The sequence below is a fragment of the Lissotriton vulgaris genome, chromosome 6 (genome assembly GCF_964263255.1).
Source record: "Lissotriton vulgaris chromosome 6, aLisVul1.2, whole genome shotgun sequence".
NCBI classification, from domain to species: domain Eukaryota; kingdom Metazoa; phylum Chordata; class Amphibia; order Caudata; family Salamandridae; genus Lissotriton; species Lissotriton vulgaris.
This window is the reverse complement of record NC_141694.1, coordinates 98,925,689-99,214,046: the sequence shown is the minus strand read 5'-3', so window position 1 is coordinate 99,214,046 and position 288,358 is coordinate 98,925,689. Positions and strand designations below refer to the sequence as shown.

General features: G+C 46.8%; 2 protein-coding genes across 3 annotated transcripts; one reads left to right on the top strand and one right to left on the bottom strand.

The window, feature by feature from the left end:
* Positions 1–74,652: 74,652 nt before the first annotated feature.
* Positions 74,653–123,051, bottom strand: LOC147706862 (uncharacterized). Its single transcript, XM_086926041.1, has 2 exons — positions 122,700–123,051; positions 74,653–75,727 (listed from the first exon to the last, which is right to left on the bottom strand). The coding sequence occupies exons 1-2, from the start codon at positions 122,731–122,733 to the stop codon at positions 74,910–74,912; spliced, it is 852 nt and encodes a 283-aa protein (XP_086782167.1). The 5' UTR covers positions 122,734–123,051; the 3' UTR covers positions 74,653–74,909.
* LOC147706861 (uncharacterized) lies at positions 122,990–281,833 on the top strand. Of its 2 annotated transcripts, XM_086926036.1 has the most exons (4): positions 122,990–123,141; positions 136,725–136,851; positions 256,500–256,604; positions 277,739–281,833. In XM_086926036.1, exons 2-4 carry the CDS (start codon positions 136,737–136,739, stop codon positions 279,433–279,435), a joined length of 1,917 nt encoding a protein of 638 aa, XP_086782162.1. In that variant the 5' UTR covers positions 122,990–123,141; positions 136,725–136,736; the 3' UTR covers positions 279,436–281,833. The 2 variants fall into 2 exon arrangements, with proteins under 2 accessions (XP_086782162.1, XP_086782163.1); XM_086926037.1 differs by lacking the exon at positions 256,500–256,604 and having other exon boundaries at positions 123,014–123,141.
* The last annotated feature ends 6,525 nt before the right edge of the window (positions 281,834–288,358 follow it).

Sequence of the window (288,358 nt, the reverse complement as noted above, 5' to 3'; positions counted from 1 at the left end):
TAATTAACAATAACAATAAAGTAAATATATTAGAACATTAGCTGTAATTATTTTAATAATTAATATTATTTTTTCAAAATTAATTACTTAAAAATTACACAAAATTATATATATTAAAAATGTACTCTAATTAATGTAATTAACTAATTACAATTAATTAATTAACAATTATTTACTAATACAAAATATGTTCAAAATTATATTAATTAATTAACTAATTAATATTAATTAATTATCAATTAATTATTAATTACAAATATTAACAAACATATATTAATTAATTAATTATTATTAAATTACTTCCCACCCTATTCCCCTATAAACCCACAACCCGCTACAGAATTACATTACGCAATTATTATAAAAACAAAATTCATGTAATAAAATATTTTATAACATTAATACACACTATTCACACATATTATTACATAAAAATACACTATAAAATATTATATATTATTAAAAAATCGATATTTTTGCTATCTATATTTTATACAGTCGATATTACTTCACTTACCTGAAAAACGATATTTTTGTAGTCGATATTATGTCCAGTCAATATTTTGTCCAGTCTATATTAAAAACTCGATATTATGTCCAGTCGATATTTTGGAGTCGATATTTTGTCTCTATACCGTCGCAATGCTACTGGCTGTACACCAGTGTCAATGTGAAGTTTGATGGTGGCCTTTTGATCGTGCCCAAACCAGGGAACAGCTGCGGGAATAACTCCAATATGTCTTCAATCTGGAGCATTTTTACTATTAGCTGAAGATCTTCTGCGGTGTGACCCCCCACCAGCAGATCCCCCTCCCGGTCGACCACTCGGAACGTGGTCGTAACTTCCTTGTCCTCCGCCTTCACATGAACCACCATTTTCCCACAGAGTGGAAGTGGGGTCTGACTCCCATACGTCAAAATGCGGATTTTGGAGGGAGTGAGTTGTGGCCGGGGTTTTAACTTATAGTGTTGCAGCCTCATCACGTTTACTGTGGTCCCGGTGTCTATGAGGCCTGTGACGAGCGATCCATTGATCTGAATGTTGCACTTGGGCTGTGGTCTCTGGCTTCTTTTGAGATAATTCGCGAAAGACACGAAATAACATGCCTCTTCATCCTCCGTCGACGAATCGTCCAGACACTGATAGCTGCGGGACTGCGTCTTCACCGCTCGGGTCTTTGTTGGCTCTTCTAGCAATAAATGCCTTACCGCACTAGCTACAGACTTCTTTCCTGGGGTATTCTTGCCTCGAACACCTCCCCGACAGACACTCGCAAAATGATCAGGTGCGGGGCAACATGGGGGAATAACACCGGACATACAGGGACAGATAGAGCACCAATAAATCAGACACACACAGTGCTATACTCAGCTGGACCGGAAGCCACGAGCGACTCCGGCCCGTTTATTTATGCCCTCTGGCCACGCCTGGCCAGAGAGTGAAACAATGTTGGTGGGTGCTTCCGGGGTCCTGCCTGCCGGCAGGACAACTAGACTGCTACACAGAGGACCTGAACTCTGGCCATAGGATATTATTTTCCCTAGGCTACAAAATCATTTTGATTATAGTGCCTTGTGCATAAACACTAGAAAACTGATTTGGAATGTAGCTTAGGCTTTGCTGACAACCGCTTCACCGAATCCATTAAGGCATGAACATACCCTCCCAGTAGGCAAGTAGCATTAGTAGACTTCAAGGCCATGCTACCCGAGGAGAAAACCTTTTTAGCCGCCTGATCCAATTTCTTGGAGTCCTTATCTCCTGGTACCTGGGGAAAAGAGCCAGCAGACCTGTTCGAACAAGCGGCCTGCACCACCAGACTTTCAGGTGAAGGATGAGAAGTCAAGAACTCAGGGTCACCAGGTGCCACCCCAAAACGTCTTGACACTGATCTGGATACTGCAGGAGCAGACAAAGGCTTTTTCCAAACCTCTAAAATCGGTTCTGTCAGAGCCTCAGTGAATGGCAGAGTCGGTTCAACAACCGAAGATGGCGAATGCAAGACTTCCGTGAGGATATTTGATTTGAACTCTACTGTAGGCAATGTCAAATTTAGCAATTCAGCAGCCTTTCTTATAACTACATGGTATGGCATCACATCCCTAGAGGGTGCACCCGAAACCACAGGCAACCCACATTCTGGAGAAAGTTCCAGGCTACTTGCACTTTGCAGATCCTCAAAGCAATCCTCATGCTCCTGAAGCGCGCCTTCCTCCACTTCAGGTTCCCCATACTCCTTCTCCTCTAAGAGGCGCTGGGCTCTACGCCTCGACCACTCCAGACGAAATCGAAGTCGTCGGATCCAGTAATGACTCCGACAGAGTCGGAGTCGAGCGAGGAACTGGAACAACAGGTGGTTGAGAAGACGGAACCGGCGTCGAACCCCGATCCAAATCCCGAGGTCGCTCCGGAGCCGGCGAAGCCGTGTGCGGAGTCGCTGACCTCGGCAGCGCTGTTCCGAGCCAAGGAGGATATGGCGCCGGCATAAATGGTAGAAATGGCGCCGGAGCATAAGCTTGGGGAACACCCAAGTTATATGATTTCTACAGAGGGGGAGTGGTCCACAGGAAAATCCAAGTCCACATCAGTTTTCACAAGGTTTTGGTGACGGTAACACACTCAAAAAAACTCTGGACCTCTTGAGTTTTCAGGCAATGAAGTTTTGAAGGGGGTAATGAGTGTGTTAGGTGTTGCGTCTTAATGTCCTTAGGCTCAATCCTTATTTATATAAACAGAATCAAAAAAGTCCTTATTTTGTAGAAAAGTTGCTCTTTATTTGTGTAAATAAAAGCGTGAACAGCCGACACGTGTTTCGCCCCTGTGGCGATTTGCGCCAGGGCTTTTTCAAGGCTATTTACAATGTTTTTTGTTCTGTGCAATTCCTCATCTTTATGCAAAATAATTTCCAACATCAAATCTGGTTTTTCAATTTTTTGGGGTAGAATCCTTGGAGTGCTCCCGAAAATGTCTCACGTTTCTTCTTCTGCTCGCGATAGCAGAAGAAGAAACGTGAGACCTTTTCGGGAGCACTCTGCTTCTTCCTCTTGTTTTTTCTTTTTGAGGATCCCGAAGCATGCCCAGAAGCCGACTTCGACGCCGACTCCGATCTGGCCCTCGACCTGGCTCGCGACCTTGATCGCGACCTCGATCGCGACTTCGATCTTGACTTCGGCTTCGAGCTGGTGCGTCTAGATCTTGATCTCGAAGATCTCTTGGCTTCTTTACCTTTAACTTTGGCCAGCAGAAGTTTTGCCTCCCGTTCTCTCAGAGCCTTTGGATTCATTTTGAAGGATCGGCAGCCCTTGACATCATGATCCGAACCCAGACACCATAAGCAATCTTCGTGTGGATCGGTAATCGACATCATCCGGGCACACGAGCCGCACTGCTTAAACCCCGTCTTCCTCGACGACATCTTCGACGAAGAACAGAAACAGAAACACACAAATAGATACAAAGTCACTATCTGAATCTCAGAAGATCCCAGAAACCGTTAGCGTCGACGACGCGTAAAAAAGGGAACTGATGTCAGCACGCCGACATAGGCCTAATAAGGAGTCGGTGACGTCAGACGGAGTCGCGCGCGATGCTGTGCTCCTATGACGTCGTCCACGCCGGCGTGCTACGAAGAATTTTCTGAACGTTGCTGACGCAAGGGGGATATTCACAAGGTGAGGAATCCACTGCCAGATGTATCTATCAGAAGTGTACCGCAACGGGATGAGGGCCAGAGGGCAAGGGAGGGCTGGGCTGGCCTTGGGTATTAAAGCAGCATGTTGGAGGGGATTTTGTCAACGGCGGCTCCTCTGCTATTGCAGAGGAGCGTCGCCTGCCAAAAACAGAAATAAAGGGAAAATTGAACAACACTCCTTTTATTTCTCCTTTCCTACCAAGTCTTGGGGCAGGGCCTGGGGGGTGACAACCCTGAGGGGAGTGGTACTGCACTCTCTTCACTGCGCATGACGGTTTTGACGCCGTCTCAAGCCGGCCAAACTGTCATGGGCAGTGAAGCTCTCTTCAATTCCAGCTTCATTGCTGGGGTGAGAGAGAGCAGGCACAGACTCCCAGTCTATCCTGGAGCGCTAATCAAGGGAGCTCAGGCCAATCCTTAAGCTGCTCTCATGTGACAGCAGCTTCAGGATTGGTCACTGGGCATTCTGGGAGCCTGTGTCGAAGAAGAGGAGCAGAAGAGCGCGATGTGCGACGCAGCCTGCTGAAGGTAGGTTTTTTTAAAATCATGTTTTATTATTTTGCCCCTCTCCCTTCGCGACCCCAGTGCCCTCTTTCAACCTCCCTTGGAAAAGCTCACCCACCCCACCGCTTGTCACAAACACCGGCTGCTACTAATCCTTGTACTGTGTTCAAGGGGAGGTCGGAGGCACTAGTTCTCTCTCAGGGAGCATGGCTTGGGTATTGCAGCAGCGGTTGGGGTAGGGGTTCGTCCCTGTCCCATACACACCTGTGCACGCGCAGACCGGAGACAGCGCAGACTAGGTCTCTGACCCAGACAAAGAAGGGGCACATTAGGGAGATGAGTGAAGATTGTTTTAAAAACAAAGATAGTACTTTCTCAACCCACATGTGTTTGTTTTCACCAGTTGGCTGGAGGCCACTGTGGTCAAATGTACCCCACCGCCCACCACCCCAGACAGAAACAAGGTTTTAACTCAATGATACTCAAAGTACGGCCCGTGGGCCACTTGCAGCCCTCTTGACCTTTACATGACCCCCTGGTTAACAGCAGCACAAGCTGCTGTTTACTTGCTGAGCACTAGTAAGAAATGCGTTACTTACCTGTAACTGTAGTTATCCAGTATTGGTATCTTTCATAGATTCACATGCCTGAATCATTCCCCGTCGTCGGGGTGGGAGTCCCCGGTACATAAATAAAGTAATGTCACATAGACATATATATGTGGAGAAGTGTGGCTCAATGGTTAGAGCAGCAGACCCTGATGCAGAGGTCTGGCCCTGGACCAGGGTTCAATACCCACCTCTGCAGTTCTTGGGCTCAATTTCCTTCGACCTGATAATTCTCGCCTTGGTGCCTATTCTAATCACGTGTCCCTCTGGGCAATAGCTTGCTTAATCTCCACAATGGCCCCAACAGTGCTGGGATGCCTGGTTTCACCTTGGGGGTGCCCAGGAGTGGACATTTCACAGGAAAAGCCAGGAAGGGTTCCCAAGCGGTATACGTACACCGCCGGAACACTTCCGTTGGAGGTAGCTGTGCGCGTTACCAATGCTGGCATTTCATATATAGTAATGGGCCAGAGGCCTCTCATTAGTAACATATCTGTGTCCTTTTGTAAAAAGAACCAAACTTTGGCCAAGAGCCAATCAGCTATCACCACCCTCTAGAACCTTCCTGGAAGGAGCGCTAGTCCCTCAGATTTTCGTAAGCACAGTGCTAAGTAGTATACTACTGAGAGAAACTAAGGTGAGCCCTTCCAGGGGATGTGGGTGGGTTGCATGTGAATCTATGAAAGATACTAATACTGGATAACTGCAGTTACAGGTAAGTAATGCATTTCTAATCCAGTATTAGGGGTATCATAGATTCACATGCCTGAATCAGAGTAGAGAGCAATAACAATCACATTTCGAATGGTACAACATGAAATCTCACTAGATAATAACATATCAATTGTGAAATGCAAAAGTTACCAAAATGCAATATAAAAGAGAAATGTGCAAGTAGACAGTAGGAAGGTGGGATGAAAGAGAAGGCTCACCTCTAGTGAAATAGATGACGGAGCACAGCTTGTCCCACTGCTGCATCTTTCATAAGTTCAGTATCCAAGCAGTAGTGCCTGGTGAACGTATGCGGCGTCTTCCATGTCGCCGCTCTGCAGATGTCAATGATGGGCATTCCCGCAAAGAGCGCCATGGAGGTTGAGACTGCTCTAGTGGAATGAGCACGAACCTTGGAATGCAGAGGATGTCCTGCTTGCTGATGACAGAAAGCAATAGCTGCAGAGATCCAACGTGAAATGCTCTGCTTAGTCAATGGAAGGCCTTTCCTAGGTCTGCTAAAGGCAACGAAGAGTTGGTTAGACTTCCGAAATGTCTCTGTTCTGTGGATGTAGAACTTAAGACAGTGTTTGAGATCAAGAGAGTGGAGAGACTTCTCTGCTGCGGAAAGTGGATTCGGGAAGAAAGACCGCAGGGCTATAGGCTCATTAAGGTGAAAGTCAGATGGGACCTTTGGAATTAATTTAGGATTATTTCTTAGAATGACTCTGTCCTGCCCGAATTGGAGGAAAGGGTCTTGAATTGAGAAGGCTTGGAGCTCGCTTACTCATCTCGCCGAGGTAATCGCCAGTAGAAGAGCCGTTTTCCAGGAAAGATATTTGATATCAGCTTTGTGTATTGGCTCAAAGGGATGTTTCATGAATTGAGCAAGCACAATGTTTAGCTGCCAGGTGGGCGGTAAAGACCTCACCGGAGAAAATGTCCTGAACAAACCTTTAAGAAAACGTTTTATGAGTCTACTGGACCAGAGGGAAGCACCAGTTAAGGAACGTCTGAAACGAGATATGGCAGCCAGGTGAACTTTTATTGAAGCATGAGCAAACCTGAGTTTGCCAAATGAAGAAGGTAAGGCAAAATCTGTGCAGGTGACGAAGAAAAAGGATGTATTTTCTTTGATTTGCACCACATGCAGAACCTTTTCCATTTCAGGGAATACGTTTTGTTGGTACTGTCAGCCCGAGCCTGGGCTAGAACAGCTCTGCAATCTTGCGGGATGCCTAAGTTCTGGAATTCTATGAACTCGATAGCCAAGCTGATAATTTGAGAGATGCTGGATCCGGATGTTGGACTTGTCCGTGGTTCATTGTAAGGAGATTGGGGCACGGTTTCAATGGGATCGACGATTTCAGCGATAAGAGATGAAGCTCCGTAAACCAGTGCTGGCGCGGCTACGCTGGAGCTATCAAGATCAGGGTACAATGTTCCGCCTTCAGCTTCCGGAGGACCCTGGGAATCAGGGGAAATGGAGGAAATGCGTAGGCAAAGACGTTGAACCATGCGATCGAAAATGCATTCCCTAGAGACCCCTTCTGGGGACGCCAGCTTGCGTAATGGTGGCATTTGGCATTGTTTTTGGTTGCGAACAGATCCAGGTGAGGCCTACCCCATCAGGAGAAGATGTGACTGAGAAGTTGGTGGTCCAGCTCCCACTCGTGGCACACAGAGCGCTGTCTGCTCAGTGAGTCTGCAAGGACATTGTCCTTTCCAGGGACGTATTCTGTCCAAAGGGAAATGTTGTGAAGAAGTAGCCAGTTCCAGATTTTCTGAGATTTGTGAGACGCCAGAGAACGAGCCCCCCCTTGTTTGTTTATATAGTGCATTGTGGTGGTGTTGTCTGTTCTCACAAGCACTGGGGAATTTTTGATCCGAGGCAGGAACGCTTGAAGCGCCAGGTAAACTGTTCTCAACTCGAGAAGGTTTATGTGCAGTTGTCGTTCGGCAGGGGACCACTGTTCGTTGATTCTGAGTTCTTGGAGGAACGCACCCCAACCTTCCAGGGACGCACCTGTTGTTATAACATGCGGCGAAACTGGAAGCAGGAAAGGCATACCCCGCATAAGGTTCTGTGGGTGAATCCACCACTGTAGAGCTTTCACCATGGGAGGAGTCACTCGGATTACATCGTCGAATGATCCTGTACACTGGATCCATTGAGTGGATAGCGCTTCTTGAAGAGGGCGCATATGAAGAATGCAGTGTGGAACTAACAGGATGCAAGAAGACATCATCCCTAGCAGGGACTTGTAAAGGTGCACCGTGAGGGTTCTTTTGGTTTGTACACGGGCCGCCAAGCATGTCAGCTTGGATTGAAGCTCCTGCATAGGGAATGCTTTCTTCTGGGCCGTATCGAAGACAGCGCCTAGGAAAGTGAGACGCTGGGAAGGCTGAAGGACAGATTTCCCTCGATTGAGAGTAAGGCCCAAGTCGTTGAAAAGTTGAAGACAGGCGTTGGAGGACTTGGTTATGCCTGAAAAAGAAGGTGCCTTGACGAGTCAGTCGTTCAAGTATGGGAAAACTTGGTGATGTTGTTGCTGAAGGTACGCTGCTACTGGAGACAGGAATTTTGTAAAAATGTGAGGTGCTGACTTCAGGCCAAAAGGCAACAGTTGAAACTGGTAGTGTTTGCCAGCCACAGCGAACCTGAGGTATTGCTTGTGATTCCTGTGGATAGGCACGTGAAAATAAGCGTCTTGAAGGTCTAGAGACACCATGAAGTCGTTCGCATTGAGGAGTTGTAGCACCTCCTGAATGGTTACCATACGGAATGACTTTTTTTTTAGATACTTGTTTAGGTCTCTCAAGTCCAATACAGGTCTCCATTTTTTCTCTTTCTTCCAAATTAGGAAGAATCAGGAGTAGTCGGTCTTTCTGACCGCGCAGGACTCTTTCTATAGAGCCTTTCTGGAGCATTTGTGAGAGTTCCAATTGCAGCAGATGTAAATTCTTGTGGAGCATTGGGCGAGGAGGGGATTGAGGCGGAGTTTCTATGAACTCCAGAGAGTGTCCGAAGCGAACTAGTTGGAGGACCCATCGATCCGTAGTAATCTTTCTCCAATTTTGTGGGAAAGATGAAATTCTTCCTCCAACTTTGCATGGTGGAGAAGAAGTGGAGACCTGTGGCAGAGAGAAGTCATTGCCTTCTGGCTGTGTCCTTCTTTCCTCCTTTACCACGAAAGGAAGACTTTGTGTAAGACAACTGTTGTTGTTGTCTTTGCTGATATTGGGGTTTGTACTGCTGATTTGAGCTGTATGAGGACCGGTAACTATGAAAATCACCTCTTGAAGATTGGCCTCTCCCTCTTGAGCCTCGAAAGGGAGGATTTTTAAACTAGAGGGCCTTCGCTGTATCGGTATCTTTTTTAATACCTTGAAGCGCCTCATCAATGTGTGCCCCAAACAGAAGTTGGCCATCGTAAGGCATGTTGAGCACCTTAGTTTGCACTTCCGATCGGAAAGTAGTTGCTGTGAGCCAGCCTTGTCGTCTCAGTACCGCAGCTCCAGCTAGTTGTCGGAATCCCGTCGATGCGATATCCATCGCACAATCAATCATCTCTGAGGCTGAGCATTCGGCTTCTAAGAGAATCTTTTTTGCCTCTTCTTTTTCTTCCTCTGACAATAATCCCAAATTTGAAGCGATATCAGCCCACATTTGAAGGTTGTAACGTTCTAACAGTGCCATAGAGTTTGAAGCGCGCACTGTCAACGCGGACATCGAAGAAAACCGCTTTCCAATATTGTCCAGTTTTCGTCCCTCCTTATCCCGTGGTGCAGTTAGAGCAGCAGAAGGATTTTTCTATTTGCGCTGCGCTGCTTGAGTAATGACCGAGTTGGCTTGGAGTGGCCCGTAAGGCAAGCTGGAGCCGTGTCCGGAGCCCTGTATTTCTTGTCCAGCCTGGGCAGAACTAGGGGCAAGGAAGAAGGGTTTTGCATGATTGTAACCCCTTGGTCCCAAATGTAGTCGATGATAGGGAAGGACCTAACAGCCTTTTTGAATGGTTCCTTAAAATCATAAAGGAATCAGTCTTGTGGTTGAGTGGGTATTGGAATCTTGAAACGCAAAGCCGCCCTTTTGGGGATATTATGGAATCCCCCAATGTCCTCCGGGGGCGAATCGGCTTGCGTTGGCACAGGAGATGCTGGACATGGAATGACGTAATCATCCCACTCGTCAGGTGAGTCCTGGAGTTCCCCTTCCTCCTGCTGTTACTCCTCCTCTTCATCATCTGAGGATGTGAAGCAGCAGGATCCGGCTGAAGCACTAGAGGTTGAGGCCGAGGTCTAGGCAGAGGAGAAACCACTGGAGCTGGTGGAGGTGTAGAGGGAAACCTTTGTTTATAGTCCCCAATCAAGAACTGCAGATCCGGGACTATGGATGCGGGTAGACACACCATAGGTTGAGGAGGCTGGAATTCCTCCCGGTAATCCACTTGTTGGTCCTGTTCTTGCTCTTCATAATCTGAACTCTCGTGATATTTTACGTTCAGTTCAGATGGGCTAGTAGCTTTCTGGAATATAGAGCCCTCATCCGAGTCTTCGTCGTTCAGAAGATGAACAGGTGGTAAAGCCTGGACTCTGCTCGGAGAGGTTAAATCCGGTGTCAGAGTGCGCTTGGTAATTTTTAAGTGAACATACGCACTTTTTAAGGTAGGTACCTGTGTCGTCGTCGAGCCCGTCGACGGGGTGGTCGTCGACGGAGGGACGTCGACGGTGATTTCTTCGTCGACGGCTTCGTCGCCGTTGGCGTCGACGTTGGTGGTCTCGTCGATGACTTTGTTGACGGTGATGGTGTCGACGTCGATGGCGCCTTCGTCGACGTCGATGGAGCCTTCGTCGACATCGATGATGTTTTCGTCGACGACGATGGAGCTTTCGTCGGCGACGATGATGTGGACTTCGTTGACGTGGAAGTGCTCGTCGACAATGGCATCAACGACGATTTCTTTATTGTTATAATAGATGAAACGGACCTACCCGTCAATGACGAGGATGTTGTAGATGTTGACGTGGATAATGAAGATGACGCCACAGAAGTGGAGATGGTCGCTGTCAACGCTGTCACAGGCAGAGCTGATGATGTTGTGAAGGGTTCCTTGAAGGTGGAAGCAGAGTCCTGAGGAGAAACCTTCACAGACAAGGCCTTAGAATGAACCTCTGAAGACTTCAGCGTATTCTTTTACGGCGGCTCCGAAGATGGTCCTGGGGATGTCACTCTAGGCCTTTTAGGAGAGGAATGTGTACTCCTGAAGGAACACTCACTCTCACAAGAAGAGACTGCCTGGTCTTTATCTTTCAGCTCTGAAGCCATATTAACAGGCGCCCCTCTCTGTCCTTGAGGGTCTTTGTAGAAAAAGTTTGGCAGACTTTACAATCCTTAGAAGAGTGGTCAGGGTAGAGACAAAGGCAATCCTTATGCTTGTCATCTACATGAAGCCTCTTCTTTCCACAAGAGGCACACGTTCTAAAAAGTCCTTTTTTAGGAGTATCAGCCATGGTAAACTGACAACCTCACACAAATAAAGAAGGTCTGTGAGAAAAGTACTGGAAAATCCAGACAAATAAGGAAAACTGAGCAGAGCTCAGTGGAGACTCCCTTAGCACGACGTGTGGTATAAAATCTGAGGGACTAGGGCTCCTTCCAGGAAGGTTCTAGAGGGTGGTGATAGCTGATTGGCTCTTGGACAAAGTTTGGTCCTTTTCACAAAAGGACACGGATATGTTACTAATGAGAGGCCTCTGGCCCATTACTATATTATATTATATTATATATATATATATATATATATATATATATATATATATACACACATGTACCAACAAATACCTCTTCTATTCCGAAGTAAGCCAGGACACCCGGAATGTGTTTGCGAAAATTTATTCAGCAAGTGAAAAAGTGCAACGCGTTTCGCCGATAAGGCTTGCTCACGAGGAGCGTGAGCAAGCCTTATCGGCGAAACGCGTCACACTTTTTCACTTGCTGAATAAATTTTCGCAAACACATTCCGGGTGTCCTGGCTTACTTCGGAATAGAAGAGGTATTTGTTGGTACATGTTGAAGGCCGGTCGGTGGCCTATCCGGGACCGTTCCACGACAGCCCAAGGTGCGCAAACCGGCACTGGAGGAGAGAAAATATATATATACATATATATATATATCACGCTCCCTGTCCCACTGGAAAGTCAGGGTACTCGCGGGCGGGTGTGGTTTGCGGTAATGGGTACCCGCAATAACACTCAGCTCGGCTTCAGAAATCGTATCTTCCAAAGAACCGCACTCGTGGAACCAAAGATTTTGCGGTGCTCACACCATAGGTTTATTCACAGATGTTTAACAGACGCGTTTCAGCATTACGCCTTCCTCAGTGTCAAATACATTGTGGAGACTAGCCTGGGATATAGCGACAAGCATTCATAGACATGGTTGACGGACTACAGTGATGTTAGGGTCGTGCCATCTTGGAACATGTCAATACATTTCACATTAGGTGCGTATTACCCCATGTTGGAAACAAATAAGATCTTGCCGTGGATCGGCATGGTTCCCCGTGTATACACATCCGGGGAAGATGTCGGGTGCTCTAAACTTAAGCCCCGCTAGCCTAAATTTCCAGAGTCCATCAAGCCATGTATTGGCAAGTACTATACTTTTTTTTTATTTTATTTTATTTTTTTGGTGTTCAAATCTGCTTTATTGATACAAGCACAGTAGGATACACAGCCTGAGGTGCCCACAACCCGGAGGCCGGCAGCAATAGAGAAGTAACATTACACAGCCTTGTAGCCGGCATCCCAGGGGCCCGGCGGCACATTACAGAAATAAATAGCGTCTCAGCATTGTCCGGTGGAGCAGGCCAAGGAAGGATGTGCCGCAGTCTAACAGGTTTTTTGTGAGCGAGAGGAGCGTCCCACTCTTTTTTTGTAACTTGGAAAAACAAGAACCAAGAAAGAAAAAGAAAAAGAGAAAACAAACATCCCAACGAGGTTACATTGAAGCGGTGGTGCATTACTGTGCGACATTAATGTATGGTAGTGGTGTAATGTGGCGGCTCTGCCAGTTGCCATTGCGTGGGGTGGTGAATGTCCCAGGCCCAAATTTCTAGATTAGCGGCAGTTCGTGGGGTGACAGTGCAGAGTCAGTGGGGGTATGCAGGATAGTGCTCCCCGGAGGGGGGGAGGGGAGGGGGGCCCTCGTCTACATGGCTGGGAGGGAATGTAGGCATAGGAAGGGGCGTGGGGGGAGCATCGTGGAGACTGGGGCCACTCGCTTTACGAGGAGACAGCAGGGGCACAGAGGATCTTTAAGTGGAGGAAATCCGCACGCGTCCTCCATAGCCAAGAATCAAAATATAGTGAAAAGTATTATTGTGATTGGGAAATGGTGGGCTCATCGCCCGATTGCGCATCATCGTCTGAGCGTTTAAGCAGGTAGTGTACCAGCGGGTCCCAAATGTCCCTAGGTCTACTTGTGAGAGGCAATAATTCAGAAAAAGTGGTATGTTGATCCTGGCAATATGTTAGGTCAGTTAGCCAATCTTTGAACTTGGGCGCTCTGCCTCTGCTCCAACGGCAAGCGACACGTCGCTTGGCCAAGAGGAATGCCATGTCGGCGAATTTTCTGCATCCCTTAGATAGGTGCTTTGTATATCCAAGGATGGCTACCAGAGGGTCCGCAGGAATCTCCTCATCCACCATCTGTGCAACAGCCTCAATGACCTGTCGCCAGTAGTCAGCAATCTGGGGGCAGGACCATGCCAAGTGGAGAAAGTCAGCATGCTCAGCTCGACATCGTTCACAGCGGTCACTATCGGCCAGTCCGAATCTGTATTTCCGGACCGGTGTGTAGTAAACCCTCTGCAGGTATTTATAATGTATAATTTTCAACCTGCAGCTGGCAGAAATGCGGGAAGTCAATGTACAGCAGTACTTCCATTGGTCGTCTGAGACCTCAGTATCAAGTTCCGCTGACCAGTGCAATCGGGCGGCAGAGACCGGTGAAAGGAGCAGCTCCGCGATATTGGCGGTAGAGCCCAGAGACCAAATGGGCCCCATCTTGTGACTCCAAAAGGTGGTGTAGCGGTAGCAAGGTCGCAGGTTCAGCTGGGTAATCGGGAAGGATGTCCCGCATCCCAGCGCGCAGACGAATATAGTAAAAGAGTTCAAGGGGCGTGTATGCTTGCATTTTGAAAAAAAGATCCGCCGATTTGAAAAGTCTGTTGTGAAACAGATCTCCCCAGCAGGTGACATGGAGTTTGTCACAGAGCTGCCGGAACCCCAGTTCCAATAACAAGGCAAGCTTTGGGTGATAGGCAAGAGGTAGTTTAGGGGAGTAGGGCAGCGTGCAGAGCAGCCGCCGAGCGATGCGCCGCCACGCATCTAGCGTGCAGGAGACCGAGGTATTCGAAGTAGAGATGGAAGTCTCGGGACAGTGTATCAGGCCGTTCAATGGAAGTGGGTGTGCTATCCAGTCTTCCACTGCTATGTGTGGCATGAAGGGGGTAGGAGCCATCCAGTGGTAGGCAAAATGCGCTTGTGCGCACAGGTAGTATGCTTCGAAATCAGGGATGTTGAAACCGCCCTGGTCATAGGGAAGGGTCAGTGTGGACCATTTTAGTCGGGGAGATTTGCCACCCCAAAAGAGTCTGCGCAGTTCAGCGCGGAGTGTCTTGAAGAAAAAAGCGCCAGGGTAGTAGGGGATATTGAGGAAAAAGTACAGGAAGCGGGGCAATATTACCATTTTTATGAGGGAGGCCCTGCCAGCCATGGAGAGTGGCAACGTGATCCACCTGTCGACGGAGGCAGCCAGTTTGGTTATGGCTACTCCATAGTTGGAGCGGAGTGTCTCATCTTTATCTCGTGCCACACGGATCCCCAAGTAGCGAAGATCATCTCGGCACCACACTAACGGGTAATCTAGTGGGAAGTCACGTACCGCATCCGTAAGGGGAAAAAATTGTGATTTTGCCCAGTTGATGTGAACACCTGACAGTCCTCCGAAAAGGACGAACTCACGAAGCAGGGGGTTAAGGTGTAGATCCGGGAACTTGACATATAGTGTGATGTCATCCGCATAGAGGGACACATCGATTTGCCGCTGCAAGCATTGTATCGCTCCCTCTCGGTGCAATTGGCGCAAGCGGCATGCCAGTGGTTCAACCGCAATAGCAAATAATAGGGGCGAGAGCGGGCATCCCTGGCGGGTACCTCTCGTGAGGCTGATGGGTGACGACAGTTTCCCATTTATCAGTACTCTCGCCGTGGGATCTGTGTAGAGGAGGCGCACCCAGGCTAAGAACAGTTTAGGGAAACCCATGCGGGCCAGGACCGAGAAGAGGTAGGGCCATTCGACAGAGTCGAATGCTTTGGTAGCGTCTAAGAAAACAGCCGCCACTGGCATATCAGGATGGACCGAGCGAAGCAGGGAGAAAAGGGTGCGGAGATTATGGGAAGTGGATTTACCCGCCACGAAGCCAGATTGGTCGGGCAGGACAATTCTAGTCATGAGCAGGGAGAGTCTTGTGGCGAGAACCTTGGCAAGGATCTTCACATCACAGTTTAGAAGGGAGAGTGGACGGTAAGAGTCACAGGGGGCATGGTCCTTACCAGGTTTCAGGAGAGAGGTGATAACCACCTCGCGCATAGAGCGGGGTAACACCCCATCAGCTAACGATTCGGTGAAGACTTCGCTAAGCACGGGTGCCATAATATCAATATAAGGTTTGTAGAATTTGGCTGGGATGCCATCGAGCCCCGGGGCCTTCCCGTTTTGGAGGGACATAATGGCCTCGCGAACCTCCTCGAGCTCGAAAGGCGCCGCAAGGAACTCTCTATCGCCATCGCTGAGCCAGCATAGCGCCACGTCGTTCATATAGTCAGCGTATGGAGCATCCGCCTCCGCCTTGGAAGTGTATAGTGTTGAGTAGTGCGTCGTGAATGCAGCGAGTATCTCATCCGATTCTCTAGTGACAGCGCCAGTCTCATCAGTGAGCTCTAATATGGTGTTGTGTTCTCGTGGTGTACGCGTGAGTGAGGCCAGTACTTTACCAGGCCTATCCCCTTCACAGTACTTCTGGGCCACCCAATGTTTGCCCCGGTATTTCGCCTCCCTGGCAGCCTCCTCCTCATATTTGGATAGTGTGTCCCTAAAGGCTATCTGTAGGTGTGGGTCATCCCCTGCCGCCATTTGAAGCTCTAGTGTTCGCAGCTCTCCTTCTTATGTGGTGATGGTACGTAGAATATCCCGCAGGACCCCATGGCTTTTAGAAATGCAGAAACCCCTTATGGTGACCTTGAAAGCTTCCCATATGTGTTCCACTGATTCCACTGAGCCCTTGTTTCTAGGGAAGAAATCCCTAATCTCCTCACCCAACTCTGTGCGAAAAAGCTCATCAAGAAGTGTATCTGGGCCCAGCCTCCACTGCGGCCTCGGATTGTCCCACCCAGGAGTCCGGAACTGCAGTCTAACAGGGCTGTGATCTGAATAGGTTCTGGGCAAATGGTCAACTCCTAACAGTTCCTTAGTGATGTCCCGAGTTACCAAAAAGTAATCCAAGCGCGCCCAAGTCCCGATGTGAGGTGTAAAGTGCGTGCCCTCCCGTCCGTGGGGATGTAGCTGTCGCCAGGCATCAAACAGACCACCCTCCTCTACCACTCCCTCCAAAACCTCCCTAGCTCGGGGCTTGTAGGAGCTAACACCATCTGCCCTATCTAGGGAGAGCACCAGCGCCAGATTAAAATCGCCACCCCAGATGACATGTCGCGCTCCGATTGAAACAATTCTACCCCACAGTGTGGAAAAAAAGACAGGTGAGTCTACATTCGGTGCATACATTGAGACAAATAAATAGGTGTCATGTCCCACCCTCCCCCATAGCAAAACATACCTCCCCTCCCTGTCCGCCTCCTCCCCAATGTGGTGGAAAGGTACGCCACGGGCAACAAGTATCGCCACACCTCTTGCATAGGACGAATAGGAGGAAAATGCGCGGGCCCCTGCCCATTTCAGTCCAAACGGGGTGCTCCTGCGTGCGGGCATGTGTGTCTCTTGTAGCATAGCTACTTGTATATGATGTCTATTTAAGTAGGCAATAACATTCCTGCATTTCCGAGCATCGTTCAACCCCCGAACATTCCAAGAAAGACATGTCAATCGCGCAGTCGAGTTCACAGCAGCCATGGGCATAGCGACAGTAGAGAAGAAGGGGCCCAATTAGGCCAAGCCATGAAGCCACACCTGCACCCGAAGAGCCAAGTCCCACACCAGGCCAGTATATATATGCACAGTTCATGCAATGGTAACCTCACGAAGTCCAATCCCCCCCCACCCACCCCAGCATCCCAATCATGCCAGCAGCCATGAAACCCCCAAAAACAACCCCCCCTCATTCCCCTCCCCCCCAACTTCGGAGTGGCAAACAGCCAAACAAGCAATAAGTCAACGGGGAATACCCGATAGGGGAACATCTGAAGGTGCGCGCTGCCACTATCCGGCCCGTAGCTCCAATCTGTACCGCCCTCGGTGGAGGCTAGGGCCGAGAGAGCGGTCCTTGGTATACGTTACCACTGGGGTGCGATGTCCAGTAAAGGTCGTCACTCGTGTACCTCTCCATTTCCCAAATGGTGAATCAGCGCCAACCAGCAGATAGGTACGATGTTGTCATAGGTCGAAGTTCATAAAGGCCATTAGTCCCCTTGGCGTTCTGGAGGTAGTTCATCATTCTCTAGTTCGTCCTCAGGCGCCTGGTCGTCTCTGCGTGCTCTCCGGATTGACTTAAGGTAATCCTCGGCTTTCTGCGGGTTGGTGAAGAAGCGTTGCTTGCCCTGGTGAGTAATTCTCAGCTTCGCCGGGTATAAGAGTGCACAGTCTATTTGGGCCTCCCGTAGTTTCTTTTTTACTGGAAGGAATTTGCGCCGCTCATCCTGAACCATTGGCGTGAAGTCAGGATAGATGGAAAATGTGATGCCCTCAAACCTCAGCGATCTTTGTGTCCGGGCTGCTCAGAGGGCCATGTCGCGATCTCGATAATTCAGTAGTCGAGCAATTATAGGCCTCGGTGGCAGGCCAGGTTGGGGCATAGGCGCCAGCGAACAATGGGCTCTCTCCACTATGAACTGGGATGAGAAAGCTTCCTCCCCGATTGAGCCCTTAAGCAATTTCTCCACATAGAGCTCCATTCTGCCTGTGGCAGTGGATTCCGGCACGTTAGTAATGCGAATGTTGTTCCGGCGGCTTCGTGCTTCCAAGTCCTCGTTCTTTGCCGCAATTATGCGGAGGAGGTTATCCAATCTCGCCAACTGTGTCGTGTGGGACGCGGCGGCGTCAGTGTTGTCGGAAATTCTTTGTTCCGCAGTCGTAAGGCGTTCCTCATGGCGGTCCACTTTATGGACCAAAGCGTCCAGTCGGGCTGTGACGCCGTCCACCTTCTCCACCACGGTAGCAAATCCTTGCCGCATTTCCTGTAGCAGGTTGGTAATGTCCGCAGCAGGGGCAACAGGTGGGGCAGGCTGCGGGGGCGGCTCACTGGGCCCCGGGCGCGTCTGCGTTGATGTATTGCCCTTGCGAGAGTTATCGAAGCTCAGTTTAGGCTGGCGAGTGTCAGGTCGCCCCATGGCGGTGCCTCGAGGTAGGTGAGGGTCCAGCCAGAATAGGGAAGGTAGAAAGAGCCAAGCGGGCGATAAGCAGCCAGCTGCACGTCAGGAGGGTCTCAGGTTCGAAGCTCTGTAGTGTCACGCAGCATGTACAGTGCCACCAGTAGCGCCACGTGTCCAATGAATGTACAATGGCAGCAGCCGCCCGTTTTGTCTTGGGCCCCCAGCAGTAGCCCCAGGCACCTGTCAGGTAACGTGAATGTCGGGGCACCGGTCCCTCTGTTGTGTCGCAGGGCCAAATCCAGGGAAGCGTGCCCCACCAGACACCATCAGGCGCAATGCGACTCACCGGGTAGTACCTTTGAGGTATGGCAGTCAGGCACCCCGATTGCAGCCGTCGGCGCCTCCAGCGCTTGAAGGACTCGCAGCGCCGTGCAGGCAGGCAGTGCGGGAAGCGACAAGGGGATCCTGCAAAGATGTGATCGCCCCGTCCCCTGGTCGATGAAGCTGGTGGGCAGCGCCGCGCAAGTCCGGGCCCGCGGCGTCACGAGGAACAGGCATGGCAATCCGACAAGGCCGTGGCAGCAGACGTCCCGGCAGGAGCAGTTCTCACGCTTCACCGGTGAGGCTTCGCCCGGGAGGAGACCAAACGCAGGACTGCAGTGTCCGCTCACCCGCTCCGCTTCCACCGCACACCGGCCCGGAGGGGTAAGGCAGGCAAGGCCTCAGTGCGGCCTGGGCCCCTCGTGGCAAGCCCCGGGGTCGCGTAGCTGTAGCGGCCGGGCGCCCTCCTCAGTTAGCTCCAGGGCAGGCGTCGGGTAGTTTTCGAGAGCCCGTATCTCCGGCCCTGAGGATCGCAGCCGCCTCAAACTTTGGACGAGTGTAGGGAGCACTCTCTAGATGCAGGATCCGGTCTTTTGGAGGCAACACGGCACCCCGTGGCGTAGGATCAATGCAGGATTAGTGACCAAGGAGCGGGAGCTGCAGATCTAGGCAGCCATTCCGCAAGCGCGCCCTCTAGCGCCCCCCGGCAAGTACTATACTTAGGTCTACTCCAGTGCAAATTATATACAGTGCCCCAGCTCACCCTTCACCCTTCATAGGATCGACAATCCAGCCAAACTTAACACAATTTAACACAAATTACAATCTCAGTAAACTATGTGTCTCTTATGGTTAAATCAAGGAGGAAATTATACTAGGTTTGATAATGTCTCTCTCATTCAATTACTTTCCCAGATGTACCGCCAATTCTTCCCCATAGTTCAGTCCCCTTGGTGCTTTGGTCATAAGGTCTATTATGTACCTTGATTCCAGGCGTCTCAATGTTTTTAACCTGTCACCCCCTCTTGGATTTTCAGGTACAAAGTCTAACCCAAAGTACTGCAATTTGGTCCTATCTCGTTGGTGCACCAGGTCAAAATGTCTCGCAACCGGGTATGCCGGGTCAGATTTCTCTATTGCCCTTTGATGTTCAAGTACCCTGATTTTGAGTTGGTGGATCGTGCTTCCGATGTACTTTAGCCCACACGGGCAAATTAGGCAATAGACTGCAAAGTTGGTACTGCAGGTTAGGAACTTCTTGATAGATTTGGAGATTCCTGCACCAGGGATTTCATATTTTCGTACTCTCTTGCATCCCGTGCAGGCCTTACATTTCCCGCAGGGGAAAAACCCTCCCATCTCTGCAATTTTGCCTGTTTTCGATGTTGTATTCTTGAAATGGCTTCTCACCAAAGAGTCTTTCAATGACCTTGCTTTTCGGTACGTGATCAGGGGCTTAGTTGGGATATCGTTTTTCAATATAGGATCAGTTCCCAAAATATGCCATGGAGTCACTGGTGTATGGTGTGATTAGACGGAATTTCCCTTCATTCTTGGATTTTTCATTGGGGGCTTTTGGCTTTAAGAGATCTTCCCTTTTGATTTTCCTCACTTTCTTCAAGGTTTTATCCAGAGACACAGGATCATATCCCCTTATGCTGAACCTTTCTATGCAACCTGCTGCAGCTGTTTCAAAGTCCTGCTCTTTACTGCTGTTTCTCTTCATCCTGAGCAGTTCGCCATACGGGATGCTTTGTATCAGCCTCTTTGGATGGTTGCTGTCGGCTCGCAGAATGGAATTGCCTGCCGTCGGCTTGCGGTACAGTGATGTTTGTAACATGTTGTTGTCTACTTTCACCCTCAGGTCCAGGTAGTCAGCAGTTGTAGAACTTATTGTTCCTGAGAAGTGTAGGTTGCAGTTATTATCGTTCAGAATTTCTATATATCGTTGTGCCCCCTCCACCGTCCCTTGCCACACGATGAAGAGGTCATCAATATATCTGAACCATCGTACCACTCTCTCTGTTTCCTGTCCCTCAGTCTGAAGGACCATGGGCACCCGCTCCTCCCACCAGCCAACGAACAAGTTCGCATAGCTGGGGGCAAAGCAGGTGCCCATCGCGGTCCCAGAGACCTGTGTGTATAGCTGGTCATTAAACAGGAAGATGTTATTTGTCAGACAGCACTCTATAAATTCCAGCAGCATACAATTGTGTAGTGCAAACCTGGCAGGTCTTTTGTTTAGAAAATGCTCCACTGCCACCACGCCTAGATCATGTCTGATGTTAGTATATAGGCTGGTTATGTCCAACACAACCATCAAGTACGTGGGGTCCCAAGTTACGTCAGATACTTTTGTAAGGAAATCTTTGGTATCTTTCACATGGGATTTGAGCTGCGTTACCAGAGGGAATAGGAAACTGTCTATAAATTTAGACATATTTTCTGTCAGTCCATTCATAGAAGACACTATAGGTCTTCCTGGGGGCTCCCTTGCGTTCTTATGTAGCTTGGGTAAGTGGTAAAAGGTCGGGATTGTGGGGTTGTTACTTCTCAAGTACATGTTTTCTTCACTTCCCAGCATGGATTTCTTATACCACTTATTGACCAGTTCGTCATATCTTCTTATGCCCTCTTTGTATTGTTTATCATCTGTTTTTCGATAATATTGTGTGTCTGACAGTTGTCTCAGTGCCTCTCTTTGATAGTACTCCCGTGTTAGTAGCACAACATTCCCACCTTTGTCCGAAGGCTTGATTATTATACTTTCGTCCTTCTCAAGGTTGCGTAAAGCTACTCTTTCCTGTGGGGTGATGTTGTCTTTTTTGTGTGACATTTGACGTTTCCCTCTCAGAGACACTAGATCATTAAGAACAGTTTCAGAAAATGCGTCTATTGCGTCCCAGGGCATTACTGGACAGAATGTTGACAATGGCTTGAAATTACTTTCCTCTCTCTCTTGGTCGATTTCATTGTCTAAAGCTCTGTTGATCATGGTATTCTCCTGTGATGGTTGTGTCTCTTTTTCCATTCGTAGATTTTCCAAATTCTCTATCCCTCTTAGATCTTCACAGGATAGAATGTCGGTAGCAGTTAGTCTTTTCCGCACAAGTTTAGATCCTTTCATGTTTATTCTGAGTTGGTGGTATTTATGTAGCTTGAGTTTCCTCACGAATGCATGTAGATCAATCCTCATCTGTGTGTATTCGCTTTTACTGTTGGGACAGAAACTTAAGCCCCTGCTAAGTAAGTTCTGTTCAACTTCAGTTAACTCTCTCTCTGATAGGTTAACCACAGTGAGGTCGTCTGCATGGGTGGTGTTTACTTTTTGTTGGGCTTTCTCCTGTTCCTCCATCTCTGGGCCCTTCCTCTTCCTACCTCCTCTTGCTCTCCTTGTTCTCCTCCTGCCTCGTTTTCTGGAGGCTTGTTCTTGCCGCCCCGCAACCATGACTGGCGGATTACTGTGCATTCGTCGTGAAAAGGAGGGGGAATGGGTGTCTGTCCACCTCTTTGCTTCCCGGCTGTAGTTCTCTTTCTTTGTTCGTCCACCGCCTCACTGTCGGTAACCTCTGATTCCGACGTATTCAATGGGGATACTGCGCCTTGGGCTCTTTTTCGGTCAACTTCTTTTCTTGGTGCGTCGTACTTTTTGGCAAACGTTAAAATTCTGCCAGACAGATAGTCGTTTTCGTCTCTCACGTATTTCTCCTGTTTACGAGTCTTGATTTTTTCCTCGTATTTATTCAGACGGACCTTGAGTTGATCCTTCAGAGTTGCCAATTTTTCAGGTTTTTCTTCCTTTAACAGTTCTTGTTCCAGTGACTCTATCTCTGCTAGAGTCTTTTCGCGGTCACTCCACGCGTATTTTACTAGTATTGCCAAGGTACCTTCGCAGTATTGTGCGGTGTGTTCAGCCCAGTCGTTTAAGAGTTGAGGATCTGGATTCTCGTAGGACGGGATAGTATACACTCTTAGACCCCTTGGTACTCTTTTATCGTCTATGTAACTCTGGAGGCTGGTGGCCTCCCACCACTTACGGATTTCTCTTTCGTGTAGTCTCTCAAGTTTCACCAAGAGTTCGTTAAGTTTAGTTTTTGGCAGCTGGGGCGCTACACTTGCACTGGAACTTGCTGTTGCAGTCTCTTGTTTTTTAAACATTCCTTTCGCTGCATCCCTGCGCGTGTCCTTACAATACATATCCTGTCATGGATTATACTGTTAACTTCGTGAAATGGTGTGAGCACCCGTTTGGTAAACCACTGTCGCCCTGCCGCCACTACGCCTCTGCCCGTTTTGATCCGGGCTCGCGCTCTCACCGTGAGGTTTGCGAGTTCTGTGTCGTCCTTTCGGTCTTCTGCAGCTCGCCTCCTTCCTCCGGTTTGCTTGTTTGCAATCACGCGATTGGGTTCTGCAGCGGTGCCCGTCTCTAAATCACGCTCCCTGTCCCACTGGAAAGTCAGGGCACTGGCGGGCGGGTGCGGTTTGCGGTAATATATATATATAGTACAACAGTTACCGGTAGTCCAGGGCTCTGTCAATGCGGCGGTCCCTTCCAAAAAACTGGCGTTTTTTAAAATATACCAACAAGCTTTCTGCATACCAGACGGTTGAGAAAGGGTCGGGACACTCCAGGATGCTTCAAATTGATTTATTCAGCAACAAGGTTCACAAAAGCCGACGCGTTTCGCTGTAAGGCTTGGTCACGTGACCAAGCCTTACGGCGAAACGCGTCGGCTTTTGTTTTCCCTTTCTCAACCGTCTGGTATTTTTATTTATTTATTTGAAGCTTATAGAGCGCACAGCTACCTCCGACGGAGGTGTCCCGGCGCTAGGATTACATGATTATCCCCATGAAGAGAGACCAGAATCAAATCATACAGAGGGACTAAGAAAAGCGATGATTTGATCGTGCCCTGTTCTACCGCTTAGTGAACAACCAGGTCTTGAGTTTGCGACGAAAGATAGGCTCGGATTCGCAAAACCTGAGGTCAAGGGGAAGACTGTTCCAGAGCTTGGCGGCAGTAACGGTGAAGGACCTGCCGCCAGTCCGAGAAAGCTTGAATCTAGGAACCATCAGCAGACGAAGGTTGTTAGATCTGAGATGTCTGACTGAGACAGAAATTTTGAGACGCTTTCTCATGTATAACGGGCCAATTCCATGTATAGCCCGAAATGTCAGGATCAGTATTTTGAAATCAATGCGACGTAGAATGGGGAGCCAGTGAAGCTCTTCTCGATAGGCTCTGACTGAAGTACGGGCAGGGATGTTACCGATAAGCCGAGCCGCCGCATTTTGGACTATTTGCAGGCGATCAATAAGGTAAAGGGGGGCACCTGCATATAGACTGTTGGCATAGTCTAGATGGGTGGTGATAAGAGCCTGAACCACAGTTTTACGTGAAGATTGAGGGAGGAAGGGGAAGATTTTCCGGATCATACGTAGTTTGGAGAAACAGGACCCTACCACTTTGTTGACTTGAGCATTTACAGACAAGGAATTGTCAAAAGTGAAGCCGAGGTTGCGAGCTGCCTGCACAGGAGTGGGAGGGGGATTCAAGATGGGAGGCCACCAAAGGATTGCAGGAGGGGGTGATTTGTTACTGAAGAAAAGAACCTCCGTTTTATCAGTGTTCAGGGCAAGATGATTAGCTGACATCCATGTACAGATGTTACCAAGGCAGTTTCTAAAATTGGAGAAGAGGGAGTCAGAATGGTCTCGAAATGAAAAAATAAGCTGAGTATCATCAGCATAGGAGACCACCCTGACCCCCCAGGACTCCACTACCTTGGCCAAAGGAGCCACATAAACATTAAACAGTAGTGGGCTCAAAGCAGAACCTTGGGGCACTCCGCACAGGAGAGGTTTGTCCTCGGATTCAAAAGGGTGCATCATAACCCTTTGAGAGCGACTAGACAAGAAAGAGGTGATCCAGGCCAGCACTGTCCCACCGACCCCTAGCTGTTGTAGGCGGGTGGTAAGTATTTTATGGGAGACAGTATCGAAAGCGGCGGATAGGTCGAGGAGGACCAACATGGCCTCCTCGCCCCTATCCACAGATTCCCTGATGATTTCAGAAACTTCAAGCAGTGCGGTCTCAGTGCTAAAGCCGGACCTAAAGCCGGACTGAGAATCATGTAGCAACTGGTTAGACTCTAGGTACAGTGCCACTTGTTTCTGTACCACCTTCTCCAGAATCTTAGCAGGTTTAGGCAGGAGCGAGATGGGACGATAGTTGCTAAAAAGTGAAGGGTCGGCACCAGGTTTTTTCAGTATGGGGACAAGCCTAGCCTGTTTCCAAACTAAGGGAAAATGACCATGTGACAAAGAGGAATTCCAGATGGAAAGAAACGGGTTCACTAGAATAGGGGCAAGAATGCCCATGACTTTGGCCGGGACAGGGTCCAGAGGGGAACCAGACTTAACATTGCGTAGCAAAGCTGACGCAAGGTCTGGAGTTAGCTCAGTAAAGGAATTAAAGGAACAAGAGGGGGGACAAGAATAATCGTCGGGGTGATCCAGAGTCGTTGCAAAGGAAGAGGAGAGTTTAACTATCTTTTCTTGAAAGAAATCAGATAATCCATTACAAAGATCTTGTGAGGGAGTACAAAGGGATTTTGAAGCAGGGGGGTGAACAAAATCTTTTACAATAGAAAAAAGAGTTTTTGAAGAATTCTGCGCCTGCTGAATAAGATTGGAAAAGTAGGTTCTCATTGAGGAGAATTTAAGTTTATGGAATGCATTCAGGGCAGATTTGTAAGCCAATTTGGCTGAGGGATCATAGTTGAGTCTCCATTTACGCTCCAACTGCTTGCACTTACTCTTCTCTTCGCGTAGCCGAGGAGAAAACCAGGGGGCAGAGGGACGGGATCTGGATGAGGTGACAGGGGCAAGAGGGGAAACCAAGTCAAGTGCCTCGGAGAGAGACTAGTTCAGTCTCAAGGTTTCTGAATTGAGGTCATTTTGCTGATTAAGGTGAAAATGAAAATGAACCTCTAAGGAGTCACAAGTAACTTTGGTCCATTTACGTCTTTTTCCTTGATTAAGGGGAATAGGGGGAGGAGGGGAAGGGGCCGAGAAAGAAAAAGGAATAAGGAAGTGATCGGTCCAAGTCAAAGGGATGGGGGGAAAGGTAGAGAGAGAAGGAAGATTAGAAAAGATGAGGTCAAGTGTATGGCCAGCTATATGGGTCGGACCAGTTACTAATTGGGGCAGGGTGAGACCTTGTAGGGTATCTAACAGAGAGGATGCAAGAGTGCAGGAAGGATTATCGATGTGAATATTGAAATCTCCTAATACAGTAAAATGGGGGTGTTTAAGCGAGAAATCAGCGATAGTGTGCATCAAAGTAGTAAGGGAGGAAGAGGTAACAGCAGGGGGGTTATAGACTAGTATGCCTGCACAGATGGTACCAGCGGGGTCCATTATTATAAAGTGAGCGGCTTCTATGAGGCCCAGATTGGGGATTTTTGTCAGATTAAATTTAAGATGGGATTTGGCGATAATCGCAAGGCCCCCTCCGGTCTTAGAATTGTCTCGATTGATGCCAGTGAAACAATAGCCAGGGGGAGTAGCCAAGGTGATATCCGGATTGGAGGAGTCTTTTATCCAAGTTTCGGTAAGAAACAGTAAATCCCAATTATGGGTGTCAAGGGATAGCCAGATGTCGTGGGCATGGGCTGGAAGAGATCTGCAATTGAGTAGTGCGGCCTTTAACATGGTAGGAGGCTGTTCACTGATAATAGAGTAAAGTAACGGTGCTTTAGGTACCTTAGGAAGAGAGAAATTACACTGAGGACAGGAATATACGGTATTTTCTAGGTTAGAGGCATTACAGCTGGTAAAGGGAACACAGGTAGCATGACGGAGGTGACGCAGTTGCTGTGAGGACCAACGAATTTTAGAGGCAAATGGAACAGGGGTACTGGCGCTGGGCGCGGGTCCGGCGCGGGTCCGGCGCGGACGGGCGCAGACGGGCTTGCCTTAGGCGCGCCTTCGGCGCGCCATCGGTGCGCCCGCTGCGCCCGCCCGCTGCGCGGACGGGAAGGCCCCTTCCTTATATCCATGTCCAGCTGGGGGGTGGGAGGAGGGTGGGAGGCGTCCAGGAGCTGGAACGCTACCCTGCCTCCCCTCAAGATGGCGGTTCCGTTTTACCCAGCCAGCGAGAGCGCTGCGCTCGGCTGCACCGGTAAAGGACTGAAGATCGGGACCCCTGTGACGACTAGATTTCGTCAAAACATGCAGGCGGTCAGTGTCCGATAATTAAAATCTCACAATTAAGATATGTACAGTTTTAAAAATAAGCCAGTCAGCGTGACTGTAGGAGGTCGTAAATCACCACACAGATAGTTCAAAGCTTAAATTCACACACTCTCACACAAGATAGGTTTGGGAATGGCTTTAGCAAAAGAAATGCCCCCGGCTTCCGCCTCAGGGGAGAACAAGTAATCTAAATGCAGTATCACAAGCACTCCTTATGTAGTGAGGGAGGGCGGGAGGCGTCCAGGAGCTGGAACGCTACCCTGCCTCCACCCAAGATGGCGGTTCCGTTTTACCCAGCCGGCGAGAGCGCTGCGCTCGGCTGCACCGGTAAAGGACTGAAGATCGGGACCCCTGTGATGACTAGCTTTCGTCAAAACATGCAGGCGGTCAGTGTCCGATAATTAAAATCTCACAATTGGTATGCAGAAAGCTTGTTGGTTTATATATATATATATATATATATCTATATATATATATATATATATAGATATATATATATATATACACACGATCTTCAAACCTCCACACGCAGGCGGTGAAAGAAGAGGCAGACCCCACGTTATCCGGGCAAGACGTTATTTATTTAAATGCCTTTCAAAAATGCAACGTTTCGAGTACTGGCGTACTCTTGTTCACACACCACATTTGAGTTCGGAGATTTCTTTTATCTGTGCAGTTCTGACCCAACCTTTAGAGCCACACCTACCACACGTGGGTCACATGGTTCCACCTACGGCTAGGTTAAATCAATTTAAAGCCACAGTACACATATTTGCTATGTCTTAGATGTTGACTTGAAACAACTTTAAAAAAACATCTTGTCAATAAATGCCTAATACAGATCTTGTCAAAATCACTGACAATACATGTATATTGCTGTACGAATACGTTAAAATGTGAATGTCTCATAACTGCATGAATGCAATAAATATACTGTAGATCGCAAGATAGCTAAAGTGATATGCGTGAATGCATGATTCAACTCTCAATCAATTGACAAAACAGAGCTAGACCATTCACAAAATATTTACATAAAGCATTATAAAAATGTTTTGACGTTGAAATTGATAGCAGTACCGTTGTGAATTGCTACACAGCTTGGCAGAACTTTGTGAAAAGAGGAAAATATTTCACCAAAAAGCACCTCAGTGTAAAAACCAAGATTTTGAGCTACAGTCCTGTATACTTATTTAAAATGTATACATTTTAAATTTTATATGACATAAATATTAAGGACTATTTACAAAAAAAACTTATATGTTATATATATCAAAAGTGCTCAAGTGAATTCACAGTGCAAATAAACCACCTAAAGAAATTATCACCTACAATTGTTCAAAAGACTGCACTGCCCAGAAACCTGAACAGATGGTTTAGAACCAGAAATCGGACTACAGAATCCATAAAACAGGTGCTTAATTGCAAATTTCATGTACTGCAAGACATATATGATTCATCATTTTTAATTTAGATAACATAACAACAGAACCATGGTGTATTGTATGTATACTGAATACAGAGTGTGTAAACTGGATCAACACTCCTACAGAAAATTGTGCATGTCCTCTGTCGCGTTTAACCCATTAGGTTGTTTGCTGTCGAGCTTGATATTATACTGCGTTTCCAATCGGCGTAATAATTTGTCGCGGTCGCCGCCACGCCTCAATGGAGCAACAGCATCGATGACATAATAAGTAAGACACGACAGATCCCTGTTGTGGCTGCTGTTGAAATGGCGTGCAACCCGATACGCCCCGTCGTGATTAACAATAGCACGAAGGTGCTGCAGTATTCTAACATGCACCTGAGCGCCGGTACTGCCCACATAGCGTAGACCGCAGGTGCATGTTAGGACGTAAACCGCAAAATCTGTGCGGCAGTTGTAATTGCCGCAAATTGGAAATTCAGTATCAGAGAACGAAGTACGGTAATGGGTGATGTTCTGCCCAAATGTACATGCTCGACACGAGGAACATTTGTGGAAGCCTTTACCTCCAAACCATTGAGTGATTGTAGATAATTCTGGGCTAGATTTAACCAGCTTGCTGCGCATACTGAATGCACGCCTGAATGTGATCACATGTCTATCAGGAGTCATATCTCGTAAGACACCATCAGTTTTTAAGACTGCCCAGTGTTTATTGATTATGGATTTAATCTTGCGGTGCTGTCTACTGTATGTAGTTATTAACCTGGTAGTGTCTGCCATGGCCTCATTTTCAGGGGGTTTGGATGCCAACAAGGAGTCTCTGGATCTCTCTTGACTCTTTTTCAATGCATTAGCTAGACAGGCTTTGCTGTATCCTCTAGCCTGAAGCCAAGCCAACAACGCAACAGCCCCTTCCTCAAACTTCTCTTGAGTGTTGCAAATTCTTTTTAAGCGCAACAATTCACCAAGAGGTATACTCATGATGACGTGTTTGGGGTGGCCACTGCTGGCATGTAATATACTATTGCCCGCAGTGGATTTCCTGTGTAGGGAAGTAACAATCCTAGTACCTTTGATATTGATGGAAACATCAAGAAACTCAGCTGATGTGGTACTAATGTTGGATGTGAAAAATAGATTGAACTGATATATATATGTGACATTACTTTATTTATGTACCGGGGACTCCCATCCCGACGACGGGGAATGATTCAGGCATGTGAATCTATGAAAGATACCCCTAATACTGGAAAATCAGAATTTATTTTTAAATAAACGGGCAAGCATTTATTTGTAGGTTAAATGCAGTTATGAAATAACTATGGTGGTGTCCTGCACCACTTAACTTTAATTAACCTGCAAATAAATGCTGGTCTGTTTATTAAAAAAATATTTTTAGACCTCCTTACACAATCCCTGATCCACCCAGACCCCCTAATACCACCCTGCTGGCATCGGTGCAGCCCTCGGTCAGACCTCAGACCATACTTTGTGGCCCCTGTGCAAATGTTTGTGAGTACCCATGGTTTAACTCAACACAGGTGTCAGCTTTGCAAATCTGTGTTGCATTATTTGTACAATACTAGTGCTGTCCTAAGGAATATTAAAACACTGAAAACCAAAGTTATATGCAGGACCACTCAAATTATGTGCAGAACATCACCAAATTATGCAGCAGGGTCGACAAAATTATGTTGCACGAAAAGGTAAATTATGCGAAAGGGGGAAGAGTGAAGCAAATGATATGGTCTTACTGTGGAAGTGGAAACGAGTGAGTTGTGAATAGTGCGGGGAGAATGGAACTGTCTGGTTTATGTCAAGATGCATAATTTTGAGATATTGCTAATGTTAATAGTAAAGCAACCATGTCCTAATAAATGGACTTTACGCTATTACAACGTGGAGTGTGGTTATTGCACGCTGAAGCCGTGGCCCCTTTCCAAACAGCTTCCTTCTCACCACTCTAGCACCTCACACAATCACATGTGGACCCACTTCACGTGATCACATGCGCAGTGCCCCAGCCTACCACACACACACAAGGAACTGATCTTAACTCTTCCTGTCAGAGCGGGATAACATGCAGTGATCCCTCACGTGATGGACCCACTGCCCCCAACACACACAGGACATCATGTCACTTGCTCCCTGAGCAGAAGCCCTGGAGATCCAGGCGTCCCACCACACACGCTCACATGCAGAGAGCCCCAGTATCCCAGACACACATGGTCAAGTTCTGTCACTTCCTACCTCAGGGGAGTCACTCCAACATCCCGTTCTGCTGGCAGGATTCCTGGCCCAGCGAGGCTGGCTGCCGCAGACATACAATGAGCCAGGAAGCAGCTGCCCTCTCTCCTGCTTTGGGAACCTGTCCATGCCCAAGAGCAGAGGGAAGCAGGGCTTCAATTGGCCATCCGAGTGTGCGCTTAGGCCTGGATAGTTTTACTGTGACATCTGGTCGATTTATTCAGTTGACACAAAAACAACTTAATGCAGTAATTTCCTTGCTATGAGGAACTGTTTTTATGACTTGTTTAAACTAAACCTACTGTCGTCCATTTAGACTTTGACAGTATTAAAAATCTTTTCTACCGTGCATCTGTGCGTCCTTCAAAAGGTGAAAATCGCGTTTGTTTTATCTCCTCCAGTGCTGGGCTACCTTAGACAGCTATGTGCTAATAAAGAATAGTGCAAGCATAGTTACAGCATAGGCTTTTATATTTTATGTGTACTTTTCTAGCACAAAATTCGATGCTTTGACATAGTTTAACCCTTTACCAGTTTATATGTGTGTTGCATTGTACAAGTTGGACAAGGCTTAGAGAAAATTAATCTTTCCTCCAACTTTACGCCTGCTTCGAGGAGGTGTAACTTTTTTGATGCAAATCCCTTGCTACTAAAATTAGTAGGCATGGATTACCGTCAATTTCCATGGGCGGGTGAAAGGGAATGTCCATGTACCACCGTGAGCCTCCATGATGAAAAGTAGCGCATAGTGCTCCTTTGTGTCACTACCCAAAGGGAAGATTTTTAGCAACCTTAGAATAACAAAAGATTGTGGAAAAAAAGGTCATAAACCTATGCCTCAGAATTTGCATGCAGAATTTTCATGCCAGCTCATAGTGCTATATTAGAAGTACGCAACCTTGCCTATTTCTGAAAAAAGCGGTACAAAAGGGGCTGGTAACAGACGGAGCATCTGAACCAAAAAAATACTCACACCCAGTCAAAAGATCTGGGTTTAAACAATCACAGTTCTTTAGCCCATTCTGCCACCCCAGTTTAGACATGGCCATATGCAAATCAGTCTGACCCTGTGCCTCATGGGAACAGTCCAGCCCGAACTGCCAAGCCATGCCTTCCTTTGACTGGAAACAAGCTTCCGAGGACCGGTTTCTGGCATTTCAGCCGCCTTCAGCCAGGCTTGCTTGAATCCAGTGGCAAAGTGAGCAAGGGACTCATGTGTGAGCATAGCCTGCCAACTTATGGCAAACAAAGCGGTACAAAAGGGGCTGGTGATGGACGGCGCATCTGAACCAATCAAACACTCACACCCAGTCAAAAGATCTGGGTTTAATCCATCACCGTTCTTTAGCCCACTCTGCCACCCCAGTTCAGACATGGCCATATGAAAATTAGTCTGACCCTGTGCCTCATGGGAACAGTCCATCCCGAACTGCCAAGCCATGCCATCCCTGGACCGGAAACAAGCTTATGAGGATCGGTTTCTGGCATTTCAGCCGTCTTCAGCCCGGCTTGCTTGAATCCAGTGGCAAAGTGAGCAAGGGACTCACGTCTGAGCATACCCTGCCAACTTATGGCAAACAAAGCTGTACAAAAGGGGGTTTAATCCATCACCGTTCTTTAGCCCACTCTGCCACCCCAGTTCATCATGGCCATATGCAAATCAGTCTGACCCTGTGCCTCATGGGTACAAAAGGGGGTCCCTTACTCGATGTTTATATTAGTGTTCTGTATTTTAGTATGTGTGTTAAAAGTATGTGAGGTATTTTTTTGGTATAAGTGAAGGTTTTTTGTGTTAAATCTTTAGCAGTAAATATTTTTATGTAAATTCATTTTTGTGTAATTTAGTTCTGTAGCGGGTTGTAGGTTTATAGGGGAATAGGGTGGGAAGTAATTTAATTATAATAAAGTAATTATTAATGTTTATTTATTAGTATTTATAATTAATTTGTTATTAATTAATTCTTAATTCGTTATTATTAATATTAATTAATTAATTGATAATTATATAAATTGTGTAATTCTTCTAGGAGGGGGTTGTGGGGTTATAATGGAATTGGGTGGGACGTAATTTAATTATAATAAAGTAATTATTAATAATAATGTATTCATATTTATATTTAAGTATTCATTTATTAATTAATATTATTTAAATAATAGGTACTTGTATTAATTTTGTTATTTTTTTAAGAGCGGGTTGTGGGTTTATAGGGGAGTAGGGTGGGAAGTAATTTAATTTTAATTAAGTAATTTATAATATTGATTTACTATTTTAGATAAATAATTTAGTATTAATTAATAATAATAAAAAAATGTATTGATACTTATATTAATTGTTTTTATACGGGAATAGGGAGGGTGTAATTTAATTGTAAAAAAGTAATTACAAATATTTATTTATTAGCATGTATAATTAATTTATAAATAATTAATTACTAATTGGTTATTTATTTTTAATTATTATTTAATTGATGAGTATGTAAATTGTAACCCTCTGCTATCCAAAACTTTCCCTACTGTTGCACTCACTGGAGTGGCAATAGTAAATTTTACCCTTATGCTATCCAACTCTTTCCCTACGGTTGCACTTTCTGGAGTGGGAATAGTCATTTTTACCCCTACGCTATCAAAACTTTCCCTACTGTTGCACTCACTGGACTGGGAATAGTAGTTTTTACCTCTAAGCTATCCAACACTTTCCCTACGGTTGCACTCTCTGGAGTGGGAATAGTAATTTTCATCCCTACGCTTTCCAACACTTTCCCTACTATTGCACTCACTGGAGTGGGAATAGTACTGTTTACTCTTACGCTATCCGACACATTCCCTACTGTTGCACTCTTTGGAGTAGGAATAGTATTTTTATCCTCTCCGCTAGCAAATATTTTCTCTACTTTTTTAGTTAATGTAGCGGAATATGCATTTTAAAAAGATTAAAAATATTGTAATAATTAGTTATATATCTTTTTTAATTTTAGCATTAAATCTGTTTATTGAAAGAATATGACGCATATATAAACAATACATGTCAAAATGGCCCCAAATTCTTGTTACATTGCAAAATATTAAGCTCTGGTAGTGAGACGAACAAAGCCATGTCACCCTACAGAGCCTGTGGCAGGAACAGGCGCATTGTGGATGCGAACAATCTTTATCAAGAACAGAAAGAAACAGCAATAACCAAAACCCCCCTCAACCCACCAGCCATCCCAGTTCCAAGTCCACTACTCCCCTCTATCAAGGGTGCAATCCCTCTAATTTGTCCCCGTTTGATACATATCTGACAGGCGCAGCAAGCGCAGGTAGCGAGGACAAGTAACCTCTCGAAACTCTGAAGCTAGCAAAGACAAGAATGGCTGCCACAGCTCAGAGTATTTAGCGCCATCCCTCACCAATGTTAAGGAAAGTTTCTCCATTCCCAACACATGCCACAAACAATGGAGCCATCCCTGGAACGTGGGAGCATGTACAGTGCGCCAAAGCAGCAGAATATTCTGAAATCCAGAACCCAGGGCAATCGCTATTAATCGGCCTCTACGGGAGCGCAGAGGATACGTAATGGGATTTGGCAACCCCAACAGTATATAAGAAGGAAACCATGGGATCTCCATGTCCAAATGTGCATCAACCTCGTCTAGGACCTGCTTCCAATACCCCTGAAGCTGAGCACAATCCCAGAGCAGGTGGAACAGCGTGCCTGTCTCCCCGCACCCACGCCAACATGTCGCCTCCCTAGAGTGGTCAATCTTGTGGAGCCTCTCCGGAATGTAATACCAATATGTTGCAACTTTAGTTAGGGTGTCTGTAAAACCCATTTGGTATGCGGGGTGCCGGGCCCTGTAATAAATACCTCCCAGTCTTTGTGGGGGAGCACCCGACCCAACTCCCTTTCCCAGCTCGCCTTCCCTGAACTATATATGTGCGTGTATTTGGCTTTTAGCATTCTGTATAGGTCTGAAATGAGCTTTTTATCAGATTTACGTGTGATTAACCAGTACTCATACGGCCACAAACTTCTGTCGGACGCAGGGCGCACCTGGCCTGTTAGAAACAAATGGCGTTGCAGATTTGCCACATGGTCCAACGGATGCCTTGATGGCTTGACACTCATTAGTTTGTAAAATTGACAAAAAAGGAGTTTCAAGACCTCAATACCACTGTGGAGACATGTATATGGAGATGCTTCGTTTAAAACATTGGAAATGTCATTTTGTGTGCACTACCTTGTGAGACAACTATCATGCAGCCACATAAGTGTCCTTTACACAATTCATCATATTAACACATTCAAAACATGAACAACTTTTAACAAGTCTTGTGAGTGCCAAGGTACAATCATTTATGGGACCCTACTTGAAACATGTCAGTCCTCACATGGGCATCCATTCCCTGATGACACAGTTGATTGCACATAAGACCTGCTGGCTGTCATGTGAAGTGGCACACATGTTTCAACTCAGGACAATGCTTACGCTAATGGGCCTGCAATTGTGATTAACAAAATCATTGCTGAATTGTGGACACACCGTTATCCCCAGGCAAAATGTCAACACAGAAGTGTGCACACTAAGACAAAACAGCGTTGCATCTGAACTACATACATGTGGCAAAAATGTATGAGGCAGAATCATGTCTGGAACCAAATGACATAGGCTGCCAAGCCCCAAATGAAATCACTGGCCACCATCACAGGGGCAGTGCATGGTGAAACATTGATAAGCCAATTCTCACCCAAAGGTCAGACCTGGCTAGGCTAAATCAGGCAGGCCCAGGTAGACCTCTCCTGCGGATCACTGACAGAACATAGACAGACAAAATATTGAGATGCCAAAATATCAAGGATAAAATATCGACTGACAGAATATCCACTTCCTATCTTCAAACAGGTAAGTACAAAAATATCGACTCCAAAATATCGAGTGTAAAAAATATAGAATGTCAAAATATCGAATTTTTTAAGTATGTTAAAAGTAACTTAAAAGTAATATAACAATAAATTAAATAAATATAAACATGTTTAAAATACTTAAATAAACGTGGAATTAAGAAATAATTAATGTAACTTAAAAAAACAAATTTTTAATACTTATATATATATCTACATATTATTAACAAAACATATACAATATTTTTACCCTAGGATAGCGAGAGGGCTAAATGTACTCTAACGACTCCAGTGAGTGCAACAGTAGGGAAAGCGTTGGATAGCGTAGGGGTAAAAATTACTATTCCAACTCCAATGAGTGTAACAGTAGGCTAAGCGTTGGATAGCGTAGGGGTAAAATTTACTATTCCAACTCCAGAGAGTGTAACGGTAGGGTAAGCGTTGGATAGCGTAGGGGTAAAATTTACTATTCCAACTCCAGAGAGTGTAACAGTAGGGAAAGCGTTGGATAGCGTAGGGGTTTAAATTACTATTCCTACTCCAGAGAGTGTAACAGTAGGGAAAGCGTTGGATAGCGTAGGGGATAAAATTACTATTCCAACTCCAGTGAGTGCAACAGTAGGGAAAGCGTTGGATAGCGTAGGGGTTAAAATTACTATTCCAACTCCAGAGAGTGTAACAGTAGGGAAAGCGTTGGATAGCGTAGGGGTTTAAATTACTATTCCAACTCCAGTGAGTTTAACAGTAGGGTAAGCGTTGGATAGCGTAGGGGTAAAATTTACTATTCCAACTCCAGTGAGTGTAACAGTAGGGTAAGCATTGGATAGCGTAGGGGTAAAATTTACTATTCCAACCCCAGTGAGTGTAACAGTAGGGTAAGCGTTGGATATCGTAAGGGTAAAAATTACTATTCCAACTGCAGAGAATGTAACAGTAGGGAAAGCTTTGGATAGTGTAGGGGTTACATTTAATATTCCAACTCCAATGAGTGCAACAGTAGGGAAAGCGTTGGATAGCGTAGGGGTAAAAATTACTATTCCAACTCCAGAGAGTGCAACAGTAGGGAAAGCATTGGATAGCATAGGGGTAAAAATTACTATTACCACTCCAGAGAGTGCAACAGTAGTGAAAGGGTTGGATAGCGTAAGGGTAAAAATTACTATTCCCACTCCAGTGAGTTTTAAATATTTTAGAATTGTGTAAATTATATTAAATAATCTATTAAATTGTAAAATACAAATTATTTAATAATATAAAATTACCTACTAATGCTAATAACTTACCAATAAACAATCAATTAATTTAAAATTTTAAAATTATTTTAAAAATAAACTCAATATATTTTTTAAAACAATGTAATTACTTACAATTAAATTAATTCCAAAACTATTCCTCTATAAACACACAACCCACTACAGAAATTAAATTAATTAAATTAACATATTTATCAGTCAGTCAGTCAGTCAGAAATACTGTATTCGGTTCATAACAAAAACCACAAAAGTATACAATATCCCCCCAAAAAAAAGGGCCGAGGTACCAAATTACAATATGGTTAACAGACAGCAAAAAATATATAAAAAAGATAAAAACTGTACAGAATATATACCAAATTCATGTGCAAATTTAAAAAGCATACACACATATTTATCAATTAATCATTTAAATGTATTTACCTATTATATTGTAATTATTTACCAAGGAATAATTATTGAACAAGTAATTCTAAATAAATAACATTTAATTAATTTACATATTTATTTAATTATATTTAAATTACTTCCCACCCTATTCCCCTATAAACCCACAACCCGCTAAATTATCAATTAATCAATAAAAATTAATTACCAATTATATTTTAATTGCTTACCAATTAATAATTAATTACCAAATAATTTTAAATAAATAACAATTAATTAAATAACTTATTTTATAAATTATAATTAAATTACTTCCCACCCTATTCCCCTATAACACCAAAACCCGCTACAGAAAATAAATTACTAAAAATATAATATATATATCACTTAATCAATTAAAATTAATTACCAATTATATTTCAATTAATTACCATTTATTAATTAATTAACAATTAATTATAAATAAATACCAATTAATTAAATAACATATTTAATTAATTATATTTAAATTACTTCCCATCCTATTCCCCTATAAACCCACAACCCGCTACAGAAAATAAATTACAAAAAATAATATATTTATCAATTAACCAATTAAAATTAATCACCAATTATATTTTAATTAATTACCAATTAATAATGAATTAACAATTCATTTTAAATAAATATCAATTAATTAAATAACACATTTAATTAATTAAATTACTTCCCACCCTATTCCCCTATAAACCCACAACTCGCTACAAAATTATATTACACAAAAATTAAACATTAATATTAACTTACCTTAAATTCGATATTTTTGTTGTCTATATTCTGTCTAGTCGATATTAGGTTCATTCTATATTTTTGATTCAATATTATTGCTATTCTAGTCGATATTACATTTTTCTAGTCGATATTTTTGAAATCTATATTATGTTGAATCGATATTATGTCTAGTCGAAATTAAAAACTCGATATTATGTCTACCTACCCTCTCCTGCACAACACCCCCAATCACTTATCTCCTGAGGTGGAAGCCGGGAACGCGACCTGTTCAACTTTTAAAAATTTGAGTGTCACTTATTTGTGTGTTTTTAAACTCACCTGTCATCCTCTCCTGGCATCATTTCAGGGCATTAGCTTGCTCCTGACCAGCCCGTGCAGGGATCTTAGCGCTGCCGCGGAAACATCACAAACAAACTTCTTGCCGCCATTACCGGCGATCTTTGAGGCCACGCCCCATTCCTGAGGCCACGCACCCGCCAAGACCACATAAAAGACGCTGATTGCAAGCGCCTTCCAGAATCACTTATCTCCTGAGGCGGAAGCCGGGAGCGCGACCTGTTCAACTTTTAAAAATTTGAGTGTCACTTATTTGTGTGTTTTTAAACTCACCTGTCATCCGCTCCTGGCCTCATTTCAGGGCATTAGCTCGCTCCTGACCAGCCCACGCAGTGGATCTTAGCGCTGCCGCGGAAACATCACAAACAAACTTCTTGCCGCCATTACCAGCGATCTTTGAGGCCACGCCCCTTTCCTGAGGCCACGCCCCCCGCCGAGACGCTGATTGCAAGCGCCTTCCAGAATCACTTATCTCCTGAGGCGGAAGCAAACATCACAAACAAACTTCTTGCCGCCATTACCGGCGATCTTTGAGGCCAGGCCCCTTTCCTGAGGCCACACCGCCCTACCGCCGTCTACCTCCCCTATAAATCATGTGCATTTTCCGGACGCGCAGCGGACGAGCGCAGCGGGCGTGCCTAAAGCAAGCCAGTCTGCGCCCGTCCGCGACCGAACGGGGCTCGGGGCTGGACCCCTTCGCTCTTCTGTACCTTTGGACATGACGGAAACAGGAACTCCCAGGCATAGGACATACTATACTAGACAAAAACTGCTATCTCTACGCCCAAAACTTAAAAACAACTGCTACCACGCCCTGCCGGCTGACTCCTTACCTGTCCTCTGTGAGACCTGTAAGTACACTCCTCCACTCTTGAAGAAAAATAAAAGGGAGACAGCTAAATTAAAAATGTTGCTGCTTAATTTCAGATCCATGAAGAAGCATAAAACAGAGATTTATGATCTACTAACAGAAAGAAGTCCTGATGTACTATTTCTAACCGAGACGTGGCTAGATGAAGCTCTCGAAGCCACTCCTCAAGGATACTGCCTACTCAGACTAGATAGACCGAAACAGAGAGGTGGGGGGTTAGCTCTCATCTATAAAACTGAGTTAGAGTGCACCTTACTGAAGGCCACGCTACCTAATAGCGAAAGCGGCTTTTTCACTATAAAAGCAGGATCCAAAAACATCATCAACGGACTACTTATATACCGCCCGCCGGGAGGGGCTGCACAGTTTGGCGAACAACTCACCGAACTGATAACCCAACCGGCACTTCGGTACAAAAAATTTCTTATCTTAGGTGACCTAAACCTTCACTGTGATAATACGGATTGTAAGGAGGCGCAGACTGTGGCAGAAGCACTAAAATCTCTAGAGCTTAACCTTCAATCCAGATCCCCCTCGCACCAACTAGGGCATCTTCTGGACCCCATCTTTGCTAACTGGGAGGGTGTCAACGTCTCCTCCCCGATCAGAACAATCTGGTCTGATCACTTCATTATCCAGTTTGAAATAGAAGGTATTCCCCCTGATAACAGAACTAATAATCCCTTACACCAGAAACGTAGAGATTGGAAAAAGTTCAAGCAGGAGACATTTAAGCTTGCCCTACTTGAGACACCACCGCCCCCTAGCAACACTTCGCAGGAGGCGTGGAACAATTATGAAAGTTGGATGTCCAATGCTTTAGATAAGGTAGCTCCTTGGACGCTCAAACCTCCCGCAAGATTGACCAAAACTGGCCCCTGGTTCTCTCAAGAACTCAAAGAAGCTAAAGCAAAATGCAAAAATTTGGAAAGACAATGGAGGAAAAGTTATAATCTAGAAAGCAAGTCACACTATAGAACAGAACTAAAAAAATATCACAAGTTAGTAAGAGCAGCAAAAGGTACCTACTTTAAGGGTAGAATAGAATCTGCCGACAACCCCACTAGAGAAGTCTTTGCCATTTACAAAGAGTTAACGGTCCCGACCAGACTCGAAGCGCAAGACACCTACTCCACCGAGCTATGCGATTCCATAGCTGATCATTTTGTCGGCAAGGTCAACAAAATATATGCCACTTTCATTGACGGAGATGATTCCCCTAGCACACAGATGGCAGTCAAAGAAAACTCCACTGTTAAATCCCGCCTGACATGCTTTAAAGTACCTGAGAGACAGGAACTGCTGAACATTGTTCAAAGCATACAGTCTGGCTCTCCCTGTGACGTGTGCCCCCCCCAACCGCTGTAAGGGAGTCTTGGAGAGCATGATCGATCAGATCACTCATATCACCACTCTTTCTCTCCAAGAATGCCATGTTCTTGACACATGGAAAACAGCCCAGGTCATCCTCTGAAAAAAAAAACCTGATGTCCACATCTCCCAACTTCAAAATCTTCGTCCCATCTCCCTTCTTCCCTTCTGTGCTAAAATAGTGGAAAAAGTGGTCAACGGGCAGCTCATGAAATACCTGGAAGAGAACTCTCTCCTCCACCCTACTCAATCAGGGTTTAGAGCCGGCTACTCGACTGAGTCAGCCGTCCTCTATTCCACTGAGTGCCTCAGACAGATAGCGGACGAAGGACAGACAGCAGCGTTGGTTTTACTAGACCTCAGTGCAGCATTCGACACCGTGCTGCACACAACGCTGCTGTCTCGCCTCTCTGACATGGGAGTGGAGGGATCTGCCCTTGCCTGGTTAAAATCTTTCCTGGCCAACAGAAGCTTCCAGATGCACTGTCCCCCCTTCACATCCTCCCCCCGGAAGCTGAGACATGGGGTTCCACAGGGCTCCACTCTAAGCCCTACCCTGTTCAACCTTTATATGGAACCCCTGGCTTACATAGTTGAAGCTTTCGGGGTGGATATTGTTACCTATGCCGACGACACCCAACTGATGATCAAGCTGACGCTCGACCATACGGAAGATGCCATTAACTTTTCCAAATGCCTGTCATCAGTGGCATTATGGATGAACAATAACTGTCTACGCCTAAACGGCGAAAAAACTGAACTTTTAGTTGTTGGCAAATCCCCCTCTGCCTGGTCGCACATGTAGTGGCCGGCGGAACTGGGCAATTTTCCCTCCCCCGTGGACTCTGTCAGAAATCTTGGAGTAATGCTCGACTCGGATCTCTCTTTCAGGTCTCAGGTCAATAAAGTCACGGGAAGGTGCTTCAGCAATTAAAAACCCTCCGCAAAGTCTTTGACCTCCTCCCCATCAACGCCAGAAAGACACTTGTCCATGCACTAGTCACACCCCATCTTGACTACGGCAATGTCTTACTCCTAGGTTTAAGCAAAAATGGTTTACACCAACTTCAGTGCGTGCAAACCGCTGCGGCCCGCCTGGTACTCAACCTGCCTCGCAGAGCATCTGGCAAGAATGCTCTAGCGAAGCTTCACTGGCTCCCGGTCAAGGATCGCATCAAATTTAAAGCCTTATGCTTTACGCACCGCATCACCCAGGATATTTGCAAAAGCTCCTCACAATTCACCGCCCCACCAAAAACGTGAGGTCAGCCGGAGCTGTTCAAACTCCCCCGCACCCGCAGAGCCAAGATGGGTGGCCGCTCTTTCAGACACCTGCCCCCTAAACACTGGAATGAACTACCACTGGATCTTCGTATGGAACCTTCAGAAACCAGATTCCGTGCTAAACTTAAAACTCATCTGTATCCAGTCACCTAATTCTACCTCCTTCCTCTGACCCCTGCTTCACTCTCCCTCACTTTCTGTCTCTTGAGATGTGGTAGCATTCTAGCGCGGGGACCCACTATTTTTAGTGCAGCCAGGCGCTTTAAAAATGGCTTTATTATTATTATTATTATTACCTCAGTCAATGTGATTGATACAGCTCAAGAAGTGAGACCTCAGAATCAGGGTAACAAAAACTGTGCAGCAACAATTCCAAAGGTAACCCAAGCTCACCTTGTGGGGCTGGGAATACATATTACTCACAAATACCCAAAAGCAGATTGTTGTGAATAGGCACACAGGCACTGCCCAGTGTGAGTATGCACAAGCCAAATCTTGTATCCATGTCCAGTGGACACATGTAGCACACACAGGAAAAATACAAACTATGCCAGGGACCAACACCACAGAGGCAGACCCATGCTAAACCCACATAGAATGGGCACAGTGTTGGATGACACACATGATTAGGAGGCCAGGGTGTCTCAGGGGACTGTAGTGGGCACACTGATCCATGGGTCAGGAATGAGCTGACTGTATCATGAGTAACTGTCATGGCACTATGCATATCTCACACTGATGTCATGCATGCTGCAAGGGTGTGCAGCTGAAACCTCACACTCCTATGTTGAGACTCATCATCAGTGCAAACAAACATGAAGCCCAAACACAGTGCACAGGTCATGGCACAGGCAAGGTCCCAACCCATGTCACAGACCACCCTCCCACATGAAATCAATGTGCATTCTTATTTTATTGCACCCTAGATGAGCATGTGCCAATGTGATTACACACAGACCAGGGGACACATGTTAAGGAGGGTAAGGGATGAAAATGAGCACCAGGTGACTATGGGGAATCGAAAAGACACTGCACATATAACCTGTCTGACCAGACACCCCAACTGTAGGAGTGTAGCCAGGCTTCAGAGCAGGTGACACACAACACAACAAACAGCCATGTACCTACCCCCTCCTTGCTGCTGTCTCTCCTGCAACTGCCTATCGAGGTCTGGAAAAACCACTGCCAGGACCCGGAGCATGTGGGGGGTTAGGTGACGGTTTCCTTCATGCCGGCGTGATACGCCGGGTCCAGCACCAGATGTCTTGCCACCTCTTCTGGACGTTGCCCAGCCGCTGGCGATGGCCCCCCGCAGACCTGACGGCCCTGACAATGTCCATCCAGATTTCCCCCTTCTCGTAGGCAGTTACCTGTCAGGAAGACAAAGTGAAACAACATCACTACACCTGCTCCATGTCCCAGAAACACACACTTGCACACCATTGATAATGTGAACAGGGCATAGGATGGTGACAGGGCTTGCATCATTGTCCATAGACCTGTGGGCAAACCCCAAAGCACTACATGGCATTGAAAGGCAACTGATGGCGTAACGGGTGCAACACACTCACTGATCATGGCACACACTGGGCTACACATGCAACTGCAGGGTGTGGGACAGCACGTGCCAAGCAGTCACATATCCCACTCCACTTAAGAACCCTCAGCAGACCAGACAGACACACCCTGGCACAGATCACTCGCCTGTCACTGACAACAGCGGATAAAACCCTCACTTTACACATGTGCCACTTGACAATGGGGTGTCACAGGTGTCGTGCTAACTTTGCAAGTCAGGCACACAGCGCTGCTTACTTGTCACGTCAGATGGCTAGAGCTGCTGCATACGCCATGCATCAGTGGTGCAACACATCACAAACACACACACCCAGATGACAAGGAACATTCCCACACTTCAATGTCCATGAGGTTAGACACATCATTTGGACAATCTCACCACAGGTCCCCTCAAGTCATAAACATCTGTGAGTACAGTCACCTGTCACTCCTGGGGGAACAATGTTCCATCTCAGGACATTTGTGAATGAAGCCACCAAGGTCTGGCTTGGCTGAGTGTGTTATTCACAATGCAGTGAATGTCACAGTAAGCACAATGCAAGTGAGGAGTCAACACACATGAACTACATCATGCTCTGCATGAGAGACACCACCATGTACACGCCCGGGACTCACAACCACATTGCATGACTGTCCCACCAATACACAATGCCTGTTGTGACACTCACACAACAGGTGCACAGTCAAAGGTACTGCAGTCAACACTCACCTGCTCCCCAGGTCTCCCATACAGCTTGCTGTACTGTGGTAGGAGGCTATCCAGCAGGGCCTGGTTTTCCTCCTCAGTGAAAGCTGGGGCCCTCGCCATAGTACGAGCCATAAGATACCAGAGGATGCAGAGACAGCAGCAGTGTGGTCCACTCCAATGTTGTGCAGGCAAGTGCCCTCTCAGGGGTTCTTGCTGCCTTAAATCAGTGCTGATGAGGGGCTTTCGGTTCGAGGAGTACTGAGTGATAGGTCAGATTTGTTTGCATCGTACGTTTCCTCCAATCCCTTTAAACATACAGCTCTGACACGCATTCGCATCGTTCAAAATTTGAGCTTCAGCTCCACAATAATTTTGCAACATTGTGTATATTTTTGCCCAACTGACTTTTGCAGGGCACCTGTAGTACACACTCAAATCTCAGTATCCATTACAACCAGGATGCATTCAGGGCCTACTACTCGTCCCCTGGGTGTCCCCTAAGTATTTTTTGAAAGCCACACACGTGTACATGCGTTTCATGCGCTCGCGTATGGCACGATTACAAAAGTGAGACGATGCGCACACACGCCCGGAAAGTAGGGGTACGGTGAGCTCGCGTATGACACGAATACAATAGTGAGACGATGCGCACACATGCCCTGAAAGTAGGGGTAAGGTACGCTCACGTATGGCACGAATACAATAGTGAGACGATGAATACACACGCCCGGAAAGTAGGGGTACGGTGCGCTTGCGTATGGCACGAATAGAATAGTGAGACGATGCGCACACACGCCCAGAAAGTAGGGGTATGGTGCGTTTCACACGCTGTAGTGAATGCAGGGGTACGGTGCGTTTCACACGCAGATGCCAATGCAGAGGTATGGTGCATTTCACACGGTGCGTTTCGCACGCTGTAGTGAATGCAGGGGTACGGTGCGTTTCACTCGCAGATGCCAATGTAGGGGTATGGTGCGTTTCACACGATGCGTTTCACATGCTGTAGTGAATGCAGGGGTACGGTGCGTTTCACACGCAGATGGCAATGCAGGGGTACGGTGCGTTTGACACAGTGCGTTTCACAAGCTGTAGTGAATGCAGGGGTACGGTGCGTTTCACACGGTGGGTTTCACACGCAGATGCCAATTCTGGGGTACAATGCGTTTCACACGGTGCATTTCACACACTGTAGAGAATGCAGGGGTACGGTGTGTTTCACACGCAGATGCCAATGCAGGGGTACGGTGCGTTTCACACGGTGCGTTTCAAATGCTGTAGTGAATGCAGGGGTACGGTGCGTTTCACACGCAGATGCCAATGCAGGGGTACGGTGCGTTTTACACAGTGTGTTTCACACGCTGTAGTGAATGCAGGGATGCGGTACGTTTCACACGCTCACGTATGGCACCATTACAATAGTGATACGAGGCGCACACATGGCAGGGATGTAGGGGTACGGTTCAAACAAGGATGTTTATAAGGTTCTTGTCATTGCATACTTACATGAGCAGGCCCTAGGTGTGGCAGGCAGTGATATAGCACAGGCCATCTGATCTTGTTGCACAATCGATGTGTGATGACCTGTTGACACATTTCATGTGTGATGGGGCACTATGTGGTACACATCACCTTTACACTTGTCCCATATGTATCATAATGCAGATGTTGTCATGCACATCAACACTGGGATGGCACAGTCATCACTACGGGCACCTTTCTCATGATGCCAGGGACCGGGGCACTTTGTCACTTCACATTTCACGCTCAGCATGACCCTATGTGACTATGTCCGGTGTGTGTCATGTTAAAGATTGAGCTTGCTGTTTGTGTTGCGTAAACTGCATCTGCTGTTGGTGCATCTAACATGGGTCTGTTTTGAGATGGGATTGGTTTCACATGTACGCACACCATGCCACATGTGCATTCCCACGGTTTTTGGGTCTGATGGCATCATACATCATGTTTCCCCAGGCATACATGTCTGCATCTTGACAATGGTTGTGTTGTTTTGTTGTCACATGCACACCTTAATCGTAATGTGTTTAATATGTACATTTGACATTCCATGTGACCTGTGCGTGTGCCTTGCAGTCAGCTGTCTGAATGGGATGACAACCTTCCACTGCAGGTATTGTGACGTGTGTCACTCCGGTGATATCTCGGGCTGTTCACTCAGACCAGACCAGCAGCTCATTTGAGGACATGTCATGTTTATTTGTCAATCAACAGGTGTATCTGGGTTTTCGTAGGAGTGCCAGCAAGCTGGCATATGTGCCCTGGATGTATTGCACACGCCTGATTCCATAGTGACCTGATGTGTAGTAGCAGTTTTGCATGTGCTATGTACATTGATATTGATGTTGGCTGACAGTTATTCTCCATTCTTCCCAAATATGTCCTGCAGGGCACCGCCTCTACCAAGCCCATTTCCAGACTTGGCTACCATGAGGGAACGTGCCTGCATCCGACGTTACAGATTCACTCGACAGTTGATTCAGGACTTGACGAACAGGCTGGACCCACATCTCCAACCGCAACAAAGGTATCCTACTGCGCGGACCCCCAAGCTAAAGGTGATGGCAGCCATCCATTTTTTTGCTACAGGTACGTTTCAATTAACCATAGCTGATGTTGGTGGAATGTCACAATGTTCAGCCGTGTCCTGCATGATGTTTTAGCAGCCATGTTGGAGCATCAAATTTCCTACTCCTGAAGAGTTGAGAGATGTCAAGGGTGAATTATATGTAGGCTGTCCTGTTTTCAGTTTCTATTTTTGGTAAATTTTGGTGGGGTTTTTTCAGTGTTTTCAATATTTTAAAAAACAGTTGGTATCAGTGGTTACACACTTTCACACCACTAAAAACAACAGAAAAAGTGTTTTTCCTGTGTTTATGGAACGCTTTGCTTTTATCATTGCTTGCTTTCTGCACTGAAAGAACATGGTATATAGACAGAGTACGTATAGTGTATATGACGTCCAAAGAGATTTTTGCAAATTAATCTTATTACAGTACACCATACATTACTTCTTCAGTGAGTCTTTGGTCATGTGCGCTCGTGCTTTCCTTCCCATGTAAACTTCTGTGAAAAGGCCCTCTCAGCATTCATAGCCCCTTGGGCTGAGAACCGTCAGCTAAGGGACACAGTTGGGATGGCTCTTTCTTTGATGCCACATAACGCACGAAATGATAAATTTTGTGTTTTAGTTCCTGGGCATAAGAAAACAGTACACCAGAATGGACCAAAAAGTCAATAGCATCCCTCATTAACTCTGAAGATTGTAAACATGCTTTCAGCATACCATCTAACAAGTGGCAAGGATCTCCTACAGGGAATCACTTCAGCTCGAGTATCAATTTTGACAGGTAATCACACACATTTTTTATATACATAGCTGAATCACTACAAATACAACAATATCACTCCAATCTTTTTTGAACTTGGAAAGAACCTTTTTTGCAGAGCATAACAAGTGACACTGCGTTCCATGCTTTCCAAAAGTCTAGTGTCAGGTTTTCACCACTATCCCAGATGCTTGATAATATATACCTGTCACTATACCTTGCCTTTAATGTTTAAAGCCTGAGGTGTTGGGAATTCACCTATAATCAATACTGACACACTAGAAACTATGGTCTGATGTATTAAGGATTTTTCCCCATTCTCTGTGGGTAAATGTGATGACACATATTAGGAAAGATTTTTTATGAAACTAGCCATTTTACCTATCAGTGAAAGAATCAAATGCAGCCAAAATATCAAATGTGAGTTTGATATGTCCTGATTCTCTACAGTTTATAAAATAATTAAACTAAACCTAAAACTTGAAACTAAACCCTGCATCTTTAGACCAAAGGCCATAAAACTGAAAAAAGTAAAAGGAAGAAGAAACAATATTTTAGTGGCATCCCTAAAGAACAAAACTCAAGCAGAATAATGTTAGCCTGTCTTTCTTACTGCTAGCTTGTATAACAAAGTTACATTTTATTGACCCCTTCAGTAAGAACAAAATGACTCTTTCACTTTCTTTTTCCTTTCTTTGAATGGCATTTAGTTTGTGGTTGTGCAGGTGTCTTTTCAGTGTTTATATGTTTTCACCGGTGAGGGCTATTTTTCTTTCAGTGGGGTTTTATCAGTTATTATAGGTTTAAACCTAAAACCCCACAGCCTAATTATATGCCATGGGAGGGATGCCACATGTCTTTGGGTCCATTGATAGCACAAATGTAGCTTTGGTGACACCACAGGCTCAGGAGCAGGCTTACTGCAACAGGAAATATTATCATTCAAAAAATTCCCTGGTGGTGTGTCTTGCTAACATGCTGATTTCCCATGTTTGTGCATGTTTTGCAGGATCAACACACAATGCATTCATCATGAGGCGTAGCAGGGTGCCACGAATGATGCTGCAGCTGCGCAACGATCGGGCACGTCTTGTTGGTGGGTAAACTCTGTTTTTCCTGTGTGTTTCAGTATCTTTTGCTCTGACGGCATCTCCTGACCCACTTATTTACATGATGTATCTTTGTAGGTGACTCGGGATATCCCAACATGCCATGGCTAATGACAAGCCTCCGCAACCCAAGAACAGCTGCAGATCCGCGGTACAATAATGCACATGGGCAGACCAGGCGAGTGATTGAGCTGACGTTTGGCCTCCTGAAGAGCCGATTCCGGTGCCTCGATAAGACTGGCGGATCCTTCCCATATGCCCCGGCCAAGATCTGTAATATCTTCATCATGTGCTGCATGCTGCACAACATGGCAGTTGAGAAGGCAGTGCCACTCATCCTGGATCCTGAGGAGCAGGAACATTCAACCGTTGAAGATGAAAGGCTTGGTCAGGATGCAAGTGATGAGGAGCAGGAGGATGATATCCGGAATCAGCTCATACGAAACTTCTTCTCATAATTGTGAGTCACTGGGAATGAGTGTGCAAGCTTGTAGCATTGAGTGGCATGTGTTTCAATGTGTGTGTCCAGCTAACTGTATGCAAAGTAACTTTGATGTGTGTCCTGATGTGTCACGCAAGTGCTGATGTCATGCCACACAGATATGCGCAAGGACTTAGCTTGAAATTTACATGTGTACTACATTGTTCCTGTTTTGTACATGCTCATGTCTTTAGTAAAGGTTTTTAATGGTGACCCCTTGTGTGTCTGTCATTCCCAAGTTGCTGTGCCAGTTGTCTGTTCGTGTCATCTTAGTCCTCCTGCTATTCCTCATGATGATTGCAACGTGGCCCAAATCAGCTTTCCATGCACGGACATGTGTAAATGTCAGTTCATGTAAGAGATCCAAACAGGCTGTTTGGGGTTGGTATGGTTTGGGAATGTGTGGGAACTGTTTCTGTGCATGTTGTAGAACCATCCATACATGTCTCATCACCATGGATCAAATTACATGTTGCACCACTTCCATGAAGAGAGTCACCCTTCTTGACAGTCATCTGTTGTGGAGTTTTGACTCTAGTGAAGGCATCAATGTGTGTAAACCTTGACCCTGACACATTGCGGATACCACGGGTTGACATTGTGTGGGACATCACAACCACAGGCTCTATGGGGAATTGGACCTCACTGTGTGCAGCAGGATGTGTTTGGCTCATCCACTTAATCTTGTGTGCCTGTACAGTTTGATTTCCAATCAACAATGTTGTGAAGGTGTGGGCCAGCGTATGACCCACATGTTCTGTCAAATGTACTGTGAGTCTGTTTGTATGGATGCATTGCCCCTTGTGCCAGTATGTCATGTCACTATCACGTCGTTTCCTCAGGGCCGGAGGAGAACACTGCTTTGCAAACCTTCTCGGTAAGTTGATGTTAACTTTCTATTCCCATGATGCCAGGTATGTTGCGCTGATGACGTCACAACGTTGTGCTGTAGCAAATATAAATGCTTCCGTGGCACCAGTCGGGTGACGTTAATTCCAGGATTCTCTTGTGACGTGCTGCATATCCTGGTCACAGTAGGGGTGGTTTTGTGCCATTGCTCCTCATTACTCTCTGTTGAGTTCCGGCCCCGGCCCAGCAGCTTGTTATGATAGGCATTTCAAAGCCCAGTTGGAAGAGCCAATGACTGGCTCTTGCGGGGCTTCCTTGTGTTTACCTAATTCCCTCCCTCATTGGATGGATGAGCTTCTTAAGGCTCTTGCGGGTGATGTGTAATTTCCCTTCTTGACCCTCACTGATTCCCAGGTGTAAGTACAGATTGTTGCGTTTGTGTGAGTAGCACTGCAGCGTATTAGAATTTCTGTTTATTGGAGCCCTATTCATACACTGTGATTTCCCTGATTACCACACAGCTCCAATTGCATTGAAGCAGCCTGCAAAGCGTTATATCCCCTTGATTTATCTGCAAAACTCTGCTACCTTTTATGTGTCCATGTTCAATCCTCAGATCTAGTATCATTTTCATTACTGTGATCCCAAATAGGATACAGTGGCTGTTGTTTTCCTTTACAGGTGTAACTGTTACAGTATAGGTCATGAGGTATTCTATGATTCAGTGACAAGAATTGTTGAATTCTTATGCTTGTTTACCTTTGTTTCAGATCTCCCTCCCTGCTGTTCCTTTCCTTTCCTTCCCTCGCCTGATCACCCTTTTGAGTCAGTCATTTCTACTCAGACCAAGGGGCTATCGGGAGACGGACAACTTTGAGCATCACTCGTTTCTGAGGATTCTAGGAACCAACAGTCCCAGGCAGTCGTGTGCACATTGTTTCACCAGCATTACAGGTAAACTCACTGCATGACTGTTATTTTCTTCAGAGCAATGGTACAGCCCATGGACATTGGCTAAAGCAGCATGGCCTCAACACAAACTTGATCCATTGATTGAGTAGAAAATGTGTTCCCCACAGTACAATGTGCCTCATTAATGTCACCGCAGATCTCTTGCCAGTTTGCATGCGTCATCTATGGCATAATTTACAAAGATTGTGCATATGGGAGTATGTGTACGGTGGCAACATGCATGCAGTTTATCATGGCTAATGATCCATATTGTGCATGAAGTACATGGTTGTGTATGTATTGTTGCAGCTTGCTACCCACAACGGGCAGGCAACACCTGCTGAGGCTGTGTGTCCTGTGCGCAGCTTAGCCTTTTGGTGCCTGATCCTGTGCCCGTCATATTTGGTGATTGTTCACCCATTTTCTTTCAGTGAGCCATGAGTAACCAGGCACTCCTTCCTTTTCATACACCTGTTACATTGTGCCTTTCAAACCTCCTTGTCTTTGTGTGCTAGTTTTTGCATGGTGTCTCACCCCTTCTGCCGTCATGTGTTCACACATTTCTGCTGCTGCCTCTCCAGCGGCACCGCACCACCGAGTGCCCTGATTCTGCAACACACATGCCTCCCAGATGCTCCTCCCTCCCTCCACCCATACTTAATACAGGCAGCAGCTTGTCAGTGGCACTGTTGCGCCACCTCCGTGCCAAAGGCAGACTGTCAGCACCTGCAACGTGCACAGTGCAAGACCCTCTGGTCCTTCCATGATGCAGGTAACACAACAGACTCATGCTCCAGCCACCCTTCAAACAGCGAACACCAGACAATCATCCACCTGCTATCAGGCAACCCCTAAGCACACCCATGACAGCTTCGCAGTCTGTGAGGGCAACTCCTACTGCCAACATAACAGACCATGTCCGTACAACCAGGTCATGTGCCTCCTACTGCACACCCGCTCCATCCACCTGCACGCCATTGGACTCTGTTACCTCCTCAACACAACAGCCCCACACATTGCCTTCATTACAGTAACCTGGTTGAACGCATCCTCAGCACACTACTTCAACATTGCCATCACAGACGGATACGAGATCACCCGCAGGGTCCGCACCAACAATCCAGGAGGATGAATTGCAATTCTTTCTGAAGCACCCCCTCAGAGTCACATACAACACCAAGGACACACTCAGCATTGTCAAACATCTGCACTTCAGGTTTCACACCAACCCCCTGACTACCCTCAGTCTATCATCTACAGATCTCCAGGCCCACACCCACAATTCTGCTAAGCCATCTACAATTATATTCATAGTCATAGTCATAGCACACATCTAACCCAACGGGGTGTCCCAGCGCTGTAGTGTGCCGAAAATGAGGCAGCATACGGAGGAGCAACTAATCAAGCAGGCTAAATAGCCAGGTGTTAAGGGCTTTCCGATACTCACATTCAGACAGAATCATATGCAGTGGAAGAGGTAGCTTAGTCCAACATTGGGTGGTTCCTAACTGAAAGGTTTCACCTCCTGATCTAGATTTTGCTAACCAAGGACTAATGAGCAAGTGCTTGTCATTGGAACGTACAGATTGTGATTGACAATAGGGACGGAGTCTCCTCCTTAGGTAGACCGGACCACGGCCTTGTCCTGCCCTGAAGGCGAGTGTCAGCGCATTGAAATTTATTCGTGTAGCCATGGGCAGCCAATGGAGTACTCTAAGATATGGGGAGATATGTTGTCAAAGTGATACTCCACATGCCAGGCGGGCAGCAGTGTTTTGGACCATCTGCAGTATACGGAGCAAGCCTAATGTGAGACCCACGTATGAGCATTTTGCGTAGTCTAAATGGGAAGGGATCATTGCGTGAACCAGTGTTTTCCGGGTTACATTGTGCAGATAGTTAATAAATCTCTTGATGATTTTACTCTTGCCAAAACAAGCGGCACACGCCTCTTGTACCTGTGTGGCAAGGGATAGCTGATTGTCCCATCTAACTCCAAGATTCCTGACCAAGTCCTTGTGTGCCGGAGCAATGGCCAGTTCCTCTGGCCACCACAGATTGGAAGAGAGGGGAGAAGATTGGTTAAAAAAATAGGATCTAGGTGTTATCTGGATTAAGTTTCAAGAAATTGTGGTCCATCCAGGCCGCAATAATCTTGAGACAATTTTCGAGTGGGTCAAAATTTGCGGCACACACAGCATTTAAGGTAAATAGAAGCTGAAGATCATCAGCATATGATATGATTTTGACTTCAGACATGGCAATCGATTCAGCCAGCGGGGTTAAGTAAATCTTAAAAGTCAGAGGGCTCAGAGCAGAGCCCTGCGGCATGCCCCACTTCAGTGGTTTGACTGGGGAGATGAATGGATAGGTCCAGACCTGCTGTGTGCGGTCAGATAGTAAGGACGATATCCAGTTCAGCACTGAGCCCCCCACACCTATGGTCTTAAGGCAGTTCAGAAGAATGGGATGGTCGATGGTGTCAAATGCTGTAGACAAGTCTAACAGCACCAACACCGCCTTGGAACCTCCGTCGACTGCCCAGCGTATAGAGTCTGCCATTTCAATGAGGGCCGACTCCGTACTATAGCCGGGATGGAAGCTATATTGAGAGTTGTGAAGGAGGCTATTATCTTCAACAAAGGCCATCAGTTGCTGCCAGAAAAATTTCACTGAAATCTTGGCCGGAGCTGGTAAAAGAGAGTTAGGTCTATGATTGCAAGGAGATTCAGGTTCTGCGTTGGCTTTCCTTAAGATGGGCTGGAGGAACGTGTGTTTCCACCCATCCGGATTAGAGCCCAATCTGAGGGAAAGGTTCCAGATGGCTTTTAAATGGTGATTGTGAATCTTAGCAAGGATGTTGTATTGCTTGGTGGGCAAGGGGTCAATAGAGGCACCAGATTTGCACATCTGCAATTTGAGCAGAGAGGCTTCCTAAGAAATTGTGACTAAATCTGAGATCCTGGGATGATTTATGTCCCGGTTCACTATAAGTACGATTGATGCGACAATCAACAGTAAGGCTGAGAGCCTCTCCCTTGCCAGCCGGTATGAGAGGACATGGCTGGATAAGGTTTCCATTATGAGGATGTCCAACACTGGTGCAGTGACCGAGTGGTGAGCCCTGATGAATCTGCCAATAAGTGTGTAGGGCAGTGAAACATGTTGGCTATGGGTATTGGTATGCGATGTTAAACTACCAGCCTTTTTAACTCACCAGTACACACCATATCTAGTAATAAAGTTGTAACATTGGCGTGACTGTTGATTTTAATCACTTCTGTTGTCACATCAAGGAGCGATTCCTTGAGTGTTTTGTCTTGCACCCGTCTCTTTGCACAAACACGCATGGTTTTGTTTTGGACACCTATTTTTATTTTGAAAAGGAATGGCGACCGATGATGAGAAAGTGGTAGGAAACTGGTAACATCTGCCAAGTGCACCGAGGGTGTTCGCCCGTGAGGCGCCTTCCTTTTCACCACACATTTTTTATGTTTGTTCATTTCCAAGTGTGGGTGTGTGCACTGTCTCAGTGGAGCAGTCATCGGTGGATGTGTCGAGTTGAATGCAGCCCGGATTCTCCCTTTTGCAGTTACAAACAATGGTTTGATTTGGGCGGTTAGGCACTTAACCCCTTCGATGCTCATGACGGAACGGTTCCGTCATGAGCATCGGTTGAGCTGTGCTCATGACGGAACTGTTCTGTCATGACCACGCCCGCTTTCATTAGGGCTCAGCACCGGAGGTAAATCTGGACCGCACGGATGTGGTTAGAGAACACACCTAACTTCATGTAGAGTAGGTGTTTGGTCTGGACTTAAATAGTATATTTTTTCCAGCAAACAATATCAGGGTGCCCAATAGACGAATGCTAACCTATGTCCAGGGTACAGGGATCTTTTGGTATTGATGCTAAATCTGAGACCACAAAGCTGGGAACCGGCTTTACTGATTGGTCCTCAGACATTGGACAACTACATCAGCACGCAGGCCCTCACCTACACAGACTGCATGGGTCAGGGGGACAGCAACTCCTGGCTGGAGGACACCACACCACCATCCTGCATTGGTACATCAACATTTGCATCCAGTTGTCCAAAAAACAACACTCTGCACCACACTCCGCTACAGATCCACCAAAAAAGCTTTACCTGAGTCAACACAAACAAGCTGTGTGGCACCCTTACACAGGACACTCCAACAAACGACACCGCCACACCCTGCAACTGCACACACTGGATCAGCGAGTGATACAACACTCTTGCCACATTGGCGGACTTTCCTGTGAAGCACAACAACAGTTAAGCCACCAGGGAGAAGGCAGACCTACTGGACTCATACAGGTCTAGCCGGACTCATGTGCAAACCTTGTCAAACAAACAACCATTAGTTAACTTTCAGCCCTGAAATCCACAACACACAGACATCACCATATCATCAGCACGGACAAGAGGACAACCTTCAGGTATGGCCTAGGCACCAACACACACAACATGAATGACCTCATCTGCATTGTGAGTGAACTATCTAACCCCAGCTCTCCATCCAAAAGACATCCCACCCTTGCAAGGCCAAGGGGATCCCTTGCAACTTACTTCCACTCCAAGCTCGTGGACGTGCATGACAGCCTCGCCACACAGAGGCAGACAGCGCTATTTTCCACAGGACATACCTCCCCCTCAGGTCCTGGACTCCCGTCAGCAGCAAAGACACCACCCGGCTCATGTACACCATCCACTCCGGCTCTCCATCAGGACCCTTCCCACACAACATCTCAATCACAGCATACACCATCCTTGAAGCCCACCTCCGGCACGGCATGAATGTCTCCTTTGAGTATGCCACTTTCGATGGGAGCTGGAGGCATGCAGAAACCCAGGCCCTTCTTTGACAACAGACGGCAGTACCGGAGATGGCCTGGAACATCACCCTGCTTGCCTACCCGGCAAATGTCATCAAGAAGACAGTTAACGAGCAACTGACCATCTCCCTCCGAGCAAACATCTCCAGGCAACCCACACCAGACCATCTTCCACAGTAATCACCCCACTGCAACAGCCCTCATTGCCACCACCAACGACGACATCTTGGACCCTGCGCAACAATGGTGAGACCACCACCCTCACCCCATCGACCTCTCAACGGCATTCTACACCATGTGCTACCACACTGTCAGATCACACATCTCCAACACTGGGATCCAGAGGAAGGCCCAGGATGAAATCGCCAAGTACCTCCCCAGCAAGGCCCAGGGAGTCCGCATCCCCCCTTCGACATGTAGTACACTGGGCTCATCGGGCCCATGCCCCAGGCCTCATCCCTCAGTGTGTCAATCTACAATGTCTCCATGACCCCCCTTTCCAACATCACATGCGCACACGACCTCATCATCATGTCCTCTGCCATTGACACCCAGCTGCTCCCCACCAAAGACCCAGCCACTCCCAGATCCAACCTTCGAGAAGGCGTGAGGTGCGTTGACAAATGGATGAACATCAGCCACATGAGGCTGGACTTAAACAATACTGAGCTCATCAGCTGAGGAATGTCATCTTACGGCTGGGACAACTCCTTGTGTCACACCGGCCTGGGCAGCACACACGCACACAGTGGCCACACACGCAAGCAGCTGCTCATCGTACACTCCTCGCTCACAATAACCATGCAACTCAATACCATCTCTACCTCATGCTGCAAGTCCCTCCGCATGCTCCAAATGTTCTTCAGATAGATCCACTCCTAGTTATGACAGACAGTCACCCTGGTCCACGACACCAGCCGGCTCAACTACAGCAACACCCTCTACGCAGGAACAACAGTCAGACTCCAGGAGGACTTGTGCACATCCAGGGTGCATCCACACACCTCATCCTCAACATCCCCTGCCACTGCCACATGACAGTCCACCTAAGATACCTACAATAGTCTCACTGTCAACTGCAGGATCACCTTCAAACTCCTCAACCACACTCAGGAGGCACTCCACAACCCCAGCTCGGAAGTCATACATGGACGTCTCCCATCCAACACCCCATTGCCCCAACTCCGTCCAGCCAACCGTGCCCTGGGCACAGGGGCGTGGCTTGGCCGGCTGCAAGATGGCCGCACCTTGAGTGGGCTCTGCCGGCCAAGCGCATTCATCCGTCTAAATCCTGCTAGCATCACTACCCATTCTGCACTACGTTGCCGGAATCTGGTCCGGGGGGGCCACTCTGCACCTATCTGGCTGTTTTCGGGGGTCCTGTGTACTACTTGGCTAACCTGTCCTCCCCGTGACTGGTGCCAGGCCTCGGGCAGCTGATTGCCTGGGCCTCCCATGGGCCGTGACTACCGGCTGAAGTCTCTGCTACGGGGGCCGCCGCGGAGCTGCATCGGCGTACCCCCGACACCTACGGTGAGCTGTACCTTGGCCGGGGGGGGTCGCTGGTTGGGGCTGGGGGCTGCCTATCGTGTGGTCGGGCCAGGCGGCGCCGCAGCTCTGTGGGGCCTGGTTCTCTGTTCCCGGCCCCGCGTGTGTACGGCGCTGCCGGAGCTTTCCTTTAGGGACAGTGGGCCCTCCTAGAACCCCCCGCTGGCAGTTTCCCCCTCGCTGGGTGCAGGTTCCTGTTCTCGGGCGGCCCGGGGGCCAGGATCGCGCTGCTTGTGGCGTTCTGCGGCGGGGCCTACCTCCTGCTTCTACTGCCTTGCTCTGCTCCCCGCTCCTGGGTGGGGGCGGGGCAGCTGCCTGCTCTGCTGGAAGTCCCTGCTTGAGACCCTGATTATCAACGGACCACACGTCCTGGCATGCTGTGGCTATCTCGCCTCTGGGTGGCTCCTCGTGGCGCTGGCTTCTCCTCACCTCGTGTGCTGATTGCTGCTGGGCCGGCCTGTGACTCGCCCTCATCGGGCTGCTCCTGGGGATCTGAGCCCCCCGCTGAATCTGTGTGCCAGTGGCGAGCCACTCCTCCGATTCCGTGTGATGCCAAAAGGGGTCCACCTCCAGACTTCCCCAACTCTGGAATGAAGCACCTCAGAGTAGTGAGGTAGTCAGGCGAGGGAAAATGTGAATAAGGACGGGACCAGTGGGAAGCGGGAGACCTGCAACAAAAGAATACAGATTTTATACATATCCTGGCAAAACTTACTACTCTCATAAAATTCTCACTAGAACTCACTAATACCTTTCCACTGGCTGTGTACTCCTGTAGTGATACTTCTAATAGTTAGGGACTCCAGCTTCAAACTTAAAGCTCTCCTACAACAATAAACCACAAGGATTAACTTTCCATTCCGCTACAAGCTTACTCACAAACTGGAAAGTAGTTTAACATACATATCAATATTCACTCATCTAAATACAAGATAAACACTGCTCCCAGGATAGGGCTTCCTTCCCATCCAAGAATGAGATTTGAACGAGCCCCAAGCAAAAGTGCTCCGTCAGTTCGGAGTAGAAGGCAAGTGAATTATAAAATAATAAACTCAGGGTCCATTGAAATGAGAGAAAATAACTCCTCAGGAGTAACAGCAGTTTAAACAACAACGCTTCCTTCAGCGCTGTAGTCATGATGGATCAGCTCCGATTCGAGTAAACAGTTAACAACCTACTTTCTCCAAACGAGTACAAAGGAAAATGATTGGCTTACTGTAGGCGAAGGATTGTCTCCAAAAAGATAAGCGCTTCCACAGCGCAAGAGTCCTCTCTAGAGTTCCAGGCAGGAGTTATAGCGCTGAATGGATAAGCGCTTCCTTCAGTGCGAACGATATCTACACAAACTGATGCTTTCCAGCTCCGATGGGAAGCAACACACATCTCTTCCTGTCCGGGAGCTTCTGTCCGAACCAAGACGCTTTCAACAGCGCCCGAAGGAAAACACCTCGAGAGACGGCGTGAGCGCGGCGCTTCCTCAGCGCACAAGGAAGGTCCAAGGAGGCACGCCGCTCCGTTACGATGCAAGAATCGAGTAGAGAGAGAGCCTCCACGCAGCCAGCGCGAGACTCGAAGCAAGGACATCCAACTGCAAACGGCAGATTACGCGCACCTCAGCCCATACCTGACTGGGCAATATAGACGGTGCTCCTCCCCCATTAGGCATTCTGGGAGATGTAGTTCAGGGCGCATATACCAGGCAATGTAGGCGCTTTGGACACTGCAGGCTCCGGTCAGCGCCTGACTGTATTCCCTCCTCCCAAGCGCCTCCTAGATCCAGGCTTACCAGGACAACGTGCATGGAATGCTCGCACCGCCCGCGGAGCATGGACATTTGAAGAGGGTTCCCACTAATCGTCCTCCGAATTGTAACCTCTCCAAGAGATGAGATACCAGAGCCGACCGCTCCTGATCTTGGAATCCAGCACCTTACGAACTTCATACTCCAGTTGCCCATCCCGAACCACCGGCGACACAGCACGTCTAGCCGCCCCCAAAGCCGGTTTCAACAGACTGCAATGAAATACCGGATGTATGCGCAAAGAAGCAGGCAGCTTAAGCTTGTACGCCACCGAGCCCACAGGGCGCACCACTGGATAAGGACCGATGAATCGGGGATGAAAAATGCTTCTGTAGCGGAAGCGGATGTTCCTGGTGGACAACCACACTCAATCCCCGGCCTTGTAGGTAGGACCCTCCTGACGCCTGCTATCAGCCCATGACTTATACAGACGTTTCGCGATGTCCAGGTTGCGACGTATCTTGACATGTAAGGCCTGCAGACGTTTGATCAGCATCGCCACTGTGGGTTGATTGGTAATGTCACAGGGAATCGAAAGAGGAAGCACCTTGGCATGGAAGCCATGATTGGCCCGGAAGGGGGAATCCTTGATTGAGCTGTGCCATGAATTGTTGTATGACAACTCTGCTAACCACAACATAGCGACCCATGATTCACCAGCTTCTTTTGCATACCAGCGGAGATAGGTCTCAAGTGTCTGGTTTAGTCTTTCCATCTGGCCATCTGTCTGCGGATGGAAACTCGTCGAGGTGGCCACCTCGATCCGGAGAGCCTTGCACCACATTTTCCAGAACCTGGCTATGAATTGCGGTCCACGATCCGAAACTATGACCCTGGGGAGTCCATGCAACTTCACCACCTGTGTCAGCAACAACTGGGCAATTTGTCCGGCTGTGGGCAGGTTTCTGCAGGGGATGAAGTGTCCCATTTTAGTAAGACTGTCAACCACCACCATAATGGCTTCGCACCCTTGGTCTTTTGGCAGGCCTACCACAAAATCCAGACTTATCGTATGCCATGGTTGCGTAGGTGTAGGCATGGGAACCAGTTTGCCCTTAGCTCTACAATGTTCGCCTTTGGCCCGAGCACAAACTTCACACTGTTTAATCCACAGGCTTACATCGTCCTTCATGTGCTCCCACCAAAACTGTCTCTGCCTGAGCTGTAATGTCTTTTTTACACCAGAATGTCCCGCTAACACCGAGTCGTGGCACCAATTAAAAGCTTTCAATCTGATTTCAATGGAGGGAAGGTACAACTTGTTGTCAAAGGCAAACCATGTTTGAGAGTCCTTGACGTACTGTACTTGGCCCATAGCTTCCACTCTTCCTGGTTTCTCTGTTTTTTTACCTCGTCTAAGAAGTTCTTCGTAGTGAGGGAACACATCACCTTCTCGGGTGAAATGATGGCTTCAGGAGGGGTGGTTCATTTTTCTAGTACATCCTCTTGTCTGGATAGAGCATCCGCTTTTCTGTTGTCTGACCCTGGCCTGAATGGTATTACAAAGTCGAACTCGGCGAAGAAGAGCATCCATCGCATTTGACGTTGTGTGAGATGTCTGGCGGTTTTCATATATTGTAGATTTCAGTGGTCGGTGTAGACAGTGACAGTATGTTTGGCCCCCCATAAGTAGTGCCGCCACTCCTCAAAGGCTTTCTTGATGGCCAACAACTCTTTTTCGGCCACCGCATAGTTCAGTTCGGCTAGACTCAACTTTTTGGACAGAAAAGCTATTGGATGCAGTTGCCCCGAGAAGCGATCTCGCTGGGAGAGCACTGCCCCAATAGCAATGTCGGATGCGTCTGCTTCCACCACGAAAGGCACCTCAATCTGCGGATGTTGGAGAATGGGGGCCGATGTGAACGCCTTTTTGAGGAAATCAAAAGCGCTCTTTGCTTCCTGAGTCCAGCAGAAGGGACGCCCCTTTCTTAGCAGACGTGTTAAGGGGGAAACCAGCTGCGAGAAGTGGGCAATGAACCTTCTATAATAGTTTGAAAACCCAAGGAAGCACTGCACATCTCTTACATTCTTTGGGGTAGGCCATTCTTGCACCGCCAAAACTTTCCTTTCAGCCATACACAACCCAGAGGGGCTCAAAATCACACCCAAAAACTCCACCTGCTGGACATGGAATTCACATTTGTTCAACTTGCAGAACAATCCATTCTCTTGCAATTTCCTCAAAACCTGCATTACATGACTACCATGACTTTTGTGTCTTGAGAGTATATCAGAATATCGTCAACGTAGACGACTACGAACTTGTCAACATAACTCTTTAACACATCGTTCAGGAAGAACTGAAAAGCCGCTGGTGCATTACAAAGCCCGAACGGCATCACTACATATTCGAACAGGCCGTAGCGGGTTTTAAAAGCCGTCTTCCACTCATCAACTTCTCGTATCCGGACCAGGTGATAAGCCCCTCTCAAGTCTAGTCGGGTGTAAATGACTGCTTCTCGGACCTGGTCCAACAAGACTGGGATGAGTGGAAGAGGGTAGCGATTCCGTACAGTGTTCTTATTCAAAACCCTGTAATCCAGGCATGTTCGCAACTCGCCATTTGCTTTTTTAATAAAAAACAGAGGCGAGGCGGCAGGTGAGCGGGAAGGACGAATAAACCCTATGTCAACATAATGGTCCAGGTACTCCCGCAGGTGTTGTGTCTCAGGGTCTGATAGAGCATACACCCTACAAGAAGGCAATACAGCCCCGGGAATCAGATCTATTTGACAATCATACTCTCTGTGAGGAGGTAATATCTCTGCCTTAGCTTCACTAAACACCTCTCGGAACTCAGCATATGCCTGGGGGAGTACTGTTTCCTTTTCAGCAGCGGTGGCAACCTGATAGACTTGTGTTAGGGCCAGCATATGATTACATAACGGTTGGACACAGGATAATAGGCAATGTTCCGACTCAAAACTTAATGACTTCTGAGTCCAATCGATCTTGGGGTTATGCTTCCATAACCATGGCATTCCCAATATCACCTCGTATTGAGGCGCTTCGATGATGTTTAAGGTTATTTTCTCTATATGCATGTTCTCTTCCCCTTTTATGACCAGTTCTAGCTCTTCTGTTACCTCCGTAATGGGCCCTGACTTCAGAGGCTTCCCATCCACTGCTAAGACCCTTTCAGGAGTGCTCCTAGGTACACGAAGTAACTCCAGGCGCTGTACAAGTCCACTATCAATAAAGTTCCCGGTAGCTCCTGAATCTACCATTACTTCTATGTTATGACAGCCCTTGTTATCCGTGAGACACATCTGCAGAACAATGTGAGACACAGAAGGAATGACCTCAGACCCTGCCAAAGACGGAACTCTCAACGCGGTGGATTGTTCTGTTTCCTTATCTGGCAGAGCTTTTGAACTGATCGGTCTCTGAGGAGACATGGTAGTGACTGCCACTTTCTTGTTACTATAATATGTGCCTGGCTTTTTCGGTTTCGAGGGGCAGTCTCTCACGAAATGGCCTTTCTTGCAACAATACATGCATAACCCCAAAGTTCTGCGATTCTCTCTCTCAGCTCTGGTTAAAGGGGCTCTAACTGCTCAGATTTCCATAGGTGCAGATATCTGGTCAGTGGAGGAGGAAGCGAGTCTGAGACCCTTCTAGGTTTTCTCCACCTGACCGTAAACCCTTTCACCTCTCCTTTCTGCTAGTCTATGGTCTAGACGCAATGTCAGATTCATCAGATCCGTGTATGTTCTAGGCTGGGGGTCTATTTGAGCGAGAACGTCTTTCATGTCATCTCTAAGCCCCTGATAATATAACAACATCCGTTTCTCCTCTGGCCAGGCAGTTTCTGCTATCAACCTATTGAATTTAGTCAAATAGGTGACCAAGTCCTGTTTCCCATGCTTTAATTCTAGCAATTCCCTGTCAGCTGACATCGTGGTAGCACGCCTATCGAACACTCTTTCAAGTTCTCGACGAAAAGAGTCCCAATCAGACAGGAGTGGATCGTCGTATTTAACCAAGGGTACTGCCCAATTGGCTGCATCCCCGATCATATACGAGATAGCAAACGCAACGCGGGAATGATTATTTGGGAAGGAAGCAGGTTTACACGAAAAGTGCAATAGAATTTGTGTGAGAAATGTCTGAATCTTGGCTGGATCTCCTGTAAATCTTTTGGGACTAGCCAATGGGATAGGCGGGGGTACGTTCACCTGTATCTGCGATGAACCTTGAGTGGCATCAAAAGGGTTTCTTGCCTGTCTATTGACTTTCTCTCTAAGAGCGGCGGAGCGCTTGCAGAACGTCATCTAAAGAAGCCATGTTTTGTGCATCACAAGAAACCAAAGGAGCGAGTATTTCTTGGGCGTGTAATTCTGTCAGCGTCGAGCCACTCCTCTGATTCCGTGTGATGCCAAAAGGGGTCCACCTCCAGACTTCCCCAACTCTGGAATGAAGCACCTCAGAGTAGTGAGGTAGTCAGGCGAGGGAAAATGTGAATAAGGACGGGACCAGTGGGAAGCGGGAGACCTGCAACAAAAGAATACAGATTTAATACATATCCTGGCAAAACTTACTACTCTCATAAAATTCTCACTAGAACTCACTAATACCTTTCCACTGGCTGTGTACTCCTGTAGCGATACTTCTAATAGGTAGGGACTCCAGCTTCAAACTTAAAGCTCTCCTACAACAATAAACCACAAGGATTAACTTTCCATTCTGCTACAAGCTTTTACTCACAAACTGGAAAGTAGTTTAACATACATACCAATATTCACTCATCCAAATACAACATAAACACTGCTCCCAGGATAGGGCTTCCTTCCCATCCAAGAATGAGATTTGAACGAGCCCCAAGCAAAAGTGCTCCGTCAGTTCGGAGTAGAAGGCAAGTGAATTATAAAATAATAAACTCAGGGTCCATTGAAATGAGAGAAAATAACTCCTCAGGTGTAACAGCAGTTTAAACAACAACGCTTCCTTCAACGCTGTAGTAATGATGGATCAGCTCAGATTCGAGTAAACAGTTAACAACCTACTTTCTCCAAACGAGTACAAAGGAAAATGATTGGCTTACTGTAGGCGAAGGATTGTCTCCAAAAAGATAAGTGCTTCCACAGCGCTAGGGAAAATAAACAAAACGCCAAATCCAATGTCGATCCGACAAGAGTCCTCCCCAGAGTTCCAGGCAGGAGTTATAGCGCTGAATGGATAAGCGCTTCCTTCAGCGCGAACGATATCTACACAAACTGATGCTTTCCAGCTCCGATGGGAAGCAACACACACCTCTTCCTGTTCGGGAGCTTCTGTTCAAACCAAGATGCTTTCAACAGCGCCCGAAGGAAAACACCTCTAGAGACGGCGTGAGCGCGGCGCTTCCTCAGCGCACAAGGAAGGTCTGAGGAGGCAAGCCGCTCCGCTACGATGCAAGAATCGAGTAGAGAGAGCCTCCACGCAGCCAGCGCGAGACTCGAAGCAAGGACATCCAACTGCAAACGGCAGATTACGCGCACCTCAGCCCATACCTGACTGGGCAATATAGACGGTGCTCCTCCCCCATCAGGCATTCTGGGAGATGTAGTTCAGGGCACATATACCAGGCAATGTAGGCGCTTTGGACACTGCAGGCTCCGGTCAGCGCCTGACAGTGTGGACTGTGTGGGAGCTGTACCGGCCCGCAGCTGTTGCTCTGCCTGCGCTCCTTTCGGGGTTACCTGTGCGGGCCGCTGCGGTGGTCCTTGCTTGCCCCTGCTAGGCCGTGGCTCCCGTGCCTGGCTTGCTGCTGGAACCTCCTACACTATACTCCACATTCCCCCGACGCAGGAGTCACGCCTGCACAGTGTTGCCCTGTCTTCGTGGGGTTGGTTGGCGGCCATCATTGTGGGAGTGTGACCGAGTCAACTGTTGGCGGCCCGCTGGGTGGACTGTTTTCCAGGATGCATCTTTGAACTTACCTCCTGCTTATTGCGACCAGGCCCCTAGCCGCAGGAGCCAGACTCTGTGGGGTGCTGCCTGGTCGTCCTGCGTTGGACCCCGCTCCTTAGTCCACTGTACTCTCTCCATCACTGGCCTGCCCGACCGGAGTTCGAGGTGGTGCTGACCCGGCTTAGCGCACCGCCCGTCCGAGCCCCCCTTTACCTCTCCTGAGCGACCCCGGTCTCCTCGCCTCTGGTGCACCTTAGCGTGCTCCACTCCTGCAGCTGGTTATTTGTGGTAACGGTGTTGTCGCTCTCACTGCCACCGGGGGGGGGAACTTCTCGGGCTGGCTGTAACGCTTCATCATGGGAGAGAGCGACCCTAAACAGCCAAAGATCGCCTTTGAACTGCGCAGGTCCTCCCGTCAGGACGTTGCTGGCACCGAGGGTGCTGAATCCACGGGTCCTTTGGAGGTCCCCCAGTCCCGGGATGACGATCTTAAGGCCATAATGCTCGATGTTAAATCCACGGTAACAGGGATCGCCGCTCAGCTCGATCAACTCTCGGCCCATTTGGATACAGTGAAATCCCGTGTGGACACTCACGACAATCGCCTTCTACATGTGGAAACCAGGGTCTCTGATCTGGAGGACGCTGCCACTCAAGACCGGCAGAAGCTGCTCCAAATGGACAAGATTCTTGCTGTGATCCGTGATCAAAATGAGGACCTGGAGGCCCGCTCCCGGAGGTGTAACCAGCGGATTACTGGCCTGCTGGAATCTACGAAAATTTTTAAGATGGAGGACTACTTTGAGCAACTGATCAGGGAGATTTTTGGTGAGGTTCTGTCCACCGTCTTCATCGTCGAGCAGGCCCACCGCTCTTTGGGTCCTCGTCCTCGCCCTGGCCTGGCCCCACGTCCCATTATCGTCAAGATCGTGAACTACCGCAACCGGGACGCCATCCTTCGGGTGGCACGGGACAGGGGGGCCATCACCCATCAGGGCAATGCACTATCCTTTTATCCGGACTACACCCTTGCGGTGCAGGCCGCTCGACGAGAGTTCCTCCCTGCCAAGCGCCTTCTTCTCAAACATGAGGTCCCCTACTCACTGGCCTACCCAGCGAAGCTGAGAGTCGGCCATGGATCCAAAACGCTTGTATTCCCGGATCCTAGAGAAGCCCTGGCGTTTGCAAAGAAACTGGACAGAGAGTCCCGCTCATCTCCCTCCAAGTCTCCATCTGACGGGGCCGGTCATCTCAGCGACAATGACTGAATAGTGCAATTTTCACCGCTCTGGTGCTAGGGATCCTTGTTTGTGATGCCTGATTAGTTTCAAGTTTGGCCACCCTACTTCTCTGCAGGGGTGTACACCTAGCCCTGCCCCAACGGGATGATTCCCATTTTTCCTATCATTCCTCTGTTGTGGGTTCCTGGGATGGGTGGGGTGGTCTACTCAGCCTTTTTTTGGGGGGGTTGGAGTGGGAGTGGGGTGGTCGGGGTACATTTGGGATTGTTCTGTTGAGTCAGGCGGAGGGTGGCGGGGGGGTTGTGGGAATGTTGTTTCCTCTATCGAGGGTGCGGCTACAGGCCGCTGCTATGTTGCTGTACTTTTTGGCTTTTAAGTGTTTATCCATCATTACTATGCTGGGTCTAAGGTGGTCCAGGGTGGCTGCAATCTTGTTGGTTGATGCTACTATCGGCTGCTGTATTACTGATTTTGAAGCTTTGTGCAAGCCTCGAAATGCATATATTGGGGTGTGGGTGTGGGTTTTTGTTCCTCTAGTGAGGTGGTTGTTTCCTTTGTTGTTGCTCCATTTTGATACTGTAGGTTCCAATGTAGGCACTGTACTGTACTCATGGTCTGATTTTGCTGTACTTGCTGCGAAGTGTTTCATTCCGTGCTATGTCCTTGGCGCAATATCATGGATTTCTGCATCTCGCAAGTTTTCATCCATGTCGCTTGGGTTGGCTTTCAGCTTCACACGTCCCCCTCCCTCCCTTTGTATGCTGGAATCCCCCTTGGGGTGGTCTTGCCTTTTTTGGGCCCCTGCCCCGCTAGCGCTCCTCCTCTGGTCACTGACCCCCATTATTGTCATTAAGGGTTGGATGCGACTGGGCCTCTTGCTCTCCGTCCGGCATAACGACTCCCCCCGTCTTCTGTCCCATGGCTAATCTGACCTGCTGGACTTGGAATGTACTCGGTTTGAACGATTATCGTAAGGCTCGTTTGACACATGCCCACCTGCAGCACCATAACGTTGACATATGTCTTCTTCAGGAGACGCGCCTACTCCCTGGTTCGGTCTCCCGACTTGGCGCGCACTATTGAGGGGAATCCCACTCCTCCACTTATTCGTCCTACGCTAGGGGTGTCTCGATACTACTGCGTTGTGGCCTTCCTTGGCAGACTTCTTGCGCCCTTGTCGATCCGGAGGGCAGATACGTCATTTTGCATGGGGCATTGCTCGCCCAGCCCATTACCATCACCACGGTTTATGGCCCGAATTCTGCCGACCCGGAATTTTTCCATAATGTCTGGCATCTTATCCCCTCTTGTGGCCCTGCGGCCGTAATCTGGGGTGGTGATTTTAATGTTACTCTCTCCGGGGCTCTGGACCGTTCAGGCTCTTTCCGTTCCCACCCACGCGATACCTCTGCCCTTTCTTCTATATTGACTGATAATTCGCTTTTTGATGTTTGGCGTCATCTTCGCCCGATGCCCGGGAAGGTACTTGCGTTACGGGTGCTAGGGGCTGCTGGTCGCAGATTGACCTTTGGCTTGTGTCCCTGGATCTCCTTTCCTTGACTATTGACGCTGCCCATATTGCTCGCACTCTCTCTGACTACGCACCGGTCGCACTTCTTATCCGACCTCCTGAATCTCCGCGACGAGCTTCCACCTGGCGTCTTCCTCCTAACGCTCTTCGAGATTCAGTTTTCTGCGATGAGATTCAAACCGCCATCACTACTTATTTTGAACTCAATGCAGGCTCCGTCGACTCGGCCTCCACGCTTTGGGAGGGTTTTAAGGTATTTATTCGGGGGGAATGTACATCCAAGCAGGCCGATGTTCTCCGTGCTATCCGATCCACGCTTGCTAGGCTGGAGGGGGAGATCCAGGGCCTTGACGCTGCCTTGCTGATGGCGCTGGACCCGACACTCTGGCGCTTCTGCGTCAAAAGCACTCTGAATTCACTGAAGAGGCTGGTCGCGAGCTCTCCTTCCTGGGGAGGGAGGGCCGGGCGCGTCGATTTGGTGAGGGTGACCGTCCGGGACGCACTCTTGCTAACCTGCTACGTCCGCCGCGCGCTGCTTACTACATCACCGCCCTCAGTGATGGGGAACCGGACCGCACCACATCGTCGGAGGAAATCAAATCCCGCTTCCATGCTTTCTATTCCCAACTCTACTCTGCTGGCTCCCCTCCCTCTCCGGAAGATTTCGATCAGTATTTCGAGTCCATCGCCCTTGTTTGGCTCGCGGATTACCATAGCAAATTCCCGGACGAACCTTTCTCGAAGGAGGAGATTCTGGCGGCTATTGGCAGCCTACCGGGCGATAAGGCGCCTGGTTTGGACGGTCTTCCTGCCTCCTTTTATAAAATGTTTGCCTCCATTTTGGTCCCTCATCTGTCCGCCATGTATAATGAGTCCTTCGACACCGGCACGCTCCAGCCGTCTCTCCGAGAGGCCTCGTTGACTCTGCTCCTAAAGCCGGACAAGCCCGCTGATCGGTGTGACTCATATCGCCCCCTCTCCCTTATTAACATAGATAACAAAATATTTGCCAAGCTCATTGCCTCCCGTCTCCTTCTGTTAATGCCCACCATTGCTCTCCCCGACCAATCTGGCTTTATCCCCGGTAGGGCAACCTCCCATAATCTCCGAACCATTTTCTCAGTTTTGCATCAAATAAACCTGACCTTCCGGCTGTGGCTGCCCTGCTCGATGCCACGAAGGGGTTTGATACGCTGGAGTGGCCCTTCCTTTTTTACATTCGATTGCACATGGGGCTCAGTGCCCACTGTTTGCAGAGTATTAAACTGTTATATACTAACCCCACTACCAGGCTACGTATTAATGGACAGGTAACGGCACTAGGCAGGGCTGCCCATTATCGCCCATGCATTTTGCTATCGCTATGGAACCCTTAGCCGCCCGACTATGACAGCACCACACCCATAGGGGTATCGTTTTTTCGTCCCGCTCCATCTTGGTGTCCATGTATGCGTACGACATCACTCTTTACGTTCGCAATCCCCAGGAAAATCTCAGTCCCCTGGTGCGTGACGTTATCCGGTTCGGTGAACTTTCGGGTGTGCAGATTAATTGGAGCAAGCCAATACTCTTCCGACTGATGCCACTCTCCCGTTTATGCCTGATTTTCCTTTTGAGTGGGCCTCTGGTCCCACACGCAATCTTGGCATCTTGTTGAGCAGGGACCCGGACGAACTCTGGAGGTCTAATTTCAGCCGCGCTGTGGACTGGTTTGAATCTAAGATCCCTCTTTGGAGGTGCCTACCGCTTTCCTTGGCTGGCCGCGTTGCCATTGCCAAGATGGTCGTCCTCCCGAAATGTCTTTACATATTCTCTAACGTACCCATACCCTTCACCGCGTATTTTTTTCGCAGATTGCGATCGCTCGTTGTGTCCTTGATATGGGCAGGACGGCAGCCCATGGTTGCCTACGAAATTCTCACCTTGCCTATGTCGGCTGGTGGGTTGGGTGTGTCGGACTTCCGCCTTTACGCACTTTGTGCTCAAGCCAGCTTTCTCCACTTCTGGCTGCACCCCACCCCCTACCAGCCTCACGTGGCAGTGGAAGCGGATGTTGCTTCCCCCTGGCCTCTCTCTACTGCGTTGTTTGCCCCTGTGGTGCGCCCCCGGTCGGAGGTAAATACGGTGGAGACATTGCGCTGGGCGTGGTCCTTTCTGGGCCGTCTGGCTGGTCTTTCTCGCCTTTCTGCCGATGCTATGCCCATTGCTAACCACCCGGACTTCCCGCCCCTTCAGTCATTATGTATGTCTCGGCACGCGGCGCTGCGGGGTTTCAAGACTGTGGCGGACCTTTATTCCGATCGTTCCTTTTATTCACTCCCCGAGTCACCTTCCCTGATGGATACACTTCTATATTACCAGCTGCGTGCCACCTGCCGGAAATTACACCCAACTTTTCCGCGGCCTCCGCCCACCTTCCCTGCCCTGGACTTTGTGTATATTTGTGATCACTGCTGCACTAGCGCAGGTCGCGCTGCTAGCGAGCTGCCATTATTGGCTATTTTAAACCTACCGTTTTTTGTATTTCGGTTTTGCTAATTTAAATTTTCCCCTGATTTTAACTTGATCCCTGTGACTGGGCTGTCCCCATACTCACACTTGATTCAGGAAAACGCACCGCCATTCGGCGGGTCCGGGTCCCTGGGGCTGGAATCCTGGGCGCCATCTTTGTTTGGGGTGAGTGTTTGTAGCGCGGGCGCCATTTTGGAGCGTCCCGACGCTCGAGTTGTGCAGGGAGGCGCCTATTTAAAGTCGCCATCTCCCGCGCAGCGGGAACGCGCAGTGGGACGCCGTCGCTTAGCCGGAGTCGTGCCAGAGTCCTGCCCGTCTGCGTCGAGGTAGCGGGTGCGGGCTATGGACGCTGGCCTTCTGCCACATTACCATCATGTGTAACATCGTGACGCTCAGGTACGATCGTGCTGATATTCTTTCTATCAGAAACAGTCTTCCGGTGTGCAACCATGTCCCTTTACCTCCACTCTCGGGACCTTATGATTGTGCTTGCGGCTGTTTCTCTCTGGCCTCACCCATTGGGGTGCGCCCCATTGAAAAGACTGTACGCGGCACTCATATTGACTGTTCTGAGCGATCACTTACTATATGGAGCTTGAATGTAAGATCCTTGGTCAAGCACTATCAGTCACTCCGGGACATGATAGATACGGACTCTCCTGATATCATTTTTCTTACTGAAACTTGGTTACAGGATGCTGACACTGCCATCATAAATCTGGCCTTCCCTTCTACCTACACAGTGTTCACTTTGAACCGGGCAACTAGGGGAGGTGGTATAGCCATGGCGACTAAATCTTGTTACCTGGCTGAGTGGAAGGTTCAGGATCTTCCTATGTGTGAAAGCGCCTCTTTTAAGGTAAAGGTCAATCATCAATTTACCTTTAGTGGCATGCTTATCTATCGTCCACCCGGGAATGATACCACCTTCAAGGCAGCCCTAGTAGATGTGGTTAGTTCACTGATTTCTAGTTGTGCTAACTTTAACATCGTAGGTGACCTAAACATACATTTTGACCAGACATCATCTGTATCCATCAGCACCTTACTGGCGGACCTTGAAGCACTGCAATTCAATCAACTAGTCACCTCTCCCACCCATATAGGAGGCCATATACTTGACCCCTTCTTCACCACCCTTGACCGGGCTAGAACATCTGACCCGATGGCGGTGGGTTGGTCGGACCATATGTTGAAGTGTCATGTCCCCTAGATAACCCACAATTCAAACCTGTGGATAAACAGATCCTTAAGCGCAATTGGCATAAACTCAAGCTGGAGGAGTTTGTTAAGATACTGGAGGCACAGCCTTTGGGCACATTACAGAATGTGGAACAGGGATATGATCAGTTTTGCAACTGGGTCCTCACCGCCCTCGATTCTCTTATACCCCTGCGTTGGTCTAAATGTCACGCTAAGACCCGCAGCCCTTGGTACAACGAGACTCTTGCCGAGCTTAAGAGAACCTGCCGGCAAGCTGAGAGGGCTTGGAGAAAATCCTTTGATCCCATGCTTAAAGCGCTGTACTTTGCCCAGCTCAAGACCTACCACAGAGCTATCTGCCAAACCCGGGCTGCTTATTACGCAGCTGAGTTCTCCAATAGCCCCAACCCCTCCAAGTTAATCTTCAAGGTACTTAAAGACCTGATGGGGAAACGGGCTACCTCGCGTGAAATCTGCATGGACTCGCACTGTGAAAGTTTGGCATCCTTTTTCGTCGAGAAGGTGCAGACAATTTACCGAGGATTCATACCATCTGCTTCCGGGGATGCTCCTAGTTCTGTGAAGGTCTCGGTATCTGAAACTCTATCCTCCTTGCCGGCCATGTCTAACGAGGTATTCAACACTCTTAGCCTCAAAATTAAATCTGGTTCCCCCTTAGACCCGCTGAAGCCGGAGGTCTTTACTCTCCTTCCGCCCTTTTGTCGTGAGCCCATCTTGGACCTGGTTAATCTCTCCCTCAGTGAGGGCATGGTCCCTCCCTCCTGGAAGCAAGCTGTGGTCAGCCCTACTTTGAAGAAACCTAACCTTGACCCCTTGCTCCCGGAGAATTACCGGCCTATCTCCCTCCTGCCTTGGACCGCTAAGGTCACTGAGGCACACGTGAATTCCATTCTGTCTGCCCATCTCTCGCGTAATAACATTCTTGACGAGAGTCAAAATGGGTTTCGCTCGCAGCACAGTACTGAAACAGCCTTGCTTTTTATGACCGAACATCTGCGGTCTGTGCTGGATGCTGGGCAGACTGCGGCGCTCCTTTTGTTAGACCTGAGCGCCGCGTTCGACACGGTGTCTCATGACATCTTGATGCGGCGCTTGGAGGAGGTAGGTATCGCTGGGAAGGCTCTTCAGTGGTTCCGCTCTTTCCTCTCGGACCGGTTTTTCAAAGTAGCCATTCCACCTGGCCAGTCCTCCTTCCATCCTTTGGGTCTGGGAGTCCCTCAGGGCTCTGCTTTAAGCCCCACACTGTTCAATCTGTATGTGAAACCGCTGGCCGCTGTCGTCAGGCAATGTGGCCTTACCATGACATCGTACGCCGACGACACGCAGCTGGCGGTGACACTCAGTGGGGACCCTGAGGTGAATGCGCCCAGATTCCGTGCAGGACTTATAGCTGTGGCTAATTGGATGCGTGACAACTGCCTACAGCTTAATGCGAAGAAAACCGAGGTCCTGATTTTAGGGAAACAGGCGGAACTTTGGGGAGACCAGTGGTGGCCTCCCGAATTGGGGGTGTCTCCCATTCCAGCGGCCGAAGTTAAAAATCTGGGGGTCTGGCTGGATTCCAACCTCTCTTTCACCAGCCATACAAAGAAGACAGCAGCTACCTGTTTTGGTATTCTGCGAGGACTGAGACCTGTCCTCAAATTCTTTGACCCCCCCACGCGGCAACTGGTGGTTCAGGCCTCCATCCTCTCCCGAATGGACTACGGGAGCGCCCTGCTGCTTGGAGTCAATCAGGCTGAGGCTACTAGGCTTCAGAGGGTGCAGAACGCCGCTGCACGGGCCATTGTGGGCCTTCCGAGACGATGCTCCGTCTCCACCGCTTTGACCTCCCTTCATTGGCTTCTGGTCAGACAGAGAATCAAATTTAAGGCTCTCTGTCTGACATTTAAGATCCTGAAGCTTTCCTCCCCTCCCGCCCTTGCGGGCCTTATCTCTCCGTATGTCCCTGCGCGGTCCCTCAGGTCTGAATCTTACCATCTGGCGATTAAGCCAAGATTCAGACTGAGTAGGATGGGAGGACGCTCTTTTCGCATTCTGGCGGCTGATTTATGGAATTCCCTTCCTGTCCACATCCGTGCCCTAAACAGCCTAACTCTTTTCAGACGCGCCATCAAAACTCACCTGTTTGCCTCTGCTAACTGATCCTTCTGTCTCAGCTCCTCCTGTTATGTTGTGGCACTTGATCAGGCGCCAGGACGCCCCTTCGCTGGGGCAGCTGTGCGCCAAATAAAAGTTATTAACATAACATAACATAACCTCCGCATCCCCACATAAACTGGTCACCAGGTTGTATGCCTTTGCCCTGTCATCCTCTCCCGCCTCCTCGGCGTGGAGTGCGGACCTGGGTGTGGATATTTCGGACGCCGACTGGCTCTATTGCTGTAACCAAACCACAAAACTTTCCCCGAACTTTCGGCTCCGCCGGATTCATTTCAAGTTTTTGCACAGGTTCTATCGCACCCCGCAGCAGCTTCATCGCCTAGGGCTCATTCCTGATGACTCCTGTGTGCGATGCTCCGCTCCTGCGGCGGATTTCGCCCATTTGGCCTGGCTCTGTCCTCGGTACAGGTGTTCTGGGGGGGGAGGTCTGTTCCACTATCTCTGATATCACGGATACGGCCATTACTCCGGACCCCCTTCTTTGACTTCTCGGGTTCGTTAAACCTTGTCCTGATGCTTCGCGCCACCTAATCTCGATGCTCTAAGTATTGGCCAGACGCAGGGTGGTTATGTGTTGGGGCCGCCGGCCTGCCCCTGTGTTGGCGGCCTGGCTGGAGGATGCTTCCCGTTGTCAAAAGCTGCTGTCGGAGTTTTGGGACCTGATGCCAGCTAGATCTCGCCCAGTTGATATTTGGGGTCCCCTGGTTGCCTACCTCCTTTCTCGTTCGCTCTACTGGGAGAAAGTGTTGCTGAGATGCCGCCAACCTGACCGCCTATTGTCCTCTGATGCTCATGTTGCTGTAATGTTTTTTTCTGACGTGGATGTGCCTCTGATGACTCATAACTCGCTACTTTGTACTGTGTCTAAGCATGGAAATTCTATTTTTTTTATTGTCATTTTGCTTTGCACCTTCTTTAATAAAATGATATAAAAAAATATACAAAAAACCTTGCCCTGGGCACCATTCATCACATCCACAGTACAACTGCATGCGGGAGATGGTTCTCCCACATCACCAAACAGACCTGTTACTCCCTCCCTGGGCACCTCCACATGACCCATAACCTCTACACCTTCATTAAACTCTTGCAAAACTGTCTGTCCAAGCAGTATGGCAAGCCCCCCTCAGCAGATTGAAACCATCCCGGGTGAGTATTGTGCTCCATGTATGTATTTGATGATACATTGTGACCTATGTGTGTCCTCGACCGGACTCAGATCCCAGTGTATGGATTGCTTGAGTTTGTTCCACACTCTGGCATACGTTGACATATCCCCACACGTATGTTGTTGACTCAGGGAAAAAGACTGCAACATCAATTTCACTTGGTTTGTTTTGTTTATTTATGTATATTGTGCGGGAAACGTGAGCAAGTGCTAGGTGCTGTACAAAACTGCTGGGAATTCAAAGTTCACAGAGGGAGATGTGATGCCTTGCAGTTTGAGTCAACAGAGTCCAGACCACAGTGCTTGGCATCGTTGTTCAGACTGCAACCAGCAAGTTCATGTGGGAGAATAGGACAGTCAATAAGTTGATGCTGTTGCATGAAAAGGCAAGATGCCAGACCTGGTGAACTGGGAGATGGGCATGGCCCACTGCCTCTCACTGCCTTTTCCGTGGACGACCCACCTTCCTTGGGGGACCCTCATATGCAGGCCTTGACGAAGCATGGGACGCTATGTCGGAAAAATCCTCCTCCTCCTCCTCCCTCCCTGTGCCTGTTGGTGGTCTTCGCCTAGATGTTTCTTGCCTGGTGACACAGGGAGGGTGCTCCATGTTGTCAGCAATGCGACGGAGTGAATGGCTTATGTCCTTTTGCACCGCCAGGAGCTCAGCCAGTCTTGCCTCAATCCGTCCTTGGTGTTGTTGTTGACTGGCGTGTTGCTCAGCCTGCTGGTTTTTGATTTCGGTGAGGGCCCCCACTACCTGGCTGGATTCCCTGGTGTCCCGCTGGTATGCCTCCATGATGTTGCGCAGTTCAGACATACCGGGCGCTGCAGCTGGCTGGTCAGGTTCTCGCCTGCGCCTTGTGCCACTCCCACCACCCCTGCCCACACGAGCCTGGCCTGCCGTTGTGGGCACATCAGGTCGACGGGACCCCTGAGGGATGGCAGTAGTGGTGTTGTCTGCCACCTCTGGGGTGCCCGGCGAACCTTGTCCCTCATTGTCAGACTGGCTCAGTTGTTGAGTGTGGGCAGGGCTCTGAGCTGTCTGCTGAGATGTGACAGGAATGGGTGTGGTGGTTGGCGCAGATGTTCCTGATCCAGCTGCTGCACGGGTTTGGGCACCAGAGGTGCCAGATTGGTCAGGGTCATCCATGGAGTGGTGAGAGGCGTCGCTGTTGGTGGGATCAGGGTCCTGCGTAGCCTGGGACTGTGATTCCTCTCCCCCATCATTGGGGGGAGATTCCGCACGTTGCCCTGTGGGTGTGAGAGACACTGTTAATGCCATTTAATGCAACATCCATTTTTCGTACACATTGTAGTTGGCACTGTTCCACCTGGTAGTTGTCTATGCTTTGAATTGTTCTCAGTGTTCACTTGTTGATGGGTATGTTGTGGGCTCAGATTGATCTGTGCTCAGGAGTCATTGACATGTGAGGGACTATTTACAATGACTTGCACAGCCATGCATATCAGCAGGGATTTGCTAGTCATTGTGCACCACAGCTATGCCAGGATGTATGCAACACATTTACAATGCGGATCAGCATGGTGGAAAAACGGCACAGCTGCGTCACGCATCTGTGTCGTAGGAGTGGCACATTGCTGGAGTCGAGATGCCGGCGCAACGCAGCACCACAATTGCTCTGTGTCCTGTTCCCTTCAGAAGCGGTCGCTCCCCTCACCTCCTCTCCTGGTATCGTGCAATACTGCTGATTTGTGCCTCGCAATTGTTAATATTTTAATATCAAGCTGTGCCGCGCTCTGTAACGCTTCTGTGCCTTGCAATTAATTACGCTTGTGCTTTTATCGTGGTGCGCTTCGAGATTTGCTTGGTGTAGCGCTTGGTGTAGCGCTTTACCACTGCTGGCCTGAAATAATATCTCTCCCAAAGCGCTCCATTATTGATATAGCTCTTGTTCTTGGGGACCATTCGCAGTATTTATTTTCCTTACTGCCATTTTGTTTTGTTTGTTGGACCGTCCCAGACCCTCCCTGCACCTCGCTCCCGCCTCCCAGCTGCCCCTCCCACCCACAGAGATACAGGCTGCGCTCGCCCTCATGGAGAGCTGTGACCGTCCTGTTCCCTTCAGAAGCGGTCGCTCCCCTCACCTCCTCTCCTGGTATCGTGCAATACTGCTGATTTGTGCCTCGCAATTGTTAATATTTTAATATCAAGCTGTGCCGCGCTCTGTAACGCTTCTGTGCCTTGCAATTAATTGTACGGACCCTCACAACATTAGCTTTCAACAGTCGCTAAGTATCTTTGGTCTCTCCCAGCTCATTACTACCTCGACACACCAGGCTGGCCACACGTTAGACGGTATTTGCTCTAACCTGACAACCTTAATTACGTCCCCCCCGATCCCTCAAATTTGGACCGACCACTGTTTTATCCCTTTTGCTATAAAGGAAAAACCTTCTATGTCTTCTAGCGCCAAACATTTCCCCCCTTCTTTCTCCACCAATTGGAAGAAAGTGGCTGAACGTATCAAGTCAGAGCCCCAGCCCCTGGCCCCGGCCCCCATACTAGTCGGAGATGTAACGTCAGACTCTCGCAATTTCCACATCTGGATTGACCAAATTGTCTCCGACAATTCTGATCCAAACACCCATCATCCAGCCCGCCGTCAAAGAAAGCCCAATGCTCCCTGGTACACCCAGTCCCTTACTGAAATCCACCTCCTTTGTAGAATCCAAGAAAGGAAATGGAGAAAAACCTATGATGAAGCCTCAAGACTACTTTACATACAGCAGAGGAAACTATACCTCTCTAGCATCAAGGCCGCCAAAAAGGAGTACTTCATCAAAGCCATAGATGATGCCCAACAAAAACAGCAAACTGTCTTTTCCATAGTTAAGTTCTTTACCCATCCTAAGGCCCTCGTACCCGAAATTCCCCCATCCCAAATCTTATGCAATCAAATTGCTGCCTATTTCATAGATAAAATTGCTAACATTCAGAAGGATTTCCCCCAACCCATAATCACTACCCATGAAGCTGTTACTAATTCGTTCACCCTGGGCAGTTTTCCACAAATCTCCCTTCAACAAACTCAGAAGGCAATCCTTGCCTGTAAATCGGGAGCTTCTACGGACTCATGCCCCCCTAGCATTCTTCACCATCTCATCGAAGCTGTTAACCCTACAATTAATGCCATCATTAACGAATCCCTTGGTTCAGGTACTGTACCCGATGATTGGAAAAAGGCCATTGTAATACCCCTAATGAAGAAGCAGAACAAATCCCCCACTTATCTCACTAATATGCGCCCAATCTCGTTACTACCCGCCTTAGGTAAAATCACCGAGCAATTAGTGTATGGGGAGTTAAAAACTTTTGTAGAGAACAACCATATTCTGCACCCACAACAATCAGGTTTCCGCCCCGGCCACTCCACCGAGACTGCCCTGATAGAATTATCGGACTCCATTAAGTTCTTGCAGGATGAGGGGAGACAGGTTGTACTCATCCTGCTTGACCTAACAGCTGCATTCGACACCATCTCGCACGCCATTCTTATTAACAGAATGGGCGAGATTGGTGTGGCAGACACTGTGTTGGCATGGATAGTTTCGTTCTTATCCAACAGATCTCAAACGATATCACTAGGCCCCTACCTATCCAGTGAAAGATCTATCACATCAGGAGTCCCCCAGGGGTCCGTGCTTAGTCCCCTCTTTTTTAACATTTATATGGCCCCCCTCCTTGCAGTGATTGAATCCCATGGAATCCTCGTTACATCGTACGCTGACGACACTCAACTGGTCGTCACTATTGATAAAAAATGTATTGATGCAGAACTTAGATTCCAGAATTGTCTCTCTGTGGTCTTTCTATGGCTGAACAAAAATCATCTTAGATGCAATAGTGCTAAGACTGAAATAATACCTCTAGGAAAAGACCTATCCTTCTGCCCAAAAGACTGGTGGCCTAAAAATTCAGAAGCCCCCCCGAGCGCTGTTCCCTCGGCACGGAACCTTGGCATTCAATTTGACACATCCCTCTCCTTCGATGATCACGTCCGTATCACTGCCGGGTGTTGTTTTAGTCTCATCAGACAACTGAAGAAATTCTTTGACTTCCTCCCCATTGCAGCCAGAAAATCAGTCACGGTCGCTTTAATCCTTTCCCGACTTGATTACTACAATGGACTAATGGCAGGAGTGAAGAAGTCTACCCTTAGAAAACTCCAAAGCGTTCAACACGCCGCGGCCAGACTTGTGCTCAAACTCCCCAGAAGGTCCTCTGCCTCTGCAGCCCTCAACGCCCTTCATTGGCTACCACTCCACAAAAGAATTTTGTTTAAACTTCTGCTTACTGTATTCAAAGCCACTAGGAAATCAGGCCCCCTCTACTTCTCCAAGCGTTTCACTTACTACACCCCTACACGCTGTCTAAGATCCTCAGGAACCAATCTTGTCATAATTCCAAGGTTCAAGCTAAAAACTAAGGGGGGAAAAACCTTTTCCTTCCTAGCGACCAGAGCCTGAAACAGCCTTCCTGTTAATCTCAGGCTAGTTGAAACTGAGTCCCACTTCAGAAAACTTCTGAAAACCTGGGTATTCCAACAGTCTGACGCCTCGGTCCTAGCAGCTATATAATCCATCTTATCACCATGTGTTTATCCTCTGTACGCTCAGCGCCAAGATGCTCCTTCCGGAGCGATAGTAGCGCTCTATAAAATTTCCATAAATATCAAAATATCAAATTAATTACGCTTGTGCTTTTATCGTGGTGCGCTTCGAGATTTGCTTGGTGTAGCGATTGGTGTATTTGCTTGGTGTAGCGCTTTACCACTGCTGGCCTGAAATAATATTTCTCCCAAAGCGCTCCATTATTGATATAGCTCTTGTTCTTGGGGACCCTTCGCAGTATTTGTTTTCATTACTGCCATTTTGTTTTGTTTATTGGGCCGTCCCAGACCCTCCCTGCACCTCGCTCCCGCATCCTAGCTGACCCTCCCATGCTCCGCCCCCCTCCACTCTCCATTTTAGACAGATGGACCTACGCGCAGCGTCCATGCGCAGCGGTCGCGCCTAAGGTGCGCCAAAGGTAAGCCCGTCTACGCCTGTCCGCGCCTGGACCGTGCCCAGCGCCATACCCCCTGGCCCCCGCAAACCGCACTCCGGCCGCATTAAGATCCACACGGACCCCAGAACAACACTCAGAGGCACCCTCCTCTACAGGCCTCCAGGAACACGTAAACAATTCACTGAGGACATCACTGACTTCATCAGTCCTCATGCCCTCGCCTCCGAGAACTACATTCTAGTAGGAGACCTCAACTTCCACCTAGAAAAGAAAAACGACTGCAACACCACCACCCTTCTGGACAACCTGGCCAATCTCGGACTCAAACAACTTGTTGACACCCCCACCCATGTAGCCGGGCATACGCTAGACCCAATCTTCACTTCCAGCAAACACATCTCCTTCGATCGCACCACAGCTCTTCACTGGACGGACCACAGTTGTGTTCACTTCAGCTACAAAACCACCTCGACCCACAACCCCCCACAACCTATTCCCCGAAGAAAATGGAATAAAATCACCACCGACCAACTCCTCACATCGCTCAACCAAAAACCACCCGCCCTCTCATCGGACCCAAACCAAGCTGCCATCAAATTCAAACAATGGATCACTCACAGCGCTGACAAATTAGCACCCTTGAAAAACAATCACACCAAACAAGACAGCAAAAAGGCCCCCTGGTTCAACGATGACCTTAAGAAATCCAAGAAACTATGCCGTACTCTCGAGAAAACATGGAGAAAAAACCCAACCGCCGACAACATGACCACCTTCAAGACAGCCACCCGCAAACACCACCAGCTGATTCGATCCACCAAGAAATCAGCACTCAAGAATCGACTCGACAACAATGCCCATAATAGCAAGGAACTATTCAACATCGTCAAAGAATTTACCAACCCCACCGCAGCCTCAAAAGACATCACTCCATCCCAAGACCTCTGCGATTCGTTATCCTCCTTCTACAACAAAATTGCTGACATACATAACAGCTTCGAAAACAGTTCCAACGAACAATCCTCCCCACCCCCCTCAGAACCTAAACCGCCTTCTAACAATCTCAGTGCCTGGAACCCAATCACCACCGAAGACACCATCCGCCTAATGAATTCCATCCACTCTGGCTCGCCAACCGACCCATGTACCCACCACATCTTCAACAAAGCAGACTCCATCATCGCACCCCATCTCCGTGATGTTATCAACTGCTCCTTCAACTCTGCTACCTTCCCAGAAAGCTGGAAACATGCCGAAGTCAGCGCCCTCCTGACGAAACCCACAGCATACCCCTCTGAACTCAAAAACTACCGCCCAATATCCCTCCTCCCTTTCCCGGCAAAAGTCATTGAGAAAGCCGTCAATAGCCAACTCGCCGCCTTCCTCGAATTCAACAACTCCCTCGATCCTTCACAGAACGGCTTTTGAGCCAAACACAGCACCGAAACCGCCCTCATCGCAGCCACAGACGATATCCGAACACTACTGGACAACGGAGAAACAGTGGCCCTCATTGTACTCGACCTCTCCGCCGCCTTCGACACAGTCTGTCATAGCACCCTCATACAACGCCTCAACAACATCGGAATACAAGGAAAAGCACTGGACTGGATCAGCTCGTTCCTCGACGGAAGAACCCAGAGAGTAAGACTTCCGCCATTCAAACCAGAGGCTACCGAAGTCATCTGCGGTGTACCACAAGGATCATCACTCAGTCCCACCCTCTTCAACGTTTACATGAGTCCACTCGCATCCATCGCGCGTCATCACAACCTTAACATCATCTCCTACGCGGACGACACCCAGTTGATCCTTTCCCTCACCAAAGACCCTAACTCCGCCAAAACCAACCTTCACGAAGGCATGAAAGAAGTAGCCGAATGGATGAAAAACAGCCGCCTAAAACTTAACTCAGACAAAACGGAGGTGCTCATCCTAGGATCATCCCCCTCTACCTGGTACGACTCATGGTGGCCTTCAGCTCTGGGCACAGCACCCATACCCACAGATCACGCACGCAACCTGGGCTTCATCCTAGATTCCTCACTCTCGATGACCAGACAAGTCAACGCCGTCTCATCCTCCTGCTTCAACGTACTTCGTATGCTCAAAAAATCTTCAGTTGGATTCCCTCCTAGACAAGAAAGACTGTCACCCACGCACTAGTCACGAGTCGACTGGACTACGGAAACACCCTCTACGCCGGAATTACAGCCAAATTACAGAAAAAACTCAAACGCATCCAAAACGCATCAGCGAGACTCATCTTGGACATCCCTCGGCAAAATCACATTACCGGCCACCTGAAAGACCTCCACTGGCTCCCCATCAACAAGAGAATAACATTCCGTCTCCTCACCCACGCACACAAGGCCCTCTACAAACTAGGGCCCGAATGCCTCAACTCTCGACTATCCTTCTACACACCCACCCGCCAACTAAGATCCTCCAATCAAGGCCTCGCCGCAGTTCCGCGTATCCAAAGATCCACCATGGGAGGTAGATCCTTCTCCTACTTGGCGGCCAAGACCTGGAACTCACTCCCCACCCACCTCCGCCTTACACAGAACCACATCTCCTTCAGAAAAGAACTTAAAACCTGGCTATTCGATAAATAATGAACCCATCCCCAAGCGCCTCGAGACCCTCTGGGTGAGTAGTGTGCTATATAAATTCTTGAACTATAACTTATCTGCACAATGCAGCGTCAATCCTTACGCCTGCTTCAAGCATGCACAGGGTTTTGAGGCAGCATGTGCATGAAAGTGACTTAGTGAAATCTTTAAGATTTCACTCAGGCACTTTTGGGAGGTGTTGCTGCGCCGTGATGGCCACCCACCGCTCCCCACCCCTACGCCCTCCGGACCAGAACACCTACTTCTGGCGCAGGGCTTTAGAACGTGGCACATCTCCCAGATGCATCACCTTGTAAATACCCAACACCATGGCGCAACTTTTGTGCGTCCGCTGCGTCACAAAGGTGAAGCAACAGCGTTGTGAAAGAAGCGCAAGGGACTTGCGAATCTGCACCGTGCATTTTTGCTTGGATGCTTCATCGGATCTGTATTTGTTTCTTTGTGTTACATGACGATTGACAGTGGGGCACTCCATTGCCTGTCCCAGGAGGCTATGTTTATGTAAGGGTTGTGTGTGACAGGCTGTGCTGGTAGTTGGAGTCTGATTTGGAACTGGGCCTCCCTCGTGGTGTGGCTGTCCCCCCATGGAGCATGCTATCATGACAGTGGCTGTGAGTTCCGGTCAAGATACCTGACCTTGTTGTCCTGGTGTTTGTGTTTGCACTGGTCACAGTGCTGGCTACACAAGGGCCCAGTGTCAGCTATCTTGTCAGTACATTCCCACTCCATGTGCATGAGCATGGTGCATGGGTGTGTACCTGGGCCATATGGGATGAGTGCAATTGGGCATGGACGTCCACAAAAATGTTATAGGGGTGGCCACATTTTTTGCTTCATCACCATCCACCTTGCACCCTCCTCCCCTCTGCCTTCCACCCTTCCGGCACTCTGCCTTGCACCCTTCTCACCCTCTGCCTTGCACCCTTCTCACCCTCTACCTTGCACCCTTCTCGACCTACCACTTGCACCCTCCTCCCCTCTGCCTTGCACCCTCATCCCCTCTGCCTTGCACCCTTCTGGAACTCTGCCTTGCACCCTTCTTACCCTCTGCCTTGCACCCTTCTGGCACTCTACCTTGCACCCTTCTCACCCTCTGCCTTGCACCCTTCTCGCCCTCCCCCTTTCACCCTCCTCCCCTCTGCCTTGCTCCCTCATCCCCTCTGCCTTGCACCCTTTTGGCACTCTGCCTTGCACGCTTCTCGCCCTCCCCCTTGCACCCTTCTCGACCTCCCCCTTGGACCCTCCTCACCTCTGCCTTGCACCCTCATCCCCTCTGCCTTGCACCCTTCTGGCACTCTGCCTTGCACCTTTCTGGCACTCTGCCTTGCACCCTTCTCGACCTCCCCCTTGCACCTTTCTCGACCTCTCCCTTGCACCCTTCTCGCCCTCCCCCTTGCACCCTTCTGGCACTCTGTCTTGCACCCTTTTTGTCATCCCCATGTACCCTTCTCGCCCTCCCCCTTGCACCCTCCTCCCCTCTGCCTTGCACCCTCATCCCCTCTGCCTTGCACCCTTCTGGCACTCTGCCTTGTACCTTTCTCACCCTCTACCTTTCACCCTTCTCACCCTCTACCCTTCTCACCCTCCACCTTGCACCCTTCTCGCCCTCCCCCTTGCACCCTTCTAGACCTTCCCCTTTCACCCTTCTAGACCTCCCCCTTTGCACCCTCCTCCCCTCTGCCTTGCACCCTCATCCCCGCTGCCTTGCACCCTTCTGGCACTCTGCCCTGCACCCTTCACACCCTCCGCCTTGCACAATTCTCGGCAACCCCCTTGCACCCTTCCCACCCAATGGAGGGTGCTGCCACCTGGCACAATAGCACCATTTCAAAAGCATGAGGGACTAGGGCCGGCCCTGACTTGGACCACACCAGACACACTGGCGAGCCAGGGGGGGCCAAGAGCCACCCTTGCCCCCCTGCGGTTGCCCATGCAATTGGGTCTTATTTGGAGTCCCACGATGCATTTTGTGATAGCCACCCTCCCAGAATACCGGACATCCATTCTTGGGTCTGTGCTTCCTGTAGCATGGGACATAGCATGGCCTTGGTTTGTCAATGGGGCATACACATGTTAGTGGCATTAGCGTTGTTTTTGCCTGTAGTTATGGGCAGCGGGCGCTTGGCGCTTGTTGAGGGCATTTTTTGTACTTGGAGTGTAGATGCCATTACCCCCGTGTTACTTGAGTTGTTTGTATACTCACCAGGCTCTACGACTCCTTCAATGCAATGCCATGTACTCCCACCGGTAGTAGCAGGGCCATGACCTTCTCCTCCCAGGGATGGTACTGTACTGGTCTGATGGGACCACCACCTCCAGTGCCTTGGCTCTGTAGGTAGTCGTCGTCCATCTTCTGCTTGACCATCCTCCGCAGATCGTACCACCTGGTCTGGCAATCCTTCCTGGTGCGTCTGATGAGTGCAACAGCATTCACCCTATTGACTATCCTCTCCCACAGTTGTGTTTTCTCGGCTATGCTGGTCCGTCTGACCAATGCGCCAAACAGCTGTGGCTCGATTCTGATGACTTCATCTACAAGGATCTCCATCTCCTCCTTTGTGAACTTTGGATTCTTTTGTGCGGACATGGTGTGGGGTAATTGTGATGGGGGGTGACGGTGTGTATGGATGTGGGTGTGTGGGTCTGAATGTGAATGTGAATGGGGGTGTGCGGTATGGGTATGTTGCAAAGGATCATGGTTTCTGTGTGTGGGCCCTTTTTATTGGTCCATTTGTGGGTGGGGCTTAGTTTGAAATTTTGGTGGGTCTGTTATAAGGGGTGGGTCTGAGTTAAGCCCTCTGTTTTCCTGCTTGGATCTGGCCAGGATATTCATTTCCAATGGTTTGTACACAGGAAACATGTTTTGTGGTGTTGTGCGAGTCGTTTGCACCCTCCTTGTGCTGTTTTTAGGGGTTCGCATGCGCTTCGTTTATGGTGGGTTTGTTTCGTATTTGATTTTGTGGCTGGCTCATTCGTGACATTTTTAAGGGGTTCGTGTGCGCTTCGTTAAGGGGGGTTCATTTCGTATTTGATTTTGTGGCTCGCTCATACACGACGTTTTTACGGGGTTCGCGTGCGCTTAGTTAAGGGGGTTTCGTTTCTTATTTGATTTTGTGGCTGGTTCATACGCAACGTTTTTACAGGGTTCGTGTGCGCTTTGTTCAGGGGGGGTTTGTGTCGTATTTGATTTGGTGGCTCACTCATACGCGATGTTTTCAGTACAATTCTCAGTTCATACGCGACAATGGTTTCCCGTACGAATCGCGTTCTCGGTCCCCGGTCTGTACAGGATGTTTACGAATCATACGTTCACTTTCCGAGTCAGTATTGTACGGATTTTCGCTTGTTTTTCATACGGTTCGGAAACATTCGGACGTATTTTTTTACCAGCGGATCGTAGTACACAATTTGGACGGATTTCTCCGATTTGTACGGAAATGGCTACGAATACGAATCGTCGTACGGATTCGTTTCCCGAATACGAATCGACCCCTTTGTGTATATATATTACATTTTTTATATATATATGTTTAATTGATTTTTACATTATATGTAGTACTTATAATTTGAAACATTTTTACCTAGGTTTATTTTAGTTATATGTGTTATTTACTTTATTTTACATTATTTTTTATACATTTAAAAAAATGATATTTTTAACAACGATATTTGTAACGATATTTTTTTATCTATATTTTTGTACTTAGCATTATGTACAAAGGACTTCGATATTCTGGACATCTATATTCTTTTATTTTTTTTGTACTCATTTGTGCGATCTTTATAGTTTTTAGCAAGCCAGGTCTCCTCCTAAGAAATTGGACCGCCCTGGGTAGAAGAGGCAAGACCATGTCTAAAAATGCCAGCGAATTCTTTAGAATTCTTTAGAATCCAACTTCTCGTGGCCACCCCGATGGATCCTTTCAGAATCAAATGATCGCTTGTTGGTAAAATCATTGGACAGCCCTTTCTACCCTATGCTATATTTGTCCCAAAGGTCCCAGTATCTCATACGTTTGCTCATCCCTCTGAGTGTATCTAAATTCCTGAACTTATTAACTTGGAGAAGCCAATCATCTATCTTGGGAGGAGATGGAAGAATCCAATTTCTACATATCTCACGTCTAGCCAATAACAACAGGGTGAATAAGAGGCATTTCGGATTCTTATTTAGAACATCATGATCGCTACCCTCTAAGATACCAAAGATAACATTAAAAGAGCTTACCTTCATATTAGTGTTTAGTGCTTTATTAGTTATCTTACCAATCTTCTTCCAATAGGTGTCTAGTTGTGCACATTGATGAGACATGTGGATATCATTTGCCTTTATTTCACCGCACTTGGGGCATTTTCTCATCATCTGATTATTTATTTTTGATAGCCTCTCTGGCGTCCAATAAGATCTGTGTAGGGTAAAGAGATGATTTCTCCTGAGTGGTACAGAAACAGTGATAAACCATAAAAAAGTGCAATATACTTGACATAACTGTTGCAAGTCTTGAGCCGGGAAGATCTTCTTCCAGTTATCGTCTGGTGTGTTAAAGTCTGCTTCACCCCTTTCAGTCAAATACCAGTACCATTTAAAGACTTCTTTTGGAGCTGGGTCTTTTAGTATTTCATCCTCTTTTCCTTCCATATTGACTGGCATTTTCTCTTGTTCCTTGCACCAACTTGCCAGCTGATAATATTTAAACCTTGAAATAGTTGTGTTGGTCCTTTCCAGTAATGCTGTTCAGCTTATTAGGTTACCATGTTCTATTAGCTCCCCAATCTCAATATCCAGGCTTTTTTTAAAGGATCCGCGAGTGAGTCTTTCATGCATTCTGGAGTGCCCGTGGAGTTCCAAACTGGTGCATGCTCGCTGTAGTACAGAAGTTTCCATGATTTCCTTATTTCATTCCATACCTTGTATGCTGATTTTAAGACCTTTAATTTGATTTTTTTAAAGTACTTGGGATGGCCAAACTTATAGAGACAAAAATCATAGTTGGTTACAGCTTTCCAATAGGCATTATAGACAGTTTGTGATTTAAAAAGTATCCTAATGTTTTTAAAGTTAAAGGCTATATAGTATGTCATGAGGTCTGGACTGGCTATGCCCCCTCGGTTATTCTTTTGACATAACTTTTTCCATGCTATCCTAACTCCTTAGGAGGCCCAGATAAAGGTGTTTATTTCACTCTGAAACTTTCTTAACATCTGTGGTTTAAACTCCAAGGGGATGGCATTAAAAAGAAATGTAAACTTTGGCAAAATAGCTATTTTAATGACATTCGATCTCCCTTAAACGTGAGAGATACACAGTTCCATGCCTTTAATAGCTTTCTCATCTCCTTAACTTTTGTCACCAGGTTCGCTTGGGCTATTTCCTCAATGTTATTTAAAATTTCTATACCCAAGTATTTGATTTTGCTGTTAGCTTTTAATACTGGTGTCGTGATGTTCCAGTGTAGCACCTCGGTCTTCTGGTGATTGATTTGATACCCAGATATATTCCCGAAGTCAGCTAAGGTGGCTGTTATACTATTAATAGAATCGTTAAGGTTGCTTGTATATATCATTAGATCATCAGCATATAACGCAACTTTCAAGTTCCACCCATTAAAACTAAACGGAGTAATATCATGGGTATTCCTTATCTTCTCGGCCAGGGGTTCTATATACGAGTTAAAAAGGTGAGGGGAGAGTGGACATCCCTGCCTGGTGCCTCTCTTAATCTGAAAACTTGTTGACAACCTACAGTTAATAAGTATTCTTGCCATAGGACGTGAATAGATGTTCATTATGGCTCTTAAAAAGTTATTCCCTAGTCCATAGTGAAGAATAACTTCTTGTAAGAAAGACCAATTCACACGGTTGAAAGCTTTGGCCGCATCAAAAGGTGAGGATAGCCAAAGATAGTTTTTCATGCACGGCAATGTCAATTGCTACGATTAATTGGTGAGTAAGGTTGTGCAACTGTCTTCCCCTCATGAAGCCCTTCTGGTTGTCATGGATAGGATTATTTGATAATGAGCCAAATCTTCTTGCCAAGATTTGCGTAAAAATGTTATAGTCATTGTTAAGGAGTGATATCGGCCTGTATGATTCACAATTAAGAGGGTCTAAACCTGGTTTTAAAATTAAACTAATAGTCGCCTCATTCCATGTTGGAGGGGGTAATTCACCCTCCAAGTAAATAGTATAAAACAGATCAGCCACTACAGGAGCCAGAGAATCTTTTAAATCTAAATAAAGTTCATTTGGGATGGCGTCGGGACTAGCGGCTTTTCCTCTTTTCAATTTGTTTATCGCCTCTGCTACCTCCTCTGTTGTGATGACTGCATTTAGTGATTCGCATAAATCTTTATCTAGTTTAGGGAGTTGTAAATCATTAGGGTAAGTACTTATAGCTGAAGGTGGGGGCACCAGGTCTTCATCATACAGTTCCTGGAGAAAAACTTACAAACGCATCCTCTATATCTGACACAACCTCTACTCTTATTCCATTGAGGCCTTTTTTAAAGCCATGATTTTATTTCTATTAGAGTCGGTCCTAAGCTTGCAGGCTAGGAGTTTCCCACTATTTTCTCCATACTCATAATGTGAAAAGCAACCAGCTTGCCACTTTTTCCTTACTCTCTCCTCCAAGAAAAGTGCTAGATCATTCTTCTTTTCTAGTAGTTCTCCCTTAATCTTCCTTTTTTCTACCTCCAAAATTCCTGTTTCTAACTTCTCCTGTTTCTTTAATATTTCAGATTCTAACTGGGAAATACTCAGCGCTCTTCCTTTATTAGTACTTATTGCTGAGCTAATTAAGACCCCTCTAAGTACCGCCTTGTATGCATTTCAAATTAGATTAGATGGAATTTCCCCCTTTTTGTTTTCCTTAAAGTAATTCATGGTTGAAGTTTTAATGTTTTCTACTATTTCCGGGTCTAATAGAAAAGTACGATCTAGTGTCCATCTTTTCTCACCCTGTGTTTGATTAAGTCGAGCCTCTTATTGAACTAACACGTGATCAGACAGGTGGGCGGGGAGGTGTACCACCTTTTTAACTTGTTTACTGAAAAGTTTATCAACTAAAAAGAAATCCATTCTAGAATCGTGACCGTATTTGTGGTTGCTGAAGCTAAATCTGTTGTTTAAATTCCCTTTAGTTTCCCAAATGTCAACCAGCCCCAGGGCTTCTCTTTTAGTCTGTTCACCCCTCTCTCATTTTAGGGAGGTTTAATGCTCTATTCGCTGGGTGTCTGTCCTTTGCGGGATTTAATAGTATATTAAAGTCACCACCTATTATAATTGGAGTGGTTATTATTATTAATTGTGCATACAAGGATTGGAGAGGTATGGGATCATCCGTGTTAGGGCCGTAATACCCTACCACCGCTAAGGAGGTATTACCTATCTTGATTTTGGCTACGGCCCATCTGCCTTTTGAGTCTACGCAACTATCCGTTAAAGCTATGTTCGAATGATTTTTAATAATGATGAAAACGCCTTTAATGTTACACGACTGATTTGTGCAGACACTATTCCCAATCCACTTCTCATGTTTTGTCATTTCCTGCCACTCTTTCTTGAGAAGGTGGGTTTTTTGTAATATAATTATGTCGCTCCTTACAAGCTTGATGTATTAAAAAAAATGTTTTTTGCCTTTTCCTTGTTCTCAGCCCATTAACGTTCAATGACATGCCTGTAGACTGGACAATATATATATATTTTTTCCCCAATGCTCCCCACCAAAAACAAACTTATTAAAAGTGTGTGCAAAGGAAAGCAACAACCCCTTAATCCTATTCCCACCCTGGAGAACCCTCCCTACATTCATCGGGCAAATTTATTACCCTATTTGATGTTCCCCCATTATGAGGTTATTAAGTGTTAAAAAAGAAAAAGAAAAAAGTTGACTCCTACAACTTCCCATCATGGGTTCTTTTTAGCTTTCATTTGTTCTAAAAGTGATTCTACATATTTTGGCTCCCGAATATTATAAGTGTGGTTATCCTACATTATACGCAAAAGAATTTCATTTGTACTGTTGCACCTTCACTTCTCAAGTCTGGCATATACTTTCCCAAAACCCTTTGCCTATCTGCTGTAGCCTTTGAGATATCAGAGCAAATTTTATAGCTATATCCATCTTTTGAGAGGGTAAATACTTTCAAGGCCATGCTCAGAACCTTTTCTTTTAGAGTATACGTTTTAAAGTTAACAAGAACTCTTCTTGGATTTTTTCTCGTTTTGTTCTGTCTAAAAGGATCCCGGTGTACTCTTTGTATGTCCTCATTCAGGCTTTGTTCGTCTAGTTTCGGGACAGCTTCTTTAAATAGTTGTACTATAAAACTCCTGATGTCTTGTCCCTCTACGCCTTCCGGAATATTCAACAGCCTTAAATTGTTCCACCTTGAGTTGTTTTCCATGGCCTCGATTTTGTCTCTCACCTCTTTTTCTGGTGATCTTATTTTCTTAATTTCGCTTTGACATAGTTTCACCTCTTCTCTAGTTTGCACCAAGGTATTCTCAATATATACCACTCTATCAGCTAAGGCATTACACTTGGTCTCTAAGGCTTCACATGTTGCCTGAATTTTTTCTTGATTCCTTTTGGACTTAGCAAAGCTGAGTTTCATTTCCCTAAAGAGTGACCCCATCAAGTCGCCCGACTCAGGTTGCTCTGTGTTACCATTTGCCTGATGTTGAGATCCCTCATTTTCCTCATTTCCCCGTATCTCCTCCATAGCTTTGTCAACCTCGTCCCCAGGATCGTTAGACATAAGGACGCTGTACCTGTTAGTCAATTCCATTTGGGGTTCGGTCAAGGAGGGTGTAGCTTTATTCTCAGCGGGAGGGTTCTCAATGGGCTCCTTTGGTTTCAATACATCATTTGGCAGTGGTGTCTTATCTTGAATTTTGAAGAAGGAGCGAAGAGATGGGGCAATTTTTAAATTTGGTCCCTTTTTTTGTTTATTTTTTTGGCAGTTATTGCAGCTCTAGTTGAGACAACCGCAGCTGTGCTCCCCTTCTTTTTCTGCTCTCTATGTTTTTTGTTGGGGGTGATCCCCGTATTTCCTTCTGATGTGCACCCAACTTGACTCCCAACCTTGGCTTGCACCCTCTCCTTTTCAGGCTTAATGAATATAGGCAGAATAATAGCTTCCTCAGTAGGTAACTGCTCTGGATTCACCCGTGTATTTCTCAACATACAACAGAGGCAGTTTGTGCAAAGTATTCCATTTGCTTCAGTGGAGCCCTCTTCCAGCGTGTCTACGGTTATTTTATGCTAGAGTTTAGGGTGGCAGACAGTCTGTGTCTGGCTTTGCCTTTATTTTTACCTCTTTTCCTAGTGGAACTCATGCAGACTGTGTCTCTAGGGACTTTTGCAGTTTTTATCTCCCCTTGTCCTTAAATCCCCCCCACGGGTCTGCGAGCGCTGTTAACCAAGCAGGAAGATTCCAGGATTGACCATGCAGCGTAGAACAAATTATTTGTTAGCACCCAGGAACTTACTTTACTTATGGAAAAGCGCGGATGGCGAAATTTCCTGGAAGCAGCAGCCCAGAAGCTCCCCACCTCTTCCAGCACCGTACCGCGAGAGAGTGAGGTGGTCCCGGGCTGAAAACTTGATTTCTCCTCCAGTGTCGCCGCTACCGCTGCCTTGCCCTGCTGCCCCCACAACTCTCCTTCGCAGCTCCGCTCTTCTCCCTGCTCTCTGTCTCGCACAAACGGTGCAGACGGCAGGCGAAGGGGAAACTGCCACGGGAAAATTGTCATGTTGTTTTACCATTGGGAACTCCCCTTTCATGTTGTTTGACAATTTTCTCGCCCTGGCGGGTTGTTCCCCTTTTCATTGTGTTTATGATTAAGGTCCCTCTTTTGTTTTTTGCACTGCACCAAAACTGCCACGGGAACCACCTCGGACTCGTCCAGCCCCCCGCCTCGGTCAGCGTCAATAATACCCCGCAGTCTGCCTGGAGCCGATCACCATGAGCCGGAGCCAGGTCTGTTCGAAGAATCCTTGCAGTGCGCGGAAAAGACGCCGAAGGTCAAACCCTCTCAGACCTGAGAAAGATTCCGGTAATCACTTTGTAGTCATTTCATTTCATGTAGTCATTTCATTTGTAAGAGCCTCATAGCGTGTCTGTAACCTCACATCGGCGGAGCTCGTAGCCGTAGCTCCTCTCCGGTCACCATGTTCTTCTCCCCCCGACATCGATATTCTTGCGTCGATATTTCTGTAGGTCGATATTCTGACTCTCTATATTATATAGTCAGTGATCCTATAATGCCAATAGCTCAAACTCTTGCAAATGCGAGACCACTTTAATGGTGGCTGCACCATCTTTAGACTACGCTCGCCGTAATCAGATTACAATGAGCAGCGTTTAAAGAAAGGGGAGTGGCCTACATTATAGTGAAAGAGCGGTATCGGGCGCTTTCACCCAAAAATAAATAAACAAAGGGTCTGTTGTGGGGCGGCTGCTAAAGTTAAAGTGGACCACACTGGCAATTTAAATAAAGAAATACGGTCGCTATAGTTAAAGCAGACTGCGCTGCAAATTAAATAAATAAGCGCTGTTGCTATAGTTAAGTGAACCGTGCTGCAAATTAAATAAATAATAAGCATGCTATGGTTAAAGCGGGCTTGCAGCCATTATTATTAAAAATATAAAAGCAGGTGGTGTGCTGCCTAGTAGGAAAGCACGCCGTGGAAGGAGTAGTGTAAGATCATTAAACAAAATAATGCTCACAGCCTAGATAAAGAAGACTGTGCAACAACACAGGTAAAGGCCAGTCCTTATGGGAAGTTACAAATGCAGACAAGGCAGTACCAAGGAGGGACTACTAAGCCCATTTATCATTCAAAAGCAACAATTTCAAAAAGACAGTAAAAGGAGCCAATTGAAAAGATGGCTGGGAAATGGGCGGTGCTTCTATTCAATACCTGAATACAGCATGCCCAGTTTCGACCTAACAAAAATATCATATGACATAAATTTTACGGCTAAATATGATTTATACAAATATCATACATAACATGTAGAGTTGCTGTTATTAACTCCAATAGAGTGATATTTTTTAATCAATATTTATGACAGCATTTTTTATTAGCCGATATTTAGACCTTGATATTCTGGTACTGTACGTCCTCACCTTACATTGCTCAAATTTGAGCTGATCAAAAAAAAGCTGAATGAGTATGTTGGAAAAAGATGCCCTTTTCTGTAATGCACACATTTTAATTTCTGATAATTGGTACTTGAAAATGTACACTAATAAACTTTCCTCTGCTTGAAGTTCCATTTGTCTCCCCCTCCTCCCTCACCAGTTTCTATATTTCTTTTGAATTTGTGCCACTGTCCTAAACAAGGGGGCTGACCCTTGGTAGATGTCTGCTCGAGAGCTGATTCTCCCTCAGATGAACTTTACTCACCACCATAGCTGTTGGTATTCCAGGTCCTTCAGAAATATTAGCTTTGCACCAGCACCTGCTTTGGAGCATATATGTCTGTCAATGTATATAGGGGATCAAACTGGCAGTCATTTACCTTGCCTGTTTTTTCTTTGTTCATCATCTTTTTATTTTCATAACCTTTGTTTCACATCTTCCAATATTTTTCGAGGTTCTCAGATGATGGCTGAATATAAATCTCTCCTACATTATTAATGTAAAATGCCGGTTGTTCTAAAGAAGCTGCTAACACCTGCATAGTTGATGGGGTTCAATGAATAAGGATTTCGGATCCTGCTCCTTTCTTTACCAAAATGATTATTCTGCGCCCTTGGTCCTATATTTATTTCGGATAGTGAGGGCGTTTGTGTGGCACTGGTGGGATTTTATAATGCTAGGTAAATTTCTGCAACGCTTTGTGTCACTTTTCTCCATGTTAGCAAATAACCACCAGAGGTAGTATTTAGAGGTACGGTGACCCTTTGCCATTTACAGTACCCAGCTAAGGTACTAGCATGCATTGTTTGGGTTAATTTCTCTCCTGATTAACTATTCAATCTATTTCATGTCCGTTTCCAGGGTATTTGTTTTTGCAGTTGTGGGTTTGACTTGTAATATTTGACAAAAACGTTTTGGCATTCTCTGGTGAAAACCCCTCTACCTCAGCTTGTTGTTCCATTAGCATTTTGATATTCCCTAAAAACATTTTTGATTGGGGTATGTAAATGTTTTTGTTTTGGTTTTTCAGAAAGCATTAATCTGCAATATCAACTCACACACCCTTTGTTTACAAGTCATTCGCTTCTCTCACTTTCCACAGAGAAAGTTTGGATGTTTTAACTGGAAGGATGTAGGAGTTAACCGAGTGGAAGAAGATGGCCAAAGACAATAAAAGTAATCTCCAAACATCCTTAATACCAGGGCCTTCTTTGAACATCTTTGGTACCAATGACATGCCTTACCTGGTGACTACAACCAGAGGTAGAAAGCTTGTATCACCTTGGGCTCATTGATTGTCACTTTTTGTTTGGCGAACTGGCAGATTCAGACAGTTAGAAAGATCATCTGGCCACTGAAGTACAATATTCAATTCTCTGTTTTCTAGGTCTGGCCGAAATACAGCTTCAACTATCCCTCCAGTTGCCTGTGATTGAAAAACAAAAACATAAAAACACAAAAAAATCATACATTCTTATATACCTACATAGAGGGGCTTTGTGTCAGCCCTCTTCACCCATTTGACTATTCACATTTCACTTCTGCCCACCCCAGCAACCAGCGTGGGCCAATGTGTCTCGCCACCACAGCCGCTGACTCTCTCGCACTGTGAGTGGGTGCATTTTACCTGCTCATGTTGTGAATCCGAGTAAACTGACGTTTAGTTGAGTGCCTTATGGCCCAGTACTTTCCGTTTTCCCGGACGATATTCTACCAGTCCCGGACGATATTCTACCAGTCCCGGACAATATTCCACCATTCCCGGACAATATTCCACCAGTCCCGGACAATATTCCACTGGTTGACTCGCACTACTCCGCCACAACTAGCTCAATTTTGGACTATACGTTTGCAAGTCTTGGCCTCTTCCAATATATAGGCGGATATAGAATGGGGGACAAAGGAGACAGCGATCACCGTACCCAAGAATTCCATATAACAGCCAAGGCAGCACAAACGATAAGGCTTGACGCAACTCTGGGGACTATTTACACTCTAAATCTCAGGAGAATTAAAATGTACAATAAGCAATACAACCACTTTAGTCAATGCCGCAATTAAACTTTTCAACTAGTTAGCTGAAAGCCTAGAAAGCAAAATTGAAATCTGGGAAAAATTCACGGATACACTAATAGAACAAAATGCGGACACCACTGGCAAAAAACAGAAGGTACAGAAAACATGGAAAAAGAACAACATCTCGAAAGGACATCGAGCACAGATTAAGTCTCTCAAAAAAACAATAAATTTAGCTCTCCGTAACCTGAGTGGATCCCCTGGGAACGCCATCGTGCGAGCAACCTTGAAAGAGCAAAGAGCGAAATTAAAAAGACTGAAATGGCACATCACCAGAGAATCGGCGAATGATCATTGGGCAAAATTGCTAAGCGACTTAAAAAGCAATAACATTTAACAACAAGGAGTGGTAATGGACAGAGTTTCTGAATTAAGCAGAATACTCTCACCCAGTCAAGAGATCAGGGCTAGATCCAACACCGTTTTTTAGCTCACTGTACCATCCCAGCTCAGAACCTGGCTATATGCAAATTAGTCTGTTCCTGTCCCAGTGCATGATGGGAACAGGGCAAACCAAACTACCAAGCCAATTCTTACACTGGGAAGGAAACAAGCTTCCGGGGACCGGTTTCTGGCATTTCAGCCGTCGTCGGCCCGGCTTGCTTGAATCCTGATGGTGCAATGAGCAAGGGACTCACATCTGAGTATACCCTTCCACGCTTATGGTGGACAAAATATTTAACAACAAGGGGTGGTGATGGACAGAGTTTCTGAATTAAGCAGAATACTCTCACCCAGTCAAGAGATCAGGGCTAGATCCAACACCATTTTTAGCTCACTGCACCATCCCAGCTCAGAACCTCGCTATATGCAAATTAGTCTGTTCCTGTCCCAGTGCATGATGGGAACAGGGCAAACCAAACTATCAAGTCAATTCTTACACTGGGAAGGAAACAAGCTTCCGGGGACCGGTTTCTGGCATTTCAGCCGTCGTCGGCCCAGCTTGCTTGAATCCTGATGGTGCAATGAGCAAGGGACTCACATCTGAGTATACCCTTCCACGCTTATGGTGGAAGGAAAAAAAATATTTAAGAACAAGGGGTGGTGATGGACAGAGTTTCTGAATTAAGCAGAATACTCTCACCCAGTCAAGAGATCAGGGCTAGATCCAACACCGTTTTTTAGCTCACTGCACCATCCCAGCTCAAAACCTGGCTATATGCAAATTAGTCTGTTCCTGTCCCAGTGCATGATGGGAACAGGGCAAACCAAACTACCAAGCCAATTCTTACACTGGGAAGGAAACAAGCTTTCGGGGACCGGTTTCTGGCATTTCAGCCGTTGTCGGTCCGGCTTGCTTGAATCCTGATGGTGCAATGAGCAAGGGACTCACATCTGAGTATACCCTTCCACGCTAATGGTGGACAAAATATTTAACAACAAGGGGTGGTGATGGACAGAGTTTCTGAATTAAGCAGAATATTCTCACCCAGTCAAGAGATCAGGGCTAGATCCAACACCGTTTTTTAGCTTACTGCACCATCCTAGCTCAGAACCTGGCTATATGCAAATTAGTCTGTTCCTGTCCCAGTGCATGATGGGAACAGGGCAAACCAAACTACCAAGCCAATTCTTACACTGGGAAGGAAACAAGCTTCCGGGGATCGGTTTCTGGCATTTCAGCCGTCGTCGGCCCGGCTTGCTTGAATCCTGATGGTGCAATGAGCAAGGGACTCACATCCGAGTATACCCTTCCACGCTTATGGTGGACAAAATATTTAACAAAAACGGTGATGGATCAAGCCCTGATCTTTTGACTGGGTACGAGTGTTCTGTTTAATTCAGATACTCTGTCCATCACCACCCCCTTTTCTGAATCGTTTTGTCCACCATAAGCGTGGAAGGGTATGCTCAGACATGAGTCCCTTGCTCACTGCACCATCAGGATTCAAGCAAGCCGGGCCGACGACCACATAACTCGGGAATTGGGTCAAATATTCCGGAATCAACCTGGGCGAAATACCTCTCAAATCATTTAAACAACTATACCGAAAGCCATGGACAACAACAGGCCAGAACTCAAACACCGCAAGAACAAGCTAGACAAAGCCCAATTGAGAAGAGTGATCAGGAATCTCCATCTAACAAAAACAGATCACTCGGCGTCACCAGTCACCTTTTGCCCACAACAGATCGCAAAAGGGAGGATTGAAGGGTCCCAGGGACCAAATGGAATACCTCCTGCGCTGTATAATGCAAAGAGTGAAGACTGGGCAGAAATTTTGCACTCCTTATTCACGGATGTTAGGCGGTTGAACATAATACCAGAATCTTGGAAAGGGTCAATAATAGCACCAATCCATAAACAAGCATTTACAATGCAATGGTCTAGGCATTGTTAAAGTTAGAGCTATTGGCATTGCTCATGACATTTTTATTTATGTTTTGGTTTTTAAAACATAAATAAATGGCATTGTCATTTTCAATGCCAATAGCTTAATTGCTCGCAAATGCGAGACCTATTGCATTTGCACCCACAGAGCCACACACACAAAGCCACCCACACACACATACAGAGCCACCCACACACAGTCATTGACATAGAGCCACCCACACACACAAAGAGCCACCTACACACACACAGAGCCACCCACACATAGAGCCACCCACACATAGAGCCACCTACAAAAAGGTTAGCCACACACACACACAGCCACAACCCCCCACACACACAGCCCCACACACACACAGCCCCCCACACACACACACAGCCCCACACACACAGCCACACACACACACACACAGCCACACACACACACACACACACACAGACAGAGCCCCCCACACACAGCACCCCACCCACACACAGAGCCCCCCACACACACAGAGCCTCCCCCACACACAGAGCCTCCCCCACACACAGCCCCCCACACACACAGAGCCCCCCACACACAGAGCCCCCCTCACACACACACACAGAGCCCCCCCCACACACAGAGTCCCCCCAACACACACACACAGAGCCCCCCCACACACACAGAGCCCCACACACACAGAGCCCCATACACAGACACATAGCCCCCCCCCCACACACACAGAGGCTCCACACACACAGAGAGCCCCCCCCACACACAGAGCCCCCCACACACAGAGCCCCACACACACACACAGAGCCCCACACACACACACACACACACAGAACCCCACACACACATACACACAACCCCCCACACACACACAGAGCCACACACAGGGAACAGAGGCCAGAAAAAAAGGCATATCTTGATTGGATACAACAACCGGCATGGTACACTTGATATATAAAGTTTAGACTTAGTGCCCTCCCATCTGGAGCTCACCAGGCAAAATAGGACAGGTATCTCACGAGCAGCGATCTTTGTCATTATGATTTTGGAGGCAGAGATACAATATTGCACTTTATGCTTTCACAAGATTACAGACAGTTCCTGCTAATTATCTCATACCGTTATTTACATTTCTCTGTTTATAAATTCACACTGAAGCTATAACCTTTAATTAACCCGTTGCCAGCGCTGAAAATATTCCGGGCTAGTGCGGAACGTTCCATTGTGCGAATGAGATTGGAACGTTCAGCGGACGTGCGCAGCACTAGCGAGGTAGTGCACGCGACGACCGCCGAACGTTCCCCGCACTTAAGGGGTTAAAACAGATGCTCATTGGTAGCTTCTGAAATATGGTCTACCTGGCATATGCAGCCGAGATACAGGGCTCTTGTGATTCTGGCATTCTTGTACTAAAGTGACCACTCTGTGGAGATAGAGATTAGGATGAGTCTATACAGCTTGCATTTGTATTTTAGGACAATCTTTTGGCATCTTTAGAGTCTCCCAGGGCATTCAATATTCGTGTTACACATTTACGTGCTGCCCACAAAATGCGAGTCTAATGTTTTTCTTTTAATCTCGATACACTAATAAAATTATATTTTTAAAATGTATTGCTATGGCGTGCTGAGCGCAATACAGCTTGCTTGCTTGATTGCAATTCTCCCTAGTCATGTCAAAGTATAAACACATACGCATGTTATATATTAAAATACACTCTTTGATTGCTTTGTCACTCACAACCTCGTATCATGGTTTACGTGGGTTTTCCATGCCCTCCCTCACACCATGGTATCAGAACGGCAGGGAACGGAACACATTGCACAGCAAGGGGGGTGTAAGTGTTAAGGCCGGAAGAATGAGTGGGGGTCCCCTGCTGCACGAGGCAGGTGTCAGAGCTCGTGCTTTCGATTTTGGGACTTAAAATCTGTGTAACCGTAGAGCTCAACTTAAAAGCTAGGGAAAAATAGAAAGCATTAACAGTTAATTAAACAAGTCAGAAAAGCAGGACAGAGAGAGTTCTTCCAGTCGCTTACCGAGCTGAGGTGGCATTTCCGGGCAGTCAATCTGGGGGGCAGTGGCCAGCGCGGGCACCCCGTGAGCCTCCTGGGTTGTCGGTGTCCTCAGGGTGGCGGCTGGGTGTTCTCCGGCAGCCACGGGCTCTCGGTGTCCTCTCCCAGAACCTTGTGGCCCCCATCCATCCTGCTTTCCCCGCCTGGGTCCTCGGGCGGCCGGCTAGCTTCTCCACGCGGGGCCAGTAGTAGCGTGGCATTGCGGTGGGCCCCACCCGCGAATTGCTGCACGTCGGTGAAGAACCAAAAAGATGCCCCGCTCGCTGCCAACCAAGTAATTCACCAGGGTGACACTGAGGTGCAGGGCACAGAAGAGCACCAGCAAGCGGCATGCCTGCTGAGTTCTACCATTAATTAAAAGGACACTTTGTATTTACTTTCTTAAATATGGTACAATTGGTCTAAGTGCACATGATTTAGTAAAAGGGATGGACTCAAATTCTTGAACCAATATTAAATCAGTCGATTCCGCAGGTTTCCATTCCATTGTTTTGATTTTGCCTGCCTCGGTATAAGACTGTAGCAACCTGTCATTTCAGACAGGAAATATCGTGTGGACTTTACTTTTAAATTGAGCAAACTCGAATACTGCGACATCCTATGTATGTGTGTCTTCCTCGACATTAGCTGCGCCCCTCCACCCACCCCGCCTATGCAGGATTATGAGTTTCGTCTTGTCCAGCACCCTTAGACACTCTCCTATCTCATGCCAGACACCAACAGCGGCGATGAAGTTTCCTCTGCGGCGAAGAGGGTGATCGTGCGCGGTTCTGTATTTTTTAATCCATGGGTTGGAGTCGTCCGCTGCCCTTTCGGGCCCCGTGCGTTGTTACTGCACCTCGACCACAGTCTACGCCCGGGTCAGCGCCAGACACAAAGGTGGGGGAGGGCAGCCGACCCGGGCTGACTCACAGGCAGGCTGCGCTGCGGCTGCTGCCTCCTCCTGCCAAGAGTCTGCCTGCCTGTGCCAGAGGTAGAGCCTAGCGAAAGGACACGCCCCCTCCAACCGCAACTTCACCAACTGCTGCCGTGGGGGTCTTAGAGGGCCTCAAATGCGTCTAAAGTTCAGCCATCTCCAACCGCAACTTCACCAACTGCTGCCGTGGGAGTCTTAGAGGGCCTCGAACGCGTCTAAAGTTCAGCCATCTTTGGTGTATGTGAACTCACATATATTCTCATATGTATATAAAACATTAAAAAATCCAGAAGAAGAACCACTTGGAAGTGCAGGAAAAACTTTAGATATGCCACAGTATGCCTCATGGATGTATGTATGTATGTAGGTGTACTTATAAAGCGCGGTCCTGTCACCCAAAGGGCATCCTGGCGCTTGAACTTCGGACGGTCACACTTCACTGCTCAAACATTTCTAGGGAAGAGATACGTTTTTAACGCTTTCCTGAACGGGAAGTAGTCCCTGTGGCTTCTCAAGGAGAGTGGCAGGGAGTTCCAAAGTTTGGCCGCTGCAACACTAAATGAGCGGCCACCCATCCTGACTCTCTGAAACCTCGGGACCACAAGCAGATGAGCCGAAGAGGAGCGGAGGGGCCGCAAAGCAGAGTACCAGGCAAACATATTCTGCAAGGGCACTGGGCCCTGTTCATGTACTGCCTTAAACACCAGGCACGCAGCTTTATACAGTACACGCAGGTGCACCGGTAGCCAATGAAGATCTCTTAAAGCTAGAGTAGAAGAGATAAAGTTAGGGCGGGAAAGAGCCAACTTGGCGGCCATATTCTGCACCCGTTGTAACTTCCCCAGCAGATTTTTTGGGGCCTCCAGGAGTAGCGCATTACAATAGTCTAATCGACTTAGTATGGTCCCGCGAACTACTTCCGGCCTGGCCTGGGCGGGGAGAAGGGGCAGAACTTTACGCAACATGCGTAGCAGCATCATGCACGTAGAGATGGTTTTATTAGCGTGCATGTCAAGCTGTAGGTTTGGGCCGAAGATCACCCCCAAATTACGAGCTGATTCCGCAGCCGACACTGGCTCAGGAAAAGTGGTAGGCCAAAAGTTCTCTGGAAGTACCCGCGGAATCCGGTCTATGGAGCAAAAGAGCACCTCCGTCTTTGTGCTGTTAAATTGTAGAGAATTAGCCCGTAGCCAATCCGCTGTGGCTGCCATACAGCGATGAAATGTCTCCAGCGGGACCGCATTGTGTCCTTCCAGCGAAAAGACCAGCTGGGTGTCGTCGGCGTAATTAAAAGCCGAGACACCAAAAGATTTTATAAGCCGGACCAGGGGGCGGAGGTACAAATTAAAGAGTATATGGCTGATGGCCGAGCCCTGTGGGACCCCCTGCCCTACTTTCCGTGGCTCAGACCGAAATGGAGGGAGCGAGACCAACTGCTGCCGGCTGTCAAGATAGGATATTAGCCAGTCTTGTGCTCCCTCTGTGACCCCACACTCCTCCAGTCTCCTGATGAGGGTCTGATGGCACACCGTGTCGAACGCGGCCGACATGTCGAGCAGCACTAAAAAGGCTGCCCGACCACTGTCGACACGCGAGCGAAGATTGTCCAGTACGGTTACCAGTGCGGTCTTCGTCCCGCGCCCGGGGCGGAAGCCGAACTGTGTCTCATCAAACCATCCGATTTCCTCCAGGAAGCCTGAAAGTGAGCGGGTCACCCATTTTTCCATGATCTTAATAGGAAAAGGGAGCAAGGAGATTGGCCTATAGTTGGAAAGACAGGCCGGGTCCAACGTTGGTTTCTTGAGCAGAGGTGACACTACTGCTAGCTTCCAGCACTCGGGAACAGATGCCAAATCCAAAGACTGGAGGCAGATGGAATACAAAGGCTGGAAAAGTTCCGCGTGGAACACCTTCCAGAATTCAAAGGAAGGACAGGGAAAAAGTCTTAGTTGGGGTCGACTGGAGGGAGTATCCGGAGCTCCCAAACTAAGAACTAGGTCACTCGGCTGGGGTCGACTGGGTGATCCGTCCGGAGCTCCCAGACTAGGGTTAGGGGCACCCGGCAGGGGTCGACTGGACGGACCAACCGGAGCTCCCGAGTCGAAAGCTCCCAGGGTGAGAGCTGAGTCAATCGGTTGGGGTCGACTGGGTGACCCGTTCGGCGCTCCCGAGCCAGGGTTAGAGACAACCGGCCGGGGTCGACTGAACGGGCTAACCGGCGCTCCCAGACCGAGAGCAGAGGGCAGTGAGTTTTTTAAGCCCTCTAGGATCTTTGCAGTTTTCTCCTCAAAAGCACCCGCCAAGGAGTCACACAGGGCCTGCGACGCATAGACCATGTTAGCCACACACACAGGGTGGGATAGATCCCTGACAATTTTAAACAGGGCTTGAGACTTATTAGGCGCCTGGTTCAAAGTGGTTTCCAAAAAAGCTGCCTTAGCCAGCTTAATCTGCGCCTTATATCCCTGCAGTGCCAGCCTAAACGAGGCCCTTGCTGAGGTCGAGTACTGCTTTCTCCAAGCTCTCTCAGCACTTTTGCAGCACAGCTTCTGCTGCCGTAGCTCTTCCATGTACCAGGGACAGGCCCGGTTCAATCTACCACGAGACCTACGAAGGGGCGCAACCTTGTCTAGCATGTTGGCAATGGACCGGCACAAGGTACGATAACTTTCCTCCACCGAGCTACTCAGACAAAAATTATCTGGTAGTAGAGAAGGCAATGAAGATGAACTGAGTAGTCGGGACCAAGGTCTGCCCAATTTAGACAGTCCGACACCTGCTGCTTCCGAGGAATAATCCCCTATGCAAAGGGAGAAAGCCACCAGTGCGTGGTCGGTCCAGCATTGGCATAGGATATCGTTGACCACTACTAGTTGTGCGTCAGCGAAAATCAGATCCAAGGCATGGCCTCCCCTGTGGGTCGCTGATCGGACCAGCTGCTGCAACTGAATGTCGCCAAAAGCTTGGCAGAGTGTCGTGAACGCACCATCCAGCGGACCACCCTGCCATAGGTTGAAGTGCCCTAGGGCCAGCAGCTTAGAGTGAGTGTTAGATAGGTCATATATCAGGTCAAGGAAGTCTGATAGGGAAGGTACAGAGCCCGGAGGGCGATAACACAGCACGCCTGTGAGCAGTGTTCTCTCCAGATCTTTAATAGAGAACCCCATCAGTTCAAAGCCCGAAACCTCTCTAATTTTAAGCTGGAAGAGACCCAGCGTTTCTCTATAAATGACACCAATTCCACCACCTCTGTTCCTCAACCGAGGGGTATGGATGATTTTAAAGCCTGGGGGGCAAGCCAAGCCCAATACAACCAGACAGTCCTCCCGAGTCCATGTTTCAGTTAAAAACAAAACATCCAGCCCCGAGGATTCGATAAGGAAGGCAATCTCTGTGTGGTGCTTGCAGAGCGACCGGACATTAAGCAGTCCACAAGACAGAGATTGAGACAGGAGTAAAGCATTAGACCTCAGAGTCGGGGATGCTTGAGTCGGTCTCAGTTCCAAAAGGGCAGCCCGAGAATAGACCAAGCGAGGAGAGTGCGGAAAGCCAGAGGAAGCGGCCCTATGCGCGCCCGTTGCGCGAACGGGCGCAAACGGGCTTACCTCTGGCGCACCTCCGGCGCACCTACGACGCGCCCGCTGCGCGCTTGGTCAGCCATCCTTTTTATGGTATTAGACCGAGCGGAAGTCCGCCTCCTGCGTCCCTTGCCCTTCGCAAGATGGCGCCCGAAGTGCTCCCAGGCTTCAGCCCCACCCAAGATGGCGGTCGGACCTGCTAATCTATCTGTATCCCGCCGAATGCGGGTGGAGAACAATTATAATGCAGGTAAGCCTGTCCAATTCCCCGGCCTACGGAGCCGACGCTAGGTAAGCGGCGCAAATATTAGCAGGTTTAGCAAGCTCTAGCAGCTCTGTGACGCGATGCCGACCAGCGCAAATAAGTTTTAAAATAGGCACAGTTAAAATGAAATAACAGCAAAGAGCGCGCAGGCCAAAAGTTCTGACCTGTCTACGCGCTCGGTGGCTTAAATAAGCTCACCAAGTGCGGAAGTCCGCCTCCTGCGGATGAAACGACCATTAGCATAACTCGCGGTCTAGTGTTAAAACAAGCGAGCTCCGGCTGATCACCACCATCTTCCTCCGAGGCGAAGCAGAAATGCCTCGGAGAAAGCAGCGTCATTTTCTGATTTGAGGCGTGGTTTTCTTTCTCTCCTCTTCCCATTGGCTGGAAGGTAAAATTCCAGCCAATGGGAAGAGGAGCGAAAGAAAACAAGAAAGATGTGAAAAAAGACGCCCCCGAATCGGAAAAAGACGGAGCTTGAACAGAGTGACGTCCCACTCCTCCAATGGCTGGCCTCCGTCTAAGCTGATCCCAACAACTACCGCCTCATAGCACTGATAGATAACGAGGCAAAATACTTTGCAGGCACCATACTTGAAGATCTTACAACCTGGGCTGAGGCGAGTTCTATTTTACACCATGGAACCAGACTGGGTTTCGCAAATCGACCAGTATAACTACCAACATCCTCACAATGTCCCTAATAATAAATGCAGCTAAAGTCTCTAAGCTACCTCTACACCTATGCTATATTGACTTTAGTGCAGCTTTCGATAATGTGGAGAGAGGCAGATTGTGGGGGAAACTGGCAAAATGGGGCATACCACAGTCCACCCTAAACATGCTGAAGCTCCTACACACAAATACTTGGGTGCAGGTGAAACTAGGAGGTGGCACCCATGTCTCTACGAAAATTCCCAAAACAAAAGGCCGGAAACAGGGTTGTGTGCTTGCACCAACCCTGATTAACTTGTACATGGCTGATCTGCCAAAAGCACTCACACTCACTGAGGATAGGCTGTAATACACTGACTAATCTTATGTACGCCGATGACGTAGTTCTGCTTAGTCATACCTATGTTGGCCTACTGCATCTACTGACGGCAATGCAGAACTACGTCATAGAAAACAATTTAAGAATAAACCTGCAAAAGACACGGACAATGTCAATATATAACTACAAAAAGAAGCGCCAGAGAAACTGGTTCCTCGGGGAAACAAAAATTGAGTCAGCTGACGAATACAAGTACCTAGGAGTCACATTTGACAATGGAGGGTTGTTTAAGTTCCAGATGGAGGAAGCAAGAAGAAAGGGTCTGCTAATGGCGTTAACAATGAAAATCCTCGCTAACAAACTGACGGGCCAATTTTGACCCCACTACTAAAGGTAGCTCAGGCCAAACTACTTCCCTCAATTGCATACGGCAGCGAAGCTATGCGGGGCAGAGATGCAAAGGAACTGGACAACATACAGGTCAAAGCCTACAGACAAATGTTCTGCCTTCCTAACTACACTTCTCCAGCACAAATAAGGCTGGAGTTTGGGCTCCTCCAATAAGACCTTGCAAGGTATGGGGTATACATCATCTGCTGGTTTAAGATTAGAACCGCCCCCCATTCACACCCTTAATCATCTGCTGCGGCAAGATTTACAGCACAGGGAGAACTCCCAAGCCAGAGCTTACTCCAGTCAGCCTTGGAATACACCAAACTCAAGGGGCTATGGGATCATAACTTCAAAAAACTGGTCTGGAAGACTATTAAACAAATCTCATTGGTGGAAGACAAGGCAACCTTTTGAAATAGAGCTCAAAATCGCGAAAGATAAACAAGGATTTGCCAATGCATGCCACCTACTTGATGGGAACACGATCCAACAATGACCACTTTTACGGATTCAATTACCTATCGCACTGAAACAATGCTTGCAGCACGTAAATACATCTTGAACGACACCCCGATTAAGAACTGATTTGTGGCTGATCTGTTATAATACTAAGTTATTGAAGGCTACCTTTAAGAACACATAATAATCTTGAGTTTACTGTACAGAATCTCTTGTACAAGGGCTTTTTTACTGCAGGATATTTTGCACAAACTTAGAAGGCACTGCTAATGTTAAAAATGTTAATGGTTTTTAGAGCTGTTCTGAGACGTTTTATATTTTTATATTTTGATGTACTTGATTTGTTTTATCACATGCAATGGTTTTAATTAACTATGCAAATAAACTTAAACTTAAACAGTACTTTCCTTTGGCAAACTTTTTTCTCTCAATTGTTTAGCCTTTTTTAATGCATCTTTCGATGCATAAAATATGTTTACAGGTTACAGTAATTCAAAGCCAATGGTATATTTTCTTTTTGCCAATATGAATAACTTTCCTATGATGTACATTAAAGCTAAATAGGGTCTCTACACATGGTTTAAGTACACCATCTGCTAAAAAGGCATCATTGCTTCTATTTAAATTGTATCCCATGGTTATTTTTTTAATTCACAATTTTTATTGCAAACATATGGGTGCTATATTTAGGCGGCTGCACGTTTTCTTTTTCTTTTTGTGGCATATGGATGAAATACATTTTTTAAGGGATTGAGCTAGCTTGTCAGTCTTAGACCTACTGACTTTGACAATGTTTATTTTACTTGGAAATACAATTGTGTTTGTTGCTGGAAAAGACTATTGCAGCCCCTCACTCTTTTTGGAATATATATCATTAAAGACTTGCAACTTAAGCATTGATAAGTTTTGATCCATCAGCTGACTATAAAACTGTTGCGGGCACCCCTTGTTATCAACCTAATGGCTATTAAGTCCCTTGTCAAAACTGATATTGACTGCTATGGAAATCTACTGATTGAGAGAGTGTTTTTAAATGATGAGCAACCAGCTGCTCTAGTCCCTTCTTAGCACAAGTTCATGGAACACCTCACCCTATTTATTTTATTTTATTTTGAAAGTTTTCTATAGCGCGAACAAGTTCCTGGCGGATATCACAGCGCTGTACAGACAATAGGTGTTACATATACATCACATCAGTGTAAATTAAGGCACATATATACAACATTTTGTAGAAAGCAAGGATAGATCGGTGCAACACCAAATCTCTCTCGTAGAGTGCGAGATACGAAAGATAAGATGTATAGGTTGTTTAGAAGGTTCTTTGTCATACTCAGGTGTGCGGTTGGTCCCGGAATTTCAGTGGACCTTATTTCAGGTGAATTTGGCCATGAGTATAGATTTTACTTCTTTTTTGAAAGAAGGTGTGGAGGGGTTAAGTCTGGTTTCTGGGGGTAAGGCATTCCATATTCTGGGTGCCATCCCAGCGAAGGATCGGTTATATGTTTTCTTCTTGTTGAATTTTTGTGGTTTCAGAAGTAGGTTACTTGCACTTCTTGATGATCTGATCCCACCAGATATTATCAGTTTCTGCGCCAGATAGCAAGGTGCATTGTGATGCATGGCTTTGTGTGTCATACATGCTATTTTCATATGAATTCTGGCTTCCAGAGGTAGCCAGTTCAAGGATTGTAGGTCCGGGGAGACGTGTGCGCTTTTTTTAGAACCAGTGATGAGTCTCGCTGCTGCGTTGATTGATGCTCTTAACGGTGCCGTTGATGATTTGGGTAGGCCGCAAAGAGATACACACCCGTATTCCACTCTCGGTAGAACTAGAGCTTTTACAGCCAGCTTGAAGTCATTGTGTGGTAGGAAGGGTTTCAGTTTCCTCAGTGTGTTTAACTGGAAGTTTGCTCCCTTTGTGGCATTGCTGATGTGTTTTTGCATATTGAGGTTACTGTCCAGCGTAATTCCTAGTGACTTTGCTGAGTCCACGATGGTCGGTTGAACGTTGAATGCTGTAATATGTTTAATCCATTCTTGCATTTTGGGGACTTGGGCTGGTGGAGCTATAAGCAGGAATTCGGTTTTTAGGGCATTCAATTTGGGATGATTTTCTGCCAGCCAGGTTTGGGTATTCCTAAGCGTTGTATTAAACAGTTTGATGTCCTCTAAGGTGTGAATCTTACGGTATAGTTGTGTATCGTCGGCGTACATGTGGTATTGCACGTTAGATGCTTGTAGAATTTCGGTGAGTGGTTCCATAAACAGATTAAACAATGTCGGTGATAGTGAGGACCCTTGCGGGACTCCCAAGGTTACTGGGACGGGCTTGGACAGGGAGTTGTTGACTTTGAATTGTTGTGTCCGATTTTGAAGAAATTAGGTAAACCAGTTTAGTACAGCTCCTAACAAACCCATTCTGTGTTCCAAAAGGTCTAACAAGTTCTCATGTTTGACCGTATCAAAAGCTGACAATAGGTCTAGCAGGATGAGTAAGCAGGATCCATTTTGATCGAGTATTTGCAGTGCGTCGTCAATTATGTGGGTCATGGCAGATTCAGTGCTATGACCTGCACGGAAGCCTGATTGATGTTTGTTAACCCCTTAAGTGCTGCTGACGGCCAATGGTCGTCAGCAGCGCTACCTCCCCAGTGCTGCGCACGACCATTGAACGTCCATTCAGCACTAGTTCTAATGGACAGCGCAGCACTGGGGAGAAATGTTTACACGCAGCTAAGGTGTTAAGGAGGTCAAAGTGATCAATATGCCTCGTTAGTTGTAGGTGAAAACATTTTTCCAAAAGTTTGGCCAACGTCGGAATATTTGAAATAGGGCGAGAGTTGTTTAGGACCGTAGGGTCAGCCGTATTCTTCTTTAGAATGGGTGTTACCTGACCTACTTTGGGGGTGTCTGGGATGCAACCTTGTTGAAGTGAGCTATTTATGATCTTGGACCAGAGAGGTAGAAGGAGTGGAGTTAGGTCTTTGACAGCATTTGCGGGGAGAGGAGCAGTGAAGTGATTAGCAGGTTTCAGGGCACTGAGTATTTTGCCTATGTTTTCTTCAGAGTAGATGGTGAAGGAGGACCAGGCTGCGTCATTTTTAAGGTTAGGTTTAGGTGGAGCAATTGGAGAGGGTGCAATTAGAGATGCTGGGGTGGTCTTTGTGTGTGGTCTCCAATGTAAGGTAAGATCATTTAAGAGGTCCCTTTTGATGGTGTCAGTCTTCATAGTGAAGAAGGCTGAGAATTCTTCACAGTTTGGTTGTGGGCCAGATCTGTCTTGTGGACGTTGAGGTGCCTCCTTAGATTGTGTTTTGATAAGTTCAAAAAGTTTTTGGGGGCGATTTCTTGCTTGGTCTAGTTGTAAGCTGAAAAAGTCTGCTTTGGTGTGCTTGATCTTACAGTAATAAGTATTTCTCTTTGTTCTAAGAATCTTGAGGTGGTTGGCGGATGGAACTGATCTCCATGCACGTTCAGAAGTTCTGAGTGCACGTCTGTCCTCATTGAGTGTTCCATTGTACCCAGGCTTAGAGTCTTTTATAGAGCCTCTCTTTAGTTGGAGAGGTGCAACCTCATTAATTATCGAGGTCATGGCAGAAAGGTAATGATTGGTGAGATTGTGTACTTCGGAAGACCCTGCAGGGGGCCGGAGAAGGTTATAACTGGAGGAGGGCAGGGTGTTAGGGTCGATTTTTTTCAGGTCTCTTTTCCATACTTTAGGTCTTGTGGATTGCATCGGGTTTAGTTTCACCGTTTCCTTGATGAAGAAGGTAATAATGTGGTGATCCGACCAGTCACAAGGTAGTATCGACTCTAGCTGAGTGGAGTCTCTTTTGGATATTACTAAATCCAGGATTGAACCTTTCTCGTGGGTGGGTGTGTCACAGATTTGGATTAGGTCTAGGTCATCTAGGAGGTTTTTGAGACTGTTGGCGACTGTATCCTTGTGATCGTTCCAGTGAAGATTGAAGTCTCCAAGAAATATTAGGGTATTTTGGCGCCCAATATTCGTTGATACCATATCCATGAATTGTTCGGTGAAGGCGAGGTTGCTGCCTGGTGGATGATAGATGGTGTGTAAAGAGCATATTGGTTTGCCGTTGCTGGAGATGTCGAAACAAATGTATTCCAAGAGGTCTAACAAGTTCTCATGTTTGACCGTATCAAAAGCTGACAATAGGTCTAGCAGGATGAGTAAGCAGGATCCATTTTGATCGAGTATTTGCAGTGCGTCGTCAATTATGTGGGTCATGGCAGATTCAGTGCTATGACGTGCACGGAAGCCTGATTGATGTTTGTTAAGGAGGTCAAAGTGATCAATATGCCTCGTTAGTTGTAGGTGAAAACATTTTTCCAAACGTTTGGCCAACGTCGGAATATTTGAAATAGGGCGAGAGTTGTTTAGGACCGTAGGGTCAGCCGTATTCCTCTTTAGAATGGGTGTTACCTGACCTACTTTGGGGGTGTCTGGGATGCAACCTTGTTGAAGTGAGCTATTTATGATCTTGGACCAGAGAGGTAGAAGGAGTGGAGTTAGGTCTTTGACAGCATTTGCGGGGAGAGGATCAGTGAAGTGATTAGCAGGTTTCAGGGCACTGAGTATTTTGCCTATGTTTTCTTCAGAGTAGATGGTGAAGGAGGACCAGGCTGCGTCATTTTTAAGGTTAGGTTTAGGTGGAGCAATTGGAGAGGGTGCAATTAGAGATGCTGGGGTGGTCTTTGTGTGTGGTCTCCAATGTAAGGTAAGATCATTTAAGAGGTCCCTTTTGATGGTGTCAGTCTTCATAGTGAAGAAGGCTGAGAATTCTTCACAGTTTGGTTGTGGGCCAGATCTGTCTTGTGGACGTTGAGGTGCCTCCTTAGATTGTGTTTTGATAAGTTCAAAAAGTTTTTGGGGGCGATTTCTTGCTTGGTCTAGTTGTAAGCTGAAAAAGTCTGCTTTGGTGTGCTTGATCTTACAGTAATAGGTATTTCTCTTTGTTCTAAGAATCTTGAGGTGGTTGGCGGATGGAACTGATCTCCATGCACGTTCAGAAGTTCTGAGTGCACGTCTGTCCTCATTGAGTGTTCCATTGTACCAAGGCTTAGAGTCTTTTATAGAGCCTCTCTTTAGTTGGAGAGGTGCAACCTCATTAATTATCGAGGTCATGGCAGAAAGGTAATGATTGGTGAGATTGTGTACTTCGGAAGACCCTGCAGGGGGCCGGAGAAGGTTATAACTGGAGGAGGGCAGGGTGTTAGGGTCGATTTTTTTCAGGTCTCTTTTCCATACTTTAGGTCTTGTGGATTGCATCGGGTTTAGTTTCACCGTTTCCTTGATGAAGAAGGTAATAATGTGGTGATCCGACCAGTCACAAGGTAGTATCGACTCTAGCTGAGTGGAGTCTCTTTTGGATATTACTAAATCCAGGATTGAACCTTTCTCGTGGGTGGGTGTGTCACAGATTTGGATTAGGTCTAGGTCATCTAGGAGGTTTTTGAGACTGTTGGCGACTGTATCCTTGTGATCGTTCCAGTGAAGATTGAAGTCTCCAAGAAATATTAGGGTATTTTGGCGCCCAATATTCGTTGATACCATATCCATGAATTGTTCGGTGAAGGCGAGGTTGCTGCCTGGTGGATGATAGATGGTGTGTAAAGAGCATATTGGTTTGCCGTTGCTGGAGATGTCGAAACAAATGTATTCCAAGAGGTCTAACAAGTTCTCATGTTTGACCGTATCAAAAGCTGACAATAGGTCTAGCAGGATGAGTAAGCAGGATCCATTTTGATCGAGTATTTGCAGTGCGTCGTCAATTATGTGGGTCATGGCAGATTCAGTGCTATGACGTGCACGGAAGCCTGATTGATGTTTGTTAAGGAGGTCAAAGTGATCAATATGCCTCGTTAGTTGTAGGTGAAAACATTTTTCCAAACGTTTGGCCAACGTCGGAATATTTGAAATAGGGCGAGAGTTGTTTAGGACCGTAGGGTCAGCCGTATTCCTCTTTAGAATGGGTGTTACCTGACCTACTTTGGGGGTGTCTGGGATGCAACCTTGTTGAAGTGAGCTATTTATGATCTTGGACCAGAGAGGTAGAAGGAGTGGAGTTAGGTCTTTGACAGCATTTGCGGGGAGAGGATCAGTGAAGTGATTAGCAGGTGTCAGGGCACTGAGTATTTTGCCTATGTTTTCTTCAGAGTAGATGGTGAAGGAGGACCAGGCTGCGTCATTTTTAAGGTTAGGTTTAGGTGGAGCAAATGGACAGGGTGCAATTAGAGATGCTGGGGTGGTCTTTGTGTGTGGTCTCCAATGTAAGGTAAGATCATTTAAGAGGTCCCTTTTGATGGTGTCAGTCTTCATAGTGAAGAAGGCTGAGAATTCTTCACAGTTTGGTTGTGGGCCAGATCTGTCTTGTGGACGTTGAGGTGCCTCCTTAGATTGTGTTTTGATAAGTTCAAAAAGTTTTTGGGGGCGATTTCTTGCTTGGTCTAGTTGTAAGCTGAAAAAGTCTGCTTTGGTGTGCTTGATCTTACAGTAATAGGTATTTCTCTTTGTTCTAAGAATCTTGAGGTGGTTGGCGGATGGAACTGATCTCCATGCACGTTCAGAAGTTCTGAGTGCACGTCTGTCCTCATTGAGTGTTCCATTGTACCAAGGCTTAGAGTCTTTTATAGAGCCTCTCTTTAGTTGGAGAGGTGCAACCTCATTAATTATCGAGGTCATGGCAGAAAGGTAATGATTGGTGAGATTGTGTACTTCGGAAGACCCTGCAGGGGGCCGGAGAAGGTTATAACTGGAGGAGGGCAGGGTGTTCGGGTCGATTTTTTTCAGGTCTCTTTTCCATACTTTAGGTCTTGTGGATTGCATCGGGTTCAGTTTCACCGTTTCCTTGATGAAGAAGGTAATAATGTGGTGATCCGACCAGTCACAAGGTAGTATCGACTCTAGCTGAGTGGAGTCTCTTTTGGATATTACTAAATCCAGGATTGAACCTTTCTCGTGGGTGGGTGTGTCACAGATTTGGATTAGGTCTAGGTCATCTAGGAGGTTTTTGAGACTGTTGACGACTGTATCCTTGTGATCGTTCCAGTGAAGATTGAAGTCTCCAAGGAATATTTGGGTATTTTGGCGCCCAATATTCGTTGATACCATATCCATGAAGTGTTCGGTGAAGGCGAGGTTGCTGCCTGGTGGATGATAGATGGTGTGTAAAGAGCATATTGGTTTGCCGTTGCTGGAGATGTCGAAACAAATGTATTCACAAGAGGTGAAAACTGGTGATATGGCTCTGTTTATTGAGATGTTGTTACGGTGTATACAGGCGATACTTTCCCCAGGTTCATCAGTTCTGTCTAGTCTGATGATGTCGTAGTTAGGTGGTACCAAGATATCGATGATTGGTGTGGAGGATTCTTTTAACCAGGTCTCAGTTAACAGTAACAGGTCTGGTTCTTGTCAGAGAATTAGGTCAGCTATGTCAGCTGCGTGTCTAGAGGCCAACCTACAGTTTAGGAGTATGCATTTGAGTCGGTGCGTGATGAGGGATGAGGTAGGTTCCTGAATGAGGGGGACTTTTCTAAGGTTGGTGTTGATGACGCCTCTAGTGTTGATTTTGATGGTCCTATGAGGGTTGGGGGGGATAGTGGGGATCGTCAAAGAGGGGGGGTGAGCGGCTCCAAAGAGGGGGGGGTCGTATGAGTGTAGTAGAGAGAGTAAGTCGCTCTCCGAGAGCTGATTGGTGCTTCTGATTGGTCGGGAAGATATATTACCGGAGGGGATTGAGATCCAATTGGGAGGATTGAGTTTCGATTTGCCTGTTGCTTGGTTCGGCGGCCACCTAGATTCGGGCCGTGGTGTAGTTCTAGTTGCCCCATGGTGTTCTAGCTATCTACTCCTTGAGTGCTTGGAGTTCCACTTTGATTTGCTTCATCATAGAGTATACTCCATCCAAGGATGACAAGCCAACAATGCTTCAACATTAAACATATACAAATGCATCATGGCACTAGACAAAAACAAGCCTAACATCTTAAGACACCAGTAAAGGAAGAAACCTTCATAAACCGCCCATGCCCTCTGCAACTAGAGCATGCATTCATTGCATGCTCTCATGTGACATGCAAAGCTTTGTCGTGAGTTGCAAATGCAAGCAGACTGATCAATATGACACAAACACACACATTTTCTAGTGTCAGTCCACAGACCAGCTCAAACCATTCATACAAGATGAACTTCCATAAAACATCATCATACACAGACCTACTTAAGCATACTTTAATTCCACAATGCACATGTAGTCAATCAGTCTACAAATGAATCCACACAGAATTTGATTTGGTAATTATTTGTAAAGCACGATAAATGCCCGAAGGCGTCTTGACGCTACAGTTTTCCCAGACCATACTGAAGAGATGGGCCAAAACATGAACATTGCAAAGATACAGAGAAAAGCCATGTTTTAAAATGTTTTTGGGAAGGATGGTTACTCATTTGCTACTACAAGAGCGCAGCGGGGCCATGGAGGTAAGGCCTGCGCAGCGTGTAAATCAATGCAGGTCCACACTGTGATATCTGGCCGGCATGAGGACCCCGAGCGGTCTTGCGCTGTTTATTTATCTCCTCGGGTCGAGCCCACCCCAAGGAGTGCATGCCTGAAACAATGTATGGGAGAGCCCAGGTGACATTCTACAGCCCTCCTTTTCTTTAGTGATTGTCCACCATATTCTGTAGGCTGAGGGGGATGTGTACACAAAGTCCTTCAACTTCTTACTAGGTGCAGGGTTCGGCCGGAGACCATACTTTTGGCTCAGGGAGTTGGAACTGGCACTGCATCCATCTGGGTGTGCGGGGCATTTTGAACAACGATACCTTGGCTGTGTCTTTGAGCGGCAGCCACCGCTTCTCCACTTTCTGCTTATGGGTGTCTCGGTGGGGAGGCCACCGGTTCTGGCAAGCCGGCAGGTGAGTGATACTGAGCTCCGTCCAGATTTTCTGCCTCCTCTGAGCCGGCGTCCGACCTGTGAGCTCTCTTGAAACATGAGACATTCCGGGTGACCACTTATTGTCCTCTTTTCGCCATGACCATGGTCCCTTGCATCCTGACAACGGTCCATTGTTCCGGTTCAAATGGCATTCTGAATTTACAGCCTGGGTGTCTGTCTTTTGCCACGACGCTGCCGCCCACCTTCAGCTGTGGTTTTTTCACTCCTCTGGCATCACTCGCCTCCTAGTTGGTGACAGTCCTCCTGGCCTGTGTGGCAGTGTTGTCTCTGTCAGGAGGTTTCCACGCTGGATAGGCTGGGATGTTGTCCCTCGGGCTCTCTTGAAAAGCAGGTGAGCGGGAGCACATTTGGTGGTGCTATGTGGCATTTGCCGGTAGGCATATAGAAACTGGTGGAGTGCTGATTCGACGTCCATCCCCTGATTCACTGCGATTGGTAGAGCTCGGTTAAGAGTCCGAATAAACCGTCCCATTTCTCCATTGGCTTGAGGCCACAGAGGGGTGATCTTCTGTGGCGGATCGCCTTATTGTCCATGTATTCTTGGAACTTATGGACTTGGAAAGGGGGCCCATTGTCTGACCAGATGTCATCCAGCAGGCCTAGGAGGGCTAAAGTCTTGTCCAGGATTTTCTTGACGTGCAGAAACGTGGTGGGGGCTACTACCTCCACCACTGGAAACTTGGAGAATGAGTCGACGATCACCAACGTGTGGCGCCCATCAGGAAAACTCCTGAAGTCGATGCTGACTTTAGACCACGGGAGTTCACATTGCTCTTCTGTGATGACTGGGCCGGGTGCCGGATCCCCGCCCGTGATGGTGCACGAGTGACATTGACGCACCAAGTCTTCCACTCGGGTATCCATCGCTGGGAACCAGACTTTGTTTCACAGCCGGACTTTGGTTTTCACCATTCCTTGATGCCCCACGTGTTCTAACTGGATAATGCGATCCTGCAGTGCCCTGGGAATCACAATTACATGCCCTCTCAGGATGACGCCCTGCTCCCCTTCGCTCGGCTCATGTGGATCTGCTAGAGCTGTTGCTGACCAAGGCTCTCTTCCGCCCGGAGTGATTGCGCTCTGTCCAGGAAATTGGTCCACCCATTGTTCACAAGAGCATCCTTTACCCTGGCAAGTGTCATCCACGGCCGTGGGTTGGTCGATCTCCTCCAACGTCATTGCTTTTAGAAATGCCTCGTACGAGACCATCTTCACAAATGCTTCCGAGTATGCCACAATCATAGGCAGGGCTCAAGCGACCGGTGGCTAGGGGGCCACAAAAGGTAGTCTGCTGGGTTATGTGCTCCAGGACGGAACACAAACTTGAAGGTGTATGCCTGGAGCTGGACGGCCCATCTTTTGATCCGGGGAGGCGCCAGCCTTGAGGATTCTGGCAAAGAGTGGGAGCAGTGGCTTGTGGTCCGTCACTACCTGGAATTCCTGTCCGTACAGATAGCTGTGTAAATGCTGGTATGCCCACTTTATGGCCGGGGCCTCCCTCTCGATCTGAACATATCGGGTCTCAGTGTCAGAAAGCGCGCGGCTGGCGTAAGCGACTGGCATCCAAGACTCCCAGTCATGCTCCTGTAGGAAGACGGCTCCTAGTCCCACTGGGCTTGTGTCCACCACCAACCCCATACATCGAACTGGGTGGAAGTAGGCCATGACCGTCTTGTCCATGAGGGCTGTCTTGATGGTATTGAACACCGTGTTGGCAGCCGCGTTCCACTCCCATTGGCGGTCACTGCGGGTGAGGGCGAGGAGTGGCTCTGACAAAGAAGCCAGATTCGGAATGAACCTGCCATAGTAGGTGGCCATGCCGAGGAAGCTGCGGACCTCTGAGGGGGATTTCGGGGTGCTTGCCGCTCGGATGGCCATCGCCTTCTTGGGGTCGACTCTCAGACCTTCTCTGATGTAGCCAAAGAAGTTGACCGACTCCTGGTAAAAGGAACACTTGGCCTTTTGGAGGGTCAGTCCGCAGTCTTGTAGCTGCTGGACGGTGGCACGGAGGTTGGTGTGCTGTTCTTCCAGGGTGTTCGAGAACACCGGGATGTTGTCACTCAGGTTTATGACGCCTTGCATAGTGCTTCCTGGATGGCATTCTGGAAGACCTCAGCTACAGACGACACCCCGAAACTCAGTCTTTTGAACGTCCGAAGGCCGACGTGGGTTGAGAACATGGTGATGTACTTGCTCTCAGGCTCCAGTTCCAGCTGATCAATCAATCAATCAGTCTACTTGTAAAGCGCGCCACTTACCCATGAGGGTCTCAAGCCGCTGCGGGAAGCGAGGGGTGCTGCTACTGTTCGAAGAGCCAGGTCTTGAGGAGTCTTCTGAAGGCGAGTAGGTCTTGGGTCTGCCGTATGTGGGTAGGGAGGGTGTTCCAGGTTTTGGCGGCGAAGTAGGAGAAGGATCTGCCGCTGGAGGTCGCACGTTGGATGTGGGGGACAGCAGCGAGGGCGAGGCTGGCGGAGTGGAACTGGCGGATGGGGGTGTGGAAGTTGAGTCTGCTGTTCAGGTAGGCTGGTCCGTCGTTGTGGAGTGCTTTGTGTGCGTGGGTGAGGAGCTTGAAAGTGATTCTCTTGTCGACGGGGAGCCAGTGTAAGCTTCTCAGGTGGGGCGTGATGTGGTTGCGGCGGTGGACGTTGACGATCAGTCTGGCGGAGGCGTTTTAGTTGTTGTAGGTGTTTGACTGGGATTCCTGCGTATAGTGCGTTGCCGTAGTCTAGTCTGCTGCTGACAAGGGCATGTGTCACCGTTCTTCTTGTTTCGGTGGGGATCCACTTGTAGATCCTGCGGACCATGCGGAGGGGGATCTAGCAGGAGGAAGAGACGGCGGTGACCTTTTTGGACATGGAGAGGGAGGAGTCCAGGACGAATCCTAGGTTGCGTGCGTGGTCGGTGGGTGTTGGTGCTGTTCCCATGGTGGTCGGCCGCCAGGAGTCGTCCCATGCTGAGGGGGTGGGTACGAGGATGAGGACCTCCGTCCTGTCCGAGTTCAGCTTTAGATGGCTGCTCCTTATCCAGTCGGTGACGGCCTTCATTCCCTCGTGAAGGGTGGTTTTGGCGGTGTGTGGGTCCTTGGTGAGGGAGAGGATGAGCTGGGTGTTGTCGGCGTAGGAGATGATGTTGAGGTCGTGTTGGCGGGCCACTTGTGCGAGGAGGGCCATGTAGATGTTGAACAGCGTCGGGCTGAGGTATGAGCCCTGGGGGACGCCGCAGATGATGTCGGTGGCTTTGGATTGGAAGGGTGGGAGGCGGACGCTCTTTGTTCTGCCGGAGAGGAAGGATGTGGTCCAGTCAAGGGCCTGCTCTTGGATTCTGGATTCTAGGAGGCATGTCTTTAGCGTGTGATGGCAGACCGTGTTGAAGGCGACCGACAGATCCAGGAGAATGAGGGCTGATGTTCCACCATTGTCTAGCTGGCACCTGATGTCGTCTGTGGCGGCGATGAGGGCTGTCTTGGTGCTGTGGTTTTATCGGAATCCGGACTGGGAAAGGTCCAGGATGTTGTTCTCTTCGAGGTGGCAGGTCAGTTACTTGTTGACGATTTTCTCGAAGACCTTTGCCGGGAACGGGAGCAGGGAGATAGGCCAGAAGTTCTTGATGTCCTAGGGGTCCGCTTTGGGTTTTTTGAGGAGGGCGTTGATTTCGGCGTGCTTCCAGCTTTCCGGGAATGTCGCTGTTTCGAAGGAGATGTTGATGACCATCCGTAGTTGGGCTGCGATGGCCACGTCTGCTTTGTTGAATACGTGGTGTGGGCACGGGTCTGACGGAGATCCTGAGTGGATGGAGTTCATGACCTTGCGTGTCTCGTCGTCGTTGGACCAGGAGGTCAGGCGGATGGTGATGGTGGTGTTCAAAGGGGAGGTGGCGTCTGGCGTAGTTGGGGCGGACGTGGTGTTGAAACTGTCATGGATATCAGTGATCTTGTGGTGGAAGAAGATGGCTAGTGAGTCGCACAGTTCTTGTAAGGGTGGGATGTCATTGGTGTTGGATCTGGGGTTGGAGAGTTCCTTCACGATGCTGAAGAGCTCTTTGCTGTTGTGTGCGTTGTTATCCAGGTGGTTTTGGAAAGAGGATCTCTTGGCTAGTCTGATGAGGTGGTGATGTCTTCGTGTAGCGTCCTTGTGGGCTATGTGGTTGTCCGGTGTGCGTTCTTGGAGCCATGTTTTCTCCAGTTTCTGGCATTCCCGTTTGGAGGCCTGGAGCTTGTTGGTGAACCATGTGGCTCTCTTGCTGGTGTGGTTGTTGAAGGGTTTTTTGAGCAGGCGAGGGTGTTGGCGCAGTCGTCGATCCACTGTCTGAGGCTGCGGGCTGCGGTGTCTGGGTTGGTGGGGTCGGTGGGTGAGTGCCGGGCGAGGGTGGTGATCAGCTGGTCGTCCGTGACTTTGCTCCAGCAGCGGTGAGGTAGCTGTTGGGTGCGGTGGTGTGTAGTTGGTTTCTTAAAAGTGAAGTGGATGCAGCGGTGGTCAGTCCAGTGGAGTTTGGTGGTGTGGTTGAAGGTGACGTGTGAGCCTGTGGAGAAGACGGGGTCCCGTGTGTGGCCAGCGGATTGGGTGGGTGTGGTGATGAGTTGTCTGAGGCCGACGTTGCGATCAGGGTGGTGGAGTTGGCGTTGTTGTTATTCTCGAGGTGGAATTTCAGGTCCCAGAGGAGGATGTAGTCCATGGAGGCGAGTGCGTGGGTGCTGGCGAGGTCGGCGATGGAGTCGCTGAATTGCGCCCGCGGTCTGGGGGGTCTGTAGAGGAGTGTTCCTCTGAGGGTGGTGTTGGTGTGGATCCGGAAGTGCGGGTCTTCGGCTGTGTTGAGGGTGTCGTCAGCGTGGGTGGAGACCTTGAGGGTGGACTTGTGGACGATGGCTATTCCTCCTCCGACTCCGTTGGTGCTGTCCCTGCGGGTGATCTTGTAGCAGTCCGGGATGGCTATGGCGATGCCACATGCCGAGGAGTCGTTCCACCAGGTCTCGGTCAGGAAGGCCACATCCGGGGCGGAGGTGTCGAGCAGGTCATAGTCGTCCCCTGTGTTGGGCAGTGTTTAGAAAAGATTGTAGATTTCTGCGCCGCCATAGTATATGAGGAGCAATCTTTTCACCTCGCCGTCTGTCTCTCTGGTACCCCAGAAATAGTGTTTCATTCGTCCAATCCACGCTTTCCACCGTGGGGCCGCCGTTGCTGGGTCGGCAGTGTTGCTGAAAGGCTGCAGCTGGACCACAACCGTGTGGCCATGGCTTGGTGGCGGAACGTTGACGGCCCTTTGCTGATCACCAGCATCGGCCTGCGGCACCTGCTTGTGGCTGTGTGCTCATGTTGGTGGTGTGTATGTGCACAAGTGTGACGAACCAGTCCCCTTTTGTTTCCTCCTTCCCTTTTTCTTGGGAACATCCCCTACTGGCGGGTGAGCGTTGCAGCATGGGGCAGGCCGGCTAGCGCGGCCTTTACTTGCGGGACTTGTGCACTCAGTTGGGGCCTGTAGCAGTAGGTAGGGGGGCGTGGGGGTAGGCAGACTCCTGATTAGGCAGCTGGGTGTCAAACTTCCACAACTGTTCTTATCCGTTGTTCGCTTTGTATTATATCATTTATTTTCCAGGCTGAAAACTTCCACAATTGTTCTCCCCTGTTGTTCACTTTGTATTATTTCTTTAATTTTCCATGCTGTGTGGCCAACAAAACCTTGCACTCCTCTCTGTGGGCGTGTGCTGGCAGGGTAGCAGGTGGTGCGCGTGTAGTAGCGCATGAGTTGGGCAGCCCACGGGGGATTTCAGGCACTCACCCGCTGGCAGTCTGTGATCGGGCACGCAGCTCCAGCCGCTGCAGTGTACACGTTTCTCCTCAGCGCGCTCCGGCCGGTACCGGATGCAGGCAGTAGTAGCATCTCGGCAGCCTGGGGTGTGGTTCCTGTGCATGGTGCTCACCCCTGCACGCAGCAGCACTTGCGCGGTGGTAACAGCCATGCGCAGACTTCCGCTCTGGGACGCGGTGCTTGTGCAGAGGTGGGTACCCTTCGGGCCACAGCACTTGCGTGGTGGCGACGGCCACGCGCAGACTTCCGCTGCAGGGCTTGGTGCCCACGCAGGGGTAGGATCCCTGCAGGCTGCGGTTCTTGTGCGGCGGCGACGGACACGCGCAGACTCCCACTGCTGGGATGCACGAAGTTGCAGCCACCTCCTCCGGGCACACGACCCAGGGCAGCAAATGGCGAGGGAGTCGGGGCGGAGGCAATGCCCCTCAGGAATACGAGCTGCACAGGCCCTTTCACAAACACCACCAGTGGTGGAACCGATTACTGGGGTCCAGAACAGCCTGCGGGGCCACGGAGGTAAAGCCTGTGCAGTGCGTAAATCAATACAGGTCCACAATGTGATATCTGGCTAGCAGGAAGCCCCCCGAGCGGTCTCTAGTCGTTTATTTATCTCCTTGGGTCACGCCCGCCCCGAGGAGTGTGTTGTAGATGGAATTAAGCAGGTAGTAGGACACGTCTTCAAGTTACCAAGATATATTTATTAAGTTAGATAGAAGATAAGACAGCAGAGCAGTAATACCCCACAGCTGACCAGACCAACTGCCAGGGCTGGAATCCCCAACACCACAGATAGAACACACAAAGGTACTATGTGAGATAGAGAAGGTAGGAACACTAAGAAAGGACTACAGACACCAGGAAGACACATTGATGTAAGTATAAACATACAACAGAGTGCATGCCTGAAACAATGTATGGGAGAGCCTGGGTGGCCCTCTACACTACCCTTCTAACCTTGCTAGTCACAATACTCCGTGTTAGTTGCTTCTGTACGGGGGTGGCGGGCGGGGGAAGGAATGAAAACAAAAAAACGTACCTTCTTTGCTGCTGCATATCTTTTCTCCGTCCTCGCTCTCTGCAACCGGAAGCACCCAGGCTCCCGGGCTCTTACAGCCAATCACGACGCTGCACGAGCATTCCAAATAACTAACATATATATACACTGCTCAAATTAATTTCATATTTCACTACACTAATTCACCACTAATCCTTTTGGGTGGCGGAGCAGCATGCCACTCGCCGAAAAAGAGCTTCCACACCTCGTCATGGGCAGTAAGTGCTATATAAATGCAATTACAATACAATACTGTTATCCACTGCACCAACCAAGATTCAATTATGTGGTCCTCTTGTTGCAGACACATACCTCTGCAGTGCATTAAGTAATTGAGGTTTCATGTGTGATATCGCATTTCCCACTGATAAACTTAACTTGCATCTATTTTCAATTAAGCTGGGCATTATTTTATATAGTGTCACCGGAAGGTGAATTGCCGAAAAAAGTGACAGAATGTTTTATAATTTAGCCACACCTTTGCCACCGCCCCGAGGCTCACTCACCCTGCTCCGTTGCAGGCAGCATCACAGTCCCCATAACTTCGTTTAAAGCGCTTCGACCGCTGCGTAGCGCCGTCCCCAGCCTCGTGCATCCAGTCCCCACGAGGTACTGGAACGTTCTGTAGAGCGCGCTTCTGCCGCGACAGTTGCATTATGACGTCAGTCCGCGAGCTGTGACGCTTCCAACGGCCGCGCTCCTCTGTGTATACCCGGTGTTGTGGCGTTGGGTTACGGTCGAATTATTCTTCATTATCTGTCCCCGCCCAAGCCTCGATGTGTTTACATATAAGGTTGTTCCCCATTCTCCGCCCTGTGCTGCCTGTCTCGCTGTGGAGGCATTCCCCGTTCCCGAGAGCACTTCCTTGATCGCGGCCAGTAGGAAGTTGCTGCGATCCGACGGAGGACGAGCGCTTCCTGGACGCCATCACAGCGGGCTTCGGCCCAGGTAGGAGACCGACAGTGCTCAGGGGTGGTCCCATCCTTAAATAAACAACCTGGACATTCAACAGGGGATCTTGCTGGAGGGGTAGCTGACTTCGGCTGTCCCAGCGGTTCACAGAGATCTTGAACTCTCTTGTCAAGTGTTTTATAATGCTGCAAATTATAAAAATACAGATTATGATAGCTACCTCTCTATGTATCATCACGAACCCTGTTTCCAGATCTGGCAATTAATGTGTTGACATAATGCATTCTGGGTGTTGTAGTCTTAGTTGGTGTTCACCGAGTTAGAAACGTGGAACAACTTTCAACACACCACTGCATATTTGCTTGTCATGTATATCTCTTTAATTTCCATGAATCTTCACTACACTGGTACGGGAAAAACTGTCAAGTGCCAAAAGAGTTCACAATCCCTGATGAAGAAATCCAGAAATAATGTTCAAGTGCAAAGACAGGTTTTTTTTTTTTTTTTTTTTACACAAGTGGTATATTTGAATACTTCTCTCACTTCAGTCATGTCTTTTAAATGGACTAAGAATAAGAGATCCTAATGATTCCAAACTTCTGAACAGTCCAGGCAGAAGCAACAAAGTATCTTGATTGGCTAGCAAGGACACAATAGCCTACGAGGAACTTACACTCTCAGAATTCAACATTCCCACCACATTTGCAAATCTTGGGAGTCCAGTGGCTCCATGTGACCTTTATCTTTCTGGTTTTCCCTCAGGTGTGTAGTGTAGCGTGTCCTTCAAAGATGGGAAGTCTCTTTTCAAGTGCACCTACCTCCGTCTAGCCCAGACATCCTCTTCTGCTCCTAAAGACAAGCTCGGTGAGGTGATTGGGAGCAGCATATCTGTGTGGGACTGGCTTGCAGAGGTACGTGCGCCCTGCACATGCCACTGACTATACCCCTTGTGCCCATGTCCGCTTACCCAACAAGCACTCTCTCATGCTCATCGTTGAGAGCAGGCACGTTGCTGCCAGCTCTAATGCTTATTAATACCTTGCTCATACATATGTGGGACTGCAGTTTTCCCATTCCTACGTATGCCGGTGGGTCTGCATAAGAACTCGCCTAACCAGACTTTCTGATCAGGGCGGTTGATCACCATTTGATCACCTGACTGGATTAATTGCGGTGGAATAGATACTTGTGATGCACCAATACCTAAGATGACTTTTAAAAATTCATTTCCCATTCTGAACTCCTTGTACTTTGGGGAGTCTTGTCCCTCCCACATGTCTTTATTTTAATGTTTTTGTATTAGTATGAGCATTTGATAGTGCATTGTTATTTCAATCAATCGAGGGTTTATAAATCTCACTACTCACCCGTGAGGGTCTTGAGGCGCTAGGAGGTTGGTGGCCTGCTCCGGATCTATCGTAGCTACAGATCAGTTGAAGAGCCAGGTCTTTAGGTCCTTCCTGAAGGTTTGCAGGGATGGGGAACGTCTGATGTTCAAGGGGAGCTCGTTCCAGGTCTTTGCTGCGATGTAGGAGAAGGTTCTCCCGCCTGTTCTGCTTCTGCGGATGCGGGGGACCTCTGCCAGGGCGAGGTCGGCGGAGCGGAGGTTTCTCATGGGTACGTGGAAGGATACTCTCTCGTTGAGGTATTTGGTTCCGATGTTGAGGGATTTGTAGGCGTGGGCGAGGAGCTTGAAGGTCGCCCTCTTTTCGACAGGGAGCCAGTGGAGGTCTCGCAGGTGTTGGGTCATGTGTTTGTGACGCGGAGTCCTGAGGACGAGTCTGGCAGCGGCGTTCTGGGTGGTCTGGAATCTTTGTAGTAGAGTTATGTTGATTCCGGCGTATAGGGCGTTGCCGTAGTCCAGTCTGCTGGTTATCAGCGCGTGGGTGACGGTTTTTTTGCAGTCGGGGGGGATCCATTTGAAGGTCTTGCGGAGGATGGGGAGGCAGTTGAAGCTGGTAGAAGCTACGGCGTTGATCTGGCGGCTCATGGTGAGGGAGGAGTTGATGATGATGCCAAGGTTTCGAGCATGGCCGTAGGAGTGGGTGGATTCCCGAGGGCGGAGGGCCACCAGGTGTTGTCCCAGGCGGAGGTGCAGGGTCTGAGGATGAGGACCTCGGTCTTCTGAGTTGAGCTTCAAGCAGCTGTCTTTCATCCAGTCTGCCACATTCCTTCCTGGAAGCAGAGTCTGGTGTCTTCTGGATTCTTCGTGAGTGAGAGGATGAGCTGGGTGTCGTTGGCACAGGATACAATGCTGAGCCCATGCTGTCTCACGATGCCGGCGAGGGGGTAAATGTGGAAGAGCGTGGGGCTGAGTGATGATCCCTAGGGTACTCCGCAGTTGATGTCGGTGGGTTTGGAGATGATGTGAGGGAGTCTGATCCTCTGGGTTCTGCCTGCGAGAAAGAATCCGATCCAGTAGAGGGAGCTCCTTGTATCTCCGCGTCGTAAAGTCTGGCTGTGAGAGTGCGGTGAGACCCGTTGTCGAAGGCTGCGGAGAGGTCTAGAAGGATAAGGGCCACGGTGTGACCCTGATCGAGTCAATGGCGGCGAGGAGGGCGGTCTCGGTGCTGTGGTTGCTGCGGAATTCAGACTGGGAGGCATCTAGGATGGAGTACTCTTCGATGAAGGTGGTTAGCTGGGCGTTCTCGAGTCTCTCTGTGACTTTGGCCACGAAAGGGAGGAGAGAGATGGGCCGGTAGGTTTTCAGGTTAGTTGGGTCGGCCGTGGCTTTCTTGAGGAGGGGTTTAGCCTCCGCCCCTTTCCAGTCCTCTGGGAAGAGGCCAGACATGAAGAAGGCGTTGATGGTCAGACCAAGTTCTGTTCCTCAGCACAGGGTTTAAGTTTTCTTCGGGCTTGCATATGTACAGGTGTAGTGGGTCTGAATTGCTTGGGGAATGTTTAGTTGATTCCATGTTAGGAATGCTGGCTCTGTATTCTTTTGGAGCGTACGTTCCCGAGGATTCCCTCTGCTGTGCCAGTTGGATGATCCTGGTTCTTGGGAACCTACTGCTCTGCGCTGTGGCTGAAGAATTGGATTTGTAAAATAATTACTTCTTATCTGGAAACCCTACCTTCATTTGTCCGGATTATGTCCTGTTACATTTGGCGACGCTGGGAGTCTTCAGCCACCTGCAAGTCATCTTGCTGGAACCACGCTGAGAAAGCCACTCGCTGAGAAAGCCACTCGTCAGCTGGAAATATTCAAGCGCAGCACATAAATTCCGGACTTTCGTTTCAAAGGAGAGTCGGGTAGGATCCACCTCTGTTGTTTTTGGGGGTTCCTGGGATCTGTCATTCGTTGTCGGCTCGAGCGGATGGCGCGCGCTGAGTCCAACGTTTGAATGCAGTACGAGACTTTGTGACGTAGCGTCTTGCCGCAAAGCATTCTGGGTACTGAAGTCGTTCACGTTTCGGAACGGCCATCTTTTTGCTTGTTAAAGCCTGGTTGCCTAGTAACGCTCTTCAGAGCGGATCGTCCTGCGGCAGACCTGTTAATCTGTGTATAGCGCTTATACACATATGGTTTTTGACTGAACTTTGGAAGATTTGCGTGTCACGGTGATGCGCACACCTGTTATTCTCCTTGGGTAATATTTTAATACTGGTTTTCAAGTGGGAGTTGGCTCTTATTTTTCTCATTATTTTATTTTATTTTATTATTCTGACATTTAACAATGTCTGTGAACCAACAAATTAACCAACTTACCCAACCTCCTCCATTTTTGGCCAAACCTGGTAAACCCAATCTTATATAGACGGAATGGTTTGGCCTCTTTGAAAATCATATCGTTGCGATAGATGCTACAGAATATTCCCCGGAAAGGAAATTTGCTCTTCTTTTTGGCAACTTGAGTTTAGCTGCTCAGCGCATCTTTCAAAGTATTCCTCCGCCTGCTAGTCAATCTGGAGATAGACGCTGGAATATCTATTTGGAGGCTATTGAAAGGCTCAGAAACAATTTTCTGAATCTCCTAATATTATGTTGGAACGACATAAGTTTTATAAACGAAAACAAGGAGAGGAAGAAAAGGTCGCAGAGTACATTTCAGCGCTGAGAGTATTAGCTACAACTTGCGAATTTGGTCCTACTGTGGATGACCTGATTAGGGACCAGTTTGTTTTTAATTGTTCTTCTCATAAAATCCAGGAAAGGATTCTAAGCTGTAAAAAAACCTTCCCTTTCTGAGGTGATTGACTTGGCTCTTGGTATTGAAAGATCTGCTATTTCTACTAAAGCCTTGCAAGCTAGCTCTTCTTCCTAAGTCAATATGATATATAATCAAGAGGATTCGGCTGACGAAGGGGTTATGGCTATCGGGGAGAAAATTGCTGTTAAAAAACATTTTCAATACAGAAGAAGCTTCAAATGTTCTGTTACAGATGTGGCTCAAAGTTCCACATTGGTAATTGTCCTAATTGTCCTGCGTTAAATAAGCGCTGTTCAAATTGCAAGAGGTTTGGACACTTTCAAAAATTTTGTAAGGATCAAAAAAAGTCAGTCCAGGTCAACAACGTGAGTTGTGATTTAGAGGCATGTTCAGATTCGTTTGACAATTTGCTTCTGACTCTGGATTATAAAGATGATTTATTGGAAATTAAAGGTCCTTTTTGTGATTCCTTGATTGATGGAATCCATACCCGGGTTATGGCTGATTCAGGTTCTCCAGTGACTATTCTGCGTGACTCTTATTTCTATGAAAATTGGAGTAAAGATCTCCCTCTATCTTCAGACATTAACCCGAAGGCTTTTGCGGAGAAGGACATTGACATGTTGGGGTTCTTTATGTCTAAGGTGGAAGTGCTTGGTCGTTGTATAATGACTAAAGTTTATGTGGCTGTAAAGGGGAAAAACATTGTGGGCTGGAAGGATCTTGCCAAAATGGGGTTGTATTTGGTACCGGGGGACACTAATCCCATTAAGGTGAGATGTATGGAAGTCATGAGTGTTGGGGTTTTTGACTTCAACTACAAACCCTTACTTGAGGGCTTTAAGGAGGTTTTTAAAGATCGGATGGGCTGTATTAAAAATGTTGTACATAATATCAGATTGATTCCTAATGCTCAACCTGTCATGCATAAGGTCAGGCCTGTTCCGTTGAGTGCTAGAGAAGTGTTAAGGAAAATGTTGAAGGATTTGACTGACCAGAAAATTATTCAGCCTACTGAGTCCTCCCAATGGGTCGCCCCGATTGTTGTCGCAAGGAAAAACACTGGGGAAATTAGGCTCTGTGCGGATTTGAGGGGTTTAAACAGGAATATTGTGGTGGATTGCCATCCCCTTCCAAAGATTCACGAACTTCTGGCAAATTTGGGGGGAGCTAAGTGGTTTTCCCTTCTCGACCTCAAATCCGCATACCACCAGATTCCTCTGAGCGAGGAGTCTCAGGAACTTACTACGTTTGTTACACCTTTTGGTGCGTATAAGTTCCTGAGACTCCCTTTTGGGTTGGCCTCAGCCGCCAGTATTTTTCAGAGAGTAATGGATTCCCTGTTCAAGGGGTTGGTGGGAGTTCAGGCCTACCTTGATGATATCCTGTTTTTTTCAAAAACTTCTGATGAACATGTGATTTTGCTTAAAAAAGTATTGGGAACTTTGGAAAATAGTGGTATGACTGTAAGAGCAGACAAATGTAAGTTTTGTGTTAATGAGCTGGATTACTTAGGTCATACGATTTCTGATAATGGTATTAGACCTAAATTTTCGGTCATTAGAGCTCTTAAGGAGGCTAAACCTCCGACTGATAAAGATGCCCTGCGCTCTTTGGGTTTAGCGGAATACTACGCAAGATTTGTATGTAATTACGCCCAGATGGTTGATCCTCTTTGCTGTCTCCTTAAAAAGGGTCAAAAGTTTATTTGGACGGAAGAATTGTATGGTGTGTTTGAAAAAGTCAAGGACTTGGTTATTTCCGCGAAAACTTTCTTGCTTTTCGCGATGATTGTGTTTCAATGATCACTGTGGATGCCAGTATGAATGGACTGGGTGCGGTTCTTAGTCAACAAGTAAATGGTCATGAACAGACGGTAGCTTTTGCTTCCAGGTCGCTCAAATCTTTTGAAAAACACTATAGCACTATTGAGCGCGAGACTCTGGCCTGTGTTTGGGCGGTCCAAAAATTTAAAATGTATATTTGGGGGCGGAAGTTTCAGATTTTGACGGACCATAAGCCACTCTCTTTCATTTTTAACAAGGTTTCTTCTAGCAATTTAATGTCGGCTAGGTTAACCAGGTTAGTTTCCAAAGTGCAGGAGTTCAATTTTGACATCAAGCACATTCAAGGTAGTAGGAATTTTCGTGCTGACTGTTTATCAAGGATGTTGATGGAGGAGGATGATGAGGAAAATTTTGAGGAGGATGAGGTTGAGTGTGTAGCTGTTTTGGATGCAGTCGAGAATTGTGGTTCGTTTGTCTCTGAGGAGGACTGGAAGAAGGCTTGTTTAGATGATTTGGTGCTGTCTAGGGTTTTATCTTTTTGCAAAGGTTGTTGGCCTGAAATTAGAAATCTTTCTGGTGATCTTAGGAACTTCGCATTGGTTGCAGATGAAATTTCGGTGACGGATGGAATTATTCTTAGAGGTGACAAGTTTGTTCCTCCATCCAGTTTGAGGAAAGTTATTATTAAAAAAGGTCATGAGGGTCACTTAGGTGTAACTAAAACTTGTATGAATATTAGACAACACTATTGGTGGCCGGGCTTGGAAGCACAGGTTAGATCCTTGATTGATGGTTGTAAGGAGTGTTTACTTTCCGATAAACACTGGAAGTTACCTAATCTTTCGTTACATTCCACTGAATTTCCTGAGGAAGCTTGGATCAAGGTGGGTCTCGATTTTTCAGGGCCCTATTTAGTTCTTCCTGAAGAGTTCAGATATTTGATTCTTGCAGTTGATTATCACTCTAAGTGGATGTATTACAAGTTTGTTGACGCTCCTAATACTGAAAACACTATTTTGTTTCTAAGCAGGTTGTTTTTGGTGGAGGGTTCTCCCAGATGTCTGGTCACGGATAATGGAACACATTTTGTTTCTGAGAAAATGTGTTCGTTTTTGGGTTCTCTGGATATTAAACATCTCAAGGTTGCTAAGTATTCTCCCGCTTCCAACGGTTTGGTTGAGCGCGGCAATAAAAACCTTAAGGAAGGAATCCAGACTGCTATCGCTGCTGGCTTAGATGTTAAATCATTCGTCGAGCAGAAAATTTGGAATTATAATGTTTCTCCACATTGCTCCACGGGAGTTACTCCTTTTGAATTACTATGGGGTAGGAAAGTTAATTCTTTACTTCTACCTTCTTGGCTTGCAAGTAAATCTGATGGGAAGTTGCGTTCTGTTCAATTGGCTGAGACTGTGAAGCGTAGTCTATTTCGCATGAAAAAGAATTTTGACAAAAAGGATTCTGTTGATGATGTGGATCTTTCTATTGGTGACTGGGTGTTGTGTAAGAAACCTTTTGCGGACAGGAAAGGTGAGTCTCCTTTCTATGATCCTGTTAAGGTTTGTAAGGTTGCTAAAGGCTCTGTTTTTCTTAATGGTAGGGGCTGGTGGAATAAGAGACAGGTGGTTAAATTGAGGGAGGATCAAGTTGACTTCATAAGGAAAAGGGAGTGTTTGTCCTAATGATTTGGATTGGTCATTTTGGTTGCAAGATCAGGGTGATAAATGTGTTGGTGTTGTTCCTGCACCTGGTGATGTCTCCACACCTAATGTTGCTGTTACACGGGATGGGGGTGTTACTGTGGGCAGTTCGGTTAGGAGTGGTCGCACTATTAGATTGCCTGCTAGATATGAGAATGTTGTTACTTACTAATTTTTTATTTTTTTTTGTTAGTCATATTAAGGGGGGAGGTGTTGTAGTGGGTCTGAATTGCTTGGGGAATGTTTAGTTGATTCCATGTTAGGAATGCTGGCTCTGTATTGTTTTGGAGCGTACGTTCCCGAGGATTCCCTCTTCTGTGCCAGTTGGATGATCCTGGTTCTTGGGAACGTACTGCTCTGCGCTGTGGCTGAAGATTTGGATTTGTAAAATAAATACTTCTTATCTGGAAACCCTACCTTCATTTGTCTGAATTCTGTCCTGTTATGTCATCTGCGTACATTGAGACCATTGTTGCTCTGTCAGTGAAACCCAGTCCTCTGACTACATAGTGTTGGTGTAGTCTCGCTGCAAGGGGCTCCATGGCTACTGCAAAAAGGAAGGCGGAGAGGGGACATCCCTGCCTGGTGCCGCAGGAGATCGCAAAGGGGGCGGACAGTATGTTGTTGGTTCTCAGTCTGGCTGTGGGGTTTGTGTAGAGTAATGTACTAATTTAATGAATTGCGTGCTAAAGCCCATTGTGGAAAGTATGGCGAATAAATTTGACTATTCGAGTGAATCAAATGCCTTAGTGGCATCAAGAAAGGCGGTGAGTGCCGGTAGGTGTGGATCTAGGCGTTGCAAAGTGGGGAAGAAAGTGTGCAGGTTCTGAGTCATGGATCTTCCAGGGATAAACCCCGATTGATCTGGTCTAGCAATAATCGTGAGAAGAGCCTGGAGCCTGTTTAGAAGGAGTTTAGTAAGTATTTTGGTGTTGATGTTTAGGAGAGACAGGAGGCGATAGGACCCCCACCGGTTAGCTAGCTTATCTGGTTTTAGATTAAATTATCACTGGTTCGCGCATAGATGGGGTAGAACCCACTTCTCTATTGATACTTGATATAAGGCTAAGAGGTAGGGTGCCAATATAGCTGCATACGTTTTATAGAATGAGACTGTATATCCGTATAGTCCAGGAGCTTTGTCTCCTGGCATGCTTTGTATGGCCTGAATTATGTCATGGGACGTGAAGAGCTCGTCTAAATATGCACGGTGTGCAGCGCCTAGCCTAACCAGCTTGATTGAATCTTATTAAGCGCACAGCTCTGAGCTTAAGCCACTGCCTGAAGAATGGTAAAGGGTAGCATAGAATTGTGCTAAGAGGTCAAGTGTGGCGCGTTCGCCTTTAATAGGACTGTAGTTGTCCTCTACCAGCTCAAATATATAGGATAGGACCAGGCGTTATGATATTATGAAATGCATGTACCTTTAGCTCTTTCTGGATGCCATTTGCGCCAGATGTCTAGAAGCGCCCGCTCGCAGATTAAAGAGAGCTGCTTCTGGCGCGCCCTAGAATGAAGACTGCGGGTGGTGCCAGATCGATCCTTGTGCCATTCAGATTAGTCCCCCCCCCACTTTCCATTAGGGAAATCTTGGACCAGACAGTGTGGAAGGAGCCAGGGCCATCCCTATTGGGCCCGTAGACTGCTGCCAGAGTGATGGATGTTGTCTTGTGTGCCACTAATAATGCTGTATCTACCCTCTGAATCAATTGAGGTGCAGGAAGTGGTCCATCTTAATCCATGTTGTATCAGTATAGCTACTCCTCGTGAACAGTTAAAATAGACTGACGAGTATACCTCACCCCAGTATCTATTATGTAGTTTGGGGTCTGTCGTGTTCTGGAGGTGCATTTCTTGTAGAATGCAAATGTCTATCTTATGCCTAATTAAATATGAGTGGATGAGGCGTGTTATCCTGTGGCCGTTAAGCCCTGTAATGTTCCAAATGAGGAAGGTAACCAAGGTCATGAGTATGGATGTCGGACTGACCCATTGCGGGTATGCTCAGGTCTACTGTTTAGCTCACATGTAAACTACAAATGCCTAAGGTCGGTGTGTTGTCTAGGTTCTTTAAAATGCAGGAGGAATGGGTGCCCCCGTGTGTGTTCAATTGCTAGAGTCGTATGCTCTCTTGTCCCAACCCTGCCCCAATTGCAACAATCTGTCCCCAACCCACCCCCTCCCACACTAAACCCATCCCATCCTACCACACCAACCCCCCCAATTAGTTTGTGATTTGCTACCCTCCCACCTCCCCCTAACTACAAGGTAACTGAATAACCAACTTAGCAATCGGAGTTCTCCCTTGGGGGCCTGGGTCGTCGACATACTAAACAGCCGGAATGGCGGGGTAGCCGAGCAGCACATGGACTTTAGGCAAAACAGGATATGCAATTATGAAATGGTAGTGTAGCCCAGGTTCTCTAGATGTTAATCTTCAACTTCATCGTGGTGTGGCCTGCATAGGTCGAATGTCGCAGTTATACTGGCATTGCAAATTGCCAATGGTCCAGACTGAGTTTTGCATTATCAGTGCTTTTCACTCGAGCCAGCTTCTGCTCCGGTGTTCTGGCTGGCTGGCTAGGGGATTTCTTGCGACCGCTGATGTGCTTGGTGTATTTAAGGGCCGGCTTTACATCCGTGAAGAAATGTGATTGTCCATCAAAAGTTACCTTTAGTTTCGCTGGGTAAAGCAGAGCATATGGGATTTTGGCCGGTTGTAGGATGCGTTTGATTGGCACAAATTCTCGACTGGCCGTTTGTACAGTGGGTTTAAAGTCCAGATAGAACAAGATTTTATTGCCATGGTGATTAATAGATCCGCTCTCTCCAGCCAGGCGCAAGACGGTGTCACGTCACGGTAGTTGAGGATACGTGCAATGATGGATCTTAGTGTGGCACCGACTGGAGGTCGGGGACCCAACGTGTGGTGTGCACGCTCTACTGTAAACATTGCGGAGAGATCTGTTCCACATAGATCGCGCAGTAGAGTTTCTATGTAGGGTTTCATCTTGGGGATTGCTGTTATCTTGAGGTTGTTTCGCCTAGAGCGAGCCTCTAAATCCTCTTTTTTGGCTTTGATCACGCTGAGGGCCATGCCCATCTGGACGAGTTGGTCCTTGGATCTACTTGAAAGTCATGCGCATGAAAGGCTCAATTTTCTAAGCGATCTAGCCTGGTTACCTGAGAGTCTTCCTGTTTTTTTTTTAACCATGTCCAACTTGGAGGTCAGAGCATCTAGTTTAGTGTTGATGGATTGAAGGCTGATTCTGACCTCAAGTAGGATTCCTCTGAGGTCCTCTGCTTGACCCTCTCCGCTTGCCTTGGTGCCAGCTTCTGTAGCTGGGTCTGAGCCCTGCTCAATAAGGCGCGTGATCAGTTTATTTTCAAAGGGCAACTTACCGAGCTTCACGCCTCCGCATGCAGAACACCAATAGGTTTTTAGAGCTCCAGTGGGCCCGCGCATCTGAGCTCAGCGAGCACGGCAGAGATCCTGTCCGCCAGAAAGCCCACTGAGTCCCGACTCTCAAACTGGCAGCAATCAACGCGCAGCAGCGCCCAGCCAGATCTCGGACCCGGCCTCCTTTGCAGCGGACCAAGGCCCCCCCAGCCAGGTACCTACGAAGCGGTCCCTCCGACCGGGGTATGACCAATCGGCCCGCCCCCGGTTCACCTGACCCAGAGACTGGAGGGATATAAGCCCTTTACGGGCCTCCAGATATCACTTTGCCTCCTCAAGGGCTCCAGGAACAGCACAACAGCCTGGTCAGGTCTCTCACTGGGCAGTCTCCGTTCGCCCTCACTGGTTCTCCTTCTATGTCACCAGCACCAGGATCTCTGGCGCAGCAACGAGGCTGCGTTGCAGGACGCACTCCGGAGTGCAGCAGGTCTCAGTCACCCCTTGGCTCATTCCGTCCCCAGTAGGGCCACCAACGCCTGGGGTCGCCGCGGATGGTCAAGCGGGCACTTGTCTGAGGCCCGACCGGTATATGATTGTCGCCCTCGGCTCTGCCTTCACTTATGCCAGCAGCAGGTTCACGGCTCGCTATGCGCTACAGAGCGCCGTGGGACTCCAGTGATCGCCGGCTTGTTTCGCCTGCCAGGAGGCAGCTAGACTTTGGGCCTGCCACGTATCGCGGGCAGAGCGGTCTCAGCAGCCCAGCCCAGCTAATATGTGGATGTCCCCGGATTGCTTGCTGACGGGGGTGTAAAACACCCTCTGCCAATCAAGCTTTCGTCCTGACCTCCTGAGAGTGGGGGCCCTCACCCCTGAAGGTCAAAAAGGGCCCTCACCTCTGGAGGTCAAAAACTCGTCTGTGGTGGCAGGCCGGTCAGAACCAGTGATCTAGAACTCTAATAGTTGCTGGGTTTTAAGGGTACACCTCTAAAGTACCCTCTGGGTGCATGTATTAAAAAATCAATCACTGGAATCTGCATGGGTTTATTAATACAAGATGTTGGATACCAAACATATTTTGTTTCAGTAAAGCCATCATGTAGTTGGGGAAATCGTTTTTGAACAGTGTTCAGCTCATGTACTTAAAATGTCTCCCTGGTCAATTGTAATGGCAGTAATTGAACTGGCTAGAACATGAGCATATCTGCTCATGCACTTATGCCCACACACTTAGTATAGTGCACCCTGCCTTAGGGCTGTAAGGCTTTCTGGAGGGGTGACTTACCTATACTACATGCACTTTCTGCAGGCATGGCACACACGGATGTACAAGCCCACTAGTAGCATTTAAGTTACCAGCCCTTGGTATATGAGATACCACTTTACAAGGGACTGACGTGTAAATTAAATATGCCCAACGGGTGTAGACCAATCTTACCATATGCAACACAGAGAGCACACACACTTTACACTGGACAGCAGTGCTAAAGTGCCCAGAGTCCTAGGACCACCAACACCAAGTCAAAAAGGTCTCCTAGGGTGGCACAATATATGTTGCAGCCCTTAGAGACCCTCTGTAGTACCCATGCCCTAGGGAACTAGAATACCATTTACCAGGGACTTACAGGGGTGCCAAGGGTATTGCCAATTGGGGGGAAATTGCACAGTCTTGTGGCAAGAGAGCTGACACTGGGGACCTGGATAGCAGGAACCCAGTGCACTTTCTGTCAAAATTGCATCGAATACCAGGCAAAAGGTGTGACCATGTCTAAAAGGGGCACTTTCCTACACAATGCAGTTCAATTAATCAAAAGTTCAGCTACCTTTTGGGATTGATGAGAATGGGCTGAAAGTCATTTGCTATAATTCTGGACTTTGGTTACCTGAGTGAGACAACAGGACAAGGATCTGAGTGCACAGGTCCATAAATCAAAGGTTCAGATGTCTGCTTGGATTGATGAGACAGGGCGGAGAGTATGGTGCCATAATTTTGATCTTTGGTTACCTGATGAGATTGAGACAACAGAGAGTTTGAGGAGAAGGATCTAATTTTTCCATTCTATTAATGAAAGGTTCAGTTACTTTTTAGGCTTGATGAGAAGGTAGCAGAGAGTATGGTGCTAGAATTCTGATCTTTGGTTACCTGGTGAGATTGAGAGGGTTTGAAGAGAAGGATCGAAGTGTGCAGTTCCGTAAATCACATCATCAGTTACTTTGTGAGATTCAGAAGGGGCCGAGTGTCTAGTACTTTAAATCCAAGCTTCGGTTACCTGTGGAGTGAGAGTGAGAAGAAGGGGCTGATTATTAAGTACTGTATCTCCAAGCTATGGTTTCCTGATTGGGTTGAGGAGAAGGGCCTGAGTACAGTGCAAAAAATCCCATTGCTGGTTACCGGCAACCATTAAGAAGTGGCTGAATGTGCGTTTCTGTGACTTCAGGCCTCCATTATCTTCTGGGATTCAGAAATTACTGACATTGAAAACTGTAGTTAATCATGGTTCGAGTTGATGGATACTCTTTTCCATGAATAATGCTAAATTTAAGTCATGCTTAACTTTTGACTGTACAAAACATTTCTTTGCAGGTCTCATTTACAATGTTTGATAGTAAATCTAAAAAAAAGCGAAAGCTTGAAAAAGTACGCAAGCAGCAGAAGCTGGAGTGTTTGAGCAACATTGGGCAACAAAATGGCGGAAACATTCTGTTGTCAGGTAAGAGATTTATTTGGTAATGCAAGAGTTTGAAGCAGAAAGTACGAACGTGTTTGGAATGCAGACATGTAATTGTCTTTTTACTGACTATGAGTACAAGTGACATGTTTATGAATAGCGTAGTGACTTGTGTATAAGCTCCTAAATCTCTCTCAGATATGCTGGAACCCATGAATTTAAGTAATTAGTAATGCAATGTAGAAGAAGTTAGATTTGTAAAGTGCTTTGTTACCTGAAAGGTATCCTGGTGCTAAGAGCTCTAGATCTTGATAAAAGCCACATTTATCTACTGGGAATAAAGACATTGATCACAGCTGGTCAGGCAGTTGGTTCCAGACTGCTGCTTCCCGTACTTAAGCCAATTCTAGAGTGGTGGAATTGGGCAACTATCAAGAAATTACCAGAAGCTGATACAACCTATGTAATATAATTCCAATTGGTTGGAATTTAATACACTCTAGGCAGCTGAAACAGCTTATAGATTTAGGGCCTGATTTAGATCTTGGTGGATAGGTTACTCCATCACAACGGTGACTGATATCCTGTCCGACAAAATATAAATTCCACTATATCCTATGGTATTTATTTATATTTTGGCGGATGGGATATCCGTCACTGTTGTGACAGAGTAACCCGTCTGCCAAGATCTAAATCAATCAAACATTTATAGAGTGCTGCAAATCACCCATGAGGTACTCAAGGCACTTACAGCTAGATGCATCAAACAAAAATCCGCTCGCAAAGGGGCAAATTCTCAGAATCAGCCCCTTTGTGACCGGTATTTTTGCATTTGGGATGCATCATTCCAAATGCAAAAATCGCAAATTGCGAAATCGCTAAATTGCGATTATTTGCATTTAAGGAATCCCAAATTGAGATTCCTTAAATGCAATGCATGAAAGTTTTAAAAATAGCGATTTCGCTAATAGGGCTTACAAATTACCATGAAGTACAACTTCATGGTAATTTGCAAAAACTTTGAAAAATGCACTAAAGTGCATTTTTCAAAGTTTCATGTTGCAATATATGTGCCCAGATCAATTTCAGGGGTGCAACAGGGTGTCCTTTGGACACCCCTGCACCCTTGAAATTGTAATCTCAATATGCCAATCGCTAATTGCGATTCGCAAATTGAGATTGTCTTCCCATTCATTCCTATGGGCCTCTGGGCCCATAGGAATGAATTGGAAGGTATTCCTTAATTGCGAGTCGCAATTTGCGAGTCGCAATTAAGGAATTCTAAGAAATCGATATTTTTTAAGTGATTTCTTGATGCATTCCATTTTGCTATTCCTTAATAGCGAATCGGTATTTTTCGCACTTAAGGAATCGCAAAATGGGTTGTTGAGGGGATAGTGTCTTTCAGGAATGAGCTATAGGAAACGGTGTAGGTCCTCCCTTTCATAAATAGATTCTCTAGTGCTAGTCAATGTTGTACATCTAAATGTAACCCACAACTGCCACAGGAGATGTCTTGAACTTAATGATCAACTAGTGACTAAGGATCTTACAGAAAAGTAGACATCAAAAAATAAATCCTAGCTATAAAATTTCTAGTGATCAGAGGAATGTAGTTGAGAACCTACAGCTATATGTAATACTCCTTGTTGGTTTAACAGGGCCTTCGATTGGTTGCTTTTCTGTTGTTCCTCTCCCACTCCAGGGTGGACTTTATGTAACACTCCTTAGTGGTTTAACAGTGCCTTCAATGGCTTGGTTTTCTTTTGCTTTCGGGAAGAGTCCTTACAATACTACCTCATGGAATGCTTCTGATGGGTTGCTTCTCTGTTGCTCCTCTCCCAATCCGGGATGGACTCCATGTAATAATTCTTTCTGTTTATAACAGTGCATCCAATGGGCTGCTTCGTTGTTGATCCTGATTAGCTCCTCTGTTTATCCTGGTAGACTCCATGAAGTAATCTTTGGTGGGTTAACAATGCCTCCAATGTGGTGCTTTACTGTAGCTTCTGAGTAGACTCAATTTACTAATCTTTGTCAGTTTAACAGTACCTCTGATGTATTTCTTCTCCGTCGCTCATAGGTAAACACTGTATAAGGCACCATTGTTGTTTAACAGTGCCTCATATGGGTTACATTTCTATTGCTCCTCTCCCATACCATGGTAGACTTGATAGAATACTCCTTGGTGATTTAACCGTGCCTTCAGGGGTTTTCTTTCCTGTTGCTTCTCTCCCACTTCAGCAAGACTCCATCCAATACTCTTTGGTGGTTTAACAGTGCCTCCAATGGGTTGCTCTTTTGTCGCTCCTGGGTAGGCTCCAAATAATACTTACTGATGTTTTAAATACCTGTCTGATATGCACCCAGAGTGTCACCATGGGTGCATATCGGTCAGCGGAGGTAGAGATCTCCAAAGGGGTGCCACAGGGCTCTTGTCTGAGCCCTACTCTTTTTAACATCTATGTGGCACCCCTGGCAAGAGTGATGCGTAAGTACGGTTTCATCCCCGTGTCTTATGCTGATGACACGCAGGTCCTCTTCCCGTTCAAAACTATCTCCGCTGAAGTGAAGAGCTCTTTTCCAGCTGGTATGAAGGCAGTGGCACAATGGATGTCGGCCAACTGCCTTCAGTGCAACGTCAGTAAAACTGAGGTTATGTTGTTTGGGGAAGCTAAACTGGTTTGGTCTCCGGACTGGTGGCCCAGCGACTTGGGTGTTGTTCCCGAACCCAAATCGATGGTAAAGAACTTAGGGGTCCGTCTGGATCAAGATCTGACACTCAAGCAACATGTTAATTATATCTCAGGTATATGCTTTCATACCATCAGCCTACTGCGCAAGGTTTTTCACCTTCTGCCTGATTCGGTGAGGAGAACTTTAGTCCAGGCACTTGTTCTAAGCAGGATTGACTATTGTAATGGTCTACTGCTTGCTGCCAATGAAGGGGTATTGGATAGACTACAAGTCATCCAGAATACGGCGGCCCGCTTGGTTCTTAATGCCCCTCCTAGAACTACCTCCAAACCCCTTCTTGACCAATTACACTGGCTTTCTGTCCGGCAGAGAACGAAATTTAAAACATGTTGTTTGATTCACAAGTGCCTAAATGGCCAAGGACCTGCCTATTTGGAAAATAAATTTGTCCCTTACACCCCCATTCGATCTCTTAGGTCCAGCAACGATTTTCTGTTGCAGGTACCACGGGCTAAGAAAGCCAGACACGGGAGTAAGGCACTTTCCATAGCAGGACCTACTCTCTGGAATAAACTCCCTCTATCACTCAAACAATGCACAGATCATTTAAAATTCCGGAAACAATTGAAAACACTACTGTTTAAAAATGAAATTTAGCTTCCACCCACATTTATTTCTTGGTGTTCTACAGGTGTCAAAGCGCAGAGATACTCCACTGAGAGTTGATTCCAGCGCTATTGTAATAACCGACTTTTTCTGGCCCTTTTTAGAGGGAGGATGATAGACTGGAGTCATTCTCCATCACCCTTATAGTATAGGGATTAGGACTATAAGTAGGACCTATCCATAAGGCACAGTAGTGCATTTTCGTACCCTTTTCCTTAGATCAGGGCTTATGACCTTAAGCTAGGGGATAGATATATAAGTATTAGTGATGATCCGTCCTTTTATGAGAGTATTAGCATATTTTCTATGGAGTTATGCATATTTCCGGCCTTGCAGGCCTTAAATGGGACAGACTCCATCTTGCCTTCTGCCCGGTAGCTGGAGAGGCTTTCTAGGTCAAGTGTAATGTTTTAGTTTCAAGGTGTTGTTCGCTTGGAGAGAACCGGTTCAGGCTGGCCCTTATCGAAGGAATGTATTTTTCTCCGCTCCGAAGACACAACTTCGGGCCGGCCGGCTGGGAACGTGTCCTTGGTACGGGGAGGTACAAGAATTTGGTGGGCGGCAGGTTACTGGCCGTAACTTTCCATGAAGGGACAGCTTCCATATTAGCGAAAGTGTTAGGCAATGAGTGAGTTAGTTCATAGGCGGCAGCTAGCCGTTAGCATCTCTGCTATTAATTATTTCTTCGGCGGACAGTCGCCATCTTTGAAGTCCGAGAAAGATTTAAGACCGAGACTCTCTGAGAAAGACTGAAGGAGAAATAGCGCGGAGCGCACAAAGACAGAGAGAGAGAGATACGGTAGCTAATAACCAGCAAGGTTCCAGTGACTTGGAGGGAAGCAGACGAGATTGAGCCTAGCGGTGCAGACGTGTACTTGTGACGGCTGGGGTGTGACTTTGAGACGAGCCAAGACACAGAGACGAGAAGGGAACCTAGATGACTGCCGAGCCCCGACTTCACATTAACCAGGTGATCTCCGCCCTTTCTTTAAATCATTCTAACCTTTACCTTTTCTTTGCAGAAAATATATTGCATAGTATTGTGTTTGTTTGTTATTAATAAATATCCTGGTTTATTGTGAACCGACATGTGCCTTGTATTTTTGTTCAATCATGGTAACTGATCTTTCCAGCTGAGCATTGTTTGCATGAACGGATGTGAAATCCCGATCAGGTAAGGAGTTATCAAGCAAATAGGAAGCGAGGGGACCTTTGATGCCAGGAGCAGAAGGTACATATTATAATTAGGAGAACCGTACTAAATTTTCATTATTATAGTTTTATCCCAAGTAGATAAATGAGAAGTTGCTCCCATAGGTGTCCATAGGAAAGTGGTCGTCGTTGATATACGGCGTTAATGAGAACGCTGGGGAGGATACCAGCGTGGAGGTTCGCCAGATTGTGAACCGTGTGTAAATGAGAGCGTTGGGGAGGAGACCAGCGTGGAGGTTCGCCGGATTGTGAACCGTGTGTTAGTGAGAGCATTGGGACTGCAGGCCTGTGTGTAGACACGCCGGATTGTGTGTCATATCTGCCCTAGGGTAGATTAGTCTGGGTCTGAGTGGCCGCGAGACTAGCTGATGTGAATAGGATATGGTAGAAAACCTATGCATGTTTATTGCTATTTCCCCATCCTTAGGTACGAAATGTACATATATATATATATATATATATATATATATATATATATATATATATATATATATATATATATATATACCCATTGTAAATACGTTCTAAGGAGGGAGGTGATTACGTTCTGGCTGGGTTAGAGGGGCCCCTAGGGGCTGATTCCATCTGAGCGGAAAATCCGGTCATTACAGCTATATAAACCAATAAATAAATAAATAAATAAAAGGCCTGACCTCTCCAATGCTGATGGGTAGACTGTACAGAATACCACTGGATGAACAGTGCCCCTAATGGGTTGCTTCATTTTTTTAGCCGAGTCGCTCCTCTGTTGCTGCTGGTAGACTCCATGAAGTATTCTTTGGTCGTTTATAATGCCTTAAATGGGGTGCTTCAAATGGGCAGACTCCATTTACTAATCTTTAGTGGTTTAACAGTTCCTCTGATGTATTTCTTCTCTGTTGCTTGTCGGTAAACACTATATAAGCCACCATTGTCATTTAACAGTGCCTCCAATGGGTTGCTCCTACGTTACTCCTAAGTCAACTCTATATTAACCTCATAGCTGCTATTACACATTCCTCCCCAGTGCTGCGCTGTCCATTAGAACTAGTGCTGAATGGACGTTCAATGGTCGTGCGCAGCACTGGGGAGGTAGTGCTGCCGTCGGCCAATGCACCGAGGCAGCACTTAAGGGGTTAAACCTAGGTGACTTAAGACATCCTCTAGTGGGCTGCTTATCTGTAAGTCCTAGGTAATTTCCATGTAATGTTCTTTGGTGGGTAGATAGGGTTATCCATGGGTTGTCAATTGTGTTTGATCTGTGCCAAAGTTTGAATTAAAGACTTACTGGATGCCCTGTTCAGACCAAAGATGAAGAAGTATTGACTGGGTAGAGATGCATCTTGATACACTGTGCTGAGCATGTGGCTGAGCTCCCTCACAGCCAAACCCGCCCTGGCATTGCTACTCTTGCAGCCACCTAAGCTGCAAGCTGTTCAGTGCTCAGGATGTGTATGGTAGCAATAGGTTGTTGGAATGCTGCGCCAAACTTGCTCTACTTCTTTGCTTGCCACGTGAGCACCACAATTTCTAGAGTTAGGGAGTGGCTATGCCTTACAAGGATGATGGTCCGTCCAAAGCATGTGGTCTGGGAATCCCGATTCTAGATGATTAGGCTTTCCTTTTTTCCATTTCTGTTTATGGTACATTCCAGCTGGGGTTTTCAGTCTTTTCAAATGTTTCAATAAATTGTAAAAAACAGTGGTTGTCAGTGTTTACTCTTGTCACATGTCCAGTGCAGGTCCATTGCAGTTTTCCCTGTTAGCATGAGCACGTTACAGACCTTACCTTGCTTTGCACACGGTACTATACGCACGTATTTTGCTTTGTGCAACTCTGTGCTTTCACACAGAACTTACTGTTATTTTGTGTTCTGTATTTTCCTGGGATTTGGTCTGAACACCGTAGACAATATCTAACAATGCTCCTGGTTATTCTGTTTCGGTCATGGTCTAGCACATGGAGAAAACACACACATGCAACTGTTGTTTGGGAACACGTATTCTTTGTCAAATAGGTTTGCACAGACCGGCAAATATACAGGCGAGATCGTGACTACACCTGAGATGTAGAACCTTCATCTGTGCATGCTAAGGTACGAGGTCTTCTGCAAATACTCAGAGATCTTCTGCTATATAATTACTTTGCTTCTGTAGAAGTGAAGAGGGGGTTAGTTTTCCGTGTCTTTTATGCAATGACAGTTCCTTTTATGATTTATTGCTTAATTACTATGCTGACCGTATTTGTGTTAGGCATCTTTTTACTTATTGTGACACGTATACTCCATACTAGAGCACGATAGTTAAAATAGATATTTGAAACTTTTCTCGTGTCTCTGTCAGATGTTATTGTGGACAAGTGAAGTGTAAGCGTGAAAGGGTGTGCCTTGTCACCGCGATTCCTGAGAGGGTCGGACGTGGTATGTTCTGGGTGTCTAATCACCTGTTCCTCTGTAAGTGAGTAGGAGGGTAATTGAGACACTATAGCTAGTCGTTCCCGGGCTTATGGTTACTAAAGTGGTAGGATAATTCCGCTCTTGCCTACTAAGGCTCTATGGTCACAAACATAATTCTGTGATTTAACAGAATTCCTGCAACACTCTTTTTGCTCTGCAAACGTTCATGGTGCTCTTCCAGTGTTAATAAAGAATTGGGTATTGATTTCGTTGTTCATTCCTGTTGTCAATACTCCCTTCCTCTTTCCTTCCCCCTGTTCCTAATTCCATTATCTGTACTTTAAATTTGCTCCTACAAATAACGTCTTATTAATCAGTACTCTAACCCCTCTTTCCAAAAGTCCAGTCCTACTGGACATTCTGGATGTGTAAGGATAGGTATATGTTTTGCATCTCATTAATGTTTGATTGCAGCAGACAAAAAGATAATGGTCAATATTTAACACACCTTCTGCATCGTAGGATCCTCACTCATAAACGTAGAGTATTCCAGTGCACTTGCGTGGTAATGTGTTTTATATTTTAACTCTCTGGGTTCTTCCTCTATGGGAGTCTTCAGTGCAAGAGGTTCTGGATTGAGAAGGAGTCCCTTCTCTGCCCTTTATTCTCTGTTTTTTCCTCTCTTCTTCCTGACACAGGTTCTCAAGTTTTCCTCTCAGGCAAAAGCCCCTGTGGTCTTTTTAAGCTCTCTCTAACATTTTTTGACAAAATTCACACTGTTTAACTGAGTGAGAAGCAGGAAGACAGACAACAAAGACACAGAATTTTTACGCCCACATGAAGGGCATTTCACAATAAGTGAAGACTTTTCTAGAAAATAATCACTACTTTTGATGAGAAACTAGGTGAAAAATGTAGAATAGCATCAAAGATATTGAATGAAGCAAAAAACAACAACTTTTTGTTACAAAAAGATAAGAAAAAGCAGCGTAAAGTAACCCAAAGAATCCCCTTCTCTCAAGCTGGAAGCAATAACTAATGTTCTGAGGTAAACTGCCAATACAGTGCATGCTGGGAAAGGAAGCTGCTGGCTTCTGAAAGTAATAGTGCATTTTCGTTGCAGATCTTGAACTATTGAGCTAGGAGGCTAATTTTTTCCAATCATGTTTCCTTCTCTGTATGTGCTCAATAGGTGTTTCAAAATTAAACTCAGGGTTGTCTCCTGCTGCAATGTGGTCACATTATATTGATTACATCTATTTATAATCAAGAAAAATGCAGTAAAAAGCAGGACTCCCATGTTTTTTAATGGAGGTAACTCTAATTCCATGAACATTGAGGCGGTTACCTCCATCTAAAGTTACCTCCATCTAAAGTTTAAGTTTCAATAATTGAAAAAAAAATGATTCCGGGATCCCCACAAATGGACAGGAATATTCTATGTTTATTACTTCGGTGAGGATACCTACGATACAGAACTCGGAATACAAGTACATAGTTTGCCCTTCCTGCTGCTCTATTTTTCAGACAATGACAAAGATCGACTGAATTAATGTTTCCTACATAGTACATGAGATATATATTGCTAGGTGCTCACTTTTCTGTTGTTGCAAGCTGATGCCACAACGACCTGTTTCTTTGTAGCGAGAAAAGTCTGGGCTACTAGATGTGGTGTTAACATCTGAGCTGGCCCTATTTCCTGTTCTACCTAGTCATATGAGCGAAGTCGTCTAAAAATAAACCTGATTGCTGTTAGGTATTGGGTAAACAGCTGCTTTATAATAAAACAGCAGAGGTGGTAAAGAAATGTTATGCCTTGCAGGGTGCTTTGGGTTGTTCGCCTGTGCAGTTCACGTTGGAAATGTAATTTACATTGTTAGGCCCCCAGTTACAGAAATAGACTGTGCGTGCGCTGGTGGATCAGGGAGCCGGCTGGCCAGCTGCAGAGCAGACTTCCATTTTAGACCTGTTTAACCCATGATGAAGTGATCCGTCTTTTCACTATGCCATTAAACACGAATGTTGCCTCAGCAGCTGCGGCTCTCCCCGTTTGGATATTCTTGGAGTAAGGCCTCCGGAAGTGGGCTTAGGCTGATAATAACGGAATTGAGTGTGATAAACACCTCGGCCCGTGGCTCTTGGAGTTCATACTATGGTATTAGCCCTCCAACAATCACACGTGTGTGTTGGGACGCGGCCTGGATCCCGCCTCGTCTTCCTGCAGTGAGCCCTCCTTGTGGCGCTAAATTGTAGCGCCTTCTTAAAAGTGTCAGACACCGAGCACGATTTTCTGTCCATCTCCTTTTTGCACAATAATGTCAAGTTAGCTGCTCGAAGGTGATTGGTCACTTACAAAGCGCCGAGTAGATGCGTCTTTGGCCAGAATTAGTGTGGTGCACTGATGCTGAATGTGGGTCAGACAATTGCTTTGAGTAGATGTTGTTGCTTGGCACTTGAGGTACAGGGAAAAGTATTTCACAAATAAGTAGGACTCATATTATCTACTTGAGAAGGAAATTGTGTCGGCATTGCAGAAATGGAAGATCCAAAATGAGAAGCCTAATACAGTTAATACCACCCCTGTTTGTTGTTTCCGGTGCCCCCGTCCTAACAGCCAAAACTGGACAGCTAGCAGGATGGCTCAGTGAGCTGAAGCCTCACAGCTGACATGCGCACTAATCTACAGGTCACAAGTGTGAATCCTGCAATCTAGACTCAGTCTTCCATCCTTACAAGGTTAGTCAAATGAGTCCCATTAAAATTGCTCATGTACAGTTCTAACAAATGACATAAGTGTGGTATAGAGCATTATATACACAACACATGTTGTTATTATTTTCGTTAATATATACAGTGCAACAAGTCACCATTGTTCCCCCTCAATTGGAGTTTAATGAAGGTGTCTGACCTCTCATTACCCCCAAGATACCTGTGCCCTTTAGTGCTACATGTGTCTCTTTTGCCATGCTTACTCCACACCAGAAACGCTTTCTCCTTAATAGTGAAGTAGTGTGGCTCACTGTGAAGTAGTGTGGCTCACTGGTTAGAGGCGGCAGACCCGAGAGCAGAGGACGGCCCGGGACCAGGGTTCGATTCCCGGCGCGGCAGGTTTCTGGACCAGGGTCAGCGGACTCGATAATTCTCTCGCCTCGGTGCCCACTCTGATCAGCGATCACACTCGGCAACTCTGGGCATTAGCTTGCCTCATCTTCACTAACGGCCCCACCAGACCGCCGGGGATGCCTGGTCTCACCCTGGAGATACCCATTAAGGGACCATCTCTCGGGGAAGCCAGGAAGGGTTTCGCAGCGGTCGAAGCGCCTTGGGACCCTACGGGTAAGTAGTGCGCTATATAAATGCCTATACATAAAATGAAGCTGTATCATAATGCACCTCGAAAGGGGGGTCTAACTCTTTTAGTTTTCCGCAGCTCAGTTGGCCTGTGTTCTTTTCTAATAAGACCACAGCAGTGCAACATCGCTAACTGATTGCCAGAAATAAACCATTTTATTTCTAGGGGCTACCAAATCCATAGAGACACAAATCAGTTCTCTTTACCCAGTCCTGCGTCCGGAACAATCACCAACAAGAGGCAGTCAATGTTCTCTCCTTTTGTAGGAACTTCATTTCCAAGTGTGTAAAGAACACAGACACAAACAATTACTCAGTACTAACGTGTAGATGCGTGTAGGTGTCTCTAGGCCATTCTTAGACTACTGATGCTTGAATTAAATTCAGACCCATAGAAATGTTGTGAGCACTATTCCTAAACCCTCCTAAGAGAAAATCTCACTTTATATAGACCAACTCATTTGTTTGTTTTTCGCAGTTTCAGATGTTAGATCTTTTTGAATGAATACTTCTTTGGCTTTGCATAAGCCTGCCCTGCTGTATATTCTCTTTCATCTTATTTGTTAACACGCCTGTTTTACAAATCACCTATATTTCATATAAATTAACACAATCATTGGTAGGGTGAATAATCTTGAACCTTACCCACTTTCTTTGTGCTAAACCCTTCTCTTAATAATCATAACCATAATTGTGTTTAATTCTGGAAACCAGGCTACTTTGTTTCACAACCTAGAGTACTAGTGGGATATCCCATGACGGTGTGGTGGGATAATATCACCTTGAAAATATCAGCCTGCAATAATTTCGACTCCAAGATATAGATTTGCGCAATTTCATCAACGTAAGTAGATGGGGAGTTGGACCAGTAAATTTGTATTCTTCCAACGCCTGGATACCCTCATGTGTGATAATGTTGTGCAAGTGAAGATTTTCGAGCCTTTATTGCTCTGTGTCAATGTTTTCTGTGGTTGATAGTTTGACATATAAATCTCATGAGCAACTGATGTCATGTATCTGGATACTTATTTTTTATCCTTCAACTAGGTAACTGATGAGTGATACTTAAACTATTTCCAACCACAGAATCTTATGTACTCGGGCAACATGACTGCCACAAACCACTATCAGTTTTCAATAGTTATTCTGTGACTCATTGCAGCTGTATCTGCTGTTGCCTCGTCGGTGTCGAAGGGAGTAAACCTTCCAACAATGCCACTCATGCGTGATCATGAAATGGTCACCTGTTATCCTTTAACCACAAGGTCCTCTTCTCACCCTCGCTGCCATCCTAGAGTAAGGGTTTGGTGTCACTGCCAAGACCCAGGACCCTCTCTCATATTAAGTATTTTAAACGACATCAATGGCACAACTGTAACCCTCAAGGTGTTATATAAGCATACGGTTCCAGTGTGACAAATTATGGCATGGCTTCAGAAGGCAAACACTGCCTGGATTGCTAAAATAAGATAATTTAGAAATAGAAGTATAAAATCTGCGCACATTTCTTATTTCTTCATTCTTCCTATGAGTGCATTGTGAAGATTATGCTATCATGCTATCCAAAGATCTGTAAGACAGCAACCTTTTTGGTTAAAATGACTTTTTATGTTGCATGGTAATGCTACATCTGTTTCTGCAAAAAGAACTACTTTGCCCCTTTTACCATGTTTTGTAATTTGAACTTTGTAACTTCACCTTCCCTTACAAAGCCTTGAAGTGCATCTCTCTCTCTCAGCCTTCTTCAGATGAATCCATAACTTGCCAAAAAGAATCATTCCGTGAATGAGTGAAGGAACACTGGTATGTTGCACCTTCTATTGTGCTAAAGGTACTCATGACTGATGACTTTGGGCAGCACGCTTGCAATTTAAGTAGTTTTCTCTCAATCTGCGACCTTTTAGCATGCAATAAACACAAACCCCCTTTTTTTTATCATTTGTTTGTGCTTTAACGGGGAGGATACAGATGAGTGGATCGCTGCAAGGGATACAATCATGTGATTAAGGGTGCACCTTAAAACATCTCAACTAAAATCCAGTTCTTCACACGGCATTCCAACTGACCCACATCCGGGCGTCTGTCTGTGAGTTTTCTGTTATTACATTCACACATATCATACATACAACTACGAGAATGCACCTAACACACCCTCTGGCGGCATTGGCTGAGTCTTTCGGGGCCCAGATCGTATCCTATGCTGACGATACCCAGCTTCTCTTTACCTGTGGGAAAGGAGAGGGTTTTGACGGAGAGAGTATCCTTGAGTGCCTTGGGGCTGTTTTCGAATGGCTCCAATTGAACAGCCTCAAGTGCAACTCAGACAAATCGGAGGTACTCTTCTTCGGTTGTCAATCCGATCCAGACTGGCAGGTATGGTGGCCCGCTGATATGTCTCCTCCGGTGCGATCGTCTCAGTTGGCTAAGAATTTGGGGATCAAAATTGACAACGGCTTGACTTTAAGATCTCAGATCCTCGCCCTCACTGGCACCTGTTTTGGTCTCCTCCGTATGCTTCGGAAGTTTTTTCCTTTGCTATCTGAGGACCATAGGAGGACTACGGTGCAGGCCTTAATTGGTTCAAGATTGGACTATTCCAACGGCCTATATCTTGGCCTGCTGAAGTATCTCCTGCAACGGATGCAGGTGGTCCAGAATGCGGCAGCGCGAGACATTTTTGGCCTGCACAGGCGAGTCAGAGTCTCTGGCTTGTTGCAGTCTCTTCATTGGTTGCCTATCCGGAAGCAGATAGTTTTCAAAGCCTTAACTCTTGCACACAAGGCCCTCTACGCCTCGGGGGCTAAATACCTTCAAAGGAGGCTCGCCTTCTATCGTCCGTCACGATCTCTGAGATCAGAGTCGATGTTTCTTGCCACTGTTCCTCGTGTGAAGAAGGCCCGTATTGGAGGTCGCTCCTTTATGTCCCGGGCTCCACAGCTTTGGAACTCTCTGCCCCGACACTGCACAGTACCTCGAATTTGCTGGCTTTCAGGAAGGGCCTGAAAACTTGGCTTTTTGCCTCTTAGACTCCCTTTTATTTTGCTGACTCCGTTTTTTTTAATCTCTGTGTTGTGTTTGTCTTTTTCAGGCTGACAATAAAGCGCCGGGACACTCTTTCGAGTAGCCGAGCGCTATAAAAGACTCAATTAACATAACATAACAAGTCCTGTTGGCTATGCCAGTGCTTGGTATCGATATCAGATTGATTTATTTAATTTTATTTATTTTGAAGGTTTTATATAGCGCTAGCTCCACCCGAGGGTATCAGAGCACTTTACATCAGTAATGGCATTACACAATAACAAACAATGATAATAAATTGACCACATACAAGTTATACAGGTGTTAGAATCAATACGAAATACAGTTAATAACATAGGCAAAACAATAATGTTTAAAGGCACAAATAGGTAGGGATAGAGTAGCAAGTTGCAGGGACCTGAGTGTAATTGTAGATAGGACCATTTATAGAATGTCATTGAGGATTCAAAGGACAATAGTAGGTAGTGGGAGGTAAAGGGAAGGGGAAGGGAGGTGAGAAAAGGAAGATGGGAGGGGTGGAATGAGGGAAAGGGGAGAAGTCTTAGGTTGTCCAGAAGGAGATCAGGGATTTAGTTTCCCCAGAATGTGTTGAGTAGATACATTTTCAGGTCTTTTTTTTTAATCTGGGGTAGGAGGGGTTGCATCGACGGTCTTTGGGTAGGGCATTCCAAAAGGCTGGGGCCTTACCTGAGAAGGAGCGGGATTTGGAAGCAGCTTTTTTGAGTAGGGGGGAAGGAGAAGGATAGTGTTGTAGTTTCTCAGTGTTCGGGCACAGCTAGCTTTTTTCAGTTTACTGGAGAGATAGGATGGGGTCTTCTGGTAAAGGGCTTTGTGAGTAATGCAGGCAATTTTGTAGGAGCATCTGCCTTCAATGGGAAGCCACTTTAGGGATTTGAGGGCAGGGGAGATGTGGTCCATGCGTTTACAGTTTGTTGTTAACCTGGCGGCTAGGTTGAGAACGGATTTGAAGGGGGTCAGGTGAATTTTGGGGGTGCCAGAGAGAAGGGCATTGCCATAGACTATTTTGGATAGAACAAGAGACTGGATAATTAATTTGAAATCTTCAACTGGGATAAAGGGTTTGATTTCTTTGAGATGATGGAGAGTGAAGAGAGCACTTTTTGCAGAGTTCTTGGCGTGGGAATTAAGTGTGAGTTTATTGACAGTGATGCCTAGTGATTTAACTGAGTTGGCGAGGGAAAGAGAGCAGTTTAGAGCATTAAGGTCGGTGATCCATGTTTGGATGGGGAGTGGGTTGCTTTTGGGAGAGAAGAGGATGATCTCCGTTTTATTAGGGTTGAGTTTCAGGTGATTGATGTTTAACCAGGTTTGGATCTTGGTTAAGGCTGAGTTAAGGTGTAGGATATCCGCATTGGGATTTGATTTTATAGTACAATTGGGTCTCATCAGTATAGAGGTGGTAGTTGATTTTTTTCCTGTTTGAGTATCTTGGTAAGGGGTTCCATAAAGAGGTTAAAGAGAGTGGGAGAGAGGATGGATCTTTGAGGGACGCCAAGGGAGACAGAGGTTGGGTTAGAGAGGCAGTTTTGAATTTTAATTTGTTGTGTTCTATGTTGAAAGTAGGAAGTGAACCAGTTAAGGACAGTGCCACTGCGGCCAAAGCGGTTTTTGAGTGTGTTTTTTAAGGTTGGGTGGTAAACAGTCTCAAATGCCGCGGAAAGGTCAAGAAGGATGAGTAGGTAGGTATCAGCCTTATCCAAGGCTAGGTGAATATCATCGACTATGTTGAGAAGTGCGGTTTCCATGCTGCACCCTTTGCGGAAGCCAGATTGAAGGGGGTCGAGCAGGTTAAACGTATCAATGTGTTTGTCCAGTTGGAGGAGGGCACATTTTTCCAGGGCTTTGGAGAGGAGGGGAAGGTTGGAGATGGGGCGGAGATTATTGGGGTCAGCTTTGGGGTTTTTGGGGATGGGAGTGATTTGTCCGAGTGGAAGGGCGATGGGTACATTCCCTGTTGAAAGGGAGGTGTTGAAGATGTTGGTCCAGTAGGGGATGATGACATGTTTGAGATCTTGTATGAGTGCGGAAGGGAGAGAATCTTTTGTGTGGAAGGAAGGTTTCATTTTGGCTAAAATGTCGAAGACCTCCTGTTCTGATACAGGGTGCAAATTATGCCATGAGGTGTTATTTTTAAGGGGAAGGGAGATGGGTTTGGGCGTGGTGAGGGGGGGGGGAGGGCATCAGGGAAGTGTTCAAAGCGGGATGTAAAAGAGGAGCGGAGATTAAGGGCGTTGGGGGTAGACGAGGTTAGAATATTGAGAAAGGAGCGGTCTATTTTTTCGATGTTTTTATTTTTTTTTATTTTTTTATTTATTTATTTCCTCCCCCCTCCCCCTTCTCCCCCCCCCCCAGAAAAAGTTGGCAATTTCTTCACGTTTGTTAGTGGAGGCAATCTGGTTAAGTGGTGCCGGGGTGGTTTTGTTTCTAAAGATGTTAAACAGTTCTCTAGGTCCATTTTTGGCACGTGAGAGTTGGAGACGAAAGAATGACGCTTTTCTCTGAGAAGATGTGTTTTTTGTAAGAAGCTCTCGCTGTTCTAAGGAGGGTGAGGTGGCATGGGGAGGGGTGTTGCCTCCATGTTCTTTCCTGCAGTCTCAGCGCGCGTCTTTTTTTCTTAAGGTTTGGTGTGAACCAGGATTTAGAGGCGGCATTTTTTAAGGTTTTAGTTTTCAAAGGGGCAAGTTGGTTTAACACCTCTGTTACAGTTTTGTTGAAATGCTCCGTGAGGTCATTAGTATTAGAGGTGGGGGGGTGAGACTAAGTTGGGATTGGAGTTGATTCTCCGGATAATTTTTCAGCAAAGGGAAGGGGTTCACCTGGGGGATGATATATGGTATGCATTCGTATAGGGGGGAGCATTTCATTTTGAGTTCGGCACCTAAGTATTCGAAGGTTGTGTATTCAGTGATATTAATAGAGGAGGGTTGCAATTCTTCTTTAAAAATGATCGCTGGGCCACCCCCAGTTTTTTTTAGGTCTATCTCTTCTGAGAATAGAGTAGCCAGGGGGGGGAAAGAAGGTTGATGATGGGTGTCGAATGGTCTTTGAGCCAGGTTTCAGTAAGGAAGGCGATATCGATATCTTCATTAAGAATGGTTTCTGAGATATCAGTCGCATGTCGGACTGCTGAACGGCAGTTGACGGCATGCAGGTCAGTGGTTTGGGTTTGGCTACAGGGGGGGTGAGTAATTGAATACTAGTGAGTTGGGGGGGGGTCTTGGGGAGCTAGGTGGCTCAGGGATTCTGCTGGTTCCCAAAATAACAGGGATACTGGAGTGGAAGGGGGGAGATCCTTTAGGTGGGAGGTCGTTAAGGTAGCAGAGGTCCGTGGCAGAGTAGGTGTTAGAGGTTCGTATAGGTCTGTGCGAGCGGGAGAGGAGTGGCGTAGTTGACCCATGTTTGGGACCTAAGTATTTTCGTGGGTTAGCATAAGGGGGGGGGGGGCAGGAGGGGCGGAAAGTGGGTTTGTAGGAGATGAATCGATTGAAATCTTTCCTGAGTAGGGTAAGTTCAGTAACTAGGGTAATGAGATTGTCGTCCAAGTTACGCAGTGTCTGGCTGAGGTTAAGAAGGAAGGATGTGGAGGGGGTTGGAGTGGACCGGAGTGCGGCAGGAGAAGGAACCGGGGAGGGTGACATAGGAGTGTCATTAGAGGGGGTAGGGGGCAGAGCATGGACGTGGGGGTTTTTAGTCATTGTGGGCTGGATTGGACGGGGGAGGTGTACTGGGGAAGAAGATCGGTGTGGGAGGTGGACGGTCGTTGTGGGTTGTGGGAATAGGGAGGAGTGTATTAGAGGAGTGGTGGGGTGATAATGTCGGAATGGGGGGTGGGGTAGGAGTTAAAGTGGAGGGTGATTTAAAGCTGGAAGGAGTGTCATAGTGTGGTAGGGTGATTATCTGGGAGGTGGGGGGGTTTGGCTGTGGATGGGTGATGGGGCTGGTCTCAGTAGAGGGGATAGTATTACGGTAGGAGAATGTTCTAGTATGGGAGCCAGAGAGGTAGTAGCTGCAGGGGTGCTATTAGGGAGGTTGTTAGGGGTTGTGGCGTTAGAGGGGTGAACTGAGGGGTTGGGGGATTGAGGGGGTGTTTGGGAGGAAGTTAGTGTAAGCTGGTAAGAGAGAGTGCTAAAGAGGAGTTCGAAAATTGATGGGTGTTGTTCAGAGGCTTGGATTAAGATATTTCCAGTTTTGTAGATGGAGATGGTTATATCACCAGGGAAGAGTGAGGAAGAAGTGGTAAGTTTAAAACCATGGGGGATTTTGATTGCGCTAGACACTGGGAGGTGGTGTAGGAAGGTGCTCTTCCATTTGGAGGGGCGTAGCAAATGTAGTTCGTATTAATGGGGGATGTGGGGCTGTGATAGTTGTTTTTGATAAGAGTTTCAAGGTGTCGTTTTAAATATGTACGTTTAAGATTCTTTTTGGCATTTTTCGAAAGTCTGGGAGGGTATGGGATGGTCCAGGAGTTTGGTCCGTGTTTGGTGAGGGTGGTCTGTGTATCTGTGGGGGTCCGAGGTGGGGGTGATGTGTGTGATATTGGGGCGGGGCATGGTGGTGAGGTTAGGCTAGTAGAGAGAAGGGGCGTGAGCAAAGGGAGGGGGGAGATGTAAAAGATAAGGGGGCTAGGAATATAAGTGTGGCTGTAGGAGGGGGCATAGGTAAAAACGCAGAAGGAGGGGGGAGTGGTGGGGGAGAGAGGGGTTGAATTTAGGGAGTTACGGCATCATATCAGGGGGGCATAGGAGGGAGAGAGGAGAATGGGAGTAGGGGAGGGAGAAATTGTGGGCAGAGGTAGGGTTGGACAGGAGAATGTTTAAGATATTATAACGGTTGTCCATGTAGAGCGGAGAAAGGAAGAGGAATGGAATTAGGCTAATAGGTAACAATAGATCACACAATATATACTAATTAATACTGAAATACACAAAAATAAATTGGTCGAGCCAGGCAAGTGATCACACAATATAAACTAATTGATACTGAAATACACAAAATAAATTGGTCGAACCAGGCAGGTGGAGAGAGGTTGAGGCAGGTGACCAGGCTAGCGGAAGACAATACATCACAGATTAAATATTGATAGACACTGATTCACATATTTTTGAACAGGTTGTGGAAATCGAGGTTAGTGGGTCCTTGAAGAAAATTAATCGCGCTTACTGTAGAGCAAATCAATCAAGTGTTTCTGCTCTGCTGTACTTATTAGGGACCATTAAGGTAGAAAGTAGTAGTATGGCTACCACTGGAGTGCAAGATAAGTAGTCTAGATCATCTGGGATATAGCAAAACAGATGTGCAGCTCAGGAAAGGAAAGACAAGTGTAACGTTATGTAGGGGGTGAAAGTATATCGCTAGGTTGTCAACAGGGGAAGAAATTCTGTGGAGACAGTAACAACAAGCTATTCTGGAATTTCTACAGATCAACAGGTAATTGAAGTAAAAAGCGCATATGGGAAGGTTTAGACAGAGGGTTAGAGGAAATAAATTATTAATTGATGTGAAAGATTAGAATTTTATTTCTGGAATTATGAGACTGTGATATAAACATTACTTAGGTCTGCGGAAGGAAAAGTGAGTCTTCATAGAGTTTCTGTAACTCCTGTTCTCTTCTCACCAATTTCAACTGCAGTCCATCATTCTGTTAGACACAGCATCTTTCTAAAAGCCTCCATCTATATAACTTACACGTCATCTCCTTCCTGTTAATTACTGTCTTATCACTCTGTCCTGCATGTAGTACTCCCTTTCGTCACCTTCCCTTCAAAATGTAACCTCTCTCTCTCTCTCTCGCTGTCTTTCCCTTTCAGTGTATGTGTGTTTTACTCTTTCAGTGCTAAAACAGCTTGCCGCCCTCCCTTCGCGGGAGTCTCTGCGCGTTGGTTTTGCTGGAGAGAAAGACCAGTGAACTAACTGCCAAGGGACTCCAGGTCCCAGGGGGCCACAGGAGTTGCCACACCTGCGCCACATTGCCTGCCACCAACAGCACTAAAACAGCTTGCCGCTCCCGTTTCGTGGGAGCTGCTGCGTGTTGGTTTTGCTAGAGAGAAGGACCGGCGAACGAACTGCCAAGGGACTCCAGGTCCCTGGAGGCCAAAGGAGACGCCACACCTGCGCTGCATTGCCTGCGGGATATTTAAGTGTACCACCATCACCGCTGCGTGGCATGCGCGCGGGCGCGCGCCGGACGAAGCCGGGGCCAAGGGAGTGCCCATCTAAGGCCGTCGGAGGCCGAAGGAGGCCCGGCAGGGCCACCCCATTTGGTTTTGCTGCTAAAGAAGATAGACCAAGGTTTAAGGCAACGTAAGTACCCTGTCACCATCAATCATTACTGTGCAGCACAAAAGTTTAAGTCACTATATCCAGGTATACTAGCCTTCCTTGTCTTACAAGGAGTAATCTGAGAGGGGTAGCTGGAACTCTGGACGATTTCTTCGTAAGGGCAGAGTCAGTACTCATGCACGAGATCCAGATGACAGAGAGAAGACTGTCTCTGGACCCTGCTGCACTACAATCATGTTTGTCGATAGGGGGCCTTGCTGATCCCAATACACCGGACACTGCAAAAATATTACCAGCCCACCTTTGCCATCCACACTATCCCAGGCCCCTCCTAACCCAAGAGCATCCTTTACCAACACCCGGGGAACGCTCGGAAAACTGCCAGAGGCCATATATCAGCTGCCCCATCAGCTAAAGGGAAGAAAAACGCTGCTAAAACAAGTTATATTAAGCCCAAACAGAAAGCTAAAAATGCCAACAAAGGATCACTTAGTAGCAGTTTAGAAGTGATCGAGACTGTGAACACAAATTCTGTTGCTACACAGACAGAAAGACAGCCCAGAGAATGGCCGATACGCAGCAAACATGGGTACTGCAACCCTGGACACTATAATGGAAGGACTCGAATCAAGATTGGATTGCATAAGGGAGGAGCTTGTTAAAATTTTGTACTTGCTTTGGGGGAAATTGTTGCACATTTATTTATCTTTGGACAGGTTAAATGGGGGGAAAGTTGAATAATGATGCCATTATGGTAACTAAATCCATACCAACTGTAGCGGTCAACCACAATAGTGAGTTGCAAACACTAAGTACCATTGCCCCCATGGTTATTCCTTCAACTAATTCATGTGTATCTTGTGGGAAGCAAGGGGTTGGTCTCGTGTCCAATACTGATCTCACCGAGAGAGCCAGCCAAGTGACATCAGGATTGGATAATTTAGGCAACCAGAATATGTCAATAGGAAGAGCTCTTTACAGTCAGCAACAGTTGGTCACCGCTGTGGCTGACCCTGCCAAAGAGACCAGAGTGTGCCCTCGTAATTCAAATACAAACCCCAATTCCGATGTTTTGAATTTGCCACCGGCCACTAGCCCTTATGTGCTAGTCTTAACTGGCGTTCCAAACCTTCCTGATGGCCAGAGAGAGTCATGGTCAGATCTTCGTAATAAATCCGTAGACTGGCTCCGGAAACATAAAAACTACGATCCCCGTCTAATGAATGAAATAATCATGGTTAGGAGAGTGGGGTGGGTTGGCCAATCAAATAAGGGTATCGACGGCGATTGTATTGTTCTCAATTTTCTCAGACCACAAATGGTCCGCCGTCTATTATCCATTAGAGAACAGTCATTCGCCGCCACAACAGACATTCGTGCACTTCCCTTGGGCTACTTTTACAGACCTTTAGTAATACCAATAAGGAGTTCTGAAGCACATGTGTCAACAACTAACATGTTCCACGCACTTTCCAACCTTGACAATCAGGACTGACTATCACCTTTGGCACTTAACATACAAGCCCCTGAAGGGCTAATGTCAGGCACAACCCATACACCCAACAAAATCACAGACAGTACAGCTATACTTACAGATAGCAGTGGGGCTGATTTGAGTGTTCTAAGTTGGAATGTGGCTGGACTACGATCAAGGATTGATAACCAAGACTGGCTAAGCTTGATAAGGGAGCGTGACCAGAGGCGCAACTAGAGCCAAATTTCGGGGGGGGGGCTAAGAAAAAATTTCGGGGGGGCTGAACCTTTAATCAGTATGCAGAGTGGTGCTGCAGGCGCTCTTAGAAGGGGTGAAACAACTGGAAGGCCTAATTACCATGCAAATGGTCTTTTAAAGACCTGTTAAACGTTCGGGTGCGGCTCTGTGTGTGCCCGGGATCTGTCTCATCCCGGGCTGCCACACACGACGACGGGGGGGGGGGGTGGGGGGGGGGGGGGGGAGTGAAGCCCGGTGAGTTCAATGGGTGTTGCGCGCCTGAATGTGACATTGTTATGTTCCAGGAAACCTGGGCCACAGAAGACTTGTACATTGAAGGGTTCCACCGTTTTAGTGTGACAGCCTTATCACCTAAGATAGGCAGAGCGTCGGGAGGCCTATTTATAGGGATTAACGTGGCAGCTGGTGGGAATTTTAAGGTTATTCCAACCCACAGCCAAAATTTTCAAGCTGTGCTTTTTAAAAGGCGAGTTTGTTTTTACCTGGTGAATTTTTATAATAATGATTTTCGCTCTGTTCCAAATAAAACATTTATTGGGCTCTTAGACTTTATTTCAAATACACAGTCCAATAAGGGGGACCCAATAGGGGTTCTGCTGGGGGGTGGTTTTTAACGCCAAAATTATTAGCAGGGGTTCAACGGAGGGTCGGGCTATTCCGGGCAATCAGCTCGCAGGGGTGCCGAACTTGCTCTGCTCTTAAGATCATATAACCTGGTTAATGTTATGGATCTGGTGGGCGGGTCCAATACAACTAACCATATGCAACCAACATTCAGGGGTAGGGGGCGTTGCTCCATGATAGACGTTGTTTTTATCTCTCCTTTGCTCGAAGACCAACTAAAAGCGGCAGAAGTTATTGTATCGGATCCTAACCCCATCAGAATATTGTTGAACTCGACCCCTAGACCCGTATTCCAGATTGAATGCGGGATTTGAATCGGACGCCAACAAATGATTCGTTGAGATTACACTGGAAAGGGGTTGATAGTGGTAAAATATTTAGGGAATTAACTAAGGGCAATATGCATCTTATTGATTCCTGCCTGTCACTGCAATCCCCACACACTGAGATAATCCAGGATTTCATCCTCTTATGCCAAGCCATTAAAACATTTTTATCGAAACCCGCACCCCAAGTAGAAAGTAGCCCAAGTGGTTCGTTCATGAATGTACATTGGCAAATAGGAACCTACGTAGGGCACGATCAGCCAACCCGAGGTGCGCAATGGACGTCCAACTAGCCAGAAAGGAATACATTGTGATGATTGTAAACAGAAAGAAGGCTCTCCTGACTGAACGTTGGGAAACTCTTTCTGAGGTGGCCAGTACAAAAAAACGGCATCAGTTTTTGGGCAGCAGTAAAGGATCTTCGATCACTGGGCCAGATATCAACCCCGATCAGTTGTAATATTTCTAGCGATGCATGGGTAAATCACTTCTCAGAAATATATGGCGATAAAAGCTTATAGAGACGGGATTAGGACGCGAAAGCAACCTTCTACTCTGATAAAATCCTAGAGGCTAAATCTAAGCCCAGGGAAATTTTTCAGATAATAAAACACTGCTCAAGTATCACCACCGCCCCCCCTCCGAGCAAAACTCAAGACCAATGCAACAAGCTTGCAGACTTTTTCCACAACAAAGTCCTGAAAATATATTCCACCTTCCAAACGGGAGCCACAGCTCCGGAGATAGCTGACCTACCCTCTCCCAAAATTCTCCCTCCCCCAGAACAGTCAACCCTCGACCACTTCCCTCCCCTAAACCTCGACACCCTTGGCAAAATGGCACGCCAAGTTAAATCGGGCTCCCCTTGTGACCCAGCCCCACCAGAAGTTCTGATACAAGCACACGAAGCCACCCTGCCTGTTATCTTGGAACTTCTAAATACATCTATAGCCTCATGCGCTGTTCCTACAGCATGGAAACAAGCCATGGTACGGGCGTTGCTGAAAAAGCCTACCCTGGATCCAGATGATCACTCCAACTATCGTCCCATTTCACTCCTCCCTTGGGCTGGCAAGGTGTTGGAAAAATATATAAATGCCCAGCTGGGCCAGTTCATTGAAAATCACTCCTTACTGGAGGTATCCCAGACAGGTTTCAGGCCGAAACATGGCACCGAAACTGCCTTACTAGCGGTCGCCGAGGAATCTCGAAGGGTCCTGGATCAGGGAGGATCAGTGGCAGTGATCCTCCTTGATCTAAGCGCCGCCTTCGATACGGTAAGCTATGCCACCCTGCTGAACCGTCTCCGGGACATCGGAGTCTCAGGCGACGCTCTAAGGTGGTTCGACTCCTTCCTGTCCGATAGATCCTTTCAGATCTTCGATGGTGACATAACATCAACCAGCAAGCCTCTCAGTTGCGGAGTACCACAGGGCTCCTCTTTGAGCCCTGTGCTATTCAATGTCTACATGAGACCACTGGCTGGTGGTATCATTGGCTCAAGATAACATCAGTCAACTCCATGGAGGCCTGCTGAGCTGCCTAGAAGATGTCAAGGAATGGATGACCAGCTCCTCCCTCAAACTAAATGGAGACAAAACAGAGCTCTTGCTTCTAGGCCCAGCCTCGCCAATACCTTTTACTTCCTTGTGGCCCCAAGCTCTGGGCACTCCCCCCACCCCCAAGGAAAGCGTCAAGAGCCTAGGAGTGTGGTTGGACAGGAAACTTTCCTTTGCCACCCAGGCTACTAAGCTGTCCGCCACCTGCTTTGGCATCCTTAAAACTCTAAGGAAAGTCCTTCCACTTCTACCTCTAGAAGCCAAGAAAGTGGCAGTACAAGGCCTCATTCAGTCCCGCCTGGACTCAAATAATGCCCTATATGTAGGGGCTCCCGAGATGACCCTCCGGAAACTCCAAGTGGTGCAAAACTGCGCAGCACGCACCCTGCTACAGATTCCACGAGCCCAGTCAGCCAGACCTGCACTAAAAAGTCTTCACTGGCTACCAGTCAAGCACAGGGTGACATTCAAGGCACTGTGCATTGCGCACCGGGCCTTTTGGAAAACAGGACCCGCAATTAACAGCAACCTTGTCATCCCCTATCACCCAAATAGGAACCTCCGCTCCACCGAGGCTTTCTTGGCAGTGGTTCCTAGAGTGAAGAGAGCTAGATCCGGGGGCAGGTTGTTCTCACTGAACGCAGCTAAACTTTGGAACACCCTCCCCCTTTCACTCCGTTCCAACCCGGACCTGCTCGCATTCCGTAAAAAGTTGAAAACTTTATTATTCGCCAAAGCCTCCGAGCTCTAATCTGTCACTCAGCATGTCTCTCCAATTCTTACTTCAGCGCTTGGACGCCCTTGGGCAGCAACCACGCTCACTAAATTTATTTCTAATTCTAATATGCTGCCCCATTATCGGGGGCAGAAACCTATGTACCTGGCATTTTAGCCCCCATAGAGATAACCATTTTAGAAGTACAAGAGGCTATTCAGAAGAGCCTAGGGAATAAAGCCCCGGGGCCAGACTGGTCCCCAATCGACTTAATCAAATGTATTCCCGATTTTTGGGCCCCATTTCTCCTTAATGTTTTTAATAGCCTGACTTTTGCCAACTTACCTGTCACATGGGCCAAGAGTATTATAGTACCGATCTTTAAGAAAGGAGACCGGTCCCAGCCGTGTAATTACAGACCTATATCCCTAATAGACAACACCCTAAAAATATTGGGGAGAGTTCTGTATAATAAAATTTTAACCTGGACAGAGCACAATGATATTTTGGAACCATGCCAGTTAGGATTCCGGAGCAAGGTGGGAACAGTCGAACAATGCCTTAACCTTAATTTGGTTATTGGGAAATACACCATTGCACGGAGGTCACCGATTTATATGGCATTTATGGATTTGTCCACCGCTTTCGACCTTGTTAACAGGACAAAGCTGTGGACAATCCTTTTGGCGGTTGGGCTGGATGAGCCATTGGTACACTTTTTAGCGTATCTCCATAAAGATCTCCAGGCACAGGTGAGGATCGGTATAGGAGGGGAGGTCTCGGGGTAATTGATGTAGAAAGGGGGGTCAGACAGGGTTGTGTTCTGGCCCCCCTTCTCTTCATCATTTATATTAATGGGTTGAACAGCTCCCTGAAATCAGCCACCCAAGATGTGCCCAAAATTAATGGGAAACTTATCCCCGTACTTTTATATGCAGATGATGCGGTCCTCATAGGCCGCGCCGCTAATTCCCTGCGTATTTTGGTCCAAGATTTTAATAAATATATGAATGGCTTAGACCTGCGTGTTAATTTTAAGAAATCCTATTTAATGTGCAGTGGACCGGGGAAGAGAGAGATAGGTATCATTACAGTAGATAGCGAAAAAATCGACATGCACACATTCGTTTGTTTATTTGGGGTTGGTCTTTGCTGCGAACGTCTCCTGGAGTGAGCATTTAGCTCACTCTAGGAGCAAGTTCTCAAAGGCCACCCACTCGATCCTGAGCCTTCCTCGTCCTAAGACCACCGGGGCCATTTTAGCAATTCAGAAAATTTATAAACTACAGTGCATCCCGGTGGCTACATATGGTGCTGAGATTTGGGGCATAGCAAAAAGATTAGGTATCCAACAAGAAGAAAACAGGTTTTGTAGGAAACTGTTGGGTGTCCCTATCTCGACCCCTCAATACATATGCCATAAGGAACTTAACATTAATTCCATATCTGATTTTATTCTTGCCCGCCCAACTCTTTTCTGGCATTCAGTGTGCAAGAATCAAGCAGCTTCCCTCACCAGTCAGATCATTAGCGACTGTTTAAAGTGTGATAAAGTGATGGAAATCCCATGACTAAGAGGTGTGCAGCAAAGCTTGTGCAGTATTAACAAAGAACATATCTTCCTAGATCCCAGCACAGCAGAAGCAGTGCCCACTTTGGATTTTCGAAACACTTTTTACTCTCTCTATATAACAAAGAGAGGATTGATTCAGAATCTGGGAAAATATTTGTGCGCAAATATATGTCTATTGAACAGCTTTGTTACCCCCTCCAATATATATCTCACTTTACCTATGAGTCGTTGGGAGAGGAGTTTAATATGCCATTTAAGAGCTGACACCATCAGATTTGCACTTTGTTTTCCCCTTGGTTACCACCCCAACCCAACACTGTGTCCGTGTGACGGGAGGAGTGGTCAATCCATTATAAATTTTCTATTTTTCTGTAAGTATTATATTAAATACTGCATGTGGCTTTTAAATCCTTATTTTAAAATGAGACGGCCTATTAGTCTGGACGAGGCCTAGCCGTGTATAGTAACCTTGGATGATGTAGATTTGATCTTTCGCACATGCACTTTTTTAGAATAGCTATCAGAACATGCAAGTCTTTGCTGGATCCTTGAGCCTCCTGACATAATTGAAAAATGTTTCAATGATTTAGTGGTTTTATGTAATATTTTACTTTGAGCAAAATCATCAACTGGCAGTGTTTAAGAAATACTAATAATCATGCAATATTTGGTATACAATTTTATATTGTTATGTTTTTATCCAATAGAGCATTTTCTTGTATTTGTTATGTATTTGTGCTTTTATGGGTACTGCGGCACCCGAATAAAGTCTAAGAACTGGAAATGTTACTTGAATACCTCTCATGAACATCCACCCACAACCTGAACTCATCTTGAAACATAGGTCACTCAGTACACAATATGCAGGACACGAGCCCAAGTGGAAAAATCTACATAAACGCCACATGTGGAAAAGCAAAAACTGTTAGGAAAGGCTTCATGAAGTAACACATGCCAGATGTGAACAGGTATTTCATCACTGACATGCATTCATTACCTTACTTTTTTTTTCTTTAACCCTTTCGATGCTCATGACGAGCTCAGCTCGTCATGATGCACAGTTGAGCTGTGCTGATGACGAGCTGAGCTCGTCATGAATAAAGTAATAAAGCAATTTCCAGCACAGGGGGGGAAAACGCCTAGCAGCCAAGGTGTTAAATCATTGTTGAGAAATCGATCCGTTTTTTCTCTACGATGTTAAGGGCATAGGCAGTGGGGGGGATGGGACCAGTTGGAAAGCTAGTTTGTAATTATTATCGGCTCTTAGATTTGGCAGGAGCGGCCCTTCTGAAAGTCGTGCTCTCCGATATGTACGTGACACAATGTGTCTTTGGTGTATCATGGCGCCACATTTGGTAATCTTAGGGTGACTTTTCCCTGAATTCAATCGCAGAACCGAATCTGATTAGGCCTGTGAAGATGCGTCATCTTACTCATCTCATAGGATCATAGACATGCTCAGTGTCTGATAGACATTAATGTTAGTAAGATGGTTAGGATTTCTCACAATGTGAACTAACAAAAATACTGTGAAACCGAGGTCTTCTGTGGAGGGGTGGGCTTTACTTGGCTTGTGTTGTACAGTTACTGTTGTTTAAGAAAACAATAAAATGAATTTAAAAAAAAATACATTGTGAAAAATGCAGGATTCTTTTGACTTGACTCCGTTATGGCATGAGCGATATTTTTTACCTTGAACTACATATGTCCTGCAGGCCAAAAGTGATAGTCTTCATTTTGTAAATTGCATGTTGCCAGGCCGCGCTGCCAACTCCGGCTCTGGTGGCTCAGTGGCCTAATGCGTCCACTGTAGGGCCTGTGTTTGACCTCAGGGTCAAATCCTGGCAGGTCCATTCAGCCTTCCATCCTTCTGAGGTACCAATGAGTTTGGTAACAATAAACATCTGTTATTCAGTGCCAACATACATTTCTGGGTGAACATGTGCTTTACAAACGCACGTTATTGTAAACGCCAGGCTGTGCAGTGTTTTATGGTTTTTGGGGCCAGGGCCAATAGCTTAAAGTCGCGAGATTGCGAGACCTGTTGCATTACAAATGCTTGTTTTCTGAGAAGATGAGGCACCTATAAACATGCCTTTCTTGATATCACAATGTAAAACTAAACGAGCATTTACAATGCAATGGTCTCGGCATTATTAAAGGTAGAGCTATTGGCATTGCTCGTGACATTTCTTTTTTTTTTTTAAATCATAAATAAATGACATTGTGATTTATTTTGCCAATAGCTAAATCGTTAAATAAATGGCATTGTCATTTACCATGCCAATAGCTTAATCGCTCGCTAATGCATGACCTATTGCATTTACATCCACACCGAGCCACACACACAAAGCCACCCACACACCCACACAGAGCCACACCCACACAGAGCCACACCCACACAGAGCCACACCCACACAGAGCCACACCCACACAGAGCCACACCCACACAGAGCCACACCCACACAGAGACCCACACAGAGCCACACCCACACACAGAGCCACACCCACACCCAGAGCCACACCCACACACAGAGCCACACCCACACCCAGAGCCACACACACACCCAGAGCCACACACACACCCAGAGCCACACACACACAGAGCCACACACACAGAGCCCCCCCCCACACACACACACAGCCACACACACACACCCAGAGCCACACACACACACACCCAGAGCCACACACACACACACAGAGCCACACAGAGCCACCCAGAGCCACACACACACACACCCAGAGCCACACACACACCCCCAGAGACCAACACACAGCCCCCCCACACACAGATCCCCCCACACACACACACACCCACACAGTCCCCACCCACACAGTCCCCCCCCACACACACACAGAGCCCCCCCCACACACAGAGCCCCCCACACACACAGCCCCCCACACACACAGCCCCCCACACACACAGCCCCCCACACACACAGAGCCCCCCACACACACAGAGCCCCCCACACACGCAGAGCCCCCCACACACGCAGAGCCCCCCCCACACACACAGAGCCCCCCCACACACACAGAGCCACCCCCACACACACAGAGCCACCCCCACACACACAGAGCCCCCCCACACACACAGAGCCCCCCCCACACACAGAGCCCCCCCCACACACAGAGCCCCCCCCACACACAGAGCCCCCCCCCACACACAGAGCCCCCCCACACACAGAGCCCCCCCCACACACAGAGCCCTCCCCCACACACAGAGCCCCCCCCACACACAGAGCCCCCCCCACACACAGAGCCCCCCCCACACACAGAGCCCCCCCCACACACAGAGCCCCCCCCACACACAGAGCCCCCCACACACACAGAGCCCCACACACACACCCAGAGCCCCACACACACACACAGAGCCACACACACACACCCAGAGCCCCACACACACACCCAGAGCCCCACACACACCCAGAGCCACACACACACACACACACACACCCAGAGCCACACACACACACACACACACACACCCAGAGCCACACACACACACAGAGACCAACGCACAGCCCCCCCCCCCACACACACACACAGTGCCCCCCACACACACAGTGCCCCCACACACACAGTGCCCCCCACACACGCAGAGCCCCCCTACACACGCAGAGCCCCCCTACACACGCAGAGCCCCCCTACACACGCAGAGCCCCCCTACACACGCAGAGCCCCCCTACACACGCAGAGCCCCCCACACACGCAGAGCCCCCCACACACGCAGAGCCCCCCACACACGCAGAGCCCCCCACACACACAGAGCCCCCCACACACACAGAGCCCCCCACACACACAGAGCCCAACACACACACAGAGCCCAACACACACAAAGAGCCTCACACACACAGCCCCACGCACAGAGCCTCCCCACCTCCCCCCACACACACACACACACAGAGCCTCCCCCCCCCACACACACACACAGACACACACAGACACACACATACACACACACACACACACACACACACACACACACACACACACACACACCCTCCCCCCCCCACACACACACACACCCTCCCCCCCACACACACACACACACAGAGCCTCCCCCACACACACACACACACAGAGCCTCCCCCACACACACACAGAGCCTCCCCCACACACACACAGAGCCCCCCCACACACAGAGCCCCCCCCACACACAGAGCCCCCCCACACACAGAGCCCCCCCACACACAGAGCCCCCCCCACACAGAGCCCCCCCCCCACACACAGAGCCCCCCCCACACACAGAGCCCTCCCACACCCAGAGCTCCCACACACACCCAGAGCTCCCACACACACCCAGAGCTCCCACACACGCCCAGAGCTCCCACACACACCCAGAGCCACACACATACACCCAGAGCCACACACACACACACACACCCAGAGCCACACACACACACACACACACACCCAGAGCCACACACACACACACACACACACACACACCCCCAGAGCCACACACACACACACACACACACACACACACCCAGAGCCACACACACACACCCAGAGCCACACACACACACACCCAGAGCCACACACACACCCAGAGCCACACACACACACACACCCAGAGCCACACACACACACACACACCCAGAGCCACACACACACACACACCCAGAGCCACACACACACACACACACACCCAGAGCCACACACACACACACACACACACACACACCCCCAGAGCCACACACACACCCAGAGCCACATACACACCCAGAGCCACATACACACACAGGAGAGCAACCACAGCGAGGGGACAGGGAAGCAAGCACAGCCAGGGGGCAGGGGAGCAAGCCCAGCCAGGGGGCAGGGGAGCAAGCCCAGCCAGGGGGCAGGGGAGCAAGCACAGCCAGGGTGCAGGGAAGCAAGCACAGCGATTGGAAAGGGAAGCCAGCACAGCGAGGGGGCAGACGCCCCTGAATCCGAAAAAGACGGGGCTTAAAGGGAGTGATGCCCCTCTCCTCCAATGGCTGGCCAGCATTTACGAGGCCAGCCAATGGAGAAGAGGGGCGGGTTCAAGCCCCCTACACTAAGGGCCCGATGTAGGTAGGCAAATACTGGTCAGAAACTGCCGAAATTCGGTAATTTCGGCCGTTACCGACCGGTATTTGGAAAATGAGATGTAAGGGCATGTTAAATTACAGAATCGGTAAAATTACCGATTCTGTAATTTAACATGTAGGTAGTACTGTAATCAGTGCTACAAGGGTTTAAGAATTCGTTATTTACCACCAACTAGAAGTTGGTGGTAAATAATGAAAACCCTTCAAAAAGCATTTTTTTTGCCTTAAAAAATGTGCCATGTTGCAGACCTACATTCCCTAAGGGCATGTATGTCAGCAACATGTGCACCCATGCACAATTGAGGGGTGCAACAGGGTGTCAAAGTGACACCCTGTCCCCCTTGCAAATTCGGCATTTACCGATTCGGTAATTGGCATTGATTCCTACGGGCCTTGAGGCCCATAGGAATCAATGGCAATTACCGAATCCATCCAAAAATTCTTTATTCCGGCCACTAGAGACCATAAAAGATTCATTAAAACATTTAAAACATGTAAAACATACAGTAAAATCAGGGCAAGGAGCAACATACAAATCAGTTCGGTTACAAGAAAGTCAGGGGAGCTATGGACACAGTTAGCTACATTTCGTTACCGTCCAGTACATATTTAGTAGGTAATTAGCCTTTCAGTATTTTTCCCTTTATCTGCCACATAGCCATTAAATACTTGGCAACTGCAAAAACTATGTGGTGCATGGTACTTGTCTTCAAGATTCTATAAGATTGTAAATAGTTTCTGATGCCCAAGTTCCTGCACAGTGGCACTAGCCAATATTTCCTCGGTCTATTGTAGGCAGGGGAAAAAAAACAACACATGTAGTTCGTCCTCCGCATTCCCACTGCACCCAGGACAGATTTTATCGTCCGACATTGTCCATTTACTAGTAAGGGCGTTAAGGGGCAGCGTTCCAAACCTCCATTGAATGAACAGCTTCCTTGCAAGAATCTGAAATATGATGTCCATAAAACCTTCAAAGTAAAAAGAATTTTTGGTGGTCAAAAATTGTTCAGTTAGGGTGCCAACTTTCGATGTGCACAGGAGCGAGATTAGACTTTTATCCTTAAAAATCTTAGTAACCATCTTGCGTGACACCCCTTGACAACCTCTTTCGGGATCGTCCCACAACTCAGGCAGTCCTAGGCGATAGAATTCTCGCTTGACATATGCCACCCATGGAATTCTGTCAGAGTGGTTTAGGTCCAGGATGTTCTTGAGATCTTGCCTGTAGTGGGAAAGTTCACCCGTGGTCCATAACCTGTGCCAAAACCTCAAGGGTTTTATGGCCAATTTGTCCCCTATTGAGGGGAGCCCCAGATCTAATCTGAGGTAGCAAGGGTGTGCCTTGGGGAAGGGCCAACAAGCGTCTAAGGAAGTTGTTTTCCACCTTGATGAGTTCTGTCCCAGCTTTGTGGCCCCATAGCTCACCACCCTAGGAAGAGGCTGCTCTGGTTTGGGTTTTGTACATCTCCAAGGCTGGACAAACAGGTTTGAAGGTTGATGATTTCGAGACCTTCAAAATTGCTCCCACCATTTGGGATAACTTTAAGCGGGATCTTGCTATCTGAGGACCCCATGATAAATTTTCATGTAAAGTTACCCCCAAATACTGGAACATTTTAACCCTTTCTAAACTTTCGGATCCCAGGGTTGGGTTGGGCCTAGTTGTTGAGGAGGGATTAAATACCATGAATTTGTTTTTTTCTGCGTTGATCTCCAGGCCATGCGCCCTGCAGAAATCCCCAAACCCATCCAGTATCCGTTGAATCCCCATTGGGGATTTGGAGAGCAGGAGGGTATCATCGGCAAACATAATTGCCGGGACCCTCCTACCTGCCAACCTAGGAGCATTGTTGTCCCTAACATTAACGAGATGGGATATGACATTGTTAACAAAGAGGCAAAACAGGGTTGGTGCAAGAACGCACCCCTGTCTTACCCCCCTGTGAACTGGGAACCTAGAAGACAATGCACCATCCCTCCCATACCTAACCTGGGGAAAATTGCCAACGTGGAGCCTGATTATTGGCTGTAGCAATTGTGGAGGAACGCCTAACTCCTTAAGAACCTCCCATAATTTCCCACGGGGTACCAAATCGAATGCGGACTTCAGGTCCACAAACGCCATGTACAGACTCCCCCTCGCCCCCCCCCCCCTTCCTCGATCACCACTGTTTTCCAGTAAAGAAGAACGAGGCGGAAAATATGGTCCATGGTGGACGTGTTTTTCCTGAAGCCCGCCTGAAGGGGACTAAGAATCGCATTGTCCTCCATCCAGTCAAGGAGATGGTCCAGGAGAAGGCGGGCAAAGAGTTTTTGGGGTACGGCTATGAGGCTGATCGGCCTGTAGTTGGCTGGGAGCAGAGGAGAGCCCTTCTTAAAAATCGGTACTATCTCTGCCTCCAGCCAAGTACAGGGGATCTCCATCCCTCCCAATATGGAATTAAATATAACTTGGAAGTAAGGACCCCAAATCTCTGGATGGTATCTAAACAAATCCCCAGGGAGTTTGTCAAGGCCTGGTGCCTTCCAGCGCCAAACTCTCCATGGCATTTACCACCTCACCCAGTGTGAATTATAAATTGTCTGCGGACTCATGGGTGGTATCAAGTATTACCTCGTTAACAGAAACAAGAGTGTCTTGATACAATTTGCTAAAGTGATATTCCCAGACTGAGGCAGCAATATTTGGATCTACAGCTGATTTCAACTCGCCTGTGCCCGTATGGACGAGAGACCCGAATTTTATTGAATCCCTGGTTTCCAATGCCACGGATAGGTCCTGCCATCTATCCCAATCCCAATCCGACTTTGCCTGGGCGATGGCTTCCCTATATTTATGTCTCAACTCCAGTACCTTGCCCTTATTGGCACCAGACTTTACCATAAGAATCAGCTCGGTTTTAATCTTTTTACATGTAGTTATACCAGGCTGAAGTTAATGTTCTCTTCTTCCTAGTCCCCCCCTCAGGATAAAAGACCTCTCTTAAACTTCCCACTAAATCTCCATGGATTTGGGCTAGTTTCTCATTATAATCGGTGGTTCTTGGTTTGCTGATTAGTTCATCCATTTCAGCTAGCTTTGGGAGTGCCAGGACATAAATTTTGGCGGTACACTCTGGTGAGGTAACCAGTTTCCCCCATCTTACCCTGCATCTATTACTGGATAGAACAAGGTTCCCTGTGTCCTCACTTAGATCTGTAGGTGGCATCCCTTCTTTTCGTGCACAGGGTGTACCATATCTAAGCAAAGGGCATTATGGTCACTGTCTAGTCTTTCAATTACCCTAACATCCAAAACCTTGGGCCATATGCCTGTATCTACAAAAATGTAGTCCAAGCGAGACTCGTGATCCTTTCTATTAAAGGTACACAATGAGGGGGTGTCAGATGGAGTACGCCCGTTACAGGCCCTCAGGGCATAATTCAAAGTTAGGGACGTAATCTGCACCGCTAGAGGGGACCATGATTTCGGATTGGGGGATTGGCAAGGGGGAATCCTCCAGTAGTCCTCCTCAGCAGTTAAAGCACCCTCCTTCAAACCTTCCAATGGTTCGAAATGGCAGTTGAAATCACCGCCCATCAGTATTTTGCAATTGACGGGTAATTGCCCCAGAAATAAAGACAGATCATCCAAAGTGGATGATTCCGACGACACACTAACAATCGAGCGCGAGTACACATTGACAATCGCCAAATTGAGGGCGTTTGGCCATTTAAGAAGAACACATTGGATGTCCTCTGAGGAAGTTGGTATTACCTCCGCACTACAGCCAATGTGACTCGCCACCCAGACAGCGAGTCCACCGGAAGGCCTGCCTTTACCACTCCACCTAGCATGGGTATAGAAGGTAGCATAACCCGCCCTGGGATAAATTTCCCTAGCCCAAGTCTCCTGAAAGAGACCGATATCATTTCTGTCTACTAGGGTACCCCAGTCATTGGAATCTAATTTATTGGCGATGTCTGCAACATTCCATGAAAGGACCTTCATAATTCCCGAGCCTGACTTAGGTGCCATTCCCCTCGCTCTCTCACCAACAATATCTATAGATGGTGATAAAGGCCTATCCAGTAATGCTGCTTGCCCCTCAAAGACCCCCAGATCATTTGTAATTTGAGATGTTAAGTTACAATTAAGTGATCTTAGGGGCGAGTTGGCGGGGTGGCCCAGGGTACTAATGGTAGGTAAGCTCTCCAATGTTAATGCAATAGGAGTACAGTTAATATTAACAGCGGCAACTGTCTCTGTCTCCAGCATAGCGATACGGGGGACCACCCCTTCACTATCCCCAGTGCATGCACCCATCGGGAGTCAATCAACCTGGTCAAGGCAACTATATATATTAACATGAACATAATTACTGTGTGCTGAGATGTCATGACGAGGGGGCCTATACCTTGACCCATTGAAGGACTGGGTTCTTCTAAGACCCAGCGGTGCCAGGGATAACACCTGAAACCTTCGTGGGTTACCTGTTTCGGCGTACAAATGACAGAGACACGGGACACTTCCTTCGGCGTCAAAGATTCGAGGTTTATTTACTGCAGGGAACACAGAAGTCACGAGAAGTACATAACATGTAGGTTCACGGAGACTGCTTCGAATTGTATCTGTGGATCGCTCCTTTTATACAGTTTTTCGTCATAAGATAACATGGCAAACAAAAGGTTACAACCCAGTTCCCACAGTAAATTTCATAGGGGGTCACTTTCATGTATTCAGGGCCCGGAACATAATTACAGTAGCATTTGCCGGTTCCCAACTGTAAAAGTACATCTTCCCACCATTAGTGCATTCCGTTCGGCTGTAAACGAATCAAGGAAGAGACAGAAACAAGTGCAGAGGAAGACGAGGATAGCGAACAGATCGAAAAGAGTGTAAAAGGGGTGGTATCAGGAAACACGATTGCAGGGATCAAAGGAGATGTGCCTAATGAATGCGCAACTGAGACAATAGACCGGCACGGCAAGATGAGCCTCGAGCGGGGCCATCTGCCTTACAGTGTCATCCCCCTCATCATAAAGACACCCTCAAAGGAACACGTGTCTTCAGCAAGAGTTTGGGAATCCCAGGGTCACGAAGCGGAAAGTGTCCGTTCGCTGGCTACTTAAGGGCAAGAAACAAAATGGATGCCATATCTAAAACGGAACCCGTGGGTTCAGATGAAGAAACCCACGAAACAAACGAACGGTTTAGGCTAGCACAGCGAAAACGCGTACACCGACTAAACTCATCATTTGCGGTTCATAGATACCAGACTCGACCATATTCGGGCGAGTCGAAAACACCACTTACAATTGTCACGGAACCTCAGATGCTCCTTTTGCCCTCATGTAGGCAAGCACTAGTCGGAACCAGAATCGATCTCGATATTCATCAAACCATCCAGATGTTGCTGCATAATTATTCTATCCAACAGTGCTTCCTTGGTAACAGGTGGCCGTCTTATACACGTCGTAGCACAGAGGCCACATAAGGCAGGACCACACTGCACACAAAGACAACACGTGAACAGAAATGCTACAACAACCCCAATGATCATCAGAATCTTCCAACCCCACGTCGACATCAGGCCCCAAAACCACCCTAGTAGCGTCCAATCCCCTACGTCCACGTGTATGGACTCGGAGATCTTATGCAACTTCGTGATGGCTTGATCGACAGTTGGAGCATTGTCAGGAATGAAAATGCAACAACTAGAATGGATCACCTTACATACTCCACCTCTATCGGCTAGGACAACGTCTAAAACCATACGATTTTGTAACGTCATAAGCCTGTCCGCCTGAAGCTCTGCTGTAATGTTGCCAAGGGCGCTCGCAATGATATTAGCGGTCGATTCCACCACTCGAGTCAACTGTCTCAGGTTCCTACTATTGATCATAGGTCCCCAAAACGGCAAGAAACCCTTAAAGAAGTCTCCTGCCTCTTGACCGGCAGTGTCCTCTTCGCTAATTACGCCTCTCACAACTCTGGTCTTGTGATAATCCGACCCAACAGTAAAGGTCGGCGGCAACAAGTTCGCAATATAACATGTGCCTGTGAAGTCACGAGGCAGCCATGTATATGCGCGGTCGTAACAAACAAAGTAAGTACCCTTGGCAGTCAGAAGAACAGGGGAAGAGAGCATCGGCAAAACGTACATTTCAGTACAAGCACTCCTCCCAAGCTGAGCTCGCGGGCTTCGGCCTAGGCCTTTCAGACAGAAATTACCTAGATGGGGTACGATCCAGATCGGAGACGAGCTTTTAAGCTGCCGATCACCCACTGACATGCTATACTCAGCCTCACTCAGATCTCGGTATGCTCGCACCTCTTCCTCTGGGATAAGCGATGCGTCGAAGATATCCCTATCTAAATCGGCAATCGCTCTTGCCAAAGGCTTGTGGTACGGGCCGGGACCATGATCTGCAGTGCGTGGCTCTCGATGGGGGTAAGAATTTAGTGCGCTACGAAACATTGTTTGGAATGCTCGAGCTCAACCCTGGGAACTGTAAGGAAGGACTAAGTACGGAATTCCCCTATCGGTGGTATGTGGCATTAACCCACACACCCAACAGTTGGTAGTGTTCATCACCAACTGATGTTGATGAAGGAGCTGAACGAAGGAATTGTTCATGAATTCCGCACGTCTAACCTGCTCGCGTTGGGGTAAGATGTGAAAGAAATGAGGGAAAGCAGTGGAAGTAGGTTTAGGCTCAGAAGAAGGGGTAGGTGAAGCAGAAGGCAATAATGACTGTATCGCATAGTACACTCCACCCACCAATAATAAGGAAACAGTTAGGAACAGAAGGAACACCTGAAACATGAAGCATTTAGTACGTACAATCCTATGCAATTCGAATCTTCGTGATTGAGTCTTCTCCAATTCCGACAGCTTTGAGAAAGCCATCCTCTAAAACCGTCCGCAATGTTCTTGACGCACTTCGTTCTGTGTAGCAATAGTCAATCCCCAGGGGTTCCTAGGAATCGACGGTCTCCAACCTAGTGTCAGGACCTACTAAACAGAAGGAAGTACCCGCACGGCCCTACGGTCCACCGGGATGTAAGGTTCTTTTAATCAAACAATATATACAAAATCTCCTAGCTGTGGAAACAAACACACATATGCAGAAAAGAACTCAGAATTCATACAAAAATCACAGTTATTCAAAAATGTTCAGAGTGATAATAGGGTAACGTGAATTTCAAAAGGAAAAAGCAAAAATAATTTTCTTTATTAGGCTCTAGTGTTGGAACGGAGAAAATATCTGCTTCTTCCTGGACGAGTCTGCTCTTCGAACAGCTGGTCAGAAACAGAGTCCTGTCGGTCAGACAATAGTTCAGATCTTGAATTCTCCAATGACAAAGGTTCAACAGTATTGTCCGGCTGCACTGAAGTCTCTCCCACAGGCTGAGCGTCACTGAATGGCACAAAGTTCTGCAAAACCTCCGTTTCAGATGAGGCGATGCCCGTCCTCACCCACGAGTCCGCTGGTAAAGGTATTGGTACCTTTTTGGTGTGGGTGGCATGCACCCAATGCTTGCGGCCCTCCAAACGAACAGCAGTTCTCGTGGCAAGGAGCACCTGAAAAGGCCCGATGAACCTCGGCTCAAGATTTCGTTTCCGGCCAAAGTTCCTCGTAACCACCCAGTCTCCGGGTTGGAGCTGGTGGCCTGGACCCTCCGTCTGCGCCGGCAGTGCTTCAAATACCTGTTGATGAATTAACCTCAGTTTAGCAGTCCGATCGTGAAGGTAATCGATCAGCATTGGATACTCAAGATCGGTAAACGCACTGGGTCTAGGAACCCCCCAAATATTTGCAGGACGGCCGAACTCAATCTCATATGGGCTGAGCCCTACTCGAGAGTGTACAGTCGCCCTGGTTGACAGAAGAGCCAGGGGCAAAGCGTCAGGCCACGAGAGACCAGTCGTAGCCTGAATCTTTGCGAGTTTTAGTTTGAGAGTACCGTTGTACCCCTCAACCAAACCTGCTGACTGGGGATGGTTGGCGCTGTGGAATTTTTGTGTAATTCCAAGGCCCTTGCACACACTCTTCATCACACTCCCCACAAATTCACTTCCGTTATCAGACCATACAATCCGTGGCATTCCATACCGAGGAAAGTATTCCTTCAGTAGGACCTTCGCTGTAGACAGGGCAGTATTGTCTTTAAGAGGGTAAGCTTCAATCCATCGGGAGAATGCGCAAACCACAACTAAAACGTACTTTAGGTTATTGCATCGCTCCATATGGATGAAATCCAACTGAATTACTTCAAAGGGACATGAAGGAGGAGCAAAGTGGCCTGGGGGTGTAGGAGTTCCCTTACCAGGATTGTACATCATACATATCATGCAATTCTTGATCAATCTCTCAGCACACTTAGCGATACCATCATTCTTCCATACGGGGGACAACAACTTACAAATACCTTTCGCACTAATATGTGACAAACCGTGTGCCATAGTCACAACAGCTAGCACATATGCATTCGGCAACATCCACCTTTTATTCTCCGACAAATCAATCCAACAGCCATTCGCATCCAGCTTTCCCGTACTCTCCTTCCACTTGGTCTTTTCAGTTTCGGTGGCCTCATTCTGAATCGCTTTCACACTTTCAATAGTGTCTTCACACATACCAGTTTCTGCAGGCCACCTTACCGAACTTGTCACATACATTCTAGTTGTAAGGTTTCTCGCAGTCTCCTTAGCAATCTCATCAGCAAATGCATTGCCACGACCAACATCATCCGTCACCTTACGGTGTGCACTACATTTAATAATCGCCACCTGCTTGGGCAATGTAAGTGCGTCTAAAAGATCATTCACAAGCTGTCCATGCTGGATCTTCGTACCATGCGATGTAATGAAACCTCTCTCTCTCCACAATCGTCCAAACTATGGGCAACACCGAACGCATACTGACTGTCAGTAAACACATTCACCCGTTTCCCTTTCGACAAAACACACGCTCTGGTTAAGGCAATTAGCTCTGCTGCCTGTGCAGAGTTCTGGTTCAATCTTGCAGTTTCCACAACCGTACTCAACGTTACCACAGCATACGCAGTCGTCACATCACCATTCGGCAACTTAAAACACGAACCATCCACATACAAAGTACCATCGGGTTCTTCCAATGGAGTGTTTTTTAGGTCAACACGACCCTTCTTTTCTTCCTCGGTTCGCAAATAACAATTGTGTGGTGGTACCTCATCTGATTCCATATTTGTTGGCAACAAAGTCGCCGGGTTTAGGACATTGCAGCGCTTTATTTGAATGTGACTTGCCAGAAGCGTCAACTCATAACCCGACAACCTTGCGCTCGTCAAGTGTTGGGTTTTCGTACGATTCAAGAGAGTGTCAACTGCATGCGGAACCATCACCGTAAGCATATTATCCATGACCAATCCTGCAGATTGTCGGATGGACACCGCAGCTGCCGCTGTTGCTCTCAAACAACTCGGCAATGCTCTAGCTACTGGGTCCAAGGTCGAGGAAAAATATGCACATGGACGTTGCTTACCGCCAAATTGTTGCGTCAATACACTCAACGCACAACCTTCCCTCTCGTGAACGTATAGTGTAAACGGCTTACTGTAGTCAGGAGTACCTAACACAGGAGCCGAACACAACGCATCACGCAGTTCAGAAAAACTTTTCTGACATTCTTCCGTCCATGGCAAAGGAGTAGGAACATCCTTGCACGTAAGAGCTACCAATGGTTTCGCTAGCAATGAAAAATTTGGAATCCATTGCCTGCAGTATGACGTGATACCTAAAAAGGCACGCACATCTCTCTGAGTTGTTGGCACAGTCATTCGAGCGATCGCTGCAATTCTCTCTGGGGTCAACCTTCTTCCCTCCTTTGACAATAAGTGACCTAGATAGGTTACTTCTTGACAACAATATTGCAGTTTAGAAGGTGACACCTTGTGACGTAAGTCACAGAGATGTTGCAACAAAGACACCGTAGCAATTTTGCAAATCTCTTGTGTGTCCGCAGCCACCAATAAGTCATCAACGTATTGGATCAAGGCCGCACCAGCCGGCAACACAAACGCGTCAAGTTGGCTCTTCAGGGCTTGGCTGTATATCGATGGACTCTCACAGTAGCCCAGTAGCGTTTAAACCTAAAGCTGCGGCCACCTAAAGAGAAACCGAAAAGGTCCCTGCTCTCCTCAGCAATCGGAATGCTAAAGAAAGCCTTCTTCAGATCGATCACTGAGAACCAGGACGCAGATGCTGGAATCAGAGTCAGTAAAGCCGTAATGTCAGGCACCACAGGGAACTGAGGAACAACAATTTTGTTCACCTCCCGTAAATCAATAACAAAACGATAAACAGGAGGCTTAGATGGATCAGTGCGTTTCAAAATGGGTAGCACAGGGCTATTACACACGTTTCCCCGAGTCTCCTCGATAACATCTTTCTCGATCAAATCATAGATGATCGCTAACAACGCTCGCTCACCATCAAGGGAGATACGATACTGGGGAATACGTGGTAATCGCACATTCGATTTTAGTTGAACAACATAAGGGGAGATGTCAAGCAGGCCCACGTCATTGGGACCTGTTGCCCACAAAGATGCAGGAAGAGAACTCAATTCCGGTGGGAGCTTATCGATGGACAAGTACATGGGAGAGATTACTCTCTCACCTAATGTAAGCTTTACTCCCGCAGGAGAACAATACAAAGTCGCATACAGACGTTTCAGCAAATCTAGGCCCAAAAGATTTTCACCACAACCAGTAGTCAAAATCAAAGGAGCTTGCAGCTCACGTGGCCCAATTGTAAGGGGCAAAGGGTGAGAAACCGGATTGCTAACAGGGGCGCCGGAGAATCCAACAGAAACATTTGTTAAGCCAGACAAAGGTGCGCCAGGGAGTTTCGAATGCATGATGGAACTTTTCGCTGCACCAGTGTCCAACAGAAAAGGCTCGACTACGCCCGAGGTGGCAACTGCGACGTAAGGCCCTCTCTGATCAACCGGAACTGATACTACTCCCTCTCCTTGTCTATGGCTGTCCTAGTAATTGCCGTCGTCAGTACCCTGATCGACGTAATAATCATCCACATTGTACTGTGCAGATCTACCTGATGATGACCCACGCTGATCAAAACAATTATTAGAGTCAGAGGAATTATTAGAACGATCATTTTGATGCTGCGTAACACCACGACCTCTACCTCGTGAAGCCTGCTGAGGACCACTACGGCCTCCTCTAGATGAATTTCCACTATTTCGATCACGCAAAACCGGACAATCAAATTTCAAATGACCCTCACCTCTACAATAGGCACACTGATTGTACCCAAGCATAGATCTCTGCGAAGAAGAGTCATTCCGCGATTGTGACCTGGATGACTGTGATTGCGATCTATTCCGCTGCTGAGAATCATTTTGATTCGAGCGCGGAGGATACGCTTGTTGCAACAAAACTTTTGTTTTGAGTTCTTTTGTCTTTTTGTCTGCACGATCATTTTCCTCTTTCTCCCTATTTTCATGATATTGAGCCGTAGCCAATATCTGAGCAGAAGTGGAAACAGCCCACGCACTCTCTGAATTTCTCAATTTGTTGCTTAGTTCCGGCAACCAATTCGACACAAATTTATCCACAAATAATCTCTGGCCTCCCTCAGTGCCCATATCTTGACCACTGTGATCGATGAATGCCTCCTCAAATCTTGTAAAGAAATCGGAGACACTCTCGTCTTTCTTCTGCTTGCAAGCAGACAATTTATCCCAGTTAACTTTCATAGCTGGCATAAGCGTTTTCATAAGGGTAATTATTCTCTGGGGAAGATTGGTAATAAGCTGTTCAGGCTTAGCCCCACCAACTTGTCGGACATCAGCCGCCACAAGAGCAGGCCAATCACCGCCTAACTCGGCTACATGGTTTTCCTGACGAATCTTCGCCCATACCGGTTGCGGTACGACATTGCCGAACAACATATCAATGTCGGCAAGATTCATTATCGTAGCATCCACTAACTGTGACCATTCTTTGTAGTACCCCGCAGGATTTTTGCGAGGGTCGGGCAAAGTCTGCTTAACCTGTAAGACTTCCGATCGTTTCCATGGAAGGTGTATCCACACTCTCTGGAAATGTGGCAAGACCGCAGGATTAGCAGCAGGATTACCTGGCATCCACACTGGTGGAACTTCGTGCATGGGATACTGACCAGGCGTTGCCATCCACTCCTCAGTTTCGTCTTTAAACAATGCTTGAGGCATTATAGCAGGACGAAAAGATAGTAGCTGCTCGACAGCCCTACGAACATTGCTACCCACGATCATACCGCTCGAAAACTGAAGCTGAAGGTCAGTTAGAGCAGCCAATACGTCATCAGCCGCATCAACTGATATCTCATCGCGTAAAAGCTTGCACATTTCTTCGAACACAAACCTTTGTGTTGGCTCATTGAATTGAGAGAAGGTCTCAACAACTATACGTGGAGGGTTCTTAAGGGGATACCTAATCCAATTTTTCGCCATATTATATAGCGTGTCACATTCCCTACCACCAGGAAGCTGACTTCGTCTTTGGGGAGCATCAGAACCAGCAGACCCAAGAATCGGTCCAAGAGGAGTGTAGAAGTTGGCAACAACATTAGGAATACGTCGCCGAACAGACGGGGAAGAAGAGAGAAGCAAAGGGGTAACAATAGAAGGACCAAAAGCCGGAGGAGCAGTAGGAGTAGCCACAAGAGTGGAAGTAGCGGGAACAGTAGTTTGAGAAGGTATAGACGGTGGAGCAGTAGGAACAGGAGCAGGTAGAACAAGAGGATTCACAATAGCAGGGTTAACGCCAGGTTGATTAACAACTGCCGGAACAGCAGGTTGAGGAACAGGAGGAACCACAGGGGCTGCGGTATCCTGTGCATATGGAGGTGGCGACTTCAGTAGATAAGACAACAAAGGATCCTCTACTGCTTCCTCTCCCTTATTATCCGTACCCGTTGGCAAAGCGGGGTAACATTTATCCACTGTCATACGTTGTAATCTATCAAAAAATTCCTTTTCCTTCTCTTCTTTGTCTCGCTGAAACTGCTCTGTATTTCTCATGGTTGTAACAATACCTTCTCTCTTATTACGTTTAAGCTGCTTGATTTCTTTCTGCTTGGCTTCCTTACGCCATAACCGAAAGGAATCAAACATGGCCAGCCTTGCTTTTCTTTGGAACATTTTAGCTTCAAGATTATCTAAAATCGGGGTCTCAAAACTACCATGAGGTGGCCAACTAAGGACACCGTCATCTTTAGTGTAGCGAACCCAGTAATCATTGAATGTAATGGGACCCACACCGTGTCGACTATATAATTCGTAAATTGGAGTTCCAACTGGAGGTATCGGACACGAGTCCTCCAATCGGGAATCCGCACCACAACCTCTGAAGCAACTGAACAAAGTACTACGGCCAAGCATCGTGCACACTAACTGAGCTTCACAAACGTCAAGGGTTATTGGATTACAATGTCCCTGCAAAAGTGCAAAAACCCTCGGTTTTTGGCGACTGCAGACGTCAAATAGAACAACTAAGAACAAAATGCAAAGAACCACAAATGCAATGGAACCATGCAACAACTAAGCACCCACAACAACAAAGGATTCTGGGAGCGACCCACAAATACTTAACTCAAAGAACAATGGCGTCACCAGGAAGGCCCGTCAATCGTCTCGCTGTACCAAGGTCTACGCCAGGCGCCAAAACAGGTCTACAGTCAGGGCAGCAGTCCGTCGCAGCCGTCAGGAGGCGGGGATCTTCGCGGGAAAGGTCTTTGGGCCACTTGTTTCGACAACAGGATCGATGAAGCGGGGTGCACCTTCCCTCGGAGATTTCACACGAAGTTCCTCACGATCGTCAGGCTTTGGACCGATACCACTGATGCAGCCCCACGTTGGGCGCCAACTGAAGGACTGGGTTCTTCTAAGACCCAGCGGTGCCAGGGATAACACCTGAAACCTTCGTGGGTTACCTGTTCCGGCGTACAAATGACAGAGACACGGGACACTTCCTTCGGCGTCAAAGATTCGAGGTTTATTTACTGCAGGGAACACAGAAGTCACGAGAAGTACATAACATGTAGGTTCACGGAGACTGCTTCGAATTGTATCTGTGGATCGCTCCTTTTATACAGTTTTTCGTCATAAGATAACATGGCAAACAAAAGGTTACAACCCAGTTCCCACAGTAAATTTCATAGGGGGTCACTTTCATGTATTCAGGGCCCGGAACATAATTACAGTAGCATTTGCCGGTTCCCAACTGTAAAAGTACATCTTCCCACCATTAGTGCATTCCGTTCGGCTGTAAACGAATCAAGGAAGAGACAGAAACAAGTGCAGAGGAAGACGAGGATAGCGAACAGATCGAAAAGAGTGTAAAAGGGGTGGTATCAGGAAACACGATTGCAGGGATCAAAGGAGACGTGCCTAATGAATGCGCAACTGAGACAATAGACCGGCACGGCAAGATGAGCCTCGAGCGGGGCCATCTGCCTTACAGTGTCAACCCCCTCATCATAAAGACACCCTCAAAGGAACACGTGTCTTCCGCAAGAGTTTGGGAATCCCAGGGTCACGAAGCGGAAAGTGTCCGTTCGCTGGCTACTTGAGGGCAAGAAACAAAATGGATGCCATATCTAAAATGGAACCCGTGGGTTCAGATGAAGAAACCCACGAAACAAACGAACGGTTTAGGCTAGCACAGCGAAAACGCGTACACCGACTAAACTCATCATTTGCGGTTCATAGATACCAGACTCCACCATATTCGGGCGAGTCGAAAACACCACTTACAATTGTCACGGAACCTCACCATCGATAGAAAATCCCACCCTAGTCCAGCCGTCGTTTGCCCCAAGTTCAAATTATCTCCACGTGGATAAAAAAACGAGAGCGGGACCAGTTCTATGGATGTGTTCCCTGTACTCCCGAACCAGTTACATATATGGGGGACAATCTGGGAATTCTTAAAGCTTACTAGGATACAATCTCCCCCCTTTTTCTTGACAGTATACCCTACCCAAGGGACCCTCCTAACCATCCGTACTTCTCCTCTCAGATTAGGTGGTAAGGGCCGGTGAACATTCAACCAATTAATGACTTTATTGCGTAAGGAATCGAAGGATTCCGCCGCAGTGCTGGAAAGCTCGGGTACCCCGGTCAGGATTACAGTATAGGCCGCTGCCTCGGGAGGCAGATTAACTACTTTTGGCCGGTTTGAGCTATTACTGGACCGGGTAGGGCAGTCGGCCATTGCATTGGGCAATTTTTCCTGCCTCATTGCAGTGGTCGAGGTAGGCAACTTTGACTTTCTAGCAAGAGGCACCTGGGGGATTCGCCTTGGGAGAGGTAATGGGTCGGGTTGAGGTATGGTGACTGTGGGAGCCTTCGCTGTGAGAGAGGAAGTGGGCTGAGTTAGATTCACAGCAGTAGAAGCACTAGGCAGAAGGGGAATCCCACTGTTTGTCCCATTTACTCCGTTAGAGCTAGATCGCAGCCCTTGCTGGACGGCCTTACCCCCGCTTACATTTTCTATTACTAAAAGTCTAGAATCGATACAGTCGAGCTTAACCAGCAGGGGCTCCAGCAAATGTTTAAGAATGTTAGTAAAGGAATGAATAATATGGTCTGAGCTGTTAGAGAATCCCTCTCCGGAGATAAACGGGCCAGGGGGCGTTGGTGTATTGTTGTGGACAGGGTGTAAGGGGCTCACGGGAGGAGATACTTCCGTGGCGTCAGTAGTGTTACCAATGGTGTTTAGGGTATAATCTACTTTTGCCCTCTTAGCAACCTTTGACAACCTAGGTCTTTTCCTTTTCTGAACTGCAGCCTCCCGGAGGCCCCTAAGATGTGGTGCAGTAGAAACATCCCCCTCTACCCGAGTTGGAAGTGAATGGGATGTTATGGGAGGCGTCGACTCTTGAATAATCAGTAGTGAGTCACGATCTCTTTGTGAGTGAGATGGTGTCCTCAGCTGCTGCAGCACTGACTCTATTGTTTGGTCGATGCTATCCAGAAGGGGTAGATGTGTAACATCCGGCAGTTCAGGGGATCTGACAATCATGGATGAGCCCGGGGGAACCTGCTCCGAACTTTCAAGCCCCTCTACTGTCTGTTTTTCAAGGGTTGTGAGGCCATTATTAACCACAGTATTTGCCTTGACGAAGAAACTATCAAGGGTGCCAGTAACCAGGGCGGCCGCTTTACTCCTTGTCTCCCTTGATGCCATGTTGTTCGGCACCTGCTGCAGATAGCCCAAATCAGGTAATAAATAAACCCGCTGGAAGAAAACTTAGGGGGGTGGCCCGGTCCGGTCTCTCCCGGGCTCTAACGGGCTTGAATGGGCCCGCCCTTTGCCCGGGCTTCGCCCGGCGCCGTCCCGCGGTGAGAGGGGGAGGCGGGGGCGGAAAGAGGCTCCAGCTGCGGCGAGTGACAGGCCGCTCAGAATGCTGGGCCTCGCAGTCCCGGCCCCGTGCTCACTCTCCGACAGGACCAAGTTAATAATCCAAGTTAATGCCCCAGTTCAGCACAGCGCAGGGTCCTTCCTTCTACGGCAATTTTCATCCAGGGAAAGGAAGAGGAAAAACGGCAAGTGTCAGGACAGCTTCCTCAGCTTGTATGTGATAATAGAGACACAATCAATGGCAATTACCGAATCGATAAATACCGATTCGGTAATTACCGAATCATTCCTATAATTTCAAAAGTGGAATTACCTACTTTCCATTTACCTACTCTTAAATACCGAATCGGTATGATTCAGTATTTAAGAGTAGGTATATCGATATTACCTACATCGGGCCCTAAGAAACATAAAATCTCGGAGCTCCGCCCACTGCTTACGCAGTGCGACAGAGTCCTCGACCTAAAAAGCAATACTACAAGGCTCAAAATTATAAGCGTGGATCACAAAACAAGCAGGGCTAGCTGGAGATGTAGCACTCAACATGGGGAAATATGAGTCATTTGTTTAAAGGGCCATGACAGTCGGTTGTAGCAGAATCACAACTATTTGTTATAAGAAGCATGTGTCCCCACAGCCCGCTATTGGGGGGCTGTGTCTTCACTCTCAGTATTTATTACAAGTTTTCTAAAGTTCAACATTCTTTCTCGTGGTTGCTTGAATGAGCTTCGTTCAACAATTTGCAAAGCAGCAGGATGCAGGACTTAGTAGGCTCCTTATGTCTAAAGTATTGAGACGAGACAGTTGGCACCTGCTATTTGTGTGTGTCTGGTGGTTCTGCATTGTAGTGCAATTCTGTGCAGGTTTGGAAAACGCAGATATAGCAGGGAACAGGGCCTGTCCATTAGCGAGAGAGAGAGAGGGGAGCTCTGTTACTGTACCACTAGCGACAGAATGACTTGGTAAACTAAAATTTTTTGGTCTTTCTGGACCATCTTGTGCCTGTCCAGATGGTTCAAATGTTAGCACTGTTAACCTTACCTTTCTTCCTCTAAGTTTGCTTCTTTTGAACATCTTCAGCCAATCTGACCTTGTTGTATATTTCCGGACAGCCGGTTCCTGGCTGCTACTGTTTTTCAGGTACCCCAAATCTTTCCACAAAACATTGGTGAACTATGCATATGGCTTTGAGTTTTATTAGTTTTTCCTTTAGGGTCTTGCGGAGAACTTTCAAAGTTAGGTGTTTGCAATAGTACTTCTTCAGTGGTTCCTTCATATACTTACTTTCATCACCCTCAGCATACCAGTAGCTTCTGAACTTCACCTCCACGATTACCTCACTAATATTACCTCACTATTCCCTGAACTCAAATGAAATACATTAAGGTAAGTTTAGGCCTAGGAAAAGGCGGCTTCTGCCATCCCCTGCGCTGCCCACAAACAGGTTGCCTAGCGCCTTACGCAATCTTTGCACCAAGGTTTAGAGGTGTCTGCCTGCGTTCTAGAATAAGGTTTGTATTGGAAACATACCTTTCCAGTACAAAATCCCATGTGTAGACAAAGTCCGATACATTCATAAGATTGGACGTGTGCTGAACAGCGCATCACTTATGCAATGTGCAGAAGTTTGAGGAAATAAAATCATTTCTCTGAGTTAGCACCTGCTTTAATGAAGCATAATTTTTCTATGCAAAGCCTGGTCTAACATCGTAGACTAGGCTTTAGGTAAAAAACGTGGGTGTTTGTGGTGATCGGCCATTCCACACCCACATAGTGCCCCCTTTATGACAAGTAGTTCAAAGCAGTACAAAGTGGTGTTTGCGTACAAAAGAATTGCACCGTTCCAGAGCAAAACACCTTGGCTCAGAGTCTAAAAGCTGGCAGGCAACGCAGCACAGCACCCAAAGATGAGGCCCTGCGTTGCATGACAGGGAGGGAGTAGGAGAGTGCCATATTCACACAGAATTTGCTCTCCCTAGCGCCAGTGCTGATTTCAGCTGCCAAGAGCCATGCACACACCTTAGTGCCTTAACGCTAAGGTATGTGAGTGAGTCTAGCATAGGTTTTGGACAGTAAGGTTAACCTTCTTGTACAAAATATTATGCTCAACCTCTCACGTCACCATGGGCTTCCCCAGGGGCCTACACTGTGCAGCACAACCAGTGACCTTTTCTGATTGACCGGCGTAGGCGGAACACCATGTTGTCAAGTCAACAGCTAGTGTTGATGACATGCTGCTGCCTCCCATGCAGTATGATCATAGAGTGAGTGCAGACCAGGATTCCACGGATTTGGTATCTAAGTCAGTCAAAAACCTACCATGATATGTGTTATTTCCAGGAACCTGTCGCAACCTAGGATCGCCTCCATTCAGTCCCTGTTGCCCACAAAATTAGCAAAAGAGTTATGGCAAGTGATTTGTGTCTAGGAAAGCCCACCTGAATTGCCCTCCTCCCTCATTTTACTTAGCCATAATTAGAGGTCATTTTCTTTGTGGCTCCCTCAGCGTGGGCTTTGTATGATGCCTCTTTCATTGAAAACTTCACTAATCAGTGACCGGCTTAGTCTCAAACATAGGGGGGCCCTGAAAGACCTTTGCCTCTGAAAGACCAGTAAGACTGGAGCTGTCCAGGTCACAGGTTACTTAGTAGTTACAGGTTGAAAACCTATGGTTTATTTTAAGTCCACTTTGTAAGTACTTATCCAATACAGATCCAAGGAAAGATGAAGTTACTAAAGAAGAGCTTGTACTATAGTATTTAGTAGAAGATTACAGCTAGCACATGTTTAGCTCAGCAAGCTATGCCTAGACCTTCTTCAGGACCTTTGTGCTTTTGAGTCTGAATCTAATGGTAGAGAAATATCACGTGGGCTTCGTCCCGTTTGCTAAGACACTCCAATCACCCTCCGATGTGTTTTGTATACGTCTGAAAGCGAGGACGCACAGTTTTCTACAATGTGTGTGTGTGTGTGTGTGTGTGTGTTGGGGGGGGGCGGGGCTAGCTGCTAGTAATTGAAGACAAGAGGATTGTGTTGGGTGATCAAGGTTGATGTTAATTGGTCTTGGATCATGTCGGACAATAGTTCGCGCAGATTTGCCGGAATGGGTTACAAAGTCCTTGACTTCCCAAGGATTAAAAAAGTTTACTTTATGGTAAAGAGTAGCAGAGCGCACAATGAGCCCGGCTGCCTAGGACCACTTTGGGACGTGGAGGGGGGTGTCTGGGGGAGGGGGGCTTCGCTGGCATAATTTCCCGATTTCTTGTTTCATGCCAATGGCATGGCTAGGTGGGTATGTTCGGGGAGGGAGGCATTTAAAAGCCGGGCTCCGATCGGCTCACCTGGGGAGGGCAGCGTGCGAGTCTTGGAAAAGAAGGTTATTATTGCGCCGCGTGACAGCTGGAAGATTGTGCTGCGGTGCAGATATCCGGGTGCCGTGCTCAGCTGCAGGGCACAGGCCGGTGTTCTAACGAGCAGTGTACCCCTATCGAGCGCTGTACCCCCTACATCAGACAACGTCACAGGGGGTGCAGCGATTCTCAGAACCAAGCTATCGGCCGTCGTTCCCCTATCGAGCTTTGTACCCCCTCCGTCCCGGGGGAGGAGCTGTTCATTGTTCGTTGGAGCTTGTGGGAGACGGTCGCTGTGTTTATCCACGCCCGCCATTAGTTTCTAAAAGCGGAATTACGCATGCAATTATTTCAAATTGATGGAATTAAGTTTTGTAACATGTTAATATAAATATTTGTAAAGTATTTTTTTCTTTCACATATTATTTTAATCGGTCATTTTTGATTATCTAAATTTTGTTACACCACGTCACGGGGGAGGAGTTGTTCATAGTACGTTGTAGGTTCTGGGAGACGGTCGCTGTGCTTATCCACGCCTGCCAGTAGTTTGTAAAAGTGGAATTACGCGTGCAATTATTTGAAATTGATGGAATTCATTTTGGACACATGTTCTTTGCATGTATAAAGCAAGTTTTTTTTACATATTGTTCTAATTGTTCTTTTTAATTCTGTAAAGTTTGACAAACCTGTTTTTTTCGAAATTGTTTTTATAATATAAAATTTATATTATATTTATCTTTTAATTACTTATGCAATATATAATCCATGTTAAAAAATATAATGATATAATAATTATGATGAATTAATTATAATTACTTATAATAATAATAAATAATAAATATATAATATTTTTGATTTTTAATTTTTTGTCAAAAGGGAGCTTATATCAGCCGATTGTAGTTTGCCTGTGTGTGTGTGTGTGTGATTACTAGGCTTTGTCTGGCGTTGATGAGTTGCAGGTAGTATTTGTGCTCCCTGTTCTTTTGTATACCCCTTTGGTTAAAAGGGATCTTAAACAGTCCTGTTCTATGTTTTAATTGTGTATTTGCTAGGTTTTGGCTGGTGTTAATTGTGAGCAGCTTGTATTTCTGCTTACTGTGGTTTTCTGTACCCCCTAAGTCAAAAGGGAGGTTATACAGGCCTGTTCTTGGTTTTTAGTGTGTGTTCACTAGGGATCGGCTGGCGTTCATTGTGAGCAGCTAGTATTTCTGATCACTGTGGTTTTGTGTACCCCCCCAACGCCCCTCCCCAAAGCAAAAGGGTTCTGCTGGTGTTACAGGTTTGAACTGTGTGTTCACTAGGGTTCGTCTGGCATTCATTGGGGAGCAGCTAGTATTTCTGCTCACCGCGGTTTTCTGTACCCCCTAACTCCAAAAGTGAGCTTATACTGGCCTGTTCTAGGATTTTATTGTACATTGGCTAGGGTTCGGCTGGGGTTACTGGTGGGCAGGTATTATTTATGCTCACCGTGGTTTTGTGTACCCCTTAAGTCATAAAGGGAACTTATACAGGTCTTTTCTACTTTGCCAGTGTGCATGGACTAGGGTTTGGCTGGCGTTGATGGGGAGCGGGTAGTATTTATGCTCACTGTGGTTATTTATGTCCCTCCTAACTCCAAAGGGAGCTTATACTGGCCTTTTATACTTTGCCAGTGTGCGTGGACTAGGGTTTGGCTGACGTTCATGGGGGGCGGGTATTATTTATGCTCACCGTGGTTTTCCCCCTAAGTCATAAAGGGAGCTTATACTGGCCTTTTATACTTTGCCAGTGTGCGTGGACTAGGGTTTGGCTGGTGTTGATGGGGAGCGGGTAGTATTTATGCTCACCGTGGTTATTTATGTCCCTTCTAATTCCAAAGGGAGCTTATACTGGCCTTTTATACTTTGCCATTTTGCGTTGATTTGGGGGATAATATTTGTGCACCTCCTTTCCAGCTCTAGAAGCATTCGGACATATAATTGTTTAACTTCATTTTCTGTGTTGTACAACCCAGTGTTACCCCACTACATTGGTCATGTATGATATCTTACCTTGCATTCATTTGGGACTCCGCTTTTTCATACTTCCTTTGCACCTCTCATCGCAATCTGTTCCACATTGTGTGTTTCTTGTAGTTTTGTAGCTTTGTTCTTTATCTGATTTTTCACTGTGCGTAGGCGATCTACTTTCCTTTTTATGGCGCGTTGCTTTGTATCTTCTTTGCTATATATTGCAATGGGTCTCCGGTGCACTATCCAGTGTTCTGACCATAGTAATTAATTTAGTGACTTTTATTTTACACTGACTTCCTCAAATCTTATTTTTCATTTATGTTGGGGACATAAAATAAGGTGCTTTGGTTGTTATAGTGTCATAAGTAGGTAGGACACAGATTACCAAACTCTGCCTCCACCACCTATGGACCTTCCAGCCTGTTCTTTACTCCTTTTTTTGCAATGCCTTATGCAGTCGTTTCTTATCTATAATTCCAGTTTTGTACTAGGGGTATCTTTGTTATAGTGTTAATGTTGTGAATAATCCTGCCCATGTGCGTGTAGTAATCAAAATTACTTTTGTTAAGCGGTTATCATTCCAGTCCTGCATAGAGTTCAGATAATTACAAACAATGTAGTGTACAAATACAAGTCTACACTGCCCAGTACTTCCTCAACAAGTGAAAAGGATAGGCTAATTACAATATAATTTCATTTTATTTTCAATTTTCACCCATAGAGAAACTTCTCTTCACCAAAATGATTGAATAGATGAAGACGAAGGGTTGGACAGAGATGTTCCCTATATAGCTCTCATGTGTCTTTTTGCAAATGTTTAGAGATCCTTGGTATTCCAGCATGCACATACAAATTCGTTTAACTTTGTTCTTCACAGATACCCACAGTCCGGAACTGTACTGATTTGTTAGAAACTACTCTATCAAAAGTCTTGACTTAACCTGTTACTCCTCCAGTGTTTAATGCTTATAGTCCAAGCATGTACAATTAATCTACTCTTGCCCTCTTAGTGCATGTTTGATACTGTACCAGATATTGACCTCTACACACCACCTTGTGTGCACCCACCCTGAAAATGCCTCCACCGGGCATTGTACATGCAAAGTTTGGCACACGCTTTTCAAGCATTAGTCTACTGTCATATGTAACCTCCAGCCTTCTCTGTTTACGTTTTTTGTGAAAGACCTTTGCAACCCTTTCATATAAAAAGTAAGATGGCTGTGATATTACTTTATATGTGAGGTCTGCGTGCCATCTTAAAGGCCAAATTGTTGACTGAAATGCTACGTACTTTTCCGTAATGTGCCTCTGTTGCATAGTCTATTATTGTTTTATGTGTGCGTCACAACAATTGAAATCGCCATCTCCATGCATATTTCATAATCAAGCACTTGACACAATCCACTGACACTGTTTTTATTTGTAAGTATTTATTTTAGGGAAATTTATTTGGCACAAGTACAAAGTTTTTTTACATTATTTTCATAATACATAAATATTACATTTGACATTAAACCTCAAAAATGCCGCTATTACAGTAAAGAAATGTTAAGCATGTATCCAAACTCAATTATTTACATCTCTGCTCTTCAAACAGTAACTTTTGAAACACATTTCAATGTATCAGCCAAAAGAATTTGTGGGCCCACAAATGCAAGTATTACTATTTTTAAAAATTCTGTACTGTTTCACTGTTCCTCTAAATTCAAAAAAAGAGGACCCCAAACCGTGTTAGAACATTACAGAATTTGTGAAAATAGTTTTACTGTTTCAGAAACTCATTTCACTTCAATGACATGTTTCATTACTACTGACACATCTTAGATATGGTTATTGTCACTTACACAGTAGGTAATTGTTTGGCATGTACAGCTGTAGATTCACATGGTTGCCATAATCCTGCCTTTTTTTTCTTCTTTTTGGATGTTTAGAAATTGCTTTGTGGAAAGGCTGTCTCCTTCTGATATTGTGCCTGGGCATCGACTTCTTACCATATTTGTCTGCAGATGGTGATCATGGAATTATTTAGACTATAATATACTGCTATGCTTGGTCGGTTACAAGAATGGCTAGAACAACAGTGGAACCAGGCTCAAGGTCAGCTCTCAGACCGGGTGTTGGTAGACAGCAGTACACCGTGGCAGATTAACCATATGGGTGGTTGGGCATTGCCCAATTAATAATTTGGGTAATTTTTGCGCACACAAACATTGAATAACAATTGCCTTCCATGAGAATCTGAGAACAGAATTAACTGTACTGTATTAAATGCATGTATTGCGGCACACACCAGTGTCGAAGTGTTTTGACTTTTCAATCTACATGTGAATACTGAATGATAAGCAGGTGCAGCGTTTCACAACGTAATGTCTCTGAAGTGACTAAACGGAAGAAAACAAAAAAGAGGGGGAAGCCTACAAGGCTGATGACGAAAAAGATGACCCAAAAAGAGGTACAAGGCACACAGGTTTTGACTAAATTGCTGCCCCCCTCCCAGAAGCCCATGAAGGGTTCCTGGCGAGGGAACGGGACACACGTCGATGGCGAGCCAGTCGTCCGTGATCCCGTTGGCACACACCGTTGTAGTATTGTCATTTGACGTGAAAAAAACAGTGAACAGTCACAAACAAACTACCTAAAGCCAAACAGAGGTAGAAGCAGCACAAGTTTCTAATACGTTGCTGCCCCCCGCCCAGAAGCCCATGAAGGGTTCCAGACGAGGGAACGGGACACACGTCGACGGCGAGCCAGTCGTCCGTGATCCCGTTGACACACACCAGTGTCGAAGCGTTTGCACTTTTCAATCTACATGTGAATACTGAATAACAAGCAGGGGCAGCGTTTCACAACATAATGTCTCTGAATTTACGAGACGGAAGACAACATAAAAGAGGTGGAAGCATACAAGGCCGATGACGGAAAAAGAAGAGCTAAACCGAGGTAGAAGCCGCACAAGTTTCAAATAAGTTGCTGCCCCCCGCCCAGAAGCCCATGAAGGGTTCCAGGCGAGGAAACAGGACACACGTCGACGGCGAGCCAGTCGTCCGTGATCCCGTTGACACACACCAGTGTCGAAGCGTTTGCACTTTTCAATCTACATGTGAATACTGAATGACAAGCAGGGGCAGCATTTCACAACGTAATGTCTCTGAAGTGACTAAACGGAAGAAAACAAAAAAGAGGGGGAAGCCTACAAGGCTGATGACGGCAAAAGATGACCCAAAAAGAGGTAGAAGCGGCACAAGTTTTCAATAAGTTGCTTCCCCCCGCCCAGAAGGCCATGAGGATTAAAGTTCGAAACAACAAAGGCAGCAAACGCGTAAATCAACTTCTGCATTTTCAGGGCATTGGGTGCTTGGATTTCCAGTCCACTACACGGAATGGGAGTCGGATTACGCAGTGGAAGCCTGAGAAACTGCTACCACATGTAAAGAAGATAGTAAGTGAACAACGTACCCAGTACAGACTGAGCGGTAGGGATAAAAAATAACAAAACCGGGCACTTTCCAGGGCCTGTGTTTACAATTCTAAATAGAATAAATTATAAACAAAACAAAAATATCTGACAAGAAACAGATCAGAATGAACAACTTAGATGCTCCCCGCCCAGAAGCCCATAAAGGGTTCCAGGCGAGGGAACGGGACCCACGTCGACGGCGAGCCAGTCTGTCTCGTGGATCGAAGACTTTGATCTCCTTCTTCTTGACTTTGACAAAATGGAATAGTTCAGCAACGCTTGATGCCCTTGGCGGAAGAAGATAAAGGTGAACAAAAAAGAGCTTGAAGCAAAGAAGGCGGGCAGTTGCAAATCCAAAGAAATAGCTGCCCCCCGGCCAGGAGCCCAAAAAAGGGTCCCGGGCGAGGGAACGGGACACACCGACGGAGACCCCGTTGAACATGATCCCGTTGACACACACACCGATGTCAAAGCGTCTTAGTGACCGTACCAAGTCATGAAAAAACAGTGACTCTTGCCGGCAGAAGAAGATGAACTAAAAAAGAGCTGGAAGCCAAGAAGGCAGACAATTGGACATGTAGACAAAGTAGCTGCCCCCCGCCCAGGGCCCCAAAAAAGGGTCCCGGGCGAGGGAACGGGACGGGACACACCCCGATGGAGATCCCATCGACCGTGATCCAGTTGACACACAACGGTGTCCAAGCGTCTTAGTGATTTACAAATTTGTGAAAGAACAGTGACTCTTGCCGCCAGAAGAAGCTGAACAATAAAGAGCTGGAGGTCGAGATGGCGCCCAAGAAGACAGTGCCCAACACCAAGAAACCAGCGGTCCAAAAAGCTGCAAACCCCGCACACAAGTCGGAACAGGGTCACGGGGGGCTGAACGGTACACACGTCGACGGCGAGCCAGTCAGTTGTCCGTGATCCCGTTGACACACACCAGTGTCGAAGCGTTTGTACTTTTCAATCTACATGTGAATACTGAATGACAAGCAGGGGCAGCATTTCACAACGTAATGTCTCTGAATTTACGAGAAGGAAGGCAACAAAAAAGAGGTGGAAGCCTACAAGGCCGATGACGGAAAAAGAAGACCTAAACAGAGGTAGAAGCCGCACAAGTTTCAAATATGTTGCCCCCCGCCCAGAAGCCCAAAAAGGTTTAGCAGTGGCTTAACAAGAAGGCGATGATCACCGAGAGCAAGAAGAAACCGCGTTGGAGCTATCCATAGAAGAAATCTAAGGCCAACTGAACACCTCAGGATACAAAGCACTCCACTTGTATGCCCTAGATGTAGCAAGGCAGTGGCCATACAGTCCACAGAGCACTGTTATAACGTGTACCCTTGAAATGTTTAGATTAATTATATTGGAAGAAGTGTAAATATGTGCATACACTCACTGGAGTGTTATCAATTCAAGCATATTTAAGTATTTCTTATAAATGGTGTCTTGAAGCGTGCAGATGGTAGTTCAGCATGCATCCCATAAGGTGACCAGTGCGCCTACTGCAATGTTGGCTTCCCTGGAGGAGAATCTCCTTTCTGAAGGGAGCAAGGTAGGTATTGTTCATAGAAATGTTACAAGATCATATTTGACCATTCAAGGATTACAAAAAAAGGTGGTGACACGTCCTTAAAAGAATGGCCTTCATGATGCAATGCAAAGTGGACAACAGCCCTCTGGCAAAGGACGGACGACATGCGCAGCTGGGACGATGGCAGCCAATCTTTTCTCTTACATTTCCAAATGGAAATTTAGCTGGACGGGAGTGCGTGCCCTCAAATACAGCTCCCAGCAGGTTTACATTTACAGAGATGACGAGCCTCAATGTGCAGCCACCACAGTGCCCCTGCTGTGAGGCTGGCCAGTTGAAAGGTATAATGTGCCGGCAGAGCTATTTGCCAATTAAGGGTAGTCGTGAAGACTAGAGGGGCAAAGCTGGTCTTCGAGTTTCTTCTAAACGATGAAACTTTCGAATTTTGTGCCAAGAACAGGTTGTTTATGTGGCACCAGAATGAGTGGGACAATTTAATACGCAGAAGAGCCTTCAATACTTTTTTGCAAAGGTAAATTGCCTGCTAAAATTTCATTTTTTACAGCAGTATTGTCTGTGCCTACAGTAAACAGGACTTAGTCTGTCTCGTGGATAAAACAGTTTGATTCCCTTCTCCTTGACTTTGATAAAATGGAAGAGTACAGCAATACTTGATGCCCTTGGCGGAAGAAGATAAAGGTGAACAAAAAAGAGCTGGAAGCAAAGAAGGCGGGCAGTTGAAAATCTAAAGAAATAGCTGCCCCCCGCCCAGGTGCCCAAAAAAGGGTCCCGGGCGGGGGAAAGGGACACACGTCGACGGACATCCCGTGGAGCGTGATCCCGTTGACACACACAAGTGATGTAGCGTTCTAGAGTTCCACCTACACTCAGAAGCCGAGGATGAAATCACCACCACCACCAGTGGCATGGAGAGCGCGCCTCATTAGAAAACACCACAAGAATCTCCGAACAAACCGGGAGTAACCAGGCATCTACATCATTCAAGGTGAACAAAAAGAAAGGTGGAGTCCAAGAAGGAGGAAAATATTTCAGCCGCCAAGATCAAGAATCCAGCAACCTAAAATGCGGCCACTGGGACATCCGCCAAAACAGCCGCCCCCCCCGCCCTGGAGCCCCAAAAAGGGTCCCAGGCAGGGGAACGGGACACACCTCGACGGAGATCCCGTTGAGCGTGATCCCGTTGACACACAACGATGTCGAAGCGTCTTATGACCGTAGAAAGCCATAAAAGAACACTGACTCTTGGCGGCAGAAGAAGTGGAAGAAAAAAACGCAAAACCAATATTAATTTTAGGCTGTTATGGACAGCACAATGATTGTGGAGGTTGAAAAATATGAACTTATATAATAATGTTAAGCTTTCAAGTCCATTACACAGACACATGATTGTGCACTACGGCACATTTCCAAATAAAATCCATTATTGACAAGCTATTGCTTGAAATACAAGCCGGCGAACAATTGGTTATCAGCACAACGAGTACTGACACCGGCAAAAAAAAATGAAGATATAGTGTGTCCTGTTTGGTTTGTAACCTCACTACACAGATATGTGGCTTTGAGCATAGCAAACTCCAACTAAGACTAAATACTTCCGCCAAACTGATAGTAGTGTTGGGTCCCAGTCAGGGGATCGTTTGAATGCACACGAACTGCCATGGATTTGCCTCATTCAGCCATTAATGGACCCGTGAACTCTGGCATAGACAGATTTACAATAAACCTTTACAAAGAGCTCAAAGCCAAGAAGGCGGCCAAGCGTCCAGAAGACAAAATAGCTGCCCCCGCCCTGGAGCCCAAAAATGGCTCCCGGGCAGGGGAACGGGACACACCTCAACAGTAAAAGTACAGGCCCCTTCTGGGCCTGTACTTTGGAAATCAGACAATGAAATTACAGGCCCAGAAGGGGCCTGTACTTTGAAAATTGAACAATAAAAGTACAGGCCCAGAAGGGGCCTTACTTTGGAAATCAGACAATGAAAGTACAGGCCCAGAAGGGGCCTGTACTTTGAAAATTGAACAAGAAAAGTACAGGCCTGCACTTTGGAAATCAGACAATAAAAGTACAGGCCCAGAAGGGACAAGGTAGTGCTGGGGGATGCTTGTAAGGCTTGGTATGATGGCGTTAATGTACAGTGTGCTTGTATGGGCGCGCTTATGGAGCAGAGCGATGGTGAGTGCGCAGCCATGAAGGCGGTTGACATGTCTCAGGATGACATTATACAAATCCTCAAAGAAGAAGAAAGTGACGCATTGCCTGATTTAAACACAATGGAACAGCAGAAGAACATCAAGAAGGGGCCTGTACTTTGAAAATTGAACAATAAAAGTAGAGGCCCAGAATGGTCCTGTACTTGGAAAATTCAACAATAAAAGTACAGGCCCAGAAGGGGCCTGTACTTTGTAATTTCAAAACAGGCTGAATAAACAGCCAGTACTTTGACTTACAGTAATAAAACACAAACACAGCCCAGAAAGGGCCTGTAGTTTGAATTACAAGAATAATGAACAAACACAGCACAGAAAGGGTCTGTAGTTTGAATTGAAAGAATACAGAAACACAGCTCAGAACGGGCCGGTAATTTAAATGTAAAGAATTATAGTCACTGTACTTTGAAATTGGTGTGTTGCATTGTGTGGACGGTGAAAAGCCGACTGGACTCATATTGTCCAAACTGATCTTGAAGTTTGTGACCGCTTCAGCTGTACTTGGGAATGTCAACAATAAAAGTACAGGCCCAGAAGGTGCCTGTACTTTGGAAATTAGACAATAAAAGTACAGGCCCGGAAAAGGCGTGTACTTTGTAATTTGAACAGAGGCTCAATAAATGGCCAGTACCTTAACTTACAGTAATAATACACAAACACGGCCCAGAAAGGCCTGATTTAAACTCAATGGAGCAGCAGTATACGTTTGGCAAACAGGAAAACAAGTGTCGACCAGGTTTGCAAGGAGTAGGCTGTCTGAGAAGAGGTTTAAAATCAGAATTCTCTGAGAAGTGGAAAACTATCGGAACAGCTGGAACTGGATTAAGCCCATTAAATAGGCAGGTCAATGGTGAAAGTTATCAATTGGAAGGAAAAATTCAACAGAAGATGACTGCAACAGAAACGTGCATTCACATCCACAGGTATCCAAACAGGTCATTGCGAGTAAAATAAAAGCTGTTTCTTTTACTTCAAGGTAACTGGACCACAGACGGTGAATAAACGCAATGAATGGGTTGAGGGGAGAAGATGCACCGATCAACGAGAAAATTGAAGAGGCAGCGGAGGGAACACCATGACAAAACAAATGCTAAATATTATGCCAAGACTGCATTGAAGGTTTCCCTCAATAAATTACCTTGCTCGCATACATGATACGGCCTCAACATGTCCACATTGCAAAGTTCTACGTAATAGCATTTTGCTAGCATTCATTAAATTTACACGCTTCCCTTCCAGCAACACGGTAGGGACCTACATGATTCACTTGATGTTTTATTCTCGCCCTGTTCATTCAGGTATTCCTGCAGGTCTCCATTTTCCCTGACAAATCTCAGTTTTATAGAGGAGATCGGTGTGTTGCTGCAAAAACACGCGATAGCACCAGTCACCCAGGGGCCTCACAGCTTTAGGCAACAATATATTTATTGTACAGAGGAAGGGAGTTGGAAACAAAGTAGTTCAGGACCTCAGGGATTTCAATCACTTTATCAATTCGAATCATTTCAAGGTGGAGGGAATCCATCTTTTGACAGATCTGCTGCAGGAAGGGGACTGGATGGTCCGGTTGGACCTGAAAGACTCCAACCTCTGCGATGGACTGGACTGAACCAGAAACGATGAACAAATGCCATGAATGGAGTGAGGGGAGAAGATGCAAGGCAGAGACCCAACGCTTGAGAGGACGGTCCCATAAAGTGATGACCATTTGTCACCAGAGGACCTGAGCAACGCAGCAGTCAAGAAGGACTGAGCAGACCATTTCTCACGATCCATGATGGTCCATCAGAAAGTGTCAGAGGGACACGACATTAACATCTGCATTGGGCTACCTGTAGCTTGGAGGCAACATTTCTTTTTTTATTATTTCATACGTGATTTTTAAATCTGCATTTTACAGCTAGAAATATCAAAATTAAAATCGAATAATATGAGGAGGCTGTTGCGTTCTAATTTTCACGAACCTACATAGAAATTATAAATGTCACAGAAAATGACAACCAAAAAGGAACTTTCAAAGGGAGAAGGGGACATACGCCTGGATGGTGAGAATCGCCATCCTGTGGAAAACACACACCGATGTCGATCCGTCTTATTGACTTTTACAACATGGCAAAGTACAGCAACGCTTGATGCCCCCGAAGGCTGAAGAAGAAGTTGAACAACAATGTATGGTGCACATTTACTGACAAGTCAAAGTCGTGGCCATTACAAAGAATGGGAGTCTGATTCCGCAGTGGGAGCCTGAGAAACGGGTACCACATCTAAGGAAGCAAGCAAGTGCACAAAGTACCCACTCAAGACTGCGTTTGGGCTTAAAAATGTGAATACCGTGCCCATACCAGGGCCTGTCATTACAATTAGAAAATTAATTTGCCAACACAGCCCAGAAAGGCAACATGTAGGTGTGTTGAATTAAAGAGTTACCATGACAAAACACAGTAAGAATATTTTTGCCTCTGTAAATAAGCTGTTCCGCACAACTTATAAGGTTGACAGGTCCCAGTGTATCAAGAAGAAGGCGCTGATCGGTGCTGGCTACAATGCGGCCAAGAGCCTGGTTAGGAAAGGCGCCCTAGTGTCACAAATTATAGAGGAAGACACTCTTGCAATATACCATATAGAGTAAGGTGAAAATACATGAAAGGAAAAATACATTTCATACAGATTTACTACTCTTGCCCAATGGTTGCATTACGTTGAAGCGGAAGATCTGACAGGTTGTCAGATAGGAGTCAAACTGATTTTGAAGGTGTTAACCGCTTCAGCCGGGAGGACGAGCCCAAAGAAGGTAGACGTTGAACAAAAGAACACCCAAAAAATTGAATGAATGAGATCCCAAACATACTCTTCAAAGATAGGACATTAACAGCCAGGACATGTTTGACGAACTACCTGAATAAACTAAACATTATACCTGCTCATTCGCCAGCTGAGGTAAGTAGCAATCCTGCCACTGCTACTAAATCTGATCACAGCTACAAAATCTGATCCAGGCTACAAAGTCTGATCCCTGCTACAAAATCTGGCCCCTGCTACAAAATCGTATGTTATAATTGGCAAACACAGCTCAAAAGGCAGCAGGTGTGCAAAGTAGCCACTGCATTCACGGGATAGTACTTGCCACAAAGGGTCCATAAATGGCCTGTACTTTGATTTTGATGATTAATTGGCAAACACAGACCGGAAAAGGCCTGTACTTTGAAGTTCAACAATAACAGACAAAAAGAGCCCATAAAGGACCTGTAGTTTGAGTTGAAAGAATAATGAACTAACACAGCACAGAAAGGTTTTGTAGTTTGAATTGAAAAAATAGAGAAACAAAGATCAGAATGGGCCGGTACTTTGAATGTAAAGAATTAGAGTCCCTGTACTTTGAAATTGGTGTGTTGCATTGTGTGGGCGGTGAATAAGTCCAGAAGTCGAGTGGACTCCACTTGTCCAAACTGATCTTGAATTTGGTGACCGCTTAGTCTGTACTTGGGAATGTCAACAATAAAAGTACAGGCCCAGAAGGGGACTGTACTTATTAATATCGACAATAAAAGTACAGGCCCAGAAGGGGCCTATACTTTGGAATATCGACAATAAAAGTACAGGCCAAATACAAAATAACATAGCCCAGAAAGAGCCTGTAGTTTGAATTAAAAGAATAGACAAACACAGATCAGAAAGGGCCTGTAGTTTGAATGTAAAGAAATATTGTCACTGTACTTTGAAATCGATGTGTTGCATTCTGTGGATGCGTTGCATTCTGTGGATGCTGAATAAGGTGAAGGTGATTCGCATGGACCCTGCTGCCTACCAAACCAAAACCTACAGTTGTTTGATGTTATTCGTAGTTGTGGAAAGGTGTGGCGAAGCATCAAGGGTGATTGAACTGTGCCTTGCTTAATGACTTCCTTAATGTCCCGGACAGCCCCCTGCACCTAGAGACCATTGTGAGAAGTGAATTGGACACGATTTGGCAGAGTGCCTGAGAGCTTACCACATTTGTTAACGCACATGGCTGGCTTCTTTACGTGCACGCCATTTCCCAGACAGAGGTTATATCAAAGTGCGCAGCAAATGAAAAATAAAACATGGCTGGCTTTCACGGAAATGACATTAGATTCGCACATACCATTAGTCAGCTAGCCACTGTAACGGATGATGGTTTGCTTGCACTTGACAAACAAAGATTAATATTAGATGATAAGACATACACATTTGTAGAAGGCAAGAAAGTAAACACCATGTAAATCTACAGCCAAAATGCGGAAAAAGGTGAACCAAAATACATTGCATTTTTAAATACATTTCTGACAAGTAAAACCTTGAGAAGGTAACCAAGAATGCACTCCATGTGGATCCATCTACAGCATACTTGGCATTGTGCCTTAGAGGAATTCAGAACAAGCTGTAAATTGTGTTTGTTGCAGACCCCACAGAAGTCTTGAACTGATTCTAAATGTGACAGAGGACAACAGTAGCGCATCAGTAAAGGACATTATGAACAGATTTCAAACAATAAGAAAACGAAGTACATAGGCCAGTCACTGCTGTTCGAAAGTCTTTGAAAAAACTAATACAAAAACCACCATTTACAAAACTACAAGGTAATTTCCATCACTTACTAGCTTGGATACAGTGAAATACTTGGCAGTGCTCGTTTGATCTTTGAAGAAAAGAAAAATTGCTACCACACACATAGTTTGAAAGTAAGCCAGAGCATTACAAATGTACAAACATGTTTCGTACAATCTAAAATTCTAACCTGAATACTCCTGTAGCTTTACTGCAATAAACATTCTATAATCACTCAAACGTGGTATTGATTTCATTTGACGGAAGTGGTCTTCCAAGTAAGTACGATTCTGCAAACTAGACAGAGTTTAAAAACGTACAGGTTACACTAATAACATAATGGAAATAAAAAAAGAACTCATACATTGAAGCGCATTTTAATTTACAATTCTTTTGTAAAACGTCTCACACCTACCACATCAGTAACATCTCCTTTGTCGGACAAAAACAAAGGCAAATGAAAATCAAGGCCGACAGGCAGTACCACCAGGATCACTTGCCGTTCAAAACAGTAATTTAAATATAAAACAGTCTTTAATGTGTGCAACTACTACGAAGGCGTAAGCAATATTTAACATAAGCCTATCTACGACAAATTCAAACTTGAAATTAGAGTATGGTAAAATTACCAGCATGCAAAAAACACCACAATTGTAGCTATCCTGTTGCTTGGCGTTACATTCTACCACTAAGTGCCAGAGCTCACTGTGTGGACAGTCGATTGCCTGTAGGAAAGTCCTTTAGAAACATACGAACGGTCAGGTTAAATATTGTTTCGAAAAATGAAACAGAAATACGATTACAATATAATACATATTTCAACTTAGAAAAAAAGAAAATGTTGGACAAAAAGTATCTGCGCACTTTTGACATAACATATGCAATAGAAAGTAAAAGTAAGTGCTACCTCCAATTCTGTAAAAAATTAAGGTAGGTCCCAGGATTGGCATCCAGCGAATCATACACTATTATTTTTCTGGTAAAAGGTTTTAAAATCTGAAACGGTACGCACAATAGGAAAAGAAATATTAACATATGGAAATTTTTTAATGTTTTTGTATGCTACAAACGTGATTTGAAAATTAATATAGTGTTCAGCAAAACAGATCAGCAGTTACTAGTAATACAAAGTTGAAGTTGGGGAGAAGAATATGACAAAAGTGACAAAGATGAAAAAAGATTACAATTACCAAAAGTAGCCAATGGACGCCAGTATTGGTCGGACCCAGGACTGTATCCTTCATCTCAAAAGGTATCTATACAGTACAAAATAAGCATATGAAAAAAATGCAAGTGAAATACAACATCCCTACTCGATGTATGCAGAAAAATGCTAACAAGTGTTTAACTACTAAAAGAGCACTAGAAACAAACCATAATCACTTCCAAGACCATGACAAAAAATAAATGACATACAGCATACACCTTTTTTAGTGCTCGGAAAATTTTTCCAACATTAATAAATGGCATAAAAAATAATTGGAACAATGGAATAATCATTAAGAACCCAAATAAATATTGTAATCATGATACACATTTCAATATTTACCCGGCAATGAGAGGGGCGATATGATCCAAGGAAAATGGACGAAGAGACTGTTGCAGAAATCAATAAGCACTGAAGTCAAGATAAAATAAAGTAGGTTAGGAACATTTCATACACATTTAATATTTTTGGTTGGTGCATTAATAATTAATGTCAATATACGTACATTAGTGGTTAACAGGCATAATCTGCAGAGATACGCATCAATCACCTTTGAAAAAATGAAGAAAACAAATGAACTCTACCACGGGACTCAACATGTACGTGCTACATAATTGGATACTATAGTCAGAATACAATTTATGAAAACCAACCTCATCAACTATCCATTGGTCCTCTTTTAAGGACCAAAAAGATTCATCATATAATTTGAAACCCGCCACTACTGCTTCTAACCGTCCAATCGCCGGTTTATGCCATACATCAAGAACTTTTTTACACAATTTGGTAGTAGGACCTAAGGGGGATGCAGGCTTTGTGGGAGATGAAGCAGGTGTTGCGGAAGATGCAGGCGTGGCGGCAGATAATGCTACAGTGGTGGGAGATGATGCAGGCGTGGCGGCAGGTGATGCTACTGTGGCGGGAGATGATGCAGGCGTGCCGGGACATGATGCAGGCGGTGCAGCAGATGATGCAGGCGGTGCAGCAGATGATGGGAGCACGGATGTCCTTCGGTCACTGGTCATGTTTCCTGCAAAATGATTTTTTAAAGTGGTTGTTAATCATTTAGACAGAGTACTCAAACATGCAAGCGCAAACCATACTGAAACAAGAGAACATATTGATAAATCCCAAATGTAAAGTAGTGTTCTTTACACAACAAAATATAACTTTGCGCATATGAAAGAGACATTTACACAGGCACTGTGATCAACATAATACAAAACATAAAAATATTTGGCCATTACTTTAAAAAAGGTAGCCCTAACAAAATTACCTGTCGCACTCAAATGATAAGGCCTCAACATGTCCAGATTATAAGTCCTACGTAAGACCACGTTGCTACTATTGAGTAACTTTACACGCTTCCCTTTAATCTCAGGTATATGGTAGGGTCCTGTAAAATTATGCTTCAAAATGCCGCCTTTCCTTGCCAATCGCCTACAATTTTTCGCAAGGACTAACTCTCCCTCGCTGAACAAGTACGGCTTATATTTCTTACAAACTCTTTTTTTAAACTTCTCTATTTGTTTTTCCTGAGCAACCTCTATATTCTGCTTTGTCTGCTTCTGCAACTCTGCTGCTCTAATTTCCTTTTCTGCAGCAATTGATGCATACTCGCTTTCTGTTGGTAGTTTAAACAGAAGCTAATAAAGGAAACAAAAATAAAAAAATGCTTTTTACCGATTTTAAATGGAGAGGTTTAATATACAGCTATTTAGCACAAATATGATAAAAAAGTTTGTTTCAAATGCAAAAAAAAACGCCAAACATGTATGTCAAAGTACATCAACTGCCACTTTAAAATATACATTGGAACATTATAAATATCATACCGGTCCATCCATGACCTCACTAGGTAATCTTGCTTCACGGCCATACATAAGTAGAAAAGGGGAATCTTTTGTGGTGGTATGCGGCTTCGATCGTAAAGCAAACAATGCTTGGTCCAAATAAACATCCCAATCAGTCTGATGCTCATTGACGTACTTGGACAACGTGCTGTAATAAAACTTAAATAATACTTTAACCTAAGTAGACACATTACTTTCCAGTTACGATTGCACTGCAGCAAAACAAACCCGTCAGACCACATGAGAAAAAGTAGTGAAATAGGACAGTGCAAAAACATCACCCTGACAGCTAACTCACAAGTACTTAGAAAGTCAATGACAAACTTACATTACCTTTTAATGTTAGCATTTGTACGCTCATCTAACCCATTTGTCTGTGGATGATAGGCTGCACTTACAGAACGTTCTATTTGTAAGAGCCTACATAACTCCATATTAACCTGAATAAAAAAAAAACATATTGGGACATGTGGGTGAAATAAACTTTAGAACTGTTAATGAATAAAAAAAAAACACAAAGATCACAATAGACAACAGAGCATTATAAGTTACGGCTAAATGGCTCACTCACTGCATTCAGAAACTCACAACCTTGATCGGTTAGGATCCTTTTTGGAGTACCATGGCGAAGGTACAATTGCACCAATCTTGAAGCCACCTCAACTCCTCTCTTTGATTGTAAAGGGAATGCCTCAACCCATTTCGAAATATAATCTGTGGCTGTCAGAACATATCTGTATCCTGTAGGAGTGGTAGGTAAAGGTCCAATCAAATCCAATCCAATAAGTTCCCAAACTTCTTCAACCTGTTAATAAACACAATCACAGGTACGAAACTTGAAGGCAGAAAAAACACAATACTAAGATCAAAAGCAGGTAATGGACAGAAAGTTTGTAACAGTAGAGTCAACGAATGAAAAACATACTTTGATTGGTTTCAATTCTGGGCAAATGTTGAGGGATGGTTGTTCCTTTTGACAAACATCACAGTGTTTGATCTGCAAGTTAAAAAAATACAAATCTCACAAGTACAACTAATAACCATGTCACTGAGTGCACAATCTTAACAACTTGATGCCTTACATCGACAGTGCTAGGGGAGAACAAGAACAACACATACCCCATAGAGTACTTCATAGAAAAACTGTACATACCATAGTGGAGAGAGAGTAAAATAAAACAAATATTCGGGTTCAACTTTTTTGTATTAAAAGAACAGTCGCTAAGGCTAAAACATATGTAATACGTTTTTATAAAAACAGGACAAATGAAAACTCACCCATTCATCAATTTGAACTGACATATTTGGCCAAAAATAACGGGAGGAAATGCTTTTTAGAGTTTTATTAATACCGGAATGGCCACCAAGAGTAGAGGAATGAAATTCTTGAAATATTTTATAAGCAGATTCAGCACCAAAGATCACTTTAGTCTTCTTAGCTTTAGCAGTATAGAACAAACACCCACCTATTATCAAAAAGAAAAAAAAATGAACAGTTACGCAAACTATGGAAGACAAAAGTGAAAACATTAACAAGTTTCAAGTTTCAATACTTTATTCGACAGCATTGTCATAAAAGCATGTTATCCCTATTCTAAACATAAATAAATACTATACTAAGTTAAGATCGATTTAAGCTACGCATTAAATACAGAATGCTGGCGAATTCTTTCCTCTAAAAAGAATTTATACAGTTTAAAAATACAGGGTCACTATGCCTAATACATAAAAAATAAGTCTAGCTTAAAACGAAGTACTTTTCATCATTCATGATTAATCGCAGTTAAAGTGCGGGTGCGGATAATCCAGGCCCAACCCAAATATTTGGCTAGGGCAATTGCAAGATTGGGGGCACAATTTGATCTTAATATTCTTAGTGCTTCTAGGTATTTTCTTATCCCAAATTTCTTGCACACTGGTTTTAGCCATCTACTTCTTGGAGCAGCATACAAGGGGCATACAAACAAAAAGTGTGGAATATCCTCAACGTGGACCTTGCAGTAGCAACATGTATTAACATTACTTGGTGACCGTTTTAAAGTAAAAGCATTTAGAGGTAGGCAACCAACTCTGAACTGAAAATACAGCTTTCTGTCCAAGGGTTTTGTGATCAGATCCCAGTACCGTTCACAGTTTGGGGCTAGTTTGGACTCCAAATACTGGGATGTCAACATACAGGGTTGATTGGAAATTAAAACAGATTGGTGTACCGTGTACCATGTCCCAGTACATTTTTTTCAACAACACCTTAGATGGAAAAGCGGAAGGGTCAGTAGTAGTCCATAAGTGGTCTAAATGCAGTTTTTGTAGCAAGTTCCTGATTTCTTTAAGCCAAGTTATTTTATGGAACCGATCAGAGCTAATAATGTCCATGAGAGCAGATGCATAATGGCCCAGTTCAGGTGTTGACTTTATGCGCCTCCAATATAAAAGTGGGCGCAATCGAGCCATATCCTCTATCTTTTTCCTCACTAGATCATATAGGAGTGGGATTGATGGAGTGCTCTGCTGGACACCAACCAACCGGCGAAGGAATTTGTTCTCTGCAATAGCCAAGACACTCAGATTGGCGAAGCCCCATAGCTCTGATCCATAAAGACAGGCACCCAGCACTTTCATACTATAAATCTCCATAATAGGCTGGATGGGTTTTGTTAACGAAGATTTATATTTTTGTGCTATGGCCCCAGCCAACTGATGGAACTTTAAGACCACAGAATCAATGTGAGATTTCCAATTCATACTGCCCTGCAAGGAAATACCAAGGTAAGTGAAAGCATTCACTTCTTCCAAAACAGACCCATTATAATTTATTTTGCCCTTGAATTGCTTAGCAGGATTCAAGTTCATGAACTTGATCTTTGTAGTGTTTAATTCCAGGCCCCGAATCCAACAGAAATCTCCAAATGCATCAATTGTCTTTTGTAATCCGCTAGGGGTCCGCGAGACCAGTAGAGTGTCGTCAGCAAACATTAATACTGGAACCCGCTCCCCATCTAGCATAGGGGCATCAGTTGGTGATTTCTTTAGTCTACTACGCCGTTGATATAAAGGGAGCATAAGGCGGGGGCCAGGACGCATCCCTGCCTCACCCCACGCTCCACGGGGAAAGAATCAGTGACGTCCCCCTGTGCACCCCACCTAATCCTGGCGTAGTTGTTTTCGTGCATACGCACTAACAATGTCAATAATTCGGGGCTGATTCCAAGCTCGCTAAGAACAATCCATAGTTTTTGACGAGGTACTAAGTCAAATGCTGACTTTAAGTCGACAAAAACGGCATATAATGGGCCATTTGTCAATGTCACGTTTTTCCAGTAAAGGGTTAAAAAATGGAATACCTGGTCGACAGAGCTAGTTAGGGGGCGGAAGCCAGCTTGGTACGGGGAGAGGATATCCTTATCATCTATCCAGGCTTGTATTTTATTTTGTATCATTCTACCCATCAGTTTTTGTGCTGAGTCGATAAGGCTGATGGGTCTATAATTATTTGGTAAAGCCTTGTCCCCTTTTTTGAAAACTGGAATGATCTCCGCGCCCTTCCATGTAGCTGGTATCACGGCTCCTTGAGCGATGGAGTTTGCAAGCCAAACAAAGTATTGGCACCAGTTAGCCCGGTCGGATAAAAATACATCTGCCGGTATTCCATCAATTTCTGGAGCCCTACCTCTGGTCACCCCGTCCAATGCTACGTTTACATCCCCCAATGTGAATTCTTCATGACTATAAAATACCATTTTGGGGGTCGGGTGGGAGCCCGGAGGCGAGTTATCCGCATATTGCGGTTTAAAGAAATCCACCCATGCTTCCTTAGCCACATGATTTTTTTGGACAATCTGCAATTCCCCCCCTGCCCCATTTTAAGATAGCCCAAAACTCTTTTTGCTGTTTAGCTGCGCAGGCTTTTTTTTAGATCTAGCCATTGATTTTCATCCCACAGCCTTGTTGCCCTAGCTTGAACTTTTCTATAGTCGTCCCTGGCCTTCAACACTCCTTCTTTACTACTCAACGCTAGGCTGAGGTTCTGCCGTGCCTTTCTACAAGAATGGTCATACCATCCTTTATTTCTAAGAGGACAAGCACCCTTTCCCTGATGAACTTTTTTTAAAAAGAACCCCTGTATTTTAAAAAAAACTTGGGGTGTGACTCTTCGATTAATTTATTAAAGTTAGGCTCATTACAATGATCCTGCAAGCTACTAACCTCATTTGCAACAGCCTCCAATAAATCCTGCATTTTCCCTGGCTTATCCAACAGAGTTGCCCATTTAACATGGCGTTGGTTGTTGGTTGAAATAATATCTAGTGGCATGACGCCCCTTTCAGGATTTGGCAATATTACTCCTTGGTCCAATTTGAAGAGCAAGCACAACGGGTTGTGGTCACTCTCCAATCTAGGTGTCACTTTCATATCTATCATCTTATGCCAATCTCTGACATCTACAAGGATGTAATCTATCCGACTACTTGCCCTTGTGTTGTCAAAGGTATAATCACCCTGAAGGTCTGACGGGGTGCGGCCATTTGCTGCCCTCAACCCCCTGGCCAAACACAAACTCTTTACTTGTACTGCCACTTCAGAGCATTTCTTTACCGCGGGTAAATCCAATTGAGGGACTCCCCATTTAGTATCTTCCTCTAGGGACATTTCATTATCCTCCTGGCCTAGTGGTTCGAATGTAGTGTTCATGTCTCCCCCCACTAGGATGGTGATATGCGTTGGAAGATACTCCAGATCGTTATCTAGTGCTACTACCACCTCTGAAGCTTTACCCCCTATTGTTCCCCTGGCGTATATATTGTAGAGGGCCATCTCATGGCCATCAGCCCAGGTTATCACAATTGGCAGTAAGTCACAATTATTAACGGGTCTCGCTCTAATAGTGCATTGTAGTGATTGGCGTACCCATGTGATTAGTCCCCCTGAGGGCCGCCCTTTTGGATTCTCTTTCGCAGGGACAAAGAAATTTAAAAAACCCTGACTATGGACAGGGATCACTGCCCAGGTTTCCTGGAACATAATTACATCATGGAGGTCAACAAATTCGCACCATTCTGGGGACTCTAGTTTGTTAAAAATTCCCGCCAGATTCCAGGATAGGAATTTGAGACCTTCCTTCAACGGACTGGCCCTCACATTCGATGGTGATGCATATTGGGCATGCAGGGGTTGGGCCAGAATAGGTGGGGGGCTAGTTGCCCTGCTGTTTTCAATAATGCGGGGAGTGGGAACCAAGTGCCCCATAGTACAAGAATGAACCCCAGTACGACAGAGTATCCTCCCATTACTAGAATTAGTGACAATTAGCAATGCCAGTTTCCCCCTCTTGAATCCCAGCTATGTTACCCTTGACTGCACTCATCCGCCCATTCAGTCAGTCACACTCGTTGAGATCAGAAAGGGCAGAGAATCTATTTTCCATCGGCATGCCCCAATTACTTCTTATACCGAGGGGCTTGCCTTTCCTTACCACAGAATTCCATTTTGTTCTAGGTACTGTGGGATTTAAAGTATTCCCTTTCTTTGCATAGAAAAAATCTAGCGTTGGAGGAACTATCTCTGTGGATCTGCGCTGGGGAGGATATATATTTGCTAGAATGTTTGGCAGCACTTCGGAATCAGAGAAGTGTAACACCACACAATCCCCTCTAAATTTTTTATTACCACCCCCGATCCATTCTACTCTTCTAGCCTTCAAACTTCTTGTGCTAACTGGTCCATACCCCCCGGAGAAAAGGCCATGTTCCTTTCTAGCCAGTGCAATGATTTATTTATTAGGGAAGATGAGTTCTCTACTTGCCCAGATTCTATGTTGGAGTCTACCAGCCTGTCCCTTTGCCTTGGCCCTTCAGAATCACCGATGTTAGTACCCAGTCCCCTGGGACCCCCCTCCCCCCCGCCCCCCATATCGTTGGACAGCATAGGGGTAAGGGGAGTATTTTCCAAGGGTTCTGTCCTGGGGGCTGTCTGTGTTTTTTTTTCTACTCAACTCTAAGTGTCTCCTGCTTAGGAATTTTTGCTGCTTCCTCTAATGATTTTTGGTCCCCCCAACCTGTTCACCTCTTCAGTCAGGTGGTCTATCTTGCATAGGAGAGGTTTAGTTATGGTCTTGATTTTACTATCTAGGGCGTTTAACCGTTTCTTAAATTGATCTTCGTCCAAAAGTAGCTTCCCCCAGAGATTCCCCTTACATCTTCTCCAGTACTTTTCGGTGGGGATACGTCTGGGCGTTTTTTGCTTGAGCGAAGCCCGCCCCGTTTTGGAAGACTCTTTTCCTCCCCCTTAGCAGCTCTTGGGGCTGGTACCGGTGCTGGGGGCTACTCGTCTAGCAATACTATATCTTCATCAGGTATACTCTCAGCGTCTGAGTCAGCTATAGCTACTAATAGCTGGGTTAATGGGTTATTCTCAGGTTGCTGAAAAACCTCATTGCTAATATCAAGGTCTGGTGTGTCAGGAGGCATATTATCAGGTAATGGCAGTACAGGGGAAAGGCTCAACCCCAGTGAGGATCTCCTATCACTGTTTATTTTTGCAACAACCTGGACCATGTAATTGTCAATAGTATTAACAGCTTGGGTCGATTTTGGTTTCGACATATTAGGAGGTTGTAACACTGGTTACCCCCAAGTTATACCGTACAATACTGTTACACAGAATGACTTTCTTATAATTGCAGTGATGGGTGTAAGTAATAGAAACTCACAGATGGTATTTTGGGCAGCGTTCCAGGCCCTGTCCCTGTCTCTTCCTGCCGATGAGGGCCGTAGAGGGCCCGCCCTTTGCCCGGGCGTCCCGCGAGGCGGGGATGACGTTCTATTTGAGCGCCTCCTGGCGCCAAACGCTGTAGTTTTGCCCCGCTAGGGCTGCTGGGAGTTGTGGTTGTCAAGGGCCCGCCCACGCTCCGCTCGGCGGCCCTACTCCACGATGGTTGAGGGAGTTAGAGGCGGGCAGGCAAGGACCCCTGGCGCTGTATGTCGTTTTCCTGAAGGTAGGGTCACAACCAAGTAGCTGGCAGGGTGCTCGCAGGTTTAGCAATGAGTTCCCAAAAAAACATGCAATAACACATAAACCGTTAACACATGCCACTTACAAATAAATAATGAGATATACTACCATCAACGGTGTAACTTTTCGACATCCGGCATAATCCATGCTTCTGAACTTTTGTAAAACCATCTGGATAAACATTATGGCTCACATAATCCACAAGCTCATTGTACTTTATGGCATCCATTACTATAAATAGAGAAAGTTTAAAGAATTATACACAGTCATATATACCATTATACATGGTGTCATTCAAATAATTACAAAGACCAATACTTAACGAAGGTGTAAATATACACCATAACTATACATATCGCCCTTATCAAGAACACTACGCATTTGGAATAAGGCCCGAGTTCGTAGCACATGGCAGGCCTGAGGGCGTTGGCGCACGTGTTGGCTAACGCACATGGCTGGTTTTCAGAGACATTACATTGGAACTTGGCACACAGCGTAGGCATAAGGGAAAACAATGTACAGCAATAAACCAAAAGGATATCTTTCAGTATACTGTTGCCCAAGGCTTATGAAGCCCAATGGAGCACCACATTTGGAAGAAGGCCCGAGTTCGTAGCACATGGACGTAGCCGTCTGCCTTTAATCGTTGAAGCAAATTGGTAACGCACATGTCTGGCATTCAACATCGAACAAAAACATTAACCCAAAAAAGGCACATTGTTGGATATCTGAAACATTAATTTACATACGACATAACATTAAAGCACATGGGCGTAGCCGTCTGCCTTTAATCGTCGAGGCAAATTGGTAACGCACATGTCTGGCTTTCAATGTCGAACAAAGGCATTTGCAAAAATAAGGCACATTAGTGGCTATCAGAAATATTAAAAGTAATTTACAGAAAGACCACTGGAGACACTTTCACCAATTAAACATTAGCTCATACTACATACCAATCCCTACCATTTTCACAAATTTGGTTGGAATTCCATTTAGCCATTTAGCATGTAGAACTCTCTAAATTCCCTGAGGTAAATTACTTCACAAAACACATCGGAAGTGTTGGAATTGACAACCAATTAAAATGTTACTTTCAATTTCTACTATTATATCATGACATTTGATTGGTTATGTACCTGAATATATATAAAGAAAGAGAGAGAAACACAGCCATTTTGACTACTACTTCTTGGAGTACATATCAACTACATTTCAACTGATAACTTCAAGTTCTATTTCAAAGGTAAGATATTATTTTAAAAACTGAAGTATACATACGACATAACATTAAAGCACATGGGCGTAGCCGTCTGCCTTTAATCGTCGAAGCAAATTGGTAACGCACATGTCTGGCATTCAACATCGAACAAAAGCATTAACCCAAAAAAGGCACATTGTTGGATATCTGAATTGTGCGAATTTTAATGTGGTAGGTGACCTCAACCTGCATTTTGACTGTACATCTCAACCCTCCATTAAGAGCTGCCTAGCCGATCTAGAAGCCTTGCAGCTCCTACAGAGTGTCGTCCCCCACCCATTTAGGTGGGCATATACTGGACCCGTTTTTTACCACCTTAGAGGACATAACTATATGTCCACCTGTCCAGCTGACATGGACGGACCATATGCTGGTGAAGGCAGCCATTCCCGTGTCAGATCCTCTCTTTGTGACACAGAATAAAACCTCTCTTTCTCGCCAGTGGAATAAATTAAAACTATAAGACTTCTATTTTCTACTAGGAAAGACACCCTTACCTCCCTTTTCGGATGTTAACTGTGGTTATGATTCATTCTGCAACTGGATTGGCATGGCCTTGGATTCTCTAATTCCCCTGGTACGCTCCAAGTGCCGGACTAAGGTCCATAGCCCGTGGTACGATGAGACCTTAGCGTCTCTCAAGAGAGATTGTAGGCAAGCAGAAAGGCGATGGAGGAAAGCCTATGACCCCGCGCTCAAAACCTGCTACCTTACTTTAACCAAGGCATATCATAGAGCGGTCTGTCGAACACGTGCCGCATATTATGCGCAAGAGTTTCGGAACAGCCCTAACCCCTCTAAATTAATCTTTAAGGTCCTAAAGGACCTTACGACTAAGAGGGCTAAGAGGGCTTTTGCAGCGGAAATTTGCACAGACTCTCATTGCGAAAGTCTGGCCTCTTTCTTTGTCCAAAAGGTGCAAGTAATCTATCGCACCTTGCCAACTATCATGCACCGCTCGGACTCAGTTGACTGTCCAAAGGGCAATGATATGACTCTGGATATGCTGGCCCCCCTTTCTGAGGAGGGTTTTGATCTATTGAGCCTAAAAATTAAATCCGGCTCCCCTGCAGACCTTCTTAAACCGGCCCAGTTTAAAAACATGCAGGCAACATGTCGCTCACCCTTGCTGGCCCATATCAACATGTCACTGGCCTCAGGGATTGTGCCCACCAAGTGGAAGCAAGCGGTAGTTACACCCATCCTAAAAAAGCCTACCCTAGATCCAATAAAACCCGAGAACTATCGCCCCATCTCACTGCTGCCGTGGGCTGCTAAAGTCACCGAAGCCCACGTGAATGGGATCCTGGCTGACCACCTCGCCAAAGCTAACATCTTGGATCCCACTCAAAATGGATTTCGTGCAGGCCACAGCACGGAGACTGCCTTGCTGTACATGGTCGAACATCTGCGCTCCGTGCTGGATACCGGACGAACAGCGGCACTCTTGTTGTTAGATCTGAGTGCCGCCTTCGATACGGTGTCCCACGAGATGTTGCTGCGGTTAGAGGAAGCTGGGGTTAGGGGTTTGGCTCTATGTTGGTTCCGCTCCTTCCTTTCCAACAGATCTTTTCAGGTTGCGATACCACCCGGTAAATCCACCTCTCACCCGCTCACCTTGGGGGTCCCACAGGGATCATCTTTGAGCCCCGCTCTATTTAATCTATATGTGAGACCGCTGGCTGCGGTAGTCAAACGCTGGGGCCTGACAATGGTGTCCTATGCGGATGACACGCAGCTGGCGGTCACATTAAGTGGGGACTCAGCTGTGGAAGCCCTCAACTTTTGTGAGGGGTTACGTGCGGTGGCCAATTGGATGAACCAGAACTGTCTCCAATTGAACACAAAGAAGACAGAGGTTATGGTGGTCGGTAAGCAACCTGGATGGTGGAATGACAACTGGTGGCCTCCCGAGTTAGGAATGATCCCTTCTCCTGCTATGGAGATAAAAAATCTCGGGGTCTGGCTGGACCCAGGGTGGCTGCCTTCGGTTTTGGCATCATCAGGGGTATCAGACCGGTGCTTAAATTCTTCGATGCCCCCACTATACAGCTTGTGGTCCAGGCCTCTGTACTATCTAGGATAGATTATGCCAGTGCTCTGCTAGCAGGTACGAACAAGGCAGAACTTATGCGGCTGCAACGAGTGCAGAATGCCGCCGCAAGAGCGGTATCAGGGTTGCCCAGACGTTGTTCAGTGTCCAGAGCATTGCAAGCGCTCCATTGGCTGCCTGTTGCTCGGCGGATCGAGTTTAAGGTGCTTTGCCTGGCTTTTAAAATTTTGAAAGGCACGGCCCCACCTATTCTGATGAACTTACTGACCCCATATGTTCCTTCTCGATCCTTGAGATCGATGGGCCAGAATTTGTCTGTTGTTCCACGCTTTTTGCTGAGCAGGATTGGAGGCCGCTCCTTCCGAGTAGTAGCCGCAAAATTATGGAACTCTCTTCCCAGTGAAATTCGAGCTCTGGAAGATTTATTCCAGTTCAGACGTGCCATCAAAACCTTTCTTTTTAATAAAAATCCCTGATACTGTTGCATTTTGTGATGTTGTGTATACCTTTCTTGGCGCCAGGACGCCCCTTTGCTGGGGCAGCTGTGCGCGGTACAAAAACCATTAACATAACATAACATAACATACGACATAACATTGAAGCACATGGGCGTTGCCGTCTGCCTTTAATCGTCGAGGCAAATTGGTAACGCACATGTCTGGCTTTCAACGTCGAACAAAGGCATGAACCCAAAAAAGGCACATTGTTGGCTAGCAGAAATATTAATTTACAAAAGACATGAGATAGAAGTTCATGGGCATAGCGGTCTGCCTTTTAAACGTCGAGGCAAATTGGTAACGCAGATTTCTGGCAAAAAACGCACAACGCAGGTTTGAGATACCAAAAAACGCACATAGCTACACTACTCACCGACTGCAAGCAACAGAGTGAAGCCCAATCGATACAAGGGTTGCAAGTAGACGATGCAAAGGATGTAGTACACACTGCAACACAGTTACAGAAGGTTGGCGATTAGTAAATACATAGAAATGCGATGATTGGTTAAAGGTAACAGTTTGGAAGCGATCTATTGGATGAGGAAAAAACTGTGACTTGTGATTGGATGAGAAAAAGAGAGAGAGTTTGATTGTTCAGAGACGAAAGGGGGTACAGCAAATAATGACCCACGTCACAAAACATCATACTACGTCATAGGGGCATAATATGCGCATGCGCAGGAATGTTGCGCAAAACGAGGGGGGTACAGCGCTCGATGGGGTACAGAGCTCGATAGTACACAGGTCCAGCCGTCCCCTGAGGTGCTGAGCAGCTGTCATTGAGGAGACCCTCCCAGGCCTTCCATAAGGACAGCCGACGAGCAAGTCTAGGCCCCTGAGACTTCTCCGCAGACTGGGGGCTGCTGCGTCCCTGCACAGAGCTCCATCACATAAGGTAGGAACGGACCCCCTCTTAACGAGCCCTCCCCAAAGCTGAGGGGTAGGAGGAGGCAGGGGGGGGCGCTCACCAGCCAGATGTGCAGGCTTGTCAAAAGAAGCACTGTTTCCAGTGCACTCGTATTAGGTTTTTTCTTAGTTTAAAATATTAATTCGGGAACAATGTGTGTTGTGGGACGATAAACCGTAATCGGGAGTATGTGTGTTAGGCGGCATGTCTTTCTGATAGTCCTCGCCCCTACTTAACAAAAATGTGTGACATTTGTTCTCAGAAATGCAACAAGAACGAATATACGTATTGAGTTCTGAAAAGTGATTTTAAAGTGATGCAGGTTTATTATTGAGGTTTAAAGAGCGTAGGGTTCATTGCAGCTCGCCTTTCCCGCACGTCACAGCGCCTTCCCGGGGCCCTGTGCTGAGCAGCCCCCTCAGACTCAGTCATACATTCATCCTGTCAGAGGGGTTGCGCAATATCTCCACACTGCTGCTTTTCTCTGACTCCACAGCGGTAGAAGGGGCTGCAGGAGGGGTGCGTTCCTGAAACTTTAAATGCTCATTATTGCTGCTCACTCGGGAATGTCGAGGGGCTTGATGGAAACAAGATGTTTGCCAGGAACAGGGACTGAACCCTCCGCTGGGCATGGTCCAACTGGATGCTTTTTTAATTGTGGGAAAGCCACCAATCCATGGGCCAACCCAAGTCTAAGTCTAGTCAGAACAAACCTATGTGCTGATCTGGTTACCTGGCTCAAGTACAATTGGGGGCCCTCACTTTTCATATATTTATTGTACAAAATAACTGAAGTGAGGTGTCCACTGGATGCTACACGTTTTTGGGCTCAATGCATCATGAAAATTTGTTTCATGTCTGACTTTGAATAGTTACTAGCAGAGCCTGGATCAGCCACTATATTGAGTCCATATATAATTTGAAAACTGTCCACAATATATTTGAGCCAATGGATGAAACAAAGCCGTCTGAAACTGAACTCAGACAAAACAGAAGTCCTCATCTTAGGTACATCCCCCTCTGCATGGGACGACTCCTGGTGGCCGGAAGCCCTCGGAAAAGCACCCATCCCAACAGACCACGCACGGAACCTTGGCGTCATCCTAGATTCTTCACTCTCAATGAACAGACAAGTCATCGCCGTATCCTCTTCCTGCTTTAACATTCTTCGCATGCTCAGAAAAACATTTCGCTGGATCCCCCCCGAAACAAGGAAAACAGTCACCCACGCTCTAGTCACGAGCCGACTGGACTACGGAAACACCCTCTACGCAGGTACCACCGCTAAACTCCAGAAGAAACTACAACGAATCCAAAATGCCTCAGCCAGGTTGATATTAGACATCCCACGCAACGAACACATCTCTGGTCACCTTAAAGACCTCCACTGGCTTCCCGTCAACAAGAGGATCACTTTCCGACTGCTTACCCACGCACACAAATCACTCTACGACATCGGACCAGATTGCCTCAACTCTCGACTGTCCTTCTACACCCCCCCCCCGCCAACTTCGCTCTTCCAGCCAAGCCTTCGCCACTGTTCCTCGCATCAACAAGACCACCATGGGAGGCAGATCCTTTTCATACCTGGCTGCTAAAACATGGAACTCACTCCCCGCCTACCTTCGCCTCACCCAGAACCACCTAGCGTTCAGAAAGCAGCTTAAAACATGGATATTCGACAAATAATCCCCCTCCCCTTCCTAAGCGCCTTGAAACCCTCTGGGTATGTAGTGCGCTATACAAATTTTTTGACTTGACTTGACTTGAATCCCCAATGACAGACTGGTTAAAGGCTCTCTCTTCCTTAAACCAGATGGGTTTTTTTGTGAGTATCTGACCCACGAGTGCATGATCCTGCCCTTTGTCCTTTTCTAAATAGCGCTGGCTCATCGCTCTGATTTTGCTTTTTAAACATTAACTTTTAACTTTGTTAGTTTAACTTTTAAAATTATAGCGCTGACTTTGTGAGAGCATTTACGCTACTTACAGGGTTAGGATTGCAAGGATGTGCCCTTAGCGTTGTGTTAGCGTTCGGCCCCAGCGGTCACCGGATGTGAGGCGGGGCCGCATTGCACCGGGGTTGACGCTCTAGCCTTTTGCTCGCCCGCCCGTATTAAACGCCGTAATGCGACGTGCGCGCAGCGGACGCGCGCAGCGGGCGCGCCGTCTGCGCGCCGAAGGAGCGCCAAAGGAGGGCCCGTCTGTGCCCGTCCGTGCTCTGGCCGGGCACAGGGCCACGACTCCTGGCCGTTTGTCTACCACTTTTGTCCCTTCTGCAGCACTTCGGTATACTTCGGCGGACCTTAGGGCCCTAAAGGTCCCCTCCTGTGAGGCGGCGCATTCCTGGCCGGTCTCTGACAGCCGGTTCCGATCATGCCCCTTCTGTAGCTATCAACTTAATAGCCCTGTTCCCCCGCCTACCCAACCCTGTAACGATATTAAGAATATTCAGGCGGGCCTGATAAACGCCAGATCTCTGGTGTGCCACACGGCTGAGGTCTTTGACCTATTAGCCGAAAATAACTTTGATCTACTCTTTGTCACTGAGACCTGGATGACCGACTCCTGTTCTCCGGTAGTCGAGTTAGCTATTCCCCGCGGTTTCAGGATTTGCAGAGTAGATCGTGGAGCAGATGTGGGAAGAGGGGGGGGGTTGCTGTGATCTATCGGGACCATTGGACTCTCACCTGCGAACATCTGGATAAAATCAAAGAGGCGGAACTTCTCCATTTTAGTTTGGAGCTCAGTCCGCATTTTACCTTAGGCGGCACGCTTGTGTACCGTCCGCCAGGCTACGTCGGAAACTTCACTGGATCTCTAGAGGAGGTTATCGTGCCACGAGCATTACGGTTTCCCCGTTTTCTACTGCTGGGCGATTTTAACATTCATGTGGATTCTGAGAATACCACTGAAGCTACCCATCTCAGTGAGACTTTTAGCATGGCTCACCTTTCTCAATGGGTTGATGCCCCCACTCATGTCCGAGGTCATGTTCTTGACTTGATATGTTCTAATTTTGACATCAGTTTGTCCCCCCCGATGCCTATGTCGTGGTCCGACCACTACATGATTAAGTTTGCTTGGCAGTTAGATGAGGATATGAGGAAAATTCCTTCTATGGCACATCGCCCACGGATTAATTTGATGTCCCTATCTGAATCCCTTTCTGATACCCGCCCGGCTCCAAAGATGGAGCTGGAAGCGACTGTTGCCGCATTCAATCTTTGGATAGCGAATAGTGTCGCTACCTCCACTAACGCGGGGGGTGTTCGTCGGATGCGATCGAGACCCTCTCAACCATGGTTCACGCATGCTCTGCAAGAACAGATGCTGGTCTGTAAAAAACTAGAGCGAGCCTGGAGACAAGCTTACCTACCAGCCGACAAGAAATCCCTACGTGCAGCCCAAAAGGACTATTACGCTGCGATTAAGACAGCTAAAAGCAGGTACTATTCGGACAGAATCGAGAAGGCGGAAAACAACAGCAAAGAGATCTTCTCAATTGTCCAAAATTTTCTATCCCCATGTGCTGCCCAACCCCGGTTCCCTTCTTCCGCTGAATGGTGTGAAGAACTGTCTTGTTATTTTACTGACAAAATTGCAAAAATTCAATTGGAATTAGAAGTGGCTCAAAAGTCCTCTATGACCCCACCTGCCCTTTTAGTATCGGATAGACAATATCCAAAGGATCAGTTTGTTGCCTTCCTCCCGGGGTCGGAATCGGACATACGGCAAATCCTGGCAGCGTTAAAGTCCGGATCTCCTGCAGACCCCTGCCCAGCCAGGGTGCTGGGAGGGATAGTGGATACTATTATTCAAGAGGTGACGCATATTATTAACCTCTCCCTTTCCAAGGCTTCGATTCCGAGAAGTTGGAAGGAGGCAAAGCTGCTCCCTTTGTTAAAAAAGGCTGGTCTAGACCCAGCAATGCCATCGAGCTATCGGCCCATCTCACTGTTGCCAGCTCTGGCGAAGGTGTGCGAGAAGGTGGCTTTCAAACAGCTGGATGGCTTCATTGAGTCCTCCCACGCCCTACACCCGGCCCAGTCAGGGTTCAGAGCGGCTTATAGTACCGAGACAGCATTAGTCGAGGTCTCGGAGGCAGTTCGAGAGTGCTTGGACGGGGGTGGCAGAGCGGTCCTGATTTTATTGGACCTCTCTGCCGCCTTCGATACGGTGCCTCATGCCTTGCTTATTGCTAGACTGCGAGCCGTCGGCATCTCAGGGCTGGCCCTTGACTGGCTGTCATCGTTTCTGAACGACAGAACTCAGCAGGTTTGGATGCCCCCCTACTCTTCGGCCCCGAAGAGACTGTCAACTGGAGTTCCGCAGGGTTCTACGTTAAGCCCATTATTGTTTAACGTTTATATGACCCCTTTACTATATCTGGCGGAACAGCTGGGAGCCAAGATAACAGCTTACGCAGACGACACACAGCTGTTATTCACCTGGCCTAAGGGTGTGTCTGATCCATTAGCAGTCCGGCATTGTTTGTCGGAAGTATTCAGGTGGCTTGCACAAGTTCAACTTAAGTGCAACAAAGACAAGTCCGAGGTTTTATTCTTCGGCTCTTTTCCTGACAACTTCAAGGATCAGATTTGGCCCCCGGACCTGCCCTGTCCCAGTGTGACGGGAGGTCCAGCTAAGAACTTGGGGGTCTGGTTCGGTCAGGATCTGAAGTTTGCGGATCACATTAAAAAACTGACCGGCACCTGCTTTGGCACCTTGCGAGCCTTGAGGAAATTTTTCCCTCTTCTGCCCAGGGTAGCCAAGGAGTCTGTTCTACGAGCCCTGATATTATCTCGGCTCGATTATGCTAATGCCTTATTTAGTGGCCTACCTGCGTATATGGTTCATCGCCTACAGGTGATACAAAACGCCGCAGTACGTTTGCTTTTCCCTCTCCCTAGGAGGTCGAGCGCGCGGAGTCACCTACGAAGTCTGCACTGGCTACAAGTACCACATCGAATTTTGTTTAAAATTCTTGTGTTGGCATTTAGAGCAGTCCATGGCCAGGGACCGACGTATTTGCAGAAACGGTTTTCATTCTATAATCCTAACCGTGCCCTACGATCGGCCAATCAATGCCTACTGGCCACTCCCAAATACAAATATGCCCGTCTGGGAGGCCAATCTATTTCAGTTAAGGCAGCTTCTGCTTGGAATGCTCTCCCCCTGTTCCTAAGAGCCTCGCCGACCATCACTGTTTTTAAGAAGGAACTCAAAACTCATCTGTTCAATGCCCCCCTTTAACAGCTCGTTCTGGTTTTTGATCTAGTACTCCTGTTGTCTAATTACTCACCGCGCCAGGATACCCCGTGGTAATAGAGCGCGCTACAAAAGTTTTAATAAACATAAACATAAACAAGATGGCATGCCATACCATTAGTGGCCTAAACAAAATTAGGTCACTTAAGTGGGCAACCCCAGCTTCCCTATGGATCAAATCAATGGAGGCTGATGTGGGAACACATAGCAATTTTTTAACAAAACAATTTTCCTCCCTTTACTATGAGTCAGTGTTAGTATAGCCCCACAGCCCGCCCCATATAATGCGATGGCAACACTCCTCGCATTATATATTTGGATCATGTCTCTTATTCTTCTGTCGCCGATCTTAGTGCAAATTAAAAATACCATAGGCGCTTTTCTTCATTTTGGACCTAACATTCATTAAATCATACGACCAACTACCATCATGAGAAAAGAGGACGCCCAGATAACAGAATTTATCCACACCCTGAACTTTCACCCCATCAATAAAAAAGGCATGATTTTTCTTAACTCTAGCACCACAGATCATGGTATGAGTTTTACTCTTATTGATAACTAAGTAGTGGTGATTTGACTTCTGCAGTAACATGGTGAGGAGGGCATCATACAAGGCCATTTTAAAAGAAAAGAAAGCCATAAAACACTATATCCATTTAAAAATCCAGACATTTTCTATATTTCATTGCACATTTCAGAAAACCGGCCACAAAAGGGATACAGTCAGGTTTTAATAATTGCAAATAGAAGAGGGCGGGACGTACTTGAACAAAATGAAACTTTTTTAAGATAGGTTTTAGATAAAAAAAAGTCCTGGGCATTTCATAATATTTACAAAAGAACGTAAAGTGAAGCAGATACTGAGGAGACTTATTGTCGCAGCCACAGGGTGCTAACACTTTCCCTTTGTAACTTCCCCTTGGTACTGCTATTAAAATATGAAAGAGATTTAGTCTGAACCTGGTTAGTAAGAATCGCTCGTATGCTGGTAGCGGCCATGATAAATATGGTTCCATGTCTAGGGAGGTTTTAAGCATCAAATGTAACCGCACACTAGGCTTCAGCAGTTCTTTCTCCTCTCTTTCCATTGTTTTAATTAGGTTAAAGGAGTATTTTACGAGCCCTACATCCTTTCTGGTGATACAATCTGGTTTTAAAAACAAGTCAGAACGTCCCATCTGACTTTATATATTTGATCCATGGGATGTTGATCATGTGGTCTAAGCTCAAAATCTCTTTTAAGAGGTTATATTTAAGGCCAAGATGCTTATTGAGCCAACATTGTAGCCAAAAGGTAAGGGGACGCAAGGACAGGGTGTCACTTATAAAGGGCATACCAGTTTCTTCATGTACTGACAGATTCGCTGTCCCCTTTGGGAGGCTCAATAGTTGTTTTAAAAATATATATATTTAGATTTTCTGTCACCGGAAGACCATCGAGGCCAGAGTATCCCCATAGATCACTCCCATATCTGGCTATAGATAAGCATTTGGCTCTGTAGATTTTTAGCATAGCTGCCACAGGTCGGTTACCCGTTTTGGCGGCAAATCCAAATAACGCGGCATTTGCCCTGGTGACCTCACCCCTTTTTTATTTAAGAGTGCGACCCAGTTGAGCCGGTGATCTAGGAGCACACCCAGATAGGAAAAAGTTAAGCAATTTGGCACTCTGACTCCGTTCACCACAAATGCGTACTGTCTTTTAAGACGCAGCCCCACCTGCATCACATAAGATTTAGTGTTGTTTATGGACAGGTCTTGTTTGACCATAAATCCATGGAATGCATCAAGTAGGGTTGTAGCCCTTTTGCGGTGTGGGCCAGGAGGACTGCGTCGTCCGCATATAGCAGGACGGGCGGTCCTCGCCGTCCTACATATGGATAATCGGCCCCTGTATCTAGCAGTGATCCTTCTAGATCATTAATATAAAGATTAAAAAGGAAGGGGGCTAATATGCACCCCTGCCGAACCCCCCTTTTGGTGTCAAAATTCCTGGATACCTTAAGGCTTGTAGTATATCTGATAATAGCCTTAGTATCTCTATGGAGATCCCTCAAGAAGTCCACCAAGTTTCGCTCCACTCTCATGGCCTCCATGGACTGCCACAACTTTCCCTGGTTGACGCAATCAAAAGCGGACGAAAGATCCATGAAGGCCATGTAGATGGTCCCGGGGCGAGCGATGGTGTATTTTCCGAAGATCAAATAGAGATTTAGGCACTGAGCCATGGTCGAGTGGCCTGGGCGGAACCAATACTGGATATCCGAGATGATCTTATTCTCCTCCGCCCAGGTGCTCAACATCTTTAATATGACTCCCCCTATGACCTTTACGACGGAATCAATCAGGGAGATTGGCCTGTAGTTTGAAGTACAGTTACGAATCCCGTTCTTGTAAACTGGTACGATTCTTGAGACTCCCCAGGATGCTGGGCATCCTTCCTTGGCCGCAGCATTACCCACTGCGGTCAGGATCAGGGCCCAGAACAAGGGGTTTGATTTAAAAAGATCCGGGGTAATACCATCCGGGCCTGGGGTCTTTTTATTTGTAAGATTATTAATGCCCTCCTCCTATTTTATTCACAGAAAACACCACTATTCTCTTGCCTGGTATCTTGTCAGGTAAGTCTGACAGGGTAGACGTGTTTTTAAATATGTTAACAAAGTGGGACACCCATTCATCCTCCGTGACGTTGGAGCCAACTTCTTTGACCCCTTCCGCTAAAAAAGGTGATCGGTTAATGGTACTCCAAAATCTAGAGCTGCTGGATATGGTCATGGAATCTAAGAGCTCCCTCCATAGTTCTTCTTTCATTTCCACCGTATGTTTGGCCAGGACATTTTTATAATTTTTTCGAAGTGTGCTAATCGGGGATCTATCCCTAGGTGTTGTTTTCAGACCTGCCTTGAGTTCTCTTGCAGCTTTTGAGCATAGGGGACAGAACCATTTGGGTTCACTGGACATACTGGTTCTCCCTTGGGCAATTAACATGCCTCCCACTTTAGATGCAATCCCTTCAACGGATTTTAGAATTCCTGTAGATTCATCGTGAAGGCAACAGGAGAATTCTGCCTCACAGGGGACCTTAAGTGGATCATGAAAGAGGGACGGGATTACTTGGCTCCATTTAATCCGCCGCCCTCCATCAGTTGGTTGTAATGTATTACTACCTTGTGCTGGACCCTGTTTCTTCATGATACTCCCTCCTATGGTCACATAGACAGGATTATGATCGCTGTGTGCGCTTGGGATTATGGAAAAACCCTGAAGAAGAGGTAGAATGGTTCTTGATAGTAATATGTGATCTATAAAGGACCCATAGCCTCTGCCTTTAAACGTAGGTTCCCTTTGTTTGCTAAGTGGCAGAGCAAAACTCAACGCAGAGGATAAGTCTTGCTCATCGAGCATGGCGTTAAGGGCATTACCCTGTTTGGTGTGCTCAAAATGGAGTCCCGATATCAGTGGGCAACCCAGTGTCCCCATGGCATTAGACTTGGGGTCGCCACATGGGTGGACATTGAAATCTCCTACAATGAGCAAATTCTTGGAGGACCGCACGAGTCAAGCATGGCGGACGTGAACTAGACTAGCTCCGTCCTATGCCCTGACACTCTGCTAATTATCCTGAGTTCCCGACTCCAGAGGGACACCCACCTTCGCCCACCGACTGTTGGAGGTGCAGAGGGCTGGCAGACTCGAGCTGACATCGCAGGGTCATCTGGCAAGTGAGGAGCGCTGTAGGTGCGGGGGAGGCCTTGCTGAACGCCGGGAGCCATGGTCTAAAGTGAGAGGAGGAGTCGGACCGTGTGCGCATTGCGGCCAGTGACAACGATCGGGGCCTGGAGGCGTATGCGGCGACCCGCTGCGAGAACACCACAGGCAGCGACTGCATCTAGCGGAGCGGAGTGCTGTGCCGGGACCAGCGAATCGCTAAGCGGTGGTACGGACAGCGCGGACGTCACAGCCGGTGACACTGGCTGCGGCTGGAACCCGACCACACGGAACGCCGCGGGTACAGAGGATTCGGTGAGCGGGCTAAGGAGGAGCGGTGGTGAGTAGCGTGCTGTACATCTGAAAAGGGCTGGCGGAGGCCGACCCGGGAGAGGCTGAGTGGCACTTTGGTACCAGAGGAGCGCTGCCCGCTGTGAATGCACCAGGAGTAGCGGGCGCCATTTTAGGTATAACCGAGACGAACCTCGATAAGCCTGAACCTAGGACGGCCTGCCCCACCAACATCAACGAGGTGCAATGGGGTCATGAGACTGCAGTGGGGGATACAAATGGCATGATTAGTCTGGGGCTTGGACTACCGCAGAAAGGGGCAGCGAAGGGGGCTGTGTGTGGGCTCCTGCTACTAAATGAGCTTCTCCCACAATGCCGTGCTGCATAGAGATACAGGCGGCGGTTTATTGCCTTTGCCATAGCTTGTGCCCGAGAAGAGGTGTTGATGCCCACTACTCCTGACTGGTGTTGTGAATAATCACAGCCGGTATTCGCAAGTTCTTCTCTATTAATATCATAACCCCAGCTGCGGAGGAGATACGGGTACAGCAGCCACCCAGCAATTCCAAACACAGTTTGAATCCACATGCTGAGCGGAGTGAGGCAGCACGACCGCAAGCACACAGCTGTGCGGTGCCAGGACCGGAGAGCACGAAACGCATTACGAGACGCAACACCTGGTCTGCGGAGAGGTGGATATTTCTAGCCCCCAGGATACAAGGGGTGAGAGGACATCCCGCAGGCAACGCCCCTATCGCAGCCCGGGTCGCAGCCCTCCCCCGCGCCATATGTTCACGGAGTGCCCGTCCACCGCATAATTACTCTCGGTGATGTCGACATCGGCAGGTGCAACCAGATGGCCAGCCCTCGTGAGGAACACCCCCGGACAGTGCTGTGCCCACCTGCGGGCGCTGACTGCAGGCCTTGACGGCTGATGCGGATTGGTGGATCCACTGCAGACTGTCGTCCACTGAGACAGGAACAGGGTGTGCACGCGGAGCCCCGGCGGCGCGGCCTACACGTTGCGGGCAATGGGGAGAAACCGGACCAAGATCCAGGAGCAGGGGGCGAACGCCGACGTCCAATCCACGGGCTCAGAAGACCCACTGGCATCCTCGAACAATGAAATAATACCGCCGACGGGCAAAGGCACGCAAGAGGCAAAACTGGACCTCATTTTGACCGAAAGCAAGGCCTCCAGGGAGGTGCTGGAAACACGTATGGACGCCATGGCGACGGGCCTCTCCCTCCTCAAAGCCGATCACAATAAGTTGGCAGAGAATGTAACGGAACACAAGATTGCACTAGACGACCTGATTCCGCAACAAACGGAACATTCCACGAAGCTGGAGAGCATGGAGCGGAAACTTAAGGTGTTCTGAGTAGGATGGATGATGCGGAAGGGCGAGCACGCCATAATAACGTCCGAATCTTGAGGGTTCCCGAACGCAGCGAAGGGAGAAACCCCACACAGTTTGTAGAAGACTGGTTGAAGAAAGTAGTGGGACCCGCGGAACTCACTCCGCTGTATAGCGTGGAAAGAGCACACAGAATACCATTGAAGCCACCCAGACCAGGAGCCCCGCCGAGACCGCTTATCGCACACCTCCTACACTACAAGGACAGAGAAGCAGTGCTGAGAGTGGCAAGAGAAAAAGCACCACTGACATTCGAAGACAAGACAATATCTATATATCCGGATTTCACCCCAGCAGTGCAGAAAGCTAGGTCGACCTTCCTGGGTGTGAAACGCAAACTACGTGATCGCAATCTGAAATATGCCCTGCTCTTCCCTGCCCGCCTCAAAATAATTCACGGCAACAAATCCTATTTCTTCGACTCCCCGGAAGAGGCGGCGGAGTGGATGGTGGTAGCACTGTCACCACAACACCGCAGGACCCAATGGAGGAAGACCAGGATGCGGGCCCGTCCCGTCTGAGTCGCAGCGCAGCGCGCGAAGCCACTCTGCTGAGAGACAGGGTGCGAAAGGAGGGAAGCCAACGGGAAACACACGTGAGACGGCGGAAGTGGCCTTGCTGACGGAGGATGCGCTGGCAGCACATGATGCCAGGGACAGGTCGGACATGGGCAGCAATTCGGACACACCCACGGAAATGTCGGGCTCTGTCACCAGTTTACAATTGTTCCCAAAAATTACTGCCCAAATGGCGAAGAAATTTTGACAGTGCCAGATGAAGACACCGATTGGTAACGTATGAGGATTGCCAGTGAGCGAGGGTGGACTACCAGGGAGAAGGGTACATACTTGTATAGGGTACAATGCTATAACACCAGCAGATACCCAGGGAGTGCTCGTGGGCACCACATCCCCAGAGCGCAGGCACGATTCAGGTTAAGTGTTGCCCACGTTGGGCGCTGATGTTTGGACCCCAGGTTTCTTTACATGGGGACCTTAAGGTTAGTGAGTTGCAGGGTTTACGGGCACTTGGAACACCACACACTAAGTATAGCGCACTATTAGTACTGACACTGACAGATGTAACTGCCATGCACTGCGATGGAGGCTCCTAGCACATATAAGATATGCACCTGAAATGTGCGGGCATGGGGTCAATTCACAAGAGGCATAGAATCTTGGCACAGGTGAACCGGAGACACACTACCATAGCGTACCTCCAGGAGACACACCTTAATAGTGCAGAGAGTGATAAACTGCTTAAGAAATGGAAGGGTCAATTGTTTGCTACTACCTATTCGCGTTCTTGAGAGGAGCGGCGATATGGCTCAAGAACTCTGTCCCTTTTAAACTGGTGGAGAAGAAGGTGGATAGGGACGGTAGATACGTGTTTGTGAGGGGGTTGTTAGATGGTTCCCCTATTGTACTGGGTAGTGTCTATGCCCCGAACACGGGTCAGTCGGACTTCCTTGCCATGATCACCAGGGTGTTGGCGGAATGGTCTGAGTAGGATTGGCTTATAGGGGGGGATTACAATGCCGTCTTGGACATCTCCCTTGACAGGTCTTACCCATCACTGCAGGTGACGGAGAGTAGGCGGCAGGCTGAAGCTCTAACACGTTGGGCGGAAGGTTGGGACTTAGCTAACATATGGAGGAGCACACATTTGCTACACAGGGAATATACATTTTACTCCCCACCTCATAACCTACACACTAGAATAGATCACATTTTCTGCTCAAGGCAATTACTGGGCTCTGTGGTGACTGCTGAGCATATGGGTAAAACGTTTTCTGATCATAACCCGGTGGAAGTCACGCTACAATGGGGTAAGATCCCGACTCCTATACCGACGTGGCGCCTAACGCCGGAACTACTGGAAGATACAGTCTTCCGGGCTGCATTGACAGATGCTATATCACAATACTTCGCTACAAACGATGACACGGCTAGCTCGCGACTGATAGAGTGGGATGCCTTTAAGGTGTCCATCAGTGGTGTGGCGATGAGCACGAAGGTGGGCATGAGATACACAGTACTGGAGAGGCTTCGGGAGGTAGAGGGGAGACTGGCAATGCTGGAGAGTGAGGCAGCAGGTACACATATACACTTCACACCATTGCAAGAGGCACACATTCAACACGCTGAATTGCTTGAAGAGCTGCGGTTATTGGACTATAGGGAGTACACATGCAGGCAACACGCACATGCGGAGAGGTCGGGCCCCCTATTGGCACGTCTGGTGCGGAACGATCCCGTGTACACGCCCATACTGGAGGTGGCAAGCCAAGATGGGGTACCGATTGCGCCACAAATAGGTATAAACGCTACTTTCAGGGACTATTATGAGACACTATATGGGCGGCACCAGCAGTTGTCAGTTGAGGCTCTTGAGGTGTTCATGACTGACCTCAATCTGCTGCAGCTAGCGGCGCACCAGAGAGAGGACTTGGCGTGCCCCATCTCGGTCGCGGAGATACGGCAGGCGATCCGCGCGCTACCACGGAATAAATCCCCTGGGTCAGACGGCCTACCGGCTGAGTTCTATGGGACTTATATCGATCTGCTTGCACCAAGATTATATGTAGTGTATCAGGAGGCGTTGAAGTCCAGGGGGCTATCACAGTCGTCACTGCAGGCGCTGATAGTTTCACTCCTAAAACCTGGAAGGGACGGGCTCCAATTAGCTAACTACAGACCACTGTCGCTACTAAACACAGACTACAAGGTTTTGAGTAAGGTACTAGCGGCACGCCTGGCTCAATACATTCCGCACTTGATACATCCTGACCAATGCGGTTTTGTGCCACGTCAGAGTACGGCAATGAATTTGCGGAGGCTCAGCCAAATAATGCTCCACGCAAAAGCGACTGAAGGTGGGGAGGGCTGTATCTCTTTGGACCTTAAACAGGCCTTTGATTCCCTCAGGTGGGTATTATATGTTCGCAGCATTGCATAGATTTGGAATTCCGCCAGAATTCATAGCCTGGGTGACGCTATTATATACGCACCCAACAGCCGGGGTACGCAGGAACAGATGCATTTCGGGCCTCCTGAAAGTGGCGAGGGGCACCAGGCAGGGCTGCCCGCTATCGCCCCTATTATTTATACTGGCGTTAGAACCCTTACTATGCAAACTTCGGACCTCAGCATGCCACAAGGGGATACGGCGAGATGAGGCGATACACGTAGTGTCGGCTTATGCGGACGACATCGTCCTTTATCTAGGGGACGTGACGGGCTGCCTTGACCCCATCCCCGAAATATTTGAGAAGTTTCAGGCTCTGTCGGGCCTCGCGATTAATGATGCCAAGTCTTATGGATATGGATATTGTTTCCAGCCCCCCCCCCCCCCCTGTGTTCAGATGGCGGCGGTGACATTCCGGTACTTAGGGATACAAATATACAGGGGGACAAAGGACATGCTAGACGGGAACCTGGGCAGAGCGATCCCTGCACTGAAGTCACAAGTACTATTCTGGAATTCATTGCCGCTCTCGGTGTCAGGTGCTGCCCCGCCTAATATATTTTTTCACGAACCTACCGCTTCTGGTTCCGGCGAGCACATTCAGAACATTGAACACTATACTCACGGAATTAATCTGGGGGTCGGGTAGACGCCGCATTAGCTTGGCCAAATTGCAGCTCCCTACTGCGGAAGGAGGTATGGGAGTCCCAGATATGAAGGCCTATGGCAGTGGTTCCCAAACTTTTTTGACTCGTGGCTCCCTTGACCTAATTAGCAGTTGGCCGTTGTTCCCCACCATTTTTTTACCGATGGGCGGGTGGGGGGGGGTGGTAAGCACGACCTCGGGAGTACTTCCTGTTGTCTTCCTTAAATTAATTGGGATGCAATGAAGGTATTTAATCATAAGTATAACAAAATAAATAAATAACAGTTGCCAAAGGGGAAAAACAACCCTTTGTTTTATGTGCTGATACGTTTTCTCTCATTGAGAATGTAAATGCGGCATGAACTCAGGCGTGGTAGACTGTATTGCAGCCAGTGGCCATCAGGGCGGGACTGGCTACCGGGCGTTTTGGCATGCTGCCATGCTGGGGGCTGATTTCTTTGATGGGGACCTGCGTGTGCTGAACAAAATTTGTTTTGCTTTGTTTATTTCGAAGCACACTCAGGTCTCCATCAACAAAATTAGCCCCCACCGCAGTGACATCAGCCCCCAGCTCTGCAGCATGATAAAATGCCCGGTAGCCAGTCCAGACCTGGTGACCATACTGATGTTCCAGTAATATTTGAATGGATTCCCCTTTCAGGGACCATCCGAGAGTTCTACTGGGTTTGGTCTAGAATAGATTAGAAAAATAATGATGGCCCTATTTGTAAACGCACATTTGAAGACCGGGCCATCGTCATTTTTCTAATCTATTTTAGACCAAACCCAGTAGAACTCTCGGTTAATCTGGAGTTAAATTCCACCAAGTTAAGACGGAGCCCCTCGGTGTTAGCATTGCATACTGGAGTAAAATGCACCCAACAGGCAAACACACATGTCGAAATTCATTTAATGCACCCCATTAAAATCTTGCAAATGCTTGTAGTTGTGGGCTGGCCCTGAATGACTTTCACCAAAATTCTTCAAAATTGTGTACAATTGTGTCCTAGCACTGTAGCTATGAAAGTTGCCTCATCTTGTTTAGCACCATCACAAACTGTGCAGTGGGGGCAAATATTTGAACACGAAAGCACAGCAGCTGAATTTAAAGCAGCACTAATAATTATTTCAGACTCCTTAAATAAAAATGCCATGCATCTGGAACATTCAAAAGTTAATAACGTGCTCCCAATATTATTAATTTAAAGCAGCGGATTGCAACTCAGCAAGTACACAGTGACAGATTAAAGCGGTCGTATGAATGCATCATGGCCGAGGTCGAGGAGCTTAAAACTGCTCAGTAAGTGGCCTGAGCTTCGATCTTGGCCTTCTTGCTTTGATGCCGAAGCTCCCAACATTCTACTCCCGTACTGTTCTGCGACCACACAGGAATACATCCCATTTCAGTACCAACACTCCAGCGGCCCTAGCGTTACTTAAAACGGGCTTCACTTTCTAAATTACATATTTCCTTGTGCAGAGGGTCCCACGAGGCACAGCAGCAATAACGCTCCTCAAACAATGGTCAGAGCTGCGCATGTATGCCTGTAATGCAGGTGGCATTTCAAAATTTCTAGCGCTGCATCTGCAATTTCCCACATTGTGCCGCGGCGCCCCTGGCAACTCATAACGGCGCACCTGGGTGCCGCGGCGCACAGTTTGGGAACCGCTGGCCTATGGTTACGCGTGTCAACTGCAATGGCTGGCCTACTGGCTAGCGGGCCGCAACCTGTATGAGATTGGCATGACTGATGCCGATAGAGCATCTGGAGCTATCCACAACCTGTTGCTGCCGAGGGTTGAGATCCCCGGCCCGACACCGCACCTACTTAAACTGGCTATTTCCTGCTGGAGGAAGGCGGTGAAATACACAAATGCACAATCTTCCTATGCACCCACGATGCCGCTCCTAGGGCTTCCGATGGGGACGGGCCTACTGTCGGACCGGGTACTCGCTGCCTGGCATGATGCGGGCGTCTTGCAAGTGGGGGACCTGTTTGCGGAGGGCCATATTATGACTTTTGCGGATTTTCGCAGATCACATCACACGCCGGGGGGGCTGTTTCTATTACATGCCAGGGTCAGACACTACATTACACTGACATGGACGCCGAACGGCGATGAACCTCCCACGAACCCACTCCTTACCATGCAGTATTTGATGGGGGCTGGCAGTCACCTAACAAAATGGATAGCGAGTGGCATCAGAGCTGGAAGGGCAGTCTCGCTGCGACCACTGAGAGACAGGTGGGAAGGAGACATAGGAAGGGAACTTAGAGACAAGGAATGGGAGAGCATTCTGAAATTCCCAAAAAAGGTTTCGAGGAATCCGAAGTTTAAGTTTATACAGCTCATGGTGGTACACAGGGCATACCTTACGCCATATCGACTGCGCGTCATGTTCCGTAACACTACGGATACGTGTCCATGTTGTGGCGCGGAAGACGCGCAACTGGTTCACATGCTATGGGACTGCCCAAAGCTGGGGTACTACTGGACGACAGTGCATGACACATTGACTACAATAGCGCCAGCCAGACCATACACATCCATGTCATATAGTTTGCTGGGGCTGGGCCCTTCTGAAAAGAAAAAGAGCGTAGCTACACGGTTTGCAGACTTGGCCCTCTTGCTGGCTAAAACAACCATAACTATGAGATGGAAGTCAGCTAGACCACCAGACCCCGATGTGTGGCGCGGGGAAGTGGTGCGTTGGGGGAAGGCGGAAGGCATGGAATTGCAGCGGGAGGAACGTAGGGGCCTCAGGAAAACTCCCATATCGATGGACTGGAATGCCATGGTTGGGACTTTTGCATCCGGTAATGATGATAATATATCTTTAGCTTCCACTGATGACGGGGCCGGGGAAATTCATGCCTAGTAATCAGGGTATTGTCCCTCTACTCCATGTTACCCCTTCATCCATTGAGCGAGCACAGACTCGGGTGCAGAGAGAGAAATGACTTAGAGATGCTGAACACTGGAGTGAGTGCAGATATGCTAGGGTACGGACTATGAGTAACAGATGAAAAGTCAGGCTAAGTGCGAAATGTATCATGAATATACGAGTGTAAGTGCCAGGTTACATCGTGGGAGGGGGGAGTTCATAAAGAGTGAGGTTGGGAATGTAACAAAAACAGAAAATTACACAAATGCATATTATTGTTTGAAATATGTGGACCGTTACCATTGAAATGTATTGGATGTTTTGTCTGGCGTTATATATGTCCATGTTTGATACTGGTAATAAAAATATTTTTTTTAAAAAATGAGCAAATTCTTCATATGCGATCCACAGCCCTGTTTAACATATTTATTCAACTCCGCGATCCCACAACCCTCTTGCTTGTGGATATTTTATTATATTATTAGGGTCGAATTGCAGTCGACAATTAAGAAAAGGGAACTACTGTAACTGCCATTCTATCACCATATAGATGTTATGTGTTGAAAAAAAGATCGGTCGCTTTTTGGAAACACCAAAGTTTAATTGAAACCTTCACATATTGTTTCACAAATATTATTTCTATGTTTTAGGTTCATAATTTCACTTGGGACACATTTCACAATAGTAAATCATTTCTGATATTTCATGTAAAATCGCTTACACCGTGACATCTCACCTTAATCCCTGTGTTGTGTGTGTATATATATATATATATATATATATAGATATATATATATATATATACACATTTTCGCTTCTTCTTGCAATCTGCTATTAAGTATCTTCTCCACAGGAGCCATTGTTTTTTCTTAAAATACTTTATTCGTTAGAGGCTGCACTTGCACTTCTTTGACACTAGAGGGTATCAAGGCAGTAAAGGTCCTGAAAAATACAATGTTTTCTGGTTTCTACTGAAAAACAAATATTCTTTGTGGTGATGTTTTATTGTGGTAATCAGTTTTAACTGAAAACCTTAAGATGATGTATGGCCCTTTTCTTATGATATCAGTTCCTGTTAGAGCATATATAAGAAGACAGTTCAGTATGAAGACTCCTGTGTTTTTCATCACATTCTTCATCTCCATGCTTCCATTCTTGCCCCAGATTGCTTCTGCAGCTGGAACTTCTTTGGATATTTCTTCTGGATATCGATCTGGCTCTGTTCTCCTTTCTGTTCCTTCTGGAAGAGTGTGGTGCTTCCTATTCTTATAATTTCTAATTTGCATGTTCAATCAAGATTCTTCCATTTACTTGTGAGTTTTTTACCACTTACTTAGGACTTTTTTTTAGTAGACACTGACATTTTTTGTGTAAACTGTTTTGTGCAGGGTGGCAGCGTGCCTACTGGAACAAGCATTTACAATGCAATGGTCTCGGCATCATTAAAGGTAGAGCTATTGGCATTGCTCATGACGTTTCTTTTTTTTTTCTTTAAATCATAAATAAATGGCATTGTCATTTACATTGCCAATAGCTTAATCGTTAAATAAATGGCATTGTCATTTACAATGGGCAACTGCAAGACTTTGTTTGTAATGTAAGCCATGCTTTCGCCGTACTGTTGAATTTTATTATCCTCGCCTTGTGCTATTTTTCATCCGTATATATGGAAATCCTTATCATTAAAAAATTACCACAATTAATTTAAAGTGATTAATATATGTAGTCAGTGGCATTGATCCAGCCCTTCTAGACCTTCTTTGGACATATATAAACAAATCAACTACCCAGGAGCGTGGCCATGTAGGGATTACTGAGTTAAGCACACTGTAGCGCTTAAAAATCTGAGTTCAGTTTGATGAGGATCCAGAGCCCTACGGTCCCTCGACCTAAAAAGGAAGTTTTCGAGGTTTTTTACATCCATTGCTCGCTTGTTTGTTTTTTGTGGTGAAGCTGTAAGCTATTGGTGTTAGGAAACCCCCGGCCTGGTCTTGAAGATGTGGTCATAGACTGGAGTCTGTAGCAATTCTCTGTAAATCCTTACATTTTGCACAGCAGTACATGATCTACAACTGGTGTTAAAAATGTCAGAGAATCTTTGCTTTAAGCGGATGTGAAATGTAAACCTCTCACTAGGTAGTACCTGGGGCCTTGGTAAAGGGGTGCCAGAGAAGTGGATCTGGTGGTGTTTACATGTTAACTCAGCCACTTGGCCATTTCCTAGGCCACCACCGCCCCCTCTCACCTCCACACAGCAGTAAATGTACTATTCTAACCAGAGCTTTTAAACTTTCAGGGTCCATGCGTGAGGATCCCATTCAGTCTAGGTTTTTCCTTTGCATTCTGGAACTTGGAGTTATTTTACAGAGTGCAGGGAAAAACTCTAGATTGCTTTAGGTAGTTTAGCATGGGCAACGCAGGAGCTCTGTTGTAACTCCAACCCTAGACTATCTGTAGACCAAGCGCATGATTAGTTGAACTTCTCGGGAGAAATTTATGTGAGGTCAAAGCTTTGGCAGTCTGGTTTGGAAAATGTTTTCAGTGCATAGTTTCACGTTCCGACGTGAGCATGATGATTTTTTTTTTAAAGGACAACCAGGACAGGGTAATATGGGTCCCACTAACATGTTGCAATATGGTAACCATTTCCTGCTTTTAGCTTTTTTGTAGAAGGCACTTACAGTGACCACTCAGTGAACGTTCACGAAAGCCTACAGAAACATAACAAAATAAAAGAAACATCATTTCGGCAGCAGCAAGCTTGTGCATTTTGCTACGTGTTGAGCCCTCGTGAACCAGGGAACGGGATTTGTGACACACCACCCACTATGATGTAAAATAAATTAATGAAATGATTTTTGGTCGTGCCTGGATAGAGACCTGATCTAACATTCCACCACCGAGCACTGTCTCTCGCGCGCAGACCCACTTTAAAACACCATCAGACACTTCCTGCCCCTGCATGAGTGATTTGCCTAGAATCAGGATGTTGAGCTCTCTCACATGCCTTTGTGAATGAGCCCCAAAATGTCCAACGCAAGGAGACCCTTTCTACTTTAGTAATAGTATGTGAATACAGTATGAATATTTACATTCTATTACCATGTTTGATGTTTCCAGCGGATTCACAAGAGTAATCCTGTAGAACTACTTCCAGTACTCGTAAATGTTTTTAGGAATCGGCCTCTCTGTTGTAACCGTAGCCTGATATAAGACCTTAAATACTTGCACAAAGTGGGCTGGCTCCACTATTTGTATAAAATATAGATTTTTTTTTATTTCGTTTGTGGCTTCATGATAATTTAATGATTCTAAGACTTAATAGTTGCTGGCCATTAGATTGACTTAAGCCAGTGAGGCCATGGAACTTCACATCTAGTAGCCGTTCACTGTGAGGGTTACCCAAACAAATCTATGTTTACTCCGCTATATTTCTTTTGTATTGTCACATCAGTTGTCTTAATGTTCATATTTCCGTTTTCCCCTTGGCTTTTTGAGGTGCCCAGCATATTCGTCCATTTCTTGAAATGTCCCTGGGATTAGCAAAATAAACAGCAATTCCTTTGAGTCCAGAAAGATTCATTTAATGGAAATCTTTTTTTAAAGGATGTTAGGAATCTGAAGCCAAATGTTTACTAGAGGGACATTCAGAAGACGTACTTGTGCACTGTAGACTTAGGACCCGGATCTAAAGTTATGTGGTTGCTTCCACAATTGCTCCACTTGCTTGTAAATTAATCTATTGGTGCTACGTTATGAACCCTTGCTAGCATGGCCTCACCCCATTGGCGCGTGGAAGTGGTCGATGCTGTTTTGATCTACAGATTTTGTACGTTAAGCACAACTGAATTTCGAGTGCACTGACAGCTTGATCATAGTTACTGAGTGCGTTGACGTAAAAGATCCTATTTTTAGCAAAATGTTTCCTATTTATAAACATTAACCTTTATTTTTTTACTCTTGCGATGACCCTCAAAAGTTGGCTGGCAAAATCAACTCGTACCTGTGAAATCTTTATGCTGAGCTGTTAAAATGTTGAGATATTGTGTATCTAAAGCGCGCTGCCTCCTTCCCATTCAGTGCTCTATAGTGCGATGACTATGGATATCTCAGGGGAGTATGTGGGGTGCTTTACTTCCACTTGAGCGCGTGTGGCTAAGTGTGTGTACTAAGATGAGCCGAGCAGAGGGTGAGTCCCTGTCGCCTTGGCTCCCTGCTCCGGGGGTGTCAACCAGCTGGTTCCGGTGCGGGCGGCGGCGGGGGAAGACAAGGTGAAAATGGCGGATCTTTCGAAATACAATCCCAGCCTCTGAGCCGTGGAGATGAGGCCCTCCGTCTCAGACACCTTATCTCTAGAGCCCCCTCTGCGCCCCGCGAAGGAGACCCGTGTCCCCCCCAGGGGAGCCCGGAAAGGGCAGGCTCGCACCCCACTAAACTCCATCGGAGAGCTGTCACCGAGGTGAGCTGGAGGGTGGGGGAGGGGGTGCGAGTTTGGTCTCCTGAGCGCCTAGTAGAGGACCCCCATCCCCACCTTGTCCGGAGAGGTTGTGGTGAGGGGTGCAGATGACAGGCTGGCCCCGGGCAGCGCCACTGCCCACAGAGTAAACATGTTACAGCATTGTGCCTGCTCCCAGCACGACCGCAGAAGCACTCCTATCTGTTTGCAATCCGCTGTCCTGCTTCATGCTGATAGTTGTGGTTTTATTTGGGCCGAATTAATAGTTGAGGGAAATTTTGGATCGAGACTTGGAAAAATTAAAAGTGCCAGGAACTGCTAAAGTATCATTCACTACAAAAGGGGGTGGTGATGGACGGAGCATCTGAATCAAACACTCACACCCAGTCAAAAGATCTGGGTTTAAACCATCACCGTTCTTTAGCCCACTCTGCCACCCCAGTTCAGACATGGCTATATGCAAATCAGTCTGACCCTGTGCCTCATGGGAACAGTCCAGCCCGAACTGCCAAGCCATGTCTTCCCTGGACCGGAAACAAGCTACCGAGGACCGGTTTCTGGCATTCCAGCCGTCTTCATCCCGGCTTGCTTGAATCCAGTGGCAAAGTGAGCAAGGGGCTCACGTCTGAGCATACCCTGCCACAGCGCGGTATCCTAAATGTGTAAAAAAAAAATAACAATACGAACTACTTGCATATTTTTTTTATGTTCCACTCAGGCTTTCATGTTTTTCCTAAATAAGTGCGCTCTGTTTGGATGCTCCATATTACAAGTGTTCCGATGTTCGCAGGGTGGCTGGGCTGTGAGCGCACTTCACTGCTGATGCTGCTTTTTGAATAGTATGCTAATGTTTGTAATTTGGTTGCCCCTTAAGATAGATGCAAGGAGAATGTCCCTAAACAGACCACGTCTCCCATATATTTTTTTTGTTGCACCACTTTAAAGATTTTTGTACAAGAGATATTCGCGTGCATACATTGTACAGAGTATTTTGGATTGGAAATTAACTTCGTTGTTGTAAAAGCTTTTCGTTCATTCGAAATAAACACCTCTTTATTTACCAGTAATCTTCGTTACACAGACTCCAGCTCTTCTCGTCAAAGTCCTCACACTCTTCATGTAGTAGACATCTCGGCAAAGGACAACTATTGGCAAAGTGGGTCTGTTGCGTCTGGCGGTCGGGCAGAAATGGCGGCCTCAAGCTTCCGAAATTTTTCGGATTGGGAGCTTGTTCGGTGTTTTCAGAATGGCCGTGGCCTAAAAGTGGAAAGAAGAACACTGAACACACCTCCAAATCCGAAAAGGACGGAGCCTATTCGGAGGGACAGCTCTCTCCTCCAATGGCTGGCCTCTGGGAAGCCAGCCAATGGGAGAGAGGCAAAAACAGAGGCGGGACAAATAGTCCACACTAAGAAACAATAAATCTTGGTACTTCCGGTTCTGCCTTCGGCAGACCGGATATTACCTCGACCTAAAAAGTCACCCTTTCTTCGGGCATTGTAGAAGGCCATTCGGCAGACCGTTCAAGGGTCCTGTTCTTAACACACTGCTGCCCCCTCTCGTTCCTGGGTAGACTGCATTGTCTCCACTTCATGTAATACTCCTAGGTGTTTAACAGTGCTTCTAATGTATATGTCCTGTTTCGCTCAGTAAATGAATGAATGAATAACGGATTTATAAAAGCACATGGCTACTCTGAGGAGTGTCCCGGCGCTAGCAGTGGAGCCCAGGTGCACAGCCAGACGGTACCAGGAGAACTACTTCTCCCAAGAGTAAAAGCCAAGTCTTACGTTTTTTACAGAAGACGGGCTCAGAAACAATCCATTGCAGCTCACAGGGAAGCTCATTCCAGGCCTTGGCAGCCAGAAAAGAAAAGGCCTTACTACCCAGTTGAATCTGCTTTAAGCATGGAATAACTAAAAGAGAAGCAGAAGAGGATCACGGTGTTCTGGGAGGAATATACTGAGTGAATCTATCAGCCAAATATCGAGGGCTAGAAGAAAACACTGCTCTATGGACCATCACTAATGCTTTGAAGGGGATGCTTTTCTTAACAAGCAGCCAATGCTAAGCCTTGAGAGCAGCTGTCATTGAAAAATGCCTAGGTATCCGGAGAAGTAACCTGGCTGCCTGGTTTTGAACCATCTGCAGGCGCTGTACCTGGGCTTCGGCAACTCCCATGTACAGAACATTTGCATAGTCGAGACGGGAGCTGATCATGGTATGGATAACTACTCGTTTTGCCTCGTAAGGCAAGAGGGGGAGAAATTTTGTAATGATAAAGTGCAGCGCAAAGCATTGATCTACTACTGTCGAAATCTGAGCCTTCATAGAGAGGGTATTGTCCAGTTTTACTCCCAGATTTCTTACCACCAGAGAGGGAGATGGGCGTGCAATACATAGGGACGAAGATCTTCCCACCATTTGTACAGATGTAACCCTAAAGACATAATTTCAGTCTTCTCTGCATTACATTTCAGTTGGCTGCTCTCCATCCAATCAAAGACATGTAGTCCAAGAAAGCAGCTGCGATAGAGGCAGTTGAACTCTCAAAGGCAAAGAGCAGCTGCATGTCAATGAATAAATGAATGAGGGCCAGATGTAGGTCGCCAAATACCGGTCGGTAACGGCCCAAAATCGGTAAAATCAGCAGTTACCGACCGGTATAGCGAGAAAGAGATGTAGGTGCCAAAAAAATACCGATTCGGTAAATATGAATCGGAAAAATTCCGACTCGGTATTCAGCGAGTACATATTTACCGAATCGGTATTTACCGATAGGAAAATTACTGAGTCGTCATACACCGAATCGGTAAATAAGAAATCGGAAAACATGCCCATCGAGATGTAGGAAAGGCCAAAAATACCAAATTCATAGAAATTCGGTATTTAAGAGTCGGTATTTACCATGGACTGAAAGGTGGTGGTAACCATGTGGATGCTATAAAAAAGGTCCCAAAATGCAACCCTCCAGTCAAAATGGCTGCACTCTATGTGATTGCGAGGAGGCGAAGGCTACAGGCAGCAGGACTGAGGGTATGGCAAAGGGAGGAGCAGGTGTACAGGAAGAGGATCACTGTTCCAATTGACTGAGCCAGAGATACTCCAGAGGTACAGGTTGCACCCCAATACCATCATGGACCTAATAAGGGACCTCCACCCATACCTGGATCATCCAACACCCAGGGCCCACGCCATTCCTCCCCATGTCCAGGTGCTGTGTAGCATACACCTGCTTGCCTCTGGGAGCTACCAGAGTGTGATAGCTGCAGTAGGAGTGTATCCCAGAGCTGTCTGTCCCGTTTCTTCAGGAAGTTCCTGGATGTCATGACTCAGAGAATGGGACATTACATACAGTTCCCTGACACCTGCGGAACTTGCCAAAACAAAAACAGACTTCTATGGACTGGCTCACTTCCCGCATGTGATAGGCTGCATTGATGGCACCCACATTCCCCTATGCCCACCTGCAGCCACCGAACACATATACAGAAACTGTAAGTCTACGCACTCCAACGCGCAGGTGATATGCAATGCAGGGAACATAGTTGCCAAATTTCCAGGGAGCACGCACGACTCCTACATATTCCAGAACAGTGGAATATACACACGGCTACTGAATGGAGAATTTGGAGATGGTTATCTGCTAGGTAAATATGTTGTACACACCCTGAAATGGATCTCAGCTCAATGTGAAATGTGTATGAAACTCATGTACCTTCTCGTTCTCTCCCAGGTGATAGTGCATAAGCCCTGCGTTCCTTTGTGCTGACACCATACCTGAACCCAACCAACAGAGCAGAAAGGCGATACAATGTGGCACACAGGTCCACCCGCAACGTGGTGGAGAGAACCTTTGGACTCCTGAAGAGCAGGTTCCGTTGCCTCCACAAAAGTGGAGGTGCGCGACAGTACACCCCCTTCCTGTGTTGCAAAATAATAGTGACCTGTGCCAAATTGCACAATCTTGCTACCAAGGAAGGCACAGAGGTGGAGTTGACCCATCATGAGAACATAGATGAGGACCAAGAACATGCAGAGCCCCAGGCAACAGGGCCAGCCGCACTAGATGGCAGATTGAGACGGACTGAAATTACACAACAATATTTCTAGGTAAAGTATGACACACACACAGGTATACTTCAGGACATGAGTAGTTTAATCAGCACTACTTCATGATTGTCACATGAATGTACGTCAATGTCACTGGCTGCACATACTCAGTTGCTGTCACTGTGTGCAGTTGAGTCAGTCTCCTGCATAGTTAAGTGCTTGCGTCCTCGCACTACATTGCGGGATTTAGGTGCCTGTCCTTCAGGTTCCCTGCTGGTGCCTGACTCTGCATGGCTGTGCCTGCCACTCCTGCGCACATCCTGGACCGGTGTACTGGAGCCACTCCTGCTGGTTGACCCCTCAGTCTCCTCCACATCCGTGTCACCAGCATTGCCTGTGTTTGAGGTCAACATCTGCTCCATCGCAGAGGTCACTCTACCCATGCCCCGTGTTTAGTCAGTGCAGCAGTGCTCTATTGCTTCCTGCATTGAGATGGAGCGTCTGCAGAGGAGAGCTGTGTTTGTAGCGAACCTATTCATGGCCTTGGTCTGTTGGCGCATGTACTGCCGTTCCCTGGCACGCTGGAGATGTTCCCTGTCAAACTTGTCGGAGAGGACTCCCATGTATGTCGAGATGCCTGAGATCCCTTGTGCTATCAGGTCCAGGCTAGATGCCATTTGGCTTATGCCCTTGTCCATGTTGGACATTGTGGCGCTCATACAGCGCACCTGCCGATGCATGGCTTGCAGTGATTTGGCCTGCTGGCGTTGAACTTTCACCATTGTGCCCTCCAGCCCACAGAACACGCTCTCCCCTTCCTGGCCCTCCCCACCCTCACGTGCCCTCCTGCCAAGGACAGTGGTGCGCGCTGAGCCTGCAGACATAGTTGGTCTTGGCCTGTCAGCCACTGGCGCACTCTTTTGGGGGACATCTTCCTCATCCTCTGAATCAGAGGTCTGCAGAATCCTCTGCGGGGACTCCGCCTGGCTATTTTCCCCTCACGGCATGGGCGTGTTTGTGAGGTCAGGAGACCCAAACAGAGGGGACATTGGGATAGGTGTAGTGGGTGGGTCTGGAGATGAGGGGTCCTGGGTGGGGTCGTTTCCACCTTCTCCTGCGCTGTGACGACTTTTCCTCTTTTCTTTCTCCCCTCTTTTAGTTGGTGCTGCCCTCTCCTCCCTCGACGGTGCAGAACTGCGTGACGACTCTCCTGTGGAATCAAATTGACATAGGGTCAATGTTGTTGTTAGTCTGTGTGTGTTTCTTAATTAAATAGTCTGTACACCTTTGCACAGTCCACATTGCTGGTTTGGGGATGTGTGTGGCATGCCTTGCTGAGTCATGTGTAGTGTACTTTGCATCTGTGTGTACATGACTACGTCTACCATGATGCATTGCTGGCACAAAATCTGAGCTCTCCTGCTGTGTGATGTTTGTACACAGTGGGGTGCAGGGTTGGGATAGCTGGGGGTGGATGTGGGTACATGCCTCTTACCTTGTTTCTTGGCTGCTTTCGCTGTGCTATCCAGGTCTCCTATCCCATGGATGCATTCAGGCTCCATGGTGGATTCAACTTGCTCCTCTATTGGTGTCAGTTTTGGGGCTTTGCTCCTGCCACCTCCAGTCACACCTGCATCCTTTTTCAGTGCTGCAATCTTCTTCTTCGTCACTATGCGCAGGTCATACCACCTCTTTTTGATGTCCTCAATCTCCCCGTGGGTGACTCCTATGGCATTCACTTTGGCCTAAATAGCTAGCCAGATGTTCCTCTTCACAGTCTCTGCAACATGCAGAGACTGCCTCCCAAATATTTGGCTGTAGTGGCTAACTATTTCATCCACAGCCACCTGTAGTTCCTCTGGGCTAAATTTAATCTTCCTTTTCCTCTCACCACCATCCTTTTGTCCTTCCTGTGCCTCCATTCTGTCAGTCTGCTTGCCTGTGGATGCTCTGCTCCTCTCTCCTCTGCAGAATTGTTTGTTCTGTTGGTTTCCACCTGCATGGGTGTGGCCACTCCCAGGTACTGGGGTGGGGTGCTTCTCTCTCATTGGTTGGATTCACAGGGCCTTGGCTGTGGGGTGTGTAGGCTGTCCCTGATTGGTTGACAGGCTCACATGGCGTGTTTCATACTCCCGAATCGGTAATTACCGATTCGGTAAATTCCGAATCGGTAAAATCCGATTTCGGAATTTTCCGATTCGGTGAATCCCATTCATTCCTATGGGCAATGTGGCCCAAAGGATTGCTTGGGTTTCACCGACTCGGATTTTACCGACTCGGTTTATTCTGAATCGGTAATTACCGATTTGGCTTACCGAGTCATACCGAATCGGTAACTTTTACCGTTTTTTTTTTTTTACCTACATACCATTTACCGATTCAGGAATACCGATTCGGTATGAGTCGGTATTTATGAATCGGTAAATGGAAATTACCTACATCTGGCCCTGAATGAGGTGTATTTTTAAAGCGCTAGACTTACCCATGCAGGGGTATCTCTGCGCTAGCAGCGAAACATGAAACAAAGAAGTGGAAGGAAATCATTATTAAAAGAGTTCTGTTTTCGGTAGTTTTCTTAATTTTAGCAGGTCAAGGCACATACGTAACACACTGGGGAGTGAATTCCAAAGGCGTGGGGCTACATAGGGAAGTTTGTTCACCTGGGGCACTACTAGCAGCGCCTTTCCACTTTGCACAGAGATCTGTTGGGACAATAGGGAACAAGATTATCAATCATATACTTCGGCCCCCTATCGTTGATGGTTTTTTGAATCAAACAGCAAATTTTAAACTTGATTCGATTACGAATGGGAAGCCAGTGTAGGCTTTTTAGTAACAGCCGGGAAGGAGTCCTAGGTGGTTGATTTAAAGCCATCTGAGCTGCAGTATTCTGCACTATTTGCAACCTGTTTAGCACCCTCTCATTTGCTGCTCCCAGAAGTGCATTGCAGTAGTCCAATCGAACTACCATGGTTTGGAGCAGGGTCTTGTGGACCAATAGGGGGAGAAGATCGAACACTCTCCGCAGGAGCTTTAACATACCAAAACAGCTACCTGAGACGACGGGCACCTGCTCCTTCATAGATATAGAAAGGTCCAGATACACTCCTAAGTGTTTAACCTAGGTAGTGGGCACCGGAGCCTGGCCTAGTTCTGCCAGCCACCACTCAGTGGACTAGAGAAGTTGAGCTTTGCCAAACAGGAGGACTTCGGTTTTGTTGGCGTTTAACAGAGGGAAGTTCTTTGTCATCTAATTGAAGTTTGCACGCATATCCTCTGCAAACAGCTGTTTAGTTGCATCCGAGTTGTTATCATCTGAAAACAGGAGCTGCGTGTCATTTTTATATGAGAAAGGGACAAAGCTGTGATCCCTGATCTTTGCAAGGGGGGGCCACGTATATATTAAATAACATGGACTGAGGCAAGAGCCCTGCTGAAACCCCCCCGCCCCCCCTTTTAAGAGATTTGGCTCCGGAGCGGAAAGTACCCAGGTTCACAGTTTGAGTGCGCTGTTCCAGAAAGCTGGAAAACCACTGGAAGGCAGATCCTACTAAGCCAATTTCTGTCAGTCTTTGCAATAGTCTGTAATGTGCTACAGTATCAAAGGCTGCGGTAAAATCCAACAGCACTAAAGACACTGCCTTATCCTTTTCCAGAGCAAGTTTGATAACGTCTATGATGCCTAGCAGGGTCGTTTCAGTAGAATGCTTTGGTCAGAAACCGAATTGTGAGGGGTCCAAACAGGACTGAGCTTCCATAAATTCCATGAGCTGCGCGTTGATATGTCCCTCTAAGAGTTTGCTCATAACAGGGAGGAGCGAAATAGGGAGATGGTTGGATAACTCGGTAGGGGGTAAATTGGTTTTCTTGATATTTGGTAGGATTTGCGCAGCTTTCCAGGCCAGGTGTACTGTACCCTCATTCAGTGAATGGTTGAGAAGTGAACCAATAGAAGAGGCAAGAGGCCGCGCCAATAAGGCAAACAATTTGGCCAGCAATATATCAGTAGGAGATCCTGATTTTGCTTTCAGCAACTCTTCTACTTTAGAATCATGCAAGGGAGAAAAACGAGCCAGCACGTCTTCCTCTCTGGATTCTGTATGAGGTAGAGTGAGAGTATAATCGACACACAACCCACTAGGAAATGTATCATAGATTTTTTCAATCTTATCATCAAAGAAGTTGAAAATATTGTCACATAAGGTCTGGGAGGCAGGGATGAGATTAGTACAAGCCATTGGAGAAGTAAAAGATTTGAGAATTGTGTATAGTTGTATCCCTGAGTTACCTGCTCCCCTTAGTTGAACATAGTTGTATCTCTTAAGAGTTAGCTTGATATTCTTATGATATGCGTTTGTTGCTGCCCAAAAAATATCTTTCACTACTGTAGACGAGATTTACGCCAGGTTCTTTCCAACTTTTTACAGTTCGATTTCTCTCTTCGTAGTTCTTGGGAGAACCAAACTGCCTGTTTTTTTTTGCGATTTATGCTTTGATGGCTTTAGAGGCACTATCATATCTAAGGATGACTCTATGGCATGATGAAGTTGATTGAGTGTACTATTTATATCTCTGGACTTGGAGAAGGTAGGGGGTCTGAATACCTGCAGAAAGTTCACTTCTGAGATTTTGTGCCATTCGCGTGTAGCCTTCCTAGTGTAGGGGGAGCTTGGCAACTGTCTGATTCGGACTATTTTTCTGAAAGTTGATAATAAAGTGATCTGACCAGATCACTGGTTCTGGGGGCAGGGAAGATATATTGGGCGAGTTGGTAAGAATACGATCAAGAGTGTGACCTGCTGCATGGGTCGGCCCAGTGTTGTTCATAACCAGCCCTAACATAGCTATGTCAGCTAAGAACAGCCCGGCGTCAGTGTTTTCTTTGTCTTCGCTGTGTAGGTAAAATTCCCCAAGAAAGAGAAAATACTTGGATGCAATGACAGGGGGGGGGAGGCGGGGAAATCCTTTGTTAGACGGACCGGGAGGGTCGGCCGAGGACAAGGGGAGAGGTCTCCGGGGAGAGCCGTCTCCAGCGATCGTACAGACGAGTAACTTCCCCCCCACAGATGGGCACCACACAAAGATAAGGTTTAACGTTCTTTATATGCAATCTTTAAGTACGATAGAATGGTACAAGGAGGTCTGGACTCAGGGGTCCCCTCGAGTTTAGTTTCTTGGATGGGAAAGGGGGTAGCGGGACAGTCTCGTTACCAATCTGGTAGAGGTGATGATACGATGGATAGCTCACAATCCTCGAGCTCGGTGTTCTAGATGATCGGGCCGCGGCGGAGCCAGCAGGTCCCGAGATGATCGAAGGTGACGACGGTCCGCGGCGGTGCCAGCAGGTCCCGGTGAAGATGGTAGTTACAACGGTCCGTGGCAGTGCCAGCAGGTCCCGACGAGGTTGAAGGATTCAGAAGGTTGCGGCAGCGCCAGCAGGCAGGACAATCGTTCGCAAGGTAGGACTACGGCAGCGCCAGTAGTCCGTCAAGGATGAGTTCGTCGCGGTGTCTCTCGACTCCAGGATACAACTGCCTTCCTGCTCTGGAGCTGCCCCAGTTATAGGTCTGGCGCCCTTTGATGTCCGGACCCTCGCACTTGGAGGTCGGGAGGTCCGGGATGAGGGAGTCCAGACACCCAGCAGGGGGGTGGAGCCAGCGGCCGGGGGGAGCTGGGTGCGATCGGCACCTGGCGGGGGAGAGCCATCGACACTTCGTTCTCCCCTTGACCTGCCAAGTGGGCCGTTCACCTCCTGGGTGGATGGTGGTGCCGGGATGTCGGGGCCTGGCCAGGCCCAGGGTTAGGGTCGATCTGAGGCCACGCGGCCTCGTGGTGCAGTGTCCAAGATGGCGGCCGGGCCGGCCGAGGGAGCTGGAAGGGATTCGACCACACGACACAGATGTCCGGGGGCAGGAGTCCCGCCTGAGACGGGTTGCGGGTTGCTTCTGTGGGTAACTTTTGGAGGACCGGGGCTCGGGCCCTGTCATGCGGGGAGGAGGCAAGCCCCTCACGTGGCCTGTCCAACATGCGTCCCCCCCAGCTGAAGGCGGGGAGAGTCACCCATCCTCTTGGGGACTCTCCTCGTCGAGGCGGAAAAAGCGAGACAGGCCATCTGCGTTGGCGTGGTCTTGGCCAGGTCGATGTTCCACAGTGAAGTCCATCCCCTGCAGGGAGATGGACCAACGTAATAGTTTTGGGTTTTCCCCCCGCATATGCATTAGCCACTGCAGGGGCGATGATCTGTCTGCACCCGGAAGTGGGTACCGAAGAGGTAAGGCCGGAGCTTTTTGAGGGCCCACACCACTGCGAAGGCCTCCCTCTCGATGGTGCTCCAGCGTTGTTCTCGGGCCAGGAGACGTCTGCTGATGAAGGCCACTGGTTGGTCAAGTCCTTCGGGGTTCAACTGGGAGAGGACTGCCCCAATGCCATGGTCGGAGGCATCCGTTTGGACGATGAACTCCCGGCTGTAGTCGGGGGCCTGGAGCACAGGGGCAGTGCACATGGCGGCCTTCAGCTTCTCGAAGGCTGCTTGACAGTCTGGGGTCCAGTTGACCTTCTTTGGGTGGTTTTTGGATGTGAGTTCCGTGAGGGGCCCCACAATGCTGCCATAGTCCCTCACGAACCGCCGGTAGTAGCCTGTGAGCCCCAAGAAGGCTCGGACCTCGGTCTGCGTGATGGGGGGCTGCCAGGACTGGATGGCAGCGATCTTGAGTTGAAGAGGGGCTACCAGACCGCTTCCCACCTGGTGTCCGAGATAGGTCACGGACCCCTGACCGATTTGGCATTTGCTGGCCTTGATCGTGAGGCCAGCCCGTTGGAGGGCCTGCAGGACCTCTCGGAGGTGGTGGAGGTGGTCGGACCAGTGGCGGCTGTACACAGCGATATCGTCCAGGTAGGCGGCGCTGAATTCCTCGAGTCAGGCCAAGACCTGGTTCACCAGTCGCTGAAAAGTAGCTGGGGCATTCTTCATGCCGAATGGCATGACCTTGAAGTGGTAGTGGCCATCAGGGGTGGAAAAGGCGGATCGTTCTCGAGCCCGGGGTGTGAGGCCGATCTGCCAGTAGCCCGCTGTCAGGTCGAAGATGCTGAGGTAGCGGGCAGCTCCCATGCGGTCGATCAGTTCATCCGCTCGGGGGATGGGATGGGCGTCGGTTCTGGTGACAGCGTTCAAGCCCCGGTAGTCGACGCAGAACCGGAGCTCAGGCGTGGTGCCGGGGGCGGCAGCTTTGGGGACCAGTACCACTGGGCTGGCCCAGGGGCTGTCTGAGGGCTCGATGACCCCGAGCGTGAGCATCTTGGACACCTCCTCTTGGATGCAGGCCCGTACCCGATCTGGTACGCGGTACGCCCGATGTCGGATAGGGGGACTGTCCCCAGTGTCCACGTCGTGCAAGCACCAGGGGGTGACCCCTGGGGTGAGGGAAAACAGGGTCGCAAACTGCCGCAGGAGGTCCCGGCAGCCTTGGTGCTGTTCCGGGGTGAGGGCTTCTGAAAGTCGGACCCCGTCCACGGAACCATCTTTCTCCCGGGTCTTTAGGAGATCAGGGAGAGGCTCGGAGTCTTCTTCTGCTCCACTGTCTGTAGCCATCAGGAGGCTGAGCTCCGAGCGCACGAAGTGGGGTTTGAGTCTATTGGCGTGGAGGACCCGGAGGGGGTTCCGTGCAGATTCCATATCGATGAGATAGGTGACGGGGCTCTTGCGCTCGATCACTTTGAAGGGCCCCGTCCACTTGTCCTGTAAGGCACATGGTTCAGTGGGGGACATCACCCACACTTGTTGGCCAGGTTCGAATTCGATGGAGGAGGCATTTTGATCGTACCACTTCTTCATGTCCTCCTGACTGGCCTCAAGGTTCGCTTTCGCCATTTCTCTGAATCGCCTGGTCTGATTGCGTAGGGTCAGGAGGTACTTGAAGACATCCGGAGGGGTCTTTAGGGGGGGCATCTCCCAACCTTCTTTGACTAGGCTGAGGGGCCCTCGCACAGGGTGTCCGTATAAGAGCTGGAACGGGCTGAAGCCGAGGGACTTCTGGGGGACTTCTCGATACGCGAAGAGGAGGCACGGCAGTAGCACGTCCCACTGGCGACGGAGGGGCTCTTCCAACCCCCTAATCATCCCTTTGAGCGTGAGGTTGAACCGCTCAACTAGTCCGTTTCCTTGAGGGTGATAGGGGGTCGTGAATCGGTAGGTGACCCCGCACTGTTGCCAGAGGGACTTCATGTATTTTGAAATAAAGTTTGTGCCTCGGTCGCTGACGACTTCTCGGGGGAAGCCCACCCGGGAGAAGATCCCCATCAAGGCCCGGCCGACCACCGGGGCTGTTACAGTTCGCAGGGGAACAGCCTCGGGGTAGCGGGTGGCGTGGTCCACCAGTACCAGGATGAACCGATGTCCTTGTGCTGTACGGGGGTCCAGGGGCCCCACAATGTCTATTCCCACCCTTTCGAACGGGGTGGTGACAACTGGGAAGGGTTGCAGAGGTGCTTTAAGTTTGCGGCTGCTCTTCCCGCTGGCCTGGCACGTGGGGCAGGAACGGCAGTGGTTAAGGACGTCGTTTCTCATCTTGGGCCAGAAAAAGTGGGTCACCAGGCGACTGTAGGTTTTGTCTTGACCCAGGTGTCCAGCCAGGGGGACATCGTGGGCCAAGTTTAGCAAGAAGTCTCTAAAGCGGAGGGGCACCACTAGTACTCGACTGGCCCCTAAATCCGCGATTCTCTGTTCACTGTACAACAGGTCGTTGTCCCAATAGATCCAATGGGCTCCGGAGGTGTCCCCTGCGCTCTGGGCGAGGGCTTGCTGGCGGAGTCCCTCGAGGGAGGGACAGGTCTTCTGCTCTTGACGGAACTGTTCCTGGGTGGGCCCCCCTTCCTGTCGCCACTGAGCCAGGCTGGGAAGGTCCTGGGGCTGAGCAAGCCCTTCGGGAGTTGGCCCTGGGGGATCGGTCGAGTCGGTGTCTTCTACTGGAGCGACCGGGGGAGGAGGTACTGGCCATTCGGGTTCTTCGAGTCGGGGGATGGTACGGGCCGCCATGGCCCGGGTGGTTACGCACGCCCAGTCTGGGAGGCCCAACATCCCCAGGTGCTCTCTTCTCTCTACGGCGGCCCACGGGGAACTCTCAAGATCATTCCCCAGGAGACAGTCCACGGGGCATCATCTCGGACCGTCACCTTCAGCATGCCGGAGACTCCTCCCCATTCGAAGGGGACGCAGGCCATCCGACAGAGACTCTCCGAATTGTAGGCTGAACGGACGGGGCAGAGAATGTTCGGCAGGATCTGTTCTGGTGTCACCAGGTGACAGCGGACGGCCGTCACACTGGCCCCTGTGTCACGTAGGGCTTCGGCCCTGCGCCCATTAATGTTCACCCACTGACTATATTTTCTGGTGTTGGCGGGTAGGGGAGCCCGCGGGACCATGTCTCTTCCCCCTAGGCACGCTAGAACCATGGCGGCCGGTTCCCATTCTTGTTGTTCTTGCTCGCATTCCTCCTGTTCTTCGGAGATCTGTTCTCCCCCCAGGGCGGCGGCAGCTACCTGGCGGGGTCTCGGAGTCTGGTACTGTGGACAGTTCGGGTCACTTGCGTAGTGGCCGACTCGCTGGCATCGGTGACACGTGACATTGGCTCGGTACCCCGGGCGCACTGGGGGGTTGCCTCGGTTGGCCGGGGGCGGTGTGTTGGCAGCGGGGGCGGCCGGGGCGGTGTCTCTTCCTCGTCCCTGGCCTCCTCCTCCTCCTCGGGGACGGTGCTGACCTTGGTTGTTCCGGTGCTGTTCGTGCGGCCCGCTCCGGCCTACTCGGGTGATCTCCCACCGGTCAGCCTCGGCGGCGAGCTGTCGCGGGTCCGTCAATTTACTGTCGCAGGTGCTGCCTGAGCTCGACGAAGCAGTTGTTAGAGAGGTGTTCCCACACCATGAGATTAAAAAGTTGCTCGTATGTTGTTACATGGCTTCCATTGATCCACCCCACGAAGGCTCGGCTGAAATAGTTTACATATTCCACCCAAGTTGTACCCGGGATCCGGGTGCAGTCTCGGAACCGCTGGCGGTACATTTCGGGTGTGAGCCCATATCGGGTGAGGAGGGCAGCCTTCATGTGGTCATAGGTCATCAGATGGTCCGGGAGCTGTAACGGGGCATCGCGGCCCTCATTGACGAACCTCCCCCATAGACCGGCTCCCCAGTCACTTCGATCGATCCAGTGGGAGGTCATGGCGATCTCGTAGGCCTTGAACCACTGTTGTATGTCGTCATCTCGGAAATACTCTCGAACGACATCCTTGGGGATGTGTACTTTCTTTTCTGCCGCTCCTGGGGTGCGCGGTTGCTCGGGCACCCCCAGTTCTTTGTTCTGCTTCCGTAAGTCTATTTCTGCTAGTTTGCACTCGTGGTCATATGCTAGTCTCTTTTCTTCGAGTTCTCTCTGTCTCTGTTTTTCTTCTCGGAGCCGCAGATGTTCTAGGTTCAGCTTTTGTTCGGCTAATTTGAGTTCACCTTCCATTTTGAGCCGGGCCATTTCTAACTCATGAAGTCTGTTTTTTTCTCTCTCTTGGATCTCTTCCTGTGAGAGACCCGTTCTTCGCTCCTCGGGAGCCGTGGCGTTCCTCTCTGATGCTGCAACATTTTGGTCCGGGGGTCTGGCGGCCCCGGTTTCTGCCCACGACTCAATGGCGTGTTTGAAATCGTCTTTAGTACTCAGACCGGTGGTGGCAATGCCTAATTCAATGCAGAATTGTTTCAGCTCACGATGGCTGTATTCTTCCAATTTCTCCATCTGGAATTTCTCGGTGGATCCGCTTTCTTTGGTTGTCATTGTGGTTTCGTCGTGGGGTGAGCTACTCTCTGTACGATTACGCGTTGATTCGGATCGCGCCGCTGGCCACCAATGTTAGACGGACCGGGAGGGTCGGCCGAGAACAAGGGGAGAGGTCTCCGGGGAGAGCCGTCTCCAGCGATCGTACAGACGAGTAACTTCCCCCCCACAGATGGGCACCACACAAAGATAAGGTTTAACATTCTTTATATGCAATCTTTAAGTACGATAGAATGGTACAAGGAGGTCTGGACTCAGGGGTCCCCTCGAGTTTAGTTTCTTGGATGGGAAAGGGGGTAGCGGGACAGTCTCGTTACCAATCTGGTAGAGGTGATGATACGATGGACAGCTCACAATCCTCGAGCTCGGTGTTCTAGATGATCGGGCCACGGCGGAGCCAGCAGGTCCCGAGATGATCGAAGGTGACGACGGTCCGCGGCGGTGCCAGCAGGTCCCGGTGAAGATGGTAGTTACAACGGTCTGCGGCAGTGCCAGCAGGTCCCGACGAGGTTGAAGGATTCAGAAGGTTGCGGCAGCGCCAGCAGGCAGGACAATCGTTCGCAAGGTAGGACTACGGCATCGCCAGTAGTCCGTCAAGGATGAGTTCGTCGCGGTGTCTCTCGACTCCAGGATACAACTGCCTTCCTGCTCTGGAGCTGCCCCAGTTATAGGTCTGGCGCCCTTTGATGTCCGGACCCTCGCACTTGGAGGTCGGGAGGTCCGGGATGAGGGAGTCCAGACACCCAGCAGGGGGGTGGAGCCAGCGGCCGGGGGGAGCTGGGTGCGATCGGCACCTGGCGGGGGAGAGCCATTGACACTTCGTTCTCCCCTTGACCTGCCAAGTGGGCCGTTCACCTCCTGGGTGGATGGTGGTGCCGGGATGTCGGGGCCTGGCCAGGCCCAGGGTTAGGGTCGATCTGAGGCCTCATGGTGCAGTGTCCAAGAGGGCGGCCGGGCCGGCCGAGGGAGCTGGAAGGGATTCGACCACACGACACAGATGTCCGGGGGCAGGAGTCCCGCCTGAGACGGGTTGCGGGTTGCTTCTGTGGGTAACATTTGGAGGACCGGGGCTCGGGCCCTGTCATGCGGGGAGGAGGCAAGCCCCTCACGTGGCCTGTCCAACACTTTCCAACAGTTTTAGGGAGAAATCTTTTAGGCGCCCTAGAGAGCGATATACAAGCGCTCCCTTCCAGGGATCCTGGGGAGAGAACTCCATTCTAAAGACACAGATCTCGATAGAATTATCTTGGAATGGCTCTATAATTGTTGCTTCAAGAGATGATTTGAACACAATTTGAATCCCTCCACCTACTTTACTATTTCTATTTAATTGCAGAATGCGGTACTGTTCTGGGAGGGCCAAGGCAATGGCTGAAAGAGTTTCAACTAATTTTCCGTTAGGAAACCTACATCTGGGGCCTGGGTGTTCAATAAGTCCCATACCTCAGTGCAGTGTTTGGGTAACAACCTCACATTTATTAAAATTGCTTTCCTAATCATGTTTGCCCCAGGAGTAGCCTTCTTTTTAGCCTCCCACGAGGCTTTATCTATCAGACTCTGGTAGCGACAGTGTCTGCAGGTAAAAGGCCCATCCAAATAGGCTAGGCAGGCGTTAGCACGATGCTTAAGAGAAGTGCCATCCCTCCTCCCTACCTGACGTATGTATGAGTTCTATTGAGTGTAGGTAAGCCTGAATGTAAGATGGGAGTTCCCAGGACATGGGGTCCTGGGTCCTGGCTCCTAGCGACGGCTGGTCGCAGACGGGCTTGCGCTTGGCACGCCCGCTGCACGCGTCCACACCCTTCTGTCCATTAAATAGACTGGCCCTGGGAGTTAATGCTGTCCTCCCTGTGGCATAAGAAACCATGTTCCAGCCAAACGGCTCGACACCAGGGAGGCCATGAAGATGTTAAAAAGGGTAGGGTTAAGAGAAGAGCCCTGCGGGACCCCTTGATTAACTGCCTTAACTTCCGAGGAAAAAAGAGCTCATTAAAACGATTGGCCTCTGTTAGTTAAGAATGACTTGCACCAGTCCCAGACAGAACCCTCCACACCGAAGATGGAAAGACTGTGCAGGAGGATAGAGTGTGGAACAGTGTCAAAGATGGCAGACAAGTCGAGAAGAATCAGGGCTGCTCTTTCCCTAAATCCAACGCCCATTTTATATGGTCAGATTCTTCCAGTACTGCTGATTCAGTACTATAACCGGGTGAAAACCAGATTGACTGGGGGTAGCAAATTCCCAGGCTCCTCTGTAAACATCATAAATTACACCATGGTGGTTTAACAGTGTCTCCAGAAGGTTGCTTCTCAGAAGCTCGAGTAAACTCCTCTGATGCCTCTTGGTAAGCACCATACAGCACAACTAACCCAACTGTTGCACCGCAACAGTGGTTTTTACATGCTGCCTACCCCAAATGCTGCAAAAAAAGGGAGTTTACCTATGCCTCTAGTATTAATTCAAACAATTGATGCATGAATAAGGATGAACCAAAATTTATTAGTTTATCCTGACACTTGATTTATGTCATTTTTTCTTTTCAATTAATTATAGAACTTGTTTTATATCTAGACAGAGAAAGAACATCATCAACTTTCACATATTGCCATACAATTTACAAAATGGTGAACCACAAATCATAAACATTTACAGTGAAAAAAACATGAGAATGAACAAATGTATTTAAATACAAAACAAATGTGCTCACAACTTTCAAAAACAAATCGGTATCAGTTACCAAGAAGCAATGAAAAAGAGCTAAAGTTATCAAATTAATTCCTGCTTTTTTGTTACCACCCCTGCCCCTGTTAAAGTATCACTATACTCTTATTTATTTTGATCAGGGGATAAATGCCATGTTACAAACAGATGTCGTTGGCATTAATCTCTTTAACGAATAAATGCCGACGCGTTTCGAGTACCACTGTCTGAATCACAGGACTCTCCAGGGCAGGATGAGTCGAATCCGTGGGAACTTTTTTAACCAAGGATGCGCTGGCCTTTAAAATGTCGTCAGTGCCGTGGATGTCACACTTTAGTCGTCTTGCTCTGGCGGCGTGCTATACAGCCGTCTAGATGTGCTCCTAGTGCCAGATTTAGATTGCATTTTCGTCGGGAAACGTCAAGGGAGCGGAAATGAATGCGCTATTGATTCAAGACGGTCGTGTCCGTATAGATGTGCAACTTTCAGCGTTTGTCAGTTTCTCTCAGCCACAGGTTTGTGCAGGCAGGCCAAATCATGGCACATAACTATACATGTGGCTATGTCTATTTCCACACTTTCTGCAACACCTCTTCTTATGTGCAGCAACATTCTTACGCATGTGTATTAAATGATGAAACAGTGGGGAGCAAATGATGTAAAAGCATAATTTCCACTTTATTTCAACAGTATTATCTCACATTATAATGTTTGTTCTGTGATTCAGCAAATGGGTGGGTAGATTCACTGTTTAGAGAACTGGAGTTACAGATGCGTTCACTTTTTCTTCTTCTATTATAATTGGTTGAAGTTTTGCTGTCAATGGTGTTGGTCAGGTATCTTGTGTTATATATTTCCAAACAAGGTAACTTGGTCATATAAAAATACTCTGTTTTCTTAATTCTCTAATTTAGAATTAGAAAATACTGACAAGGTGTCTCCATTCATTAAAGAGGAAGAAGTATGTTTTGTAGACCAGCAGTACTCTACCAGCAGAGAAAATATTTCAGGTTTTGAAGGTGAGCGATTGATTTGTGTTTACTCAATTCTATTTCAACTCTGTTCTTCACAAGACCGCCCACCTGTATATAATTGGCTACATCATCACAGGATTTCTAAACTAATTGTAGACTGTTTTTATTTATTAGTCTGTCATTCTGCTCCCCTCTTTCAAATGTTGTTGCATCCTTACAGCCACCATCCTGGTCGAAAAGATTTCTCCAAAAGTTTGCTTTTCCGTCCACGTATTAGAGATTAACTCCTTCTCTTGCATCTTCATCATTCCTATCCAGTTCCTGATTTTCAGCCTAACAGTAGGTTAAGAAATCCTTTTAGTCTCGCACTTTTTCTGAGCTATGCTTGTCTACTGTTTATTGTTCTTCACGGAAGAGCCAGTTTTGTTGACTGTTTTCCTAAACCAAATTGACTATCCCCAAAAAATTAAAAAAATTATTGTGAACTTTTTTCTCCCTTTGCATTATCCCATTTTCCAAAGCTTCAGTTTAACTTCAGCAAACATTTTTCCTCAGATAGCATTCACCAAATGGTACACAATGGATGGAAATTCCACAGGTAGACAACATGTTTTGCACAAAATATACAACTACTTCCAGGAACCGAGACAATTTAATATTGCAGAAGGTACTGGCATGCTTGTCTACCACCAACTTCACTGTTAGGTCAAAACTATCCCATGTAGTTAAAAATGATTTCTTCGTAGCATGTTATCTGTCTGCTTTCTCTTTCAGTAAATTTGAAAGGACTGCACTTTTATGATGGTGACACATTGGCTATGAAACACTGTTTTCATAAGTAAGAGTGTTTTAATGGCATATGCAATATTTAATTTGTAAACTTTCATTTTATCTCAAATACAATTCTAGTAAGATTTCAATGCCAGTAGGGCCTTCAGACATGTTTTAGCACTAGTTCTTTGCAGTCATTTGTGACGACGTATAAACAATCTTGGGTGCTTAGGACTATATTTTACTGCCCCTATAAACCTTGATTTTGATTACATTTGGATATAATCTCTTAGCTGAAAAACCTCCTCAATCCTGGCAAATGCTTCTGCATGTAATGTTTGTTAAATTTGTTCATTTAATTTCAGAGCTTTACACAATGATAAAGTAGCATTCTAAATATGATCTTACAAAGATTAGCAGTGAAGTTATGTGTAGTGTAGTTCCTATATTCCCAATAGGCTCTGCGCATTGGAATAACATAAAAAGCAGTGTAGACGTAGGACTGAGGTCATCTAGGTCTCTACTGACTATGTTAGACGTAATTAATTTTTGCCAGCTAGCTCAGAGGTCACTAGAAACTTTTCGAATGAATAGGGAGGGGTTAACTTCCCTGATTTAGACAATAAGGGATTAGCTTCTGACAACCATATAACATGACAACTTTGCTCCCCCAGAATAAGGAGAGTATCTCCAGAGTCGTGTGAAAACAATACCTAGCTATTTCACTTAGTCAATCGTGCATGCTTAGTTCCACCAGAGTGCAGAGAAATAGAAAGACGGGTGTTTTCAATAAAAGGTGTTATTTTATTGAGCAGTCTTCTTTCTCATGCAAGAAAATTGAATTGCCACAATTGCAATACTTATCATGAAGTAAAGTGCGTACAGTAAAAGGAGTATTATGAAATAATACTGTAAAAGCATTGATATGGTTTCTTAGCCATATGATACTTTAAAACGGATAAAATATTTACATACATAAAAACATTGACTAACGAACTCAACTGGTGCTTCTAAGATACGCCTACCCCAGTGTACCTGACCTTAAGTCTAATACGTGGGAAGGAGTAAGTAAGCTGCAGTTTTAAGTTAAGTTGGATTTTCTTGCCAAGAATCTGAATCAAGAATTCTCTCTAAGGTTTGAATCAGCTCCGTACCTTGGTTATAGAATGAAGGAGGTCTTGCATCTCGTTTCTCAGGACTCGATCTCCCAGTAACCCGCAAGGGTGACTGGAAAACACCGGAGCTGGATTTCTCGGCGTAAGCAAGGGCATCTTCTCCAGTGTGTCAAATGGGAGGGGCGGCTTCCTTTGGCTCTCGCATCAGCTGGGCTTCAGATAAGTAGATAGCCGCTCTGCTCCACACCACCGTGTGTTTGCTTAAGGCAAGTGTTGGTATATTGATACCTGGAAGGTGCCGTGTTTGACGTAAGGTTGGACATAAGACGTCAATAAAAGATGTCACTAAGAACTGACTGTTCCTTTAGTGCTCGCAGGAGTTCAATGACAAATCAAAACAAAGACATGGGGAATTCCCAGGTTGCTGAAGGTTTGGTGTGTTGAAAGAACTCGTTGTGCTCTCTAGGAATCTAAGGAAGTCGCCTTGCCGTATTTGGGCTACGTGGGCTATGGCTGAATATGGGTAAGATTTGTATGCCTTCATTAGGACATGATTTATCATAATCGCATAAGGGATATTTGATTAGGGTCCTAGATACATTCACAACACCCACTCCACGTATAATGTCCAGCATTACTAAATACTAAGCAATATATAAACATATAGGTATGCATGTGTTTTCCAACCCACCCCCAAATACAATGAAATGCATTTAAAATGGAGTAGATACACGAAATGAGTATCATACTGTACGCTTTCAAGCAGAGTTATCATTCAGGAAATGTAAATATGAATATTGGCTGAACGAATTGCGAAAATTACATTTATGAAATGGCTCTGAATACAGAAAAAAAGTCGAGACCATTCCATCACAAAGTTATACAAGATTGTACATATCCTAGAGGCTGATTCAAAATATTGTCTCTAGAGTCTCTAAAATATTTCTTCTGTTCTCTAAGAATAGTTCTACTTTAAGCAGAGTACCATGTGCCAAAAAATTGTAAATATTTTGGAAATTAGGGGAAAATAATTTCGTTCTCGGGAAGGGAGAAAAAAATTATAATTTCACTGTCTTTTTGGAGTTCTGTTTATAAAAACTGAAGGCCGAATTCAGAGTTCAGGGAACGCTGTGAGCTCGCTTTTTCAGATATTATTCTCGTTGTTAGGGGAGAACATTACTTCAAATAGGCCGGTAAAAAATTCGTCTACAACAGTAGGTGAAAGTTGGGCCAACTCCGAAAAGGTGGAAATAATGCATATGTGTGATGCATTGCCATCATCGATGTCAGGATCAGCAATGTTCACAGAAGGTTGTACCTGTGTGGTGCCGCTTTCATCTCGTACCTCACCGCCACTTAATCGTAGTGGTGAAGTCTCAACGAATGCAGTCATCAGAATAGGTAGCCGCTGGGGACAAAACGTTACATGAGTTGTTACAGGACAAAGCAAAGCGTCGATATCCATTGGTACTGCTGACGGTGTAAGACAAACGTCCAACACGCATTCTTCTCCCCATAGCAGATATCGAAGCACAGGTAAGATGCAATTTTGGCAAATTGGTCTGAATGAAAGAAACCAGGTAGTATTCAGATCTCTTAGCCGGGCCAATCCGAGAACCTTAGTGATACGGTCTCGATATCGTATTGCTAGGATTGTTTTTTCCATCATTGCCAGAGGTTTATCTGTGTTTTGGCTTGCCATATCGGAGCAGAAGGAACAAAAATAAAATTCCTGCTACGAGTCCCAAAATAACAGGCAGGCCACCGAAGAGCGGATGCACAAAATTCGGGAAGATGCCAAGAACTGCTTCGAAGGGTGTTAGCAGTCCCGAAAAAATTGTTTTAAATACATGTGCGATGCCACTGGTATCTGACATGTTTAAGATTTGGCTTAACATTTCTACGAAATGCACCGGGCAATTTGTCGATAATAGGGTATGTATCTCTGCTGTTGTCCTTTCAACTTGAAGGTCATATGTCTCTTTGGACGAGGTTAAAGGCACAGTTGTCTGTAAAAGAATAGACTTCATTCTGCATAAAGTATCAATTCGAATAGATGAGATATTCACATAAGGCCATATTGCCGCCTCCATGTCTGGATTGCTGTTTGGATACAATACTTGCATACAGCAAATGACCCTGGCCGTCACAGTTACGAGATAGGCTTTTCCTGGCACCATGCCACAGCAGCTGGGATCACTTATTAAAATGTAGCTACCGTTGGAAAGCTGTCTGAAAAATGGCTCTATCTGTGTAGTAGGGGTGCCCTGAAGATGACATGAAAGGTTGTTCGAAGAACCTTCACAGGCCCCATGCAAGTTAATACCTTGACACAAGAGTGTACTGCTTAGTGATTTTTTACAATTATTACCACTAAGAAATACTTATTTATTCCCTTCACTGTAACATTTGTGTGTATAAGGTAAATTCCAGGTCGATTTGATGTATCCTTTACCCAACCTTTCATACAGGCCTGCTGGTATATATCTTTGGCAGTATTGAAACTGAAAAGTCGTAATCGGGATTGTAATGGTGCCATGTATTATCCATTCAATGACATTTCTGACATTGTCAATGGTAATTTCTCATGTTTCAAAGCTCAGTATTGTATAGTCTGCTCCTTTTTGTGCCAAACTGATTTGTTTATCAGTAAGGTTAAAGATGGAAAACAATGACGTTGTGTTGATTAAACACCATGGCACATAGCCTGAACGCAGGTTTTGTTACGTCCAACCTAGCTGTACAATAGAACGTAATTGGGACTGTCCATGTTGTAACATTAGCATGTCCTGCTCTATTATATCAATAGCAGATGATACGATGCTGTTCAGTGAATAGTTTCTGGAGGACAGAGTCGTTAACCCATTGTCCACTACAGAAAATGATTTCTCAAAATTGATACGGTCAATTTCCCGTATATTTTCTGCAGTTTCAATTTGTTTTAATTTCAAAGCTTCATTGTAAGCTGCGTATATACCAGCGTATATGAAACGTTTTTGACGCTGTTTGCGAGGTCCCATTATGAAATCTCGCAAGTCACACCTTCTTTAAGTAAAGTTAAGTGTTGCTTTATTTCGGGAAGTGTGGATTTCTGTAGCCAGTCAAGGCATAGTTTTTCTACACTATATGTTGTTACTATCCCTGGATGTTGTCTCTGGGAGTATCTAGGGTCTGGCCTGTTCTGTTTGAACCCCTGTATTTTGTTCAGGAATCTATTTTGACAGTTATTTGTGTCTATGGGCCAGATCAACCATTTTTTCCAATCACGATTTGTTCTGTTTTGTTTTAAAATATAGGACACGTCTAACCCCTCATCTGTAGTGGTGTTTCTATCAGGCATAGGTTTTGGTATAGACGGGTTATTTAAATCTTTTATCTTGGCTAAACCAAGACAGGTTGTTTGCTGAATTGTGTCATTCAGGAACATTATTTGTTCTGGGATCATGCAGGCTCTGAATAATGCTTCTAGACCTTGTACCTGCCATTCTTTTATTCCCCAGATGGTTTTTGTTTCAAAGTTATTTTTCCAAAACTCAAAACCAAATGTTGACATTTTGTCATAACATTTTTCAGAATAAATCAATTTAGTGTTTGTCAGCATGTTTTTCATTCCTGTCTTATTTAACATCTTGAAATAAAACATTGCTGGATCAATGTGATTCAACTCTGAAAAGTATGGGAATTTTTCATAAAACGTTTTCGAACTGCCTATTGGCGGAGTTGGACAATGTTCCCACTGATTATAAGAAAAAACATTTCTAGGATTTGCAGACTTATGCAGATAATGATGACGATAGTGGTTATAACAGTACATCTCTTCATAATTCGATGAACCCTGTAAATAATCATGTTCTGTACATTTTGCAGACCGTTCTAAATCTGACATCATATTATTAATGTTTTCAAAGTTCCAATCATCAGAGAAAGAACTTGGTGTCACAAAGTCACTTAATGAAATCTTGAATTGGTGTGGATACTTCAAGAGCTCTACAGGGCCATAGATTTCATAGTCAGTTCTGTCCCATGCTATACCACCAGGTATGGGCTTTGCTGTGATGTTCACTGATGATAGTTCTCTTTTCTCTATGTGGGAGGATCTGTGTGGTTTCAGAACCAAGTTGATGTTCTGACTTGCTGTGTCCATTGTACTGTATTTTCCATCAATAAATTTTCCTAAAATTAAAACTAGGATTAGCCAAAGTAGAAGGATAAGTACACCTAACACCATCCATAGTTCAATCCAAGGGGAAATCAGATATGTTTCTTTGAGTTGATGAAAAAGTTCTGCAATTTTCATTTTGAAAGTTTTCGTTGCTGGCTTGTCTCCATGTTCACTCGGATCATCGGAAAAATCATCAAAGTTGATAAAGTAGCCAGATGCAGTTCTGTCAATTGGTAGGATTGCTTCCGGATTTCCATTGATCTTTGCATTTTCTTTTGTTACATTTGTATAGTCCGAGGCTACATCGTTGTAGACGGGTTTTTCTCGAACTGTTGCAATTTGGGTTTCAAGAGGCACAAGTTCCCTGGCTTTGTTGCATAGTTCTTTTTTTTATTCACTGATGGTTTATCGAAGGTGATTAGTCTTTCAGTTTGAACCTCTTGTATTGTAGCAAGATTTGGTCTTCTGCTATTTCTTGGGAGTCCACTGGGCCTACTACTTTTTTTTTTATTTTTTATAAAGACCTTTATTGATAGCAAAGCCATTGACATCACCAAATGTAACACACAAGCATAATGTACCCCCGCATACATTACTAAAAGCACGTGAAGCAAAGCATTAGGTCGTACACAGCCTTTTAGCCGGCATCCCGGAGGCCCGGCGGCGTGGTTATACATCAATAGCAGACCTGTGTCGTTTAAGGTGTTATATCGCAAGCTACTTGTAGGTGCGGTGTGTCAACTGGCAATCTACTTCTGCAATCGCGGTTAACCGATCTAATATCGAGACTAGGTCAAGAAAAACAACCCCCTCTAAACTCCCACCCCACCCTCTAGAGTGTGTCTGTGTGTCTGCCAACCCTGCCCAAACTAACATGTCCCCACGTGTACCTACTCTGTGTCCAGTGCCCATCCCCCCGCATATAACCGTCCTCCCTCAGCTGCTCTCCACTATCCCAACCCTAAGTCCTCACAGCAGCCCCCACTTAACTCGGAGCATTCCCTGCCTTTCTTTCCCCAGTATCTTAGTGAACACCTTCAGAACCCTACTCCTCCATCCTATCCTGTAGTTCCACCGCCTCGGAGGTGTCAGAGCAGTCCTCCTCCCCTTTCTGTAAGTGTTCTTTGTAAAGATCCCAGAAATTCTTGGGCCTACTTCTGGGCGGAAGCAGGTCGCTGTACAGTTCCGTCTGGGTGCAGCAGTATTGTAGGTCCTGCATCCATCTTGTTTTGGTGGGAAGGGGCCCTCGCATCCAGCAGGCTGCCACCACCCTCCTCGCCAACAGCAGCGCCATGTCCACCAGGCAACGCAACCCTGGGGCTAGAGGCTAAGAATAACCTATGAGCGCGAGCTCTGGAAGGCGGGGCAGAGGTTCCCCCAGAATCTGGTCAAGCTCGGCAAATACTTCCCCCCAGAATGCCTGCACCCCAGGACATAGCCACGCCAAATGGAAGAAGTCCGCTACCATTGTCCGGCAGCGCTCGCATTCAGCCGTGGGACGGAGGCCATAGCGGTGTAGACGCTCAGGAGTATAGTACACCCGCTGTAAATATTTGAAATGCACCAGGCGGTGCCTACCGTTCAAGGAAATCTTACGCGTGCTGGAGCAGCAGTATCGCCACATCGCATCATCTATGGGGGCTTGAAAATCAACCTGCCAGGCCTCCCTGGCCTTAGAAGGCTGCAGGCGCTGCTGTGCTACCCCCAACTTGTTAACCTGCGAAATGAGCTTCGCCGGCGAGGTGGATTTAAGTACATAGGTCAGTTCCAGGACCTCCTCCAGTTCCTCCAGATCTGGGCCCAATATCTCACGGAACGCAGAGCGGAGTCTGTGGTATTGGAACTTTTGTAGCAGGGTGTGGCCAGCCTCGGTGGCAGCCAGCTGATCCCAGGTTTTGAGTATGCCATTCATGAACAGGTCTTCCATGCTCACTACGCCAAGAGACCGCAGGGCTTTAATCACTCCTTTTTCCCCCAGAGGGTCAAGCCAAAGGGCCCAAGCAACAGGTAACAGTGGGGAATATAGTAACGTACAGCCCCGAGAGCTCACCAAGTAGTTCCAGGCATGGTTGGTCGCTTTCAGTGAGTCCATCTGGCCAACCATGCGGTCCGTAGGCAGGCAAACAGTGGCGGGCAGATGAAGCGGGTCCGCAAACAACCGCTCCAATATGAGGTGCGGGGTCCGAGCATCACCATGTATCCACGAGTGTAGATGCGATGCCTGCGTGACCCTATAGTAGCGTTCTAGGTCCGGTGCCCCCAGTCCCCCCATCTCGCAGGGGAGAATCAGAGTCGTCCATCGGACTCTAGGCTGTTTGCCACCCCAAGCCAGCTGCACCATTACTTTGGTGAGTTGCCTAAAGAAGACCTTCGATAATACCACAGGCAAATTCAGGAAGAGAAACAGGAAACGGGGAAGCACCACCATTTTCATTAAAGCGATTCTGCCCGAAAGGGAGAGCGGGAGCCTGATCCAGTTATCCACGTCGTCAACCAATTTGCTATATGCCACCCCGTAATTGTCCCGAATGAGGATCTCAGGATCCGTATGGAGGCGAATGCCCAGGTAGCGAACCGAGTCGGAGGACCACTGCAGTGGGTATTCCATAGCGAACGGTCGTGTCACCGGGGTGAGCGGGAAAGCAATCGACTTATCCCAGTTCACTTTCAGGCCCGACAGTGAGCCGAAGCGGACCACCTCTCGTAGCACCGCAGCCAGGTTGGCTTCCGGGTCTCTAACATACAGTAACGTATCGTCTGCATAAGTCGATATCCCTATTTTATAGGTGGGGAAGCTAATACCCTCCAGGCTGTGGTACTCCAGTATGGCACACGCCAGGGGCTCCGCCACCAGTGCATAAAGCAACGGCGACAGGGGACAGCCCTGTCGCGTGCCCCTCCCAATGCATATCGGCTCCGACACCCTATCGCCCAGACACAGCCTGGCAGAGGGCCGATGGTACAGCGCCCCAATCTGCTGCAGGAACGGCTCGCCCAGACCCAGCTTCCGCAGCACACGTACCAAGAAGGGCGTATATTATAAGTTAAATTTCTGCACGGGACAAATCCGGATTGCTCCGGGGCGACCAGTCCAGGGACCAGTAAGGCCAGTCGAGTGGCAATGACCTTTGCATAAATCTTAGCATCGACATTTAGCAGGCTGAGTGGTCTGTACGAGCCGCAAATATCAGGGGGTTTTCCCGGTTTGGGTATGGTGATGAGCAGCGCTTCACGCATAGTAGTCGGCATTTCGCCATTCTCACAGATGGTATCAAAGAAGGCGACTAAGTGTGGCAGCAGTAAGTCCTTAAAGGATTTATAAAAACCAACCGTGAGGCCATCCGAGCCCGGCGCACTTCCCGATCTCATACTCGCTAGAGCCTCTAAAATTTCGTCCTGGTGGAAGGGGGACATCAAGAATTCTCTATCCGAGTTCTTGAGGAACGGCATAGCAATATGATCTAAGTAGTCCTCCATCTCGTCCTCCACTCCCTGCGTCTTGGACTGATATAACTCTGCGTAGTATCTCCTGAAGGTCTCTAGCTCTTCGTCTGCTACTGTGTCTCCCTCCGGAGTCCTCAGTTCCTCAATGACCAGTGGGCGTCTAGTGTTTCGGACCATGCGCGCTAGTAGCGCGCCAGGCATTTCCCCCTCCCCGTACTGTCTGGCTGTGGCATATTTGCCCATGTATAGGACCTCCCTGTCCGCCAGTGCCTGAAACTCGGACAGAAGTTGGGTGATCGCCTGTCCCTCAGTATCGCCGCCTGACTGCAGTTGCCTAGCCTCAAGCTCCGCTATCCTATTCTCCAGAGTGGTGAGGTCCCGCCTGATGGCGCGTAACACACTCTAGTGCTTCGACATTGCCACCCCCCTGATGTATACCTTAAAAGCTTCCCAGATCGTAAAGAAGTCGTCTACTGTGCCTATGTTTGTCACAAAGTAGTGGTCTATTTCTTCTGCGAGCTCCCCCCTGAATGCGTCATCCAGCAGCGCAAAGGGTGGGAACCTCCAAGTGAAGGCCGGGATCCCCCTCCTGACCGTTAAGAGGTGTATGAGAATAGGGGAGTGGTCCGAAAGTGTGCGTGGGAGGACCTCGCATGCGCTAATGTTACCAAGTACCAGGGGTGATGCCAACCAGTAATCTATCCTAGTGTGGACATCGTGGAATGCAGAGTAATGTGTAAAACCACCCTTCGTTGGATGCTTCTCCCTCCAAACATCCACCAAGTCAGATTTGGTCATTTCAGCCGCCATATAGGAGGCCGAAGCCACAGGGCGCCGAATAGTGCCCGCAGAACGGTCTATAGCTGGGTCGAGCACAAAGTTAAAATCCCCGCCCCACAACGTCCAAGGCTGTGCATATGATCTAGCAAGAGCGGACAGACTCGCGTAGAATTCAGGGTGGTCATAGTTAGGGCCATAAACATTCACTACCAACAGGTCCAGGCCCTTACCCACACATCGTGCCAGGACGTATCTGCCTTCCGGGTCAGAGTGCAAAGGAATGAGCCTCAGCTGTGACGAAGGATTGGCCCAGATTAACACCCCTCGGGCATGTGTTGTGAAGCCCGCGGCAGCTATGTTCCCAGCAAGACCCCTAGCTTTTAGCATTCTACTGGAGAGTGGCAAGTGCGTTTCCTGCAGCAGGGCGAGGTCTACATGATGTCTACTGAGATAGCTAAGGACCTTTCTTAATTTACGGAAGTCGTTCAGGCCCCTCACATTCCATGTCATCAGTTTCAGCTTATCCTGGGCACTCGTGGGCAAATTCGATGCAGCATTAGACATTACCAGGATTCACTTGTGCATAATTATCTAGGATAAGCAAATCAGGACACAGCATTTCACATAATTTCAAAATCGCCAGCCGGCGTTTCCGAACAGGTACAGCACCACACTGCAGTTCAAACTCCGCGCAATCAAACCCCACAAACAACCCCAGGCAACAACTCTCCCCAACGAACCAAAGCCTAGCCCCCACCCCTAGAGCTCCAACCCACCCACAGCCGACCTCCCCCCAACCTGGTCAGACAGGCCCCAAGAACCCCCCCATCTACCCCCAAGAAGTGTAGAGTTCAATAGTCCAACTCTAACCCCTCAGAAAGCAACACAACCAAAGGCACCAGGGCAGAGCGCGCCAAAATAGTGCACCACGAACTGTTCCGAAGGAGTGTCTAATCAGCGCCCCATTCCGGCCCCACTTGTATATCAGTGCCCTTCGTATATCAAGAGTCATAGCCCTATCCCACCCAGACTGGCCCCCCCATTTCTGCCGCAGTTGTCCAAGTCACTCTCCCCAGATACAACTACTACCTTACCAGCAGCGCGCGAGGCCAGTGTCCGATCAGTGAATTCACCCCCAACAAATAAGCCCTAGCGGGGCAAACGTAGGCCCCCTGCGCCTCTGCAAGCTTGGAGACCTCGTGGTGCCAGAGTCAGGTGACTGCCTTCGGTGAAAAGTGTCTTGCCACGCCATCGCAGCCTATAGTCCTGGTCTTCCAGATTTGAAGTCGAGCCGGCTTCGTCTTCCTGGCCTCGCCGAGCCTCTTTCCGCTCCTTCGTCCAAGTCTTCAGGGACTTGTGAAGTTCCTTAGGATCTGTGAAATAATACGACCTCCCGCCGGTATTAATACGGAGCTTGGCGGGATACAACATCGCATAGTCCAGGCCCAAAGTTCGGAGTTGTTTCTTGTATGGCGCAAACTGTCGCCTTTCTTCCTGCACCCTAGCTGTGAAGTCTGGGTAGATGGAAATATCCATCCCCTCATGTTGCAGTTTGCCCTTCTCCCTCGCCACTCGCAAAGCTGTGTCTCTGTCGCGATAGTTAAGTAGCTTCGCGATTATGGGGCGAGGAGGTGCGCCAGGCTGAGGTTGTGGGCCCAACGTGCGGTGCGCACGTTCCACAATGAACATGGGGGAAAAAACCTCCTCACCCAGCAGCAGTTTCAGCAGCTTCTCTACGTATAACTCCATCTTCCCCGTTTGTGTGGTTTCCGCTACTCCTGTGATACGGAGGTTGGATCTGCGTGAGCGCGCCTCCAAGTCCTCTGTCTTGTCCCTGATAACATGTAGGAGTCTATCTAACTGCTTTCTTTCTTTGTCCCACTCCGTTTGGGCTTCCTCAGCCTCGGTGAGACGGCGCTCCGCCATGTCTAGGCGCTCCGCGTGCTTGTCCACGCGCTCCGCCATTCGATCCATGCGGTAGGATAGAGCGTCTATCTTGGTGCCCACAGAGGCAATTCTATCCTGAATGCCCTTCTCCATTGCAGCTAACATGTCTCGGAGCTCCGTGGTTGCCGGGGCCGTCGCCGCAGCTCCCTTCGGCGATGTGTCCGGCGCCGCCGCCTCCGACCCTTTCGGCCGGCGCCTTTCAAAGGAGATCTTCCCCTGAGTTGTGTCGTTCTTCCCCATCGCAGCCACCAACGTGTGACAGTTCAGAGCAAGGGAGCAGATCGTTCATGCAACTCCCGGATCTCCGCAGGGACTCGAAGTACTGCTGCCAGCTTCGGCGTGTCCGATGCGCCCAAGATGGCGTCTGCAATGGCGGACGGAACCCTTCCTTTCACTTCAGCAGGTCTCAAAACTTCCTAGCTCAGGAGGTAGTCAAATCCGCAGTTCCAGCCCCGGTCAATCTCGCCCCTTCTTGGCTAGGAGAGGTCGGTAGAGCGGTACGCCGCTGCAGGGAATCAGACAGGATAAGGCACCGAGCTAATGTGCACTCCACCTCGTGACACAGGGCTCCGGCGCTGTTCGCTTCTTTTACTCCACCAAGCCTCCAGGCCCTTTGCTCATGGGGCCGTCGCCGACTAATGAGTAGAAGACGCCTCGGTCAGTGCCAGATCTCAACTGCGAGACGGTCCGCGCCCAGCCCGACCACTGCCAGCGCCGAGGCCGCACGTCCGATGACGTCGCCCGGCCTCCTCTCCAGGATAGTGCGCTGCTGCCGGCCTAGTTCTCCACTGCCGTGCCGCCGGGGACAACACCCTCGAATGGCTGGGAAGGCTCGCCCGCAATCGGGCCAAAAGTTCCTCAAAGGCAGCTGGGGGTGCCAGCAGCTGGTCGAGAGCCCGCTATGGCTTGTTTCGGCACAATTAAGGATAATTTAGCAGGATTATTCCGGGGCTATGCGAGGAGCCGAAGGCTCACGCGTCCGCCATCGACGCCGGCTAGCTCCGCCCTCGGGCCTACTACTTATTATCGGCCACATGATTGTGGTTTCACCAGGTCGATGGAAACAACTCTGTTTTCCTTTTTACAAGCAAGTGGCGGTAGTACTACTGATCTTGTTCCGCTGGCAGCTAAGACCGGTACTGCTTTTCTGTAAGAAGGCCCAAATTCCTTCTTCACCGCGATCTTTTCTCTGACCAGATCCCCAATCTTTGAAATCCAGACAGGACTTGCTGGGACAGGTGGTTCTTCAGTGGTTGTTGGCTTAGACTTTATTTTACTTAGACTTTTTCTTGTTTCATTCAAGTCCTGTAAAACAGCCAAACGATCTTTGATATCAAAGGTTTTTTCTTCTACCACTGAAGTGTGACAATCTAAATCCTGGATTCTTATTCTAGTGCCGAACAATAGTTCGTATGGAGTGAAACCCTTTAGAGAATTTCTTGGCAGATTGTTAAGACTACGTTGGACACTTGTTAGATGTTTGACCCACCCATCACCCGAACCGAATACCCTCGCCATTATAAATTGCTTTATGTCACAGTTTTTTCTTTCTACAAACGCATCTCCCTCAGGATGGAAGGGAGAAGAGTACCGCAATGCAATGCCCATGCTGCTCATGGCCTCTTTGTAAGCTCGAGAGCTAAACGCAGGACACTGATCAGAATGTAGCATGCCAATTGCGTATGTGCCGATAAAGACTCGCAAATCTTTTATAACATGTTTTGGCGTCAGCCGAGCACTGGGGCCACATCTTTAGTGAACCTAGTCTTAATAATTATGGGACCGCATTTGTCCGGTCGGACGTCTGCGGATAGATAGCCTGATGCTGTCTAATAGTGGTGTCTGGTCCGGTTCACAACTACGATCTCTGTTGCAGTCCTCACAATTTATTGCAAAATTGTAAATTTCTACGCTCATCCCCGGCCACCAGTATTGTGATTGTAATTCTATCAGAGATTTCAGGATCTCTTGGTGCCTCAGACCCAGTCCCATGTGTGCTTCTTGTATCAAGAAGATTCTCCGGTTCGTGTTTGGAATGACTCTATCCCCCACTCCAGGGATTCGAGCAAACGGAACGGAATTTGCATCAATTATGTATGTATTATTGAGTGGATAGTTGAGAGGTAATGCCGCATAGTCGCCATTTAATGAGGCTTTTACTGCCAGCATGGTTTCTCCATCTATTTGTTTTTCTGAACGCTTTTTAGTGGCTACGGAAGCCGGTTGCCCAGCTACAGCTGTGGCTCTATCAGCCAATGAATTCCCTGCAACGTGAACGCCATCACGTTAATGACTCAGTGTATGTATCACGCGAGTCTTTTGTAGTTCTTTCTGCAAAAGAACTACTTGTTCCCAAAGTTTTTTATGCTTTATTGTGGCACCTGTGTCATCTTTGTAACCGTTTTGAATCCAAGTCTGCAGGTTCTTATTATAAGATTGGATGCAGTAATGAGTATCGCACACTATTAGTGTGGGGAATTCGCGATCGGCATTTTCAAGCGCCATCTTTAGGGATCTTTTTCCAGTCCACTGAGCTGTACAGTTTCTGAAAGATTCTGTTTTAGTGACCAGTGGTCTGCATTTACCTAAGCGCCAACGACCTTTAACAATCGTGCACGCGTTATTGTAAATTTGCTTTTCCACAACAAAATGTTGTGCAAATCTGTCTGTGTAGATTACACCGGTGTATTGTTCTAGAGGCAGGATTTCGATCAGCAGAGGATATTCATATTCGTATTCCAAATGTTCTAGTTTTTTCATTTTCGGATCAAAATAGTGTTTCACGTCTTATGCAGCAAGAGAATTTTCCCATTGTATCCATTTCGGATCTAATGCCACAGTATTTAGATTGCGTGGACTTTTCAATGCCTCAATGGCTGATTCTGCTGTAAAAACAGTTATTCTCTTGCCTTGGGCTCGGGCTCTTTCTCTTGCTACAGCAGTTTGAACCGCTATCAGAATTTTTTCTGTAGAACTGAATTTCATTTCAGCTTGTGTGTACAAATGGGATTTGTAAGCTATAGGTACCGTTTCTCCCTCATTAGAGGTCAGGTATGTGAATCCGCATCTTCCTGGGATGACTCTGATAACCAGATTTCGTTTGTTTTCGCGTGTTTGCAGTTTTCTTTTTTGTCTGTCTGTAATGATCTCAAAATTTCTGTGTGTTTTTGAGTCCAATTATTTGGTTTGAAATCAGGTTTTATTAATTCGTAAAGAGGTTTAACCCTCTCTGCATAATTTAGAATGTATGTTCTTCCAAAATTCAGGAAACCTAGTATTGATTGTAAATTCTTCAGCGTTTTAGGTGCTTGGAGTACTACACATTTCTCTAAGAAATTGTCTGCCAGGCTTTTGCCTTCACTTGATAATTCATATCCTAAAAATAGGACAGTTGGATGGGCTATTCTTGACTTCTTAAAGTTGAATTTGTAACCTTCCGATGCGAACCCAAGTATTATGGGGTTCACTCTTTTCAAGTGAGTCTCCAGGTCATCATCTGTAAGATAGATGTCATCGACATAGGATAATGCCTCATCATCATACATTTGTAGTAATTCTGTTACCCTTGCTGAGAATAATCCTGGGCTATTCTTGAATCCCTGTGGCAGTCGGCAAAATTGTTCTTGCAACCCCGTTATTGAGAAAGCGGTCAAATGCCTGCTTTCAGGTGCAATGTTTTGACAGAAGAATCCATTAGAGATATCTAATGTCGTTTTATATTTTTTGCGCACAATGTTATTCATTAGTGCTGCACTGTGAGTTTTGGACTGCAAAAGTTTTACAGCAGGAGTTTAAATGTCTGTAGTCCAACACTAGACGATATGAATTGTCTGGTTTGGAGACGGGAAACAAAGGAGTTTTCATTTGTGAGGTGCATGTTTCAATCACCCCTTGATATTCAAGTTGATCTAAGGTCTCCCTGACTTGCTTTTTAGCTTCTTGTTTAACTGGGTACTGCCTTTGTGCAGTAGGTTATTTTTTTTTAATTGAATTTTGTGGTGAGGAGAATCCTCATCCCATCCTACATGATTTTTATATAAAGCAGGGGCTTAGGCCACTGCCCATTTTCTTGCAAATGTGTATTTTTTATGAATTGGGATATGATTTGAGAAGGCAGGCATAATTATTTCTTCGCCATGAGGGCACTCCCTGACAAACTCTGGTGGCCAGTCTTTTTGAGCTAACAGGATATCATAGCCTTTAGAAAGATTTTCCCAAAAGAGACCTTTATTTTCCTAGTTTTATCTCCCTCTATACGTAATGTTATTTCATATAGTTTATGGGGCACGCTAACTCGCGTGTCTGCAGTTTCCACCTGAGTGTATTCATTAGTGTCCACTGTCTCCAGAAGATTCATCAGGATCTTGCGAGCTATGGTCACTTCATGCGGCGCTGTCTAGCATTGTCTGGGCCCACTCTCTGTTTTTCAGTTGTGTCCTCAGGATTCTCGGCATGTTTAATTTTAATACTTGCTACCTTCTTTCTGGGAAATTGTGATTTTTTACTTTGATGAGCAGGTTCTTTGTCTTTGGAATTGACGTGCTCTTCCTTGTGTTCTGACCGTCCTCTTCTTTCCGATTTCTGTGAGGAAGTCTGAAAAGATCGAGAGGGACGTGTATCAATATCTTGATATCTGTCAGGTTTTCTTAATTTATCCCTATCTCTAAGGTTATATCTTTTTTCAGAGGGCTCCCTTTGGGGAGACTTGTCTCCTCCTCCTGGAGATTTATTTCTCCGTTCGGGAGACCTTCCTCTGGACTGAAATTGTTTTTTTGTCTGGGAGTAGTTTGTTTATTACCCTCCCATTTCTTTTTTTGAGAATTGAGATTGTTTTTGATAAAGGATTTTCAATTAGTTGTGATTTTACTGGTTTACCACCCAAACTACCTCTGCCTAATTCTTCATAGCATTTTTCAATTATTTTAGCAAGCTCAAAAGGTTGGTTTGTTATATCTGTTTCCTTCAATTTTTGGCGGATTGCCACACATGCTGCTTCTCCTTTTATGTTGGCTAATAATATAGCCGAGACCTGCTTGAAGTCTTTCAGTAATTTCATACCCAGAGTTAAAGCAGGTTCTGGACCGTATTCGTTTTGAATCTGTCTTAGTACATCTGGACGGAACGCCATGCGTTTTTGTGTACATAGGAGCAAAGACCGTGCCCCAAGTGTCAGTCTTCCACATGTGGTCGAATCCCCATTGGGAGACAGATAGTCAGAATTCTGTGTTTTTCGTGAGGGGTAGTATCAGAAAACACTGCCTCTATCTGAGTGATTTTTTTGAGCTAACCAAAAGGGGATTTGTTCCCGTTTTGCGGGTGTTTTTCCAAGACATGATTGAATATTCTGTGGTGTAATTTTATTTGTATTCCCCGGATGAGGGGTGTTTTGAGGAATTTTAATTGCAGGTTGGACTGTTGAAGTCCGCATGACATATTGGACCAATTGTCTATGAATTTTAATTAATTGTTTTAGTTGAATCAAAAGTTCTTAGTCTGACATTCCTTCAATGTCTGGGTGTGGTGTGTAGCTGGCTAGAACCGGCCACGTGGCTCCTGGTCTACCTAGTGGACCGAGCCTGGTAATGTGGTTTTGATGTTTTAGGGCGCCATTAAATAAGAGCAGGTGCTCTTGGTATGTTAGTGGAATTTCAATTTCCTCGAAAGGAGAGTATTCCTCTGGAGATTGGGCTACTTTATAGTAGTGGAACTCACGTGTCACAGTATGTGCTGCTGGAAAAGTTATCCATGAATAGAATACCTCTGTCTGCCGATACTCATGTGCCCCTACCACAAATACAACTGCACCACCTCTTGGTGATACCCCATTTTCTATAAGTTTTATAGTTGTAGTTTTTCTTATATTGACCGGGATGAGTATTGCATCCGGTTCGTCTTCATTAAACCCTGTAAGGTCTACACCCGGTTGATTCGCATTTACTGCGGCTTCATCCGTGTCGTTATTGTCGCCGTGATTTGACATTGTTTAATGAAAGTTTCTTGCAGAGCAAGTTTTTGAGGAAACAAAGATTAGGTGCACAATATTTTGGAACACTGTATCCTTCAACGTTGACTATACCGTAAACTAATACATAGGATTCTCACCCTGCTAAGTTTCGGCGGATATTAACCTTTCACCCACTCCAGACATCTATTGGAGTTTTTACGAGAGAAAGGAGTCTGTGTGAAAAGCACGACTGAGTTACTCTATTATCACGCGTTAGATTATCGCCTTACCAAACGTTGGGCCCCATGTAGTGTAGTTCCTATAATCCCAATAGGCTCTGTGCATTGGAATAACATAAACAGCAGTGAAGACGTAGGTCTGAGGTCATCTAGGTCTCTATTGACTATGTTAGACTTAATTAGTTTTTGCCAGCTAGCTCAGAGGTCACTAGAAACTTTCTCGAATGAATAGGGAGGGGTTAACTTCCATGATTTAGACAAGAAGGGATTAGCATCTGACAACCATATAACATGACAACTTTGCTCCCCCAGAATAAGGAGTGTTATCTCCAGAGTCGTGTGAAAACAATAGACAGCAATTTCACTCAGTCAATCGTGCATGCTTAGTTCCACCAGAGTGCAGAGAAATAGAAAGACGGGAGTTTTCAATAAAAAGTGTTATTTTATTGAGCAGTCTTCTTTCTCATGCAAGAGAAATGAATTGCCACAATTGCAATACTTATCATGAAGTAAAGTGCGTACAGTAAAAGGAGTATTATGAAATAATACTGTAAAAGCATTGATATGGTTTCTTAGCCATACGATACTTTAAAACGGATAAAATATTTACATACATAAAAACATTGAGTAATGAACTAAACTGGTGCTTCTAAGATACGCCTACCCCGGTGTACCTGACCTAAGCCTAATAAGTAAGTTGCAGTTTTAAGTTAAGTTGTTTTTTTTTTTGCCAAGAATCTGAATCAAGAATTCTCTCTAAGGTTTGAATCAGCTCCATACCTTGGTTATAGAATGAAGGAGGTCTTGTATCTCGTTTCTCGGGACTCGATCTCCCAGTAACCCGCAAGGGTGACTGGAAAACACCGGAGCTGGATTTCTCGGCGTGAGAAAGGGCAGCTTCTCCAGTGTGTCAAAGGGGAGGGGCGGCTTCCTTTGGCTCTCGCATCAGCTGGGCTTCAGATAAGTAGATAGCCGCTCTGCTACACACCACCGTGTGTTTGCTTAAGGCAAGTGTTGGTATATTTATACCTGGAAGGTGCCGTGTTTGACGTAAGGTTGGACATAAGACGTCAATAAAAGATGTCACTAAGAACTGACTGTTCCTTTAGTGCTCGCAGGAGTTCAATGACAAATCAAAACCAAGACATGGGGAATTCCCAGGTTGCTGAAAGAACTCGTTGTGCTCTCTAGGAATCTAAGGAAGTAGCCTTGCCATATTTGGGCTGCGTGGGCTATGGCTGAATATGGGTAAGATTGGTATGCCTTCATTAGGACATGATTTATCATAACCGCATAAGGGCATGAATCAGGAATATTTTATTATGGTCTAGATACATTCACAACAATGAGGCAGTCCTATGGGGGTTACGTCTGATTGCAACAATTTTATGTGTCCATCAATTCCACTGTCAATAACACTAGCGATATAAAAGGTTTTTTGGGGTCATCTATGGGATTCGCTTTCAAGATAACAATGGCTTCAAACTGCTATTGCTTTTGACCTCGTTTATTTAAACCTTGTTGTAAAATAGACAAAGAAATCCTATTCCTAGAAGACAAATCTGTGACAATAATCCACTAAATAACAAACCAGGGTACTACCCATTCCAAATGCAAAAAACCACACTGTCAGTTCCAGAGTGCATGAAACATTTCGTAATTCAGCCATCTTGAAGCTGTTTGCTTTAGTTTCACCTTAGTTGTATACCGTGTCCACTTTTCAAAACACTTAGGCCTTCATTAGGATGGCGGGCAGACTTTGCCCGCCCGCCATCCTCACGGTACTTGGGACCGCCCGCCATAAGGGCGGGGGTTCCATGCATGGTATTAGTATGCGCCCGCCACAGTGGCGGGCGCATCCTGTATCTTTACCAATGCAGCGGGCGATGCTGAAAGCAGCGCCCGCCGCAATGGTAAAGATGCATGTTGTGCACTTCAAAGCACAACGTGACAGGCACCGCGTGGTGCCTACCATGTTGTTCTTTGAAATGCTGGGGGAGTACCATAGGTACCCCCAATGTGCATTCTCCCCCCCTCCCCCTCCCGCCCCCCCGGAGTCCCTGGGGGCCCACAACGGGCCCCCGCAGGGAGTTTCCGCATGCCAATGCTGCCACGGAAAGGCATTGTTTACAGCCCTTCCTAATTTGGCTGGCGGTGTCTGTAAGACACCGCCACCATATTGAACTTTTTCTGCCCCAGTCGCAAGGCGACAGGGGCGGAAAAGCGGCGGACGGTCTTTCCGTCCACCGCGGACCCCCCAGCCATCTTAATATGGCGGGGAGTCATTCCGGAGCGGATGGCGGGCGGATTGCCCCCGCCAGGCCGGCGGTGGCTACCGCCAGCCTGGCAGTGGCAACCCGCCCGCTATCCTAATGAGGACCTTAGACTTGATCATCTGATGTAAAGAATTTAGGAGATTTAAGAAGGAAGGTATATATGAAAGATGTTATTTGTTTAGTGACAACATCCCTTTTATTCAGGTCTTCTACTCAGATTCTACTAGCTGCTTATCTTTTTATAACTGCAGACAAGTATGGTGCAGGTAAATGGAATAATAGGGTACAAATAAATGCTGCAGCTGCTTATGTCCTTACACATTTGCAGCTATAACTTCTAAGATAAGTCATGCATAATATTAGACCTGAAATTAGCAAGGTAAGTTGCTCGGTCTCTTTGCCTTGTGCTTACAAAACATTATTTTTATATATCACTGTTAATATTAGTATTAATAAAAATCAATTTCTAAACGTTCTAACTCTAATTATTTTGTTCCACAGTGTTTGATAGATGGAGCTATAATAAAGGATGTGCTGTAAATGCAACCCAACAATTAACGTCAGGAAAATCCGAAATAATGGGCATCTCTGAACATGATAAGAATGGAGATGAATCGAGCAAGCCCAGTGCAATTCATGGAAGTTCTACAAGAATACAAGTGTCATCTCCAGAATATTCAGTTTCCATTGGGAAATCAAAAAAGTATGGGGAACAGAAAGTGTATGAAGAACATACATTATACCTACATTCTAAAGAACAAAAACGATTGTATCGGATCTCAAAACATAACCACTCTAGCGCCAACAAAGAAAGCAAAATATATGCTTGCGATGAATGTGGAAATAGTTTTTATTATCCCTCTGCTCTTATCCAGCATATGCAAAGCCACAATGAGGAAAAACCCTATTCTTGTAGTCAGTGTGGAAAAAGATTCACCTTATCTGGAAATTTGAAAAAACACATGTACAGACACACTGGTGAAAAGCTACACACATGTACTGAATGTGGGAAGCCCTTCAGCTGTCTAGGAGGATTACAAACACATCAGAGAATACACACTGGAGAGAAACCATATCAATGTAGCCAGTGTGGAAAGAGTTTTAATCAGATTTCTAATTTGTCAACACACCAGAAAATCCATAAGGGTAATAAGCCATGCACCTGTACTGAATGTGGAAGGGGCTTTCTCTATTTATCAAATCTGGTCAAACACTATGTTAAGCATACAGGAGAGAGACCTCATAAATGCAGTGAATGTGGAAAGAGCTTTGCCCGGTTAGACAGCCTGAATATACACCAGAGAATACATACAGGGGAAAAACCATTCTTCTGCAGTGACTGTGGTAAGAGTTTCCGTCAGCAACCACATCTAATAACGCACCAAAAAATGCATGCTGGAATGAAGCCATACAGGTGTGGTGAATGTGGGAAGAATTTTAGCAGTTTATCACACCTTAGAAAACATCACCTAATACACACTGGAGTGAAACCCTATCAGTGCAGTGAATGTGGAAAACATTTTAATAATTTAGGAACGCTGAAAAGACACCTCGAAATACACACTGGCGAGAATCGATGTACATGTAGTGAATGTGGGAAGAGTTTTAGTAGGGTATCCTATTTGAAAGCACACCAGAAATCACACACTGGTAAGAATCTAAATTCATGCAGTGAGTGTGGAAAGAGTTTTAGCAGCCCAAAATCCCTCAGCAACCATATTATGATACACACAGGAGAGAAACACTATGCCTGTCCTGAATGTGGTAAACGTTTCCGCCTACCATCCGGTCTCTCCATTCATCTTAATATACACACAGGAGAGAAACCCTACAAATGTAATGTATGTGGAAAGTGTTTTAGACAGAGAGCAAATTTGTTTGAACACAAGCGAATACACACTGATGAAAGACCACATGCATGTATTGAATGTGGGAAGAGTTTCAGGCGTTCATCAGATCTAATTTTACATAGCAGAATACATACAGGAGAGAAGCCATATTCATGTAGTGAGTGCGGAAAGAGCTTTAACATTTCAAAAAATCTACGTATACACCAGAGAATACATACAGGAGAAAAACCATTTGTATGCAGTGAATGTGGAATGAGATTTAATCATTCAGGGAATATGAAAAAACACAAACTAGTACACAGTGAACAGACCAACATGCATGCAGCAAGTAAGATTATTGGATTGTAACATACATTTTGGATATCTTGGCGAGCGTACTGACTGACAATATTCATAGCAGGAATTAGTTTCAAGTAGTAAAATATGTGGTGAATATTTTTTAGGAGCAGAACAGTAAAACTAACTAGATATTGGTTTCGTAATACAGTATTATTGGAGAAATGTTCAATCCTGACTTCTACTTATAAGATCTTCACCGGTTAAAAGTAGAAATAATAAAATATCAACTAGTTAATCTAGAGTTTAACAAGGCTGAAGATACCTTGTCTAAGGATAGTCCTTGTATAGTAACATGTATCCAGCAAACATGGACTTGGATTTATAATTTGACATCATTCTGGTGCGCTTATTTTGTTGGTCTCATTTGAATTTTCACCACACTCAAACTCTCCTTCCCAACTTTGGCACTAATAAACGCACTTTCAATGCTCATTTCAGCCTAGAAGTAAGACGAAATCTAACTGACAGGCATGAAAGCAAAGTACAGTACAACCTGTGGGTACACAAATATTAAATACATATATCAAAGCATCATATGGAATATAGACCTAAATCCTCCACATTTAAAAGATTCTGAGCATAGGATAACAGTAGCAATAGATATTATAACAGAAATACATTTTGTGTAATAGGCACATTTGTTTTCAATTCTTTATCAAAGTTAAAATAGAAAGCCAAGTATAGCGCAGTAGGTAAACTGTTCCAGAACTGTAGTGCAGCACATTCTAAATTATCTCTGCGCCTTAATTCCTCTCTCTGCAGACTTCAAGCACATTGACCAAGTAGTGTAGGATGCACATGCTGTTATTGCCTAGGCGGCTGCCCATTTTTAAGAAGCAGATTATCAAATTAGTCATTCTATACCGAAAGTGGGGGGGGGGGGATTTGGGACCAACTGATAAGCTAATGTTATTTGGTACCAATAAATTCATGCCCTTTTTTTAAGGATGAGCGTTCTACGCTCCTAACCCAACATATACATCAGAAATAAATGCCATTAATGCCTTGAGAAACACACTTTTCTCGAGGCGATATAGGCTTAACTTGGATTTATACAGTTCCCTTATCTAGCCAGTCCTACTGCTACCTTGGTCCTTCTGCCCCAAACTTTAGCTCCCTAGTGCACTTGCACCTGTAATTTCTTTGCTTTCCTAGCAGTCTGAGATGTTGATTTACCTTGAAGCATTTCGGCAGCGTCCCTGAATCTTATTACTATATACCTTGTTGTGTGAATATTGCCAAAATGGTATGTAACTGGGTGAGGAGGATGATGAAAAACTCTGCCAAAAAGTTGAAACTCCTATGTATCTCGAATAATTTGCTACTAGCAACACTACTGATCACCTTGTTCAAGTTAAGTCATCGTCTACGCTGGATTTGTTGAAGCCTGTTTTATCCTAGTCCCCATCCTGTCTCTCTATATGCCCTTATTGGGTTTCATGGGCTGTATTCATTTGCCTCATCTCCGTCTTTGGTATGGTATCAACCCTCCTTCCTAAAGCAGGCCCTAATGTAGGTTTTAAATGGGGATGCTCTGTGGCATCTCCACTGACTCACAAATGGTTGTTTTTCTCACTTGTTGCGTAATGCTCTTCCAGCCCACTTTTCACCATGGCCTCTCAGCTGTTTTCTAGTGGATGTCTGCTTGGTCAATTCACTTAACCAGAAATAAAACTCAAATCTTATTCTTCCCTTCTCTTCCGATCTCTCCTAGTGCCCTGCAATGCTTACCAAGATGTTTTCTACTCTACCCACATTACACTTTCTCTGAATTTCTTTACATATTAACCAGCACACACACACCACATCTCTGCTGTATTGTGCATTTCCTGGTTCAAACCACATGAATTGTAAACCTTAGCTCTCTCTTTAGAGTCACCCTTGTTTGCTCCCATCCTAACCACCAGTTCATCCTGTATTCCCTGATTCAGTTCGTCCACTACTCAAGGTACCATGTTTTACATGTAGACTTTGTTTCACTTTTGCCATAAAACGATGTCTCTTTAGCCTTCATGGTTTTACTTTTCTTGTTTTTCTTCTCTGATTCTTGCTAAGTAGCCCTGGCGCTCCTTACCTTCATCAACTGAAACACTTCTGACTTCTCCACCCCTACCATGTGTGCTTTCTTATTGTTTATGTATTTGCCCTTTAAACATCCAAATCTTCAGAACCTCTTAGCATCACCCTTTTCACTCCAGCCTTTCCTTCTGCTACACAATCACATCAAAGCTTATCGTTTTTACTTTTCTTTCCTGGTCACCCCAAGTTCATAATTAATGTTTACTTTCCCTTTAAAAACAAATTATTTATGTATTCAGTTTCCAATGAATTGTGCCAATATATTTGACTGTTTATGTTGATAATATGTGAACGCGCTCAACAAATTAAATCATTAAGTATTTGAAAATTACATTTTTGTGAAATCATTCAATGGTAGAAAAGGGCATGAAATTAAAGGGCCCGATTCACAGAAGTAACTTAAGACAAAATCCTAAACTTACTACTTTTGGTATTCACAGAAGTTAGGAGTTTGTCTTAAGACAGACTTAAGACAGTCTTAAGTTAGGATTCTGTCTTAAGTCGGTCTTAAGTCTGTTTTAAGACAAAATCCTAACTTCTGTGAATACCAAAAGTAGTAAGTTTAGGATTTTGTCTTAAGTTAGTTCTGTGAATCAGCCCGCAGTGTTTGTGTGTGGTCCAGACAGCACTCTTAGCATACTAATATTATCACGTATCTTCAAACAGCAAGTTAAACGGAATTCTTCCACTTCACGCCAATGTAGCATTGTAGTTGGCAAAGACAACCTAACCTGCAGTACTGCAGTAACATCTACCTTAGACCCATTTTGAAAATTCTAGCATAAACACAACACCCTTAATCCGCACATCACATGAAACGTGGCTCCTGGAATGGGATGCATAGATAAAGAACATTGGGGCATATTAGCAAGGGGAAGTATTGCCGCTTTTTCGGCCGAGAAAGGGGTGATACTTCTAGAGCCCTATCCACAAGGGCATTTTAACGCCTGGCTCAAGCCCACTTTGCATGTCGGTGACAAACATCGCTAATGACATGCAAAGTGGGCATTCCCACGTCCAACCACATGTAAAATGTGGTTGGAGATGGGAACACCCTATTACCAAGGCAGGCGTTGGGAGAGGCAGACTCCCAACGCCTGCTCTGACCAGGTGTTAGGGCATTGATAACATGGGAGAGTAGATCATAACGCTGATTCCACCCACCCCCCTCCCCATATTATCAATGCACACATTAGCGCATGAAAACAATAATTGTTTTCATTGGCTAATGTGCCACATCGCCGACTATCGCTGGATTTCATTTCGCCTACATGATGCGCATTGATAATTGCATTATCACGGCGAAAAAATCCGGCGATAGGGGAATGTGCGTTGTGCGTTTTCTAACGCACTTCTAGGTAATATGCCCCATTGTACTCCCTTCACACAAATCAACAGGGACCATCTAGAAACTAAGCACTGAACATACAATCTATTAACTCTGACTAACAAACACTAACAAACATCAGGCACAATCAGTTGATGGTCTTACTGGTTCTATAATGCTATGAAAATGTGAACAACATAACACGTTTAATAGGAAAACGTTTTCTTATCAACCGCAACATTTATTTATTTATGGGTTTGTATCGCGCTTGAATCCACTCCCGAAGGAGTATCTCTGCGCCCTAGAAAAACGCCAGTAACAAAGAGGGAAAAAGAGAAGCCAATCATGAGAAAAGGGAGGTAATGGAAAGGTTCAATACCATGTCACATTTTAAACAGAAAAGTTTTCAGCTTTTTTCTAAAGATCAAATGATCTGGACATTGCCTCAGCAAAGATGGAAGCTTGTTCCACAGTACCGGCCCAACCACTGATAGAGCTTTGCCACCCTGCCTTGCCTTTCTAATCCTGGGAACTCGCAGGAGCAGCTGGTCTCTCGACCTGAGTGTGCGGGCTGGGACATATGGAACAAATTTTTCTGCCAAGTAGAGAGATCCCAGTCCATATAGACTTTTATGGACTAAACAACAGGTCTTAAAATTCACTCTGACGGATTGGCAGCCAATGCAGCTTTTCCAGAAGCGGTTTAGGAGACCTGGGGGGGCATTCAGAACCAATCTGGCAGCAGTGTTTTGTACCACTTAAATTTTATCCAAAACTTCTTCTTTTGCGGATGCCAGCAGTCCGTTGCAATAGTCGAGCCGACTAAGCACTAGGGCCTGCACCAGAGTTTTTTGTGTGGAGTCGGGGAGTAATGGAAATACTTTGCGTAGGAGTCCCATTACATGGAAACAGGATCCTACTATACTATTTCCATGCTGTTTTAAGGATAGGTCATGGTCTAGGCGGACCCCCAGGTTCTTCACCACCTGTTTTGGTTCTGGAACTGGGCCAAGATCTAACGGCCACCAATCTGGGGCCCATTGTAGTTTGGCCTCTCCAAACAGCATGACCTCCATCTTGCCCACGTTGCACTGAAGAAAGTTCGACGACATCATTGTGAAACCGCCGTCATACCTTCGGAAAAAGATTGTTTAATCACTGAAGTGAGGGATTTGAACAGGAAGAGGAGCTGGGTGTCATCAGCATAGGACACTGGGATGAAACCGAAGGCTCTCTTGATTTTGGCCAGGGGGGCCACGTAGATATTAAAAAGAGTTGGGCTCAGTCACGAGCCCTGTGGCACCCCCTTGGTGATCTTAACCTCTGCTGACCGAAACTCACCCATGTTGACACTTCGAGTGCGCTCGGGCAGAAAGCTCTTCAGCCAGCCCAGTGCCCTATCTTCTAGCCCAATCTCTACAAGACGTCTAGTCAGGATGTTATGGGATATCGTATCGAACGCTGCCGATAAATCCAACAGTCCCAGGACCACCGAGAAACCCTTGTCCTGGTACATGCGGAGATCGTCCATTACCAACAGCAAAGCCGATTCAGTGCTATAATTTGGCCTAAAGCCAGATTGAGAGTGGTTCAGGCTACCAGTTTGTTCAATAAAATTTGAAAGGTGTTTGTTCACATGCTTCTCCATGATCTTACTCGGGAAAGGGAGCAGAGATATGGGCCTAAGATTGGATAGGTCCGTTCACGGGATGGAGGTATTCTTCTGGATTGGTCTGATCAATGCCTTTTTCCACTCGCGCGGGACACAACCCTCAGCAAGCGAGAGGTTGACAAGGCCCTGGATCTCAGGACCAAGCACCTTGCCAACCACCGGCATGATTCTGGCTGGAATCTGATCTGATGGACATCCGCTTTTTATTTGGCTCACCAGATCTTCCACCTCCTTTAAAGAGATATCTGGGAACCTAGAGAGTATATCAATTCTGATCCCTTCTGTAGCATGGGGTTGCACCTGAGACTGACGGATAGAGAGATTGGAGTCTGTGATTTTTTCATAGATCCTATCAATTTTCTCTGTAAAAAAGCATGAGATGTCGTCACATAATTGTTGAGATGACATTTCTATGCTTTCACAGGCAGCTGGTTTGACAAAAGTCTCCATAATCTGATATAGTACTTTGGGAGCACCTCCAGCGGCCAAAAGTTGAGACGCAATGTGATTCTTGCGGGCTACTCTGATGGCTTTATGGTAGGAGCTTAATGCTGCCTCGTAGCAATAAGACACAGAATTTAACTTCAGTCATTGGAAATAGAAGGTTTGAAGTTTGCATTTAACAATGCTTGTTGATTTCTTGTCTATGGGGAAAAGCTTATTATTTTTCTCTGCCTAGATTGTGCGCTCCTTGTGAGACAGGCTCGCGCTTCTTTTCGAGGTTGGAATCTTCTTGAATGAGAGCTCGTGCTAACTCTCGTGACAGAGCTCAGTTTATAAATACAAGCTCCTGCCAACGGTCGGCGCTTCATCTCATGTTGTTTCCTGACAAGCGCTTCTGTCTCTGACCCTGCGCTTCGCTTCGTGAACAAATCCAATTAATCTCCTTAATTACCTAACAGGTATTCCTAAAGTATTTCCCCTTAACTTATGTTCCTAGTCGTGACCTTGAATCGGCTGTCTGATCAGCGGTAGCGCGGTAATTAAATTACCGAAGACTTGAGGCTTTCTGTTTTTCCTCGTGTGACAGCGCGGATATTAAATTACATCATCGGCTTCCTGGAAGACAGTTGCTGAGTGTTCGAGCCTTCAGTCCTCCGTGTAGAAGTGAGGAAAAGGACAGTAAGAATTTATTTTTCTACAGTAAAGGAACTGAAGAAATCATTCATTAATTCAAACGTTTACACGGCCTATTAGCTGAACTGAGAACCTTGAAACTCCTAGAAAGAGGCTGTAGTGTGACTGTCTGAGTTTTAGAAACAAACCTTGGCAAAAACAAGGGAACAATTATTCAAAAGTCTGTAAAATGTATATTTATATAGATATATATTAGAACCAAAAACGTATTTAAGATATAGGCTAATTATTTGAAACTGTTAGAGATTGAATCAAGCCTTGGTTAAGGCAAATGTACAAAAGAGATTTCACAAGAAGTTCTTAAGTTGTGAATATAGGAAACTCTTATTTTGGCTCTGAATAGGAAGGTTATTTTTTAAGAGTGCTAAAAGAGAGTTAAACAAAATGTATTGTAATTTTTAGTAGTAGGTTGTTGTGCTACTGTCTTCCTACTGCAGAATTACCTTTGAGCGGAAGAATCGCTGAAGTCTCAGGTATGATCAGTTGCATGAGAGTTACTAGTTCAGTTCACTAAATCTTATTAACAAACTAACTTCTAAATTAAGTTAAGTTAAAGTATTGATTTATTAAATTTATTCTCAAAGGTCACAAAATTGAGACTGAGCAATTTCAACTTCTGTGTTGAGTGAGAACAAGGGCTACCAAGACCCATGGTCAGTAGAAGGAGTGATTAATTATTTTCTTGAGTTAAAGAAAATTAGTTTGAAGAGTAATTTATTGTTAAAACTTTGAACTGCAGAATTGTGTTGAATCAGAGTAACGCATTTACGAAGAATGGTCAACAGCCTGGAACACTCCCAAGAGAAACCACACCAGAAGCCAATATTTGTTTATTTGTTGTTCGTTTCTCTCTCCACTTCCCCTTTCCCTTAGGGAAAAGTTGACTCAGTCAGTGTAGCCTTCTTGATTGTGTTGATCGATCCTTGAGGGAGTTGGGAGTTTGCAGCTTCAAGAGGAAACGTCAGAAGTGACTCTCAGGAATTACTCAACAGTAGACGAAGCAAATCCTTTTTACTAAATCGTTTCCTCTTGGGTTTGTAAACTCACCCTCATGGATGTTACTCAGTTGACACAGTTAGTGCAAAAGTTAAATGCGGAAATGGAGAATTTGCGATTAGAGAATCAATCGCTTCGTCAGGAGTTGAATGAAACTAGGGCAGGGTTTTCAGTATGGAGGGATCCTACTAAGGAAAGAAAACCAGTTTTAGCGCCAACTAGATTTGGGACTGATGCTCAACAGTCTTGTTTTTCTGGAGATCAGTCTGGAAGTCAACCAGTTCAAGTCACGGTAGTTACCCCAAACCCCGTTCCATTGGCAAATCCAGAAAGGTTTTCCGGAGATAGTAGTAGATATGCAACTTTTCTTAGTCAATGTCAGTTGCATTTCATGTGTAAACCTCAGATTTTATCTTCTGATACAGCTAAGGTAGCTTTTATAATTTCATATCTTGGGGGAGTGGCTGCGAATTGGGCAATGCCTTTGGTAGATAACAATGATCCCTTGCTTCATAATCTGCAAAATTTCAAAGTAGCCATGTCCAATTTATTTGCAAAACATACCTTAGTTCAGGCTTCTGATAATGAGTTATTGAGTCTTCGTCAAGGGACTAAGGATCTCATTTCATATATTACAACTTTCAATCGACTTTTGACTGAGACTCATTGGCCTGAAGAGAAAATAATTTCCTTGTTTTATAGGGGCCTTAGGGATGACTTGAAAGATTCTTTGATTCAGAAAGGGGGGGGGTGATGAACAGAGTGTCTGAATTAAGCAGACCACTCTTACCCACTCCAAAGATCAGGGCTTGATCCATCACCGTTATTTATCTCACTGCACCATCCCAGCTCAGAACCTGGCTATATGCAAATCAGTCTGTCCCTGGCCCAGTGCATCATGGGAACACGGCAGACTAAACTACCAAGCCAATTCTTCACCAGAAAGGAGACAAGCTACCGGGGACCGGTTTCTGGCATTTCAGCCGTCTTCGGCCTGGCTTGCTTGAATCCTGATGGTGCAGTGAGAAAGGGACTCATGTCTGAGTATACCCTGCCACACCTATAGTGGCCAAAAACGATTCAGAAAAGGAGGTGGTGATGAACAGAGTGTCTGAATTAAGCAGACCACTCTTACCCAGTCCAAAGATCAGGGCTTGATCCATCACCGTTATTTATCTCACTGCACCATCCCAGCTCAGAACCTGGCTATATGCCGGTGATGGATTAAGCCCTGATCTTTGGACTGGGTAAGAGTGGTCTGCTTAATTCAGACACTCTGTTCATCACCACCCCCTTTTCTGAATCATTTTTGTCCACCATAAGCGTGGAAGGGTATACTCAGATGTGAGTCCCTAGCTCATTGCACCATCAGGATTCAAGCAAGCCGGGCCGAAGACGGCTGAAATGCCAGAAACCGGTCCCCGGTAGCTTGTTTCCTTCCCAGTATAAGAATTGGCTTGGTAGTTTGGTCTGCCCTGTTCCCATGATGCACTGGGCCAGGGTCAGACTAATTTGCATATAACCAAGTTCTGAACTGGGATGGTGCAGTGAGCTAAGAAACTGTGATGGATTAAGCCCTGATCTTTGGACTGGGTAAGAGTGGTCTGCTTAATTCAGACACTCTGTTCATCACCACCCCCTTTTCTGAATCATTTTTGTCCACCATAAGCGTGGAAGGGTATACTCAGATGTGAGTCCCTAGCTCATTGCACCATCAGGAT

Coding starts and splice junctions, on each gene's coding strand:
- LOC147706862 (XM_086926041.1), bottom strand. CDS start 122,733: ATGGGGACTGTGATGCTGCCTGCAACGGAGCAGG. Junction 75,728..122,699: donor GCTGCCTGCAACGGAGCAGG/GTGAGTGAGCCT, acceptor TCACACCCACAG/GGCAACGTGCGGAATCTCCC.
- LOC147706861 (XM_086926036.1), top strand. CDS start 136,737: ATGTTTGATAGTAAATCTAAAAAAAAGCGAAAGCTTGAAAAAGTACGC. Junction 136,852..256,499: donor CGGAAACATTCTGTTGTCAG/GTAAGAGATTTA, acceptor TCTCTAATTTAG/AATTAGAAAATACTGACAAG. Junction 256,605..277,738: donor AAATATTTCAGGTTTTGAAG/GTGAGCGATTGA, acceptor TTTGTTCCACAG/TGTTTGATAGATGGAGCTAT.